Source organism: Bombyx mandarina, chromosome 26 (genome assembly GCF_030267445.1).
Source record: "Bombyx mandarina strain Sakado chromosome 26, ASM3026744v2".
NCBI classification, from domain to species: domain Eukaryota; kingdom Metazoa; phylum Arthropoda; class Insecta; order Lepidoptera; family Bombycidae; genus Bombyx; species Bombyx mandarina.
The window spans coordinates 7191223-7479580 of record NC_143232.1 but is presented as its reverse complement, the minus strand read 5'-3'; the positions used below and the strand labels follow the sequence as shown (position 1 = coordinate 7479580).

General features: G+C 38.7%; 13 protein-coding genes across 16 annotated transcripts in view; 6 read left to right on the top strand and 7 right to left on the bottom strand.

The window, feature by feature from the left end:
• The window catches only part of LOC114241527 (facilitated trehalose transporter Tret1-2 homolog), a 16937-nt gene extending 12088 nt beyond the window's left edge, over positions 1–4849 (top strand). Inside the window, exons 8-10 of the mRNA XM_028172381.2 lie at positions 333–559; positions 1517–1669; positions 3959–4849. Coding sequence (XP_028028182.2) covers positions 333–559; positions 1517–1669; positions 3959–3989 — 411 coding nt within the window. The 3' untranslated portion in view covers positions 3990–4849. The remainder of the gene's footprint in view (positions 1–332; positions 560–1516; positions 1670–3958) is intronic.
• Positions 4850–7101: 2252 nt separating this feature from the next.
• Positions 7102–22177, bottom strand: LOC114241476 (erythroid differentiation-related factor 1). Its single transcript, XM_028172311.2, has 15 exons — positions 21977–22177; positions 20010–20194; positions 19611–19719; positions 19143–19280; positions 18511–18634; positions 17515–18055; positions 16406–16563; positions 15696–15928; positions 14700–15498; positions 13059–13217; positions 12398–12617; positions 11700–11880; positions 10434–10573; positions 10021–10178; positions 7102–9585 (listed from the first exon to the last, which is right to left on the bottom strand). Exons 1-15 carry the CDS (start codon positions 22016–22018, stop codon positions 9206–9208), a joined length of 3567 nt encoding a protein of 1188 aa, XP_028028112.2. The 5' UTR covers positions 22019–22177; the 3' UTR covers positions 7102–9205.
• A 4741-nt stretch (positions 22178–26918) lies between these two features.
• On the top strand, positions 26919–38064 carry Pep (Protein on ecdysone puffs). The gene is made up of 11 exons (XM_028172292.2): positions 26919–27156; positions 27304–27606; positions 28586–28749; positions 29327–29588; positions 30118–30385; positions 30561–30682; positions 31202–31368; positions 31732–31903; positions 34369–34534; positions 34827–34946; positions 35658–38064. Exons 2-11 carry the CDS (start codon positions 27310–27312, stop codon positions 35873–35875), a joined length of 1956 nt encoding a protein of 651 aa, XP_028028093.2. The 5' UTR covers positions 26919–27156; positions 27304–27309; the 3' UTR covers positions 35876–38064.
• Positions 38065–48401: 10337 nt separating this feature from the next.
• Positions 48402–90449, bottom strand: LOC114241471 (Y+L amino acid transporter 2). 2 transcript variants are annotated; one of them, XM_028172300.2, is made up of 13 exons: positions 90282–90449; positions 73563–73809; positions 68558–68701; positions 60276–60378; positions 57402–57527; positions 54848–54941; positions 53909–54050; positions 52663–52793; positions 51853–52021; positions 51215–51308; positions 50341–50499; positions 49745–49800; positions 48402–49207 (listed from the first exon to the last, which is right to left on the bottom strand). In XM_028172300.2, coding segments are annotated over exons 1-13 (1470 nt in total). In that variant the 5' UTR covers positions 90284–90449; the 3' UTR covers positions 48402–49204. The 2 variants fall into 2 exon arrangements, with proteins under 2 accessions (XP_028028101.1, XP_089594890.1); XM_089738764.1 differs by lacking the exon at positions 90282–90449 and adding an exon at positions 75794–75907.
• A 2333-nt stretch (positions 90450–92782) lies between these two features.
• Positions 92783–104314, top strand: LOC114241530 (NADPH-dependent diflavin oxidoreductase 1). The gene is made up of 7 exons (XM_028172385.2): positions 92783–93264; positions 93657–93937; positions 95075–95255; positions 99565–99785; positions 100828–101106; positions 101816–102042; positions 103166–104314. The coding sequence occupies exons 1-7, from the start codon at positions 92880–92882 to the stop codon at positions 103386–103388; spliced, it is 1797 nt and encodes a 598-aa protein (XP_028028186.2). The 5' UTR covers positions 92783–92879; the 3' UTR covers positions 103389–104314.
• Positions 96350–98882, top strand: LOC114241531 (U3 small nucleolar ribonucleoprotein IMP4). Its single transcript, XM_028172386.2, has 6 exons — positions 96350–96752; positions 96915–97077; positions 97184–97316; positions 97496–97634; positions 97873–97994; positions 98681–98882. Exons 1-6 carry the CDS (start codon positions 96566–96568, stop codon positions 98864–98866), a joined length of 930 nt encoding a protein of 309 aa, XP_028028187.2. The 5' UTR covers positions 96350–96565; the 3' UTR covers positions 98867–98882.
• Positions 104315–105995: 1681 nt separating the features above from the next.
• On the bottom strand, positions 105996–113929 carry tex (THO complex 3 homolog tex). The gene is made up of 7 exons (XM_028172348.2): positions 113210–113929; positions 112944–113065; positions 112453–112588; positions 112003–112106; positions 110655–110816; positions 109641–109741; positions 105996–108313 (listed from the first exon to the last, which is right to left on the bottom strand). The coding sequence occupies exons 1-7, from the start codon at positions 113426–113428 to the stop codon at positions 108156–108158; spliced, it is 1002 nt and encodes a 333-aa protein (XP_028028149.1). The 5' UTR covers positions 113429–113929; the 3' UTR covers positions 105996–108155.
• A 3602-nt stretch (positions 113930–117531) lies between these two features.
• Positions 117532–122677, bottom strand: TAF1B (TATA box-binding protein-associated factor RNA polymerase I subunit B). The gene is made up of 3 exons (XM_028172335.2): positions 122323–122677; positions 120970–121126; positions 117532–120450 (listed from the first exon to the last, which is right to left on the bottom strand). The coding sequence occupies exons 1-3, from the start codon at positions 122519–122521 to the stop codon at positions 117750–117752; spliced, it is 3057 nt and encodes a 1018-aa protein (XP_028028136.2). The 5' UTR covers positions 122522–122677; the 3' UTR covers positions 117532–117749.
• A 2261-nt stretch (positions 122678–124938) lies between these two features.
• Gprk2 (G protein-coupled receptor kinase 2) lies at positions 124939–234534 on the top strand. 3 transcript variants are annotated; one of them, XR_016325476.1, is made up of 14 exons: positions 124939–125460; positions 137877–137972; positions 205232–205344; positions 213333–213492; positions 217711–217916; positions 218951–219140; positions 219743–219875; positions 220393–220528; positions 221083–221223; positions 222653–222856; positions 223374–223557; positions 225128–225225; positions 225568–232193; positions 232235–234534. XR_016325476.1 is itself a non-coding variant. In XM_028172340.2 (13 exons), exons 1-13 carry the CDS (start codon positions 125409–125411, stop codon positions 225655–225657), a joined length of 1791 nt encoding a protein of 596 aa, XP_028028141.1. In that variant the 5' UTR covers positions 124939–125408; the 3' UTR covers positions 225658–234534. The 3 variants fall into 3 exon arrangements, 2 of the variants coding, with proteins under 2 accessions (XP_028028141.1, XP_028028140.1); XM_028172340.2 differs by having other exon boundaries at positions 213345–213492; positions 225568–234534; XM_028172339.2 differs by having other exon boundaries at positions 225568–234534.
• Positions 234535–235287: 753 nt separating this feature from the next.
• Positions 235288–246119, bottom strand: MetRS-m (Methionyl-tRNA synthetase, mitochondrial). The gene is made up of 10 exons (XM_028172297.2): positions 245901–246119; positions 244544–244642; positions 243917–244098; positions 242721–242840; positions 241897–242005; positions 241206–241324; positions 239201–239352; positions 238263–238468; positions 236734–236907; positions 235288–236221 (listed from the first exon to the last, which is right to left on the bottom strand). The coding sequence occupies exons 1-10, from the start codon at positions 245983–245985 to the stop codon at positions 235824–235826; spliced, it is 1644 nt and encodes a 547-aa protein (XP_028028098.2). The 5' UTR covers positions 245986–246119; the 3' UTR covers positions 235288–235823.
• A 450-nt stretch (positions 246120–246569) lies between these two features.
• Nmnat (nicotinamide mononucleotide adenylyltransferase) lies at positions 246570–264624 on the top strand. The gene is made up of 8 exons (XM_028172299.2): positions 246570–246773; positions 246963–247074; positions 247855–247966; positions 249551–249760; positions 250168–250269; positions 251592–251743; positions 251831–252062; positions 258382–264624. Exons 1-8 carry the CDS (start codon positions 246698–246700, stop codon positions 258400–258402), a joined length of 1017 nt encoding a protein of 338 aa, XP_028028100.2. The 5' UTR covers positions 246570–246697; the 3' UTR covers positions 258403–264624.
• Positions 264625–266293: 1669 nt separating this feature from the next.
• Positions 266294–270539, bottom strand: LOC114241539 (beta-1,4-galactosyltransferase 7). The gene is made up of 3 exons (XM_028172399.2): positions 270425–270539; positions 268418–268943; positions 266294–266610 (listed from the first exon to the last, which is right to left on the bottom strand). The coding sequence occupies exons 1-3, from the start codon at positions 270519–270521 to the stop codon at positions 266310–266312; spliced, it is 924 nt and encodes a 307-aa protein (XP_028028200.2). The 5' UTR covers positions 270522–270539; the 3' UTR covers positions 266294–266309.
• A 3296-nt stretch (positions 270540–273835) lies between these two features.
• beta4GalT7 (beta-1,4-galactosyltransferase 7) lies at positions 273836–278944 on the bottom strand. The gene is made up of 3 exons (XM_028172322.2): positions 278694–278944; positions 278055–278607; positions 273836–275700 (listed from the first exon to the last, which is right to left on the bottom strand). Exons 1-3 carry the CDS (start codon positions 278809–278811, stop codon positions 275460–275462), a joined length of 912 nt encoding a protein of 303 aa, XP_028028123.2. The 5' UTR covers positions 278812–278944; the 3' UTR covers positions 273836–275459.
• Between the last annotated feature and the right edge of the window lie 9414 nt (positions 278945–288358).

Here is a 288358-nt window from a genome sequence, read left to right as displayed (position 1 = left end):
TGTGCTAGGCTCTCATAATTTTCTCGTTTGGCTTTTTCATCAGTGTAAGCCTTATAAATTATTCGTTCATTTTCGGTTTTGACAGAAATGTGTTTCTCGACCACTATGTTAGTTTAAATCGCTTAGCCTTAACGTTATTTAATAATAATATTACACAATTTCTTGAACGAGGTCATTACGATGTGTAGATGACGACCGACGACGCCGGTGGCGATATTAGTGATAGCTATGAGCTTTGCTAATTAAGTAGGTCACTCGCGAAAGACATGGCCTCACATAACGAGCGAAACTTATACGCTGTGAGTTATTGACCTCGATTTATTTGCCCTCAGGGACTCCTTGGCATGTACTTCATATTGGACACCAACGGCAGTCCAATAGTCGACAGCATGAGGTTCCTACCCATTCTGGCGCTGACGCTGTTCATCATCTCATACTGCTTGGGCCTGGGTCCTCTGCCATGGGTTGTAATTGGAGAACTCTTCCCAATTGACGTGAAGGCGTTGGCTTCTCCAATAGCCACGGCCTTCTGCTGGCTGCTGTCCTTCTTGGTGACTAGGTGAGTTTCAATGTTAGTAAATTGTATAATATAGCGTAAATCAAAGTGATGCGTTAAAGATTATTACGGTAATGTTTTTGCTAAGCGATTTAATCGATCTGACTATTGACCTAAATGGGACTTGCTACTTGCTTTCTTGCTAATTGTTTGCTACTATGAACCTTGGGCAGTCCACATAGTTTAGCTGTTTCAGACATCTTAGGTCTTATTAAGCCGGTGTACGTATCTTCTTGTATCCAATTTGGCCTTCCTTGATCAACGGGCTTATTCGTTGGGCCACACGTGACTTTAGTACGTACTCTCTATTAACGGTGCTTTTAGGCATCACAAGCACCAGTCACCGTCCTCGTCGAACCCGTCGCTTGCGACGAAGGGCTCGACGAGCGAATTAACCCTCAGACACAGCCCACTGAGTTTCTCGCCGGATCTTCTCAGTGGGTCGCGTTTCCGATCCGGTGGTAGATTCTGCGAAGCACTGCTCTTGCTAGGGTCAGTGTTAGCAACTCTCCGGTTTGAGCCCCTTGAGCTCACCTACAAACGTTAGGATGAAGCTGAAATAGCCTATCAAGGCTATCAGAACAGGTAGGAAAAAAAAAATTACGTACTCTGTCTTCGTATACATGCTTACATTAGCGAGATGCGTCTTACAATCGTATTCACGAACATCCATTAATACAGTCACGTTCCTTTTGTCTGCCTCTAACAATAGCAGGTCTTGGTTAACTTGAATGTATTCTAACGCAGAACGCTCCATAAATGTTGGATTTTGACAGCGCCATAATAATAAAAACTCATTACATGTATAAATCACGGTAAGCACCAGTCAATTAAGACAACAACATATTTGTGCCCTTGACATTGGTGAAATCCATAAGCAAAAACCACGCACTAAAAGACTCGTTTAGTAGAAAAAAAGCTGTGTTGGATATAATTCTGACCAATGTGATTTTTGTGCAGATATTTCTACCTAGTAGCCGATATAGTTGGAATGGGTGTGGTCTTTCTCATCTTCGGAGTTTGCTGTATAGTGGCGTTCTTCTTCACATTCTTCGTGGTGCCGGAGACGAAGGGCAAAAGCTTCCAGGAAATCCAGGATATGCTGGCTGGGAAGTGAGTAGACTATAATTACAAGATTAATGTATTATCTTCTAGGAGTTTTGCAAGCCCAAGCGGCTGGTCTCTGTCTATTCTTGCCACGTAGCTGTCATGCAGACATTAGCCACCATTACATAAATCTACATTTCTATAAATTTTTAAAATAATAATGTCTTATTTGAAATGTAAAACTAGAATACGTTATTTAACTGAGGCCACAAGTATCGACCTAAATTCGCCAAATTCTTAAATGAAAACCTGCAGTCACATACAAAACAATAGGAGATAGCTCTCACAGTCAACGGCTTAGTACTCCCCCCAAACCTCGTTTGCAGAGAAACATGTCATAGCACTCAGGAAACACCATGGAGAGGAGTTAATTAAAAAAAATAAACATATTACGTAGCAAAAAAGATTTCCTAGAAGCGCTCTGTGGATGAATGCATTGGTTCTAGATGGTTCTATGATGGATGAATACAGTAGCAGTGGCGGCAGGTGAGATAGTAAAAATATGATGATGGGATCGACTCAAACAATACCTAAGAGCACTCCCTATGAAAATAAACCTTATGGAATCCTATGAGAACCGAAATTCCTCTAATTTACGACAATCCAAATGGCCCTTTTGTTTGAAGTCTAATGGATGTAGCCGGTATTTGGGTCTGTACTGTCCTAAACGGTCGGTCACTGACCAGCTGGAGATCTCCAAGATACTTAAGGAGTTGTGTATTTATCATTCCCTCCAGCACCTTGAAAAGTAAAGAAGTTAACGCGATATGGCTGTAACTTGAAGAGTCCGAACGATTGCCCTTCATATGAATACGATGGATCTGAGCGGTCTTCCACTAAAACAAAACCTTGTTGATGCTACAAGAGAGGCGGTACAAACGCGTTAGAACAGGCGTCAAACGCGCATCTCTTCACTCATTGTTTTCGGTTCCCGTCTTGCACCCCCAGGGGTTACTTGCAGGATATCGCGAATCAAGCATACGGAAGCGGGAAGGGAAGCATCAACCCTCGAATTTTCATTACCACAGAGATATTGCATCATTATTAAAAGCGATTCTCTTCAAAACTGAGATAACTGATGACATTATATTTCCATACATTAACTAAGTATGTTTTAAGATGGATAATAATTTAATCTTATCTAATATGCTGGGCGTATGGTTATCATCAGTACACTACTTTCTGGTTGATGCTAACAAAAAAAGCGTCAGTGTCGTCCTCGAAGTCCTATTACTAACGAAGTTACTTAATATCAAAATATATTCGACCGAGCTGACGGGACAAAGCTAAGCAGCCGTTGCATAAGACATCTTTGGTCGGATCCCAGGACGATGCTTTTAGGCTCTTTCAAGCACCAGTCACCATCCTCGTCGAACTAGTCGATGACGACGAAGAGCTCGACGAGCGAACTAACTAAAAGCTCCCCCGACCCACTGAGTTTCTCGCCGGATCTTCTCAGCGAGTCGCGATTCCGATCCGGTGGTAGATTCAGCGAAGCACTGCTCTTGCTAGGCCCAGTGTGAGCAACTTCTCTCAGGTTGAGCCCTTAGCTCATCTACCCGTCCACGCAAAGCTGGAATAGCCCCTTAGGCTACCAGCAAATGGGTAAGAAAACAAAAACGAACTTCGTTCTAAAAAGGTGTTCGTCGTATTCACAAAGAAGTCGTCACCAGTTCGTATGAGTCAAAATGAGACACACCAGCTCGACACGAACGAGGAATTTGTCGTTAGGCACTTCCAAATTCTTAGAATAAGGATTACGTCGCCTGATACAATGCGTTTTCAGCGATGTCTCCTTCCACGGACGTTGAAACTGAATTGATATCCCTTTGAGGTTCTCCCGAAGCGCCACGACATGTCTTTCTTCAAAGTGTGACTGTGTCTTTGGTATTGACAGTGTCCATTGGCCGCTGTGTTACATTCTATCAGGTCGACTGTATGTTAATTTATTTAGAGAACTAGCTGACCCGGCAGACTTCGTAGCGCCTCAATGGATAAATAAAAGACCTAAACTTTTGTATAAAATAAACTTAAAACAAACAAAAGGAATCGGTCCGACGGGGGACACATCAAAGGAAAAACAAAATTGTTATTTTTATTTAATTTCGAGCTTTTTCATATTTATCTACCTTTTAAACCTTCTCTGGACTTCCACAAATAGTTTAATTAGCCAAATCGGTCCAGCCGTTCTCGAGTTTTAGCGAGACTAACGAACAAGCAATTCATTTTTATATATAGAGAATAAGAAATGCTTATAACGGTAACAATTCATTTAAACCATACTTTTGTTCGCAGGGTGTCGCCATCGAAAACCGAGACAATTTAAAACCAAATAATGCTTTTTAAAACTTACGTTAAAATACGCGAGCATTATTTTATTTTACCTCGAATGAAATATTTAGTGAAATGCTAATTTTTATAATGTACTTCATTGATATTTAGTTGTAATTTAATATATGTCTTCCAGTTTTATTCGTACTAAGCTATCGAATTTATTGATTATGATATTTAATAGAGAAAAAAAAAGTTGTAAATACTATTATTATTTAAAGGGTTCTTGCAATGAATTTTAAGTTAAAGCCGTTCCCGTTATTTCTTAATAATAATAGTGTTTAAAACTTAAAATTTTGATAAACGTGAAAGTTTTAAGAAAAATAGATTAAAAAAAAAGAGTTACCTACATGTGATAATAATATTATATTAGTGGACGAAGCGTGAATAAAACCTTCAGGGTTGGTAGCTTGTAAAGCGAATTCTAAACGAATTAAAACCAGTTTAATTAAATTTGTTAGCTTTAAGAAATATCATTCAGCGATATTCAGAAATGGCTTACTTTATTTAATATCTGCGTAAGAGGAACAATAGGTACATAAATTACGAAATTGGACTATATGAAGTTGCTCCTGTATCAATGAATATTATGCTCTTTATCGACTATACAATAAGATTCATAATGTTGATATTAACTTTCTGAAACTTAATAGCGACTACGCCAGAGGTGCAGACATCTCTAAATTCTCTATTAAACAGTGTAGTAAATGTAAGGCAGAAAGAGCTTTATAAACAAACAAAGACTACAAATTCAATATTCCTAAGCTAGGGTTATAAGTGAGATATAATAGTATTTACTTAGGTTAAAATTTATACTAATTTTATTTAGGTATAATATTTTAAAATTTTGTGTATAAAAATTGTAAGTTTTTTTTTTTTGTTTTGTTGCTTAGATGTGTTGTGTAACATCCTTTGGTATTTTCATTTTTTTAGAGACAGTTTAAGAGAAAGTGTACAAAGAGGTTAAATACGATGCACATAATCTCTAGAATGTTCTTGTCGACGTTTTAATCTGTTAAATTTTGAAGTAATATAAATGACGGAGTGACTGGTGACGTCAGCGACGCTTATTTTCATTTATTGGCATTGCTTTTCATAGTGACAATAAATGAGACTCGTGTTCCAATGAATTCCATTTATTGAATTTCAAGTGTACAACAATAACAACAAAGAGCTCCGCTCCGTTCGGCTACTCGATGTATTGTGCGACAATAATCACTGATATTTAAGAGTAGAAAATTGGGGGTAGCTTAGTCATGAATTCTCTTGAATACCGTCTTATACAATTGTTTACATGCGTCGGACTTATATAATTAACCAACAATTTCAACATACAATAACGTAAAAACTAATTTTCAATAAGACCACTAGTTGATTACGCCATATAGTTACAAATCCTGCAAAAAGGCCACATACCTATAAATTCTGTTTGAGACCGTTATTTATATAATCTGTGAGAATTTTGAAATTACCGCCAAAAAGAGCACTATAAAGGTTAAACATATTTATTAAAAATTTAAATAAGACTTGGCCTAAAGGGCTTAGTTACCAGGTCATAAACACCCTAAAAAAAAGTAACCGCCAAAAAAAGAAGTATAGAAGAATTTACCTTATGTACATATAAACACTGAATACGGTCGACTGGCGACTTAAAACCAATCGACGAGGTCGTGCGCTGGTGAAAGTTGATATTTTGAGGCTGTCCTCTAAATTGCAGTAAATTATAATATCTATAGTTTTATAATTCTACTCGCACATAACACAACGAACATAACACAGCAAACATAACAATAACGAATATTTGACATTCCATGTTTTTATTTCCCGCGCGTCTTTTCATTGAGAGACGGCGTTCCCGCGCTCTTGTTACATTCCTAAACATCGTTGACCAAACTGAAATAGTTTTTATAAGAAACTAGATGGTGGATCAGAATCAGCCAGGCTGGTGCCCAGCGTGTGCCAATCCACCACAGTTCTCGTGACAGTTACGGAATCGGGAGCACACAAGGTCCTACCTTTTTTCCCCTGCCTAAGCTGATAGCCTTGAGAGGCTATTTCAGCGTAACCTTAACTTAACTAGTAGGTGAGCTCACGGGGCTCAAACCTGACGACGTTGCTAACACAAACCCTAGCAAGAGCCGTGCTTCGCAGAATCTACCACCGGATCGTAAACGCGACTCACTGAGAAGATCCGGCGAGAAACTCAGTGGGATGTGTCTGAGGGTTAATTTAGTCGTCGAGCCCTTCGTCGCAATCGACGGGTTCGACGAGAACGATGACCGGGGTCCTACCACTGACTATGTTTTCGGCTCCCGCAACATACACAAGGACATAATTATTTTGGATTACACTGAAATGATAAAAAAAACTTTAAACAAAGAAAATGTTAAATATATTTTTATTTGAAAGTGAAATACTGCTGCAACATTACGTGTATTGCCCAAAGCCTAGAACTTTGCCCGAACACTGATATTACCTTCAAACAAGTATTGACGATAGGCAGCGACTTGGCCATGCTTCTGGCATTGCCGATGACCATGAGCGACGGTGACAATAAACCGTTAGATGGACCGTATGTTTATATACGTACACGGCAAATAAGCTTCCAACGATATTTTCGATAATGAACTTTTTAAAGGGATTTTATGACCTGGTAGCTAAGACCTTTAAGTCATGTCTTATTTTAATTTATATTCTTATATTTATGAAAAATGATGATTCGGAGTGAAATGAAAAGAAAATGATTAATTTGAGACATTAATCAACTGGGATGAGATTAAATGAAATGAGACGATATGGGATGAAATATAATCTTAGTAAAACGGTGGTCATTTACTAAGATTTTTACTTTTTGGAGGATCCCGAGAAGTTACGTCCAGCGGCTTTGTTTCATTTTTGCACTTTCACAGATATTAAACAGTTAGTAAACCACCGTTGTTACAAATTTAAACCTGAAGAAACACTAAATAGACAAAATAAAACAAATCACACAACATCACTCCTCGCGTTCCCGCCGAAAAGTCTCGATAATGAACTTCCAAAAAATTACTCGAATACCCGCAGACATCAATAAAAATAAAAATAGTATTACCAAATAAAAGTCATGAAATATTCAAAAATATATTTTATCACATAACTACAAAACTTACAACTATATTAACACATTAACTACATTAACAGTCTTCGGACACACAGATCATAAAACTAGTCTATTTGATTAATTTACTGCACATTAATCATGTCAATAACAATGTTTTTGACGACCTTGTCACGTTCGGTTTCTCGCAAGTAACAAGCAAATACCTGTTAGTAATTTGCTATACGATTATTTTTAAAATATTAGTTTCCTTGCTATCCAAGTCAAAATAACACAGCGACCATACCCTCAACGTCCTAACCGACTTGACGGTACGAAGGAAGAATACCCCATCACCAGTAAATAAGCTGAAAATCGATTCGAAAATTTTGAGAATAGCTACTGTTTAGAGCAAGTATTACATTCGTTCACGGATACTAGAATAGGTAGTATTTCCGAGAACTGATACGATATTATCGGATACATCCGTAAAGTTTCTATTTCTAAGATGAGTTCTAAAGGGGAATAGCTACTGTTTAGAGCAAGTATTAGATTCTTTGACGGATACTAGAACAGGTAGTATTTCCGAGAACTGATACGATATTACCGGATACATCCGTAAAGTTTCTAAGATGAGTTCTAAAGGGGAATAGCTACTGTTTAGAGCAAGTATTAGATTCGTTCACGGATACTAGAATAGGTAGTATTTCCGAGAACTGATACGATATTATCGGATACATCCGTAAAGTTCTAAGATGAGTTCTAAAGGGGAATAGCTACTGTTTAGAGCAAGTATTAGATTCGTTTACGGATACTAGAATAGATAGTATTTCCGAGACCTGATACGATATTATCGGATACATCCGTAAAGTTTCTAAGATGAGTTCCAAAGGGGAATAGCTACTGTTTAGAGCAAGTATTAGATTCGTTCACGGATACTAGAATAGATAGTATTTCCGAGACCTGATACGATATTATCGATATATCCATCGAAGAGAATAAAGTTTCTAAGATGTGTTCTCAAGAGACAATAACTATTATTCATGTTCAGTTAATCGATACTGGGTTGTACAGTGTAATTAAAACATAAATGGATATAGTAATATTAGTAATTACGCTGCCTCTATGGACCTTTTACTGGTGGTAGGACGTCTTGTGAGTCCGCGCGGGTAGGTACCACCACCCTGCCTATTTCTGCCGTGAAGCAGTAATGCGTTTCGGTTTGAAGGGTGGGGCAGCCGTTGTAACTATACTGAGACCTTAGAACTTATATCTCAAGGTGGGTGGCACATTTACGTTGTGGATATCTATGGGCTCCAGTAACCACCACCAGGTGGGCTGTGAGCTCGTCCACCCATCTAAGCAATAAAAAAAAAAAAAACCTATTCCGAAATTTAAGAGCAGATTTCTCCACTCACACATATCTATTCGATTAATTAATTATTGTTTGGAACATCGACAAAAACGAGACATACACAATACGATTTTTCATAATCATTTAACGCAGTTCAGCTGACGCGCGAGGTCAACGCCCCGGCGAGTCAATTCGATTTCGATTGCGGGCTTTGGTTCTTGTTAAAAGTTTAATCAATAGTTAATTAAACTAACGTCCGTCCGCTAACCAATATTGATTCGCAATCTCTGACACTTCAAAACTTGGATTCATTTTATGTATTCCATTTTCTCTTTTGTTTGGATATTAACATTTTTGGAAAATATTAATTCGAATTTTCCAATAGCTCACACAGACTCGACGATAGGAATAAAGAATGCAAAGAAAATGAGGAAAAGCGCAAAACAAACATTCCGGTAAATAGGTCGATGTGTTTTCAAGAAAAACCCAACTTTACACTAGAACCTTAAATATATGGTAAAAAGTCGATTAACCCAAAATGTAAGTTACGACATTACGAAAAGCGATAGCGAACAAATTTTCAACTCGTATTTTTTTGTAGATATAACTTAAGACGCATTTACTGATGATAGGTAATGTCGCCAGCCAACACGGACCATAGAGCCATACTCTGTTTCTTCCGGGACGTTATCTACTAAGCAACACAAAACGATTTTGTCTTGAGACACCTTGAGGTAGACCGGACAGCTGTGCCCTCCATGGGCAATTATCACACGTTACGTTATTCGTATTCTTTACATATGCTGTCCATGGACATCAACACGTCGCATATGCTGGCCGCGAAGGCTTTGACGTCGTCGCTCCTCTGTATCTTGAGACTGGCGCTGTAGAGGCTCTTGTACATGTGGGCGAGCCTCTCGTAGTCCCTGTTGGCCTTGGCGCGGCAGTACTGGATGGCGCTCCGCAGCGCGTGGTGCAGGCGGCTCTCGTACAGCGCCAGGAGGCTGCGCTCGGAGCTGGTGGCGCGCTCCTCCCCCTCCTCGGGTCGCTGAGGAGGCTGCTCCTCCGGGGCGCGGTCCCTCAGCAGCCGCATCACGGACTGGCACTGTCGCAGCAGCTGTATGGCCGTCTGGAGAGACTTCAGCTTCAAGCTCGGCGACACTGCGGCGGACAGAGACACACCTGGTGTTAAGTGGTTACCGGAGCCCATAGACATCTACAACGTAAATGCGCCACGCACCTTGAGATATAAGTTCTAAGTTCTCTAGTATAGTTACAACGGCTGCCCCACCCTTCAAACCGAAACGCATTACTGCTTCACAGCAGGAATAGGCAGGGCGGTGGTACCTACCCGTGCAGACTCACAAGAGGTCCTACCAGCAGTAATTATGCAAACTATAATTTTGCGGGTTTGGTTTTTATTACACGATGATTCCTATACCTTGGAAGTCAATTGTTGAGTACATATTTCATTAGAAAAATTGGTACCCGCCTGCGGGGTTCGAACACCGGTGCATCGCTACATACGAATGCACCGGACGTCTTATCCTCTAGGCCACGACGACTTCACTATTGTACTAGGGGGCGGGAAGGTACCTGCGGCTTGAGTCTCCATGAGCGCGACGTGTTCACACTGCACGGTGAGGAACATGGCGGCGTCCTCCAGCGCGGCGAACATGTTGGCCGCCTGCGCGTAGTACGAGCTCGTGCTGCTCACGAGGGTGCGCCGTCGGGGACCGTCCTCTGACGTCAGTCTGCACATACACACACACTTGTACTAGGTTAATGGAGACCACGGACATCACCGAGTGAGGCGTGGTGTCGAACAGTCTCAAATGTACACATATCTGTGTGCTTAGTGCGAGCTTTTTAACGTTCTCGATAGCGTAAAAGTTAACTCTGTACGGAGTTGGAACAGCGCCCCCAGCGGCAAACCTTCCAACTCCATACAGATTTGAGTAGCGTGAAGTTCAGCATTAAAGCTTATATAAGTTTAGGGGTCAGCCCACCTGTACTGCGCGTGGTAGAGGGAGCCCAGCTTGTGGTAGATCATGGCGGCGCGGAACTGGTACAGGTACTGGCGCGGCCCGGGGCTCGTGGGGCAGTACTTCAGCGCGTGCTTGAACGCCTCCGACACCTCGGGAACTTCCTGGTTTGCAACAGATACCTCACGACAGATCAGTTGGCTGTGTTATTTATTTATCTATACTAGTGGTCCCGCGGTAGTCGAAATTCGACTATAATTAACTGAAATTATAAGTTGGTAGACTGTTATGATTCTATCGTCAAATACTATTATACTTCTGTAAGATTTCGCCAAGACTACACTTTAGATAAATATTAATAACGACAAACCATAATTAAAAATATAAATAATCTATATATTAATACGTGAAGCAAAAAGTTTGTATCCCTTTTTACGAAAATTGCGCTTACGGAGGAGCATGAAATTTTGCACACTTATAGAGAATATAGAGAAGAAGTGCACAATGCTAATATTTTTTTCAAATAATGCATAAAAGACACATTAAATCAATAAAGAAAACACTACACACACTACAAACCATGTGCTTGACGCACACACGCATGCATACTATTTATTGTAAAACTTTTGTTCTTGACGTCTGTGGTCAAATTGAGAATAGATTAAATATTGTTTGTCTTTATTAATATTTTTTTATATAGTAGCCTTGGCGAAATTTGTTATAATAAAAGTATAAAATACAATCATAATAGTGTACAAACTTACAATTCCAATTAATTAATTATAGTCGAATTTCGACTACTGCGGGACCTCTAGTTATGTTAAATGTACAATAAGAAATGTAACAGATTTAGACAATGTAACAAGAATGAGAAGTGAAAATGAAAATATATCGAAAAAAAAAAAAATGCAGGCAAAAAAATAAAATAAAAAATAATAAGCAGAGAAACGAAAATTATAAAAGAACGAAATACGAACCCAACATTACAAATAGTGAAAAATAAAATTGGAAAAATAGCAAATAAGCCTAAAAAATGTCCCTGACAATGAATCGTCAGGGGAAAGCGCATTTAAAAAAAAAGGCGGTTACCGGAGCCCATAGACATCTACAAAGTAAATGCGCCACCCACTTTGAGATATGAGTTCTAAGGTCTCAAGTATACTTATAACGGCTGCCCCGCCCTTCAAACCGAAATGCATCACGGCAGAAATAGGCGGGGTGGTGGTACCTGCCCGCGCGGACTCACAAGTTAGCGGAGTAAGTCCGGAGCGCGGGATCAGCGGGACTCACCAGCGCGTACAGGCCGGGCTGGTCCTGCATGAGCACGGCGCGCGTGTACAGGTGGCAGGACAGCTCCCAGCACACCAGCTCCCACACGCTGCCCCACGCGCACGCCTCGCGCGGACCCAGCAGCCGCAGCGCCGACTGGTACAACTCCTCGGCCTGGCTGTACAGGCTGCGCTTCTCTGCGCTGTTCACAAACATTACAACAATCGCCAAGAAGTCCGGGTTTACTGGTGTCCGCACGGGTAGGTACCACCCCTCCCCGCCTATTTCAGCCATGAAGCAGAGCCCTTCGTCGCAAGCGATGGGTTCGACGAGGACTGTGACCGGTGCTTGTGGTACCTAAAAGCACCGTTAATGGATCGGGAGGATCCGTAAGGACGTGTTTAGGACGACGTCGACTTCGGTCCACAGGATCGGAAACATGGCCCCAATAATTATGCTATATATTATCACCGTTTAATTTACATTGTTCATACTCACTTGGGGTTCATACTCACTTGGGGCTCATTCTCACTTGGGGTTCATTCTCACTTGGGGTTCATACTCACTTGGGGTTCATTCTCACTTGGGGTTCATTCTCACTTGGGGTTCATACTCACTTGGGATTCGTACTCACTTGGGGTTCATACACTCTTGGGGGTCATACATACTTGGGGGTCATACACACTTGGAGGTCATACTCACTTGGGGTTTATACTTACTTGAAGCCCCCTTGGTCACAATGCGCCTTGAACCTGAGGTACCTCCCCTTGTTGCAGTACAGCAGCGCCAGATTCGGTATGTCATTGACCATTCGGAACGTCTCGGTGGCTTCGTTCAGACACTCCAATGATTTCTTGGACATGGTCTGGAACTGCTTGTACAGTAGCTTAGCTTTGGGCGCTTTTTGGTCCGTTTCCTCGGCGTATTTCATGTAAATTTCTGAAACAATAAAATTCATTGTTTCTAATAAAAAATCAGATAGCCAATCACTGCATAGTATAAAACAAAGTCGCTTTCTCTGTCCCTATATCTGTCCGTATGTATGCTTAAATTTTTAAAACTACGCAACGGATTTTGATGCGGTTTTTGTTAATAGATAGAGTGATTGAAGAGGAAGGTTTATAATAATATGTATAATAACATCCATTAAATAGTGGAGAAATCAATAATAAATTACAGTTTCCGAAGCGAAGCGAGGGCGGGTCGCTAGTTAAGTAATATTCGAAAGTTCTTTGCAAACTTTTTTGGACAAGCTTCGCTTCGCTTCGACAGTGATCGCGGGTAACATCACGGAACTCAGCTAGTACCTAATAAAAATTATATACGTGCTTCAACTTCGAGCAAGGATAAAAGTTCCCCTAAAAAGCCTGGTGTACTCACGCTGGGCGTCGTTCATGTATCTGACGGCGAGCTCGTTGAGGACCGAGGCCAGCCTCCTCAGCAGCTCGTCCCTCTTGTCGTGAGTGACCCTCACGGCGCGCCTGTAGTAGTCACACGACATAATCATCGCTGAGGTCTCGCTCGTCGGTAAGCTTATATCTGCGAAAGTTTTATTAATAACTTTGAAGTCATCGTGGCCTAAGGGATAAGACGTCCGGTGCATACGTGTTGAGCGATGCACCGGTGTTCGAATCCCGCAGGCGAGTACCAGTTTTTTTAATGAATTACGTACTCGATAAATGTTCACGATTGACTTCCACGATGAAGGAATAACATCGTGTAATAAAAATGAACGCCCCCGCAACTGGTGTAGGGAGACCAACACTCAAATAAATATTAACCTATCCATTAACAACATGTATTTTCTACATGGATACCAAGTTTCAAGTCAATCGGATGCACGGTTCAGTAGTTATAACGGAACATCCGTAAAAACCACTGTAGATTTATATATTAGTATAGATAAATCAGGAGCAGAGGGCGCTAGTGGCGGGGAATCTAAGGGCCATCTGTTGTACTTCCCTGAGGTCGAACCCATTGGTCGTCGAAGCCTTATGACATGTTTTTTTTTTAAATTATTTATTGCATAAATGACTGGACGAGCTCACCCGGTGTTAAATGGTGGACATCTACAATGTAAATGCCGCCACCCACTTTGAGATATAAGTTCTAAGGTCTCAGTATAGTTACAACGGCTTTGAAGGGTGGGGTACCCTTCAAACCTAAGCCAATGCATAACAATCACATTAAAAAAAAACATTACAAACACTACCATGTATTTGGCACACCCACGCATGCATACTATTTGTTTATTGTCAAACTTTTCTTATTGCTCTTAGTCTGTGGTCGAGTTGGGAATAGATCAAATATTGTTGGTCTTTATTAATATCGCCTAAATTGGCGAAATCTGTGATCATAGAAGTAGTCTTTGATAATCATAATAGTGTACAAACTTATAATTTCAACTAATTATAGTCGAATTTTGACTACCGGGAGGCCATTAGTGATCTGTAGAAAGGCAAAGGGTCTCACGTAGGTCAAAGAAAGGCAAAGGGTCTCACGTAGGTCAAAGAAAGGCAAAGGGTCTCACCTAGGTCAAAGAAAGGCAAAGGGTCTCACGTAGGTCAAAGAAAGGCAAAGGGTCTCACGTAGGTCAAAGAAAGGCAAAGGGTCTCACCTAGGTCAAAGAAAGGCAAAGGGTCTCACCTAGGTCAAAGAAAGGCAAAGGGTCTCACGTAGGTCAAAGAAAGGAAAGGGTCTCACCTAGGTCAAAGAAAGGCAAAGGGTCTCACGTAGGTCAAAGAAAGGCAAAGGGTCTCACGTAGGTCAAAGAAAGGCAAAGGGTCTCACCTAGGTCAAAGAAAGGCAAAGGGTCTCACCTAGGTCAAAGAAAGGCAAAGGGTCTCACGTAGGTCAAAGAAAGGAAAGGGTCTCACCTAGGTCAAAGAAAGGCAAAGGGTCTCACGTAGGTCAAAGAAAGGCAAAGGGTCTCACGTAGGTCAAAGAAAGGCAAAGGGTCTCACCTAGGTCAAAGAAAGGCAAAGGGTCTCACCTAGGTCAAAGAAAGGCAAAGGGTCTCACCTAGGTCAAAGTCATCCGAAGCGACACCCTCGACCTCCTCGGTCATGTCGCTCTCGATCTCCGCCTTCAGCCCGCTGTCCGTGTCGTGGTCCGTCTCGAACTGCTTCCTGTACGTGTCCAGACTGCCCCAGTGCTTGCTCAGCTGAAAATAATTATCGCCGACCCTGCCCAGGAGGCAGCTGGCGTCCACCACTTTACTCTTGATGATCATGTTGCTCAGCAGCTTCTGGCACTTGGATGCTATATCGATGTACTTTAAGGAGAAGCCGTACTGCTCGTTGACGTAGCTGTACTCAGCGAGGGTGGCGCACGCTAAGCATATCTTCTCATACAGCAACGTTTTCAAATGTAGCTTCCAAGCGAAGTTGTCGTCCCTGTTCGGTTCGTGCCACGACGGAAACACTTTCTTCTCCTTCCGAATCAAAATGGCGTTCTTGTCTATGGGTTTCGTTTCCACTAACGAGCCACTCGTATCGGGCGGGTTTTCGCTCAACTTATTGGTCTTCTCGCTGTTCTTTCGGTCTCGTTTACGTCTCCGGCCCCGGGAGCGTTCTTTGAGCTCTTTATTGATTGGCTCGTAGTTCATTTTGATCGGTTCGTATGGGTTCGCCATTTTGGGGTGTTGTTCTTCGACGATGATCTGCTGCTTGAGTCGCTCCCTCTCCTCCTGCTTGCACTTGTCGATGGTGACGTTGTGCAGCGCCAGCAGCCCCCGCAGCGCGTGCAGGAGCGCCCGGCCGCAGCGCGCGGGCACGGCCACTCCCAGCCCGCTGGAGCCCGACGCCTTGCCTTTCTCCTCCTGGTGGTAGTGTTTTATTGACCACTCTGATGAGGTTTCCGAAGGAAAGCCCACAATAAGCCTTCAACATCACAAAACCTCACAGGGTCATAATAGTGAACTTCTAATTTCAATTAATGATAGTCGAATTTCGACTACTGGGAGACCATTAGTTTACATTTAATTAACATCAGATGAAAGAACCATAAAGAACTCACCCCGATGCTGTTCCTCACGCGATCCCCGATATCTCTAAGCTCCAGCCCCCTGATCTGCACGGCGAGAGCCTTCTCAATCACTTCCTCTTTCTCGCACTCATTGTCGTTCTTATCTTGCGTCTCTTTCTCCTCGGCAGGTTTACCAGTGGATAAGTTTTCGTACATCTGTCCCCTATCAGAATACTCCGGGCTCATGAAATCGACATCTTCGTTGTCGGAGTCGGAGTTTTCATCTGAAATAATTTTGACAATATTCATTATTGGTCACTTTAGACAAAAAAAAATTATTGCTTACCTGAGTGGACGAGCTCACAGCCCACCTGGTGTTAAGCCCATAGACATCTATAACGTAAATGCGCCACCCATCTTGAGATATAAGTTCTAAGATCTCAATTATAGTTACAACGGCTGCCCCACCCTTCAAACCGAAACGCATTACTGCTTCACGGCAGAAATAGGCAGGGTGGTGGTACCCGTGCGGACTCACAAGAGGTCCTACCACCAGTAGATCCGGTTGAATTTGCCGAGCAGAGATCGAATATCTACGAAGTTAACATTTTATACAATTGACTCCAATATATTGAAGATGTGACGGTATATGACATCTCGTGTGCAACAATACATATTGTACCAAACCTACCAAACAACTATGAATCCTGTCGTGCCGACCCTACCTGAACAGTTGAGAGCCAGTAAAACGCAAGAGTTACCTTTGAAGTCTGGGCAGGCCGGGTTGGTGGTGGCGGGCACGTACAGGTCGGACAGCATGTAGTGCGAGGAGGCCACTATCTGCGGGTACCTCTCCACCTTCAGCAGCTCCACCACGTGCTCCAGCAGCTGGCGCACGTGCTTCGTGCGGTTCGTCAGCCTGCGGACGATCCAGCACTTGACCTTACGACAGCCGCGTAGGTCACCGGTGCCCTACGCGGCGCACTCGAGTAATTATGCCGATTTCTGTTACTTAGGCGCTTATCGAGTAGGCCAGCCCAAGGTGGGCCTTAGACTGGTCCAATATGCCTCTCCAGACTGCTCTGTTCAGGGCTTTCAGTTCCTGACCTTCCTAGAGTTTCCTACCAGTTCCTGACACCGATAGCTTTGAGGTGTAGTAGACTCTGGGAAAGACGAATCTTAAGACACTGAGTGTAAATCTATTTCTAAGAAACTTAAAACAAACGTTAAAAATAAAAGAAGGCAAAGTATTAAGCAATCCAGGGGCCTTAGTAAAAGAAATCGACATAATTACTTCAGTGGGCCGCGTAGGGCACCGGTGACCTACACGACAGCCGAAGGGTTAATTAACTCAGAGCCAGTCACCAAAAAGCTTGGTTATTTATTAAACTATTAAGCCTATTGATCGTCCCTTTCCCTCAACGCGATCAGTACGAACTAGTGCGTCTAACGTTTTTTTTTATTTTGTTTATTGCTTAGATGGGTGGACGAGCTCACGGCCCACTTAGTGTGAAATGGTTACCGGAGCCCATAGACATCTACAACGAAAATGCTGCCACCCACCTTGAGACATGAGTTCTAAGATCTCAGTATAGTTACAACGGCTGCCCCACCCTTAAAAACCGAAACGCATTACCGCTTCACGGCAGAAATAGGCAGAGCGGTGGTATCTACCCGCGCGGACTCTCAAGAGTTCCTACCACCAGTAAATTAATGATGACCAGATTAATGATAAATGTACTAAAGACTGAAGAGATCCATTCGAAAAAAAACTGTAGTGTCCATGGACACCAGTAAGACATGACATAAGGTGGAACGCTATAATATATTTCACGTTTTGTTATAATTGCAATCCATTCTGTGAACCCACCTCATATTCCTGGCGACCCGGTACAGCAGCATGGCCACGGGCGTCGTGAAGGGGTTGTCCAGCGTGTCGGGGCACAGCGACGTGAGGTCGTACAGCTTGACCACGTCGTCGTGAGGCCCTTTGAAGAGCCAGTACGTGTGACCCGCTTTCGTAGCGTTCGACTTCAAAAATGAAAGTATGTTCTGGGCAACGTTCCTTATGACTTTCGGCGAAAACCTTGAATCCTCCATGTTGGGCAGGTCCTCGGTCTTCATCGGCTCGTATTTCTGGACTATACCATCTAAGTGGTAGCACATCAGCACCTCAGGCACGTTGCACATCAGGTTGTCCAGCCAGTAGTCGATCCCGGTTAGCACGTTGATGGGTTCCCTGGCGTCGCGCAGCCGGAGACTGACGCAGGGCCGGTCCTTGTCGCCGAAGATCGGGAGGTCGCTGCCGATCAGCATGTGGATGTCCTCGAAAGTCCATAGAACGTTTCTGTTGTACAGGTGGACGTTAGGTGGCTCTTCGTGTCTGGTCTCCGGCTCCGGGAGAAACGGACCTGAAGGATGAACACCTCCTCGCCTTAAATTTGTATGTTTATTTTCATATTTAGACCATAGATTAGGTAGCAAACGTAAAATTTCATTGTGAAGTGACACAACACATGATATTTGACGAATGCCTGAATCTGCCTGAATGCCTGTATATGTACATAGTTACAACGGCTGCCTCACCCTTCAAACCGAAACGCATTACTGCTTCACGGCAGAAATAGGCAAAGCGGTTGTACCTACCCACGCGGACTCACAAGAGTTCCTACCACCTACCTTCACCGTGGAAGTCAATCGTGAACATTATCATTTGTTTTTTTTAGTTATTTTTTTACATTAAACAACTTTTTCTTTTTTTTTTTTTGATGACCCTACCATCTGTCAGTGCAGGTACATAGAGGCCATTTTCGATTCGTTTGTTTACTGACGCGGCTTGTATGTGTGTGCTGCGGGGGGCATGTACCGGTGATGCAGGCGGGCGCGGGGGGCAGCGGGGGCGGCGCGGCGGGGGGCTCGGCCACGCTGTGCGACAGGAACTTGTGGGTCAGCGCGCTGCTCGCCGGGCCCAGGCGGAGCAACGTGCGCTCCTGAACGACGCACATCACCAGAATTAGAGCAACCACGCAACATAACAATTATCGAGAAATAATCTTCTAGTGTAGCTAAGTCTGACGAGGATATCTACTAAGTTAATTAGGTTTAAAAAGTCCTTATAGATGATGACCTTTCTGGATGTTTTTTTTTTTATAACGCCATCTTGTTGTATCTTTAAAGCAGTTAGTTGCCCTCAATTAAGAAAAATAGTATTATTATTCGCCAATAGATGTCGGGAAGAGTTGATTATTGAAAACACGAATAAAACAACATTTTCTAAAAATAAATCGTAGCTAGATCGATTTGTCGCCCCCTAAATCCCCTGTATACTAAATTTTATGAAAATTGTTGGAGCTGTTTCCGAGATTCAGATTATATATATACAAGAACTTCTCGTTTGAAAGGTATAAGATATTAAAAAGTACATAAGAATCGAAATCGATTGGTGTGCGACCAGGAACGTCCCTGTGACTGTGAACGAACCAGATAACAAAGCCGTACCTGTTCAGACATAGTCTTTAATATGTTCTCGTAAAAGAAGTCCTTCAGCCAGGACCACTCCGACTTCATCAGGTAGTCGTAGACGTCGAAATCGTCCAGTAGCAGGGTATTCTCGACCCGGTGCACCATCATACTAACCTGCCGACAAATTGAGGGGAAATCAATAATAATATATAAATAAGACTGAGATGAGGTCAGGTTCATATCCTGTAGGCCAAGTTCTCGAGTTTCAGTAAATTTTTAGTAGGTTGCTGTCGTGTAATTGACATAAGATAGTGAAAGATAGAATAAAAAATCTAACGTTCCCGCCACCTGATCCTGTGATAGTCTACTTAACTTGCAAACTTATTTTTGAAATGTTACATTTAATTTTGTATAATAGACGATAATTTAAAGAAGTAAATAAATTGTACATTGGTTGGTGAATATCATTACGGTGCATCGAAACAAGATTAAGTGCAGACTTACAGTGCCATTGGGTTGATAAGGTAACTTGAGCAATTTCTTGATACATTCAGCACCAGATATGACATCGACCTCACCCACACAGTCCGGGAACATGTGAGCCATTCGAAAACTGAAAAAAGGTAGAATAAATTTATCTAACAAAATTTCTACATAAAATTTATTGAACTTTTGTTAGATGAAATATTTTTCTCAAAATTGTTTTTGCAAGTTCAACTTTACAATATTATTTTTGAGGTACCAGATAGCAGATTCATTGATATACACACCCTGCTTTTCACATAGGAATATATTATGATGGTTTCAGTAGATTAATGTAGCGAAGTGATCACTTAAATTATTATACCCTGTGTTCCAAGCACCAAACTCATAATATGCAAAACCTTTTCAAATTATTAGTACCTGGATAGCCCTGTGCCTCTAGTCAAGATCTGCTTAAGTCCATAGGAGTCGATGGCTGCTCCCCAGTTAGACGGTGGCATGTTGAGATCGGTGTTACACTGTAGACGAGCATACCCCACTGGACTCTGGAATGCAGTGTACTTCACCACTGCTGTTGATTTGATCTCTGGCGAGGGACTGCGAGACTGGAATAGTATTTATTAGTTTTTTATTGCATTTTGTACTTTGTAAGATTTCTGCAAATCACACAATCAACCATTTTGAATTTATTAAGTTTATATTGATTATATTCCTTGAAATATTGTATAAACTTCACATTTTTACATTAATGTATAATATGTATAATAATATATTTTTGTGTATATGATGAGTTTGTTTAATTTATGCCTCAATGCACCTACCATTTTTTTGTCTTCAGCACCTTTGTTTGACTGATAGACAATGACTTTGGCATTAAACCCGCCAAAGGAAATGAAGTGTTATTAATAAATAAAAAACTACAAAAAACAATCTCAAAGAAAAGCATGAGATGGGGAGTCTGACAGACAAAGACTGAAAATACCACCAATAATTACACTTATAATTAAAGAAATTTTATTTATATCACATAGCATAACAAAGACTTATCAACAACTAACTACTAGAAGCCTGCATAATTGAATATGCAATTTCGAAAAGGGCACATGTCGCATATTTTGTCAAATACGTTTTTTCATATACATGTAATTTTGAGGCTTACCTACACCCATTTTATAATAATTCCAGTAATTTTCAATTGCTAATTAACACTAAAATATATCTCAAAAGTTAATATTTTAAATTTATACTTTAGAAAATAATAATTTTTTTTTTTCATTTCCTGAACATTTTACATTTTCAGAGATGTGCCCTTTCCAAAATTGCATATTCAATTAGAACCCAGGTGTAGTCACAACAAAATAAAAAGTGAATCATGTGCATGACTGCATGATGCAATCTTCATTTACCCATTTACCTTTATACCCATATAATTGTACTCAAAACAGCTCCAAAATATTATGAACTCATTAAATGTGAAAATTGTGGTAAGATTTATGAAATTTATTAATATGACCTATAATTTATATTTTATCTTAAACAGGAAAACAAATAAAATTAATAATAATAAAAATTTATAATATAATATAAATATAAATTAATAAAAATATTTGTGACAATACATATATTTTTATTTACAAAGCTGCGAATGCTCAATTAAAGTTTCAACACATAAGACCCTGTATCATCAATTTAAACATATAAGAATATTTACAAAATCAATATTTATACTCCTTCCTGATTTTTTTTACCATTCTTTTCTTTGTGCTTTTCAATTTGGCTCATAAAGCTTACTTGTACATTTGACATTTTTGCCTTACTGTTTAAAATTTTCGGCAATGACCAAAATTTTCCCCACACTATTGAATAGAGTTCAAGTAAATTTGTCAATGTGCATCTTTGTGCACTATAAGTGGAAAAAGAATAATTATATTTTCTATATTTGTTTTATCAAGTTTCCTGGTGAACCCTGGTTTATTAGCCAGAAATAGTTCAGCTGGTCTAGATGGGGGCCTACTTCAATACAGAGTCTAAGCGACCACCACATTGTAATTTTTATAGTTCAGGATATGTTCGAAAATTTAAATCGCATTTTATTTTATTTATTTAATATACATTACGATTAATGACGCTATTGAATTTAACCAGGATAGCACGGTCAAAAATTACTATTATAGTGATCAAGGACTGTAAACATAAGACACAAAAATGAACTATCACCATTCTGTAGTTCTTAATTAATAAGCAGTCTCTCTGTTTAAAGATTCGTTACGATCAAAAACGGAATTTTATGAAAAATATTTCAGTGTTTGGAAATAATAGGCACTATAAAAATTAATAACAAAAATACATTATTTTAAAGTTAAAAATAGTCATTTCATGCAATTAACCTTAGTTCTCTTCTCTTCATTATTGTTGTCTGCTTCTTCCATTTCAATGATTTTCTTAAATGCTTTACTTTAAAAAATTTCTTCGTAATAATTAATCTAAGTAGTGTACCTACTGAATTTTTTTAAATAGTAATAACATAAAAACAACCCAAAATTTACACTTTGTCAAAAGTGTCAAACAAACAGCCGCACGCAAGTGTCAACATGGTGTTTTTTAATTTTTTATTGTTTCTTACGTCCCTGGATTTTTTTTAGGGACTTTATGACCTGGTAACTAAAACCTTTAGGTCAAATCTTATTTTAATTTTAATGTAAACTTTTTTAAATGAAACGAAACGAAATGAAATTTCAGTAAAATGGTGGTAATTTATTGAGACTTTTGCAGTGGACTTTTTGGAGGATCCCGAGAAGCTACTTTCAGCGGCTTTGTTTCATTTTCCCACATTTGTGCACTTTCACAGATACTAAACAGTTAATAAGTCACCGTTATTACGCATTTAAGCCTGAACTACGCACTAAATCTTCTTCTTCTTCTTCTCTGTCGTTTCCTCATTACTGAGGGTCGTGACCACCTTGGTCCAGTTTTTGCACCAGCTTCCTCCAATGCTGCCTGCATTCGGCCTGCTTAATGGCGCCCGGGACGCTGGTGTTTGTGGCCTCCTTGATAATGTCCGTCCACCTGGTTGGCAATCTTCCTCGACTTCTCTTTCCTTCCACGTGACCTACAACTATTAATTTTTCCAAGTTCTTAGGATTTTGTCGGGCCACGTGTCCGAAGTACTTGAGGAGACGCAGCATACAGATTGTAGATAGACGGGTCTTGACGTTTAGCTCCTCAAGAATTGACACATTTGTTCGGCGCTCCGTCCATGATACGCCCAACATTTTGCGCCAACACCACATTTCAAATGCGTCAATTCTCGATCGGGTACGGCCCTTGAGGGTCCACGTCTCAGAAGCGTACAAGAATATGGAGAAGATAAGGGTTCTCATGAGCTTTATCTTAGTTTTTTGTTTATGCTGCGATTTCTCCAAATCTTCTCTGGTCTGACATCTGGGCCCTCCTGACCACCTCTCTGTCACAATCACCGTCACTGGATATTAATGACCCCAAGTACACAAATTCCTGCACCACGTCCAGCTCACGCAGTTCGTGAGTGCGTGTCATTGTGCCAGCTCTATCGACAAACATCAATTCATCACTAAATAGAACGCACTAAATAGACAAATTAAAACAAATCACACTTCAATCCTCGCGTTCCCGCTAAAAAGTCACATCCATTGAACGGGCAAAAAAAATACTTATACTATCTTCAACCTTCAACCATCTGATGAAAAAGGCAGAAGCCACATCTATTGGATGAAAAGTAAGTTTACTGAATGAAATTATTTAGTTATTATTTAGTTAAGTTGAAATTGAAAGATATGATAAGATAGTCGTCGAAGTATAGTTGAAGTCGTCGTGGCCTAAAGGATAAAACGTCCGGTGCATTCGTGTTGAGCGATGCACCGGTGTTCGAATCTCGCAGGCGGGTACCAATTTTTGTAATGAAATATGTACTTAACAAATGTTCACGATCGACTTCCACGGTGAAGGAATAACATCGTGTAATAAAAATCAAACCCGCAAAAATTATAATTTGCGTAATCACTGGTGGTAGGACCTCTTGTGAGTCCGCGCGGGTAGGTACCACCGCCCTGCTTGTTTCTGCTATGAAGCAGTAATGCGTTTCGGCTTAAAGGGTGGGGCAGCCGTTGTAACTATACTTGAGACCTTAGAACTTATATCTCAAGGTGGGTGGCGCATTTACGTTGTAGATGTCTATGGGCTCCAGTAACCACTTAACACCAGGTGGGCTGTGAGCTCGTCCACCCATCTAAGCAATAAAAAAAAAAAAAGATATAAAAAAGCACCATAAGTGTGGAACTGTTTTATTTTACTGAGAGTTTAATGGACTTACGAATTAAGAAAAACCTAAGAAGCTACTGAATCGGTTAATTGTTTTGTTACTATAAACTAATTTGTACACCTTAAAACATAAATAAAGAGTCACAATTGTTCCCAGCCATTCAAATACATCGTAATAAACATATTATTGTAATTCACAAAAATTCAGTGATATATAAACATTTCCAAGAAATGGTTTTACAAATAGGTATTTATGTTTTTATTAAATCTATACTCATATTACCAAGCTCAAAAGTTTATTTGTTTGTTTGTTTGTTTGTTTGTTTGTTTGTTTGTTTGTTTGAACGCACTAATCTCAGGAACTACTGGTCCGATTTGAAAAATTCTTTTACTGGTGGTAAGACCTCTTGTGAATCCGCGCGGGTAGGTACCACCGCCCCGCCTATTTCTGCCGTGAAGCTGTAATGCGTTGCGGTCTGAAGGGTAGGGCAGCCGTTGTAACTATACTGAGATCTTAGAAATTATATCTGAAGGTGGGTGACGCATTTACGTTGTAGATGTCTATGGGCTCCAGTAACCACTTAACACCAGGTGGGCTGTGAGCTCGTTGGCCCATCTAAGAAAAAAAATAATCTTTCAATGTCAGATAGACTGATGTCTAGCTCATTTATTGAAGAAGGCTATAAGCTATATAACATCACGCTAAGACCAATACAAGTGGAGCACCAATAAAGTGTCACGCTGTGCGTAATTGAACTCCTCCGAAACGGCTCGACCGATTTTTGTGAATCTTAGCGTGCATATCGGCCAGGGTGGAGAATCGGCAACATCTATTTTTCATCCCCCTAAATTCTTATTCAGAGTTTATCATTTCAAGTTCCTTTAATTATGTTTTTTTTTTAATTCAATTTGATCTCCCGCCCTCGTCAGTCGACTACTGATCAACTATCAATCGATCAGTTATCCCCGCCAGGTGTCTCCACTCATCCAGCAAATATCACGTAGTAGGGATGAGGACGAACCCGGTCTCCTGTCTTTTGCTCACTATACATTTTTCAGCTATGTTTTTTTTGGTTTTATTTGTGTATCAATAGTATGTTCAGTAGGTCTGAGAATCGGCTACTATCTATTTTTCATACCCCTAAGTGATAAGGGTTGTCCACCCCAAACATTTATTTTTTTTTTTTATTTTTTGGAAAATTTTTATGTTTATAATGAGGTATTATGTGGTTGAATGAGGTTTTTTTTTCTACACTACAATTTCTCTAGAAATCTTATTTGAGGCAACACAACGTTTGCCGGGTCAGCTAGTATGTCTATATTTAAAGGTTGGCTCACTATAACGTTTTTATGCTAACCAAAGGACAATGTCCATTTTGTATGGGCGTTTGGGCCCCTAAAAAAAGTTGTCGCGTCATGATGGTTTTAATTTATTTTGATAGACAAAGAAATATCGTTTCATATTCAGAAAACTATTTTTATATTCTCACCCAGGTTTAAGAGAAATCTGTTTTTTTCTGCAGCTAAATTTAAGTTGTTAATTGTTTTTTTCGAAATCAATAATCGCTTTCATCATTATTTACAGTATTAAATAATTAATTGTGGTTAATGTTGCTAGAAATAAGCCCTTACGTACATTTTATTATTATTATATCTTCATAATAATAATAAAATGAAATGAAAATCCGGAAGCCGACAACGATATTGTTGTTGTTGTTTTTAAATTCGCCAATAAGCAGGCAAAGAGCGTAGCCTATACAGCCTAGTCTGTCGTAGTTATATTTTTTTATGTCAATAAAAAGCCGGTGTATCTCTTTTTATTGCTTTTTGGGAGTTTTGACGTCAACTCGATGAATAGCTCATTGAGTGAGCATGAATTTCCGCAGACCTTTTATCTTGAAAATAAAAAAAAACAGTCACTGCTATGTTAGCCACAGTTTTATTCCAATGCCTCAATAATCGTGAACAACGATTATTGACGTTTCATACACAAAACAACGCCCAATTTATATATTATACATCACAATAAACTATTAAAAAAACATTAAAATAAAACTTAAAGTGACGCTTCACTCGGGTTGCTGCCAAAACTCTCTGATCATATTTAATAAGAATATAGTAATGGTAGGCCATTGAGATTTTTACTAATGGAATCATTAATATCCAAAAATATTAAATAAAATAACTCATGGTTTTAAGTATTAAATATTATTACTATATATAAATATTGAATTGAACAAAAATAAACTAAAAAGTTTGTGAATTACAACCATTAGTTATTTTTTTTAATTTGTTGTTCAAGTCACAGACAACTCTTTCTTTTGGCAGCATATAGGTTTACTATAAGGCTGTATGGGCTAATCCCTTTGCCTATTGGCGAATTTAAAAACTATGGCACTAAGTTTTGGGATGTTATCAAATAAGTAATTTATTTTTTTGTAAAACAATGCCAGGGCGAAAGAAATGTTGATACATAAACTAAACAACGTAAAAAAATAAGGCATAGTTTTTCAAGTACAAATAGTTTTGACATAAAGTTGGCCCACTTTTGGGCATTGTCCTTTGTTCTAAAAAGCATTATTTGAAGGTGTTTTTATTAAGAGGTTATTCATTACCATAAACACCCAAATCACTTCAAGATAGGCTTTGACAATTATAGATTTTTCTGGACTTCTCCAGGATCCCATCATCAGATCTTGATGATTACAGGACCATTGGGGAAGTCTACCCTTTCGAATAAATAAAAAGAAAAATAATTATCAGGTTCAAGCATTCTCGAGAAATCAGTGAATATACATATATAAAAAATTATGGTCGAATTGATAACTTCCTCATCTAAAGTCGGTTAAAAAAAAGCGTGATTTTGGTACCTTAAATAGCTCCTTAACATTCTATTATTCAAAAATATTTTCACTTTCCACGTAAATGAAGAGACGAGTAAAATTTAGCGTTATGCCAAAGTAACTATTCCACGCGAACGAAGTCGCGGGCAAAAGCTAGTGTATTACATATCTATGATTTATGTGGTATTGTTGGCTTGTTGGCAGCACTGCTGCCCGACGCGACCGGTAGCCATTCGCCATATTGCGTAGAGATTTGTACCAACATTCATTAGCTGATTTTGCTTTTGTAATTCCTGCTTTCGTCGTGTTACTGTTCGGAATATTTCGTGTTTAATTGCTATATAATAACTCTGGTCAGTGATTTCATTTCATATAAATTCTTGTTTGCGTCATTTTCAATCAAAACCCCAACGGATTCCAGTAAAATTGTAAGTTACAACTTTCGATTTAACACTAAATGCTACATGATTAACTAATATTTTATCACATCTATCAGGCCAAGCGCTGAATAGTCATAGTTTGAATGTAGTATTTTTTAGGAAAAAGCTTTAACAAAATACCGTTTCTTCTCTTAGACAAAGATGGCGAACCGCAGACCACAACCGGGACGCCGTACGGACTTCGGTAGAAACGACCGTGGGAAAAACTTTCCACGTAACAATGTGTCCCCGTGGCAGTCCGGAGGCCCGGGGGAGCGGTTACCCAACCTTTTCCCTCTGGCTGGAGGCTCCGCCGAGGCCACGCTGGCTCTTGCCAGTAACCTCCTTAATTTGTTCCAACCGAAGCAGAACCCGGTCCCATCGCTCCTAGACATGCCCATTAGGAGGGACTTTGGGCCTAATATGGGTCGGTTTGACCGTGGGTATGAACCTAATAGGGTGAGTGTGATTTAGTATAGGAAATGTGCTTAGCTTTTCTCTTTCAAAGAGTCTGATAGCCGGTAATCAGTGCTATATTCTCATTAAATAAAGACCAGGCTTAGATTAAAATAAGCACATCAAATTGCTTCTTTTAATTAAATCTGGTGATCTGTGCAATCAAAATATGGTGAATTATGAATAGACCAAAGTATATATTAAACACATTATTTCACTTCAGGCAATTCAATAAATAAACATTAAAATTTAGTCTGCCTAAATTTAACAATAGAAATCGCATTTAATGAATGCATGTGTGTGATTAAAACAAGTTGTGTTTATATATAAATTATAAATGTAGGTATTGAAATTGTTATAACATAATAGACTATTATTAATCTATTTTGCACTGTAAGGCTTTTTACAACATAGTCAAAATTGTTATCCTCATTTAAAAAAATTAACATGAATTATGAGATTTATATTTAAAAAATTTAAGTATCCTATATACTTTGCCTTCTTACTACATTCGAAAAATATATTGGAATCGAACCTGTGTTATTTTGTCTCAGAACAATTGCAATTTTTGAGACTTGAAATTAAGTAGTAACTTAATCCTGTAGAAACTAGAAGTCGTATCTAATTAATTATTATTTTACTAAGTTAACTGGTTTTCATGGTTACAGCAGAACTGAGTGGAACGGTGGAACCAACAAGTCTTGACAAAAAAAGCTGTACTTCTCGAAAGTTGATATCAACATTAATCTTCTTTTAAAATGCTGAAAATGATTCATTCAATGTTAATCTGTGAATTTTTCTAGTTGTTGTCAAACACCATTTTTAATGCAATTAATAAAATTCCCAAAATTCAAATTCAGTTGCCAATATAGACCCTGTGAAATTTTGTGTCAAGTACCTTTTTGGAAAATTGCAGTTCCTCCTCCGGACATGCTAGTCCAAAATTTTTCGAACTAACAATATTCTAATGAATTCCCTTTAGATGGGCAATCATGGTAATTTCCGGCGTACGGGAAATTACAATCGCGCTGGTGAGCGTATCAACATGAATCGTAAACCGTTCAGGCCCAATGAAGGGCAACGGCAGCATAACAAGAACTCCCCGAAAAAGGAAACCGATTCTAAAGCTAAGCCTGTTAAGGAGAGGTAAGGATTTCCTCCTGGTGGTCACACCTATCTTCTGAGCCTCTTTGGGCTACACTTCACATAGTTCCGTTCACCAGCTGATTAATTTTTATTTAGCCAATTGTTGACTGTCTTTGGGATAGTTTTCTTGGCATTTCATTGTTTCTCAATATTGAAACTTTCAATTATATTTCAAAAGACCGTCGTCTTTGTTGACAGGTTGTCTGTCTGTATTGTCCAGTAATTGGGCCATTTGTATGTTTGCGAAAAATTGTTCCTGACTAAATAAATAATTTAAACATGATTGGAGTCTTCGAGCATTTTTGTGCCTTTTGGTATAAAAATGTGCACTTAAATTGTGTTTAATATTGATTTTATACAGTTGCAATGCTTAGAAACATCTAAAATAGAGATCTTTTCAATCATCAGCAATTTCTGAATTATATTTGAGTCATAAATCTTCCCATTAAAAATCTATTAAAAGCTTAGCTCCTAATCATACTCACTGAATCAAATTGTGGTGTGATAAGTGCAGAAGTGACAACATACAATTATATAGTGAATGTTTTCATGCATTTACAAACTTAGTTATTCACAGTGAACAGGAAGAGAAGACTACTGAGACTGACAAACCTGAAAATGAGAGAAAAGAGCCAGAAGAGGATGAAAAGCAAGATGTCCCTAAAACGCGCTATGATGACATTAATTCAAAGCTGCTGAAATGTCACATCTGCCACAAGAGCATGTGGGATGGACGTTCATTTGAGAATCATCTCAGTGGAAGAGCTCATGCCATTATGATGCAGAAGACTGTTGAGAGCTATGCTCTTACTGCTGATACAATGAGACAAGAATATAAGGTTAGAATGTATATCTATACATACATACATACATATAAATAAAATTCTAGTGTCTGTTTGTTCCGGCTGATCTCTGGAACGGCTTGACCAATTTTGACGGGACTTTCACTGATAGGTAGCTGATGATATAAGGAGTAACATGGGCTACCTTTTTTAAACTAGTTTCGTCTCGCGGCGTCACCCGCGTTACGACAATAACCGCTAGTAACATCACAGGACTCAGCTAGTTTATTAATAGATTAGCTAAAATGATCTCATTTAACACAATCTGAAGCAGGTACAGGTGCATCATTCTGGTGTGAATACTGCATTTCAGTTAGATATAAATTTTGTGTAAACTTTTTATTCTTATCTAGTGGAAAGGCCTATCCAGTGAAGAAATAAATTAACATAGTGCAAAGAGTTGTATGTACCTCAGAAATACAGAGAGAATAACATTCTGATCAAGAATTTTTTAGTGTTAATTATAGTTATAATTATTCAAATTTATTATATTTTAATGAGACTAATCTAACTGCTACTTTAATAGATTCGTGAAATGAAACGCACCCGCAAATCTGGTCAGCAACCAGCTAGAGACTTCTACTGTGCTATGTGTGATATGTATGCGGCCAACGGAGCAGCTCACCGGACTACCGTTGGACACCGGAAGCTTAAGAAATACCTACATCCCTTCTGTAATACTTGCCACAAGGAGTTGCCAACTAGAATTGAATTAGATGAACACCGTCTCACTGCTGAACATTTGCGTGCAATTCAGGATAAACAAGATGTACTTTCAAAGCCCAAGCCTGAAAGTAAGTACTATACCATATCAATATTTTTGACTTTTTTGATTTATAGATTTATACAGTATTTATACCACTAAGCAATCCTAAATTTCATTTGGTGCAGAAGATAGTATTCTAAATCAAAAACAATTTGTTTTTTTCTGCAAATGGGTTGGAACTAATCCTAAATTTCATTTGTTAGTGTTGATGATTTCAACTTTGGGCATGGAGCAGTCATACCTGTGTGAGCGTCGTCAGCGTAGACCACGCAGAGATGATGTTCAAGAAGAGAAGCATGATGACAATGATAAAACTGATGAACAGGTAATTAAAATATATTTGTGTATTGGTAGTATTGTGAAATCGTCGTAGCCTAAAGGATAAGACGTCCGACGCGTTCGTGTTGAGCGATGCACCAGTGTTCGAATCCCTGGAGGACGGTACCATTTTTTCTAATCAAATACGTACTCAAAAAATGTTCACGATTGACTTCCACGGTGAATCTTGTAATAAAAATCAAACCCGCAAAATTATAATTTGCGTAATTACTGGCGGTAGGACCTCTTGTGAGTCTGCACGGGTAGGTACCACCACCTCACCTATTTCTGCCGTGAAGTAGTAATGCGTTTGAAAAGTGGAGTAGCCGTTGTAACTATACTGAGACCTTGGAACTGATATCTCAAGGTGGGTCGCGCATTTACGTCGTAGATGTCTATGGGCTCCAGTAACCACTTAACACCAGGTGGGCTGTGAGCTCGTCCACCTATCTAAGCAATAAAAAAAATCCAAAGGTTCCAATTCTAATCAAAGTGACATCCAGGCTGAAGATATTATGTTTTATAGCAAACTGACACTGAAAACAAAGCTAAGATTGAAAATGAAGATCAAGAGATGAAAGATGTGAGTGAGAAGGCTGATAGTAAACCTGTTGATGATGAAAAGGTCATCCTGGACTTCAAAGAAGATGATGATCTCAGCTATGTCACTCAGGATATGTTCCCAAGTTACAGGTAAAATTCATAAAAACAATTATATTTCCATTTTTGTACATATTATTATGTCATAAACAATCTCAGAACATTTCACAACATCTACCGTCTCTACATACAAATACATGTCACATGATCCACTATGGGTGCTTCTCCTGGCATTCCAAGTACAAATCATTATTCTTGTCGAACTTCTAAAATGTGACAAAGGGTTTCAGTGAATAAATTAACTCTCAAATAACAAATATATGATTAAGGGTGTTTATTAGCAAATGAAATATAAAGATAAATACATTTTTAAAATGTTTTTCTGTACATGATTCTAGGACACTGTAGGTGTAAAATATGAATTGCAAAGCTTTAAACTATTGTTATCACTTCCAGTACGGAACGTGGTGTTGGTCAATCGTTCTTGACTGAGTTCCGCTGCATACAATGCAAGCTGTGCAAGAAACTCCTCGATTCGCAGGAAACTGCTGATGTGCACTTGAGAACCTGGAGACATCACGTTTTCTTCCTGAAGATGCTTTCTGAGAAGACTGGACACAAACCAGCGGTATGTTATTACTCTTATCTAAAGTATATCATAAATGGTTTAATATGTATAATTAATTGATGGTTTTTTCGCGTTAAGAATGCAGTGAGTCATCATTTTTCGCCAGTCTATCCCCGCCCCTAAGCAATCAACTTTTTTCAAATTACAAGGTCAAGTTCACAGTGACCAGTTGAAAGCATAGCTTCGAACGCGATGTGTCCTGTACTTGTGTTATCTAATTATGTTTTAAAAAAAATTAATACCTCACCAATTCGTAGAAATAAGTGGTTCGGTAATTCATAGTAGAGAGAAAGTAATTTACAATGTTTTTAAGTATTTTAAACAGTCTTAATTGAAATGACATATGGCACTGAAACATGAACGTTGACTGTAGGTCTGGTCCATAAATTCAAAGTCTCTCAGCGTGCTATGGAAAGGTGTAGTTTCGGAGTTTCTTTCATGAATTCGAAATCCGTCAAAGAACCAAAGTAACCGACATAGCCCTAAGGATTAGCAAGCTGAAATAGCAATGGGCTGGACATACGTGTCGCAGAACTGGTGGCCGATTGAGCAGATGTGTTCTGGACCGGAGACCACGTACCGGTAAGCCAGCGTTGGGCGTCCCCTTGCCCGTTGGACCGATGACTTGCGGCGATATGCTGGGTGAGATTGGATGCGGAAGGCGGAGGATCGTTCATTGTGGTGGACCATCAGATAGGCCTACATCCAGCAGTGAAGAGATACAGGCTGATGATGATGATTTAAATGTGACTGGACAGCATAGTACAAAAAACGGCAAATGCATGCAGTGTGTCCGAGAGGACAGTATATAGTATTCATAGTGAAAAAAAGGAAGAAAGAAAGAAATACGTTGAAATCGCCAGTGAAAAAAAAGGCAAAAAAGTCTATGATTGATAAATTCGATGAATTAGAAAAATGTACTATAAGGAGAAAAGTACACTCAATATATTTAAATAATGACTATTATGAATTTATGACAATTTGTGAATCTGATGAAGATATTCCAACGTTTAAACGTATGCACCACACTTCACAAAATAATGCATGATCTGGGATTTGACTTTAATAAACAGGATAATAGAACATTGTTTTGTGGCAGCGTAAATGTCTCAGGCAAATAAAAGAACACAGAAAAGCAAACAAAACCATATACTTTCTTGAGTAAATGCAGAACATGTTAAATGAAAAGGGTGGTTGGATACAGCTATAAAAAACAAGAGACATGCTTATCCAGACAGCATATTACTGCTCCAAGAGTTCTACTGGAAAAGGAAAAAGGTTAATTGTTTTACACATTGGCAGTGACAAAGGATTTGTGGAAGGCAGTCTATTAGTTTTTGAGTCAAAACTAAAGATTATCATGAAGAGATGGTTGGTGACAGGTTCCTTGAGTGGTTCAAAAACATCTATACTAATATTATAAAGAGGAAAGATTTGTTTGTTTGTTTCGAATAGGCTCCGAAACTACTGGACCGATTTGAAAAATTATTTTTCCATTAGAAGCCGACATTTTCCCTGATGAACATAGGCTACTTTATTTATTTATTTTTTTATTTTATTTTTTTGGTTTCATGTGTGTTTTAATGTTTCCGAAGCGAAGCGAGGGCGGGTCGCTAGTAATGTATAAGTTAAAACCAGGGAGCGTTGTTGTCATGGACAACATTCTGTCAAACTCTAGAAAATACCAACGTCCCCTTGGAAAAAACACCAAATAATAAACTGGCTAAAAAGCAAAAGGGTATTCATGGACATGAGTTATTTAAGAAATTAATTGTTAAAGAAAGCTGCCAAAGTAGCCCCAATATGATAAATATTTAATCGATGAAATGGCTAAGAGTAACGGCATTTAAATTCTCCATTTACCTCCTTACCACTGCAAACTGAACCCCATTGAGTTGGTGTGGGCTCTAATAAAAAATTATATTGCTGCCAACAATTCAACTTTTAAGATGACTAATGTGAAAAAAAAAATTATGACGCAATATGATTAGTAGAGGATGATTGATGAAAGAAATGCTGAGACAACGTCTTACAAGAAGAAAATACCATGTTGTATTTAGATGACGCTGCAGAAAATTCTTTTATTATAAATACTAACGAGGATACTACCTAGTGTGATAGTGATTAAAATACTAATGACTCAATTTTGATTTTTAAGTTTTAAGTGTATTTTTCAACTTCATCTTTATTAATATACTTGGAATTTTAACACCGCTGTGAATACACATTTACCCTGCATTTGCTCTGATCACTCACTGCGTTCTTAACACGAACGAACTATAGTGACCTTATAATTTTCAATATCGTTCAAAACTTTATTCTTAATGATCTGTACTAAGTGACAAAACTTATTATAAGAGAAAATATGTACCTTTTATTATTATAGAAGTCTTGTATATGCAACAATAGATCATTATGTTATAACAACCAAACAATTGTAAAAATTTAATTTCCATTTCTTTTAGGGAACTCAATCCACTGAGAATTCAAATGGGAAACGTCCTTCTGAACGCAACGATCAATCTGGTAACTGGAAGAGACGCAAGACATCTTCCGATCATGAAGGACAAGATTATGAAAATGATAATGACAACGACAATGATAATGACAATGACAATGAACATGCTAATGGTATGTATCAAATAACTGGAACTTAATAGCACATTTGAAAATAATTGTATACCACTAAAGAAAATCAGATGAACAATGAGTGTGAAACTATGCCATCCATCTTCATCCATACCATGATATGAGATCAAAGTATAGTATAATATTATGGTACTTATGCCTCTGAACTGATTTATGATATGAGTTCTGCAAATTCATGTTGCATTGTGTAAGTTTGAAGCATATGAGATATCTGTTTCGACAAAGTGATTTTTGTTTACTGAAGATGAAAGTAAATTATGTATTTATTTCACAGAATATACAGACACAAACCGTGATGAACAATTTGATGACGGTATTCCAAATAATGATGATCTTGAAGATTGGGAGCAGTCGGTTGATGAAATACTGGAAGATGAGAAGAAATCCCAAGAAGGTAAAAGCTTTTTTTAATTTTCAAAAGTAGTATTGTGGCGTGAATTAAATGTATTACGAATTGGTTAATGGATAATCGTTATTGATGCTCAAACCTTTCTTGCATTCTTGTATTTAAGCAATAACTATCCTATCTCCTAAACTGGAACATGTGGAAAATTAATGTCTAAAATGCTTTGGCTTCATTTCTGTAGCGTGATCAGGATGATGCTTTAGATGTTTATTCTATATGCTATTCTCTATATTCTAATATATACCCTCATATTAGTTTATAATTAGACTTAAAACTTGTATATACTTTATCTTGCTACAATGATGGGACTATACAGCGATGTAAGAATCAAATTACATTATCACATCAAAAGATCTACCTTTGTAAGGTGAGCTCCCATTTTAAGTACATCTACTTTATTTAATCCAAATTGAATACAGAGCGAGCCATAGAACGAATCTAGTTACTGGTGGTAGGACCTCTTGTGAGTCCGCGCGGGTAGGTACCACCGCCTTGCCTATTTCTGCCGTGAAGCAATAATGCGTTTCGGTTTGAAGGGCGGGGCAACCGTTGTAACTACACTGAGATCTTAGAACTTATATCTCAAGGTGGGTGGCGCATTTACGTTGTAGATGTCCATGGGCTCCAGTAACCACTTAACATCAGGTGGGCTGTGATCTAAGCAATAAAAAAAATATATATGAAATTTTTATTTTATAGAACTTGGTGAACCAGATATAAAACCTAAAATAGAACCTGAAGCGACAGCCGAAATCGAGGATCCAGTAGAAGAGAAGCCTGAAGTAGCGGAAGTAATTGAACAGCCCCCAGAAAAAGAAAAAAGTCCTCAATTAACTCTACCCGTGCCAGATGTGAAACCGAAACCCTCACCGAGAGCTAGAGCACGCGGTAGAGGCAGGGGCCGTGGCAGATATTAGAACAAGTGTATGTTGTCCCAGAACTTGCTAGTTACAAGCAACCGAAATTACTGCTTTGGATAAAAATATTTACAATGCAAGCGAAATAAGGACAGGATTGACTTTCTACCAAATTAATTATCCAAAATAATATCTGTAAATAATCTATAAATGAAATCCTATGTTGATGAATTATGGAAATCCACAAAAAAATCTCTTTCAAATTGTGTTCCATCAGCAAATCCTATTCTTATTTTGATTACATTTTATTTACATTACTGTATTGTGGTAAAATTTTCGCTCATGAAGTTTCACCAACTATCTAATCTAATAACATACACAAAATATTTATATTGTGATGTGAAGGTTTCTGTTTGTCTCCTAAAATATTTAAGTTTACTAAACTAAATGGAATGAGAGTTTCAAAAGATTTAACTTAAAAAGACAGCTGTAAGTTACAGGACATAATGTATTCCTTGCATGTGTTATTTAAGTATGAAAATTCTCAATATTTAAATAATTATAATTTCAGTATCTTTGCATGTAATAATGGAAATCAAATTGATTTTTACTTTTACTCTTTGTTTTAAGTTACTTACTTTAAAATTCGACCAACAAAGAAACAGCCACTGTCAAGTAAAATTAAATCAATTTTATCTCCGTTATTATGTTACATAATATTAATCCAAGTTACTCCATTAGTAATTAGATAAAATCATTTTTTTACTTACTTATTTTTAGCGTTTTATCACTTGGATTGAATTGAGAATGTTAGATCTCAGTCAATTGATATTTATAACATAAAATTATATTAGAAGTTGTTTAAGCATATTACACCAACTAAAATGATAGTGAACCATCTAAAACAGCTTGAAAATATCAATAAAATTTCAAGTAAGAGTACCATAGATTGGAGGGAATAAGGACTCTGGGTAGAATAAAGACAAATCTGAGATTTTCTTTACAGGCATAGTGGGCATTAATTTTGTGGTGAACTGAATGGTCCAATTTTAAATTGAAGGCAATATTTTTTCTATAATCTAGCAAAACTCAGACATCTTGTCACTATCAATTTAAGAAAAAACGATCATTTGTCAATAGGATTGGAAAGCTACAAAATGTATTAAAAACGATTTAATTATCTTTGTTACTATTTGAAATTTCTGTCAAGCGAAGTTTGGATCTATTCAGATAAATAGTTTGTACCTACCTAAACAACTAAACAGTGCCAGTACTCACCAGCCCTATCGAAAAGCTATTGTCTCCATATGTGGCCCAATAGTTTTATTTTATTTTTGTGTATATTTTGCAATGAACTATATATAATAATGCATTGTATATGAAAATTTAAACTTCCGGAACTATTTTAATCTCAATTTTATTGGTATTACCCTAAGAAAAACTGCTGAAAATTTGTTTTGGAAATGGAAAGTGTCCCAATCTATGGTACTAAAATATAAGTAACAGTCTTGTGTAATAGTTTTATAAGAAATATGAGAAGAATAGTTCTGCTAAAATTAAAATGTACACCTTTTTCATATGGCTCACTACCACTTAAAGCGCGATGTATTAAATATAGTCTAGTTATGTAGTGATTTTTATTATTGTGCTTAAAAGATTGATAATGAAGTAAACGAAATTACCACAAATATTGAATTATGAATAGTACCGTATCTGTTTCTAAATAACCATTTTTTATCAATAGTGTCTTCGGGATAATTTGTGTATAAACTCCATAATAAAAAAATTTAGAAGCATTAACCTTAATACCATACTTTTGTTGCACAATAATTGGAAGTTCTTCAGAGAACTTAAAGATGTTACTTCATAAACAAACTATTTCTAGGTTAGCTTTTAGCATATCTATTAAACAGTTTAAACTGTTTCGAAAGCCCTGGTATTAGGACTATAACCTTTGTATTCTGACATTATATTGGTAAATTAGTATATAGCTTGATAATACAAGTACAGTTGGCCAAATAAGGTAGTTAGTTGCTTAACTGTATTCACATGTAGGGCAGTTCTACTTTATATGTTAGTTCTTAGATCCTTATGGCAGAATAATTTGTCTTAGCTGTAGATAAATTTTATTTTTTTCTCTATTGCATATTCATTAAACCTTAATTGTTGTGCTATTGTATTTTGAGATTATTTGTAATGAATCCCTTATATTCTTACTTATAGCTTAAATAAAGCAGTGGTACAAATCATGAATTATCTTTTTTTCTTAAAATAATATCACTACAGTTTGAAGTATTGCTGCACTTCCAACACAACAGAAAATAATATTAATTCACTAAGCTAAACACAAATATCAAATGAAACGTGTCTGATTTATTTCTAGTAAAAAGAGCATTCTGGGATTTGTGTGTAGTTTGTATTATTTTTAAGCAATTAACCAGAATGAGGGTCCTATTCAGATAATAAATCTGAAAAAAACTAGAACATTTAATTTTAATATTTAATATATAATTAATTTTGAAACCAACAGTCAATTATTACATGTGCCACTGTAATTCAATAAGCTCATGATATTACAATGTGAACACATTTTTACACTATGACCACTGGGAATTACTAATTAAAATGAACAATGTATATTTTGATATTATTGTCTGTTTATATTTATAATAGTCATGTCTTTGGCAGCATATATTCGTAATCATAGGTTAAATTATTCTAAAACCACTAGTTTTAGTCATCCCAAAGACGTACAGTGTATGTCTAAAACGTTTAGGACTACACAACCTTAATCTAGACTTTTAGTCTCTCAAGTTTAACATTAGGGATAACATGGTTAAATTTAACCATTTTCTTACGTTAGCTGCACAAGCAATAATTGTTTAACCTACTTTTTTAAATGCATAAGCAAAACAAACTACTAATATTATGTAATAAATAAAGTTTACACTTAATTTTTATAATATGGTTATAACATGATTCCCAATATCATTTTTTTTTTTATTGCTTATATGGGTGGACAAGCTCACAGCCCACCTGGTGTTAAGTGGTTACTGGAGCCCATAGACATCCACAACGTAAATGCGCCACCCACCTTGAGATATAAGTTCTAAGGTCTCAAGTAAGTTACAATTATAAATAATGCTACATAGTATGTTTAAGTTTATTCAATAAATAAATTAAATTGATCTTGCGGTTTTTCTTAAGTGTCCCCTATCCTTCAGCAGTAGAGGGACAAAGATCTACTTAGGGGTATCTGTCTGTAGGTTGTTCAAATTAAAAGAGAAATAAATTTGCAGTATTGATATTATAACTAACCACCCATGCTTTGAGTTATTGTCAAAACCATTTATTATGTCTGTAGTTCCATCCACAGGGTGTACAGTTTATTCTGGTCTTGTCTGCAAGCTGATATACAATTGAAATAAGATTTTTATATTATACATACCTGGTCAGCCATCTCATGGACAAACTCATCATAGAATGCAGTTATAATTATTTTTTAATAGGAATTACAGTTTGTGGTCAATATGCAAAATGACAACTGGAGAAATTATAACTTATTATAAAATTGGTTAAAAATAGGTTGAGAAGCTTCCGTACTTGTTAAAGAATTATCTGAATCAAAGCTTTATTTAAAAAACTATAAATAGGAAGTGTTGAATAATGAACGACATTATCTAGACAATATGTTTATTATGAATTCCATAATACAATAACATTTTTATTTTATATTTTACATACAGTTAAATTATTGCTTATAGGTAACTGATGCTATTTCTTTTTCATTAGACTTAGCAATAATTTTGTATCATTGATTTGTGTTTTTTGGCGCTTTTTCTGTTTTTCAACAGGTTTTAATTTTTTCTTCGTCAGGTTTTCTTCCTTAGGTTTTTTATTCTTATCTGTCTTACTCAGTTCATTCGTTAACAAATCCTTAAAACTTAACTTTTTAACTAAACTGTTGTTTTCGGAAGCGGCTTCTTTAAGTAAAACTTCCTTTTGAAACGAAACCTTTTTTTCAGCGTTGATTTTCTTTTTCAATATTTTGTTGTTAAGCGCAACAGACTCGCTCTGTCTCTTGGTTAGCTTGTTGAGAGCTTTGAATTTGTTTTTACCGAATTTTACCATTTTGTACCATAAAACTACGTGCCTAAACTATTTAAAATCCAAATTCCAATACCACCACATGTTTCAATTGGTACGCATAATACGTCAATGATTTCGATCTGTCAATGTCATTTTTATTGTATGACCTGGTAACGGGACCTTTAAACCAAGACCTTATATTCTGTTATAAAATAATAATATTTATTAATATGGAACTTTTTGGCGGGAACGCGAGGAGTGAAGTTGTGTGATTTGTTTTATTTTGTCTATTTAGTGTTTCTTCAGGTTTAAATGTGTAATAATTGTGGTTTATTAACTGTTTAATATCTGTGAAAGTACACAAAAGTGGGAAAATGAAACAAAGCCACTGGACGTAACTTCTCGGGATCCTCCAAAAGGTCCACTGAAAAATTTTTAGTAAATGACCACCATTTTACTGAGATTATATTTCATCCCATTTCATTTCATTTAATTTCATCCCAGTTGATTAATGCTCAAATTAATCATCTTCATTTCATTTCACTCCATAATATCATTTTTCATAAAAATATGAATATAAATTAAAATAAGACATGACTTAAAGGTCTCTGTTACAAGGTCATAAATTCCCTTAAAAAAAAAGGGGTGTGGCTGTGTTATGGACACGGCCGTTTGTTGTACGTGAATACGTCTCGTAACGGGTAATAGTTTCTATATAAAATATTATTATTTATGTATGTCATAATCATAAGAAGTCCTCCGGGTATACATGTTTTGTTTATGATGGTAACTTTTTCATTTAATGGGTTCAGGAAATAAATCAACTAAACATATAATTACTGTATTATAACTTTATTTATTATAGGTCTTTGTCATAAGCCCGATGTCGATACAGAAGCGATTTCATCATCCATCTGCGTAATTTCAACCGTCCCAGCTGCAGATGTACTCTCACCTCTGTTGATCCGCTCGGCCGCACTCATTACTTTACGTTGCCGGCACTGCTTGACTCGATCATATGGTGTTTTACTGGTACCATTCGATTGCTGTTGAGATGCCCTTTCCAACCGTATACGATTTCTGTATTTCGATTTGGCTTTTCGACGCGTATAGGCCGACATTATATATTTCTTGATATAATTTTTTTATTTTAACACCTTATTATATTCACAGTTACAATTTTACACTAATGTTATATATATAATCGATAGATTTTGACGAGAGCTAACGATTGAAACTTGAATGAACGTCGTAGCTTCACCGAGTCGAAAGTTATACCAAATGGAAATCTCTATATGCAGCAAAATTACCTTCAAAATTGCGGGGCTGACCCCTCCCCCGCGCGCGATGTGTTAAGCTGGGTACTCACCTAGCTGTGTAGCATGTAACGTAACAGATACTGTATCAACCTGCAAGTGGGTACGGCTTGTCCACGGTCCACAGCGTATCTAGCTACGAGCTGCCACGAGCACACTGCGAGCCGCCTTTGTGTTCGCAGTGATACCGCCACTCGGCGGGTCACTGCGAGCTTGCTGCGCTCCTTCCGCGAGCGGCTCGCAGCGGGCTCGTGCCTACATACTCACTGGATACAGTATCTGTTACGTTACGTGCTACACGGCTAGGTGAGTACCCAGCTTTACAGTCCTTACTTAGCGCAATAAATTCTTTAATTCTTTAGCTATCCAGTGGTGTAACTGAAATTTGGATGGAGATTATAGATATGTAGCTACAACACTAAACTGTATCGCCCGATTTTGTTATCATTCGTTTTTTTGGATTGCCTCCCTATGGAAGTAATTTTAAAGACGTATTCACGTCAAAAATTAACAAATAATAAGATGGGTGGTCAAACTCGCGGCTCACCTGGTGCTAGGTGGTTACTAAGAGTTAAGGTTTCAGTTTTTACAGTTCAACCACAACGCTCTTCAAATATAAACGCTACATTACTGCTTCACAACAGAAATAGGCATGATGATAGTATCTGTTACTGAACTTAACCACTTTTGTGGTTCACAAGCTGGTTCACAAAAGTGGTTGTCTGTGGACCACAAAATAGCAGAAAATAAAACATTTACTTTATTCCATCAATAATTTATTTATTGTCACATAGTCTCCTTAAGTCATTGTAGAACGCTTAATAGAAACACTGACACAATTCAATAACATGAATTAAATACCGATCACACAAAGAGAACGCGAATACAAGCAAAATATTTGACTTGCTTAAATTGAAATGTGAAATAATACGCAGGCAACTTTCACATAAAAATTTACTTGGCTAAAAGATTACGTCGAAGCGTTAATTTTAAATAATGTACTGCGTTCTTCAAGATGTCTTACAAGATAAGCAATTTAATACGTTTTTATTATAGATTTAAATGTTACAAAACATCTATACTATTCATCATCGTCAGCCCACAGACGTCCAGTGCTGGACATTGACCTCCCACAAGGTTCACCATAGTGACAGGTCCTGCGCATCCAGCAGATTCTGGCGTCCTTTACCATGTCGTACATCACGTGGGAGGTCTACCCACAACGTTCTCCGAGTATTATAACAGCATACCGTGATCGCCAACCCCAAGCGTGGCGGTTATGACAACTAACACGTCTGACTCTATTGTCGATTAAGTATGTTGATACTCAAGAACTAAAACACGTCTACTACGTTAAGAAACAGCTTATGCCAGCGCTATTTCGAACAAGCCTTTGTCGGGTCATTGCGAAATTATTTCTGAAGAGTTGATCTGAATGGATTTTAAGCTCACGAACGAGAAATGGTAATCAGAAGATTTTTTAAGAACATCTCTAGCACATTGGAGTACAGTGTATTATTAAATATACCCTATTCGATCATCATCTACATTTGCATTAGCGGTACCCGGTCTGACAATACCCGAACGCAGTCTGCGTCTGAACAGTTTATTTTAAGACCCGCAAACATGTCAGAAGCTTGACGGATCGTACATTACCTAAGTCCCGTGTTAGAAAAGTATATATTTACGGGATCAATGTTCATTTGCCTAATTTATTCAACCAGGATTTAAGTAAACACGTTCAGTGTTGTAAGACTAATTAACATAATTTTAAAATGATTTCAACACTTTCGAGTTTTGCGGATCAAAACAAAGTAAAAGTTACACAAAAAATCTGTTTGTATTTCCATTTGAATTTAGCAATTTACTGGCTGACCTTATCTGTGTTTCTACAAAACGGAATGTCAGTATGCTATTCTGTTTGTAATATTTACAACAAAAAAAGATAAATAATAAATCGTTGATATCATATCAATCACAGCATTATGCTTAGTATAAATAAATAACGTGAATTTTTAAAGATTGTACTAATTTGAGAAAAGATAACCTTAATAAAACTATGGAGAGTAGAATTGTGGAGATCATCTCCGAAAAGGCGACTAATTAGTAATTTAGGTTGGTGCAAATGTGGCGAGTGTTTTAACTTAACAAAGTTAGCGCCAAATATATTTTGAACTCTGCACAACTCTTCCTATACAACTGCCCCACGTTTTTAACACAACGCTTTCACTAGCGCTCTTTTATGGATTTTAAAGTTGCAATTTTCTGTTCGCACCTGGACATTTTTTGGACAGAAGAACTCCATTTTAAGAGGGGAGCCTCATAAAACCGTTCTTCTTACTTCTAACGTCGCAAAACGAAAAAAAAAACTTTGTGTACACCACCTCTATAATAAAGTGTTGTGAAAGCGAATTTCAGCCAATCCGAATATCAGAATTCTCATGAGACGCTTTTTCCCGAGCCGATTACTATTTAAATCTAATGGAAGTACATACGGTAGATACGAAATTATGTTAGCATTAGCAATAATTCTTTAAAATTGCTCATAAATTCTAAGCTAGGTACCTACAAATAAAGACTGAACTTGTCATTCAATGTCTCAACTACATCGACCAATCGATAATGAGCACACTTATTTATTTTAGTGTAGGCAACTAAATGAATATTGAAATGCATTTTTTTCTATTAGACACTGACCTCTATTATCTTATTATAACAAAATAAATATAATGTTTAATATACATACTTTATTATATAGTTATGTTATGTAACTATATATAACGCACAGGTTCGTATAGGAATGTATTGCGCAAGTAATGTGTGTATTTGAAGTAAAAAAAATATATTTTGAGAAAAGTGAAATATTTGATATTATCAATGATCCTTACTAATGGTGATTGTTTAAATACAAATACGAAGTCTCATTATGTTTCAAAGTCAGATTTTTAATATCTTATAAATTTTCAAAATTATAGTTCTGTGTGCTTAGTGCGAGTTTTTTAACGCTGGTTTAACCAGCTCCCCTAGCGGCAAACGTACGCAAACATTCCAACTCCATACAAATTTGCGTTAACTTTTACGTTATCGAGAACGTTAAAAAACTCGCACTAAGCACACTGAGCGCAATATTATTATTTTCGAACATACGTTTTCGTATTGGGTAATCAGTATTTCAGTATTTTTATATTTTATGTTGGTACACAAGATAAAAATCTAATAATTAGAAATATATAAATCTGTACCGTAGAAAAGTACTTAGCCTAATGATATCAGGGATGTTACAGATATTAATCTTAACTGCTTCAAACAAAAGTATAAATTCCGTCAAAGACGTTATATATACAGGTTATATAATAGTATGTGTAATGTAGATAGCCGCGAAAGCTTAAAACGATTCGTAGTATTTTAATTCTTTTTACTTTTCTGTGACATCCCTAATATCGTTTCGTAGTGACGGCTTACAAAAGCTACTCGACAAACGACTGACTTAGCAATAACATTGTCTATTTGAGTCGAAAACTAATTCACCTATTATTTTCACCCAAGTTTCCTTTCCAGATCGTTTTTATTTTATTCTGAGTGAGTTTTTTTAAAGAAAAGTTAAAAATGTTGGCGTCTTATTGGACCCAAGCGAATCCCAATCACGATTCGCCCCTACTGCTGTTGATACTTTTTTTAAGGGGTTTTATGACCTGGTAACTAGGACCTTTAGGTCAAGTCTTGTTTTAATTTTAATGAAAACTGCACCATCACTTCATTTTAATGTTAAATAGTTTTAATACTGTTTTTAATATATTTATATATCGGTTTGTTAGTGTTTATGTCTTTTAATAACTCAGCAAGTAGTGGCGGGCGGGATGAAGAATCGGACTTAATTTTCACATCACTGAGTTCACTAGCCAATAGTAATCTCTGTCAAGCAAGAAGTTTTGACAGTCAAAAATAAGATGCTCCATGGTGATATCTTTGGATCCATAGTGTGTACATAAATTGCCAAAACTAGCAAGGTGCGACGGCGCAATATTATGGCCAAAGCGCAATCTATTTAGATGATAAAGTCCGGGATGATAAAGTCTTAGCTGGCTTCTTTCAAACTGTGGATACTTGCGTGAAATTCTAGATCTAAGCATCGAAAATACAGATTAGATTGTATACCCGTCAAAATCAAGATAAACCTATTTCATTATGAACTAAGTTAGTTACGGTTATTTTAGTAGTTAAATTATCAGTTTAGTTCCATTGGTCTTTTTTTTTTACATTTTTTTTATCTCTACAAACCCGCATACAGAATAATCCTCCGTGCTATTTGCGCTGCCTTTGTACAGACAAACAGCAAACCAAATTAGCATTAACAGAATATTTCGAGGGGTGAAAGGTTATTTATTTTAACGGCATTTCGCTTAGTACGCCACATTTATCTTTGTAATTAAAGGTCAGTTTATTTAGTATTAACATGAACAATGCAATGTTTTTGATTGAGCTTCAATAAAATTATGTTTATCCCATTCAAATAGCCGAAGAATTTTTTTTGTCATGATATTTTTCTCAAAATTTTAAACTTTAAACGGCTCCACTGTAAAGTGTAAAAAAAGTCGTTTAAGCCAAACACCCCTTCACCCCACGATTTAATCTCTCAAATGGCAGTATGTTCGTGTACAATCTCTACTATAGCGAAAAACAATTACGAATACTCAATACACTTAAAGCACGAACCGTTACAGATTCAGTATTAATTTCATTCAATTTATGTCTATGCTTTTTTTTTTTTTTTTTTTATTGCTTAGATGTGTGGACGAGCTCCTAGCCCACCTGGTGTTAAGTGGTTACTGGAGCCCATAGACATCTACAACGTAAATGCGCCACACACCTTGAGATATAGTTCTAAGGTCTCAGTATAGTCACAACGGCTGCCCCACCCTTCAAACCGAAACGCATTACTGCTTCACGGCAGAAATAGGCGGGGCGGTGGTACCTACCCGTGCGGACTCACAAGAGGTCCTACCACCAGTAATTACGCAAATTATAATTTTGCGGGTTTGATTTTTATTGCACGATGTATTCCTTCACCGTGGAAGTCAATCGTGAACATTTGCTGAGTACATATTTCATTAGAAAAATTGGTACCCGCCAGCGGGATTCGAACACCGGTGCATCGCTCGATACGCATATGCATCGGACGTCTTATCCTTTAGGCCACGACGACTCCAAAAGTGCATATGCGTAAATAAGGTTACCTCTTTCGATTCAGTATTAAAAGATTTTTTTAGAATCTTAGTTAATCTCGATCGAGATGAACTCGACCGTAAAAATGTAGTACTAATTTTTTTTTTAATTGTAGCTTTGTAATACTTTGGAGGGTAGAATTAAGGAGAACCATCTTGTATATTAAAAAGTGTCCGCTGATAAAGAGCCCATTAAGATGGCGCCACAGTAGCAACTGGAAAGATTTTAAAAACAGAGCCATAAGCAACCACACTTCACTCTGTTTAAAACTGCTATGTTCATATCATTTCCAATTCTCACACTAGCGCTATTTCGGTGAGTCTTCCAACTATAGCTTGCTGTTTACAAGTTGACACTTTATCAACTTGTCCCCTATTGGTACTCCTTATCTATACCTACCCTCAATATAGTTTAAAACAATTTTAATCCAAATTTAACATACGGTCAATGTCAATTTATAGAGAACCATTGAAAAAAAAAAACTAACGCAGATTAAACTTAAAATACAACGATACTGAATATATTAAATTAGCATTTGTCAGACTATCACATAAAGTCCTCAAAACTTTCACTCAATCAAAGCTATTGCATCAAGAGCGTGTTTTTTTTTATTGCCCTTGTAGGCAGACGAGCGCACCGCCCATCTGATGGTGAGTGGTTACCGTCGCCCATGGACTTCAGCAATGCCAGGGGCAGAGCCAAGCCGCTGCCTACTGGAATATGTAAGACTTCATAACGCACGCAACACTAAATTGACGTATATCCGTGATCTTTTAATATTGACATAGTTATTGCCACGAGCAACGATGGCCAAGGTGTTCGTAAATTGAATGAAATTAATAATGCATTTACGCTAACATGGAATCCAACATCGATTAAATATACATCAACTTCATTATAAATTTATAGATACTTGCTTCTCGCATTTAGTTCAATCGTGACTTTAGAACGAGAACGACTTATGTGAACAAACAATATTATTTATTGAAAGACTTATATCTTATACCTTTAAACGAGCAATTATTGTATATATATATATATATATACATATATATAATTTTAAAATGATTTCAACACTTTCGAGTTTTGCGGATCAAAACAAAGCAAAAGTTACGCAAAAAATCTGTTTCCATTTGAATTTGGCAATTTACTGGCTGACCTCATCTGTGTTTCTACAAAACGGAATGTCAGTATACTATTCTGTTTGCAATATTTACAACAAAAAAAAAATCATAAATCGTTCACAATCAATCAATCAATCAATCACAGCAATGTGCTTATTATAAAAAAATAACCTTAATTTTTAAATATTGTAGTCTCGAATCTCGGAAACGGCTCCAACGATTTTCATATAATTTAGTATACAGGGGATTTACGGGGGCGATAAATCGATCTAGCTACGATTTATTTTCAGAAAATGTTTTATTCGTGTTTCCAATAATCAACTTTATCGATAATCAACTTTATGACTCTTCCCGATATCTATTGGCGAATAATAATACTATTCTTAATTGAGAGCAACTAACTGCTTTAAAGATACAACAAGATGGAGTTATCAAAAAAAAAAACCCAAAAAAGCTCGTTCATAATCTAGTTATTTATTGGAACGAAGTTCCTTATCGCGCGTTGTGAAAGGGGGCTAGACGGAAAAAATTCTTACGAAAAGTTGTCACGACACTTTTTAGATCCGTCATTCTGACCAATCAACGTGTAGGCGCTTATCGCGTGACATTGCTCGTATCCGATTGATCCGCGTAATGAGTACAGTTTCTCGAGATAGCGTTTCAACAATAGTAATTTAGTTCATAGTATTGTTTTTTTCTTCTTCATAATGCCGTAATTTATTATTATAACTTTAAAAAAAAAATTACAATTCCTTCACTAATTAATCGAAAGGAACTTCGTTCCATCCGGGTGTCCCTTGACACCTCTGAAGTTTTTATTTATTATATATCACATTTTTGTATAGAATATTTCATGGTAAGAGCAAGACAAGGTTACATAAATCTCTATATTAAGATTTAAGGCGCATGGTTCACTGCCTTTTTCTTTTCCAATAATTTCCCACTTCTAATCTTTATTCTAAGTCGTTTTCGTACTAAAGTCATCGATTAGTTCATTTCACACGCACCTGTTAACTTATTTGTGTGGATAATGATAATTATTGATCATATCCACGCAAAAAACGATATCTGATCTTAACTCTTAAATGTATTGGAATACATTTAACTCTTATATTCGTTTGTGTAAAATTAATATTTCAAGCGTCTCTTTTATTTTAATTCCCTTTTAATACATTATTACGTAGTAACAGACGCGTAGTAGTAGATTTAAGGGTTAAAATTATAAATCTTAATCCAAACTTTTAAAAATACAAAAATACTTTTAAAAAAACGACTATTAATTTATTCCTGGACGATGTGCTATTAAATGTTGGATAAGAAAAAAACATATATTTATTTTTTTCTAAATAATATAAGACGCGCACTTACAAATGTTCTACAAAGTCAGTGCTAGCAGCATGATGTCATCCAAATATACACCACAATTAAAATATTAATAAAACTTAAATAAACAATATAAAAACGTGTAAATAAATAAGTTCAAGCTTAAAAAACAAGATGAGGAATGACTTTCGAAATAAGAAAGATGTTTGGCAAGAAATATAGTTGTTGTTAAAGACAGTCAAACTTGTTGATACGCGTGTAATGAGCTAACCTTGCACTTTGTTAGGATATGTTCTTTCCCAAGGCGATTTTGTTCACTGAAAAAAAAACATTGTATTCATTTATGAACAAACTCACAACTTCGCTCCTAGAACAAATTCGATATATATTGATTGAATCTTAAGTATTTTCAGAATAGAAAGATTTGAATAATATTTTTTTATTCATTCATTTTCAGTAAGAGGGAAACTCAAGGTTGTCACTCAAATTAAGTTAGGACTGGAAACTGGCTTAATTCACTTGAAATTTGCACTGTAACATTATAAGGAGGGCAGTTAGAGGCAGCATCCATAGGCGGACCACCTCGCAGCGGACCGATAATCATGAAAGTACTGCATACGTGTGATGGCGATCCTCAGTAATGAGGGAACGGCAAAGAAGAAGAAAAGTAGGGAATCAAGTCTTTAAATCATTTGGACCGTGGAAAACTAATATCTATAGTTGGTCTTCTAAGAATTACAGATTTAAAGAGATCAATTGTCCGAAATTGCGTCTTTAAAACACTTGTCTGATTCCATCGGGTCAGCTGTATTATATGACAGTGAGATTTTTGTTGGATCAGTACAAGGTCTTACCTTCGTTTTCGGTCTAACGGAGAGCGTTAGCTTTTGTACCAAGTAGGTTGCGCCGTCTGTAACGAAACATTGTTTTGAAGTACCTATTGTCAACTCGATCGTTTTGAATTTTCGTTGTCTCCTCAGTAGTTCAGGGCAATTTATCGCAGTTGTTTTCGTCTATGTTTTAACCGTTTATGGATCCAAATCTTCGTATAGCAGCATCTTTATTGACATATTCAGATTCTATTTTCGTTTCATGAACCGATTTTGGGTCACGTACTACATTTTAAATTAAACAAAATTAAAAAGTCAATAGCTTGAAACTACGTTAATAAAGTCTATCGGTTGATTTGGGGAAAAGTTGCCTAGATAAATTAACTAAGCTCCACCCTCGAAATGTCTGGTACTGCATATCTCGCTGGATCTTCTCAGTAGATCGCCTTTCCGATCTGGTGGTAAATTCTGCAAAGCCCTACTCTTGCTACGGCTAGTGTTGGCAAGTCCTCCCAGGTTGAGCCCCGTGAGCTCGCCTACAAAACCACTCGTAGCTGCCATAGTCCCATGGTCTACCAGCGATTGGGTAAAAAAATCATCATAATGATTACAATACTCACGCATAATATTAGCGAGGAAGTTAATTCTAGTCCTAGGGTGCAACAGTAGCAGGTAAACCGGCGCAGCGGTGAATATCATGAGGCAGCCGATGCCGGTCTCGGCCGGGGACGCCACCGCCGGTACAGCTACCACCAGGATCGTGCAGATGATGTAGATCACTGGAACATCATCACAATATAAATTTATAAATATTTTAGTTGTTTTTTTAAATCATATTTGGGCATTTTGTACGGTTAATTTTTTTTAGTTTGGGGACTCTTATTGACACTTCCCGATCAAAGTTACTATTTTATCTATTCATTTTAATTTTTTATTACTGAAATCGGTAAAGGAAATCACGCTTCGTCTTGTATTAAGTGGTTACCATAGCCCATAGTCGACTGTGCCACCCTTCAAACCTTTAAAGGCATTACTGCATTGCGGCCAAGCTGAGCTGGGTGGCGGTCCATATCGAAGTGAGTGCACAGAACGCCCTATCACTAGTATTGTATTGTGGGTTACGTTTGGGGTCGTCATACTCCCTTATGGGTGCATGGAGCGGGCCTCGGGGCAAGCACTGCCCGAGCAGAAGCTCCCTGCCACTCAGGGTAGGGGTGAAACTGATCCTGGGAGGACTGGGGAGGAGGTTCGTATGCGTGTTCGGCGCACCCAACCTCGACATATAGATTGTATTCTTGGTTTAAAATACATTCATAAATGTACTGTAATTGGAGTGATGTGCAAAAGTTCCTTATTTTTTCACAGCGCATCGCCACTGGAGTTTTTAGTTCTGCCCTCTAGACCCAACCCAAGCTTTATGTAAAGTTAAATGTGTTTGTGGGTCATCAGGAGAGTGTTATCTCAGAAACGATTAAAGCAACTGTATAAGCTCACCCGGGAAGAACAGATTAACTTTAATGGGTCGATCGAGATCTGGCTTCGTGTATCTCAGCACCGGCAGACAGAGTACCGCCGCTCCAATACTTAACTGTGAATAAAACACTTTTTTATATATAAAAATAATAATATTTGGTTGTCTGTAGACGGACGATTTTTTACGTGATAACGTACTGACGTGCAGAACTATTCTGACTCCTAGCCCTGAGGTCACACGAGAACTGAGCCCCAGAGAGTTCTCCACTTCAGACACAAGTTTTGATCGTCTCTCCTACGCCACACTCTGAGAGAGATTCTGACGGGGCCGATATGTTGATATTATTCAATAAATATATATATACTATATAAATATCAGTACTAAAGGAGGCTCATGCTGAACACCCCTCAGACACAGCCCACTGAGTTTCTCGCCGGATCTTCTTAGTGGGTCGCGTTTCCGATCCGATGGTAGATTCTGCGAAGCACGGCTCTTGCTAAGGTTCGTGTTAGCAACGTCGTCAGGTTTGAGCCCCGTGAGCTCATCTACTAGTTAAGGTTCCGCTGATATAGCCTCTCGAGGCTGTCAGCTTAGGTAGGAAGAATAAAAAAAAAAGCTGAACACAGACAACAGTTACAAAGCAATACATAGTACACACCCAAGTCGCGAATCCGACGTAGTTGATGAGCGCGTATATGTCGGAGACGGTGAGGTAGAGCAGCGACAGCAGCGCCACGGCCAGCACGGCCGGCGCGGGCGTGGCGCGTGACGTCACCATCGTCAACATGGCCGGCATCTGGCCCTGCGCGGCGCCCGCGTAGAACAACCTGCCAGACACACGGGGGCACAAGACCTGGTATTAAGTGGTTACTGGAGCCCATAGAAATCTTCAACGTAAATGCGCCACCCACCTTGAGATATAAGTTCTAAGGTCTCAGTATAGTTACAACGGCTGCCCCACCCTTCAAACCGAAACACATTACTGCTTCACAGCCGAAATATCCTAGCGCACCTCTTAACGTAGTCCAAAGGTTGGAATTTTTACGGACTTCGGTAACTACTGCATGCTATGTGGACTGTGACCTCGCCAACTATGGTTAGTAGACAATAGCAGGTTAATGTGAGTTTTCTTGATACTTAAACAAAGAATTCCACGAAGGCTTGGGAGAATTCGTATCAGTTAAATATCTTGCAATAGGCAATATTGGAAAAGTAGTCAATAAGAGATCTTATTTAAAGTCAAACGAATATTCAATCACTATTTTTCTAATCTTAATGATTTAAACTCTAACCTAAATTTAATGAATATAGTTTTTTTTTTAACAAATGCCCGTGATATCTATGGATGACGTCACAAGCAAAGGAGCTTCATAAAGTTTGTAGCAATCAAGTTTGTAGTTTCTTAGGTTTTCCTATAGACGTAGAAGAAAATAAGTCTGCATTATTTGTAATCAGACCAGTGGCTCACCTAGAAGAAGTCAGCAGAACACCATTAACAGCTCCGAAGGTGGAGGCGGCTACGAACAGCGGGATGGACAGAGCGAACCAACCGAACAAGCGCTCGGCAAACGTTACTGCTACCGCTGCTGAGCCCAGCACCTGGAGAAAACATCACCCAGCATACATTACTGACATATTGTAGCAGTAAAGCAAAGTATTTCATAACTCAATCACGAAAAGTCTGAATCATTAAAACAAATTTCATATTTTTAATTGCTTCAAAACTCTTCTCAAGAAGAATATCTCTTAATGCTAGGAAACACAGTGTAGAACAGTACTATAAACAATACTGTTTATTATCAATATCATATTCTACTAGGACGACTTCTTTCAACTACGTCGTTCTAGTAAAATAATAATTGCTTCTTCTTTTTCTTCACCTTATCCCACTAGGTGGTGTCAGCACAACGATTTTTTCTCTTCCATTCTCTTCTATCAGCCGTCATCTCAACACTCACTCCTCTCTCTTATCATTCACACATTCCATTCATGTCTTCTTCGGTCAACCTTTTCCCCCTCTTCCTTGCAGTACCATTTCCATACATCTCCTAGTCACATACATCTTCTCTCTACGCATTACATGTTTTATACCACGCTAACCGTCCCCTCTTTAATTTGTTAATTACCGGGGCTAATTTCACACTTCCTCTCATTACTCATTCCTTAAATTAATAATTGCTTGTTCGAATATATTTAATGCACTGCAATGCTTTCGACCAAATCGCGACTAAATTTATTGCTTGAACTTAAGCGAAGATTACAAGCATATTACCACAAATGTACGACAGGCGGTGCGGTAGTAGTTTCAACAAGTGGCTGTTACCTATAGTCACAGCAGCGCGTGACTGGGTTAGATTAGTTAAAAAAATTGTCAATACTCATCAAATAAGTGATAAGAAGGCGTTTTAAGGTCAACATAGATGACTTTATAGTCATTCGATAGTGCCCTTACTTACTTATCCACGTACAACAGATCAAATCGAGAATCCTGTATGTATAAAACAACGGCATCATCATTAATGATATTACCAATTACAAAATATTACGTGCGTTAAAATATTATTCAAAATATTCAAAATATTAATCAGTGATCTAAGCCCACAAGATAATTCCGTATATTTTAAATTTTGGATCTTTGCGAAATTGATTTCATCTTATTAGATCTATTGTGTTGATGCTGCGGTATCTCTGACCGTCACAAATACACCACATACCTCGGTGGGCGAGAGCGTGGTGTAGAAGGCGACGTTGGTGAGCGTGTAGACGATGGTGACCAGCGCGCACGAGATGGCGATGGCGCGGGGCAGGTTGCGAACGGGATCCTTCAACTCCTCTATTATAAAGTTCAAATAGTTCCTGAAAATTATGAATTTCAATGTTTCTCTTTTTTTTTTATTGCTTAGATGGGTGGACGAACTCACAGCCCACCTGGTATTAAGTGGTTACTGGAGCCCATAGACATCTACAACGTAAATGTGCCCACCACCTTGAGATGTAAGTTCTAAGGTCTCAATATAGTTACAACGGCTGCCCCACCCTTCAAACCGAAACGCATTACTGCTTCACGGCAGAAATAGGCAGGGTGGTAGTACCCACCCGCGTGGACTCACAAGAGGTCCTACCACCAATACCAGTAATTACGCAAATTAAATTTTGCGGGTTTGATTTTTTGTCCTTCAAACGAGGCTTGCGGAGAGTACTTTATGGTAGGCAGCGGCTTGGCTCTGCCCCTGGCATTACTGACGTCCATGAGCAACGGTGACCACTTACCAACAGGTGGGCCGTATGCTCGTCTGCCTACAAAGGCAATAAAAAAGAAAAAAAAATTACACTATGTTATTCCTTCACCGTGGAAGTCAATTCTGAATATTTGTTGAGTACGTATTTCATTAGAAAAATTGGTACCTACCTGAGATTCGAACACCGGTGCATCGCTCAATACGAATGTACCGGACGTCTTTATCCTTCAGGCCACGACGACGTCTTTGGTGGACTTGCAACCGGATGCTTGTATCAACCGCGAAGCAGTCATGTCCGAAGGTGGACGGCAACATGTAGAATGTCTATGTCTATGGCTCCGGTAACTACTTAACCGGGTGGACCATGAGTTGGTTGACCAGTCTATTGCAATACAAAAGAATAGAAGTACAAACCATCCATTATAGGCAAATAATCCAGAATAAAAAGATAGAGCTATGGAAGTGACATCCGACGTTGTGCCCTCAAACGTGAAGTGTTCCACTTGTCCTGAAACAAACCATACGTATAGTCTACAAAATCTTAATAAATCTCTATAAAAAAAAACGTGTGGCACTCGGGAACTGCCGCGGTAAAGCTATTGCATAGCATTTTTTATCAACTTATGCAATGATAATTAGACAATGATAATTTAATATTAAAACAATAATAAAAAAAGACCACGCTATATTAAACATTAATTAAAGCAAAACATTAACTGTTAACTGTTAAGCATTAACTTCACACTAATAAGCCAGACCCCGCGAGAGAGAGATAGGCAGATTTTTCATGATGCGCATGCAGTGTGACGTCACGCCACGCGCTTATTCACAAACACTACACAAGCGCAACGTGTGAATGTGTTGAACGCGAGCTACATGCTAGACGGAGTGAGGGGTGTTAGGTTTTTTTCCGTTACGGAATTTCATGATTCGGTCGCCGCGCTCAAGGCCCGCGATAAAAACTATGCAATAGCTTAAAAAGCGAATTTAATACGTTGAAAAGAAATTCACTCGAGAACCGCTGGAGTCATTTTAAGTAATTGAAGATAAATAAAATTGGAGGTATAGCGTATTGTCAGCTGGCACCATCCTAATTCATCCATCCGGGTGACAGCCGTTACACAATACAACGGAGGTGCCTTTGGATTCTGATCGCTACCGGCACCGGGCCGTGAGAAGGAATGAAATAAAATTGACCTCTGGCCAATGCACTATAACGTTTTGTAAGGATCGTAACAGAACACGAGAAGTGTTCAATTGTATAATGAGACATTTTCCGGTTTTCGGACGCCGACAGCGCAAAAAGGATGTGCACTTTGTCTTAATTTTAGTCGTAATACAATCATTTAATAATGCACTCACTGCACAACAGCATTTAAATTCTACGTAGACATTATTTATTTATTTATTTATTTAAGCATTACCAACAGGGTTTACAGTAAGACATAAAATAACATTGACATGTATACAGCAATTGATAACTGGAACTCTAATTATAGGCAATCACAGCATGCATTACATTAATATATCAACAGAGATTTAAAAATAATAATAAAAAAAACGAAAGAAAGACAACAAGAAAAGTAATACCTGAGTACTCAGACCAAGGCTAAGGCTGAGGTTCAACAACAACTTTTTATTTTTTTGTTCCTGAATATTGGAAGGGAATCAATTGTTAATTGATTAATTAATTAATCAAATTTGGATTCGAGCTTTTCAACATGCAGCAGCAGAAACTTTTATATCTTGTAAAAAAAAAAAAAACTTCATTCCCTTGATTTAAAAGAACGAATCTAGTTAGTGACAGGAAGTCAAAGCGACAACCTTATTCATGCTATTCAATGCATATTTGCTTCTTTTCTGACACGAATTGGTACGAAATTGGAAAATGGTTAAAGTAGCTCTTTCAAGCGCGCAATTCAGAGAAGAATTAGGTTGAAAATTCTCTGGCTTCTCCAATTTGGCTATTTATCAAAAGAAACCTACAGATGTGTAGCTTTTCTTTACCTACTATTAATTGCCGTAGGACTTGGTTACATTGAAACCTAGGACTGAAAATGCCGTCACGCAACTCGAGATCTGAATCTTAATTTATTATTTTAGAAATATTATTATTAATATTTTATTAGACGTCCGAGTCTCCAATTCCAATTCAAGCCAATTCCAATCATATGCCAACGCAATTCGAATTCAATCTCATAGTTAGGATCCACTTGTTAACTCGGATCCGCTTCATTCGCGGAAATTCCTGGCGTTGACAGCTAGTTAATGAGGTATATCACTTCAGATACGCTATTGGCTCTCATTTAAAAAAAAATCAATATTCCAACCTACGCCTGTCATCATTGAGCTACGAAAACTTCTGAATGGGAAACATCTCAAAGATGGCAATGGGAATAATCAATATAATTTTCTTTACGTAATAACAGGACACCGTCTCTTGACATTGAAACCGCCCGGGTCGATATCAATGTCCTCAAGCTAGTAACTGTAAAGCAATCGTTGTTTTCGGGGGGAATTTGGTTATGCCAATGTAATTTAAACTTTGAGTAAGTCTAACAGCAAGACTGGTTTGTATTGTGTGACCTCAATCCCCAGGTTGTACTGATTGTAGGGAATATTTTGAGTTTTTTTGTTGTTGCTTGTTGCTTGTTGCTTAGATGGGTGGACGAGCTCACAGCCCACCTGATGATAACTGGTTACTGGAGCCCATAGACATCTACAACGCAAATGCGCCATCCACCTTGAGATATTAGTTCTAAGGTCTCAAGTATAGTTACAACGGCTGCCCCACCCTTCAAGCCGAAACGCATTACTGCTTCACGGCAGAAATAGGTGGGGTGGTGGTACCTATCCGTGCGGACTCACAAAGTGCGAGGTCCTACCCACCAAACTGACTCGCGTAAGTCGTCAATTCTTTAATATGATTGTCTGAAGGTTGATAAAAGTGGGTACCAAATCTACTCACCTCTGCACAGTTGATAGATCCCGGCTGCGATGATGATGAAAAGTGCCAGGAGCTTGGCGTACGTGAACCAGTCCTGTACCAAGGTAGCTGCGCGTACCGACCAGCAATTCACGAAGGTTAGCAACACTGTGGACATATTCGAGGGATGACTGTCTCGGGGGAAAAGAGGAGAAGAATAATAATAATAATAGTAATTTATTTATATAATATAATAATAATTTATTTATTTCTCTCTTAAAGGTATAGTACAAATACAAATAGAAATTAACCTTATAATTTATTTTGTAAGCCTTTGAAAGAGCTGAAGTCTGTACTAGGTTCAAAGACCTGTATTACTGATCTCCAGGCTCCCTCCTTCTTATGATATGTGGAATGTTAAAACGTTAATTTAGCGTTTTTTTAGGTATCAATGTGTAATAATGGTGGTTTATAAACTGTTTAGCTCCTATGAAACTGCAGAAGTGTAGGAAAATGAAACAATGTGAACTTCGTTTTCCTGGCTTATGTTAGGCCAAATAATTTATTGCAGTCCCAGTTTTTTTTTCCCACCCATTCGCTCGTGGCCTAAGGGGCTATTCTAGATACGCACCCAATAAATTGCCACCATTGTACTAGATCATTTCCCATCTCATCTTATTCTCTATTATTTCATACAATTTTCTCCCATAAACAATTTCATTAATTTTTACTAACAGGGCAAAAGATGTAATTATTATTGTAAAAAATGAAGGTTTGGCTAAAGGACTACAGTCCAGGCCATTAAATAATTATTCTTAAAAACGTCATAGATACGAAAGGGTCGAAGAGAGTACATTTTTCAAGAACAAATAATGTTCATAAAAGTCTAATGTTCCTAGTTACACAAGTCTCTAGTCACTAGTCTCTAGTCTCTAGTCCCTAGTCTCTAGTCGCTAGTCTCTAGTCTCTAGTCTCTAGTCTCTAGTCTCTAGTCTCTAGTCTCTAGTCTCTAGTCTCTAGACTCTAGTCTCTAGTCTCTAGTCTCTAGTCTCTAGTCTCTAGTCTCTAGTCTCTAGTCACTAGTCTCTAGTCACTAGTCTATAGTCATTAGTCTCTAGTCACTAGTTTCTAGTCGCTAGTCTCTAGTCACTAGTATCTAGTCTCTAGTCACTAGGCTCTAGTCACTAGTCTCTAGTCACTAGTCTCTAGTCATTAGTCTCTAGTCACTAGTCTCTAGTCTCTAGTCCCTAGTCTCTAGTCCCTAGTCTCTAGTCGCTAGTCTCTAGTCACTAGTATCTAGTCGCTAGTCTCTATTCACTAGTCACTGGTCTCTAGTCACTAGTCTCTAGTTAACTAACTAGAATGTTCGAGGCGATCTTAACGTTCTTGAAATAGTCAGAAACCTCCCGGAAAATATCTTAGGATATTCCTGCACTGTAATCTGTACTCTCAAATTAGAGATACCAATTGATTTTAACTGTTTGAGAGGGTACATAGAAATTTTTTATATTTTTAGGCGAAGTCAGACTATGCATATGATTTTAGCACTGGGTGTTTTATTATTGGTATATTCTCTGATTGCTTCGTAACTAGGTATGGTATATATCGACTATTTTGCGACATTATAGGAGAGCCATGTAAAGTTAAAAATTTGGAATAAATATCTAAACGAAAAACTTCTTCAGCTATTTGAATGGGGTAAACTTAATTGAAGTTGAATTGAATCGTTGATATTAATGCTAAATAAGACGGACCTTTAATTACAAAGATAAAAGTCGCGTATTAAGAGAAATGCCACTTAGGCCTTTCACCCCCTCGATATTTATAAATCCGCTATAAATAGATTTATAATGTTCAATGAATAAATGTCGCGTAAGTTTTTTGTGACCCCGAAATCTAAAGCGAAGATGGCCAACGCGCGTCACTCTATTCCCTGGGGCAGTGACCTTCGTGTCAAATGACTGTGTTAAATCGCATTATCAAAAATATAAAAAATAATAGATACGCTGATTACATTTTTGAGGGTAGTTCGGGATCTTGCACTGAAGTTTTTTTTTATTGCCCATGTAAGCAGGCGAGCATACGGCCCACCTGATGGTGAGTGGTTACCGTCAGCCATGGACATCAGCACTGCCAGGGGCAGAACCAAGCCGCTGCTTACCGTTAAATACTCTCCACAAGCCTCGTTTGAAGAAGGACATGTCATAGCGCTCGGGAAACACCGTGGAGGGGAGCTCATCCTAAAGCCAGATGGTACGTGACAAAAAAGACCTCTGGAAACGCACTGTGGATGGCCGCAGTGGCTCCAGGTAGTATGGATGAACTCTACTCCGGTGACGGGCGGTGCGATGGATGGTAGAGATGATGGTATCATCTCTAACAATTCAAAGTCTTGAATGTTTTTTTATTTTTATTTTGTTAATAATTGTATGTACATGGCCGTTTTAATTTTTTACTTTTAAATATATACTAACAATCACGCCACGTTAACTGGTCCCGTGATAAGTTCGTAAAGAACTTGTGTTACAGGAAAGACTTTTAGACTACTTTTAGATATATAAATAGCTTACTCTTATTATTTACAATTGAATAACGATCTCTAATTCATATTTTAACTGTCAAAGATCATACAGATGAGAAAATGGTATTCAAAACGGTATTTCAAACGATTTTTTGGTCCTTTTTTTATGCAGTATCTATTGAGGAAAGTCATCAGTGTCTGTCGTCTTTTTTTTTCAAAATGTCATAAAGCTATCGAGAAAATTTATGTACTTTATGTCTTAAAAATACTCTAATAAATAATTCTATAATAGCATTAACGTCATCTGTCACAGAATCATACAAATCTTTATCATCCTTGAACATCCAACACAGTATCAATATAGATGAAGTAAGTACATAAGCTGTTTAACTTACATATGCAGCAAGCCGCGAGTAATCTGGTCGCGTCTTCGGGAGGGTCGCACTCCGGAAACAGAGGCTTCAACACGTACACGCTGAATGTTAACGCAACTATGGCCTGGGTAAAATAAACAAAACGATCTAAGAAGACCATACTGGTGGTAGAACCTCTTGTGATCCACGCGGGTAGGTTACCGTCCCTATTTCTGCCGTGAAGCAGTAATGCGTTTCGGTTTGAAGAGCGGGGCAGCCGTTGTAACTACACTGAGACCTTAGAACTGATATCTCAAGGTGGGTGGCGCATTTACGTCGTAGATGTCTATGGGCTCCATTAACCACTTAACACCAGGTGGGCTGTGAGCTCGTCCACCCATCTAATCAATAAAAACAAAAGTCTTCATTTAAGTAGCTGTAGGTGGGTTATTAATTAAGCCCTCAGAAATTCCATCATATTGTATGACACATATCGATCGATGAAAGGTTATTTGTTTTAAGCGACATTTCGCTAAAAACGCGACCTTTATCTTTGTAATTAAAGGTCCGTTTGATTTGGTATTCGCATCAACAGTTCGACGTTTTTAATTGAACTCGATGATTGGCATACGTGGATACGTGCATACGTGTTGAGCGATGCACCGGTGTTCGAATCCCGCAGGCGGGTACCAATTTTTCTAATGAATTACGTACTCAACAAATATTCACGATCGACTTCCACGGTGAAGGAATAACATCGTGTAATAAAAGTGAAACCCGCAAAATTATAATTTGCGTAATTACTGGTGGTAGGACCTCTTGTGAAGTCACGCGGGTAGGTACCACCGCCCTGCCTATTTCTGCCGTGAAGCAGTAATGCGTTTCGGTTTGAAGGGTGGGGCAGCCGTTTTAACTATACTGAGATCTTAGAACTTATATCTCAAGGTGGGTGGCGCATTTACGTTATAGATGTCTATGGGCTCCAGTAACCACTTAACACCAGGTGGGCTGTGAGCTCGTCCACCCATCTAAGCAATAAAAAAAAAAAACGTAACTAAAGATTTTTTTGGTTATGATATTTGTTCGAAATTTTGCGATTGCATGCAGCAGAGATGCGAATGTTGCGATAGATGTGTGGAGTAACGAAAATGGATAGAATGCGGAATGAATATGTTAGAGGAAGTCTTACAGTGGCACCTGTGACAGAGAAGTTGAGAAGGGCGCGTTTGGGATGGACATGTGATGAGACGAAATAAAAATGACGTTGGTAAGAGAGGGTTGACTATGAATGTGGAAGGATATAGAGGAAGAAGTAGACCTAAGAAGAAATGGATGGATTGCGTGAAAGACGATATGTGTAAGAGGGGAGTGAGCGAAGAAATGGTATGTGATAGAGGAGTATGGAAGGAGAAAACATGTTGCACCGACCCCAAGTGTCTGGGAGAAGGGCTGGAGAATGATGCCCTTTTTGATAGCCTTTCACCCCTCGATATGTATATGTCGCATCCAGACAGGACAAACGCAGCGAAAATGCGCTACCTAGTGGTCGCGAGCCGCAACTACTTGTGAAACATCGGCTCACTTCGGGTGGTGTGCTTCGGCAGAGTCGAGGTGTCATCGAACGGATTGAAGTGAAGCACATTCGTTGTCTGACTTTGGAAGAGTTAAGATGTCTCAGAACTGTTATCGTTTCGTGCTGCGCAATCTCTTTGCACGATTACCCACCATACGCCGACTTTGTCAATAAATAAGACTTGTGAAGGCTTGTGGAAAGTATTAAGCGGTAGGCAGCGGCTTGGCTCTGCCCCTGGCATTGCTAAAGTCCATGGGCGACGGTAACAACTCACCATCAGGTGGGCCGTGTGCTCGTCTGCCTACAAGGGCAATAAAAAAAACTTAAGATATCGGCCCATCAACCCATTCTGCCACATATATAATAATTTGCAGTAGAAATATGCAAGATGCCGGTACCAACACGTTCCAGCTCACAGACGCGCTGTAGGCCCAGTATTTACGCATTACAAGGTTTCATAGTACCAATTGAGATAATATTGATATTTATGGTACAAAGTCAGGCCTATTTAAACTGTGTTCCGGTTTCAATGATCAACATGGCCATTAAATTTTGACGTCATATCTTAAGACTAGGCTTCGGTATAAAATCAATATCAGGTGTGGGTGTTTTTGACGGTGTTTATAATTTACATAGAGAAACACCAGTATATTTGTTATAATAGCCATAAATAGCTAACAACCATATGGCCATCCTCTCGTAGGTGGCTACAGCCGGCCATACCCGCTGGCAATGTCAAGGGCATAAGCATGATGCTGTTTACCAAAAAAATGTTTTGTTTCAAATGTCATTCACCCAATAAAAAAGGGATAAAAATGTTAAGTTTCCACAATTAAAATTCCATGTCAGATGCAAGATATTGCCAAGATATTGTCTGAGATAGGCCAGTTATTATACAAACGACGTAGGCATTATAGTGGGGTTTGATAGCGATACTGCCAGAAACAATATTCCGACAAGGGATCGGAGATGCCGAAGAAAAAGATAGGTATATATTAACAGACGGACACAACATTGAATTTAAGATGAGACAATTGTATTGAATCCCAACATTTGCATCCAATAAAATCCGATGGTAGAAACAAATAGAGCTATATTGTTTCAATACGAAAGCTTTTATTGTTATCCTAGAGTCTCGTAATTTGTAGTAGAGACTTTTCCGTTTCAGATTTATAGGGTATAGCTGTACACGTCCGCTTCGCTGGTCATTTAAGGTTAACATTATTATTTCTCACCCCCACAAAGATTCTCGTCATTAACGCCCCCCCGACTGGTGTAGGGAGTCCAACACTCATATAAATATTAGCCTATCCATTAAGTACATGTATTTTCTACATGGATACCAAGTTTCAAGTCAATCGGATGCACGGTTCAGTAGTTATAACGGAACATCCGTAAAAACCACTGTAGATTTATATATTAGAATAGATTTTATTGCCCTTCTAAGCAGAAGACCATATGACCCACCTGATGGTGAGTGTTTACCATCGCCTATGGACGTTAACAATACTAGGGCCAGAGTCAAACCGCTGCCTGGGTCTCGCAAATGTAGCTATATAAGTAAGCGAGATTTCCCAGGCTCTGGTATTGGAGACTTTAACAATTTATCGATTTTGCTTATGCCAAAGGCAGCGGTTATATTCATAAGCAGGTGGCAGCAAAATAGGGCGGGCGTGAAACTAGTAATTTCACATCACAAGATCTTTATATGTTTATACAATACGTACATTTCGTTCGTCGAGTAACTAAGTAGTACATTATTAACCGCCCACGCGCCCTTCACAAAAGGAACAAAGCGTGGGCGATTCCTAATAAAAACGAAGACCAATTTCCTTCGTGAATACTCATTTCCATCAAATCCGGAATATGTATAGAGGATGTTGATTGGAGCTATTTCTTCAAAAATAGCACCATATCGCACGAGCTCACAGAACGTTTAGTGGGACCCTTAGAATAACTTCATTGCTCAGAAGAGCATCACTAGAGAGTGGAGAGTAGCGTTCTCCTAGAATTATACTGTGAACATCAACCGGCATTTACTGGTAAGTTAACCTATAGTGCACACAAAAGTTTGTGTCCACTATCCTGCCTATACCTTCCGTGTCATGTTGGGTTTGAGCTCCAGTTGCTTTTGACCTGTAGTGAGACCTTCATTACAAGCGAATCGTAAGCTTGTCGGTCCATTAGAGACAGTATAAAAATATAAGATCGGAATCTCAATTGGGTTATTGATAAGGGAATCGGTTGACCAACTCGGGCGGGCCAGCAATCACGGTACACCCTGCTTCCACTATTTCTACCGGCTGATGACGAGGAAGTTAATCAAAGCGTTGGTTCCAGAGGTCTGGTGTCGCAAACCGCTATCTTTTGTATCACCGGATCGACCGTGATCATCTCGTTTTCTGGAGCCTATCTGGAGCTAATAATAATGTGCCACTAGTAAATCGCAACTCAATGAGCACAATAGGATTTAAAAGTAATCCGCTTATTGTGAAACGCTATAACACGGCAACAGAATGTTGTAGGTTATGCAACGTTTTTTTCTGCCTTTGAAATATAGCTCGTTTTGTTATTGACACGGTTAAACACGAAATGTTTTGGAACGAAGCAATAAATGGTTGTCTTTTTTTATTTGTTGCTTAGATGGGTGGTCGAGGTCACGGCCTACCTGGTGCTAAATGGTTACCGAGGCCCATAGACATCTGCAACGTAAATGCCGTCACCCACCTTGAGATTTAAGTTCGAAGGTGTCAGTTTTGACAGTACAACGGCTGCCCCACGCTTCAAAACGAAACACATTACTGCTTCACGGCAGAAATAGGCAGGGTGGTGGTACCTACCCGCGCGGACTCACAAGAGGTCGTACCACCAGTTATTACGCAAATTATAATTTTGCGGGTTTGATTTTTATTACACGACGTTATTCCTTCACCGTGGAAGTCACATTTGTTGAGTACGTATTTGATTAGAAAACTTGTTACCCGCCTGCGGGATTCGAACACCGGTGCATCGCTCAACACGAATGCACCGGACGTCTTTATCCTCTAGGCCACGACGACTTCAAAAGACCTACATATATACAGGGACGTCTTAAACTAGGATGGGGCCCTTGGGTACACTAGAATTTGAGGCCCTTTTGGAAAGTAAAAAAAGCGAATTATAATAACATTTTTTTTACTGAGTATGACCATTTATTATAGGTAATCAAATACAGTATGATATAATATGTGTATGATATTGGAATGCTGCTGGTTTTTTGGTTACGATTTCGATAAGGTTTCTTTCGGGATTTCTGTTGAGCAAAATCTTCTAATATAGGCATAGTATATGCCTTGTAAATACCTTCTGATTTGTGAAAAAAGTGTAATGTGCCCGACAAAAATGTTTTGAGAATAAACGTGTGAGAGAAATTGTCGGTCTTTCGGGGGCCCCTGAGAATGGGGGCCCTGGGCACGGGCCCCGTGTGCCCTTATGGTAAAGACGGTGTTGCATATATACCAGCAGTGGATGTATTCCAATTATGATGAAATGAAAGTATGTAATAATTTTATTACGTAGCGGTCACGTACCATGACTGGTAACATTTCTGTAAACGTGAATACGTTATTTTATTTGGACAGGTGAAACTAATGTCGCGAGCGCGTTTGAGATCTTCATGATACTCGACCTTGAAAATAAGACGTTGTTACCGAAAAACTGTGATGAATTGTATTTGCACGGTCTTAGTTGTACGACTGAAATATTTGATTAAGCATTAACTATAATGTCTCGAAAACATAGTCAAAAATAATTATTATAAATTCATTGTTTTCAATCGCCGAAAATGTGAGTACTTAAGAATTTTTTTCCTCAATAGGCCGTAAAGGCGCAAGTGCCCACGAGATGGTGAGTGATCACTGATGCTCACGGACATCAGCAACGCCAAACATAGCTATTAGTAGAAGCTATTAGAAGAAGTAATGCGTTTCGGTTTGAAGGGTGGGGCAGCCGTTGTAACTATACTGAGACCTTAGAACTTATCTCAAAGTGGGTGGCGCATTTACGTTGTAGATGTTCATGGGCTCCAGTAGCCACTTAACAACAGGTGGGATGTGAGCTCGTCCACCAAAAAAAATGCTATTGTTTAATTTAAATTTGAAATACGTATATTTTTATCACACATGTCGGTGTCAAATTCGCTTTTACAATGTATTTTAATAAGTAATTTTATCCGCTATTATTCGTACTGTTTGATGCCGTAATTCTGATAATTCTTTGTGTTTTGCAGATTCAAGGTTTGTTCCGTTTACCAGTTACGTACCTTATCTCGGTTATTAAATATCAGTATTAAAGTCTTTACGGCAAATTATTACAGATAAATTGGTCTGCTTTATGAAAAGCGAGTTGCTGATAGCATGACATCCACGACCACTCTGCTAGGAGTGGAGCGATGAAGAAGATGTAGGGCAGCGATTCCCAAAGTATTTAGGGCAAGAGGCCCCTTTTCAAAACCTCAGACAGTCATAGTCAGCATATTTGCTGGTGGTAGGACCTCTTGTGAGTCCGCGCGGATAGGTACCACCAACCTGCCTATTTCTGCCGTGAAGCAGTAATGCGTTTCGGTTTGAAGGGTGCGGCAGCCCTTGTAACTATACCGAGACCTTAGAATTTATATCTCAAGATCGGTGTTGCATTTACATTGTAGATGTCTATGGGCTCCGGTAACCAATTAACACCAAGTGGGCTGTAAGCTTGTCCACCCATCAAAGCAATAAAATAAGGGCGGTCCTCGGGAGCATGGGCGACCTAACGGGTGCTTCTGCACATACAACGTCAGTGCAACCACGACCACTCTGACAAGAGTGTCCGACTGAGAAGAGATACCTTAGACACATTACATTATCGGAAAGCAAAATGAAAATCTGGAAAAAAATATGGAATAGTAATGGAACGAAAATACATATATTCGCATTCGCCGAAGACCGAAAAATTTATTCGGATATTCGGAGTTCTAAGGTCTCAACTCATATCTCAAGGTGGGTGGCGGCATTTACGTTGTAGATGTCTATGGGCTCCGGTAACCACTTGACACCAACTGGGCTGTGAGCTCGTCCACCCATCTATGCAATAAAAATAAATTAGAAAAAACTTTAAAAATCCTATCCGATTTGCCAAGTTTTTCGAGTCGGTTTTTAGACCTTGTTTCCTTCTCCTTTAGTCGATCGCTCATTGCTGAGCTTCGTGAGGCGCCCGCCTGGGGCCTGTTTTTTTTTCGTAATTTGTAGACACTTATGTCGGTCAGTGGCACAGTTAAGGGCCTGGCTCAGTCCTCAGACCTCGTTTGCGAAGTATCAAATAGATATCGACCCCTTTAGCCATCCCTTCTGTAGGGATAGACGTAAATCGTTTGGAGAATAATTGAATTACATGCATCGTTTTGTATTATTTTTCTTAAATATTTATTTCTAATAGTATTTTATCAACATTAATATATTTATAAAATGATTTGTTCTGTATGACGGATTGACTAATCAACGCATACTCTAAGCAGCTGAAGCTACAAACTAAACAAATTGACAGTTTGAGAAAGCATCCACAAAAGGTTTATTGGAAATTTCACCCTTAAAGGGGTTGTATAGCTAAGAGGTTATACAGAAGTCGGACATTCTCAAAGTGAGAAGCACATGAAATTTCATTTATCTATGTACCCTGTACTTGTTTCTAGTTAGAATAAATCCAGATATTTCTTGGTTTTTTTCAAGATTTTACCACTAACAGCTTGAAAATTGACGTATTTTATAAGAAGATACATGTTTATTTACTTTTGAAAGAGACAGCGCGAAATTTAAATGAGAGCTCACATTAAATTGGATGCCCTTGGTTGTGGAAAATGTGGTTTTATTATCTCTGGGCTCTTGTTGTCGCATTGAAACGCTACGTTAGTGACGTCACAAGAAAAAATTCAAATATATGTTAAATATGAAATTGCATTCACACCTGAAGCGATAAAGACCAATTTCGAATGTGAATTATCCTTATTTCAAGATCTGCATGATACGGTCACGCTTCTGTTACTGTTTAGTTATAGTAGCACCAAAAAAATCATTAAGCGAACGGTCATTATAACTAGAGCCCCCTAATGACTTTAGGTTGGTCGAATCGAAAATACTCTATCTCTTTCTTTGACTTAGTCAATTATCTTTCCGTCTCTATCTACGCCATCAAATCCAACTGGAAGACACGTGCCATCATGGCGAGCTTAAAATATTCCTCACGACTAGTAGATGCCGGATATCGATCGCAGTACAGTACTGAAAGAACATTACTTATTCTCTAGAAGCCGAGGATAGGCAGGGATGGCGCAGGACAATCCAGGAAAAAGTTATTAAAGGAGGCCATGACGCATTCAGGATTATCGACGCAAGGAGGTTTACTGGTGGTAGGACCTCTTGGGAGTCCGCGCGGGTAGGTACCACCACCCTGCCTGTTTCTGCCGTGAAGCAGTAATACGTTTCGGTTTGAAGGGTGGGGCAGTCGTTGTAACTATACTGAGATCTTAGAACTTATATCTCAAGGTGGTTGGCGTATTTACGTTGTAGATTTAGGGGCTCCAGTAACCACTTAACACTAGGTGGGCTGTGAGTTCGTCCACCCATCTAGGCCATAAAAAAAAGGAGAAAGAGAAGCAGTCACGACACCCTCAGCATTGGAGACATCGCTGTTCTATACACAACACGGTCATTTAACCTGTAAATGGCAGACATTAACGTACCTGCGAACAAGGCCGTACAATCATGCACTCGATCCAGAGCCTCACGAAAGCGGCGAACGGTCCAAAAGTCTCCATGATGTACGCGTAGTCCGCGCCACTCAGCCTGATCATCGTCCCAAGTTCAGCATAGCAGTAGGCGCCGATCTGTAGAGTGAAAATAACTATATAAATTACGACAATCATTTCATCATCATCAGCCTGCGGCAGTCCACTGCTGGACATAGGCCTCCCACAAAGCTCGCCACTGAACCCGATCTTCGGTTCTACGCATCCAGTTACTGCCAGCTGCCTTGCGCAGGTCGTCGCTCGATCTAGCAGGAGGGTAATCATTTCGCCAATTATTTCTTATATCCAAAAAAGATAACATTATTTGGTGATCATTATTTGGTAAGTTCATGAAAAATAGCTCCATTTCGATATGAGTCGTACTAGGTAAATCAGATACTAGGTCCACCTGTTCCTAATAACAAGAAATACCTAATCCAAATACCTAATCCACATAATCTTCCTAATCTCATTCACAACCAATACTTTACTTAGCAAGCAATCTCAATCTGCCTATTCCTAATCTCAAGTTCGGAGTTCGTTATTAGGATTTGATTAATGTGATCGTTGGATCATTATTTGATTGATTAGGATTAGTCATTTAGGGATTGTGAGATACGTTGCAACGTAACGTGACATATGTTGTAACGTGAGATAGCGCAGCAACAGATGGGAGCGTATGCTGAATATTCGATTTTATGTTTTAAGAATACGAAGATTAGGTTGAACAGGTGGATTATACACTTTGACAGAATGGAATTATGTGTAGCCAAATCTCGTAAAATACTTAATACTCGAGTCTGTTCTAATAAATCCGACTCATCTGTAGTGTATATGAGTATCTGTCTCTAATTGCCATAGTATAGAGCAGGGGCTCCCAAGCTTATTTTGTCTAGTGCCCAGACTTTTACTATAAGACGCAAGAGTTAACTTGGTACCTGAGCACAGTATGTAGTACACAATGGCGCTTAGGTCCCAAGTTAACTCTTACGGGCTACATATGCCAATGAAAATTATTATTGAAACGCAACTTTATACTATTATTATTCATAATAAAACAAACAATCGATTCTAATAAAGGATTTTTTCGGATATTATCTGCGGCCAGTTTATGAAGCAAAGTGGTTTCTCTTTTTGAGCAATTAACAAGGAGATATTATACGAAGCACGAAGTCCGTCGTCATCTTGTTTAGCAGCCGCCGAAGAGAGTTTTGCTACACTTGGCTGAGTATTATACTTTATCTCCAGGTCTTTAAAATATGCTACATTCTTGTCTTTCTTATCTGGATTTATTTTATTCAAATGATCTTGCAGTCTTGAAGGCTTCATTGCTTCATTAGAAAATGTTTTTGGGGGTTTTTGGGATTTTCAATGAATCCGAATTTAATATATTCCGCACAGTATTGCCGACTATTCTTTTTTACTTTCGACATTGTTTTGTTTTGGGAAATACGTGAGTAAGTGTTGAACTTAAGTACTGGTTATCTATTACGCGCCAAAACTTCAAATGAAAATAAAATAAATATTACATAGTTAATATAGGATTGCATAAGCAGCACGCACCAACAAGAATAATACAAAGTTGCATAAACTCGTTTATTTCATTCGAAGCTTAATCGTACTCAACAAGTAGGAACAAGTATTCTATGAAGGTATTCTATTAATAAGTTATTTAACAAAAACTTGTTAAAACATAATTGCCCGCGGTCTATTATCTACGAAAATGACCTATCTAGGAATACTAATAACTATCAAAATGCCAAAGTGTGGCTGTTGCATTTTTATTTGTTTGTTTGAGTCTACTCTCATTTTGAAACGGAGCGACCGATTGACATGATTTTTATTTTATTTGTTCAATAAAACAGGACAGATTTAGAACTGTATTGAGTAATATCTTAATTAATATTAAATGCTGTTCAAAAGTTGCAGTCGGGAGTCGAGAGCTCAGTCGGTGTCCAGATGAAATTACAAATCGCCAACCCACAGATACCCAACGCCCCCATTTTTTCTAGGTCTCTTACAGCCCCTTTTTAGGTCTGCAGCGCCCATGAGGGGGCTTTATTGACCACTTCGGGAAAAGCTGGTATAGATAGTCATAATTCGGGGCCAAATGAATAGTTATGGTTTTAAATTTTTTTAAAGAATCGTCAAACATGTAGGTAAGTTCGAATGTAAGGTGTACCACTGTTTTTACTTTAATTTGCGTTATTGCTTTAAGTCAATTAGTACTTACTATAAATATACTGCACTATAGATAGACCAATAGACCAACAATGTATAGTATAAGTATACGGGCGGAAGTCGAGCGATCAAATAATACATTTTTAAATATGATAAGATGTAAACGTACTATGAAGCTAACCTTCCCAATGAACCTGTCACCGTGCGATAAGAATCACATGACAGCAATATAAACATTTACGAGGCACGACCGGCTGCGGAATTAGACAATCTGCATTCTCTGAATACACTGTACCAGAACCTCTCTCTGTGGCCTCTTATCCGGTCGCGAAAGAGGCCTGGTGGACCAGGTATGGGCTGATGTCACTCTGCCCGATTATTTTTTTATGCTTTATATAATAGACAGTAAAGGCGGACTTAATGCCATAGACATTCTCAGACAGTCTACCTTAGGGGGATGCAGAGATGAACCTTGGTAGGTGTAGTGTGATAGTGATATTACTTAAACATATGTGTATATTATTATATAACATACATAATATTTATAGATACAAATCATCATCATAATCGGTTGCTCTTGGCAGAACAGTCGTGGTCATGTGGAGTTCTTGCTCATTAAAGCCTTGACAGATATGTTTTCCACAGTTTGCGAACCGAGGCCCGGCGCACACACTCGTTATGTGGGGTTTCAGTAAGGTCTTTCACCTGATCAGTCCAACGCATGGGGATTCGTCCACGAGATCTCTTACCATTGACCCTACCCTGAACAACAAGTTTCTCGATAGACTCTGCTGGCCGACGCGATGCAATATATATGATATTGTATAGATACAAATACTTGATTTCTAATTGCGGGGATCGATTCTAATTTTTTTATTTCTTATTATTTATGAATAAGTTATTTGATGTGAATACATTGTACCGGTACCATTGGACCGGGTATGGGCTGATGTCACTCTACCCGACTTCTAATTGGGCCCGATTCAATTTTTTTATTTGGTATTATTTAGGAATAAGTTATGTGATGGCAATAAAAGCTAATTTCTCTGTTTGAACTCTTGTTTAGTATTCAGATTTAATGATTTTCGATGTTCCCGAAATTTTACAGTTCTATTTGCACGCGGAAAGATAGTCTGTTAGATTGTTTGACTTGGTAAATTCTACACTAAAACAATGTAAAATAAAGTTCAAATCGACCCGGCAAAATATGTTGGTTTGTGTAAATGGCGATAGAGTTGATTATGAGTTATGGCCCCCTTGCCTACTTCTGCCGAGAAGCAGCTACGCGTTCCAGTATATATGCTGTCCAGATCGAGACTTCGACTCCGGGTTTCATGGTGAATAATCGCAGTTTTTTTTATTACGCTTATATGTGTGGAGGAGCTCACAGCCCACCTGGATTTAAGGGGTTACTGGAGCCCATAGACATCTTCAACGTAAATACGCCACCCACCTTGAGATATAAGTTCTAAGGTCTCAAGTATAGTTACAACGGCTGCCCCACCCTTCAAACCGAAACGCATTACTGGTTCACGGCAGAAATTGGCAGGGTGGTGGTACCTACCAACAGTATCTGTCTAAGGGCTCCGGTAAACACTCAACACCAGCTCGACCCGAAGTTCGATGCTCATATTCAGCATAAAAAACAAACCTTACTAAACAATAACCTAAACTATAACCTAATCTAAAAATATGAAACATATAAATAGCAATTTTAAAAATGATCCATTTATACCTAATATTTTATATAATTATTTTTATTAATACGTCGAGAGGTATTTAATCAAATTAATTTTAGCCGATAAAGAAGCTTGTACACTTAGTCTGATTTCCCCAGACGTTGACTAATAGAAAGAAATAATGAATTCCCGAGATATCTTGTTATTTGGGTATTCGTTTGAAAAGCTGGGCACTAATCATGTTGATTGCGAAAAGGAAATTACTCAAGAATCAAACTAATACTGCTTGTAAGGCATCTTGTGAGCACACAATGGTAGGTACCATTGCCATTTCTGCGCTAAAACAATAATGCGTTTCGGCTTGAAGGGTGGGGTAGCCGTTATACTAAAAAAACTAATTAAGAACTCATGTCTCAAAGTGAGTGGCAGCCAATGCCGTCTTTACCATAAGGGCACACGGGGCCCGTGCCCAGGGCCCCCATTCTCAGGGGCCCCCGAAAGACCGACAATTTCTCTCACACGTTTATTCTCAAAACATTTTTGTCGGGCACATTACACTTTTTTCACAAATCAGTAATCAGAAGGTATTTACAAGGCATATACTATGCCTATAATAGAAGATTTTGCTCAACAGAAATCCCGAAAGAAACTGTTATCGAAATCGTAACCAAAAAAACCAGCAGCATTCTAATATCATTAATGACATATTATATCATACTGTATTTGATTACCTATAATAAATGGTCATACTCAGTAAAAAATGTTATTATAATTCGCTTTTTTTACCTTCCAAAAGGGCCTCAAATTCTTGTGTGCCCAAGGGCCCCATCCTAGTTTAAAACGTCCCTGGTGGCAGCATTTACGTTGTTGATATCTATGAGCTGACTGACCACTTAGATGACAGGAGCTCGTCCATACATCTCTCTCTATCTCTCTCTTCGTCGCTTCCTCATTACTGAGGGTCGTGATCACCTTGGTCTAGTTTTTGCATAAGCTTCCTCCAATTTTGCCTGCATTCGGCCTTCTTATATTCCATACATCTAAACAATAAAAATAATAACTAAACAAGAAAAATTAAAAACTCAATCTACAGAACTCACCATACTAAAAACTCCTGAGGCAATCCAAACAAGAAGACTAGCGTTCACGGATCCTGTATACTTGAGGACTCCAGTTGGCGATACGAAGATTCCACTTCCGATAATGGAGCCGACGATAACCGTGCACCCGTTCAGCAAAGACATCTTGGCTTCCAGAGCCCCCCCGTCCTTGCTGACGTTATCGCCCTCCATTTCCGAGTTTAAGGCTTCGCTGTCATATTTGTCTTCTTGTTTCTTTTTTCGCGACCTTTGGGTAATACAGTACAATTAATAATTGAATTGTTTAAGGTGCGTGTTTTATTTATTTATTAATACGCTTATATTAGCTTCATACGTATGTAACGGAATCTTTGAACATGATTTTGACCCCCTTCAAAACGTCGGATTAACTTGAAAATTGGCATAGGTACTTGTTAAGGACCGATGACGATTCAATATTTTAAGCAGTTTGATCCGTTATCCTAACTAGGATAATCAGAATTAGCGATTTTTGTTTTCCTGAAATTCGAAGTGTCTGCGTCAAGACCAAAAAGGGAAACTACCAGGCTCGCCGATCACCTATTTCTCGGATAAGTTACCGACTGATTCAAATGAGATTTTTGAATTTGATAAAAATGAAATTCAACTAAAAAATGAAAAATAAATAATAGTTTAAAAAAAACTTAAAACATTCGCTTTTATAGAAAATCTAATAAAAAAATAGAAAACAAATTTGAATTAAGAATAGTCTAAGAAAAAATTATTTTACTGTAAAAAAAAGCGTAGGATGCATGGTATCAATAGTTATAAATATTTTGATAATATCGTCGTCGTGGCCTAAAGGATAAGACGTCCGGTGCATTCGTTGTTGCGATGCACCGATGTTCGAATCCCGCAGGCGGGTACCAATTTTTCTAATGAAATACGTACTTAACAAATGTTCACGATTGACTTCCACGGTGAAGGAATAACATCGTGTAATAAAAATCAAACCCGCAAAATTATAATTTGCGTAATCACTGGTGGTAGGACCTATTGTGAGTCCGCACGGGTAGGTACCACCGCCCTGCCTATTTCTACCGTGAAGCAGTAATGCGTTTCGGTTTGAAGGGTGGGGTAGCCGTTGTAACTATACTGAGACCTTAGAACTTATATCTCAAGGTGGGTGGCGCATTTACGTTGTAGATGTCTATGGGCTCCAGTAACCACTTAACACCAGCTGGGCTGTAAGCTCGTCCACCCATCTAAGCAATAAAAAAACAATAAAAAAAATAAAATATCCTGGAAAGCACCAATTACGATATTATTTTTGTATCCATGGAAATGAGATTTACTGTAAGATAAAATTCGCAGTGTTTGCGTTCAATGTAATGCCAAACGTAGCAGGAGACCGTTGTCCGCGGTCTCTTGATACCGCGTATTCCACGCTCCAGCTGATCCTTAATTGCAATACAACAACGGCCGTCTGGTGTAGTGGTAAGTGACATGGTCACTACACAAGGGGGTCGCGGGTTCGAATCCCGCCAAGGGAAGATATTTGTATGATAAATATAAATGTCTTTTCCAGGGTTATGGATGTATATTAAAATATATGTATGTGTATAATAAAAATCTTACATTTATTTCCGTTATCTGGTACCTGTAACACAAGTTCTTTACGAACTTATCACGGGACCAGTTAAGGTGGTGTGATTGTTAGTAAATATTTATTTATTTATTTATTTAATACATTGCATGCAATTAAAAATACATTATTTTAGTTCTAATTTCTATAAACGATTGCTAGGTATAAGCGTGTTATGAAACATCAACGCATCATGTTTATTTATTGTGATTTCGTTTTGTATAACAAGGCATAGTTTGATTTGAATTAATATTAACAAGATGATGACCGAGCTTTGCTCGGATTTTTTTTTGATAACGCCATCTTGTTGTGTCTTTAAAGCGGTTAGTTGCCCTCAATTAAGAAAAATAGCATTATTATTCGCCAATAGATGTCGGGAAGGGTTGATTATTGAAAACACGAATAAAACAACATTTTCTGAAAATAAATCGTAGCTAGATCGATTTGTCATCCCCGAAATCCTCTGTTTACTAAATTTTATGAAAATCGTTGGAGCCGTTTCCGAGATTCAGATTATATACATATATATTAATATACAAGAATTGCTCGTTTACAGGTATAAGATTTTGAAAAAACGGCGTCACACAATCTACCCTCTTCGTTTCATAAAATGTATTTTCTGATTTACCTTTTATGGTGAAGACGCTGTGTCAGAGCCGCACTACCGATCTTCCCGACCATGTCACACGAGTAATGCGACCCAAGAATAGATATAAATTGAAAAGATCCGCTTTAGGCATACGATACGAGCCGAATTACAAACGATTGAATAGTTCGTCTTGTGTATATGAATGTTGCAAGGTTATTGAACTGATTGATTTCATTGAATGTTTTGATCATTTTTTATTATCTAACACTTGTGCGCACGAATTAGACCTAACTATACGAACTAGACTATAGTATTGGCCTAATAACATTAAAAACGAATTTAAACAGCGGCATCTACTTATTTTGGTGAATATCATCATAAATCGTGTAGGTTCAGTGCTGTTTATTGTAGGGAAAGCATGGAGTTTTATGTTTGGACCGGTTTCCCATCCACAAGCATTCTCACTCTCCCTTCGGTCATTGCATAGAGCTGAGAGTCGTGATCTTTGCGGAGCCTTTATCAAGAGTCGATAATACTTTATACTAGTGTGAAGTATGTTCAATCCATACTAATATATAAATCTACAGTGGTTTTTACGCATGTTCCGTTACAACTACTGAACAATGCATTCGATTGACTTGAAACTTGGTATCCACGTAGAAAATATATGTACTTAATGGATAGGTTAATATTTATATGAGTGTTGGACTCCCTAATAATAATGACAATAAATAATAATGTTAATTTTAAATTCCCAACGAAGCGGGCGAGTATGGCTAGTATTCCAATAAAATCTCAGAAACGACTGAATGATCTTTTCCGTCTAATAAATCAATTTCCAAAACACAAGTAACATGTACAAGCTAATGAAATGTTGTTGCTGATTATAAGACGTATTCGACACCAGAAGTAGGTACTATGAGAGAATTTCGATTAATAATATTCACAATATGACTGACCCAGCGGTGCAGTGGTTAGCGGCCCTCACTATTGCGCCGTGGGTCGTGGGTTCCATTCCCACTCGGGCAAACATTGTGTGATGAACAGGTTTGCTCTTTCTCTGGGTGGTTATTATCTACATATGTACATATTTAAACATATAAGTATGTTTCTGAGTCTCTGGTACCCTTATTACAGGGAATCCTAAACTGGGCCGGACGACCGTGCGTGATTTGTTCCCAATTATTATTATTATTAGTTATTATTATTGTTTTTCTTATTGCTTAGATGGGTGGACGAGCTCACAGCCCACCTGGTGTTAAGTGGTTACTGGAGCCCATAGATATCTACAACGTAAATGCGCCACCCACCTTGAGATAAGTTCTAAGGTCTCAGTATAGTTACAATGGCTGCCCTACTCTTCAAACCGAAAGCATTACTGCTTCACGGCAGAAATAGGCAAGGTGGTGGTGCCTACCCGTGCGGACTCACAAGAGGTCCTACCACCAGTGTATTATTCATTAAACGTCTATTACATAACAAAATAAAACGATTACGACGCGCTGCAAGCATCTTAAAGAAACTACAGACCATACTATTTACTGCTGCTCTTAAAACCACAGACCATATTGTTTTAATTTTTCTTTTATGACGTTTTGTCTTTATAGACTAAATTGTAAATTAATAATAAGAATTCAAATTATTAGACACTTTTTGAATCTCAGTCGTCAACTCAACTCTAAGCAGGCAACTCAAGAAAGCCACAAGTAGCCCACTTTCTAGGCTCATCATCCATCCGACGGCGGTACCATTACACTCTCACTAAATTACGACTAACAAAAAACATAACTACAAGTACCCATAAGAAATAATGAACTTAATCATTATTACTATACTATAATAAAAACAATTTAATAATTCTGATTATTCTTTTCTCAATAAGCTCTCCAATCAATCACCAATCAGTTTTTTTTCAATCTACATAATTTATAATAATATATAATTATAATCTGTGGTTTATTAGTCGTTTGAATTGTTACAAAAATAAGACACGACTTAAAAGTCTTAGTGACCAGGTCATAAAATCCCTTAAAAAAAAAAGATGTCACCAGCGCAACGGTTTAGTAGTTTGCGCGGGAATTTTGAAAAATAATGGAATTTTTCCGTCTCAAAACAGGTTTTATAATGTCATCAGATTTTTTTTCTCAGTGACTTTAATAAAAAGCAAAAGTGTTATTGTTACAATTTCCTAGAATGTTTCCGAATGAAAACCGAACCGCAAAAACTGTACAGTTATCTATACAATAAAATGAGTCACACCACGACTAATCTGAACAGGAAAGAAATCACATTTTGTAGTACCGTTATTACAAAAAAAAATGTGCTGAAAGATTTTAGTGGATATTTAATCTTTTGGTACTAAACGATAACACAAACTTTTCAGTTTTTTGTTCAGTTAAATATTACTTATGATAAATTTGTCTTTTTTGGCATTTTAGTTCGAATAGGTTCAATTAAGATAATGTTTTTGATGGTTCTTTAAATATGACTAGACTTTCACTGATAAGTAGCTGATGATATAAGGAGTAAGTTAGGCTACTTTTTTTAGACAAGCTTCGCCTCGCGGCGTCACCCGCGGTGCGAAAATAACCGCGGGTCTCAGCTAGTCCACAATATTAGTACAGGCATCAATTACAGAAAGCTCAATAAAAGATAAACTATGATAAATAAAATCATAAGTATATCAAAATTATACATCGAGGGGTGAAAGGTTATTTGGTTTAAGCGACATTTTTGCAACTTTACAGGAGAGCCATTTAAAGTTTAAAATTTGGAAAAAAAAATCATAACAAAAAAACTTCTTTAGCTATTGAAATGAGGTAAGCTTCATTGAAGTTCAATTAAAAACAACGAACTGTTGATACTAATACCCAATAAAACGGGCGTTTAATTACAAAGATAAATGTCGCGTATAAGCCAAACGTCGCTAAAACCAAATACCATTGCGCACCTCGATATATAAACTAAATGGAAAAGGATATTGTTGAATTTAAATTTTAAATTTACTGTTGTAAAAGTGAGACCTTACAACTCATGTCTCAATATACCCAACTTTGTAGACATTTACGTTGTAGATGTCTATGAGCTCCGGTAACCACTTAACACCAGGTGGAACGCGAGCTCGTAAGCCCATCTAATAAATAAATAAATAAATAAAACAGTGTTCAAGTCGTTTCGAATTTATTATTCCAAGTATCCCTAATGTTTTCCTGTTTTAGACAATGTTATCAGAACAAATAAGAGCGTAGTTTCAATCATTTTTATGAGCGCTTATGAGGCTAAGGCTTTCTTTTTTATTTTATTTTTTATTGCCCTTGTAGGCAGACGAGCTTACGGCCCATCTGATGGTGAGTGGTTACCGTCGCCCATGGACTTCAGCAATGCCAGGGACTGAGCAAAGCCGCTGCCTACTAATCTTTTCTTTCGTCTGTCTCGAATAGTTTACAGCTAATCAAAATTGTGGTCACGGATGACTCACTCGCCCAGCCGTCCGTGACCATGCGAATGTAAGCAGTATATCTTTTTATACATACTATTATTAAAAAAACATGACCAATATCTTACAAATACAAACGGCAAGTTATAAAAGCTATAAAAGTCGTAATCTCTCTAAAACTTCCAAATTTTACTGGTGGTAGGACGTCTTGTAAGTCCGAATAGGTAGGTACCACCACCCTTCCTATTTCTGCCGTAAAGCAGCAATGCATTTCGGTTTGAAGGATGGGGCAGCCGTTGTACTGTACTGTAATTAACGGGGACTTTAGAACTCAGGTCTCATGGTGGGTGCGGCATTTACGTTGTAGATGTCTATGGGCTCCGGTAACCACTTGACATTAGGTGGGCCGTGAACTCGTCCACCCACCTAAGCAATAAAAATATATTTTTTTTAAATGAAAGCCGTCTCGACCGTTGTAAATAATGTCATACAATTAATAAAATTTAGCTATTCAAAGGGGAAAAGCCGCCAGTATCTCCGGAACCTTTCCTAAAGGGACTCATTTTTATAATATATTTTAGTCACTATAAAAAAAAATTTCTAAGGTTTTTAGTTTTAGGTTCATTTTTCTGTATATTTTAAGATGTAATTAATAAACTAGAAAGTAATATTTCTGGACTCGAATGGCGACGTCAGAAGAAGAAAACTCCAGAAGCCATCACAAAGTCAAATAGCATTAACTTGGCTACGACAGCTTTCGCCCGTAGCGCATTACTACGAGATGCTACGAAAAAAAGGGCACACGTAGCCAGGTTACAAACATACAACAAGGGCCCACAGTTTACGCGTGCCCAAACTGCGTATATGTCAGCTCTTTAATCATAGTATGATTCGGTAAAGAATCGGAGCTATGTAATAAATAAAAATCGATTTTTGTGGTAATCAATTTATTTTTCGAACGTCAATTAGTAATTTGAATTTCTATAATAATACTTTTCAGCTATTAGTGATTGCACAAATATCAACAAAAAACGACCGCTTCCCTAAAATCAGGTCAAAAAAAAATTACATTCATAGCAACGGTCGTTGTCCATACAGCCTGTAATTTAAACATGTCGTCGCTGTCAAACCAAAATCTGCTATGTGCAAAAACTCTATTTTGAATTAACGAGTAAAAATATTTTCGTATAAAATTTTATATGAAGGTGAATTTTTAAGAACTATAATATCAAATGAAAGCTATAGATAAATATTAAAGCTATAGATACATAACAGTTTTTTTTATACGGTACATAGGGCTGTGAGCTATACGAAAAGATCAAAAAGTAAAAATCTCAAAAAGTGCACATTGGTTTTGGTTGGACAACGACGATATGATGCATCCAATTTCTTTCATTGAGCATCCAAAATCATGATCACGTCCGATATTTTCTATCAACACACGATTCCTGATTTTTTCTATGCAGTAAAAAATCGTTACCGCCCTTATCTTGGTGATTTTGTTAGTAAATAATCATTAAATTTTATTAACCTTTATCTTAATATGATCAAGGTCCAACTTGTTTATAGTGTAATTATCGTTCGGAACGGATCGTTTGGAACCCGTGGGTTTGCGGAGGGACTTCGCTTCTCTCTGGATTTTGTAACGCATGTTCCATGAGGAGTGCTCTGAGGAATTATTTGAGATGATTCCATCATCTCGTTTTTACTATCGCACCGCCCGCCACCGAAGTAGAGTTCATCCATACTACCTGGAGCCACTGCGTTCATCCACAGTGCGTTTCCAGAGATCTTTTTTGCCACGTACCATCCGGCTATGGCATGGGCTCCCCTCCACGGTGTTTCCCGAGCGCTATAACTTGTCCTTCTTCAAACGAGGCTTGTGGAGAGTACTGAACGGTAGGCAGCGGCTTGGCTCTGTCCCTGGCATTGCTGAAATCCATGGGCGACGGTAACCACTCACCATCAGGTGGGCCGTGTGCTCGTCTGCCTACAAGGGCAATCAAAAAAATGTAATATACCATTATCTGCTGAATATTATTTATTTCGCCTTTTCTATTGTTTAGATAGATAGACGAGCTCACTGCCCACCTAGTGTTAAGTGGTTACCGGACCCCATAGATATCTACAACGTTAATGCCACCACCCACCTTAAGATATAAGTTCTAAGGTCTCAGTATAGTTACAACGGCTGCTCCACCCTTCAAACCGAAACGGATTACTACTGCTTCATGGCAGAAATAGGCAGTGTAATTACCCGTACCCTTAAAGAGGTCTTACCACCAGTACGATTCAGCCAAGAAATTCAACGATTCAGAATGTCGTATTTGAAAAAAATACTGTTCAAACTTAAAAAATATGCTCCAGATAAAGATATTTGCTCCGAAGGTGAAGTTAAGCCACAACTGAAGCCTATCTTGAAGACAAACGTGGTCGTAGTCATTTATTATCGCTATAGAAGGCGACTACTTTGAAGAAGATATACGATAATTTCTAAACAAATATAATGTTTTACTTTGTTAGTCCTTTTTTTTGTTTTTTTTTTAATTCTTCGAATAAAGTAAATCTGACCCTTTGCCTATATCTGTATCTTTATCGAGTTGACAATAAACCGCACTTACTGGTTTAATTATAGTCAAGTAATTATTTACTTTTCTCTCATATGGTAATTAGTACTTAGATTATTTAAAAAATCATAGAACAATCTAGTAAATTTCAAATAATCCACAATGAGACGCATGCAAAACCAGACGGTGGCTTATTATTGCTCTTACGTCAGTATTGTAAGGTCCGCGAGCTACACGAGAAAATAAAACGAAATTAATTCACATAGGTCTTTTTATATTCGGCACAAAGAACGATTCGAGTCTCGTTGGACTGGAATAGGGTTGTCCAAGGCCGAACACTCATTTCAACAGTCTTTTTAAAAAAAGAAATATAATAAGGTAGATTGAGTATTTTTCGGCCAATTGGTACGTATTAAGTGTCGTCGCGTATAGATAAATTCGAGTCCTGTGTGTTTAGTGCGAGTTTCTTAACGTTCTCGATGGCGCAAATGTTTTTTTTTATTTGCTTTGATGGATGGACGAGCTCACAGCCCACCTGGTGTTAAGTGGTTACTGGAGCCCATAGACATCTACTATGTAAATGCGCCACCCACCTCGAGATATAAGTTCTAAGGTCCCAGTATAGTTACAACGGCTACCCCACCCTTCGAACCGAAACGCATTACTGCTTCACGGCGGAAATAGGCAGGGTGGTGGTACCTACCCGTGCGGACTCCCAAGAGGTCCTACCACCAGTGATTACGCAAATTATAATTTTGCGGGTTTGGTTTTTATTACACGATGTTATTCCTTCACCGTGGAAGTCAATCGTGAACATTTGTTGAGTACGTATTTCATTAGAAAAATTGGTACCCGCCTGCGGGATTAGAACACAGGTACATCGCTACATACGAATGCACCGGACCTCTTATCCTTTAGGCCACGACGACTTCAAATTGTTAACCCAATTTTATATGCAGTTGGAATAGCGCCCCTAGCGGCAAACGTACGCAAACGATCCCATTCCATACAAATATGAGCTAACTTTTACGATATCGAGAACGTTAAAAAACTCGCACTAAGCACACTGATGGCTGTACCTAATAAATTCTTGCTCCTGATTGTTCCTGGTTCAAAGGCATAGGCAACTGAATGTCTTGTCGGATCTTCTCAGGGGGTCGCGATTCCAATTCTTTAACCCTTAAAGCTGTACGGAAGCGCTAGGACACTTGCTACCTAATCTCCCCTCTGTTAATCATCGAGTTCGCTCACCCGACCTCATGAAGACAGAAAGGCGTCCGTCTGGATCTAGCTTTTGGGGAAATATACGACAAAGGGAAGATCTTCCACCGAGCGGCTGATAATGCTCGGTAGACCGACGGTCCGAATGTTGTTGTTCGGAACTTGTATATATGCGCTTTATCTTGAAAATGTCGTAAGCGAGATTCAGGCATCTTTCAATTATCTTGCGTTGTATGATGGCTACCCGCCACAAGCTTTTATTTTTTATTGCTTACATGGGTGGACGAGCTCACAGCCCACCTGGTGTTAAGTGGTTACTGGAGCCCATAGACATCTACTATGTAAATGCGCCACCCACCTCGAGATATAAGTTCTAAGGTCTCAGTATAGTTACAACGGCTGCCCCGCCCTCCGAACCGAAACGCTGCTTCACGGCGGAAATAGGCGGGGTGGTGGTACCTACCCGTGCGGACTCCCAAGAGGTCCTAGCACCAGTAATATTACTAAGTTTATTACTAAGTTTCCAAACATAATTATCATATAAAACCGAGATACTGTTATAATTTTAAAAACAAAATGCTCACACAAATAAATGCTATTGACCTTAACGAGATCGAGCCGAATCAATCAGGAACTTTTGGTCACAACACAAAGGACGGATTTCGTCGAGATCACAATATGAATGTTCCGTGACCCAGTAACCTGCTGCTTGATAATAGTTAATAATAAAACCGTTTTTATTACTCAGATTTTAGCAATGAATTTGCTTGAGAACCGCTCTGGCGTTATGTCATGAAATCGCTTGTGATGAACCTTAGACACCTTATCTTGATTAAAACCAGTGGCACTATTAAGTTATATAAGTTATAAAAATAAATATTGAGAAAAAATTCAAATTTAGCAATAAAGTACCAAGACATAGGGTTCATTTTTGTGTGATAATTGCACAATTATCACTCAAAAATGAAATTTGGTAATCATATGGCAGATGTCACACAGAAATTTGATAATCGTATAAGGCAGATGTAACAATGATCTTAATTATCTAATATATTGTGCTCTCTGTCTGGCACCAAAGCTAAAAATAAGGTTTTTATTTGACACACATACCGAATATTAATCGAAATAGTAATCTAGAAACTTAATAAACAATTTAATGTCACTCAATACCAGGTCTTTTAATTCCTATTAATACTATGTCACACACACACAACAACATTCACTTCAGTACATAGTTCTGTTTCCACATACACATCCCCATCAAAATATTCCAATCAATATATTCCACATTCTCTTTTCGTATATAGCCTTGACATACATAAGGGTCCGACCCTCTGTCTGTCTAGATCCCCTAGCTTAGACGTCGAACTTTTGCAAGCTGCGCTTTAAAGCTAAATTTTATTATGAACTTGTCGTCTTTTATCCCTTTTGCGAACGCTTGCCAGGTATTATAACGATAATTGCGCTACTCAACTTAAGTCTTGACGTCCAAGCCTCATCAGTATTACTTTTGACCACTCGTGTTGGTTCACGTCCCCACGTAATATCACAACCAAGATTCTTTTGGTTTTATTCTGGACAAATTCCTCTGTTAACGTTATATTAAAAATAAAATGGGTGACAAATATTATTTCTTGACTAGAAGTTAATAATGGACGCCAATGACAAACAAAACGTTCCTTGCAATTAGGGAAGATTATCCAAGGTCAATTTGTCGCGCAAACACATTTTGGCGAAATAGGGCACTATAATTTGGATATTGACATTTCATCCATGTTACTACAGCCGAATTGAGCTGATTAACTAATGTTCCAGCTGAGATGTGGATTCCGTAATCTGGCGCTAGTTTGCACTTAAGAGTTCAGACGATAGGGTAGTTATTGCAATGACGGCGATGATCTCTTAAGATAAATCGCTATATTTTCGCTAAGGCCTTGTTGTTTGGGCGGTTTTTTTCAACGGTTGATCACCGCAAAGTTTCACCATGTAATTCGGTACCTTAATAGGTCTTTTTCGCGCTAATCCATACCCAATAACGTCACTCCATGCGGCGACTGTCGTTCCTCTCGGTTGGATGGTTATCCAGAACCCGGAATACCCATTGTACGTGAGGAAACGCTGTCTGATGTAAACATTTTCATGATATCATCTGCCGAAATATCCGAATAGAAATTCAGGCTCCTAAAGCAATTCGGAATAGGATTAGACAAGTCAGGACCATTATATAAGACAAATTGAACAAAAGTCATTCAATCTGGCATATTTGTTAAATAGAAGCAAAACCCTATAGCCGTTGTCTACTTTTGTTTCGTATTTGTTTAATTAATTACAAAACAAAAAAAGCTGTCACTACTGACGTCCGGTTGCTTATTTTTACTTAATGATTTATTTTTACTTAATTTTGGCTATTCATTTATCTCGGTAATGATTGTGTACTAAAAGAAATGATTGTGTACTCGTCGTCCTTTTCTAATGATACGCCCAGAGTGTAACAAGATCGGATGTGTTGTGAGTGGAACTCAGATTGCAACTTGGAAAAGTCACACATTATCGGCGGTAGAGCTTCTTGTGAGCCCACACCGGTAACATCACCCTGCCTATATCTGTCGCGAAGCCGTTTGACTATACGACTGAGGCTAAGATCTCAGATCTCAAGGTGCGTGATGACATTTAAAACATAGAATAAAAGAGAAGATGAACATCAGAACGATCCTTGATAAAAATGAATAAAAACATTTAAAAATCCCTGTGCGCAAACATTCCGGGCAAAAAAAACACGCACGTCTATATTCTACTTAGCAATACAGTGCACTAGTAAAATAAACATTATTCAACTTATCTGCATTCTATTAAGTCATGTATTTGTCGAATAAGCCATCTCGTTAATGTTAAAGGTCAGATGGCCTAGAAAATTGAATCAGCTGCAAGTTTCGAGTCAAAAACAAATATTGTTTGTTACAAAATATCGTTATGTAATACGGAGATAAATTAAGTATTCGCGAAGTGATTTTTGTGTTTATTGCGTATATTAGTGAATTAGCTTACTGCTCTTCTGCTGTTATTGGATCTGATAGGTATAGGAGGCCATGATATCGCATCGTGAATACCTTTTTTTTATGAATGACGGATTACTGGTGACGCAGAGATCTTTACAGTTTCACCAGGATAGGTGGGCGAGCAATGGCTCAGGAGGGGTGGGATTTGCTAACAGCTGCCCGAGTGCCTCCAAAGGAGACCTAACAACTCAAGAGCAACTGCTTCGCGGATGAATCTACTGCCGGATCGGAATCGTGACCCGCTGAGAAGATCCGACGACAAACTCAGCGGGCTGATGCATCGATTTTGTTGAGCTCGACGAGTACGATTACCGGGATTTCTGAGCCTGCTCCTAGTGTTGAGCTGAAGGCGTCTAGTGCAAGAGCTGTAACTATACTTGTGTACTATACTTGTGTAACTATACTTGAGACCTTAAAACTTATATCTCAGGGTGGCGCATTTATGTTGTAAATGTCTATGGGCTCCAGTAACCACTTAACACCGGGTGGGCTGTGAGCTCGTCCACCCATCTAAGCAATAAAAAAAAAGAGCTGATCGTGAATGCGGCATCCAAAATGAGACATGAAATCGCAAGTATCAATTGCATTATATAACAGTAGCACCTCCCCCCCCCCCTCCGATTTATGTTCGACGTATTTGTAGCAGCAATTAAATTTCATTCACATTAATCTTCTGCGCATTTTTACGTGATAAGTTCGTAAAGAACTTGTGTTACAGGTACCAGATAACGGAAATAAAATATTTTTACTATACACATACATATATTTAATATACATCCATAACCCTGGAAAAGACATTTATATTTATCATACAAATATCTTCCCTTGGCGGGATTCGAACCCGCGACCCCCTTGTGTAGTGACCATGTCACTTACCACTACACCAGACGGCCGTTAATATTGTAAGATCTTTTTTGCTACGTACTACCACGTAACATTGTAAGATCTTTTTTTGCCACGTACCATCCGGCTTTGGAATGAGCTCCCCTCCACGGTGTTTCCCGAGCGCTATGACATGTCCTTCTTCAAGCGGGGCTTGTGGAGAGTATTAAACAGTAGGCAGCGACTTGGCTATGCCCCTGACATTGCTGACGTCCATGACAGTTACCACTCACCATCAGGTGGGCCGTAGGTTGGTCTGCCTATACGGCAATAAAAAAAATTGACCTACAAATTAATTTTCATTCATATTCAATATTGTTACATATTTTCAACTACCTATTCTAAATGTAAGACACCTTTCAAACTTGAACTAAATAAATATAACTTTCACTAATTCATTACGTAACAACCGGGTAGATCAGATAATTTTCGTTCTGTGTTCGGAGCGTCTTAGACATTCTAGTTTTTTAGATATCCAAGGTCACATTTCTTAATACATTTATATACAAATGACCCGTTAGCATTTAATCTTTTGTAATGAGATGGTATTTAATATGTATGAACTTTGGTACTGTTAATGTTAACGTTAAATAAAAAAAACGTTTTTGTATGTATATATATATTATTTTGTATCTTGTAATATGTATATATTATTATATGTAATGTTTACTGTATGCACTAGGTTTGTGTCCCTAATTCTTCTTTCCTTTTGCGGGCCTACTAGAAGAGATTTCAACATGAAATAAGTAGTGCCCTTGTACTCTGTATCCTTATTGGCGTGTATTTTTTTTCTAACAGCTGTGTGTACAAAATATATTAAATAAAAAATAAATAAATAAGTGGGAAAATTGTGATACTAAAAAAAATCATTGAAACAATTCTATTTAAGTAAATTGATTCTGTGATAATAAGTTTGATCGTATACAATAAACGAAATATAAATTATATAATGTAATATGTTTATATTTAATATGTTTAGTTTTTTTTTTTTTTTATAATTAATGCATTTCAGTTAACCGATACGTTTTTCTTGCTACCTTTTTCTTTTTTTTTTCCTATAACCGACTTTTGAATATGGTTTATAGAATTTGACTTAAATTAAAAATAAATTAATTATTTCAATAAAAAATATATTCGGACATGTATTGATTATTGAGTATACTCACTTCAATATTGTAGACGAAATACTACGACGCAAATCTAAAACAGTAACGAAGTAGGTACTTTGCACACAACAAATTGAATCGCAACAATTGATTGTTTTAGAAAGTCAACGCGAATGTAATTTAGATATATCTTTATATCAAGGTCGCTTGTTTTCTAGACCGTAATTGTTGTAAGCCTAATAGGTTTGTTCCAATGGACACTGTTCCGTGAGTTATTACGATATTAAAGTGGAAATTGCGTAAATTTTGCGATTTATCAACTTCAAATATAAATTGTTTTTTTTTATTGCCCCGGTGGTTACCGTCGCCCATGGACTTCAGCAATGCCAGGGGTAGAGCCAAGCCGCTGCCTACCGCTTAATACTCTCCACAAGCCTCGTTTGAAGAAGGACATGTCATAGCGCTCGGGAAACACCGTGGAGGGGAGTTCATTCCATAGCCGGATGGTACGTGGCAAAAAATTCCTCTGGAAACGCACTGAGGATGACCGCAGTGGCTCTAGGTAGTATGGATGAACTCTACTCCGGTGGCGGGCGGTGCGATGGTAAAAACGAGATGCCGATATCATCTCGAACAATTCCTCAAGCACTCCCCATGGAACATACGGTACAAAATACAGAGGGAACCGAAGTCCCTCCGCAGACCCAATAGTTCCAAAATCTAGCCAGCCAGTAACTTTTGGCTAGCTTTTGTTGAGCTTTTCATTCTTCTGTACCTTCAAAGCCATTACGTACGGCGAAATTGAATGTTAAAATAATAAAACAGAAATTCCCAATTTTTTTTTACTACAATCCTTAATTTTAACTAAGCGTTATAGAAACATAGTTCCGATTAAAAATCAGCTTTACGATTTATTTCTTTTTTTTTTAATTCGGTCTTTACAGACTTTTCTTTTAATTATAACCGATGAAGAATAGAATAATTAATTAAAAGCACTGATACGCAAGATTAAACCATAGCAGTGTTTCTGTGATCCGGGAAACCCTCAGAAGTATCAAGATTATGGTAGATTAAGTAGTTACTCATTCTACTCTAAATCGTTGATAATTTATTAGCAAATTAAATTTAATATGAAATTTTATAAAGTTCGATACATAAAATAATTATTATTATACCAAAAATATAATCATTTGAAAACTGAGGTCAAAGGTAAAAGACATTTCAGGCGCAAGGGTCGTGTGGAGTGGGGATAAATCGATGAAGCCACGTGCTCTCGGCTGACGTAACATCTCTAGATATATTGCGTTTAACGGTCAAATTTGGCGGGAAAATACTTTAGATAATATTAGAAAACCAAAATTTGTATTTAGATCCCTCAGAATTTCAAGGTAATTCTATAAATTCAATCAAATAAATCAGGTAAGTTTTTGACGAATTCCGTAAAATTATGCAGCGCTTTTGACATGCTTTTAGTGATGTCCATGAACAACTTTAACTATTTTCATTTTAGTGGACAATAGGCTAATTTATCTATGAAGTTAAAAAAGGATCTGGATAGGACGGTACTCATCTACATTTTTCCTTAATCTAAATCCAATTTTTTAAAATTTCAACTCTCGATATTCTGCTAATCCTATAGTATGATTGTTATGAAAACATAATATTCTTTCGTATGATAAATAGAAATATGTTATTACCAATAGAAATATGATATATGTTATTGTCCGAATTTTTCAAATAATAATCATCATACGAATTACGATAAGCTCGATTCTAAACGTACTGAAGATATTAATAAACTCGCTAAATATCATTCGATGTATTTAAATTTCCTTAATTGTACTCATATTATTTTTCAACTAAATAAACTCTTTCCTTGCATAAATGGACACATTCGGATCATTTTATAATTCAAATGTAACAATCAGTAGCTTAAACGTTTTAAACTGAATATTAAAATTATTAAATACATTTTTGTCCCAACAGCTTCCAATATATGTACCTATGTTTTATGAATTTACGAGAATTAATTATTAGGAATTACGTGTGTACACCGCCCGGTCTACTGACAGCGTTTTATTGATAATCCACATTTATTCTTTAGAAAATTATATTGATTAATATAACAATATAACATAATATAACAAAGCGTCTACCCATTTTCATTAAATGACATTACTTTTAATTATCTATAACGTTTTATTTAATAAATGTGCAATTTAAAATTCTAAATCCATATGAAAAGGATAAAATACTCACATTTCGTAGAGTCGAAAAACACTACACTGCCTATTTAATTTTATATAAATATTTTCCCGCTCTTTTCTTGAGGAGCGAGTGTGCACTGAAACACAGGCCGCGAGACTGCCGCGCGCCGGATGTGAGCAAGATGGGAAATCACATCGGTAATAGGAATGACAAAGAAGATTGCCGTATTGAACGGGGTGGAACTAGGGTTGTCTACTGCACGATCAAAATTCGAGACCTATGTAATACAAGACGTAAACTGGACTATCTAAAAGCAATTTTTTTATCAATTTGTTTGCGGCTATTAATTACTCGACTTTTTAGGATATCTTAATTATTTTATGTGCTTTTAATAAAATTGTACAAGTTTTTTGAAGCTTCCTTGGTGTTTTAGAAGAATCGGAAGAGAAAAGTCCTTTACTTTTGTTCAACTAAATGTTGCTGTTGTTCTTTATTCATTTAGAAAATTTAATTGTTTCGTATCCAGGATGCGCCTAAAGTAAACGCCATACCGAAAACCAGTAATAAGCCAAGTCGTGACAGTCATTATAAGCATTTCACTCTAAAGAAACTTTACAAAATTCAAGAGCCATTTGTGGCTTAGTTTAACAGCTACAATTTTCAATATTTTCAATGATAGATGTAGCGTAACATCAACGCCATTCATAATAAATAAAATTTGTTTTCTGAAATAAAAAAAATCAGGCAATTTATTCAAGGCTTTGATTTAATAACAATTGACAAGAATATCGACCTTTTTTTTAACGCCGGGGAGTTCGTTTAAGGTTGGGTATCTGGTAGAGTGGGGTAACAATCAAGCTCTATTACTCGAGTTCGACGAAACCTAATAGTCCTAAAACCACATAGGTAGTGCGCGCCAATAGTTCGCCTTCACCTGTATTTGTCCTGTTAAATGATAGGAATATCGACCTACAAAACATTAAAGACCCACTCCACTCTATATTCCTTAATTTTTTGACTTAGCCTCATCATCATCATCATCATTCTCCTGCCCTTCTCCCAGTCACCTAGGGTCGGCGCAACATTTTTTCTCCTTCCATACTCCTCTATCGTCTTTCACGCAATCCATCCATTTCTTCTTAGGTCTACCTCTTCCTCTATATCCTTCCACATTCATAGTTAACATTCTCTTACCAACCTCATTTTCATTTTGTCTCATCACATGTCCATACCATTCCAAACGCGCACTCTACTGCATGCAATTGCCTTTCATCCGCCATTTTAGTGGTCCAACAAGCTGATCTATATGTTACCGGAAATGTATGAAATCAAGGAATTGTATACAAATCCTAGGAAATGTGTACAATTCCGATACTATTTAGGAAATGTATAAAATATTGTTTGAAAAACTATTTAATGTATAGATATCCTAGGAAATGTATAAATTTCCTCGGAATTGTATATAATTCCAATATCGTATTAGGAAATGTATAAAGTAAATGCTTTCTGTAATAAAACACGTTGTTAATAATATTTTTTTATTATAACACTATTGAGACAATCGTGTAACAGTCATACCGTAAAATAATAATAATATATTATCTTACTAATTAAAACTACTAAAATCAACTATCTATTAACTTTTAACGTATCACAAAATCAACTTATATTTATTCTTATAAAATCAAATTTTCATTTGGCAAGTAATCAGTCTGATAATTAAGTAATTATAAATGTCAAAGTATAAAAGTAAATCTTTATATTATAATACTTTGTCAGTCCATATAGCTATTTATTTTTGCACGGTAAGCTCGAATGGCATTTGGAAGTACATAATACTTTATTTTTAAAACACAGACATCTTGATGTAGCACAGTTTTTCTTGCAAAGGCACTTCTTAAATCCCTGGCCGGTTCCAGTGGATTGCAAGTTGGCAACTGACCGTAGTGCAAGACTCGTCCCGCTGTCCCCGCGTACCCACCAATATCTTAAATGTTTTACATTTCCGATTGCTATTTAGGAAATGTATAGATTTCCTAGGAAATGTGTAATGTGTAAGTATAATATAATTTATTTCACACATTTCCGTGCGATTTTAGGAATTACATACATTTCCTAGGAATTGTATACAATGACGGATTACATACATTTCCGGTAACATATACAAGACGGCAGGCCTTATTAAGGTCTTATATATCTTGCCTTTTAGGGGAAATTCTTTGACTTAGCCTATCAACACAAATTTATATTCACGAACTCTCGTCAATGCCCATAGTTGATAAATAACTTATAATATTACATCACAACAATGCCGCACCAAAAGGTCTTATAAAGCGTTTAAATAAAGACTACTGCCAATACATTAAGAATTTTCGGAAAGTGTTTGTATTATTTCCGTTTAATGTAGATGTAGAGAGCACTATAATACTAAATGCATGCGCAAATTTGATTTTGTGGTATTCACCCCGATTAGGGTTTTTGCCAGAATGATAACAAAACGTTTGACAACTAAACGCCAAATTAAAACCTGCCAAACGAATAAGAATTTGACATTTTGACTATTTTGACAATGAAGTAAACCGCTCAAAACTATCGTTTCCATAAAGTTCTTTAAAGTTTTCTCATTAATTTCAATTTCATTAATAAATTATGTGTCAAATAGGCAGACTGACGGTGCTGTACGGTAGTCAGACATTCACGGCTCAAGAAATAGCCGAAAGAATATGGCGTACGACAAAAGCTTTGGGTTTTCGCGGGCCCGTTCAAGCGATGAACGAGTATCCCATTTCTATGCTGATTCATGAAGAATTTGCGATATTTGTGTGCGCTACGACGGGTCAAGGCGATGAACCGGATAATATGAAGAAATTCTGGAAGTTTCTATTGAGGAAAAATCTACCGGCGAATTCGTTAATTAAATTGAAATTTGGAGTGTTGGGCTTAGGAGATTCTTCATATTCAGAGTTCAATTTTGTCGCTAAGAAGCTTCACAAGCGCCTCATTCAATTAGGAGCGAGACCATTAATAGATGTTGGTAAGTACTTAAAATATAAGCCGTTTTAACTTCTGAATCAAACGTTATTTTTTATTAAGTAAGATGAATATTATTCATTTGCGTTTTTTTTTTATTAAATAAAAAAGATAAAATAATTTTACACATAAAAACAATGAACTGAACGAAAAAAACAAAATTAAACATTGTGATGGCATATTATTAAACTCGAATCTGTAACTGCATGAACATTGTAACAAAAAATATCCTTACTCAACTACTTAAGCAAATATGTTCTTTGGTACTGCAAACACATAAGACAAGGCAAAATATCCCTAGACTTCGAATAGCAAATATTCTTAGCAAAGTTATTGATACTGACCAGATGATTACGTAGAACCCCTTGAACATAATAATATTTACAACATTTGTAGGTTTATGTGACTACCAACATGACCTGGGCCACGATGGTGTAGTTTCTCCATGGATCAAAGAATACTTTGTACGACTCAAAGAGTATTTTCCGAGTATACAGACAGATGTAAAATCAGAATTCATTCCTCGTTGGAAGGTCTCTATGTTGAAGGACAAAGCTGATGTTAAAAGTGGATTTTGTGAAGATATATATTTTGGTCACGAAAACAGCAATAACCAAGAAGCTTTGTTGTTGGAGGTGGATAGTAATGTTAGAACTACGGATGAATCTCATTTTCAGGTACTTCATTATTCAATGTTATGAAAAGTGCCTTTTCTTGTAGACCTATAAGTGTTTTTAAAAACTTCAATGGAAGGAGAGATACATATTTAAAGGGTGAAACATATCGACTAGCTAATGTGATTCTGTGATCCTTAGAAGAGCTATAAACTCTTTCATTAAAATCCTTATCTATGACAATTAAAGTTACTTAGAAATAGAGACCAATAGAATTAAAGTATCATATATAATGTAATCATGACTGAATCTTTACAAAGTGATATTTGATCTTCTTATCAATGACTCAAAATTTTGTGTGCCAAATTGATAAGTTTTACACTACTCTTAACAAGGTTATAAAATGTTGTAAATTTTTATTTATGACCAGAAAATGATTCAGTGATTTAGTTTAGTCACTTAGTTTGTTTTGACATGATTGTTATTATTTGCCTTTTTTTTTTCAACAAGACTAGTCTCAAGATAGTGCTTGTACCCTAATATTAGGTGGTTATTAGAATCCATAGACAGGATAAGTGAATACTATTGCCCTACAAGGTGAAAAAAGAGGATTTGCTTCAATTTCGTTCTTATAGCATAACTGTTGAAACTGGAATGGGTGGTTCCATTAAAGACATGAGCGTAATAGCAGCATCCACTTGTATGGGCTTGGACCTAAAAAATAATTAGATCAATTTATCAGTAGCTAAATGTTTTTGTGACTCATATTAAATAGGCATTGTTATTCACAAAACACAGATACCAAATCATAACATTTTATGAAGTCATTGTGATCTAATAGATAAAATCCCTGGTGAATTCGTATCGCGCGGTACAATGGTGCCGGTGTTTGAATCCCGCCAGTAGGTCCAATTTTTCTATTGACATACGTACATAACACATGTTCATGAACGGCTTCCATCTTGTAACAAAAATCAAAGCTGTAAAAATTTCAATTTGCATAATTACTGGGGTTAGGTGATATCAGAACTCATGTGTCGAGATGAATGGCGGCATTTACTCTGTGATGTCGATGAGCTCCAGTAACCATCCAAAACCAGACAAGCCATGAACTCATTAACCCATCTAAGAAACAAAAAAATGTACAGAAAATGAACTGGTAAAATTGTGATTATAATTATATACATCCATTTTTTTTAGGATGTAAGATTAATATCATTCAAATCTGTTGGTATATGCTTAACCTACAAACCCGGTGATGTTTTCAATATAAGACCACGGAACTCAAAGGAGGATATTGATGACCTATTTAACATACTAGAAAGTAACAATATTGATATTAAGCCCCATTATAGATTACTAGTTGAAGAATATCATGATGGTAAGCATTTTTATCTGAAATAAAAGATTACAATTAAACATGTTAAAACATTGATTTAAATTGAGTAAAATAATCTTATTATGTGTTGGGTTCTGGCAGTCAGAACAATCTATGATTGCTTATATTTAATTGTCCACCATTAACGGATCGTTATGTATATTATCTATAGAAGAGAGTAGAAATAAGAAGCACCATCTCAATGTATGAAAAAGTGTCCACTGAAAGAGAGTTCATTAAGTTGGCGCCATAGTGGCAAATGGAAGGATTTTAAAAAGAGCACTCTATACTACCCCACTTCACTTTAATCCAGCACACTTCACTCTGTTTTAAGTCTGCTATATTCATATCTCTTTCACTTCCTACACTAGCACTATTTTGGTGAGTCTTCCAACAATAACTTGCTGTATACAGGTGGACACTTTTTCAACTTGTCCCCTTACAAGATGCTTTTCCTATAGAATAGTTGTGGCTGGATAGTATGTTTTTAAATGTCAATAATATGTATCACAATATTTCATTCTGGTAGCTTATTCTATATCTTACGACATTATGCGAGAAAATTATCGAGATTATTGAAGCAAGAAAACAATATGAGATGAGTTTTAATTGTTTTAATATCTTTTGTTAACTCAATTGGATCTCAAGTCCAGTTCAGAATCCTTCCTATAATTACTACAATTCTTCCAAATGTACATTAAATAAACAGCCAGCAATTAAAAAACAGAGTCAAATAAATTATGTTTTGAACTTAAAAGTGCCGTCCGCACGTCTCGTAAAAATTTATCCCCTTTGCGGTGGCAGCGCTAGTTCGGATTACTTGGCTTGTCGCCGGCCATTCTTGACATTATCGGGAAATGGTAATTTACTTAATGTTACTAATCTCATCAGTTCATTAGTTCTCATAAGTTCTCAACCCTATTCCCCTACTTTCTTGAAATTTCGGAGATATGCTTATGACACCACTGTGGTGTCACCGGGCAAAATTTTTAAAGGCAAACTGCTCATCCCTCAACGTATCCTCAAATGATAAAAAAATAACTGTTCAGACGACTCGTGGCCGGTTCTTTCCAAACAAAACAACTTTAGGTCTATTCATGTGTTGCAAGTTATTTTAACTTGTAATAAAATTCTATTACATAGCAAAAACGAAACGCCAAATGTCAATCACAAAAAACAACACGTGCGTAAACGTCAGTTGTCAATTGTCACCCGCGTTTTTTGTACCTTTTTACAAACAAACATTTGAAACATTAATTTAAACAAAAATAAAATTGGTTATCGAATTCAACTATAGTAACGACAAACCAAAAATGCTGCGACGACAGGCGCGATTACGCCGCGAGTATTTATACCGGAAATCGGCTGAAGAAAAACAAAAAAGTATACAAGCTAAAAAAGATCAAATCAAACGTAGTCTTGAAGAGAATATACCTATACATGGTGATTTACGGAAGGATGCCATCGCCTTACAGAAGAGAATTGAATATGAAGATAAAGGTAAGTAAAGTATTGATAATTTCACAGCAAAACTTGTGTGTCCTAACCTCAAATTGCAAATAAAAGGCGATATTTCCTTAAATAAGTTTGTGGTAAAATCTCCTAATTTGCAGATTAGAATCGGCAATACCGAATAAATTTAGCATGTATTTAAATCTTTAGGACCGGAAAGAGTGGCAGTAATCGGAGGATTCAGTGGTGGGGCAAACACACTCAATTCACAGGATGATGAATACAGATATGCAGGTGTCGAGGATCCGAAGATCATGATTACCACATCCAGAGAACCTAGTGCTAGGCTCAAGATGTTTGTAAAAGAACTGAGGTGAGATTTTTACAGAATTAATAAAAATCATGGAACAACTGTTTGTCAGCCAATTATTTTTGGTTTGTGCTTATTCTATATTTGTAGCTTAAATACAATGTTTTAGGTTAATATTTCCAAACAGTCAGCGTATGAATAGAGGTGGTTATGAGATGTCACAATTGATTCATGCCTGTCGAGCCAATGATGTAACAGATTTCATAGTTGTGCACGAGCATCGAGGAGTTCCAGACAGTTTGGTGAGCTTAGATTATTTTTTAGGTGGAATGAATTTGGAAAACAGCAAAAAATATATATATATATTGTAATAATAATAACACAACATTTAGCATAAACAATGTAATTTTTTAAAATAAATTATGAAAAATTAATTTAATAGCATAATTTGACAGATCCTTACTTTTTTCTTTGTTTTAAGGTAATATGCCACCTCCCATATGGTCCAACAGCATCCTTCACATTATCGGGTGTTGTGATGAGACATGACATACCTGATATAGGACCAATGAGCGAACAGTATCCACATCTCATATTCCATAACTTTAAGAGTAATCTTGGTGAGTTAGAAACATCTATATTAATTTTTGTGAAGTATGTTGTAAGCCCACACAGTTTCATACCACTATTTATTTCAATCTTGAAATCTAGAATCTTGTTTTGTCTGAAATATAATTAATAAAAAATATTAATTTAAAACTCCATGCAATAATTTAAACTTACCCATTAGAAACATAAAATTATTATTTATTTATTCCCCTTGCTTGAATAAATCTATTTTTGATATACCTATTCCAGGTTTACGTACAATGAGTATATTAAAGTACCTGTTTCCTGTACCAAAGCCCGATTCGAAGAGAGTTATATCATTTGCGAACCATGATGATTACATATGCTTCAGGCAACATACATATAAAAAGGTATTCAGCATTATTTATTATTAGTATTTTTTTACATGTTACATCTCAAGACTTGTCTTAAATCACATCTTTTCTTTTGCTTTGTAATTTATTTTTGCATGAAAAAAAAGCCTATTTTTAAATGTGTTTTATGGAAATGTATAACAGTTGAGATTGATAGACACAAAAAAAAATACAGTTGACTAACAGAAAATAGTTTTGCCTTTGACTGTTTTGTCTTTATATACATGTTAGATAACAGCTTCTAATATGAAAAAAAACGTGTGGCACTCGGGAACTGCCGCGGTAAAGCTATTGCATAGCCTTTTTTATCAACTTATGCAATTATAATTAGACAATGATAATTTAATATTAAAACAATAATAAAACAAGACCACGCTATATTAAACATTAATAAAAGCAAAACCTTAACTGTCCCCTTCACACTCATAAGCTAGACCGCGCGAGAGAGAGATGGGCAGACTTTTCATGATGCGCATGCAGTGTGACGTCACGCCACGCGCTTATTAACAAACACTACACAAGCGCAACGTGTGAATGTGTTGAACGCGAGCTACATGGTAGACGGAGTGAGGGGTGTAAGGTTTTTTTCGTTACGGAATTTCATGATTCGGTCGCCGCGCTCAAGGCCCACGATAAAAGCTATGCAATAGCTTAAAAATAACAATATGTATATTGATTTCCAGGCAGGCAAGGATATTGAATTAACAGAAGTGGGTCCACGTTTCCAAATGAGGTTATATGAGATCAAGCTCGGCACCCTGGAATCCCTGACGGCCGCCGACACCGAGTGGGCGCTCCGCCCCTACATGAATACGGCTGCCAAGAGACGCTTCTTCAGTGATGATGATGGATGGCAACAAGATGAATAAACATTTTGATATATTATAATGATTTTTTTCTTTTAAAAACATCCTGTATTTTATAAGACAAGAATGGTATTAATATTTAAGGAAACACTAACCGGTTCTATTTTAATATCAGTTTGTATCATATTGTCTGAAGTCGTCGAGACGTCCGGCGCATTCGTGTGTAGCGATGCACCGGTGTTCGAATCCCAGTCGGGTACCAATTTTTCTAATGAAATACGTACTCAACAAATGTTCACGATTGACTTCCACGGTGAAGGAATAACATCGTGTAATCAAAATCAAACCCGCAAAATTATAAATTGCGTAATTACTGGTGGTAAGACCTCTTGTGAGTCCGCGCGAGTAGGTACCACCACCCTGCCTATTTCTACCGTGAAGCAGTAATGCGTTTCGGTTTGAAGGGTGGGGCAGCCGTTGTAACTATACTTGAGACCTTAGAACTTATATCTCAAGGTGGGTGGCGCATTTACGTTGTGGATGTCTATGAGCTCCAGTAACCACTTAACACCAGGTGGGCTATGAGCTCGTCCACCCATCTAAGCAATAAAAAAATGAAATTGACACGGTCCTATCAATATTGGGTGTTAATAATCAGAGTTAATTTTGAAGTCTTTACTTATAAACCCACAAAGGTGATCGCTTAAAACCTGATGAGAGATGAGCTCGTTGAATTATCAGTCTTACTAATATCCTTCCAGATATGCCTGTGCCAGAGTTCCTACGTCACCCCTTGACTTTATACGAAGTGGCCGAACAGTATTGGGACCTGCGATGCTACGCCACTCAGTATGTCTTCTCCATTCTGGCACTCGTGTCCCAGGACAAGTTAGAGAGGGACAAATGTATAGAGCTCAGTTCCCCAGAGGGTCAGGAGGACTGGCTGAATTATTGTAGGAGAACGAAGAGAACCGTTATAGAAGTGAGAATTTAAATGATAAATTTTAAATATTCGCATGCAATGGGACGTGTCCCTGAAGTGTTCAGGTTTTTTAATTGTCGAGATGAGTGACGAGAGGGTTCATCTGATTTTAAAAGATTCTTTGAACCCTTATAATAACGCAAATACATCCACCCAGCCAGAGTGTGAGTCTAGCTGATATACAGTGGTCACCGGTGCTCTTAAGCGCATGAATGTTTGCCTTGGTACATACAGGGTGTTTTGCCAACGTTAGGACATTTCTGAGCTCACTCTAACCGTGTGTACGTATAAGTTTTTTTTATTGTTTAGATGGGTCGACGAGCTCACAGCCCACCTGGTGTTAAGTGATTTTTAGAGCCCATAGACATCTACCACGACCACGACGAGACCATCTACAACGTAAAAGCGCCACCAACCTTAAGATATAGGTTCTAAGTTTTCAGTATAGTTACAACGGCTGCCCCACCCTTCAAAACAAACCAAACTCAAACACATTATTGCTTCACGGCACAAATAGTCGGGTTGGTGGTACCTACCCTTTTTTTGTTCAGGCCGGGGTCGACCCACCTACGAGGTCCCCGCGCCTAGGGAGCGCGCCGGCCCAAGGCAATTTAGGGCCCACCCACTAAACGACTCCCCTGCACTCTTCGCCCAAGCGTCCGATCCCCTCCGAGGTCAGAACCCGGATGAGGTAGGGGGTTACTGCGGTCAACACTGCAACCAGATAGCGCAGCTCACCCCAAGGATGCCCAGCCGACGGAGCTTTCGAGGCGGCTCTGAAACGTCGGCCGTCTCGGTACGGCAGCCCGTCAGGCCGCCCAGACGGTGCCGCTGGTGTCCCGGAATACCCCGCTGGACCAGAACCAGCCTGCCGAGTCGGGACGCGATACACCGCCAATCGTTTGCTCTATTATAGATACTCTTTGGCAGCTGCTAAAGTGAAGGTAGTGCGCCGCGAGGCCTCTACCCCCTCAGATCACCCCTTGACCTTCACCGGGGGGTGGTACCTACCCTACCAGCAGTAAGTGTCTTGTGTTCGCAGGTGCTGCAGGACTTCCACCGCTCGGCCGCGCGGCTCACCATACAGACGCTGTTCGAGTTGTTCTCGATTATAAAGCCGCGCTCGTTCTCGATAGCGAGCGCGTGCGGCGCGGCGGCGGCGGGGCGCGGCCTGCAGCTGCTGGTGGCGGCGGTCCGGTACCGCACGGCGCTGCGCCGCCCGCGCCTCGGCCTCGCCTCCAACTGGCTCGCGGCGCTGCCCCCCGGTCACAAGGTCTACGGGTGGATCAAAAAGGGGACCTTTGTTTTTCCTGATGATGCGGTGAGTGCTCATTCCCGATCCTGCGGACCGAATGGTAAACAGTCGAGGTCGCCCAAAAAATTTGTATTGGAATTGGAAAGCGTCCTGATTTCCCCCAATCTACTGTACTTTATCCAGATAGCGCGCCAAAGTACAGTTAAAAAGAAAAGTGCCATAATAAATGGCATAGTAACGGAAGGGCTCAAAATGCCAACGCCTTAGGCTACCCCAGTCATCGTTCTCATTGAACCCGTCGCTTGCGACGAAGGGCTCGGCGAGTAAATGAACCCATAGACACAATCCACTGAGTTTCTCACCAGATCATCTTCTCAGTGGGTTGCGTTTCCAACCCGGTGGTAGTTTCTGCGGAGCACTGCTATTGCTAGAGTTCATGTTAGCAACAACATCAGGTTTGAGCCCCTTGAGCTCACCTACTAGTTCGATGAATCTAGAATAACCCCTCAAGGTTACTAGAATAGGTAGGGAAAAAAGGTGAATCCTCATATTATTGTAGGTTTCATTCATGCTCAGGTTAAAGAGTTCAAGGCCTATTTGATGTAAAGAAGTCACCTGAGCCCATAGGCCACCCATTAAAGTATCAAGATTGTATTGTAAACAGCTGTCCTCAATCAAAAGATTTTTTTTTAAATAAATAATTTATTAATATTACGGATAACTTTTAAAATATATTTGAAAATTCAGCACTACAATAACTGTTTGTGGCTTTCAGAGCGTGCCTCACATAATGGTGGGGCCAGGCACGGGGCTCGCTCCCTTCAGGAGTCTGCTCCAAGAAAGGGTTCACTACGGCACAGCGTCCAAGGACATCATGCATCTGTTCTTCGGGTGTCGGTACAAAGAGAAGGACTACCACTGCAGGGAAGAGTTGGAGGGGATGGTGGGAGATGGGAACTTGAGTTTGTACTGCGCTTTTTCTAGAGACCAGGAAGATAAGATGTGAGTTGGAGATAATTATATTTGTTCACCACTTCGGTAGTATTGTTGGGAGTGATCGTAGTACTGAGGGTCGTGGGTGTGATAACTCTCAACACACCGGAGCCTAAAATTGTGTTTGACGAACGCGTCTCCCTGTACGCAATGTATTACAAATAAGTGGAGCAGTTACCGGAGCACTTTTTATTAATAATGTAATAAGATTTTTGATGGTGACTGTACCGCCCCTATAATCAAGACGAATAAGTACTGTCGAAGCAGAAATAACTGCTCGGATACTGGCATCGGCCGTGTGGGCTCGTAATGCGTCTTAGCAACAGTACAGATGGTGTGACCGAGTGGTAGGAGAATATAATATCTTATTATTTATCGACCTCTTTACTGAGGAGTAGGGAAGTCGATGGAGGGATAATGCTACGTGCCACCTCTGGTCAGATGAGGTGTCCCCCTCGACTCGGGGACGGCACTGCGTCGCTGACCCCGGCCGCGTGCTTTTTATTGCTTAGATGGGTGGACAAGCTCACAGCCCACCCGGTGTTAAGTGGTTTCTGGAGCCTATAAACATCTACAACGTAAATGCGCCACCCATTTTGAGATATCAGTTCTTAGATCTCAGTATAGTTACAACGGCTGCCCTACCCTTCAAACCGAAACGCATTACTGCTTTATGGCAGAAATAGGCAGGGCGGTGGTGCGTGGTGCATGTACCCGTGCGGACTCGCAAGAGGTCCTATCACCAGTTATTTTTTTAAGGGAGTTTATGACCTGATAACGAAGACCTTGAGGTCAAGTCTTATTTTAATTTATATTCTTATTTTTATAAAAAATGATAATATGGAGTGAAATGAAAAGAAACGAGATGAGATGAGATGACATGGAATGAAATATGTCAGTAAAATTGTGGTCATTTCAGTGGATTTTTTGGAGGAAGTTACGTCCAGTGATTTCCTTTAATTTTCCCACATTTATGCACTTTCACAGATATTAAACGGTTAATAAACCACCGTTATAACACATTTAAATCTGAAGAAACACTAAATAGACAAAATAAAATAAAATCACACAACTTCGCTCCTCGCGTTTCCCGCCAAAAAGTCATTACCAGTAAGAGGTCTCGTTCCCACAGCTACGTCCAGCACAAGATATTCGAGAACCGCGAGACGATCTGGCGACTGCTGAACAACAACGCCCACGTGTTCATATCGGGCAACGCCAAGAGCATGCCGGACAATGTGCGGGAGGCGCTCGCTGACGTCATCCGGGTGTGCTCCGGGACCAGCGCGGCCGCCAGCAGCGACGCCGTGCGCACCATGCAGGAGCAAGGTCGCCTCCAGGTCGAGACCTGGTGATGCCTGGTATTCCAACTGGGTAGCATCGCGGACTTCACAAGGTTACCAACGACGGATCAAAACTGAATAATTCACTGGATTCTATGTGTTGTGGTAGAGGGAGCCCGTGGTCCGCATATCGAGCGACAGATGGCGTTATAAAAAAATTCGATGGTGAACATTTTCATCTTTCGAGAGCGCTACGGTGATCGTTCACCGTCAGGTTGGTAGTGCTCTCTGATATGATTTAAAATTCTCGGTAGCAGAATCCGAACTTTAAATCGCAGAGTGCAGGCAGTTACGAAATAATATACTAACACACTTTTATATATTAGTTACGTCGATGTTTTAGAATTTATTATCGAAATCACAGTTTTCTTATTTTGTTTTACTTTACGAAGTGACAGACATTTTTTTACTTATTCTTGGGACACCTCTTGTCACTGCTTTTTATGTATATGTTTTCTTTTTGATAAGGAGTTTCTATATCTATCAACTTTAATACTCTCGTCCGACCGACGCGAGTCTTCTCGTATACTATTCTGATCGTTGGAGCCGCTGGGGTCCGGGTTCGATTCACGGTGGGACTGTAAATTTTGTTGTTGTTAAAGATGTAAATTTGTTTAGATGTAACTATTCTTGTAGCGTAGCTGGTGCTAGTAGCGCCGGAGTCATCGAATATTAAATATTAATGTATTTTGACAATAATATTATATTTGAAACCAAAATACTTCAAAACACCTCTTTAGTTGTATAAATGTTTGTATATTTTGCGAATTAGACTTAGAAAGTCAATTGCGTCACAAATATCGAGTTACGATAATTTTATTTGTTAGAGATATTACTCTAGTAATAAGTGTTAGCTTAATGATCCAATTTCGACCTATATATATGACGTTTTCTGTTGTTTTGTTGTTGTTCTTTTAATATTAATATTTCCTATAAAATACCTGTGTTTCATTAAGTGTGTAAGTGAAGTTATCATTTCAAAATATTTGCCAATTTTCGAACGAATTTTTCTCTTCCATTCTCTTCTATCAGCCGTCATCTCAATACTCACTCCTCTATCTTTCATATCGCCATTCACACACTCCATCCATGTCTTCTTCGGTCGACCGCTTCCCCCTTTACCTTGCACTGCCACCTCCATACATCTCCTATTCACACATGCATGTATGAGTTGTGTTGTGTATGAGATGAGAAGCTCTCTAATCTCCGGCGCCCGACCTCCGGCCCAACAGCGCCCTCTAAGCTACAAGACCAGACCAGACTTGCGCCGACAGACCTCCACCTTTTCCAGTTTGAACTCCTCGGCTGAGTAAAAATTCAAAAACTGAAAAATAGTACCAATTGCCTTTGAAATTTGTCGAGTCCCGTACACCTCACTTCTTCAAGAGGTACACTGAAACTATCCGTGTGCTTAGTGCGAGTTTTTTAACGTCCTCGATAGCGTAAAAGTTAACTCAAATTTGTATATAGTTGGAACAGCGCCCCTAGCGGCAAACGTAGGCAAACATTCCAACTCCATACAAATTTGAGTTAACTTTTACGCTATCGAGAACGTTAAAAAACTCGCACTAAGCACACTATACCAAATGACAACTTCATAGGGAAATACTTAATATGTACTCGTATTAATTAAAGTTCGACAATCACTTTGGTTCGATATACAGTCAAAATCTGTTATAACGACATCGAAGGGACTGCTCATATTCAGTCGTAAAAACCGATAGTCGTAACAACCGCTGATGTTTAATGTGTATCGTGCAAGTACAAACAAATCGATAGGGAATTATTGGATAAATATATTTACATAATACGCGATTTTTCTTCAATATTAATTTGTTTTCTTTTCTTTGCGACATTTTGAAAGTTTCACGAATAACTCCACAAAGTTTTGGTGCGTCTTGTGTATAGATAAGTAACAAACTAACTGAAGAGGTATGAAGAAGCGGGCTTTGACTACCGCATGCACGTGTTTTGTTTCTAAGAATTGGAAAAGACCCTACACTAAACTAAATCCTATTGTTTTCTTTCCTGATTTTAAAAGCCATTGAAGACAAATGTGGATACCTATTCAAATTGTTTACAATACAGCTTAGCCGGTCGCTCTAACAGATCTAATTCTCCGAAATATTAGTTAAATGTGGTCGTTTTATAAGGTATGTCGCTATTACCAATGTCGTAGAAAGCAATATTTTTAATAAGGCGGTCATATGGCATTCAGCCGAGACCTTTGTTCTTGGTTATTATAACCGGCATGTTGTATTAAACGATGTCGCAGTAAACGGTTTTGACTGTAGTTCGTTATTTAATTTTATACTAAAGATCTTCATTAGCCACTAACTAAACAAAAACAACAAAACAAAATGTTGACAGTAGAGAAAATTGTACTTGAACTATGTTTTTGTGTTTTTAAATTATTTGACTCCTTTGATTTCTTAATTACCTCTGACAGTCGAGTTCGTCTGTTTGCTGACCGAGGGCAACAGGTCAACGCGCAAACCTACCTCCATTAATGGCGAATTAAATGTGCGTTTTAAAAACAGACTGATTACATAATTTTAGGAAAAAAGTTCGAAAATTCAACAAAAATGCATCAATAAAATTATATAAATAAAACTATAATTTACGTACAAAAGTTTTTATTTTACCTAAAAAAACTAGGAAGTACCTACTTGAAATTATAGTAGAATTATTTTGTCCGTGCAGTTTGGGTCATAAAACATAGCCCGGCTAGGGCGGTGAGCATTTTGCGCGGGCGCAACGCCATTATCGATAAAAACAAATGAGTCATCGAAGGCAGGTACACGGCGGCGGGGCGGTATATGAAGGGTGGTGAGACATTATTATTTTATGAGTCATTTGTTGTACTTACCTGCAAATTATAGTACATATGTCGAAGATAAATGTGCTTTTATGCATTCGTTCTCTGAATTTCTTTAGTGAGACAATGGCTACTCCTTTGTTTTTTATCAAAACGGCAGAATTTATTCAAAATAATATTTGCACGCGTTGTTATCAACAATGTGTATAAATTTTCACTGAAATGAGGATAGATCCCGAAAAGTTACAAAGTGTTTATTTCTGCCGTTCTCGTTAACTTGCTGCGGCGATATGTGGTGTAAGTGTTCGATTAGTGATTTTTTTCTTTCATTTTTATCACTAACCCACAGAATGACAAAACTAAATACACTATCGATAATGCTTATCGACAACAATAATGCGCATCACTATGCCCGTCCATAAGGCTGTTGAATGGAAGAGAGAGCGAAATACTCGCCTCACCGCTCCGATTTTTTATTACCCAAACTGCACGGACAAAATGATTCTACTATAATTTGCTTAAAAAACCATTTGAGCTCATTTCAGAATAAAACCGTCCCTCATTAAACTCGATATAGAACAATCTAGATGTATAAATCAGAACCGCTTATTAAAATCACTCTTATAAGAAATTGATGTCTTATGGGATTTTTATATTTTTTATTGAAAAATCTCTAAGTAGTGTTTTTTAAAGAGATTTCAAGAAAAATCTTATTCCAAAAACATACCGCTTTTAAGAAACTATTACGTTTTGAGAAATTAAATTCAGAGATTCTTTCATATCAAGGAGTATGAGCGTGGTTTAGTTTGTACATAAGATCCCTCTGTACTAAAATGTTTCCAACATAGAAGACGTCACGCTACGTAGGTACTGACTTGCCGTGCATCTGTCTCGCTCGCACTCGCACGTTGCGGCTTGTGACGGACTATGGATTAGTATCACGACACTCATGCTCGCAGTTCTATTCGCAAACGAAAAGAGGATCTATATATATACGTGAAGCAAAAACTTTGTATCCATTTTTACGAAAATTGCGCGGACGGAGGAGTATGAAATTTTCCACACTTATCTATACTAATATTATAAAGAGGAAAGATTTGTTTGTTTTTTTGTTTCGAATAGGCTCCGAAACTACTGGACCGATTTGAAAAATTATTTTTCCATTAGAAGCCGACATTGTCCCTGATGAACATAGGCTACTTTTTTTTATTTTCTTTTTCATTTTTTTTTGGTTTCATGTGTGTTTTAATGTTTCCGAAGCGAAGCGAGGGCGGGTCGCTAGTAGAGAATATAGAGAAGAAGTGCACAATGCTAATATTTTTTTTAAATAATGCATAAAAGATACAATAAATCAATAAAGAAAACATTACACACACTACATACTATGTATTTGACGCACACACGCATGCATACTATTTGTTTATTGTCAAACTTTTCACATTGCTTATAGTCTGTGGTCAAATTGAGAATAGATTAAATATTGTTTGTCGCTATTGATATTTGTCTACAGTGTGGTCTTGGCGAAATCTGTTATTATAAACTATTTGACAATAGAATCATATTAGTGTACAAACTTATAATTTGACTTAATTATAGTCGAATTTCGACTACCGGGGTACCATTAGTTTAAATAAATTTTTTGTTTAAACTTTTTTTTACATCGTCTCAAACTTTTTCGTCTGCGTGTTGCATGTCGCGTGACGGTCGGCCGCGGAGTAGGTATAAAGTGAAAGGCGCTCGTCAGAGCAGCCAAGGCCAATATGGCGGCGCCTATAGTTCGCAGCGGCTGACCGTGTAGTGTATAGATTATTACTCATTTGTGCCAGTGCTCCACGCTATTTTGTTTTTGTCAGAGTTAAATGCTTAGAATGTGAAAAAAAGTTTCACTTTTACCGTGGTTTCATAAATCCACACAATCCTTTTTAGTATTTTAGTTTATTTTGTATATCACACTTCCAACACTAAGAACTAGAGAGTCCCCACAGTTTGAGATTCCCCAAATCGCGTTTCCTCTCGGGCGGCTCCTTGTCCTCGCAGGCGAAGGCCAGCAGGTAGCGCGCGGGATGCCACGACACCGTGAACGTGGACGCGGACACCGGGATCTCTGCTACTTTCTCCCCTGAAACAGGAGAGGTTAACAGGGGGTTACTGGTGGTAGGACCTCTTGTGAGTCCACGCGGTTAGGTACCACCACAAAAAAAAGTCCTGATCCTTCATCGAGGCTCTTAACCTCAATCATAAAGCTTACTGCTTCACTCTGGGAGCTGTTCGTGTGAAGACTCTTTAGGCAGTCGAAGCTCTGCATTCACCTCCTCAAATTGTTCCCACCCTGATAAGGATTGCGGCTTCGAAGGCAACGCTGCTGCAAAGTCCTCTTGATACGATCTTAGATCTGGCTAGGGCGTTGGCATTTTGAGTCCTTCAGTCACTTAGTCTGGCTAACCTTGCCAATTATTATGCACTTTTCTTTATAGCTGTACTTCGGCGCGCTGTCTGGACAAAGTAGATTGGGGGGAGGGGCTCGATAGGGCTGGCACTGTTTAGCTGTTAGGTAGGCACTTACTTTTAGGTAGTTAACTTTTCAATATCTAATCAGTAAATTAAACTATTTAATATTCATAAACACTAAATAAAAGTCGCTTTCAATTCAACAAATTTAAATCTCAGCATTTTCACAACCCAATTTTTTTCCTATTCTACCCCTATAGTACGAGATCCCGCTGCAGGATTGGTGTGCTCATCGACTTTTTGTTTAAAACCAAATTTTTATGTTTATTTATAATTAAGAGAATATATATTTACTAGGGTGCCTATCAAAATTTGGCCGCCATTATTTTTAATTAAATTATTTTTAATTGATTTTTGGTAAAAAAATTCGTTTATTTATTTTTTTAATAAAATAACGTCTACATCACGGTAATTAATATGAAGATTCTAAAAAATCACGGTTGCCGTTGCGCACCTGGCCGCACCTCTTTGCAGCCAGGTGTAAACAGGTATGATTTCGATAAATTTATACGTTTATAACCTATTTTCATTAATTATATGTCAAATTGAAGCTCATTTTTTTCTATTAATTATCATATAAAGTTGCTTAATTAAATCTGGCCGCAAATAAGGGTTACTGGCTGTTAAAGATAATAAATATTGAAGGTAGAGTGGAAGAGAGTTAGCGCGTAACATCATTTGTCAGACGAGGACAGCGATTGCCGGCTGTGCGATAATATTAGCATAATAATATTAGTATTAACAATAACATTAGCCAGCACTTTTGGAATGATACATTATTAAAGTCGAGTACATGCAGCGGGATCTTAGACTACTAGTCCCCATTCCCCCCAATCTACGGTACTAGAGTCCCGTACAGTCACAAAAAAAATTGTGAAGTCAAGTTAGTAACTGTGGATCGTTACCGCTGACCGTAAATGAATACAAAATAGACGAACCGGTTTCCGTGTCTCCGATGTCGATGATGTGGTCCTCGCTCGCGGACGCCAGCAGCCTGCCGTCGAAGCTAAACGACAGCGTCCGGACAGGCCACTCCAACCTTCAACATTACAGACCAGATGTCTTAATTGTAGTAGGACGTCCAGTGAGCCTACGCAGGTAGGTACCACTACCCCGCCTATGTCTGCCGATGTACTGTAAAAACAGGTCTTAGAACTCATGTCTCGAGGTGGGTGGTGGCATTAACGTTGTAGATGTCTATGAGTTCCAGTAAACACTTAAAACCAGGTGGGCCGTGAGCTCGTCCACACATTTAAGCAATAAAGCATTACAAATACTGCTACTGGCAGAATGAACCAAAAGGAAGAACAAGGCTTATATCTGTCAAGAATAATTGCAATACTATTAAATTTCCCTATGTGGCTGGTTTTTGTAATTATGAAAGAATGAAACACTGCATTTTCCCAGGATAATTACTTTTAACGCTCTCTTGGAAATACAGTATAATTGCACAGCAACGGTTGCTATGTTTCCATGTTAAATGAATAATGTATTCTGGGTACCATTTAGGTAATATCCACTGTTCATCCTTCATTGCAAACTTCCAACTTCCAAGTCTATTTATTAGTATCTGAGGTCTCAGTATTTTACTCTTCATCTTCACCTAATATTAAAAATACAAGTTTGTCTGTTTGTTTGCATTTCGCAGACTGTTGGAGTTTGTTCAATAGTCAAATTAGTTTACATTTTGACATAATATTGTGTATATTTGATATTTTTTACGGCACATTCACCGAACTACTTTCTGCCGTGAAGCAGTAATGCGTTTCGGTTTGAAGGGTGGGGCAGCCGTTGCAACTATACAGAGATCTTAGAACTTATATGTCAAGGTGGGTGGGTGGCGCATTTATGTCATAAAATGTCTATGGGCTCCAGTAACCACTTAACACCAGGTAGGCTGTGAGCTCGTCCACCCATCTAGCAATAAAAAAAAAAACTAGAGCAAAAAATACCTGGAGAAAACTCTTAAGCAGGCCAGTTCATTGACATCCCATAGTGAGACCAGAGCATCGGCTGATCCAGTAGCAAAGTATCTACCGGTTGGGTCGTGCTCGATGCAAATACACGTACCAGGATGCGCCTTCAGTACTGTCTGCAGCTCTAGAGATGGATAACTGGATAGAAATATTAATTTTCGTTATTTTAGTAAACTCTCACCATACATACTTTGGCGACTCACTTATCCGCCCATATATTGAAACATACCACTACTTGGGCAACCGCCTTACAATTTAGACAAAATCGCTGTCGCTTGTGATTTTATCCATTATTGTTGTCAAAACATGTTCATGTACCCATTCGATACGTCTGCCGTGCTGTACACTTACCTTTATATTGAGTTACTTAAGTGCTAATCTACCTATATTGTACTGAAATCCTATCTTTTAAACAATATATGTTAAGTGAATGACATAACAATATTCATTCTCTCTGTGTTACCTATTCTTTGTGTCAGTGCCTAGACAATCTAGTTAGTTGAAGCAGCTTAAATACTACTGCTCCTATGATACCACAAAATGGGAAATTCAAACCACAGCTATATAATTTGTCATTTTTCTTCTTTACGGATCATACCATTTCCACTTTCTACACTAGTGTTATTTTGTTGATTCTTCGAACTGTAACTTGCTGTTTACAGGTAGACATTTTTCAACTTGTCCCCTACACAAGATGGAATACTCCATAGTTCTATCCTCCATGGCAAGAATGAAGTAAACTTCATAGAATACATACAAACTTTAGTAGCAGCACTTACAACTAACAAATACAAAACTATTTTTATAGTAATGTTGAAACGATTTCCTTCTAGCAGTGAATTATGATGAATTAAATTTAATGTTATAAAATACTGGGGAGTAAGGGGAGAACAGCAACAACATCTCGCTGACCCCATTGTCAACCTCACCTGCTCGCGCCGGATGGCGGCGGTGGCAAACCTGCTACCGTGGTGCTCCCTGCTGGACAACCAACGAGGCTCTGACGACCGAGACATGGCGGTATAACCATACGTCCAGTGCGCTGGAAGGGGTATTCATCACCCAGTTGGTCTAAATAACCACTAAATGCATGAGAGGAGAAAACTCTGACACAAATCAAGTGTGGCGGTACGCTTCGAGGCAGCAGCCCTGCCAACAGCCTAAGGCACTATGGGCTAATAACCTGTATGCCTGAAACTTTTATATTACTGAAACTCGAATCAAAACAAACCGGAATAAATGGAAAAACTTGATTCGAGCCCTACACCCCAGCAGAGGGTAATAGGAAAGCATGAGGATGATGATGATGTTATAAAATACTAACGTCATAATATGTACGCATCCCAATCCATTGGTGAGGAAGAACAAGTCCGATGTATTATTCCATGATATCTCGTTCACTTCGAAGTTAAACTGTTCTTCTGTCACCTGCAATAAATAAATGTCTCAATGTATTCAGTAACTGAATCGACACAAATCACCCTACCCATTATATTCATATATTTCAAAAGACAGAATCTCTGATATGTATCCTCTTTGAATGGTAATTTTTGGTATTTAATTGGTCAATGTTTAAAAAAAAAAGTGTCAATTAAAAAATTACAATTGGCTTGGTAATACTATTTTATCTGGATGATACAAGAAATATGACCAAGTTAGACAATGGTGGATTTTAATTGTTTTCTTAGTTTTTATACCGTTTAATTTTTACCTTCAATGCTGTGGGAGATTTACAATAGATATTTATGTATATAAATAATAATTCATAACTCACCACTTTATAAGTTTTTGTATCGATAAATGAAACTAAATCTTCCTTGTTCCCTACCGCAATGGTGTTGCCATTAGGAGACCATGCTATATTTATGTTTTCACCTTTGGTTGGGATTGTCGCCGCGCATTTGTGTGATCTATAAATTTTATTATCCTGTAGAACACCCTTAGATTTTCTATATTATAAGAAAAATTTAAAATTAATAGATTAAATTAAGTCACCATGAAAAAGCCAACTGAACTCAATGGTACCAATCTTGTTCAGGAAGATATATTATGAGAATTTACAATAAAGGTATGCCACACTCTCTACCGCAAAATAGTATTAATGTTCATTTGGAACTAACACTTGTCTTTTATGAATACGATGGAATCTCAACTATTGTATTCATGTGTGTTGATATAAAAATTTCTAGATGCTTATAATTTTTTTCGGATATCTCATATTAATATTTATTTATAAAGGGCTAATAATTAACATCCCAGTATTACCGTGTATCCCATATCCTAACAGATTTGTCTCCGCTCGCTGTACTCAGGAGATCAGGATGTGACGCATGCCAGCAGAGTTGATCTACAGAGCCAGTGTGGCCTTTGAAAATAAAATCTTGACTCTGAAATTTACAAAATTTGTGTCTACTTATTTTTATTTCTAGGCTGCACAGTTTTTAAGTTATTGCATAAAACAAAAAAAAAATTATTATAACCTCTCAAATTTAGTAGGGATTTTAAATATTTTGAAATAAACAATAACTCACCAATCTGCTCCTCTCTAAATTAAATATTGCAACGCTTTTATCGAATGACCCAGAAGCCAGCTTTCTACCATCACAGGACCAGCCCACGGAATGTACTTTGGATGAATGTGCAATGTACTCGCGTGTAGTATTGTGTGACGCAAAATAACTACGTAATTCACTTAAATCTTCTATAGGAGCTTGCGAATGCTTTGAATCCTTCATAGCTTTGGTTATCATGTAAAATTTAACATTAAAATTTTAGTTGTTTTCCTGTTAGTGTTTTTTGTTTATTTGACGAGTGTTCCTTTCATCGGACAAGCAAAGGAAATCTAACTCATACAGGCAAATCTTTTATAATAAATGCCAAAACCTCTAAGTTTTATGAAATTAAGACTATTTGGCAGCAGCACGAGAAGCAAAGTTGTTGGAATAATTTCATTATTTTAAAGAAGTAAGATGAAACAGCGCTCATAGAAATGATGAGAATTTACTGAGATTTCTGGGATAACCGAAGCTACGTCCAGCGATTTTGTTATCCTTAATTTTAACCTTTTAGGGTCGTATTAATCCGGATCTGGGTTTGCTTTGGAAGCTGAGAGTAGACCTCTCGTTCTCGCAAAAAGTTTAGAATGCTTTCTAAAAATATCATTGTAAAGTTCATTTCCATAAGTTTTAAGGTGAACATTACAAAAAGTTACAGAAAACCTTAAAAAATAATTTGTATGCCGAACTTTTACCTTATAATCTTGTACTGTACCTTAGTGTTCGACATTTATTTAATTAACGGGTTGTTACCAGGTTGAATGGATTAAGGCGTAGAGGTAAAGCTGAATACGTTCTGAGATTTAAAAATAAAGACAGTAGAAGAAATCAATTATTTATTCGTCATTCACTTGCCCATGTATTCTCGTCGCCACACCTTTATTTGGCTCATGAAGTAAGCCATTGGAGTTAACCAAACTGTGAGCATAAACGCGCAGTGCAACAAAGCCTCCTGAAAAAAAAGGGAAAATAGCATTAACAATAAATAATGTATCACATCACACAGCAAGCAGCACTTGGTAAGCCGTGGCTTGGCTCTGCCCCTGGCATTCCTGATGTCTATAACTCATAGACTATGAGCGACGGTAACTACTTACCATCAAGTGGGCCGTATGCACATCCACTTAGAAAGGCAATAAATAAACACAAATATCTGCACATAAGTGCGCAGAGAGTAATTTTTCTGAATTAGTAAACTGATAAACATCCGACATATTCTTTTTTAAGTTTACTCATATATTTTTAGTATCAAGCGTTACTTTTTGTGTTAAGCCGCTTGACAAAATGGAAGTTCGTTCGGTAGAGATCCTTTATACGCTCTTTAAATGGTCTGGGACCTCATCAATCACAATTTATATCTTTTAATGCGTCTGCCGTGTTAGTGGATGTTAGCTTACCCCAATCATCGCTACTTGAACAAGCTTCACTGCAATTCTTTTTTTTCTACCTATTCTAGTAACCTCAAGGGGTTAAATTAGATTCGCCGAACGACTCAGTGGGTTCACGAGATTCTAACCTGGTGACGTTGCTAACACTAGCCCTAGCAAGAGCAGTGCTTCGTAGAATCTATCAGGGAATCGGAAACGCGACCCACTGCGAAGATCCGGCGAGAAACTCACGTGTGTCTGTGGGTTAAATTCTTACTGTTGACAGCCTTTTGAAATGTCAAACTGTCTCTCTTTCCCGATAGTGGATAGAGAACATTCTTAAATTTTATTGTTCACTTAAAAAAAAGTGTTGGAAATACAAAACATGATGTTATAAGAAACTTACGCCAAGATGGCATTTATTCCTCGGCGGAATGACAATTATCATTCCTGTTTGTGTCCAGTTGCGTTTAAGCATTGTTTGTTGTGGTAGCGGTCTTCGCAGTAATTTTGTGAGATTACGTAACATATTTGAAACGAGTCTCTTAATATGAAACAGTTAAACCAGTTTAAATACAGGGATAATTATCGATTTCACAATTTTCACACTTCAGTTTGATTGCATCAGTGTCAGATTAAGTGTATTATCTATGCTAAGGCAATTGTCAATTTCAATTTTGGAATTTTCTTTTTTATTTTAAACCATTGTCCATGTAGTTGATTGTTAAACTCTTTTCATTTATTTCGTAGATGGGCGAACGAGTTAGCAGCCACCTGGTGTAAAGTAGATACCAGAGTCCATAGACATCACAAAGTGAATGTTAAAGCCCATCCTTCAAACAGAACGATGCGTTACTGTGTCTGTCCATCGGAGCGGAGTGAGAAAGTAATGCTGAGCGGAGTTTAGTACCTACGCGACGTGTCTGTTCACACTACGGGCGCACCTTGCCCTCGCGCCCCCATTCCCGATCCTGTGGACAGAATGGAAAGCAGTCGACGTCGCCCAAAACACGTCAAGTTCTTAGATCTCAGTATAGTTACAACGGCTGCCCCACCCTTCAAACCGAAACGCATTACTGCTTCACGGCAGAAATAGGCAGGGCGATGGTACCTACCCGCGCGGACTCACAAGAGGTCCTACCACAAGTAATGGTAAGCTCGATAGATAATGATAATAATTCCATTGCTGCTTTGAATTTTATAACTTAGTCTGTTTATTGAAGTATAAGGACACTACGCCCTAAACATTACGAATCCTCCCGATCCACTAACGGTGCTTTTAGTTACCTCAAGCACCGGTCACCGTTCTCGTCGAACCCGTCACTTGCGACGAAGGTCTCGAAGAGTAAATTAACCAACAGACACAGCCCAGTGAGATTCTCGCCGATTTTCTCAGTGAGTCGCGTTTCCGATCCGGAGGTAGATTCTGCGAAGCACGGCTCTTGCTAAGGTTCGTGTTAACAAAGTCGTCAGGTTTGAGCCCCGTGAGCTCACCTACTAGTTAAGGTTACGCTGAAATAGCCTCTCAAGACTGCCTATCAGCTGAGGTAGGAAAAAAGAAAAAAAAAACCGCGCCCGCACTCGCGTCCCCTCTCCGCTGCCTGACTCCGCTACCCCGCTCCGCTTACCGGTTTTGTATGGATTTTTAAACTATTTAGTTCGCAATTTCGCAACTCCCTGTCCACTAAAGAGGAGCGGAAACTTTGTGCAATCTTATTGGTTAATATTTCTCCGTTTCTCCGCTCCATTGCCTCGCTCCGCTCCGGTGGACAGGCAGCCTTAAGATTCCCTGTGTTATACATATTTTTAAACGTATCATAAACACCCAAAGATCAAGCAAGCCTGTTCATCACACTAATTTTTGCCCGATGTAGGAATCGAACCCACGACACTCGGTGCGACAGTCAGAGGCACTAACTACCACCGGGTTAGCCATTATATTCAATCCAATTAAAGAACTCTACCCATTATACCCATTATATTCAATCCAATTAAAGAACTGGCGAATATAAATAGCGAAATTTTGAATTTAAATTTCCATTCAATTTAAAACTATTTAAAAATCAAAACGAACACGTGAGTCAAGTTATCCTGTCTTATAAAAAACAAAGCAGAAAATTCGTTCCCATGGGAATTGCAGACCAGCACGACTCAATCGGTTACAAAGATAATACAAAATGTTAACTACAACAACCAAACAAAATGAAGGTATATTCAATGTACTCATAATAAATAAAACATGCATTATTAAGGGCAACTCAAAAACGACTGGTCAGATCTTGATGGAAATTGATAAAATATCATCAGATTTTAATTTAAAAGTTTTGAAGCAAAAAGTCGTCCTGTCCTAAAGGATAAGACGTCCGGTGCATTCGTGTTGAGCAAGGCAACGGTGTTCGAATCCCGCAGGCGGGTACCGATTTTTCTAATCAAATACGTACTCAACAAATGTTCACGATTGACTTCCACGGTGAAGGAATAACACCGTGTAATAAAAATCAAACCCGCAAAATTATAATTTGCATAATTGGTGGTAGGACCTCATGTGAGTCCGCGCGAATAGGTACCACCACCCTGCCTCCGTGAAGCAGTAATGCGTTTCGGTTTGAAGGGTGGGGCAGCCGTTGTAACTATACTGAGACCTTAGAACTTGTATCTCAAGGTGAGTGGCGCATTTATGTTGTAGATGTCTATAGGCTCCAGTAACCACTTAACACTAGGTGGGCTGTGAGCTCGTCCACCCAACTAAGCAATAAAAAAAGCAAGACACAAGTAAAAAAATCACTAGAATGGAGAACTATCTGTTTTTTGAAGTAGGTTAAAAAAAAAGCGAATTTCATGCGATGTGGCGACTTAAAATCGACACATCGAGTCTTGACACAGCGAGAGATTATCATTATGATGGAGATTAAAATAATCAAAACATTAAGATAAGAATCATTTGATGAACTCAAATATAATAATTTATTATAAAATTACAGCTAATATCACAGATTCAAAGGTAACAACACGTTAATGTCATTTGGTAAGAGCATGTAATAATAAAAATGACAATTCTCAAATACCTAATTAATATAGCACTTTCACAATAAGGTTCAAGAATTTTGGTTATCAAAGAAATTGATGACACACGACATATTGGTGAATAATTAAGTTTTGGTTAGCCTTAGAATACTCTGCTCTATTCTCGACAAACATTTATAAATACGAAATGGTGTACTGTCGGATATTAATGCGCACTCTTTCAATAAAAAATAGAATGTTTTCGGTGTGTTCTTTATCAAATCAAATTCGAATTTCTCTTTTCTGTTATCGGCTTTAACCATAAAATTATATTTGTAATGTCTGAACCAATATTTGAAGTCTTGTATTCTTTCTAATTTTATCAATGGCTCTTTTAGATTGGCTTCCTTGAATACAATAAGAGGAACTTCATCCTCGGAATCGGTAGAATCATTAGATCTCTCGTCTACTCCTTTGGATTGTTTGATTATTTTTCCTGCTTTATAATCTTCAATATTTTTATCGATGATTTTTGTTAATTGTGCATCCTTTATCGAGTCACAAATATCCTCGGTTTCGATTTTACCAATCTTCATGTACAACTGGCTGATATCATATTCGTTTTCGTCAAACTTTGGATTCGTTTTAGGTATTAATTCATCAACGTCAACATCGCTGTCGTCATCAAATAATTTTGGTTCATTCTCTTCGACAATTTCCAATTTAGTTTCTTGTAATGTTGTGTTTTCGCCTGTCCTTAGATCTGCACTCATATTACGTGAATCAATTTCCTGTTCATTTTTCGTATCGTTTGGAGCCCCTTCATCAGCGCCGACGAAGCTGGTTGCTGGTGTTTCTGTTGAAAGGGACACGTGACTCTTGTCATCGAGATTTTGCGTATCGTTTTTAGCATTTTCTAAATTCCAAATGACATTTTTCAATTCATGCGCGACTTGAGTCACGACGTCTCTCTCCATTTGACTATAATACGCTTCTAATAATTTGTTTATTTGTATTTTAGCTTCTCCGCGTTTTTCTGTTCGACGCCTCTTAGACACATCGGCTTCGTTGTTGGAGAACTCTGATTTTCGCTTTCTTGGTTCAGTGGATCTGTACTCTTTTGGTATAGGTATTTTATATGTTTTACACGATTTGAGGATTAATTCTTTGATGGCTCTTTCTCTGTTGAACGTTTCTGGATTAAATTCGAACGAGTCGTAGCTGTGTACACTTCTGCTATCTTCCATGTTACGTTCCAGGTTACGATCATCGAAATCGTCATTAAAAATATCATTCTCGTCACGTTGTGGATCCATGTTCTCAGGATCGGAGTCCTCGGGTTCTGTTTTTATTTCGTATACCAAAAAATCATCATCAAAGATATTCTTATCTTCATCTTCTTCCTCAATAGTTTCAAACTTATCAGTTTCGACCACACTAACACTCTCTGTAGAAACGTCTTTGTCACTACTGTTCTCATTCGAGTCATATCCTTGATCGCTTGCTTTCTCTTCATGCATTTCATTCTTCTCATCAACAATATGTTCTAAAGTAGGCTTGTTCGTTTTAATCCAATTTTTGTTGTCACAATTCCTGACTATTACCATTTCTATATCTTTACTGTATTTTAGTTTTTTATCGTAAGCCATAAGCTCACAGTTACTGATCACTTTATTGGTTCCATCAACACCTTTAATTAAATTTGAAGATGTATCAAAATCTATCAATTGTAGATTCTCGCATGAATATTTTAATGAGTATTTAGAAAACTCTTCACTGAGTAACATAATGTGGTTACTATCAGTGCTGTGATTTGCTATTACTTCTGTGTAGGCAGATAAGGGAGTTAAACTGTATCCAAAATCCACTTTAGGGATAATGCTGATGTCATTGTTTTGCGGTATTTTATCTAATATATTCATAGATAGCTCGTCGATTAAATCTATTTTGTTGTTTTGTTTATCTGGTAAATACTCTAGATAGATGTAATCATCCATATCCAGATAATGTTCATCTCCTGTGTCCAACATGCAATGAACTGACAGTATTTTTCTTCGAAACTGCAAATATTTGATCCAATCTTCAAAGGAAAATAATCTATCAGTCTTATTAGATGCAAAACCTAACTTGTAGGACTTGCAATATTTTTCATTTTCATTTATCTTATCAACCGCTTTGGACAATCTATATTCATAATCATCATCTAAACCGAAACATATTTTTAATGCTACAATAATATATGCCATAACAATAGATTCATAATCAGGCATTTTATAACAATTGTTCAAATCATCATTACTTATTTGCAATTTGATACTGTCAAAACTGTACATTAATGAGAGAACTAAGTTTTTAAATTCATTGGGTAAACAGAGTTCCGTTATAAAATTATTCACAATGTTCCTCATATCTGGCAAGACTGGTGTACCTATCTCTAATTGATTTAATAAGGCCATAGTCATCCACCTACATTTGATTGAGCTTAACAGTCTCCTTGGGCTGCAACTCCTGACAAAGTATGGCCAGTCAGGTATTAATTTGGTATTGATGTCGTCAGGGATGTGCCTACTGAAATCAGTTATATCAAGTCTGCCCTCCTTGATATAGCGAAATAAATGTGACATCTGTAATTCACTCTTGTCTAGGTTTAGTGCTGTATACAGCATAGAAACAAGTAAGCCACAAGTTATGGCCCGAATGTCTCGTTGGCGCGATACATACTTTGTGGCTAAGCCACTATTTCCATTGGATCTATCCTCTGCATCGTTTTCAGAAGGAATTTTTTCATTGCTTTTGCTCTTTCCTGGTAACTTTGATTGCATCTCTTCATTTATATTACATGTTAATCTGAAAACACAATATTTTTATAAGAGAATGCTTGAGAAGTGGTAATAGGTTGTAGTTTGAAGGTTATCTATGGGCACTTAATATTAGGTGGGCTGTGAGTTCTCGTTCTCGTTCAACAGAATAAATAATAAAAAGTGCAATTTTGATCTTTAAGGTACAGCTGCTGCTGTCAATGCTGTAGGTAGTTCTGAAGACATTTGTTTTTTAATTCATTGCTTTACATCAAAGGCGTAAGAATCAAAATTTACATATAGCACACAGTTTAGAAGAAATGTCATTCTAATAATTAGTCATTCTATCTAATTTCCTGGTAGATCATTATGTTGATCAAGCAAGTCTAAATCTTTCATGTGCAATGCAATAAGACTAAAGTTTTTTTAAATTGTTATGGAAACTCATGTTCCCACTCTGTTGCAAAGTCTAAACTATAGTTTATAATGTCTGATGCTTGAAACTGAAACGGCTTATGGACTTAAGATGCCCGTAAGAAAAACAGTATAACAAAGGTACAATATTTACCCGAGGTCATCCTTTATTTGATATTTCCTGATGTAGTTTGACCATACCCATAGTAGTTTCATTTTGAAGCTTGGTTTCGCTCCAAGCTCTATAAGTTCATCAGCTAAGCCACACAGGATAAAGTTATATATATGCCACTTGTACCACTCCCCAGTCACTTGAAAAAAAAAAAAAATTTAGGAAACACGAATTTAAAAATAATGTAGAGGGTACAGTGCCTATAAATAGCAACGCCTTTGCTCCAAACATTTTTGCACCCAGTCACCGTTCTCGTCGAACCCGTCGCTTGCGACGAAGGGCTCGACGAGTAAATTAACTCTCAGACACAGCCCACTGAGTTTCTCGCCGGATCTTCTCAGTGGGTCGGGTTTCCGATCCGGTGGTAGATTCTGCGAATCACGGCTCTTGCTAGGGTTCGTGTTAGCAATGTCATCAGGTTTGAGCCCCGTGAGCTCACCTACTAGTTAGGGTTACGCTGGAATAGCCTCTCAAGGCTACCAGCTTAGGTAGGAAAAAAAAAAACCAAACATTCATTCATTCGGTGGCGTTCGTCAGAGAAGGTAGTCGTGGACATGGTTTACGTGAGTCATTGTTTTATGTCTGTAAATGTGTGCTTAAAGTCAAGGTAATACCAAAGTGTTTACTCTGTATTCTGGTTGTTTGGTGATTTATGTCAATATTTATGTTGAATTAGAGTCAATTAATTAGAGTTTGAGAATAACAAAAGTTGTAATATTTAAATTGTTTTTTTATAAATGGTTTTTCTTCTGAATTCTAAATATATTATACTATTATTATAAACTACAATGCAAATCTGAAGTTGACTTATCGATATAAGCTAAAATGGTAAAGGCAACTTTTATATGTGCATTTTTGTGAGACTTTTCCACTAAGTAAGTGCTTTGTACTGATAATAATACTGTTCTCTGAAATTATTTGTTCTGTAATGATGAATGATCAATAGCAAGAATTTTACAAGCAACTTTTTATCTCCTGTCAAGATTAATCGAGTCCATTTCATCATATTGTAGCTATAGCTCGAAAATAGCAGAAAAGTTGGAATACATACAGCACTGCACTGAATGATTTAAAAGTCTGAATACATACATCACTGCACTGAATGATTTACCAGTGATTTAAAAGTTTGAGCTAGTAGTAGTGTAACCTATCCTGTGTCATAATAGTTTATTGTTGTCTTATGATTAGGGCTATTTTCTCTTCGTGTTTTGAAGATGTTTGTTTAAAAGATGAAACCTCTACGGAATTTTAAACATTTTGTCAGTCAAGATATATCACACAATAATAGACCTAACCCAAATTCTAGTAATTAGACTAATCTTCGAATCTACATACTTTCAACTTTATCTTCACTAATTTTTAAGATTTTTTTTCGTGTGCTATACGCAGTCGTTCCATCAGCGAATATGCTTTTTTCAACGACTGTTTCTCGCACATTCGTGTCCTGTGTACCACATTCCACACAGTAATAAAAACCATCGATTAAGGCCATGTCTTTATTTCCACACACTTCACACGAATTATGTGAATTCATTTTTGTATTTATTACTCTGCTCCTGCTGAGAATTATATTATAACTGTACGTTCTTCAGCAATAAAATAAATTTACATTTCACATAAATAATAATATGGTCTCATATTATTTTTCTCACGAAATGTAATTACCTATGTAGTTACATTTTTCAACTAGAAAGGCGAAAGCATCGTACCATACAGCCAAACTTTTTTATTTAAAAAATCTATTTTATGAAAAAAGATATGGAAGGAAATAAAGTCAAGTGGATTTATTTTAAACTGTACTCAATTGGAATGGAATAAATAGAAATAAGATGAAATTGGAAGAAATAAAGTAAAATAAAATGATGTTTATCTCATTTAATTTCATAAAGGTCCCCACGAGCATTCACCAGCTAACTTTGGACAATTTGCGTATAGATAATACACAAGTATGGCTATCGACTTTTAACAATGCCATTATAGCTAACGTGGGGTTTATATGTATATATAAATATGGCAATCAGCAATGCTATGCTCTAGTGACCCTGTTGAACGGTTAAATTTGAGGGGACTGGGTTCTGTAGGTGATGAGGGGCTATTTAAAAAACACTCTGCTTCATGATTAATACAGTTATATTGCAAATACTTTGTACACTATTACACCATTATAGTATTTTATTTTTATAAAACTCTTATATGTTGCTCTGACCGTGTCTAGATGAGAAGTAATTGTTTCAAACATTTATAATAATTCCAATATTCGAAATCTGTAACCTTTTTTTTTTTTGGAGTTTATGGCCTGTTATTCTGTAATCTAACTGGGTTGCCAATCGCAACCGCCATTCGAGCAGCTGAGGACCGGACAAGATGGAAACAGCTCACGAGACAGGCAACGGTCAAGTTTCAGGGACACGACCTTCAGCAATGAAGAAAGCGACGAAGAAGATTCTGTAATCTTATTTTTTTAAAGGTATTTTATGGCCTTATAACTAAGACCTTTAAGTCATGTCTTATTTTAATTTATATTCTTAATTTTATGAAAATTGGTAATATAGAGTGAAACAAAATGAAATGAAGATGATTAATATGAGACATAAATCAACTGGGATGAAATTAAATGAAATGAGATGATATGGGATGAAATATAATCTCAGTAAAATGGTGGTCATTTGCTGAGATTTTTTCAGTGGACTTTTTGGAGGATCCCGAGAAGTTACGTTCAGCAGCGTTGTTTAATTTTCCCACATTAGTGCACTTTCACAGATATTAAACTACCGTTATTACACATTTAAACCTGAAGAAACACTAAATAGACAAAATAAAACAAATTACACAACTTCACTCCTCGCGTTCCCGCCAAAAAGTCCCTGTAATCTTATTTTTTTTTTTTTTTATTAAGTGATTTTATGACCTGGTAACTAAGACCTTTAAGTCATGTCTTATTTTAATTTATATTCTTATTTTTATGAAAAATGATAATATGGAGTGAAATGAAATGAAAATGATTAATTTGAGACGTCAATCAACTGGGATGAAATTAAATGAAATGAGATGATATGGAATGAAATATAATCTTAGTAAAATGGTGGTCATTTACTAAGATTTTTTCAGTGGACTTTTTGGAGGATCCCGAGAAGTTGCGTCCAGCGGCTTTGTTTCATTTTCCCACATTTGTGCACTTTCACAGATATTAAACAGTTAATAAACCACCGTTATTACACATTTAAACCTGAAGAAACACTAAATAGACAAAATAAAACAAATCACACAACTTTACTCCTCGCGTTCCCGCCAAAAAGTCCCTGTAATCTTATATGTGTCAAGTGTTGCCAGCCATTACTTTCATATTAAAACTCCAACAGACACAATTAATAACGCCCAGTGCCAATATTTTTACGCCCGTGTGTTGGTTAATACTCGTCGACAATCAGTCTTGGTCTTTACATACATACAGAAACACATTGTAATGTAAAATGGATGTATTTCGGTACCTACATTTTATATAAATGCTTAAGTATGCCGTAGTTTGAACTTTAGAGTTCATGTTTAAATGTTGTCAGTGCTGTCACTATTTATTTATTTAGAGAGGCAAAGGTATCATTCGCAATGTAGACTCTTAGACTATTAGAGCGAATAATTGAATTTATATTACCATACCATTAAAAGAAATCAGTGACAACAAGAAAATTAAGAGTAATCTCTTTCTCATTTCATTTTACTATTGACACAGATGAGCTCGCCTACCATATCTGTTCTTCAAGGATTACCACAGCTTAAGATATCTCAACTTTTTGAGATTTACAACTGAAGTGTTTGGATAGTTTTTAACTTCCTTTATTTCCCGTACTAAATAGGTTGGGAAATTTAATTAAAAAAATCAAATCTTTTATTTTACATTTTCATCACACATTTTCAAAACGTAGAGCTTTACTTTTACTACCGGCAACACTGATACAAACTCTTGTCAACTCCTCTATGAAGTTGCGTGAAGAAGTGGAGTGCTGTATATGTGTTGTAGCGTGTATGCTCATGCCGTTCGTAATTCGCGTAATTTGAGCCCATATGTAATTCAACCACTTGCTGAAAGAAACTAGCTATCTAAGTTAACCGCGGTTGCAAGTTTACGATCGTGACTACATATTCCGCGTCTAGACTGACATGGTAACTAGGGTTCCACCACACCCTTGATCGTCGTCAACGTTGCGTGTTTATCGCCCGCGGCCGTGTTTCCGATCACCCAGACGTTATCCTGTGTGCTTAGTAGTGTTTGTGTAAAGTTTGACTTGTGGGTTAGTCGTGCTGTGCGATCCTGGTGTGTACATTGATGGGCAGAGTCGCGCAGGGCTGGCGGGCGGCAGAGAGGCCGCATCGGCGGGTTTTTGCTTCGCGGAGGGTCTTCTATAAAATCAGTCACACTGGAACTGATGGAATTAGAGAATATCGTCGCGAACACTGTTTACTTGAAAGCCAGAGAGGGTGAGTTTGTTTTTTTTAATTGAAGAAATGCAACCGGCTTAATATCGTACGGTCGCTTAACTTAACGTGTCGTTGACCCTGCGGCGATTACAAAACAGAATAATAAAACGATGACTAGACCAAAACGAAACAACTGTGCTTCATAGCCATATTCAATTTCAAATTCATGAAATATATTATTACAAAAGTTATTACAATTAATTGTTATTGCAATGTTATTCATACATGTGTTGTTAATTGGCGATTACAGGAGTTAGATAACATGCTAACAGGTTGGACACATGTGTATTAAACTCATTAATACAAAATATTTGCATTTTAATTGGATATGTGTAACAATAGGTATTATTGAATTACATTTAATTATATTAAAGGAAAATAATATGAAATAACTAAGTGAAATATATAATTAACTTTAAGGTAAATGTCAAAAAGTATTGTTTGTATGTAAATTTTTAATTAAGCAAAAACAAATTAAAACATTAAAAAAAAAAATGCAAATAACCCTCGAATGATAAATTTTGCTATCACATGTTCTTAATTGTCTCTAGGGATCAGCTTAGTAAGATATTATAATAAGATATTAAACATAATTGCAACATGGTACTGTAACTCAATATAATATCGTATATTACATACAAACATAAAATGTAATGTCTAATAATGAGACAATTGTATGACGATTGTCAGTAAGTGATGGCTTGGCTCTCCTCTTGACATTGCTGAAGTCCACAGGCGATGGTCACCATAAGGTGGCCCATATACTCATACGTCTGCAAGAACAATAAAAAAAAACAGGCTGTGTCTGCTAATTTCTTGTATTTTTAAAACAGTAACCTGTCTAGACATTCAACTGTAGTTTTGAGAAAAACAATTATATATATATTGATGACATATGTTTTTACTCTAAAATGGACAGAACACCTGCTACGCACTGGTTGTCATATGTGTGAGGAAACAGATCAACCATTGGTCAGCTACTGCTACTGTTCCCTCCTCTCCTCTCCTCTCACTCATAGCATTGAAGCTTCTGCAGATACTGTATCTGTATCTGTAAAAATATCTAGGGTCACTATCTGACTTATATGCTTATGTGCTGTCCAGCAGTGTATGTCTGTGGGCTCATGATGATGATGATAATAATATGATACATGTTCATGAATGTTCCAATGTGAACCTCCTGGAAGTAGCATGGTTTTTCGATTGATTTACTTTTGTCTCCCTTGCATCTTCAATAATATATGTTAATAATATAAACCTGAACACAAATAACTCTGTAACATTGTACTTTGAGCATACCACTGATTTGCAATTAAAATGAAAATGAGTATGCAATTAGAATTATTCATCATTTACATTATCAAATAAGGCTCTTGTATGTCAGTTGACAATATTGTGCTAGGACTATATGGATCAGGGGTGAGCAAACTTTTTCCACAGGGGGCTCAAAAGTGTAGGATATCGAATTGTTATTGTCAATAATATCAATACATTAAAAAAAATACTAAACTTAGCATTTCACATAATATAAGATTACTATATAACTTCATAAGACTTCTTAAGAAAATATATACGAATTTGCTAGTAATAGTTTACTTAACTTAGTAATTAATTTTAGTTTGACACACTCAATATAAACCAGGAATCTAAAGCAAAAGAAGCTTCTAGATGTACCGTCACCATCGAATGCATGTGATTGCAGATCGTCCGCTGGTAAAAAATACTATTACATTAAGTAAGGGCAGTACAGAAAATGTTAAAAAAAGTAATTTCACATTTGCGATAAAAAAAAAAATACTAGTTTTCACAGGGCTCGATCTGCAACATTAATCTGTAACACATCAAGATTTATATTGATGTAATGTATTATATTTTAATTACAATTTTTTTGCCAAGTGGTGCAAAAACCTATTGTTTTTCAATATTTATTTGTTAATAGTACTAATGCCAGCTCGTAGTGTCATTTTAAATAAAATCAGTTCACTCTTTTTTCGTTACCAATTTTTTGGTAACTTGGGGGCAATTCCAGGCGGGAAGCTGATTTCACGGGCTCAGCTTGAGAGAATTTGCTAACACTAGCCCTAGCAAAAGCAGACCGCCGCAGATCAGTTGACTAATAGGAGAATAAAACTATTGAACTACTATGTCTAGAATTCCCTCGCACCCGACAAGTATACCTACTTAGAAACCTTTAAAAACCAATGATATAGTTTGTCTATGCAGGATAAGGTATGATTTCGAAAATTCCGAAAAAACTATGAAAAGAGTTACGGAAATTAGTTTTCATTGGCAGACTTCTACATCTGTTTAATAAAATTAAATGTCAAAAAGAAAATATTAACACAACCGCGTCTTACTTTAATATATCCACGATCCATCGCTTAACCTACCAGAAGGCGCTCCCTGTTTCGTGTGTATTGATATTGGTCATTGGATCATGCACTATTCAAAAATTGCGAAATACCCTCAAAAATATTATTTAACATTTACAAATGAGCTGTAACTATACTGAGACCTTAGAAGCTATATCTCAAGGTGGTTGACGCATTTACGTTGTAGATGTCTATGGGCTCCAGTAACCACTTAACAGCAGGTGGGCTGTGAGCTCGTCCACCGATCTAAGCAATAAAAAAAACAAATAGGACGGGTGATGGTACATACCCGTGCGGACTCACAAAAGGTCCTACCACCAGTAAAAATTAGGACCATAACGTAAGAAATTTTAGCGTTAAGCGCTTTATTCACGTTCGATCTTGATGTACGTCCCACCAAGGCCATGCACGGTGCACGATGCAAAAGTACCATGAATAGGATTGACGTACGTCGATAATTATTATTAAATGTTTGCTGGATTTGCACGACCAATTTTGCATCCAGCGAGTGCCCCCACCACCGCGAACGTCGTGCAGATAGACAGTGAATAACGTGGATGTACGTCAGAGCGGTCCTGCGTCGTGCGTGCTTGATCGCGTATAAACTTGCTGTACAGCAGATTCAACACTTTCAAGATTTATTGAATGATATAAGTTCCACTTATTCTCTCCACGCTTGATGCGCGCACGATAGTCTGTATGCTGCATCCAGCACCGCGGCCTTGAGCTGACGTACAGCCGTGATAGATCGTGAATAAAGCGCTTTAATCTATCGAATCTCGGAAACCCAACCTCACGACGACCCTCAAAAAAAATAAAAAATAATAAAGAGCGCGCCTTAACATTTGGCACTAAGCACCGTTAAGCCCGCACGGAAGGTTCATACTCCGCACATCGTACGTCATCAATCTAAGCGAACGGAATGAGGATACAAACGCGCAATCGACGGATACGAATGTCAATCTTCAATTTGGACGGGATAGATTGATGCCCGGGAGCTCGGATCGTTAGAACACCCGCTGATTTATTGTTGAGTTAGTGGGATGTCTCGTCTCCTCGCCCGATTGGGGGTCGAGCGTTTTGTTTGTCACCCTTGCGTGGGATGTAGTTTAAAACTAAACATACCATAATGGGTCAAATGACCCATTCTGAACTTTTGCATTGAAAATGCACGTATCATCTTATTGCTTTTGCACTTTTGACTTCATCACTTTTTCTTATTATTATACCCTCAAAACATTATTATTTATTTAACATTTACAAATGAGCTGTAACTATACTGAGACCTTTTAACTTATATTTCAAGGTGGTTGGCGCATTTACGTTGTAGATGTCTATGGGCTCCAGTAACCATTTAACACCAGGTGGGCTGTGAGCTCGTCCACCCATCTATGCAATAAAAAAAATTATTACCAATTAATCTACAGTTATTATACTTTTATTTGTGTTTTGTTTTGTTTTGTTAATATAGAGTGATACTTGTCGTATACCATTATCTATTCGCTGTGGTAGAAATAGGTACCAGTAAGTGTCGGTATGATTAGTTGGTAAGCGTTTTAAGATTGACGACGAATGTTTTACATTTAAACTTTGATCTATTACGATCTGCATACGTCATTCTTCGAATAAATTTCGAGATGGTCTCACAGTACAGGCGCCCGGTTGTCGTAGAAGTGACCGATTTGAATACACTCGTACAGCAAGGCCATAAATGCACACGTGCCTAAGTACGTGTGCATATTTTTAATTTTTCTTTTGTTAAGTGTCGTTCCCAGAGAGTGGGCAGAGTTTTTGTTTTAATTTATTTTTATTGGTCAAGCAGGCAGACGAGTTACGGCCCACCCGATGGTAACTGGTTGCCGTCGCTCATGGACGTCAGCAATGCCAGGGACCGAGCCAAGCCGCTGCCCACCGCTTGAAACTTGCTACAAACCGCTTGTTACAAAAATTGGTTGTCAAACGAGTGTCGGATATTCGGTTTTTGGGAAAAGTATTTGTTGGTGTAACTCGTGACTTGTTTGGTGTTAAATGGTCACCGGAGTTGTTGGAATGTGGTAGTGTTGCACACTGTCCTATTCTCAATATTTGAAAGCATTACTGCATTGCAGCTAAAATAAATCGGATGGTAGCTGCACGTGCTGAATAATAATATACCGTATAAATTTTAAACCGAAACTAATATATTGTACGGAGGCGCTTAGTCGTATCTTACGAGACCTACGGGAAAATATTGAGGGGCGCTATTCTAGATCTAGCCGAATGTGGTTGCGCTGTGAGAAAATCATCAGTCTCTTCGATGTGACGCATTAATTACATGCACCTCTTCGCTTCTAAAGGACGCCTTCAACTCTAACACTAGGAGCAGGCTTAGGAACCCCGGTAACCGTACTCATCGAACGTAGACTTAAAATTATAATACTAATATTAGTAGTGTGTGCGCATAGACACGGGGTCACGTTGGATGCAGGTGGCAACGGACCGGCCGCACTGGAGATCGATTGGAGAGTCCTATGTTCAACATTGGACGGCTATAGGCTGAGATAAATATAGTAATATACATAATAGATAGATAGATAGGTACATGTTACTAAATTTCCTTGTTTCTATTCTGAATGGTTTTAGTCGTTGATTAACAAGAGCTGCTCACAAATGTTTGTTGATGCCTTACATTTAGGAAGGCGACTTCACTTTCTACTGGATTAATAGGGTCCGCGGATTGAGGGCTGGGCGTGCGTTAGGTTTGCAACGTATCGGCCAGCAGCTCTGCTTTTTCGTCATCATCGAATGCGGCGAGTCGGCCTGAGAGGCCTACGTGCGGGGTATAGTTACTACCGTACCCGATTTGAGATTACGAGGTGGGCGGTAGTAAGACCGTTGGGAAGGAACGAGTCCTTATAAGAAATCAGACCATCTGGCATCTCGGACTTCGGCGATGCGAGATTTTACGTCACACCGTAGGGCACGCATTACGATTTTCCTCGGTTGGATACCTATCGTAGGCGCGGATCGATGCGTTCTTGGCTCTAAGAAGCTCCCTAACATCGTCGGTCAATTTGAAGCGGTGAAGGAAGTCCTCCGTTACAACTTGCTTCGATGACCTATATAATGTCGAGGTTCAACGGTATCCTGGGGGGACGGGGTAGAGACCGGGTAAAACGGGAACGATGGTGGATCAGATTCAGTCAGGCTGATGCTCAGCGTGTGCTAATCACGTTCACTTCAACAAGGTCACACAAAGGAGAAAACATAATATATTAAATGAGTATATAATAATATGTTGAGGTGTATTCACCGATCCGGTCACAGTCCTCGCTGAACCCGTCGCTTGTGACGAAGGGCTCGACGAGTAAATAAGCCCATAGCCACAGCCCACTGAGTTTCTCGTCGTATCTTCTCAGTGGGTCGCGTTTCCGATGCCGTGGTAGATTCTGCGAAGCACTGCTCTTACTAGGGCCACTGTTAGCAACACTCCGGTTTGAGCCCCGTGAGCTCACCTACAAGTCAAGGAGAAGCTGAAATAGCCTCTCAAGGCTATCAGCATAGGTAGGGAAAAAAAGTCACCGATATTATTCAGTTGTAGTCATTAGTAACTAGTACACCAAAGATTGCCCAATGCTGCCGTTTTGTCCCCCCTACCTATTTGCTGATAGCCTAAGGGGCTATTCTAACTACGTCCGGACGGGTTTCAAGGTGGGCAGAGGCATTTGCGTTCTTGATGTCTATTGGCTCTGATAATCACTCAACACCAGGCAGGTAGGCCTGTAGCCCCTTTAGGTAAGCGATAAATAAAAAAAGAACACCGCGATTTAGCTCTCCCGTGTGTGTCTAGTCACCACAATTCATTTTGACACATCTAGAGATACTCGAAAGGCAGACCATCAATCAATGTTAACCACGTATTGGTAATGTAAAATTATAAATCAAACGGCTAGTTCACATGCCTTTAAACGTGAATATACAACGGATATATCGTTTGATTCGCATCTAATCGGCTTTAGCTCGATCCAGTAAGGGCATACCCCAATCGGTCAATTTTAAATGTGCATTAATGTAATAAATCACGCACACATCGAGAGCTTGTCGTGACCGATGCGACACTGATACATACATTTTAATCTGTAATTATGTTAATACCATAATAATTATGTGTCTTGTCGCATTTAATACGAACCTCGAACGGATTTGTACGTCAAAATTCTTTATTATCTAATGAATTGCTTCGGTTGATTGATGTGTATCGTAGTTGTTTTTGTATTATTACTTTAAATCTTATTGAACTTAAAACTGAAGTCGTCGTGGCCTAAAGGATAAGACGTCCGTCCGGTGCTTTCATATCTAGCGATGCACCGGTGTTCGAATCCCGCAGGCGGGTACCAATTTTTCTAATGAAATATGTACTTAATAAATGTTCACGAGTGACTTCCGCGGTGAAGGAATAATATCGTGTAATAAAAATCAAACCTGAAAAATTATAATTTTCGTAATTACTGATGGTAGGACGTCTCGTGAGTCCGCACGGGTAGGTACCACCGCCCTGCCTATTTCTGCCGTGAAGCAGTAATGCGTTTCGGCTTGAAGGGTGGGGCAGCCGTTGTAACTATACTTGAGGCCTTAGAACTTATATCTCAAGGTGGGTGGCGGCATTTACGTTGTAGATGTCTATGGGCTCCGTTAACTACGTAACACCAGGGCGGCTGTGAGCTCGTCCACACACACATCTAATCAATAAAAAAAAGAAAAAAATGGCCCATAAGATCTTACTATTGGCTATAGTTAATCAAAGTGCTCTGGTATGAAGCGACGCTCTCAAAGAATCCCAAGCTGAAAACGGCGTGACGGTAAAGCGTTAGCAAATATGTTGAAAACTGATCCATATATTTTTTATAAGTCGTCGTGGCCTAAAGGATAAGACGTCCGGTGCATTCGTGTTGAAGCGATGCACAGGTGTTCGAATCCCGCAGGCGGGTACCAATTTTTCTAATGAAATATGTACTCAACAAATGTTCACGATTGACTTCCACGGTGAAGGAATAACATCGTGTAATAAAAATCAAACCCGCAAAATTATAATTTGCGTAATTACTGGTGGTAGGACCTCTTGTGAGTCCGCGCGGATAGGTACCACCGCCCTGCTTATTTCTGCCGTGAAGCAGTAATGCGTTTCGGTTTGAAGGGTGGGGTAGCCGTTGTAACTATACTGAGACTTTAGAACTTGTATCTCAAGGTGGGTGGCGCGTCTACGTTGTAGATGTCTATGGGCTCCAGTAACCACTTAACATCAGGTGGGCTGTGAGCTCGTCCACCCATCTAAGCAATAAAAAAAAAAAAAAAAAATTTTAGTTGAAGGAAAATGTCAAATTTTGCTTGGGCTATGCCTTTATCGTGGAAGTCGTTCGTGATTCGGAGTTAACCTTCGTATTTCGTTATAAAAATAACAGCTTATCGGTAAAGAGGTCCGAGGCGGTGCCAGGCCGTCCCTAGTCGTCGGAATTTTTGCAAGTACAGCTCCAAGTATATATAGTACTAGCTGTACCCGTCCGCTTCGCTGGGCGTTTAAAATTAACATTATTATTTCTCACCCCCACAAAGATTGTACGATTACGACGAAAGGAAAGATCTTCTACCGAGCGCGTGATATTGCGTCAAATATCTTGTGTCCTGTGATGGCTACCGCCACACCAATTGTTCCGTCGTAGGTCACCAGTGTGGGGATGCTTAAACGACGGAAGGGAAGATCTTCCACTGAGCTGGTGATTTCAGCTCGGTAGACCGACGGTCCGAATGTTGTTGTTCGGAACTTGTATATATGCAAGCTTATCTTGAAAATGTCATAAGCGAGATTCAGGCATCTGTCAAATTTCTTGTGTTGTATGATGGCTACCCGCCACAAAGATTCTCATCATTAACGCCCCGCAACTGGTGTAGGGAGTCCAACACTCATATAAATATTAGCCTATCCATTAAGTACACGTGTTTTATACATGGATACAATGTTTCAAGTCAATCGCATGCATGGTTCAGTAGTTATAACGGAACATCCGTAAAAACCACTGTAGATTTATATATTAGTATAGATAGTCCCTTTTTTTTTCACCTCTGCTGATAGCCTTGAGAGGCTATTTCAGCCTCGCCCTAACGTGCAGGTGAGCTCACGGGGCTCAAACTGGAATGTTCCTAACACTGACCCTAGCAAGAGCAGTGCTTCGCAGAATCACCGGATCGAAATCGCGCCCCACTGAGAAGATCCGGCGAGAAACTCAGTGGGCTGTGTCTATGGGTTAATTCGCTCGTCGAGCCCTTCGTCGCAAGCGACGGGTTCAACGAGGACGGTGACCGGTGCTTGTGGTAGCTAAAGGCACCGTTAATGGATCGGATATATATAGCCCCAAGGTTTTCATCTGTGTTACGCCTGCAACACAAAATCTGAATCCTGATGCCGAAAACGAATACCACAATCATACCGAGTTTTGATCGATGCTATATCGTAATAGTAAGCAGGTAGGTAATCGGAAAGGCATGTCCAAATAATAATCGAAAAACCATAAAATTCGTCAAGTTTTGTATTTAATAGTTATTATTTAAAGTCCAGGGGTGAGCGCAACCTTTTTAATTAATGGGCCAATTAAAATTTTGATTTTTTGGCCGGCCGCACATATATTTTATATTCTCTGATTAATAATTTACGAAACTTTATTTCTTTATTAAAACAGGTAGGACCTCTTGTGAGTCCGCACGGGTAGGTACGACCGCCCCGCCTATTTCTGCCGTGAAGCAGTAATGCGTTTCGGTTTGAAGGGTGGGGCAGCCGTTGTGACTATACTGAGACCTTAGAACTATATCTCAAGGTGTGTGGCGCATTTACGTTGTAGATGTCTATAGGCTCCAGTAACCACTTAACATCAGGTGGGCTGTGAGCTCGTCCACACAGCTAGGCAATAAAAAAAAATAAAAAAAGAATAGAAAAACCAATTAATGGGAGAAAGTCGATAAAATAAATTCAATTTTAGAAATGCTTGGCGGGCCGCGTGTTGCTCATGCGTTTAAATTTAAAACAGTCCAGTAATGACACTCACATGTCTGCTGTCATAATTGAATTGTCATGGTTAATTTACGGCAGGCAATCAAAATACATGAAATATTCTCTGGCGTAAGTCAATGATGATTGAATGATAAAATATACTAATAATAAACATATGTTATAATAATAATCATCATCATCAACTCAGCCTGTCCACTGTCTCACTGCTGAACTGATGTCCAGTGCGGCAGGTCCGTTGCCACCTGCCGTCTGGTTGTAGTGTTGACCGCGGTAGCCCCCCTACCTCATCCGGGTTCTGACCTCGGAGGGGATCGGACGTCGGGTGTAAGAGTGCAGGGGAGTCGTTTAGTGGGTGGGCCCTAAAATCTTTGGGCCCGCGGCCTGCTCACAACACCAAGGGACGGCCACCTAGCACAGAAAATAATAAAATATGATAATTAATAAATAAAATATAATAAATTTGAATTAAATTGAAAAAATGATTTTATTCTAAAAAAGCGTAGGGTGCTTTTCAGAATATTATCAAAATAACCCTTCTACTCTTATCTGTTCATAAAATATTTGTAACTACTGATACCATGCACCATGCATAAAATCATTTTTTCTTACTCTATACTTAATTCAAATTTATTAAAATTTATTTTCTATTTTTTAGTTGGATTATCTATAAAAGCGTATTTTGTTAGTTTTTTTTAAACTATGATTTATTTTTAATTTTTTAATTGAATTATTATTTTTTCAATATTTTTTTTAAATTTTTTTTAAATATTTAGTTTTCATCGGTCCTTAATAAGTATACTAAATTTCGAGTTAATCCGACGTTTTGAAGGGGGTCAAACTCATGTTCAAAGATTCCGTTACATACATACGTCTGAAGCTAATAAAAGCGTATTAAAAATACATAATAAAAACGTTCTTACAGCCTAGTATTCAAACCTTGTCGCGTCCTCTACGTCGTTCGACAGATTCAAACGTCATTGAAAGGAAAAACACGACGCACGCTAGTATAATAAATAAATAAAAAATAACCATGAAACGAACTCAATAAAAACCTATTTCGTGATTATTAAGTATTTTAAGAATTATTCGAAAATAAGCTATAAAATAAAATAAGAAAAAGGCTATTAATAAAGCATGAATTGTTCGGTGCTGTTTATTATTAATTTAAATTGCGATTTTCTTAGGGAACACCAGCCGTAACATTAACTAATACTTCATGTGTCTTCTAGTTGAAGTTATCTTCACTATGATGATGATTCATCCGACCGATTTCGGCCATGGCGACCACTTTGACTCCTATCCGTCGATTTGGCGCTCGTGTGCTCGAAGATGGCTTATATAGCCTATCTTTGCGGCAAAACTCCTTGCGCATTGAGGGCACATAAGCACGCCGTTCTCATAATTATAGGTTATGGCAGCAGGTAGGCGGGCCTTCAACTGGTCGCGTTTGTAATCAAGGTCAGCTTTACGCTGATCCTCGAACTCGCGTACTTTGCTGTTCACCATCCTGCGCCATTCTAGTCAACTTCTATCTTCATCTATCTATAAGGACTGTTTTAATAATACTAGAGGATGATCGTGCTGTAAGTATGAACTGCATATTGATATTATATTATATTATTTGTTGTTTTCTTTCAATAAAAAAAAAATGTTTTTGTTTAACTTGATTACCGATAAAATTGATTATTGAAACACGAATAAAACCACATTTTCTGAAAATAAATCGTAGCTATATCGATTTATCACCCCCGAAATCCCCTGTATACTAAACTTTATGAAAATCGTTGGAGCCGTTTCCTAGATTCAGATTATATATAATATGTATGTATATTAATATACAAGAATTGCTCGTTTAAAGGTATAAGATTAGATTTTGTTCCTTTTGATGTGCGATGTACATTGTCGATTCATTCTCAGTGCTGAAACTGTCACTGATATAGTTTTTAGTTCTATTGCTATTATATGCAGACAAGCCCACGGCTCAACTGGTGATGTGTGGTCATTGTCACTCGTGGACTTCAGTAATGCCAGGAACACAGCCAAGTCGCTGCCTACCGCTGAGCACGCACCGCAGACCCCGTTTGGAACTGAATTGCTGACGCTTATAAGCAACGGTACTCACTCAACATCAGGTGTACCGTATGCTCATCTATCTGCCTGCATAAAAACGGTGTTTTCATGATTAAATCGTTTTTAAGCTATTGCATAGCTTTTATCGTGGGCTTTGAGCGCGGTGACCGAATCGAGAAATTCCGTAACGAAAATAATACCTAACACCCCCCCACTCCGCCTTCCATGTAGCTCGCGTTCAACACATTCACACGTTGCGCTTGTGTAGTGTTTGTGAATAAACGTGCGGCGTGACGTCGCACTGCATGCGCATCGTGAAAAGTCTGCCCATCTCTCTCTCTCGCGGTCTAGCTTATGAGTGTGAAGGAGACGGTTAATGTTTTGCTTTTGTTAATGTTTATAAATACAGCGTGGTCTTTTTTATTATAGTTTTAATATTAAATTATTATTGTCTAATTATAATTGCATAAGTTGATAAAAAATGCTATGCAATAGCTTTACCGCGGCAGTCTCCGAGTGCCACACGTGTTTTTTTTTTGTTTTTTAATTCGGTCATATACATATGTCGGAGACGGTCATTAGTTTAGTAGCTAAACGAAACGCAGCACGATTCCCGAGAGATGGCAGCACGATTGCGGTATCGTTGGAGCTCTGCCAACCTCGTGCTACGACGGAGGCGCCTAGATACCATCACACTTACCGACCAGCCTCCTTGAAGAGCGGTGCCTCCGTCCTAAGAACTGTCATTCGTTTTCGTTTGCTAACGTCAAGAGAAGATTGTTCTAAGACAACAAACGTGATTGTGATTGGTGTACTCAATGTTTCTCTTAGCTCAAACACCCTATTCGCCCCTACGATGTCTGACGGTGGTGTTAATAATTGTTGTGGCTTCTCTGACACATATAATAACTGTAATTTCTCTTCTTTTTTTTCAGGCGGTTCCGATAGCAATAAGGGGAAGAGTAAAAAGTGGCGCAAGATCCTGCAATTTCCTCACATATCACAATGTATAGATATAAAAACAAAAATAGGTGAGTGCTAGTTCTTAGATTGCGTATTGACTTGACGTTTTTTTACCGCTTTCCCATCATTATTTTTTTCAAATAGACAAAGGCAGTTATAATAGGTAAAGACTCTTGTGAGTCACCACCTTGCCTATTTCTGCCGTGAAGCAGTAATGCGTTTCGGTTTGAAGGGTGGGGCAGCCGTTGTAACTATACTGAAACCCTAGGAGCTTTACGTCATAGACATGCTCCAGTAATCACTTATTAGAACTTTATGTCATAAATGTCTATGGGCTCCAGTAACCACTTAACACCAGGTGGGCTGTGAGCTTGTCCACCCATCTAAGCAATAAAATAAAAAAAGACATAAATAGTTTATTATCATTTTCTCCTTTGCTTATCTACCAGTTTTTTTAAAGTAATTATTGGCGAGCTTCAGTGCTACCAATATATTATTTAGCAATTGCTTTTTTTAATCAAAAGGTTGATAATTAAATAAGAGTAAAGCGTAAGACATATATTGAAACTGATTTTTGAGGTTTCAGTGGTTATGACCCAATTTCCGTCGTATGGTGAAACACTAGTTAAGACAATTGCAAATCATTGCGTTATCCGTCATTATATTTATTATCACCGGTTGCTGAAAGAGACGTCTGTTAGCTTAATTAATACCTGCTTTGTTTTGGTTTCTTCAAATTATCCCAATTTGTGTATATAAAGAAATATTTCTATATTTCATGCGCCCGATAGCGTCGCCCGCAAGAAAATGCAATTTTACATCAAAACCTAAAAGCCATAATTACGTAAAATAATTATGTGAACTTACATACGCACATACATTCTTTCTTATATATATCGTGTTTAATATAAATGCGTGTGTAACGATAGTTTCATCATTTTTTTAATTTTTTTTATTGCATAGATAGGTGGATGGGCTCTCACGGCCCACCTGGTGTTCAATGGTTACCGGAGCCCATAGACATCTACAACGTAAATGCCGCCACCCACCTTGAAATATGAGTTCTAAAGTCTCACAAGAAGTCCTACCACTAGTAAAAAAGAAAGTAAAAAAATCACTGAGCCCATAGGTAATCGGTCCGCCCGCTTAACAAAAACGACTTTATCAATAATCATTTACTAAATACACATATTACTGTTTAATGTCGAGCTTCTCAATAATACAAAGGGTTGAATGTCACTGACTCTATATCGTATAGCTTCGAAAATTATTTACCGATAAATAAGGAGGGGTCTTGTTTACCGAAATATATAACGGGCTTCAGTTTTATTCGATCTAATAAAGTAAGTCGTTCGTAAATTAATTATTGAGCGAAATCAAGAGATTTGCCTAAGCAAACACGCCCGGGAAACTTTTGGAACGGGTTTGTTTCTAGAACCGTCTACTCGAACGATCTTTCAAGGAGATTTTGAGAGTCCACCGATTAGATACATAGCAAGGTACTGACGCTTTTGCTCGGAAGAAACCATTTGTATTTCGAATGTAATACGACAATATGCTTTTGGAAAAGTAATGCAACTTGCAAGTTAATTGAATGTTATTGTTACCTTACCGTTGACGTCATACGTGTCTAATTGAGTACGTGGTAAGGATTTTTATTTATTCTTATGGAAAAGTGTATAATATTTTCGTGTAAAGTCGTGTGCTTATGGCATAAATAGACTTATTGGCTAAGTATTTTTCTGCACTCATGCGGTTCAGTTTGAATGGTTGATTAGTCATTATACAAAACAACAGCACTATGTTTCAAGGTGGGTGGCGCATTGACGTTGTGGTGTCTATAGACTCCAGAAACATTGATACTAGGTTGTTTGTGAGCAAATCTTACAATGTGCAGCAATAAAAACAGATTGAAAACTTTAAGATCATCGTACACTTGTAGACCGGAGCGTGAACGTTGAAATGGAGCTTTGGTTTCCTACTTCGTAAAGGGTGGGGGAGAATATTTGGTGCCATTCTAGACCATCACCACACAGCCAGTATGATGATCACTATAAGTACCGATAAACCCTTTTATAAAAAGTAAAAAAGAGGCGTCTTGTTCAAACGAGGCTTGTGGAGAGTACTTAACGGTAGGCAGCGGCTTGGCTCTGTCGCTGGCTTTGCTGACGTCCATGGGTGACGGTAACCACTCACCATCAGATGGGCCGTATGATCGTCCACCTACAAGGGCTGTGAAAAAAGATTAATAATAAAGAAAAAGTTACCAAAAATTTTAACACAACATAAAATATGTTACATGTTCTTATCCAGTGTTCAAATCGCAAGGGTCTGAGAGTGAAAATTTTAATCAAACTTAGCGGTTTTGTGGAAACACCAATTCGTAGTATCTTCTCCTTAACAAGTCTAACACAAATTCGTAGTATCTTCTCCTTAACAAGTCTCGATCGCGTATCGATCGTTCTTAAGCAGTTAAGTCCTCAAAAACTCAATGAATCTTCGATAAGGACAATGTTATCTTAATGCTTTTCTATACTTAGTTGTGTGTTACGTGAGACGTTTAGGAGTGGTTGCAAACAAATTATCGTGCTCACGATTCATCATTAAAACTCACAGCAGTTGATGAGGATCAAGACCCGTACCAACTACAGAGCCGGCTTTATTTTTTCGCGTGTTTCGCCTCACCACCTCTGGGGATTTTGGATTTTTATGCCAAATAGGGAAATTTAGTATTCCCAAGAAGTTACAGTTTTGCTACCTAAATTTTATAACCTTCATGTTTCAAGGCAATCATGTGGTCCAGCTCAAAGGATATAACGTAATAAATTGGTACCCGCTGTTGCAGTACAGTTTTGACTTCGACCCAACGACACAAAAATTTATTCAAGTCGATTCAGCCGTTTAGTTGCAGTATAGATAAATAATCTAGATACCGACTGCAGGGCCATCTGCCGGGCTGATTTGTGAATCTAAACCAACCATGTCACCAAAACGCATACAAAAAAAATCATTCAAATCGGTCCAACTGTTTAGGAGTTCAGTGACATACATGTAATGCCGTCACCCACCTTGAGATATGAGTTCTAAGGTCTCAGTATAGTTACATCAGCTGCCCCATCCTTCGAACCGAAACGCATTACTGCTTCACTGCAGAAATAGGCCGGGTGGTGGTACCTACCCGTGCGGACTCACAAGAGATATATATAAAGATGTATATTGGTCCCCATAGTACAGAGGAAACGTAGTTTGTGGCCAGATAGTCGCATGTGACTTCGGTTATTATTATTATCATTTATTATTGCATTATGGAAGGTAAGGAACCTTTTTCTGTATCGGCGTTCGAAAACGACAGTCACCAAATCTATACTTTTAAACGAGCAATTCTTGTATGTTTAATATAATCTGAATCTCGGAAAGGGCTCCAACGATTTTCATAAAATTTAGTATACAGGGGATTTGGGGGGCGATAAATCGATCTAACTACGATTTATTTTCAGAAAATGTTGTTTTATTCGTGTTTTCAATAATCAACTTTTCCCGACATCTATTGGCGAATAATAATACTATTTTTCTTAATTGAGGGCAACTAACCAATATGGCCTTATCAAAAAAAAAAAACTGAGCAAAGCTCGGTCATCATCTAATTAGATATTAATAGGCGAGAAGCTCTAACTGGCATTAATCGTCTCATCAATATCTCTGTTCAATCGGTCTCTCATTGATGAGGATCGTGACTCCGTCCGATATTCCGTCAATTAGCTGTCTCCATCGATCCCGTTCTGTAGCTTGGTGGAGTCCAAGTATTTTGAACTGACAGGTATTTTCAGTTCCTCCGCTATTTGGTCCGACCATCGTTTGGGATCTCTACCCCACCAATATACTACTCGTATTACTGACGAAGTAATATTTATAATATACGAATAAGTTCTGTAGCGAAATTTTAAACAATTTCTGCTTCCGTTATTAAAACCGTTAAAAAGATGAATTAAATTAAGTCATGAATATATTTTTTGTCGATACTTAAGCCCGGAGTTTCCTGAGGATTATATTATACGTTCAGTATTTCTGGATTCTCTTTTATTAAATTAAAAAGAGCTCTACAAGGATTTTGTTTTAAAAATGTGTGTTTTGCTTTGCTTGAATTTATGTTTGATGAAATTTAAAATTTTAAATTAGAGGCTTTGTTTCGTTTACCGAAGTCCACAGACACAATAATGTGAAAGATGCCGCCAAAAGTAAGCATTGTTATATCAAGCAATTAATTAGCCTTTCCGTCTGTAACGCATTCGTAATTCTGTGGCAGAAATAATCACTAGAATATGCCTTGTTTTGTATGTAAATTGAGTGGCGTTTCTGGTATTGGAATGTCGCAATTAAATTCACAGCGAGTGCATTAAAAATTTTCGCACCTACTTGTTTTAAAATTGGGGTTTGGATACTAATAAAATAATGGTTATACACGTCCATGTTTGAGGTGCCGTCAAATCAGTTTTGAGAGTTTTAAATGTATGTATACGGCTCAATAGAATTTCTTCTCGCATGCCTCAAAAATCCCTCGCATTCATTTCACGAATTGCCATAGAGTTTTTTGTAAGCGTAACCCTCATAAGTAGGTGAGCTCGCGGGGCTCAAACCTGACAACGTTGCTAACACTAACCCTAGCAAGAGCAGTGCTGTGCAGAACCTGCTACTGGATCGGAAACGCGACCCCCTAACGAGATTGGCGAGAAATTCAGTGGGATTTGTCTGTGGGTTAATTTACTCGCTAAGCCCATCGTCGCAAGCGACGGGTTCGACGAGAACGATGACCGGTGCTTGAGATACCTAAAAGCACCATTAGTGAATCGGAGAATCCGAAATGACATGAACCATATTGGATACTGACACTTCGTCTCTACAGGTTGTAGAGTAGCTCGTGAACCCGCACGGTTAGGTATCACCGCCTTGCCTGTTTTTGTCTTGAAGCTGTTATCCGTGGGAGATCCGTTACATTATAGAATTGAGACTTGGATCCATATTTGAAGGTGGATGGCTGGTTACATCTCCGTAGATGTTTTGGCCAAATTTGTAAGATTGATGTCTTGCATAGCCTTATCTTGGGTATCGCAGCTTGTTGTGAACCCATCTAAGCCAGGGACTCCCAAACATATTTTGTCTACTGCCCACTTGGAAAATAAATTTCTTTTAAGACCTCCGTTTTTTCACTACTTAAACCCTTTATAGCGAGAGCTCAGTCGGTGCCCAAGAGTGCTCCTAGATGAAATTACAAATCACCTCCCAAGCCTCTATCAACACAAGCCCCCTTTTTTTTCTGGGTCTCTTACCGGTCCCCTTTAGGCCTTTTTTTTTTTTTTTTTCGGGTAGAGGGCCGAACCTCCTACGAGGTCCCCGCGCAAAAGGGGCGCGCGGGGTATGTGAGACTCAACGATCTGCATGGTGTTGTGAGCAGACCGCGGGCCCAAGGATTTTAGGACCCACCCACTAAACGACTCCCCTGCACTCTTACACCCGACGTCCGATCCCCTCCGAGGTCAGAACCCGGATGAGGTAGGGGGGCTACCGCGGTCAACACTACAACCAGACGGCGCGGCTCACCCCAAGGACGCCCAGCCGACGGAGCCTTCGAGGCGAATCGAAGGCTCTGAAACGTCGGCCGTCTCGGTAAGGCAGCCCGTCGGGCCGCCCAGACGGTGCCGCTGGTGTCCCGGAATACCCCGCTGGACCAGAACCAGCCTGCCAGGTCGGGACGCGATACACCGTCGACCGGTCGCTCTATTCACTCCACGGCAGCGCGCTAGAGTGCTGGTAGCGCGCCGCGCGGCCTCACCCCCTCAGGTCGCCCCTTGACCTTCACCGGGGGGAGGCCGCCACCTACAGGGGCCGGGACGTACGGGCGTATTCCCGTCTCCGGCCCCCGGCTCGACGGCGACGGATCGGTGCGGAAAGGGAAGAGCTCTCCCTCTCTCGCTCCGCCGCCTCCTTCTGCGAGATGGTGGACTCGCAGAAGTCAAGCATCGCCTTCCAGGACGCGTCGCTGCCGAGCATCGTAGCCACGACGCGCGGCAGCGAGAGGTCCTCTCCTATGACCGCGACGAGGGCGGCGCGCTGCTCGTCAAATCCAGAGCAACGCGCCAGCGTGTGTTCCGCTGTGTCATCCTCGTCGCGGTCCGCGCAGTGGTGGCACTGCGCCGTTGGTTCCCTTCCGGCTATCTTGTGCAAGTACCGGCCGAAACATCCGTGGCCGGTAAGCATTTGCGTCAGCCGGAAGGTGAGGCATCCGCGGTCGCGGCCCACCCAGTTCGCGAGAACCGGGCGGACCGCCTCGACGGTACGGATGCCAGCCGACGGGTACGCCAAGCGGCGAGACCACGCCTCCAGCACGGACCGCCGAGAGTGGAGCCTCCGCGCTCGAACTACTCCTTCGCCGGGGCGCCCTTCCCCCCTAGAGCGGAGGTCGCTACGCCACCTGTAATCGGCAGCGAGCGCCTCCGCCTCCAGGTCCCAGGGTGGCGCCCCGGCGAGTAAGCACGCCGCCTCGAAGGAGACGGTGCGGTATCCTCGGATCGCCCTGACCGCAATCGCGCGCTGCGGACGTCGCAGCGCCGCGACGTTCTTGCGGGTCAGAGCGTGGCACCATACGGGAGCCCCGTATAGTGCCATCGACCGCACCACCCCCATGTAGAGGCGGCGCGCCACCTGATCGGGACCCCCGACGTTTGGAAGCAGCCGGCTCAAAGAGCCGGCCGTCGCCATCAGTCGAGGGCCCAACTTCTCAAAGTGAGCGCGGAAGTTCCACCGACCGTCCAGTTCGAGGCCGAGGTACCGAAGACCGGTCACCCCGACCCCGACGCGGACGCCTCCGATCACGAGGTGGGCACCCAGATCACAGTACCGACTTTTTTTTTTTTTTTGTCAGGAGGAAATCGCCGGACTTCCGCCCTTTTCTGGGGATACTGGGCGGGGTATGTCAGAGTCGAACTGACTAAAACCTCCTGTCGCTCAACAACCAACGTCCAAACCTCGCATGAGACAGAACTCATGACAAGGCAAAGGGGGGAAAGTGAAGCGTTTAGTGCGGAGCACATCTCTCCCATCACCCTCCCCCTCGGGACGCCGGACTGGCGGTCGTCGGCGCCACGACCACCAGCCCTCTCGGTCGGCAGACTGTCCGAAGCCCGCCTAGATGGCGCCGGTTAGAGTGGGTTACCCTACGGAATACCCCGCTGGGCCAGAACCAGCGTGGGTCGAGGATAGCCGGCCTTCCATCACCCGGATGCTCTTGCGTAAAACGCGTGCAGAGCAGCTTGCACGTCGTCTTCTTAGGCCCCCTCGCCGGTCCCCAGACCGACATGTGAGGGGGACCCGAAACACTTAGAGGGCCAGGGCTTGGGCGAGATCCGCCTCCCTGGCCCCCGCTCGACGGCGGCGGGATTGTGCGTCTCTCACGCGCCCCGCCGCCTCCTTCTGCGAGATGGTGCACTCGCAGAAGTCGAGCATCGCCTTCCACGACTCGTCGTCGCCGAGCATCGATGCCACAACACTCGGCAACGACAAGTCGGTTCCTATTTTTGCGACCATGCGGGGCAGGCGACGAGCGTATGCTCTGCCGTGTCCAAGTCGCAACCACAATGGTGGCACTCTGCCGTCGGCTCGGCTGTGATCCGGTGCAGGAACTCACCGAAACAACCATGCCCAGTGAGCACCTGCGTGAGCCGGAAAGTGAGGCGTCCTCTGTCACGATTCACCCAATCCACAAGGACCGGGCGAATCGCCTCGACGGTCCTACGACCAGCCGAAGGATCAGCCAGCCGTCTGGACCTACAGTACCGACTAGGGAGCGTTATCGCCCACTTTGGGAAAGGTCGGTCTAAGTAATAAATGGAAACGATGTACATGGAATAACTTTATATAATATACGGCTACATTCAAGTACGTGGCCCGTACCCAGCTGGTATTCGAGATGCGCAGCTCGGAAAGTTGACGAAGTATTAATTCGAGGGAAAGGACTTTAAAGCAATTAAGTCAGAACTGAGAAATTTCGGTTTTGCGATCTAATTGAATTTCAAATAATTGGAATTGTAAGATAATGAGATCCAACGTTACTGAATGTTATTTTAAGGGATAGTTTTTTTTTTTAAATGGTCGTAGTATTAATGGTGTGGTGGGGAGTATTCTAAGCGTACACGGGTAGGTACCACCGTCCTGACCATCACTGCCGCGAAGCTGTCATGTGTTCAGATTTCAATATAAGGGCAGCCGTTATACAATACAATAGACTTCGACACCAAGTCTCAAGATGGGAGGTGGTATTCACGATGTAACACTTACTGGCCACCGTAACGACTGTGGGCCGTGAGTTCGGTTACCCATCGATTTAATGAAAATTAAAAGCCATATGTATCCACAAAAAAAATGAATCGCAACAAGAATTTCAAGGAACCGTTGACTTTATTGATTCTGAAGAAAATACGACAGATCCTTCTAGAGCGAAAGTAACGTTTGCCTACGTTTGCCGCTAGAGACGATGTTCCAACTCCATACAAGTTTGAGTTAACTTTTACGCTATCGAGAACGTTAGAAAACTCGCACTAAGCACACAGCTGTTCAGAAAGTGACGGTCCCTTTGTAGTTAGAAACGTTAACAACCAGTTTCCTATACAATTTGGACTTGGATTAATTAAATATAAATATAGTCCATTTGAAATGGAAATTATAACATGTTGTATTGGCTTGAATTGTATTGATCTATTTGTCTAGGCAATGGAATGTTTTGACGTGATTTTGTCAAACTTGAAGACGTGCATTTAGCTTGGAATTTTGCCCACCTATCAACGATCGATGATAAATACACAAATTTAATTCATCTAACTGTCGAGTGTTACGTGTTTACTATATAGAAGTTGATCCGATCAAACCTGAATACTGACGTACTGATCGGGAGGTGTCGGTATCGTCCATGGACATCAGCAATACCCAGGGGTCTTACTCGATCACGTTAAAAAAGAAATACTCCACAATGATAATGGCATCGCTTGAGAAAGGATCGACCGGTTTTGGGTATTTTTGTTCTTAAAAAGTTTGTAATAGACCAAATAACCTTATTTCCTAACCTAAATATAAGGAAAAGTGGATGGGGCGTAACGATCGGGTTCTATGTTGTTTTTATTGTATTGTGAGATAGGAGCGTATTTCGGATTCTGCTGTACCGATTTTTTGTTTGTATGAAAATATTTGATTGTCTTAATTATAATATAATAAATAGTATATATAATAGAATATAATTGGACAGCTTGCAATTACAACTGGTCTACGTTTCGTTGCAATCATATTCCAGATTTTTCTATGATAGCACGACAAATCTCCCGCGATCGCTAGTAATGATATAACTAAACCCTTCAAATAAACGTGCTCCTCAACTCAAACTGTCTATTGAGTGTTGTGGGTATCGGAAACACTCAGACCAGATAGGATCAAATACAAAAAGATTTCGGAAACCGAATCCGGCGGTGTGTAATAAGAGTTGGTCAGCATATATGTCAGTAACTTCTGGATTTTCAGTCGTCATGTATTGCGTTAGCTAGTGCTGTATACCTGCTCCATGCTAGTACAGCATGTACTCTTATCATGCTGCGTATTGACTTTGTATGAGTTTCACAACCAGTCATTTGCCTGACGACAACCATCCTTCGGTATATATCTCCAGTAGTATATCCACTGTGACATGCCACAGCTAGGGAATTTTGATTGTGACTAAACAATATACGCCTCTGTGAATAGCTCTTGTGATTTTATAGCTTTCAAATAAATTTCAAACTGGATCTCATAGTGTTATTTTAGGGTTTTGCGAAACCAATTTACCTTTTATGGTCCTGATGAAATTATTCACCCTCAGGCGAAATAATTCTTTAATAATATTCCGTGTCGTAATAGAACGCGCGTCTCGTTTTCTACTAAACGTAACATTTATATTCAATGATAAACTTTTATTATTATTTCCATGTTTTTTTTTTTCGCAGTCTCCGCCCTAGATTGAGTCGGGACCAAATGGTTCATATTTTTAAGGTTTTGTATATTTTTTTTATGTTCACAAAATTCGTTGGAATTTCAATATTTTTTTGCGGTTAATTCTATGCGGTCGACGGCCGGTATGGGTTGAAAGCGAATATCGTCTGTACCAAGGATGCTCGCGTCTTGAAGACAGACTATCATGAGCATTGGTGAAGATATTCAGAACAAATTGCAGATCAATCTCCTTAATGTAGACCTTAACATCGATATTCAAATTCCATTTTTTTATTGACTTTTATTGTTTAGACGGGTGAAAAATCTCACGGCACACCTGATGTTTCGCGGCTATCGGAGCCCATAGGCATCAACAACGTAAACGCTGCCATTCACTTTGAGACATGTGTGCTATAGTACAACTGCTGCCTTACTCGTCGAACCGCAACGCATTACTGCTTTTCCTCTGAGTATTATACCAGCGTAGTGCGGAAAACCGGCATTTACTGTTCGTAAGGTATATTTGAAGCCCGCTCGGGTAGGTTGCGCCATCATTCGTATTTCTTCTACATGCGTACCAGGTTTTTTTTTGAGGAAGGAAATATTACTGGTGGCTTGCAGGCCTTTCCAGTTTCATAAGGACAGGTAGACGAGCACGGGCTCAGCCAGCAGGAGCATATCGGTTTGAAGAGTCGGACACCCTTTATACGATACCATTTCGACCTCATGTCTGGGCATGGGCGAGCCGGTATTCACGTTAGGATGTGTATGGACGCCGGTGACCGCTTTGGGCCTTGAGTTCGTCCACCCATTCACCCAAAATGTAAGTAAGGGTTTTATTTTTAATAAGTGGTTACCGAAGCCCATAGACATTTACAACATAAACGTCGCAACCCACCTTCAGGTATAAGTTCTAAGGTCTCAATATAGTACAACGGCTGCCTTATCCCTCAAACCGAAATGCATTGCTGCTTCACGGAAGGAATAGGCAGGGTGGCGATACCTACCCGCGCGGACTCGCAAGATGTCCTACCACCAGTAAAATATTTTGTTTCATCCCAATTTAAGTAGAGTATGCTTTATTCAACACCATTTTAACATCAAAACAAATTCAAAACATCAAAGACGAAAGGCACACGGCGGGCGTTAAGCCTGTTTTTGGTTACATAAATATGTCGTATCGATCCTGAAACAGGTGCACAGTTTTCGTAAGTAATTATATAAGGGACACGTGCTCACACGTCGTCACGAGGAGCAAACGGCATGTGATTAAATTCATTAAACGTATAAAGCGTTGTTACAAATACGGAGCGTTGGATAAGCCGTACACGTTTGATTTAAACAATAGGTTAGGTGATTTAAACAATAAGTTAGGTGATTTAAACAATAGGTGGTGGTAGGACCTCTTGTGAGTCCGCACGGGTAGGTACCACCGCCCCGCCTATTTCTGCCGTGAAGCAGTAATGCGTTTCGGTTTGAAGGGTGAGGCAGCCGTTGTAACTATACTTGAGACCTTCGAACTTGTATCTCAAGGTGGGTGGCGCATTTACGTTGTAGATGTCTATGGGCCCCAGTAACCACTTAACACCAGGTGGGCTGTGAGCTCGTCCACCAATCTAAGCAATAAAAAAAAAAATATCGAGTAAAATTGAGGCATTAAAATCTTTGGTTTTTTTTAAATTCAATTAGGCCGTCACTGTCGCCTTTAAATGGGCATTTGGATTTGATCGTCCTTGTCGAACTCGTCGATCAGGATCAGATAGTTTGATGTGCAAACTAGCCCATAGATACAACCCACTGAGTTTCTCGCTGGATCTTTTCGGGGTTTTGCGATTCCGATCCGGTGGTAGATTCTGCGAAGCACTGCTCTTGCTAGGGCCAGTTTTAGAAAACTCTCAAGTTGAGCTGAGTGAGCTCATCCACCAGCCTAATAGAATGGCCCCTTAGGCTACTAGCGAATCTGTGCACCGCTCACGGTGTGTCTCCCGAGACGACGTCCTGTGGGATCTTCCCAGGGATGGAATCCCATCCTACTGTCAGGACGGGTACCGGCGACGGCGAACCTTCGGCGCGCACTGTACGGTACCGTGGGTTTCGTGGAGTCGGAGTGGTGGAGCTCGATGGGGTTTAGTCTGTAGTCGGTTTTGCGGGGTAGCTCTTGCATGGCTGATGCCGTGCAGCGTCTCGCGCGCCTTTCTCAAGGCGTAGTCTCCCGGCAGGAATTGGAAGAAGAGGAGGACCCCGGTCTTCCTCTTCTCCCTCTTCTTTTCTGGAGGCGCTGGAGTCCGGCATGACCCGGTCTGTTACCCCGCTCGACCGGGTATCCGTAAATGGACTCCCCAGCGTGGAAAAAAAAGGTTACTAGCGAATATATAGGAAAAAAACAGAACATACTGGATCTCTATAAGAATATAAAAACATTACAACACGACACGTGATGTACCATTGGGTCGCGTTTATACGCGCAAACGCCACCATTGGCAATAATTAACATAATAATATATAGTTTAGTTTATTCTATGTCAATATTTATTTATTATTAGTAACAAAATTGTTATTCTACCATATTTAATAATTAGCAGACACTGGTTTTGATGTGAAAATGTTTAGAATATGTTTAATGTTTATATTATTGTTTAAAAGCACAAATGACTGTATAAATGATTAAATATGAATAAAGCATAAATATTAATAATAATTTATATTATAATTAACAGTACTAATAATTTAATTAAGTATTGTAATTGTTATGCAATGATGTTGGCGCCATCTGTGATTAATGTTAAAGTTTTATAGAATTCTATTGTATTTTCATTGTAAAAGAACTTATGTGTGAAAACCCTGGCTTAACGCCGACACGTTCATCACGACCTCAGTAGGATCTGGTAATTGTCTAACGCTATATCGCAACGATTAACGCTATAGCTTACTTGTGGTAGGACCTCGTATGAGTCCGCGCCAGTAGGTACCACCACCCCGCTTATTTCTGCCGTGAAGCAGTAATGCGTTTCGATTTGAAGGGTGGGGCTGTCGTTGTAACTATACTCGAGACTTTAGAACTTACATCTCAAGGTGAGTGGCGCATTTACGTTGTAGATGTCTATGGGCTCCGGTAGCCACTTAACACCAGGTGGGCTGTGAGCTGGTCCACCCATCTAAGCAATAAAAAATAAAAAGATTCGTGATTGTAAAAAATCACGTTTGCTAACAACGAAATGGTCCAAAATGACGGGAGATATTTCGAACAATCGCGTCTAAAAACACGATTAGTCTGTTCGCTTTATCCGGCTATAACCGCATAGCAGGCATGCCGAGCGCCTCACCTCTCCCCACCTTTACGTTCGGGATCAAGTCGAACACGTCCCAGAGGAATTTAATTTGGTTTTCATTGCTTCGAACATAACGTTAGGTAAGTGAGATAGTGGCCTGTTCACGTCGTCCATACGAGGTTTTACGGATTCCTTACATGTAGTACATTCTCGTGCTCTTGTGTCGTGCGATCTTTTATCCAAACTTTTCTGCGTGACAACGGTTGTTTGTTTTGTATTGCCCTTGTAAGCAGACGAGCATACGGCCCAGCTAATGGTGATTGGTTACCGTCGTGCATGGACTTTTTTTTATGTTTGAAAGATTACTGGTGCGCCGAAGGCTTTTCCAGTTTCACCAGGACAGGTGGGCGAGCAAAGGCTCAGCCAGGAGGGGTGGGATTTGCTAACAACTGCCCGACCGCCTCCGAAGGAGACCTAACAACTCAAGAGCAATTACTTCGCGAATGAATCTACTAGCGGATCGGAATCGCGACCCGCTGAGAAGATCCGGCGAGAAACTCAGCGGGCTGATGCATGGGTTAGGTTGCACGTCGACCTCTTTGTCGAGTTCTACGAGTACGGTTACCGGGGTCTTTAAGCATTATAGCGATTATCATGACGCATAGCCTTATCGAAGTACCGTTCCGACGCTGACTTCATGTATTTCCAAATTGATTCGAAGCCCAGGTCGTCGTGTAGGTCAACGTTCCTCACAAACCACGGAGCCCCGACAGCTAACCTGCAAAAGCGGCATTGTAGGGATTGGAGGGTGTCTATGTGTGTGCGGGCCGCGTGAGCGAACACCACACTCGCGTAAGTAATGACGGGCCTTATGCAAGTTTTGTAGTGTCACCTTGTTCCGAAGAGACATTTTACTCCGCTTACAGATCATGGGGTAGAGTCTACCGAGAATAAATGCGGCACGGTCACGGACTGATTTTATATGCGGGCGGAATGTCATCGATGCATCCAGGGTAACGCCCAGGTACTTGACCTTCCTGGCCCAGGGTATGGGTTGTCTAAAAAGAGTAATCGGGGGTGAAAGTGAAAAGAAATGCAAGGGACAGAGCCAAGCTGTTGCCTAGCGTTAGGTAGTCTCCACAAGTCTCGTTTGAAGAAGGACATGTCATAGCGCTCGGGATTCACCGTGGAAGGGGAGCTTATTCCAAAGCCGGATGGTACGTGGCAAAAAAGATATCTGGAAACGCACTTGCACTGTAGATGAACGTAGTGGTTCTTTAATAACGTTCAAATTACTAAGTAGGTGAATTTTAATACAGTTTGAATTTAAGAGTTTCCCACAGCTTACCTTGGTATTTAGTTAGAGGTGGTTTTTTTTTTTTTTCTTTTTTTTTTTTTATTGCAGAGATGTGTGGACGAGCTCACAGCCCACCTGATGTTAAGTAGTTACTGGAGCCCATAGACATCTACAACGTAGACGCGCCACCCACCTTGAGATACAAGTTCTAAAATCTCAGTATAGTTACAACGGCTTGTTAATATTATTATCATACGATAATAAGGATTTTACGGTTTAATATCTCTTGTATCACGCGCTTTCATGCTCCGCGACCGTGAAAACTGGAAAGTATTCGAAACCTCAGAAATAATATAATGATAATCGAAAATTGTAGAAAATCCATAATATTATTATTACTAGTGGCCCCGCAGTAGTCGAAATTCGACTGTAATGAAATGAAATTATAAGTTTAAACATTATTATGGTTCTATTGTCAAACACTATTATAATTCGATAATATTATAACAGTATTCGCCAAAACTGCACTATAGATCAATAATATTAAAGACAAACAATATTAATCTATTTTCAATTCGACCTCAGACTTTAAACAATAACAAAAGTTTCCCAATTGACAGTAAACAAAGAGTATATTTTTATATATGTGTTGTGTCAAATACATGGTAGTGTGTGTAATGTTTTCTTTATTTATTTAAAGTATCTTTTAAGCATTATTTTTAAAAAATATTAGCATTGTGCACTCCTTCTCTATATTCTCTATAAGTTTGAGAAATTTCATACTCCTTCGTCCGCGCAATTTTCGTAAAAAGGGGTACAAAGTTTTTGCTTCACGTATTAATATATAGATAATTTTTTTAATACATTTTTTTTCACCCATTCACGACCGCCCAAACTTGTTGTTGTTCGGAACTTGATTACGCGAAAGATTGTCTTAAAATTGTCGTTTGCTCAATTTTGGGTTTTATGCGATTTCGTCTACACTGTGCAATTTTTTTTTCTTCATTGCTTAGATGGGTGGACGAGCTCACACCCCACCTGATGTTCAGTGGTTACTGGAGTCCATAGTCATCTACAACGTAAATGCCGCCACCCACCTTGAGATTTGAGTTCTAAGGTCGCAGTATAGTTACAACGGCTGCCCCGCCCTCCAAACTGAAACGCATTACTGCTTACCGGCTGAAATAGGCGGGGTAATTACGCAAATTATAATTTTGCTGGTTCGATTTTTATTACACAATATTATTCCTCCACCGTGGAAGTCAATCGTGAACATTTGTTAAGCACCTATTTATTACAAATTGGTACCCGCAATCCCGCAGGCGGATTCGAACACCGGTGCATCATGCACATACGAATTTACCGGACGTCTTATCCTTTAGGCCACGACGACTTCAAATATAAATTTTGATATCTGTGCTTTGGTAGGTAGTTACGACTTCTTTAATATATCTATGATATTATTTTAAGAGAGTCTATATTAGTCTAATGTCAATCAGAAATGATTGAGATGATTTTAAATTTAATTCGACCAGTAATAATAACTCGACGGGATGGAAGGATGTCCCCCTCCTTGTTATCGAGTGACGGGCGAGAGGTCTGAGCACTCGTAGGGCTGTCCGGAATCGATCGCCGAATGTTATTCTGCTGGAAAATGTACGCGGAAAATGTAAACGATAATGGAGATGTCGGTCGGAGGAAATTGAGGTTTATTTATCGGAATTCCGAATAAATATTTATGTTTAATGTATGTTTTCTTAAAGAGTATACAAAGTAAGGGCACGCCATCTTACAATATCGCGTCCTTGAATTAGTTTAGAACAGACTGTTAGACTCGTTTTCTCTGTGAACAGTCACGGGTTTAGAATTCACCTTTTTTTTACTACCAATTTCTATTGACCTCGAGGGCTTATACTAGATTCATCGAACGAGTAGGTGAGCTCACGGGGCTCTAACCTGGCGACATTGCTAACACTAGCCCTAGCAAGAGCAGTGCTTCGCAGAATCTACCGGCGGATCGGAAACGCGACCCACTGAGAAGATCCGGCGGGAAACTCAGTGGGCTTTATCTGTGGGTATTCACCATCGGACACGGACGCAGTCGTACGGGACGTAGTAAGAGCTAGCACGACTGATCTACTTATTTCTAGAACGTTGATTAGTTCCGTAGGGTTGCAACGTTTTAATTCAATTTGAGATTTTACTCACAAAACTTTGTCTGCGGGTGGACAGTCTCACCGATATCGCGGTGTTCTTAGGTCCCGACAAACAACTAACATCACATGAGCCTTGAGCGCAATAAAATAGAGAAAAATAATGTTATTCTAGATTTTAGGGGTTATTCTAGATTGGCCGAACTAGTAGGTGAGCTTACGGGGCTCAAACCTGACGACGTTGCTAACGCGAACCCTAGCAAGAGCAGTGCTTCGCAGAATCTAACACCGGATCGGAAACGCGACCCACTGAGAAGACCCGGCGAGAAACTCAGTGGGCTGTGCCTTTGGGTTAATTTCCTCGCCGAGAACGATGACCGGGCTTGAACCAATTTTACTCCAAACTTCAGCCAGATAGTCTACAACAAAAACGTAATTTTTCTCATTGATATGTAAAACAAATGTCTTTGTTATTTCCGTAATTACATTTGTTTAATAAATATATGTAAAGAAAAACCTTCATAGTCTAAAACTCTTTAGTTTTGTAAAAAGGATTTTTCTTATAATAATATGTCATTGAGTGAAGTTTGACATTCAGTAAAAAGAAAGTTTAGTTTGTTAAAAATAATAATTTTATTAAATTAAGGGCTTTAAATGTTGTTTTACAATGATATTGGGTCATCATCATCATTCATCATTTCAGCCTATCGCCGTCCACTGCTGAACATAGGCCTCTCCAATAGATTTCCAGTGCGACTGGTCCATTGCCACCTGCATCCAACGAGACCCAGCGCTTTTTACTAGGTCGTCGGTCCATCTAGTAGGTGATATTGGGTACTCCAGATTAAATAAACAATAAAAGACTTAATTGCGTTTTCTGTTAAGTGTATAATGAGAATGTCAAACTTCACTCAATGACATATAAGAAAAGCATTTTTATAAAACTAAAGAGTTTTAGACTATGAAGGTTTTTATTTACATATATTTTTTCTAAAAAATGTTGTGCGAACCGCAATCCTCGTTTTATTCTTTTTTTTTTTTTTTTTTTTTTTTTTTTTTTTTTTTTTTTTTTTTTTTTTTTTTTTTTAATTTTTTTATTGCCCTTGTAGGCAGACGAGCGTACGGCCCACCTGATGGTGAGTGGTTACCGTCGCCCATGGACTTCAGCAATGCCAGGGGCAGAGCCAAGCCGCTGCCTACCGCTTAATACTCTCCACAAGCCTCGTTTGAAGAAGGACATGTCATAGCGCTCGGGAAACACCGTGGAGGGGAGCTCATTCCATAGCCGGATGGTACGTGGCAAAAAAGACCTCTGGAAACGCACTGTGGATGACCGCAGTGGCTCCAGGTAGTATGGATGAACTCTACTCCGGTGGCGGGCGGTGCGATGGTAAAAACGAGATGCCGGTATCATCTCGAACAATTCCTCAGAGCAATTCCCATAAAACGGACCCCGAACGTAACTAATTGACGATCCCTGATCTAGATTATAAAATTTACCACACGCCACTCTAATCATCGTATCGTGTCAACACAAACACATTTACAGCGCGCGATATATCTCGAAACTCAGCACGAAATTACTCCTTAAATCCTTTCGGATCGATCTAGATAAGTTAATCTTACGGTCCGTATGCGAGAGGCGGCACAAGTCTTTAGACGGCAGGCAGACATTCGCTTAGTGTCAACCTTAGGTCGTAAACAGAGAATTATTACATGTTTACGTATCAAAATTGAATATCGAAACGAAAATATATTGTGAATGGAAGCCAAAATGTTTTGTACGTAATTATGATAGAGGAGTTTTGTTTTTTTTTTTGCCTTAAAGTATATTTTTCCGTAGTTGCCCACAATATTTCTTATTTCTTCTCCAATAATAATACATTACAAGCAGCCCGCTCCGACTCCGCTCGGGTCTTTAACAAAAATATCAACGATATTGGACGTTGTTTTATTTTTTAAAATAAAAGAACACTTATTGCGGCATAACTATAACAGTTCAACATATGCTGTCGCGACACTTTTTGTAAATAATAATGTGTTCTACAAAGTCGTAGTACATTATTTTATTCTTTTTTTTTTTTTATTATTATTGAAAGTTTACTGGTGGCCCGAAGGCCTTTCCAGTTTCACCAGGACAGGTGGGCGAGCAAAGGCTCAGCCAAGAGGGGTGGGATTTGCTAACAACTGCCCGAGCGCCTCCGAAGGAGACCTAACAACTCAAGAGCAACTGTTTCGCGAATGAATCTACTACCGGATCGGAATCGCGACCCGCTGAGAAGATCCGGCGAGAAACTCAGCGGGCTGATGCATGGGTTAGGTTGCACGTCGACCTCTTTGTCGAGTTCGACGAGTACGGTTACCGGGGTCCCTAAGCCTGCCCCTAGTATTAGAGCTGAAGGCATCTAATGCAAAGGTTATTGGATCTGATGGATCCGTAAGGACGTGTCTAGGGCGTCGACGGTGACTGGCTCCTGCATGATCAGGATTCGGGGAGTAGTCAGCGGCGGCAACGATAAGGCGATTATCATGACGCATAGCCTTATCGAAGTATCGTTCCGACGCTGACTTCATGTATTTCCGAATTGATTCGAGGCCCAGGTCGTCGTGTAGGTCAACGTTCCTCACGAACCACGGAGCCCCGACAGCTAACCTGCAAAAGCGGGATTGTAGGGATTGGAGGGTGTCTATGTGTGTGCGGGCCGCGTGAGCGAACACCACACTCGCGTAAGTCATGACGGGCCTTATGCAAGTTTTGTAAAGTGTCACCTTGTTCCGAAGGGACATTTTACTCCGCTTACAGATCATGGGGTAGAGTCTACCGAGAATAAACGCGGCACGGTCACGGACTGATTTTATATGCGGGCGGAATGTCATCGATGCATCCAGGGTAACGCCCAGGTACTTGACCTTCCTGGCCCAGGGTATGGGTTGTCTAAAGAGAGTAATCGGGGGTGTGAGATTCCTCCTCCTAGTCCGGGAGGAAATCCGTGTGGAGCTTCCCCTCTGAAATAGCACCGCAGTACTTTTCGCTGGGTTGATGTCTAATTATTTTATTCTACCATCAATTGTTTTCGCTGGGCACGCGATGTAAAGAATATTTTAGGTAATTTTTTAACACCTTGGGTTACATTATTGGAGTTTTAGTAAGGATTACTAATTTTTTTTTAAAATGATTATAGCCTATGTTACTCTGGAATAGTGTAGCTTTCAAACAGTGGAAGAATTTTTCAAATCGATTCAGTAGTTTCGGAGCCTATTCAATACAAACAAACAAACAAATCTTTCCTCTTTATAATATTAGTATAGAGTATAGATAATATATTGGCACTGAATTCTTGGTAGCGTCTATTTTACTGCCTACGGAACTGTAAAGCCCCTAATATTCATAGAATCTCGTGAAACTTTGGTTAATAAATTTAATAAACCCTGAAACTTTGAATAATGTGACATGTGTATATTATAATAATCAGTTTAATGCGAACGACGCAATTTGTTTATTACCTTGTGACGTCACAGGATAGTAAATAAAATCTAGAGCTTTTGTGGTGACGTCATCTACCCGATAATAATAAAAAGAAAATATTCTATATATATAAAAAGGAATTGCTGTTCGTTAGTCTCGCTAAAACTCGAGAACGGCTGAACCGATTTGTCTAATTTTGGTCTTGAATTATTTGTGGAAGTTCAGAGAAGGTTTAAAAGTTTGATAAATATGAAAATGCTCGGAACTAAATAAAAATAACAATTTTTTTTTTCCTTTGATTAGGTCTTTTATTTATCGATTGAGGCACTGCGAAGTCTGCCGGGTCAGCTAGTATTAAATAAAAAAAATGATTGTCATACAGTTACTCATAATAACTATTTCGTTGGGGTTTTGGTATGTACTTTGTGGTAACTACGGGCTCTCGTAACTATTTAACACCGGACGGGCCGTGACATCATTCAGCCAATAGGCAAAGAAAAAAGATTTTACTATCATAATAGCCGTGGCCAACGGACGCTTGTTAGATAAGATCTGTAGGAAACCCGTTCTAATTTTACAACACTCGACAAGCGGTAAAAGCGAAGGTTGCACAGCAAGTTAGGTACTAGATCGAAAAAAAAAAAAAATGTTTAATAAAACTAACAAAATACGCTTTTATAGAAAATCCAACAAAAAAATAAAAAAAATAAGTTTTAATAATAAAAATAGTGTAAGAAAAAAATGATTTTATTTTCTATTTTTTTAACTAGCGACTCGCTCTCGCTTCGCTTCGGAAACTGTAATTTATTATTGATTTCTCCACTATTTAATGGATGTTATTATACATATAAACTTTCCTCTTCAATTACTCTATCTATTAAAAAAAACCGCATCAAAATCCGTTGCGTAGTTTTAAAGATTTAAGCATACATAGGGATATAGGGACAGAGAATGCGACTTTGTTTTTTTTTATTTTTTTGTTTGCCTTTGTAGGCAGACGGGCACACGGCCCACCTGATGGTGAGTGGTTACCGTCGCCCATGGACTTCAGCAATGCCAGGGGCAGAGCCAAGCCGCTGCCTACCGCTTAATACTCTCCACAAGCCTCGTTTGAAGAAGGACATGTCATAGCGCTCGGGAAACACCGTGGAGGGGAGCTCATTCCATAGCCGGATGGTACGTGGCAAAAAAGATCTCTGGAAACGCACTGTGGATGACCGCAGTGGCTCCAGGTAGTATGGATGAACTCTACTCCGGTGGCGGGCGGTGCGATGGTAAAAACGAGATGCTGCTATCATCTCGAACAATTCCTCAGAGCACTCCCCATGGAACATACGGTACAAAATACAGAGGGAACCGAAGTCTCTCCGCAGACCCAGAGGCTCCAAACGATCCGAGAGAATGGGATTATCGACAATCCGAACGGCCCTCCTCTGTATGGAGTCAAATGGAAGAAGCTGGTATTTGGGAGCCCCAGCCCAGATTTGGGAGCAGTACTCCATGCGAGGCCGGACTTGTGCTTTATAAAGCAAAAGTCTTTGTCCAGGCGTGAAGTACCGCTTCGCTCTGTTGAGGACTCCCAGCATTTTGGACGCCAACTTGGCTTTGCCTTCCAAATGACTCCGAAACTGGACATCGCTCGAAATGTCGACCCCAAGTATCCCGATACTCTCGGAAAGTTGCAGGGATACTCCTTGGAATTGCGGCGCCATGACAAAGGGGTCCTTCTTTGCAGTGAACGCGCAAACTTGTGTCTTTATCGGGTTGAATTGAACCAAGTTCAATTCACCCCATTCGGAGACTCGTCCTAGAGAGTTCTCCACTTCAGACACAAGTTTTGATCGTCTCTCTTGCACCACGCTCCAAGAGAGACTCTGATGGCCGATATATCGCGCATCCCCCGTGCTATCATCTGCATTGCAATGCATGCCATCAATAGACAGCATATCATTGATATACAGGATGAAAAGCGTGGGGGAGAGCACCGAACCTTGTGGAACGCCAGCGTTAATGGTCATGGTATCAGAACAGTCACCGTCTACAACGACCGTGATGCTCCGCCCATCCAAAAAGCTAGCGATCCACTTGCAGAGACCCTCGGGGATTCCGTAAGATGGTAACTTCGATAGAAGTGCCCTATGCCAGACCCTGTCGAAGGCCTTCGCGATATCAAGGCTCACAGCAAGAGCCTCGCCCTTGCTCTCCAAGGCTTCAGCCCACCTGTGAGTAAGGTATACAAGAAGATCGCCAGCTGAGCGACCGTGACGGAAACCGTACTGTCGGTCACTGATCAGCTGGCGATTCTCCAGATACTTCAGGAGTGGTATATTAATTATTTGCTCCCATCACCTTGGAAAGCAAGGAAGTTATCGCGATAGGCCTATAGCTCGATGGGTCCGACCGGTCACCCTTCTTGGGGATAGGGTGGATGTGGGCAGTCTTCCATGAAGACGGAACCCTGTTAGTGCAATAAGAGAGGCGATACAAACGCGTTAGCGCAGGCGTCAGCTCAGGGGCGCACGTTTTCAGAACCACTGCAGGGATGCCGTCTGGCCCGCTCGACTTATGGACATCCAGGAGTTGGAGTTCCCGCCTGACTGCACACTGTGTAAAGCAGATCTCCGGCAGGGAACTATCACACCGGAGGATGTTCGGTGGTGTGGCACCCCCGTCGTCCACAGTCGAGTTCGGGGTGAAGAGTTTGACCAGAAGGTCAGCCTTCTCTTTCGCACTATGGGCCAGACTGTCATCGGACTTGCGTAGTGGTGGGAGACTAGACCTGCAAAAGTTACCTTCTGCAGCTTTGGCGAGCGACCAAAAAGCACGGCTCCTAGAGGGATAGCTCTTCAGTCGCTCGCCAATTATAGCAACGTGCTCAGATTTCGCCCTGGCAATAACCTTCTTGTAGGACCTGGAAGCGGCGTTATATTTCCGCCTTTCCCCTGAGATGTTAGGATCCCGACGTCTCCTGGCATTATCCCATGCCTCGTATGCGGACCGCTTGAGGTGTGCAGCATCCCTGCTGGCATTGTTATACCAGGGTCTGCTGCGACCCCCAACGGGCACTTCAGAGGAGGGAATAAACTATTCCATCCCCTGGAGCACCACGTCTTTAAGACGGTCCGCACAGACGTCAGGATCAGCAGAGGAAAAGCAGAACCGCCCCCATGGGTAGGATGCGTAAAATTCACGCAATCCATCCCAATCTGCTGACATATACCGCCAAACTCTTCGATACCCGGTCGTCGTTCGACGATCAGGACGAGAGAGTGGTACGGCAGCACGAATAAGGCAGTGATCAGACGATCCAAGCGGAGCGTCGACCACCACACTGTATCCGGCCGGATCTGTGGTCAGCAGAAGGTCCAACAAAGAAGGCTCGTGCCCCTCGATATCTGGGACACGGGTGGGCTGTGTCACCAGCTGGGAGAAGCCGTAGGTCAAGGCGAAATCGTAGGCAGTCCGACCCGGGAGGTCAGTGGTTCTGGACCCCAACCACTCTTGGTTTTTTACATACTACATAGTTTTATACTATGTAGTGATATTGAATTCTCATCGGTCCTTAATAAGTATACCAAATTTCGAGTTAATCCGACGTTTTGAAAGGGGTCAAAATCATGTTCAAAGATTCCGTTACATACTAACATACATACGTCTGAAGGTAATAAAAGCGTATTAAAAAGGAAGTACCTAGATTCAAACGTATCCTTTCTATGTGTCCCGATTAACAGTACAAGTTTTGTATTTTGTTCCTTGGGACGCGAGGCAACTAGAGACAAGCTGATGTTCCCAGTATTCGAAGATGGACAGATAAAAATACTAAATAAATAAATATTTACTAACAATCACGCTGACTGACGATCTGACGATCGCTGGAGCACTGACGATCGCTGGAGCAGACGGGTTCTCGAGTGGAGACCGCGCAGCGGAAGACGTAACGTGGGACGCCCCCCTGGCTAGATGGTGCGATGACCTCCGCACGGTGGCCGGCAAGAAGTGGATGAGGAGAGCAGCAGACCGGGCTCAGTGGTGTAGATTGGGAGAGGCCTATGTCCAGCAGTGGACGACTGTGGGCTGTTGATGATGATGATGAATAATCACGCCACGTTAACTGGTCCCGTGATAAGTTCGTAAAGAACTTGTGTTACAGGTACCAGATAACGGATATAAATGTAAGATTTTTATTATACACATACATATATTTGATATACATCCATAACCCTGGAAAAGACATTTATATTTATCATACAAATATCTTCCCTTGGTGGGATTCGAACCCGCGACCCCCTTGTGTAGTGACCATGTCATTACCACTACACCAGACGGCCGTTAAATACACTGAAAGAAGCAATAGATTATAATTAGTAGTATTAATTAGAAGTAATCAGACAATTAGATTGTAATTAGATAGATAGTAGATTATTATTAGTAGTAACTAGCGACCCGCACTCGCTTCGCTTCGGAAACATTAAATTTTATTATTGATAACTGAGTCCCGCGATGTTACCCGCGGTTATTGTCCTACCGCGGGTGACGCCGCGGGGCGAAGTTAGTCTTAAAAAAAGTAGCTTAAGCTACTCCTTATATTATCAGCTACCTTTCAGTGAAAGTCTCGGTCTAGCCGTTCCTGAGATTAGCCGGAACAAACAGACAGACAGACAGACAAAAATTGTAAAAAATGTTATTTTGGTGTATGTACCGTATATATGCATGTAGTAAAAAGCGGTTATTTCAATATTACAAACAGACACTCCAATTTTATTTATATGTATAGATTAGTAATCGATTATAATTGTAGGCTAAGCAAAGTTATTAATTTTTCAGTTTCTATATTTCTCTTCCTTTACCAATGGAAGTAATCTGTGAAATTGTCTTAAATACACAGCACACTTTGAGAGTTCGGTATTCGACACGAATAGAGCAAAGGACTTACTTATCAAACCACCCCCGGACCTGATAAGTGTTACTGCTATTGCAGCCTAATTATGGGTAATTAGGGGTAGTGGATCGCATGTCGGTATCCTGTGATGAACTGGCGGACATACTATAATTTTGTAAAACCCTTGGCACTTAAATTTCTTGTCTCACTGTGCCAATCTTCAAATCTTCAAATCCTGAAAGCCATGAAAATACCAACCAATTTCTCTAATGAAACATTGGTGATAGGACCTCTTGTGAGTCTGCACGGGTAGGTACCATCGCCCTGCCTATTTCTGCCGTGAAACAGTAATGCGCTTCAGTATGATGGGTGGGGCAGCCGTTGTAACTATACTGAGACCTTAGAACTTATATCTCAAGGTGGATGGCGCATTTACGTTGTAGAAGTCTATGGGCTCCAATAACTAGGTGGGCTGTGAGCTCGTCCACCCATCTAAGCAATAAAAAAAAGATAACGTAAACATTTAACATCGGTTAAGTCTGTTCAAGCATCCAATAACATATTTCTTTAACCGGCTCATTTCAAATCACGTCTGTAACTCGTAAAGATCCCTGAAAACGTTTTAAAAAAAAGACGTATCATCCAGTACATTCTGTTTCGTCAAACAATACAGATATTGAATATGTGTTCAGATATTGACAGCCCTGCGTGCACTGGCATCACGAATCGTCGAGCCCCTTCGTCACTGATCAGTCGTTTGTAAATTAGTAATCATTTCGTTTTGATTACAACATCGACGATAACTAACTCGATACATAGATTAAGTTTGGTACAGTTGGCAAGGTGGTTCATGTAATTAAGTAGGCTTGCGGTAGGCAGCGGCTTGGTTCTGCCCCTGGCATTGCTGAAGTCCATGGGCGACGGTAACCACTCACTATCAGGTGGGCCGTATGCTCGTCTGCCTACAACGGCAATAAAAAAATAATAATTAAATGTGTACAGTGTGCTTAGTGCGACTTTTTTTAACGTTATCGATAGCGTAAAAGTTAACTATTTGTATGAAGTTGGAACCTTTGCCTACGTTTGCCGCTAGGGGCGCGATTCCAACTGTATACTAATTTCAGTTAACTTTTACGCGATCGAGAACGTTAAAAAAACTCGCACAAACACACGGAGAAGGAACAACATCGTGTAATAAAAATCAAAACCCGCAAAATTATAATTTGCGTAATCACTGGTGGTAGGACCTCTTGGGAGTCCGCACGGGTAGGTACCACCGCCCCGCCTATTTCCGCCGTGAAGCAGTAATGCGTTTCGGTTCGAAGGGTGGGGTAACCGTTGTAACTATACTGAGACCTTAGAACTTATATCTCAAGATGGGTGGCGCATTTACGTTTTAGATGGCTCCAGTAACCACATAACATCAGGTGGGCTGTGAGCTCGTCAATCCATCTAAGCAATAAAAAAAACACACACACCGAAGAAGGAAAAGTCCGTCCGTTGCCTTGGCTGAGATCTATACGACGGCGTCACGATGAAGGAATGACTTTATTGCTTAAGCCTGTTTCTGGTGGTATAATTTTTTTGTGGGGCTTAACAGGGGATCTTCTGTCTCGTTCCCGCAACGTGAATTGATCGAACGAAATGATGATCCTTCGAGCGTTGGCTATATTGTACAAAATAGTGCACTATTCGTTCGTTCGTTTATGTTTGAACCGATTGCGCTTTGCTGACGGTATTTGTGTTGGGTTTTTCATAGATAACAAAAAAAGGAGAATTAAATTGGATTGTGTACTAGGATTTCTACTCTTGCTACCGAATATTACATTTTAAAGCATTATCTAGTATCGAAAACACGTCATCTCGGATCCTCCCGATCCACTAACGGTGCTTCTAGGTACTTCAAGCACCGGTCACCGTTCTCGTCGAACCCGTCGCTTGCGACGAAAGGCTCGACGAGTAAATTAACTCTCAGACACAGCCCACTGAGTTTCTCGCCGGATCTTCTCAGTGGGTCGCGTTTCCGATCCGGTGGTAGATTCTGCGAAGCACGGCTCTTGCTAGGGTTCGTGTTAGCAACCTCGTCAGGTTTGAGCCCCGTGAGCTCACCTACTAGCCACGGTTACGCTGAAATAGCCTCTCAAGGCTATCAGCTTAAGTAGGAAAAAGAAAAAAAAATATCGAAATCACTACCAAAATAAAATGTGAAAGAAAAAATCTTAACACAAGAATTCATAAGGAAAATAACGTAAACTGAACGAACATAATATATTATTATTATAAAACAGAAGTTTACGATCAATAAAACACGCCCGTACAAACGAGAGGTCCTCGAGATCAATTGTAGTAATCACATAAAACGGTAAGTGTGACTTATGGCCGTGAGTCACACGGTTCCGGATTCCCGGGTGTCTCATGACAATAAAAACGTTTTAAGCGAACCGAGAAGAGGTGACCTTATTCCGTTTAAGACGTATGTTTTTTCTTTTTTTTTTAGATGCGTGGACGAGCTCACATCTTATGTTAAGTGGTGGCCCATAGATTACAACGTAAATGCTCCACCCACCTTGAGATATAAGTTCTAAGGTCTCAGTATAGTTACAACGGCAACCAGACTCTTCAAATCGAAACGCATTACTGCTTCACGGCAGAAATAGGCGGAGTGGTGGTACCTACCCGTGCGGACTCACAAGAGGTCCTACGTCCTAAGGTGGTAGGTACGTTTACGTACGGATGTACCAGACGTACCGAGAAATTGGTATACGATGGAAAAAGACGAGTACTAACTCTTCAGTAGGTACGAAAAAAAACTCCAGAAAAAACGTAACGGTAGATGTTCTCGTCCCGGGATGTCCTAGTTACTTTGATAATTTAATGATTTCTTAGCGAAACATCTAAGAAACTCAAGCAATCGGGCTCCGAACTGTTTTTCCATTTAGATCAAAATTATTCAGCTGATCGTGTAATTTTGGATATAATGCTCCATAATAATAATCCATCTTTTTTTTTTCATACCTAAGCTGATAGCCTTGAGAGGCTATGTCAGCGTAACCTAACAAGTAGGTCAGCTCACGGGGCTCAAACCTGACGACGTTGCTAACACTAGCCCTAGCAAGAACAGTGCTTCGTAGAAACGGTAGGCAGCGGCTTGGCTCTGCCCCTGGCATTGCTGAAGTCCATAGGCGACGGTAACCACTCACTATCGGGTGAGCAGTATGCTCCTCTGCCTACAAGAGCAATAAAAAAAAACTGTCACCGGATCGGAAACGTGACCCACTGAAAATCCATCGAAGACCTCACTCAACATACCCATATCGATCTACGTAATGTGGTTGTACATGAACTCGAAGTACCGATTGCATTATCAATAAATATTTAGAGATACCTTTCGACCGGTTAGCCCATTAAAACTAAGGATCCATCGTTCATAGGTAGTAAGTAGAGCGGTCGTGTGATAAAAGTCTGAGTGCTGCTAGGCCATAAAAGTACAAAACGCCCCCCCACTCAGTTGAGATCTGAATTTTATGATGGGTGCGAGTAAGTACGTTGGATATGCTAAGCAGAGGGTAGGCACTAGGCAATGACGTAAGGATGCTTGCGGACATTGACCTCGCAGACTAGTTGATTTATAACTGAATTACATAGAGAATAATATAAAAAATGGGATTCGCTGAGTAGCGATTTTCAAATTGATATTCTGGCACCAATTACGAGCACTACTATCTATCTGTGTCTTCGGGGTAAGTTCCTGTTAAAAGGAAGTAAAAAAACATCCTAATGACTAAGCTGATAAATTGTAATGTAGATAGTCCAAGCTTCGGGCATGTAATGAGGAGGGACGAGAATGAATTCCCCAGAGTCTCGGTAGTCGGATCGGATGCTTGTACTTCAAGCGAAGAGGAGATTCAGTGGCGTTAAATTTCTATAGCCACCCAAGCACTCTTGAGAAAAGTTGAAAATGATTTAGATTGGCTTGCATGAAGAGGTATATTGCGTGGGTTGGTTTAAATAAAATTTAAATTTAGAGCCTCCACGTTGAACACCGATGATAAAAAGGGCTTTTAAACTGAACACATACATAGGTTTACTATGTTTGGATTGTGTACATTTTGTGATAATGCCCGTAGTTTATACAATGGTAGCGATTTCAAGTTAAGATTAGCTAGAGTGGGAAGGAGAAAAAAAAATCTTCGAGGACAACTTAACCATGCTTGGATTGCGTACATTTTGTGATAATGCCCGTAGTGTATACAATGGTAGCGATTTCAAGTTAAGATTAGCTAGAGTGGGAAGGAGAAAAAAAAATCTTCGAGGACAACTTAACCATGCTTGGATTGCGTACATTTTGTGATAATGCCCGTAGTGTATACAATGGTAGCGATTTCAAGTTAGGATTAGCTAGAGCGGGATAGAGAAAAAATTATCTTCGAGGACAACTTAACCATGCTTGGATTGCGTACATTTTATGATAATGCCCGTAGTATATAGAATGGTAGGTAGCTAGAGTGGGAAGGAGAAAAAAAAATCTTCGACGATAACTTAAAAATGTTTGGATTGCGTACATTTTGCGATGATGCCGATGGTGGCTATTTTAAGTTAGGATTAGTTAGAGCGGGAAGGAGAAAAAAATAATCTTCGACGACAACTTAACCATGTTTGAATTGCGTACATTTTGTTATAATGCCCGTAGTGTATACAATGGTGGCGATTTTAAGTTAGGATTAGCTAGAGCGGGGTGGAGAAAAAAAGAATCTGAGGACAACTTAACCATGTTTGGATTGCGTACATTTTGTTATAATGGCCGTAGTGTATACAATGGTAGCGATTTCAAGTTAGGATTAGCTAGAGCGGGAAGGAGAAAAAAATAATCTTCGACGACAACTTAACCATGTTTGAATTGCGTTCATTTAGTTATAATGGTCGTAGTGTATACAATGGTAGCGATTTCAAGTTAGGATTAGCTAGAACGGGAAGGAGAAAATATAATCTTCGACGACAACTTAAACATGTTTGGATTGCGTACATTTTGTTATAATGCTCGTAGTGTGTACAATGGTATTGATTTCAAGTTAGGATTAGCTAGAGCGGGAAGGAGAAAAAAAATCCTCGACGCCAACTTAACCATGTTTGGATTGCGTACATTTTGTTATAATGCCCGTAGTGTATACAATGGCTGAGCCTTTGCTCGCCCACCTGTCCTGGTGAAACCGGAAGGCCTCCGGGTCACCAGTAATCTTTCAATCATAAAACAAAAAACAATTTTAGCGATTTCAAGTTAGGATTAGCTAGCTACAGCGGGAAAGAGGAAAAATAAAATCTCTGACGATAACTTAACCATGTTTGGTGTATACTATGGTGGCTATTTCAAGTTAGGATTAGCTAGAGCGGGAAGGAGAAAAAACAAAACTTCGACGACAACTGAAAGTCTTGATAAATCAACCGAGTTGTCACAGTCCATGAAGCGGTACATTAATAGACACTAAAATGTTGACATTAAAAGGTGATAAACCGAAAGATATCTGAAAACATCAAGGGCGGCCCGGAATTCGGTTCGAAACGAACAACGGTCTCTGCTTATCCCATAAAGAGCGATGTTATAGCCATTAAAAACCCGCGCCATTACAGGCGATTCGAACAAACATCCTCTTTGTTTACAATATCTTATCTATTTCAGTGAACGTTTCCTATGTATATTTTATGCCATTAATCTTTCGATCATGTTCGAATTAATCGAAATCGTTTTAAGTATATTTTTTTTCGTGATAGGTCAATGAACCTTTCGTAAGTTTATTCTGACGCGCTATTGTTAAATGTCTGGAATAAATGTGTTTCGGTTCGATGGGTGGGGTAGCCGTTGTAACTATACTGAGACCTTAGAACTTATATCTCGAGGTGGGTGGCGCATTTACGTTGTAGATATCTATGGGCTCCAGTAACCACTTAACATCAGGTGGGCTGTGAGCTCGTCCACACATCTAAGCAATAAAAAAATAAAAAACGCGCGTAAGTCTGCGATGTTCTCGGAGCGCTTTAAGATTGACACATTTTTGATTTGGTAGCCGTATTTAAATTGATTCGGACTTTTTGCGAAACGATATAACTATCACGAAAATTGTTTAAAACTAAAAATTTCATTTAAAACTTATAAGAAACAAGAAATTTATCAGAAATAGCTGTACCCGTCCGCTTCGTTGGGCATTTAAAATTAACATTATTATTTATCACCCCCACAAAGATTCTCATCATTAACGCCCCTGCAACTGATGTAGGGACTCCAACACTCATATAAATATTAGCCTATCAATTAAGTACATGTGTTTTCTACATGGATACCAAGTTTCAAGTCAATTGGAATGCACGGTTCAGTAGTTATAACGGAACATCCGTAAAAACCATTGTAGATTTATATATTAGTATAGATTAATTGTTAGATGAGAGATATACTATATACAAATGGCATTAAGAATGGAATTTAGGCAGACTCGTGGGTATTAAAAAGGAAATATTATTTATTTGAGTAGTAATCGGGGAGACGCGATCATGCTTATTTATTTTATAGATGAATTTATGGGAAGTAAGGGGAATGTCCCCAAAGCGGAGACGACAATAAACTACTGTTCCGCTGTGAATACAAAACATTGTTCATTTACTTTACCTAAGCTAGAAATACGTTTCATCAATAATCTTAAAGCAGAGGATAATATAGACCATTAAACAAACTAGAAATTTGTATGTAAATAATATGCTATAGGGTTAAGGAATATCTGAACCCAATGTTTTTATTTATTTATAATAATGTTTTTTTTATTGTTTCGTTGATAAAAAATATAAGGTAATTTATTTGTAGACTGTATTTTGTTTGAGCGTCACATAAACAATATAGTAAGTACTGTTAATAAATATAGTAGGTATGTGCTTTATCACTACCACGGCGGAAGTCGGGTAATTATCAATAAACCAATTTTTTTTGTATAAATCTATATATTAATACGTGAAGCAAAAAGTTTGTATCCCTTTTTATGAAAATTGCGCGGACGGAGGAGTATGAAATTTTCCACACTTATAGAGAATATAGAGAAGAAGTGCACAATGCTAATATTTTTTTAAAATAATGCATAAAAGATACATTAAATCAATAAAGAAAACATTACACACACTACATACCATGTATTTGACGCACACACGCATGCATACTATTTATTGTCAAACTTTTGTTCTTGACGTCTGTTGTCAAATTCAGATTAAATATTGTTTGTCTTTGTTAATATTTTTATAGTGTAGTCTTGGCGAAATTTGTGATTATAGAAGTATAAAATACAATCATAATAGTGTACAAACTTACAATTCCAATTAATTATAGTCGAATTTCGACTACTGCGGGACCTCTAGTATGTATTAAGTCACCAAGTACACACTTTTCAATTTTAGAATTCAATGGAAAATTCTTAGAGTACATTTCCACTGCAACCAAGGATCCGAGTAATTTAAAAAGCTAATAAATATAAAATGTATACGGCGAGCGACGATAAAATTTACAGGACAGTCGTGTACCCGATACATAAGTTAGTACAGTAAAATTGAGTTACTTGATGTCTTCTATGTAGTCGGCCTTAAGTGATGACCGATTGGCGATTAATTAGTTAATTTGAAATTGGTGCAAATGTATGCAAAGAAAAACCTTTTTGTATGTATTTTGTTATCTAAAACCTTAGAAAGTATTTAGTTTAAAAAAAAAGATTTTTCTTAAACACTAGCTGACCATATATAAGATTTCTAGGGAATTTCTAGTGTAGAAAAAAAAACTAACTTATTGTAAGTGTGTAAGGATGTGGTAAATGAGTGAAAGAGGTATGTAGTGCTGTGAAAGATGATATATAATAAAAATAACAAAACCTCATTCAACCACATAATACCTCATTATAACAAAAAAAAAGTCCAAATAAAAAAAATATGTTAGGGGTGGACAACCATAATCACTTAGGGGTATGAAAAATAGATAGTAGCCGATTCTCAGGCTTACTGAATATGCATAAAAAAATTCATGAGAATCGGTCAAGCGGTTTCGGAGGAGTATGGGAACGAACATTGTGACACGAGAATTTTATATATTAGATATTGACCGAGCTTCTGTCATTGACGCTTTTATAACTGTTCCATTTTGTTTTCTGTTTTATTTCATCATCGCCACACTCCAACACTTTAAACTCTAAGTGGAATGGTATTTTTCGTTCTAGATTTTTGTGTTAATAGAATGAGAATAGATGTTTACATTTTAGCAGCAAATACCTGCTGCACTTGACGGTAAACAAGAGACCGATTCTCTTGTTTGTCGATACGTACTATGGACCTTTCCTGGTCTTTGTAATGCTTTTAATTTGTTTCTTTTTAATAAGCTTTTATTAGCTTCAGACGTATGTATGTTTGTAACGGAATCTTTGAACATGATTTTGACCCCTTCAAAACGTCGCATTAACTCGAAATTTGGTATACTTATTAAGGACCGATGGCAATACAATATTAAAAAAATTGAAATAATTGAAATTCAACTAAGAAATGAAAAATAATTGTTTTAAAAAAACTAACAAAATACGCTCATATAAAAAATCCTACTAACAAATAGAAATTAAATTTTAATAAATTTGAATTAAAAATAGTGTAAGAAAAAATGATTTTATTGTAAAAAAGCGTAATAAGCGATAAAATGTTTTATAATTGTATTGCTTGACAACAGAAACTGTAACTTTTGACATAATTGTGTTAGGAAATAACAAAATTTGTAAATAAAAAGATGAAGCATTTTCGTTTTACGTGTTCCAATAAGAATTCCTAATACCTACCAAGATTTTATTTTAATCCCGCAATTTGGCTTACAGTCGAAAATTTCATCCAATACATCTTCGTTATGGGTACACTTGCCAAAACTCGTAAATATGAAAAATACCATCCCAACTTAAGATGTCTTCGCGAACTTTTGAGCCAATTTCCGACCGCGTCGCATCGCACGGATCCATTTGTCATCTCTGATGTTTGTGAACCGTGTTTACGTTCGCGTCGAAGTTTCACATGATAAACGAACAACATTGGGTAATATAATGATTTTGAATATATAGTTGAGAATACTATGGTTGATACATTTTAGCCCACAGACACAGCCCACTGAGTTTATCGCCGGATCTTCTCAGTGGGTCGCGTTTCCGATCCGGTGGTAGATTCAACGAAGCACTGCTCTCGCTAGCTAGGCTAGTGCTAGCAAATTCTCTCAGGTTGAGAGTGAGCTCGCTCACCTACCCGTCAAGGCGTAGTTGGAATAGCCTCTTAGACTACCAGCAATAAGGTTTTTTTTCTTTTTTATGGCTTAGTTGGGTGGACGAGCTCACAGACCACCTGGTGTTAAGTGGTTACTGGAGCCCATAGACATCTACAACGTAAATGCGCCACCCTATATTGAGATATAAGTTCTAAGGTCTCAGTATAGTTACAGCGGCTGCCCCACCCTCCAAACCGAAACGCATTACTGCTTCACGGCTGAAATAGGCAGGGCGGTGGTACCTACCCGCGCGGACTCACAAGAGGTCCTACCACCAGTAAGAAAGTAGGGAAAAAAAGAGTCTCGTGTCAATAAGGCAACTAATCTCTGCTTCAACTTTTCGGCCAAGATCACGCTACAACTGTACACTTGCGCCGCTAACTCTCGGAGACGCTCTCTGAATAACAACCATCCAATATAGATAAATCGATTCGTTACGTATGTTTGTTTTGTTTAAATGTATATGTATAATATGATTATTTCATGTTTCTGTTCATGCAGCAAGATTTATGCATGTTTTGTTTGATTAGCGTAGAAATGTAGATGAAGTTGTTATTCCTTCACCGTGGAAGCCAATCGTGAACATTTGTTGAGTACGTATTTCATTAGAAAAATTAGTACCAGCGTAGGATTCGAACACCGGTGCATCGCTCAACACGAGTGCACCGGACGTCTTATCCGTTAGGCCACGACTACTTCAAGTTTCTCGCCGGATCTTCTCAGTGGGTCGCGTTTCCGATCCGGTGGTAGATTCTGCGAAGCACGGCTCTTGCTAGGGTTCGTGTTAGCAACGTCGTCAGGTTAGAGCCCCGTGAGCTCACCTACTAGATAAGGTTACGCTGATATAGCCTCTCAAGGCTCTCAGCTTAGGTAGGAGTATTTGGAGTGAGCTAGTTCCATTTGACTTCATGCAGAAGAGGGCTATTTCGATTGTCGATAATCCCATTCACACGAATCCTTTGGAACCTCTGGGTCTGTTGAGGAACTTTGGTTCTCTGTATTTTGTAACGTATGATACATGGGGAGTGCTCTATGGAACAGTGATAATCCCATGATCTCGTTTTTACCACTGCACCGCCCGACACCGGAGTAGAGTTCATACTACTTAGAACCACTGCGTTCATCCACAATGCTTTTCCAGATATCTTTTCTGCTACGTACCGTTGTTTTTCAGAACTTGTAATTTTTTTTTATTGCTTAGATGGGTGGATGAGTTCACAGCCCACCTGAAGTGTTACTGGAGCCCATAGACATCTACAACGTAAATGCCGCCACTCCCCTTGAGATATGAGTTCTAAGGTCTCAGTATATTTATAACGGCAGCCCATCCTTCAAATCGAAACGCATTACTACGCATTACACGATGTTATTTCTTCACCGTGTAAGTCAATCGTGAACATTTGTTAAGTACGTATTTCATTAGAAAAATTAGTACCAGCGTGGGATTCGAACACGGGTGCATCGCTCAACACGAGTGCACCGGACGTCTTATCCTTTAGCCCAGCTATTCCCAAACTTATTTTGTCTACTGCCCACTTTGAGAATAAATTATTTTTTAGCGCCCCCATTTTTTCACATACTTAAAAACCACTATAGCGAAAGCTCAGTCGGTGTCTAAGAGCCCTTCTAGATGAAATTACGTATCGCCTCCCAAGTCTCTAAACGACGCCCCTCTTTTTTTTCGCCCACAAGGGGGCGTTATCGCCCACCTTGAGAAAGGCTGCTTTAGGCCATGACGACTTAAAAAAAATATCTTTTGTTCTACGATCGCCAACTCCACAATTGGTTCACGGCCGAAATAGGCAGAGTGGTGGTACATACACGCGCGGATTCACAAGACGTTCTACCACCATTGATATATAAAAACAACAGGGTTTTTTAATATATCAATGCCTACCACCTGTAGAAAATTAGGTACTTTGAGCAAGAAATCTCTACCCATTCATAATAAATACATAAATTCTGATCAAGGTCTTGTTTGAAATGAGACCTCACACGCTGACCCGGTTTCGTATATTTTCTGCCGCGTCACGTCCACACAGAACATGGAAATTAATAGACCATATTACTCTGGACTAGTGGTCGCCCGGTAGTCGAAATTCGACCATAATTAATTGAAATTTTAAGTTTGTACACTATTGTGATTCTATTTTCAAAGACTATTATACTTTCTTAATCACAAATCTCGCGAGATTTTTGCTAGTTTTTGCGAGATTTGTAAATATCGTTTTATACATTACATTGTTTTAACAATATTTTTAATCTATTCTTATTTTGACCACAGACGTCAAGAACAAACGTTTGACAATAAATAAATAGTATGTGTGCGACAAATACATGGTAGTTAGTGTGTGTAATGTTTTTTTTTATTGATTTAATGTGTTTTTTTTTAAACAATGTTAACATTCTGCACTCCTTTTCTATATTCTCTACTAGCGACCCGCCCTCGCTTCGCTTCGGAAACTGTAATTCATTATTGATTTCTCCACTATTTAATGGATGTTATTATACATATAAACCTTCCTCTTTAATCACTTTATCTATTAAAAAAACCGCATCAAAATCCGTTGCGTAGTTTTAAAGATTTAAGCATACATAGGGACAGACAGATATAGGGACAGAGAAAGCGAATTTGTTTTATACTATGTAGTGATAAGTGTGGGAAATTTCATACTCCTCCGTCCGCGCAATTTTCGTAAAAAGGGATACAAAGTTTTTCCTTCACGTATTATTACTCTGGATAAGTAAATATATGTTATTATTGACCGTTTGATTAATTGACGGGAATAAGGAAGCTCGGATATAAAATACCTCATCCACTTCGCTGCGCGTGGAATGTCATTAATGCAGAGTGATAAGCAGTCTACAAAGTTTGTTCTCGAATAGAAATTAAATGCTACAGGAGTTAGGTACGTAATTAAAAGTACTTTACGGTTTAATTTACATTAATTTATATTCGTTCTTTTGCTGATGTTACTATGGTCACTGTTAAAAATTTCGATGATTTGTCATTAAAATCTATATCTGTATGTTATTTTATTTATTTATTGCCTTTGTAAGCAGACTAGCATACGGCTGACCTGATGGAAAGTGTTTTTTTTTACGATTACACGATGTTATTCCTTCACCGTGGTAGTCAATCGTGAACATTTGTTAAGTACGTATTTCATTAGAAAAATTGGTACCCGCCTGCGGGACTCGAACACCGATGCATCGCTCAACGCGTATGTACCGGACGTCTTATCTTTTAGGCCACGACGACTTCAACGACGACGACGACTTATCGTCGCTCATGGAAGTCAGCAATACTAGGGGCAGAGCCAGACCGCTGCCTTCTATTGTTCCTACCTAAGCTGATAGCCTTGAGAGATTATTTCAGCGTAACCTTAACTAGTAGGTGAGTTCACGGGGCTCAAACCTGACGACGTTGCTAACACGAACCCTAGCAAGAGCAGTGCTTCGCAGAATCTACCACCGGATCAGAAACGCGACCCACTGAGAAGATTCGGCGAGAAACTCAGTGGGCTGTGTCTATGAGTTAATTCCCGCTGCCTACGTTAAGCACTCTCCACTAGCGTATCTGACACACCAAACTGGTTAGAACACTTTCGAGATAACAAATAACTAAAAAATACCAAATCACGTTTTGTAGGCTTTTTTTTGTTGCGTTAATTGTTAATGTTTTTGTAATTTTATAATTATTACCACTACTATGTTTTACAAATATTTGTGCACAGAGCACAGTTTGTATTATTTGTTTGGGCGGAATGAATTGTGTTTTTATCTTTCTACTGTTATGGTTATCGGAGGGTTCGCACGAATTGAAAGACTAAAGCAACGTGACGCGCGTTCCTATATCAAGCTTAGTGTACGAACAGTTCTTATTCTAATATGGTGTAATGGAGGATATCTGCGATCTTTATCTTTCTCTTCAAATGTTTTAAATAGTTTAGTGCCAAAATTCGCGATCAGTGAAAAGCGCTTCTTGTGAGGAACAACACAATCTTGAGCTCGCCATTGGAGGAATTGGAAATTTGAATTAACTGTGACATATTTAAGAGCTTGCAAACAGGGTTGTAATGTTATTATTATATTGTTACGCGCTGGGGGTTCGGGATAAATAAAAAGTTTCACCAAAGTACAAATTAGCACTGTATTAGCACTTGGAACACTTAAAACATTTTAAAATTATCAGTTCGCTTCTTCCGCTTCAGGTGATCCGTTCGCTGTTTCGCTTGGCGTAGTTCCGATTACTAACTGACTGCATGCCATCTCTGCAACGCTTTTATAGTCGATACGACATCCCTAGAATTATCGAGAATATTCCGCACAAGTCGAGTATTGTGTGTTTCCGCTATGTGACAATAGTTGGAGTTATACTTCTCGAGCGTTCTAGATGGTACTAGATCCTTCGATATTCGTTCGACTATTCGACGATAGATGGCGTTACTCTTACAGGCGTAACAATATATTACTTTATAATATGATAATGAACAAGCTACGGGTAATGCTTAATACCAAATGTATGTTAAGTTCCACTCGTGGCATTTTCTTTTTCAACTGTCTAGGCTTCAGATCATGTCCTATTTGAGGTTGATCTTCGATGTCTTTGATTTCACTGCGCATCATCAAGCACGGTTAACTGGTGGTAGGACCTGTTGTGAGTCCGCACGGGTAGGTACCACCGCCCTGCCTATTTCTGCCGTGAAGCAGTAATGCGTTTCGGTTTGAAGGGTGGGGCAACCGTTGTAACTATACTGAGACCTTAGAACTTATATCTCAAGGTGGGTGGCGCATTTACGTTGTAGATGTCTATGGGCTCCAGTAACCACTTAACACCAGGTGGGCTGTGAGCTCGTCCACAACCTAAGCAATAAAAAAAAAAACGGTAGGCAGCGGCTTGGCTCTGCCCCTGACATTGCTGAAGTCCATGGGCGACGGTAACCACTCACCATCAGGTGGGCCGTATGCTCGTATACTTATTTTTATAGCCGGATTTCAAAATGAAGAAGCTCTCAATTCGATTGCTTTTTTTGCTATGTGTGTGTACTTACGTAAGAATTTTTTTTTCTAGATGAACCAATTTCGATGATTTTATGTTACTCTCATTACGTCTATTCAAAAATAAAGTAAGTTCAGTATTAAAACTGAATATCATATTACAGATATGCATTGTCGCGATGACGTCACGGCATCCGAATGACATTAGTCGTGTTCTTAGTTAATTGTCCAAACGTTTAGACGGTAAGTTTATAATGACGGCTGTATGACGTCATAGCTTTAAAATAATTCACCTTAATCTCGGAATTCGACAAATATTTGTTAATAATACGCGTTCAATTATATAAAACGAATCTTAAGGTGCTTTAAATAGTATTTATTTATATCTTCCTTATTGGCACTTGGACGATTGTTGTGATTTGTCGTAAATTTAAATATATAATGGTAAGGTATTTTCCAGAGCTCAGTTTCTCTCGTTCAACGCAGTTGTATACCAACAAGACGTTTCCTGACTAAGTGTTATGATTATATTTATTATATCAATCGTCGCTATACTTTGGCTTAAGATCTTACATTAGCCCTATCAAATATTATGATAGAAGTTGAAAAAATATTTTAGGTTCGTCTAAATAAAAAGTCCAAAGAAGGAATATTTACCATTTACTTTCATATGGGTGTGATGTTTTTAAATAAAGTTTTTTCGTTAACGAGCTGTTCAGACTCCTCATGTCAGTTAAAGTTATGTTGCATCCTTTTTAATCACCACTGATGCTGAGTAGACAGTAAGAAATCTCTTGGGAGTCGTATTCAGTCACTCACCGGGAGCGGTCTAAAACGATATCTCCTTTCTGCCAATTTCTAAAATTTAATTGTTTGTGTAATTGAACTAATAAAAGTGAAATCTTTTCCAAAAATCCTTTTTTAAAAACCTAATCGGAAGACCCCGAATAACAGAGTGAAATGAGTTACAATACAATTATCTGGTCGGGACAGCGGTTTGGCTATGTTCCTTACATCGCTGATCATCTCTACTAATCACGTTGTCCAGTTTAAGTGATGCCGTTAGCAATGACAAGATTATGAAATCATTGAAAAATATCTTCTTCTTTTTGTTCACCTTATCCCACTAGGTGGGGTCGGCACAGATATTTTTTCTCTTCCATTCTCTTCTATCAGTCGTTAGTTCAACACTCATTCTTCTTTCTTTCTTTCTCATATCGACATTCACACACTCCATCCAAATCTTCATCGGTCGACCTCTTCCCTCTCTACCTTGCACTACCATTTCCATTCATCTCCTAGTCACATGCATCATTGAAAAAATATAATGTTACTAAATCGAAACTACAATTATCTTTGTAATTAATCATCCATCTAGCGCCATCAATTTACTAACCGAATTATATTACAGAGAGCGCGCAACGAGGTCAGATTTAGCATAACGTACTCAGATGATAAAATCTTCTGACCCTAAGGATTAGGTCTAATCGTAGCTAGTTTGCATGCGCCGCATTGTCTCCACAACGGGCAAACAACTCTAGCCAGATAATATCTTTTAACTATGATAAATGTACAATCCGGGTACAGGCGAGATCATTATCGTCTGTCCAATGTGTACACCCGTGTGTATTTCGAATTCGATCTTTAATGTGATTGTAATATATTGATTAAGAGATAGTTAAATAACCGGAGTTTGATTATCCATCGGTCATGGACATCTTAGAACTATATCCATTTAACTTTATTCATTCATTTAACTTATAGAAGTCGTCGTGGCCTAAGGGATAAGACGTCCGGTGCATACGTGTTGAGCGATGCACCGGTATTCGAATTTGTAATGAATTACGTACTCAACAAATGATCATGATTGACTTCCACGGTGAAGGAATAACATCGTGTAAATGAAACCCCCAAAATTATAATTTGCGTAATTACCTGGTGGTAGGATGTGTTGTGAATCCGCACGGGTAGGTACCACCACTCTGCCTAAATCTAATCTAATTTGCGGTAGGCAGCGGCTTGGCTCTGCCCCTGGCATTGCTGAAGTCCATGGGCGACGGTAACCACTCACCATCAGGTGGGCCGTATGCTCGTCTGCCTACAAGGGCAATAAAAAAAAAAATCTGCCGTGAAGAAGTAATGCGTTTCAATTTGAAGGGCGGGGCAACCGTCGTAACTACACTGCGACCTTAGAACTCAAATCTCAAGGTGGGGGGCGGCATTTACGTTGTAGATGACTATGGACTCCAGTAAACACTTAACACCAGGTGGGTGGGTGACCCCAATATTTATAACATTTAAAAGTAAAATGTTTGAGAAGTGAAAAAGTTTTTTTTTTGCTTAGTGGTTGGACGAGCTCACAGCCCACCTGGTGTTAAGTGGTTACTGGAGCCCATAGACATCTACGACGTAAATGCGCCACCCACCTTGAGATATAAGTTCTAAGGTCTTAAGTATAGTTACAACGGCTGCCCCACCCTTTAAATCGAAACGCATTACTGCTTCACGACAGAAATAGGCAGGGCGGTGGTACCTACCCGCGCGGACTCATAAGAGGTCCTACCACCAGTTAACCGTGCTTGATGATGCGCAGTGAAATCTATCTGATTTTCTCAAAGATTAAATCCTATAGCTATAAATGTTTCTCTCGGCTAGTTTTAACTTATCGAGTATCGTTTCAGTTTCATCGGCTTTCAAACCGCGCAGTCGTGAAGTTTTTACTACAAAACTTCTATGAGATAAAGTGGCCGCACAGCATATAGCTCTAAAGACCATTGAAATTACGTGTTTACGATTACCTAACGTTCAATTTTACTAAGCGATCTAATTCTATCGATCTAATCGCAAATCGGAACGTATCCAAATAGCCGCGTGTTAATGGATCCCAGCAACTTCCGCGGCTCCGTTGCCAAAACGATGAAGCGCCACAGTAATAACATTGATTGGTGCTTTGCCCATTTGTCCTGGCGAAACTGGAAAGGCCTCCGGGCTACCAGTAATTCTTCAATTATAAAAAAAAGATTGACGCCCGTGGTTAATATGTGCTTTTAACGATAATAGATATAGTCATAGATTTTATGATTCGATTTTTTTTATTGCTTAGATGGGTGGACGAGCTCACAGCCCACCTGGTGTTAAGTGTTACTGGAGTCCATAGACATCTACAATGTAAATGCGCCATCCACCTTGAGCTATAAGTTCTAAGGTCTCAGTATTGTTACAACGGCTACCCCACCCTTCAAACCGAGACGCATTGCTGCTTCACGGCAGAAATAGGCAGGGCGGTGGTACCCGCCTGCGGGATTCGAACACCGTTGCATCGCTAGATACGAATGCACCAGACGTCTTATCCTTTAGGCCACGACGACGACCGCAGGAAGACCGCATGCAAATCGATTCGGCTCTTGTAGACAGGAGCATGTACAAATGTGAATAAAAAAATATTCCAATAAAATAATGCATCACAAAAAAAAAACAAAGACAACAAAAACACCACGTTCGCTAAGTCGCTACGATTTATGAATATTGGATATTATTAAATTGGTTTAGAATTGTATGTACTAGAGGTCCCGCAGTAGTCGAAATTCGACTATAATTAATTGGAATTGTAAGTTTGTACACTATTATGATTGTATTTTATACTTCTATAAACACAAATTTCGCCAAGACTACACTATAAAAAAGATGAACAAAGACAAAAAATATTTAATCTATTCTCAATTTGACTACAGACGTCAAGAACAAAAGTTTGACAATAAATAGTATGCATGCGTGTGTGCGTCAAATACATGGTATGTAGTGTGTGTAATGTTTTCTTTATTGATTTAATGTATCTTTTATGCATTATTTAAAAAAAATATTAGCATTGTGCACTTCTTCTCTATATCTATACTAATATTATAAAGAGGAAAGATTTGTTTGTTTGTTTGTTTCGAATAGGCTCCGAAACTACTGGACCGATTTGAAAAATTCTTTTTCCATTAAAAGCCGACATTGTTCCTGATGAACGTAGGCTACTTTTTTTTTTTTTTTTTTTGTTTCATGTGTGTTTTAATGTTTCCGAAGCGAAGCGAGGGCGGGTCGCTAGTTCTCTATAAATGTGGAAAATTTCATACTCCTCCGTCCGCGCAATTTTCGTAAAAAGGGATACAAAGTTTTTGCTTCACGTATTAATATATAGATTACGTACGTCAATGTCGTAGGCAGCTGACTTTAACTGACATAGACTGAGATAGAAGACATTTACTGACATAGAAGTATAACGCATCTTAAAATATGTGTATTTGTCTAATGACATGTGTTGTTAGTGCTTACCACGATCCTGTCTATATCCGAGGTGGAGCATTAGTACGTTCCAGTTTCAAAGGTGGTCTATACTACTGTGGCGGTAGTCATCATACAACGCCTGATATTTTATAGATGCCTGAATCTCGCATACGACATTTTCAAAATAAAAGCTTGCACATATACCAGTTCCGAACAACAACATTCGGACCGTCAGTCTACCGAACAATATCACCCGCTCGATGGAAGATCTTCCAGCAATATCGCTCGCTCGGCGTAAGATCTTCCTTTCGTCGTAAGCCTACACACTACGGCTAGCACCAAACCCAATTACAGCTGTCCACGCATCTAGAGCAATAATAAACTTGATCTTTGGAATAACATAATTACGTGATTCGTGTTTAGTCCGATAAAAGAATTGAGGAAAGAGACGAGGCTCTATAAATCTTATTATACGCATTGGCAACCAATAAAAAGTTATATTTCATGTTTCCTTCAAGCTTTATTGGCCTATAATATTTCGATGGTGTTTTCTTTAGCCGATAAACGTTTTATTTGCGAGTTCTCACGCAATGCTATGATAAAAATAATAAAAGGTAATTCAGATTTGAATAGGAGTTCAATGAGGTTTGTTATTATTAATTGGCATAGATGAGTAAACACGCTCGGTGGGTGCGGCTCCACTGCGGCTATTGATACTGTTGAAAAAGCTTATCTTGAGAAATAATTCAAGATGCCCTTAAGTTGAATGTAATTATAGCATTTCGACAGAATTCAACGCATAGCCGATGATAATCGACAGCAAAAAGTTCTAGATCTTTCCAACAAAAGCGTGCTTTATAAAAAAAAATTGATATGCAGATAGTTTCTTCTAGAAATGTTTCTATAAGGTAGGCGAGTTCGATGAGAACGGTGACCGGTGCTTTGTACGCCTAAAAGCACCGAGAGTGGATGTTGTCTGACTTGGTAGAGCGTCATCTTATTGCAAAGCGACAATTTACTTCGCTTGCAGATCGTGAGATAAATAAATAATAGTTTAAAAAAACTAACAAAATACGCTTTTATAGAAAACCCAACTAAAAAATAGAAAATAAATTTGAATTAAAAATAGGTAGTCTAAGAAAAATTGATTTTATTGTTAAAAAAAGCGTGGGGTGCATGGTATCAGTAGCTATAAATATTTTATGAACAGATAGGAGTAGAAAGGGTTATTTTAATAATATCCTGAAAAGCGCCCCAAATTTATTAAAATTTATTTTCTATATTTTAGTTGGATTTTCTATAAAAGCTTATTTTGTTAGTTTTTTTAAACCATTATTTATTTTTAATGTTTTAGTTGAATTTCATTATTTTTTTTAATATTGAATTCTCATCGGTCCTTAATAAGTATACCAAATTTCGAGTTAATCCGACGTCTTGACGGGGGTCAAAAACATGTTCAAAGATTCCGTTACATACATACGTCAGAAGCTAATAAAAGCGGAATCAAAACGGAACGACACTTGACAATTTCTATAAGGTCTTACTGTATACAATAACACACGGCTTACATAATGAATATAAACAACGCAATTCTAACCCATATCGATTTGTCGATTCCCCATAAATGTAAATCCAACTTCGACAAATGTATATAAACTATATAGAATACAGAAGCGTTATGATTACCATAACCGTTATGTATGTCAAGTGCTCGGCGATTCTGATTATCCGAACGACATTTTTCGGTCTTCCGGCAAATGCGAATGCGAAATTTCATTAAATTTTAATACTGTTACAAGTTTCTCAGTTTTAGGTAAGCAGTATTACAAGACGTCACAGAGTTTAATTTAATCAGTCAACGAACTTAATTCAATCAACGATATACAAACGCGATTAGTTGTATAAGCTCAAAGACTTTCCAGTGAAGCTTTCGTAACGTCCACGTTCGTAAGTGCGCTCATCAAAACTTTATCTCGAACCGAACGAAAAGTTCGGCCGTAAACTCGAGAAAGCTCGGGGGGCATTCGGTTAACACTGCGAGATTCATCAATAAAAACCAAAGCAATATAAGAATTTTGCCTGAGAAGTTTGAGTATTAAAAAAGGTGTAACGTTTGTTAGCTTTATCATAATTTAAAAAAAAATATATATATTTTAAGATCCGATTGATTTTCTTTTAACGTTAAATAAAGCCGTAGGTATATATATCCCTTGCTATTTGGACCATAGCGCGTGATGGTTTAGCGATAGAAATAGACAGGACGGTATTTCGGGTTTGCAAAAAACAAACCCGCAAAAATTATAATTAGGGTAATTACTGGCGATAGGACCTCTTGTGAGTCCGCACGGGTAGGTACCACCACCCCGCCTATTTCTGCCGTGAAGCAGTAATGCGTTTCGGTTTGAAGGGTGGGGCAGCCGTTGTAACTATACTGAGACCTTAGAACTTATATCTCAAGGTAGGTGGGGCATTTACGTTGTATATGTCTATGGGCTCCAGTAACCACTTAACACCAGGTGGGCTGTGAGCTCGTCCGCCCATCTAAACAATAAATAAAATAAAAAAAGGTTAGCTTGCACCCAAGCTGGTATCAAGGCAGACCTGATTTTGTCTATCATCCCTCAATTCTAGTCATTTTAGTACAGTGTTAAATGCATGATTGCTGTGAAGCTCGTTTTCTGATATACGAGCGCGATCTATTTTGAATTTATAGCAAGAACGTGGCCTGAATACGAATTATATATTAGTTCACAAACAATTAATTGTTGATTAATATCTAATTGATATGTACGGTTTATACGTCTATATGTAGGTAGGTAGCAGTAACAAGAATACATTATAAGCGCATCTTTGTCATCTTAATATATGATTCTCTGGAATAGGGTATTTTTCGGTACGCACATTTTTTAATTAAGTTTTATCGTAAACTAGCGACCCGCCCTCGCTTCGCTTCGGAAACTGTAATTTATTATTGATTTCTCTAATATTTAATGGATGTTATTATACATATAAACCTTCCTCTTTAATCACTCTCTCTATTAAAAAAAACCGCATCAAAATCCGTTGCGTAGTTTTAAAGATTTAAGCATACATAGAGACAGAGAAAGCGACTTTGTTTTATACTATGTTGTGATGCACCTATACTTACCGTGCAAATCAATGCGTTCCTATCCTAAAAGTGAAAATAGCCTTAATTCAATTGATCTTTTACAGACAGATGCTTGATCTTGAAGTTGAAATCTTTCAGTTTCTCTTAGCCTTTCCCGATAGGTTTTGCCGTGGAGCTTCGACCTAATCTTAAAGGTTTTAACGTCGTGTGAGTCCACACGGGTACGTACCACCACCCTGCCTATTTCTCCCGTGAATCAGTAATGCGTTTCGGTTTGAAGGGTGGGGCAGCCGTTGTACTGAACTTGAGATCTAAGAACTCATGTCTCTAGATGGGTGGCACCATTTACGTTGTAGAAGTCTACGGGCTCCGGTAATCACTTAGCACCAGGTGGGCCGTAAGCTCGTCCACCCACCTAAGCAATAAATAAATAAATAAAAGGTTATCAACGGAGGTATACGTAATGAAGTCTTGAAACGAGATGTTCAAGTAATTGTGATCGATTTTACAGTAATGTATTTTAATTTTTGAGAACGAAATTCATAGTTGAAATATATAAGGTAGACTGTTAGAGAATGCCTATGGCATTAAGTCCGCCTTTATACTTTATAGTATATGAAGTTATAAATCACTACATAATATAAAACAAAGTCGCTTTCTCTGTCCCCTATATCTGTCTGTCCATATGTATGGTTAAATCTTTAAAACTGCGCAACGGATTTTGATGCGTTTTTTTTAATAGATATAGTGATTGAAGAGGAAGGTTTATATGTATAATAACATCCATTAAATAGTGGAGAAATCAATAATGAATTACAGTTTCCGAAGCGAAGCGAGGGCGGGTCGCTAGTAAATAAATAAATAAATAATGGAATAATTAATTTAGGAGTAAAAAGTTTTTGTTTTCGTAAAGTTATCCGGAAAAAAAATTAGATAACCTTATACCGGACACTTTTTCCATCAGAGGCACTGAAATAGTATCTTGTACTGTATACCGGATGGCTTAGTTATTTATTAGCTCAGCTCAGGAATCCGTTTCGCTAACGTTTTCAATTACTCGGAATGTCTCTTCCATTATCTTTAAATCGTTTCGTTTCTTAGATTGTTGTTCATTTCGTTTATTCCGTTCTCTTGTATATTAGCTTCGAAAGCAAGAAGATCCTTCGGGACGTTTACTTGTTACGCGACAATAATAAAAAGTTGATTTCGCTTTTATCTGTCGTATTGTACAAGTTTTTCGAATGTCTATCTATCGATTTTTTTTTTATTTATTGCTTAGATGGATGGACGAGCTCACAGCCCACCTGGTGTTAAGTGGTTACTGGAGCCCATAGACATCTACAACGTAAATGCGCGACCCACCTTAAGATATAAGTTCTAAGGTCTCAGTATAGTTACAAAGGCTACCCCACCCTTCGAACCGAAACGCATTACTGCTTCGCGGCGGAAATAGGCAGGGTGGTGGTACCTACCCGTGCGGACTCACAAGAGGTCCTTACCACCACTGATTACGCAAATTATAATTTTGCGGGTTTGGTTTTTATTACACGATGTTATTCCTTCACCGTGGAAGTCAATCGTGAACATTTGTTGAGTACGTATTTCATTAGAAAAATTGGTACCCGCCTGCGGGATTCGAACACCGGTGCATCGCTACATACGAATGCACCGGACGTCTTATCCTTCAGGCCACGACGACTTCCATTCCAAAATATGTAGAAGTAAATGTTTTGTGGTGATTAGCAAACCTGTTTTGAAATCTCCTTCATTATATTAGACTAGTTATTGTCCGCGACTTCGTCCGCGTGGGATACCTAGTTACTTTGGCATAACGCTAAATTTTACCCGCGACTTCGTTTACGTAGTCGAAGTCGAAGTTCGAAGTCGTCATGGCCTAAAGGATAAGACGTCGGTGCATTCGTATGACGCGATGCACCGGTGTTCGAATCCAGCAGGCGGGTACCAATTTTTCTAATGAAATATGTACTTAACAAATGTTCACGATTGACTTCCACGGTGAAGGAATAACATCGTGTAATAAAAACCAAACCCGCAAAATAATAATTTGCGTAATCACTGGTGGTAGGACCTCTTGGGAGTCCGCACGGGTAGGTACCACCACCCCGCCTATTTCCGCCGTGAAGCAGTAATGCGTTTCGGTTCGAAGGGTGGGGTAGCCGTTGAAACTATAGTGAGACCTTAGAACTTATATCTCGAGATGGGTGGCGCATTTACGTTGTAGATGTCTATGGGCTCCAGTAACCACTTAACATCAGGTGGGCTGTGAGCTCGTCCATCCATCTAAGCAAAAAAAAAAAAAATTGAACAATACAATGTTAAAAAGCTATTTATAGAACCAAAATCACGCTTTTAAGCGACTTCAAAAGAGGAGGTTATCAAATCGAAAAAAAAACCGATTTTGAAACATTCTTTATTGGTGCTCCGCTTGTATTGGTCTTAGCGTGATGTTATATAGCCTTCCTCAATAAATGGGCTATCTAACACTGAAATAATTTTTCAAATCGGACCAATAGTTCCTGAGATTAGCTCGTTCAAACAAACAAACTCTTCAGCTTTATAATATAATATTAGTATAGATTGAAGAAGAAGAAGAAAAGAAGAAAATTTCTTCTTCTTCTTTCTATGTAGAAGTAAATGATTTGTGGTGATTAGCAAACCAGTTTTGAAATCTTCTTGTTTATATTAGATTTCTCAAAATTTTAATGTGCTTTGCGATATTTTTATTCTTACATCTGTTTTTTTTTTTATCTATAGTGGATGGTTAAATGAAGGAACTGGAAAAAGTGATTGAATTGGTTCATTACAGTGTCCTCACGTCTTTTCTGACACGGACACCGGGAGTCATCTTTGTTTTGAAACACTTTGACTAATGGCAGTTTATTTCTTCATATTTATTAGAAATCAAAATTACTAAGAGGTTCTAATAATGAAAACAACTTAAAAGAAAAAAGAAAAGAAAAATACTAAACACATTCCAATTTAAGTCAAATCAATAAGATCTTTACTTACAAATTTGGAATTTTAGTACACTCTTCTCAAATAATTGAGAAGTTTTATTAAGCTGCACAAACTTTTATTTAATGAATGAGGTAATTATTATTGTATCTGGCATAGGCTTGATTTGATCAAATTAACGAATGCTTGTAAATTTGCCAACAAATTTAATGTTTAGCTTAGCTAATGTTCTGAAGTCGTGGCCTAAAGGAAAATACGTCGGGTGCATTTGTATGTAGCGATGCAACTGTGTTCGAATCTCAGGGGGCTACCAATTTCTCTAATAAAATACGTATTCAACAAATGCTTACGATTGACTTCCACGGTGAAGGAATAACATCGTGTAATAAAAATCAAACCAGCAAAAATATAATTTGCGTAATTACTGGTGATAGGACCTCTTGTGAGTCCACACGGATAGGTATCATCACCTATTTCTGCCGTGAAGCAGTAATCCGTTTCGGTTCGAAGGGCGGGACAGCCGTTGTAACTATACTGAGACCTTAGAACTCATATCTCAAGGTGGGTGGCGGCATTTACGTTGTATATGTCTATGGGCTCCGGTAACCACCTAAAACCTCATGAGCTCGTCCACCCTTCTAAGTAATAAAAAAAAGCTCTAATTAATGCTGAGGTTTTTTATTGACTACTACCTATTTCTAATTCCTTAAGCGCACGACCTTTATGCAGGTTCGGTACGACCCGACGTCGGTCTCCGGTTTGCGTGCCTCTTCCATAGACCCTCTTCATGTGACGATAAAATCGATTCAGTACAAAAGGCTCTGCGTAAACTATTTCTTTTACTCTCTTGCCTTGCCATTGTCGTCGACTGTTTTATAGCTGTGCGATTACATCAATGCTGTATGTAGTAAGCGGATATCGGAGGGGCCGCCATTGTGGCCCAACCCCCCCCCCCCAACCCCCCTTTCAGGCCCTTTCACGCCGAAAGTTTCTTGGCCCGGAAGTGAAAAACTTTTTAGCGACTAATTTAATTACGCGAGGTTTCGGGATTGCTGCCAAGTCCACAAATGCTGTGTGAGCACAAATCTAGTTCAGAAAGTATTGCTTAGAATCTTGTCTTTACAAGTTATCTTAAAAGCTGTTGTACATTGTGTGAACAATGAAAATATTGTACAGCTCTCGTTATGACACACGCACTTGCGGTCAGGTAACTAAGGTGCAGTTTCTTGGCACGTACCATCCGGCTATGGAATGAGCTCTCCACCTCGGTGTTTCTTGAGCGCTATAACATGTCCTTCTTCAAACGAGGCTTGTGGAGAGAATTAAGCGGTAGGCAGCGGCTTGACTCTGCGCCTGGCATTGCTGAAGTCCATGAGCGACGGTAATCACTCACCATCAGGTGGGCCGTACGCTCGTCTGCATACAAGGGCAATAAAAAAAAATTGTAACTGCCAAGTCGTTAATATCGCAACTTCTTGATGAAATATTGATAAAAGTCGACCACGGGACGTGTAAGAGAGAGAAAAAGAAGACAAATGCACTATTGGATTGTCACGGCTTGCCTCGATTCACCTTGAAATCTATACTATCAATACTGGTGGTAGGACCTCTTGTGAGTCCGCGCGGGTAGGTACCACCACCCTGCCTGTTTCTGCCGTGAAGCAGTAATGCGTTTCGGTTTGAAGGGTGGAGCAGCCGTTGTAACTATATTGAGATCTTAGAACTTATATCTCAAGGTGGTGGCGCATTTACGTTGTAGATGTCCATGGGCTCCAGTAACCACTTAACACCAGGCGGGCTGTGAGCTCGTCCACCCATCTAAGCCATAAAAAAAAAAAAAACGAATTTTTCGAATAGTAGTTGTCGTATTTTTGAATAACCCCGATTATGTCACATCACTACCGTTGGTTGAAGTTTCTAGAATGAGACAAATTCGTGACATAAAACCGACATAAAATTGTTATTCCACAGATTAAATTGGAGCTTTACAGTCTAGGGTTGTTAAACTACGGTCGGTACTTACGTCACGATAATCGATTTTAGCTATCAACGACAGTGTGAAGTTTAAATGAGAGGATGCAACATGATGAGGAAATGAGATGTGATGAGAATTTAAATTGTATTTTTTGACTTGTTTTTTCTTTTATTGTACATAATAATTTTTTTATTAAAAAAAAAAAAAAAATTTTTGAGAAAAAACAAAAAAAAAAACCCGCGTAGTTTGTTTCGCCGGTTCTTCTCTCAGGACTGTGGCTTTTTTTGGAACCGGTGGTAGAGTTAACATTGTTATTTATACTTTGACATTCAACAAGTGTGTCATTCTGACATCTAAGTTGAAATAAATGATTTTGAATTTGAATTTGAGTTAAATTAATTTCGGCAATGGCGAATGACGATTTTTTTTAAAGGATTTGTTTACGTTTAGTACTAAGTTTTAAGACCTTTGAAATCTGGTAGTATTTATATAGGTCAATTGAACTGGCTACATGAAGAATGGCTGATGGAAGAAAACAATATAATTTAGTATTTACTGATGTCGACTGGACTGCGCCAGGTTCTAATCGATAGTGTTAAAATAGTTAGTTTTCTTGCATATATATTATCTTATATATGTATGGTTGGGTTTGGTTCTTTAGTTTTTAGATTTAGAGCGCAATCGATAAGATACTTGGTAATTTGTTAGGAACTCACCGAAGGTCTGTATCTTTGTAGTTATAATAATATTTTGTAGCACTATCTTCCTGGAGTGGCCACTCGTGTCTTCCTTCTTTTTATCTTGATGAACACTTTTAGTTTTTTCAGTAATTAATTAGCTGCACTCAATATTCACTACTATTTTTCGCGATCGCACAATTTTGATGCGCACGATTCAAACTCGACTTTATAATGACATTGATATAAGAGGGGAAAGAGGCGGGACTATATCGGTGCGCTCGCAATTACGTTCAAAAATATTAATGCGATGTATCCATTGCAGATAGCGTAAACAATGTATCTTATTTAATAACATAAACTAGTGGTCGCCCGGTAGTCGAAATTCGACTATAATTAATTGAAATTGTAAGTTTGTACACTATTATGATTCTATTTTCAAAGACACACTTCTATAATCACAAACTTCGCCAAGACTAACACTGTAGAAAAATGTTAATAAAGACAAACAATATTTAATCTATTCTCAATTTGACAACCGATGTCAAGAACAAAAGTTTGACAATAAATAAATAGTATGAATGCGTGTGTGCGTCAAATACATGGTAGTGTGTGTAATGTTTTTTTTTTATTGATTTAATCTATTATTAATGCATAATTTTAAAAAAATATTAACATTCTGCACTCCTTCTCTATATTCTCTATAAGTGTGCGAAATTTCATACTCCTCCGTCCGCGCAATTTTCGTAAAAAGGGATACAAAGTTTTTGCTTCACGTATTAATTTAAAGATTACTCTGGCCGGGATTTTAGTGGCACGTGCTTATTATACTACAAAGTTCAATTACAACATTTCTCCGTTGTGTCAATCGCGAGCTTATCTCTCTCTCTCTCTCTCTCTCTCTCTCTCTCTCTCTCTCTCGTCTGTTGTTGGAATTGGATTTAATTTCACTTTCACGTTTCGTTAACGTTTGAAGAGTATCGTGGAATGAGATTTGAGAACGGATAAATGCAATGTTGTTTTGTTTTTTTGTTTTTCTGGTTATATATATCTTTTAGTATAATTAAATTATACTGGTGGTGCCCCGGTAGTCGAAATTGACTATAATTAATTGAAATTATAAGTTTGAAATTTTTTATGATTGTATTGTCAAAGACTATAATCAAATAAAATACTTCTAAACGCAGGTTTCGCCAAGACTAAACTTTAGACAAATAATAATATTAATAACACTGAAGTATACTATATAGGTCTATGATTAATAATGACAAACAATATTTAATCTATTCTCAATTTGACTACAGACTTTAAACAATAGGAAAAGTTTGACAATAAACAAATAGTATGCATGCGTGTGTGTGTCAAATACATGGTAGTGTGTGTAATTTTTTTTTTATTGATTTAATGTATTTTTATTCATAATTAAAAAAAATATACTAACATCCTGCACTCCTTTTCTACATTCTCTATAAGTGTGGAAAATTTCATACTCCTTCGTCTGCGCAATTTTCGTAAAAAGGGGTACAAAGTTTTTGCTTCACGTATTAATATATAGATAAATTAGGACACTTGAGCCAAATTGTTTATTAAGTCTCTCTTACAGTTTTACGACGCAGATATGCTGTCATTCCTCTATGCAAATGCTAGGCCTTGAATTGAAAAAAAAATGGTATTAAGGCGGACTAAAAATAGCTTTAGATGTAAGAGGCTGTATACGCATCTTCTGAAATACAACTGATCAGATTTTAGTTGACATAGCATTGTCGGGATCTATTGGCGGCTGTAACCAGTTATCATCAAGTGGGGCTAAAGGTTGGAAGTCTTCGACGGAAATAATGAGGTTTATAAATAAAAACTATTAACATATTTCGCTTTGCTACTTTAGGATAGGATAACGTTAAATTAAAAGGATAGTTCCCAATCATCATCATTACATCAGTTTACAAACACAAACTTTGCTCGTAATAAGTTTTTCCCAATGCATAGGTAACATAGTGGTTTTATTTTAATTTTTTATTGCTTAGTTGGGTGGACGAGCTCACAGCCCACCTGGTATTAAGTGATTACTGGAGCCCATAGATATCTACAACGTAAATGCGCTACCCACCTTGAGATATAAGTTCTAAGGTCTCAGTATAGTTACAACCGCTACCCCACCCTTCAAGACGAAACGCAATGCTGCTTCACGGCAGAAATAGGCGGGGTGGCGGTACCTACCCGTGCGGACTCACAAGAGGTCCTACCACCAGTGAAAGTAGACTGCTTCCAGCACTCCCCTGCAGCCGTATTTTTTTTTAAATTACTTATTTCGATGAGTAGATGAGCACGCGGTTCACTTTTTATTAAGTTATTATGGGGTTAAAAATAAATGTACCAAGGTCTTAGAGGGTTTAGGCTGAAGCAGGTACAGATCAAGGCTTGCTTCGCGCGTTACCTATACCTGCTTCACCGGAAAAAAAATGATGGAGTGTCACTGTTGTGGTTGCGATGAAGACTGAAGTGAGACGTGAGCGATAGAAAGTGAGAGAGAGAGAAAGAGTTCATCCCTTATCATATCGTTCCAGCCCTGCTTGAGCGAGGATAGGCTTACTCCCAGATCCGACACGTGTAGGAGGTGGCTTCTCTCTTTAATCCGGATGGGGGCGGAGAAGGCGAATAAGAATAGTTAGCGTAATTGACATCACAGGTCCAAGCACCAAAGAGCGACCGGTTTGCGATGTATCCTCTTAGATCCGGCTTGCGGTTTCTAATGCAGCCGGATATCCCTGAACACTATACTGGTGGTAGGACCATACTGGTGGTAGGACCTCTTGTGAGTCCGCGCGGGTAGATACCACCTCCCTGTCTATTTCAGCCGTGAAGCAGTAATGCGTTTCGGTTTGAAGGGTGGGGCAGCCGTTGTAACTATACTGAGACCTTAGAACTAATATCTCAAGGTGGGTGGCGCATTTACGTTGTAGATGTCTATGGGCTCCATTACTCACTTAACACCAGGTGGGTTGTGAGCTCTTCCACTAATCGAAGCAATAAAAAAAAAACTGACGGCATTACTCTTACCTCTTTTGTGTTCTCTTCCGCTTAGGGATTACACCGATAAAAAAACTGTTCTGAGAGATTAGGACGATGTTTCAATCCCTATGGAGTTTCCTTAAAAACTGCACACGAAATCGGCCGTCTGGTGTAGTGGTAAGTGACATGGTCACTACACAAGGGGGTCGCGGGTTCGAATCCCGCCAAGGGAAGATATTTGTATGATAAATATAAATGTCTTTCCAGGGTTATGGGTGTATATTAAATATATGTATGTGTATAATAAAAATATTATATTTATTTCCGTTATCTGGTACCTGTAACACAAGTTCTTTACGAACTTAGCACGGGACCAGTTAACGTGGCGTGATTGTTAAAAAAAAAAAAATCATTAATCTCTTAGGTTGATCCAATGTAAAACGTAATAAATATAACATTAACACGAACATTATTGAGTCATTAGGCGTCTTCGTTATCAGTAGGCTTAGTGCGAGTTTCAAAAATCGAATCGAATGACTCGCATCGAGTGTACGCTCTTCACGGTGAAACGTGCGGAGCTCTGAGTGCGAGTTACTCGATTTGCAGGACGTTTATTCATCTTTAGAAGCAATATTTTTTTCTTTTATATTGGTAGCACGCAAGTTTTTTTTTAAGGCGTTTAATTGAAATGCCAAGCTTTCTAACGATATTTATAATTAGTCGGGTAATGGGTAATGTACCTGTGCTTAGTGCGAGTTTTTTTAATTACTCAGTCGATGTTAATGTTATGTTTAATTTGTGTGAGTTTGTATCAGTGCCACCTAGTGGTACGCTTATGAATCTCATTTTGTGGGACAGAGAAGGTTTGTTTATGTTGCTGTCTCATGTATCGAATAGCTTTACCGAAGTGAGCCTCTCGATTATTGTATGTGCGAGTGCGAGTTACAAATTAATGGATTTTGAGAGTATTTCTTCACTTTGAAGCAAGTTAAGTAGTCACTAAAAATTTTGCCGTGAAACCAATACAATATCAAGATTTTTTCTTTCGTTTTTAATAATAATGTTGTTTTTTAAGGTTTTATCTATTCTAATGGTTTATACACATATATTTTTTCGGTTAGAAAATTTTATAGACGTCTAGCTAGTTGTAAATACATATTAATTCTTTGCTTTTTCATTTAATTCTTATTAAATCATTGCTTTTTTTTAAAGAGTTGTTTGATGAGAGAGAGAGAGCGAGATAGAGTTTTTTTTTTTTTTATTGCTTAGATGGATGGACGAGCTCACAGCCCACCTGACGTTAAGTGGTTACTGGAGCCCATAGACATCTACAACGTAAATGCGCCACCCACCTCGACATATAAGTTCTAAGGTCTCAGTATAGTTACAACGGCTACCCCACCCTTCGAACCGAAACGCATTATTGCTTCACGGCGGAAATAGGCGGGGTGGTGGTACCTACCCGTGTGGACTCCCAAGAGGTCCTACCACCAGTGAAAGAGTATTCTTTATTGTACACAAAATGAATAAATATTGTGAAACATTTTTTCTTGGTCTTATCGCTAAGAGTGATCTCTTCCAGACAACCATTAGATGGGCAAGAATAATTTCGAAATGAATTGCACAATGTGTATCTATCTATTATAGAAATATATACACACACGCACATACACACGCGCACACACACACACACACGCGCGCAATATACATATTTACAGGTACATACGTACAGATTTATATTTATAAATTATATAGAAATTTGAACAATGTAATAATAATTTTGCTTCTTTACACATTTATAAATAAGGATGGATGCTCGTAATAATTTTAGTATATTTGGGCCACCTAATGAAGATCATCAACACTATTACCGTAAATACAATCATTTTATAAACGTTCAACGGGTAAAAGATTAAACCTATGTAAAACATAATTTCTTTAATTAAAAAAAGCTGAAATAATTACCTATTCCAAGATTAATTATGTTAAGTATGTCTAAATATGTAATTACAATTAAATAAATTCTATAATAAACTTCTAATTCTAATACTTCTATTAAAGTTACTAAAAAAATATGTTTATGCTGGGCAGTTTTCGTGTATTTTAAAGGTTACGCCATTACGGCAAAGTTTGTTTACGAAATTGCACCCTTAGAATGGAAGTGGTATAACTAAAAAATTTAAGATTAGTTTTATATTTCAAAACACTTATGTATTATTATTAAGAACCTACATTTTAAGTAGGTAATACGTGCAGCAAAAATGTTGGACTCCTTTTTACGAAAATTGCGCGGACGGAGAAGTATGAAATTTCCCACACTCATAGAGAATATAGAGAAGTAGTGCAGATTGTTTTTTTTTTTTTAATTGTGCATAAACAATAAAAAAATAAACTAAATGAATAAAAAAACCTTACACACATTACCATGTATTTGACACACACACACACACACACATGCATTTATACTTTTTTTGTTTATTGATTTATCAATCTGTGGTCAAATTGAGAATAGATTAATATTTTATGTCTTTAATATTATTTTTCAATAATGTAGCCTTGGCGACATAGAGCAATGAATATTATAGAAATGATGATAATAGAAAGGTGACAATAGAACTATAATAATGTTCAAACTTAAAATTTAAATAAATTATGGTCAAATTTCGACCACTGGACTACCATTAGTAGATAATAATAAAATCATTTATTGCCTTTCACACAGATTTAGATTATTACAGGCAGCCTACAAGGAAACAACAAAAAAACAAAATACTATTATATCATTTCTGGCAAGCAGCTCAACATTTGCACTTGTATATTATTAATAGGAATTTTATTAAGAATATTGACAATTTATGAGGAATTTGACAAGTACGGATTAGTTATAGATATATGTAGTTACATATTGTAAATTAAATTAGTTTTATAAGTGCAATAAAAAATAATTTAAATGATAAAATGATAAAGCCATACCTTTTTCCAATGTGACGATTAGAGGGTATCCTATTTTTCTTTTCTATATTATTCTATCAGCTTATAAAATTAAACAGTCTCTTTTAGTCTAGAAAAGGACAAAGTACTCTTTCTGTCTTTTTCAAATAAAATGGCATGCCTTAAAGTGTTTAAACCGAAAAACTAAAAAAATACAATTATTGTATTACAATATTGAAGTTTACCAGAAACTAAGAATTTTGGGTTGAGCCACTTTAATTCTAAAGGTACAAAATAGTATTGAACACGTGACATTACCCGAATAATTTTGAAAGTAATCGGTTCCCATTAAAATGCTGTTAAAATGCGTTGTATTTCATTTAGACGGTCTAATGCCAAAACATCACGTGCTACCAATATACGAGAAATAATATTATTGCTGCTCTCGGTGAATAAACGCCCTGCGAAGCGAGTAGCATATCTCAACTCACACTCACAATTCTTCATTTTTCACCGTATAGAACGTAAACTCGATTTGATTTTGATTTATTCATTTACAATTGAACAACTAGGAAAAAAGATGAAAAGACATTTTGGAGGGACCGCGAGGAGCTAAATTGTGTGAATTGTTTTATTTTGTCTATTTAATGTTTCTTAGTTTATGCGTATTTAATATTTCTTCGTGTATAAGTGTAATTTTGAGACCGTCCTGGCCTAAAGGTTAAGGCGTCCGGTGTATTCGTATCTTGCAATGCACCGGTGTTCTAATCCCGCCGGCGGGTTTCAATTTTTCTAATGAAATACGTACTTATCAAATGTTTACGATTGACTTTCACTGTAAAGGAATAGCATCATGTAATAAAAATCAAACCCGCAAAATTAATTTTTGTAATTACTGGTGGTAGGACGTCTTGTGAGTCCGCACGGGTAGGTATCACCACCCTGCCTATTTTTGCCGTGAAGCAGTAATGCGTTTCGGTTTGAAGGGTGGGACAACCGTTGTAACTATACTGAGACCTTAGAACTAATATCTCAAGGTGGGAGGCGGCATTTGCGTTGTAGATGTCTATGGGCTCCGGTAACCACTTAAGATTAGGTGGGCCGGGAGCTCGTCCACCCATCTGTGCAATAACAAAGTAACGTGGGTTTATTAACTGCTTAGTATCTGTGAAAGTGCGAAAATTTAAAAAAATTAAACAAAACCGCTGGACGTAGCTTCTCGAAGTCTTCGAAAAGGTCCACTGAAAAAAATCTCAGTATATAATCAGCATTTTGCAGAGATTATATTTTATCCCATATTATCTGATCTCATTTCATTTCATTCCATGCCAATTGATTAATGCTTAAAATTAATCAAATCCATTTCACTCCATATTATCATTTTTCATAAAAAAAGATTAGGCTCTATGGCATGATATTTTTGCCTCTCTAGTTGGAAAAATAAAACTACTAAAGAAATACTCGATCGAAACGTTAAAATCCACTAATTTGTAACACGCACTCGCACAAATGTCATTCGTAGTACTCATTTCGGTAAAATTACTCGGTTACGAGATCACAACGTTAATATGAACTCGCACTCACAAAATAACACCGAGTACGTTTGCCGCTAGGGGCGCTGTTCCAATTGCATACAAATTTGAGCAAACTGGCTCGCTAGTGAGAACGTTACAAAACTCGCACTAAGCACACAGAACAGTTTGTCTGTCGGTTATTGACAGACGGAGTGCTCCATTTTTGTGTAGCACGAATTGTTTAATTGATTGTAAGTGAAGGGCCGAGAGTTTATGTTTGAGTCATGGTCCGCGAAAGACCGACGAAAGTCGTCGTCGTGGCCTAAAGGATAAGGACGTCCGGTGCATTCGTGTTGAAGCGATGCACCGGTGTTCGAATCCCGCAGGCGGGTACCAATTTTTCTAATGAAATACGTACTCAACAAATGTTCACGATTGACTTCCACGGTGAAGGAATAACATCGTGTAATAAAAATCAAACCCGCAAAATTATAATTTGCGTAATTACTGGTGGTAGGACCTTAGAACTAATATCTCAAGGTGGGTGCCGCATTTACGTTGTAGATGTCTATGGGCTCCATTACTCACTTAACATCAGGTGGGCTGTGAGCTCGTCCACCAATCTAAGCAATAAAAATAAAAAATAAAAAAAAAATAAACGTCTGGAGTTGAAGCATATCTTAAGACATGAGGTCTAAGTTATAATTGTACAGTTTTTTATTGTCCTTGTAGGCAGTGATCTGATGGTGAGTGGTTACTGTCGTCCATGGACTTCAGTAATACCAGGGGCAGAGCCAGGTCGCTGCCTACTGTATTATACAACGGCTGTCCCGCCTTTCAAACCGAAACGCATTACCGGTTCTCGGCAGTAATGGGAACCCGTACGGACCGGTTCATAGTAGGCTTACTGGTGGTAGGACCTCTTGTGAATCCGCACGGGTAGATACCACCACCCCGCCTATTTCTGCCGTGAAGTAGTAATGCGTTTCGGTTTGAAGGGTGGGGCAGCCGTTGTAACTATACTGAGACCTTAGAACTTATATGTCAAGGTGGGTGGCGCATTTACGTTGTAAATGTCTATGGGATCCAGTAACCACATAACACCAGGTGGGCTGTGAGCTCGTCCACTCACCTAAGCTATAAAAAAAAACAAAAAAAATGCTTCAAAGTCAATAATTCTGGAAATTATTTTTGCTGATTTCATTAAGATCTACGCGATTCCATCATCGGGGAAATCATTCGTGGGTAAGTCTGAATTACGCAAAAACGTCAACGTCAAAAACCATTGTTCGTTTACAATTTCACTCGGGACTCGTGCGAAGTGTACAATAAAAAATATGTTTATTAATCTCATATTACGTATTGGATGATTTCCCAGCGGTGTCGTACCACGTGAAGAGCACCTATTACAATTCTATGTACTTACCCTATAATAGATGGATACATTAAAGTCTTATTATTAACTAGCGACCCGCCCTCGCTTCGCTTCGGAAACATTAAATTTTATTATTGATAGCTCTGTCTCGCGATGCTACCCGCGGTTATTGTCGTACCGCGAGTGACGCCGCGGGGCGAAGCTAGTCTAAAAAAAGAGTAACCTAAGGGAAAGTCTCGTCAAAATCGGTCCAGCCGTTCCAGAGATTAGCCGGAACAAACGGACAGACAGACAGACAAAAATTGTAAAAATGTTATTTTGTATGTAATGTACCGTATATATATTCACAAGCATGTAGTAAAAAGCGGTTAGTTCAATATTACAAACAGACACTCCAATTTCATTTATATGTAGAGATAATGTCACAAAATAGACTGCTAACGCTGGCAAGTGTATTATCAAGACCTTATGCTGATGCCCTAGCAACATTTTCAGTTTTATTTTTAATTCTTAATAGTGATGATTATCTTCCAAATCGATGGACCATAAAGGACAAGTTAGCCAGTAAAACTATAACACAAATTGAGTTGTGCTGTAAAGAGAAACAACATTTAAGGCTATTGCTTCACCAGTTCTTATGTTTCATATGTTTTAATATTCAAAATGTGTCAATGTTTCTGATGTTTTTTTTTATTGCTTAGATGGGTGGACGAGCTCACAGACAACCTGGTGCTAAGTGGTTACTGGATGGAGCCCATAGACATCTACAACGTAAATGCACCACCCACCTTGAGATATAAGTTCTAAAAGCTCAGTATAGTTACAACGGCTGCCCAGCCCTTCAAACCGAAACGCATTACTTCTTCACGGCAGAAATAGGCAGGGCGGTGGTACCTACCCGCGCGGACTCACAAGAGGTCCTACCACCAGTAAAGCACCTCTTCTTCTTCTAATGTTTCGATTCGTTTGTTACCATTTATGTGTCATCTGTATAACTTATTATAACCTCTTTAAGATTTATGTCATAAATCATATAGAGGTTGCACACATACAGTAACTCACGTCCTAACATAATATGCCAGGCGATTATCAGAATGGTATTTGCGACACTTGATTGAAGGTTTTTTTAGTGCCTTTGTTGGCAGACGAGCATACGGCCCACCTGATGGTGAGTGGTTACCGTCGCCCATGGACGTGAGCAATGCCAGGGACAGAGCCAACCCACGGCTTACCTTTAAGTACTCTCCACAAGCCTCGTTTGAAGAAGGACATGTCATAGCGCTCGGGAAATACTGTGGAGGGGAGCTCACTCCAAATCTGGATGGTACGTGGCAAAACAGATCTCTGAAAACGTACTGCGGATGAATGTAGTGGTTTTAGGTAGTATGGATGAACTCTACTCCGGTGGCGGGCGGTGCGATGGTAAAAGCGAGATGGTGATATGATCTGATTCTTTTACTGGTGGTAGGACTTCTTGTGAGTCCGCACGGGTAAGTACCGCCACCCCGCCTATTTCCGCCGTGAATCAGTAATGCGTTTCGGTTTGAAGGGTGGGGCAGCCGTTGTAACTATACTGAGATCTTAGAACTTACATCTCAAATTGAGTGGCGCATTTACGTTGTAAATGTCTATGGGCTTCAGTAACCACAGGTGGGCTGTGGCTCGTCCACCCATCTATGCAATAAATAAAAAACTTAAATATTTCCTCAGAGCACTCTGCCCGATATCTCTAAGCCAAGGGCCATGTTTCTAAATAGCGTTTTACTCACAAAGTTTTATAATTCCGCCTCCAAGGATTAATTACAAAACCGCGAATTTTCATTACGCCACCGCCGAAACAGAGCAAGCAAGAACCTACCACAGCGATCCGTCAACGTTGCCAACTAAGACGTGAACTTGATTATTTTTCTTTTAGTTATAACTATAAATACTAGATCGTTTTCCTGTTTGTTCCTTTCTGTCGTTTCGTTTGGGGAGGATCGAGTTGCGAACGAAATAAGAAAGAATATAAGTTAAAACGTGTAGGGATGACCGTTGTAAGGCGGTGACGATAGTCTCGTCCTAAAGCGATAGATTGGATGGGAATGTTTTTTTTTAATAGGAATTTGGCTCCATTTCCTTTGGCATTGATTATGCCAATGTCAAAGTATGTAAAAAAATTACAGGTGCTTAGAGAGAATTTTTTTACTAAATACAAATAAATTTTGTCGGTTTTTTTGCATTAGGAATGTTTTGTTGAAACCCAATTACTGATGTTGTCTTGAAATCAATTCGCTTGAGCGCTTACCTATCTTAATATCTAACAAAGTGACATAAAGAAACTTCCTCAATAAGGAAGCTAGGTATAGTGTTTCGATTCAATGCGAGATACAGTGCAAAATTATATTGAATAATGACGTCACTATTCACAAACGTTTTACAAAATGGATATCAAAATTATTAGCTTTGTACTAGAACTCGATCGAAGATTTAAAATTCTTATATCTGAGAAGTTTATCAGATTTTCGTAATTTATCTAATACACATTTATTTGTTATAAAAAATACGATATCAATGTAGTGGCCAATTGCAAAGATGTCTTCTTGTTCGGAGATACATTTTCGGTTATTGGTCGTATCTACGAACTATTCCCACGAAGACTCAACCCTAATTCACCTAAATTGTTTGATAAATGTAAGAATCCGCTTGATGTGTTATGTTTTTGTATTTTCGCATCTCGCAATGTTACGATATCTTTGGCGGTAATATAATATATTATTATAATAGTTATGGTTATGGTAATAGTTATGGTTTAATGTTTTTTTGTTTTATTTTTATTTGAACTTGTTTGGATTTAGAAATTGAGATTAGTTATACGAATGCCACTTCGATATGTACCACTGATTCCCAAAATTATTTGTATTATTAAAGCATTAGTACGCCTACACAGCTTAACATATCACCCTGAAATCTCTTTGTCTGCTAAATGCCATGTGTCAAAAGAACGTATAAAACTAATTAAATACATTTAAAAAAATACTAATAAAAATAGCAAAATTGTTATTAAATCGTTCGTATTAATGTATTTATAAATGTATATTTTTTTTCTGTCTCTAGGTGTATCGCGGTTTTTTTATTTCATGAAGTGATTCTTGTCCACCTGATAGTTGATTGAAAGAGATCGTTCTTAGCGATAAAGCCTCCCAATGTACTTTTTTGCATCTAATGTTTTGCGTTTTTATTTATTTTGATGTACAATAAAGCATACTCTCTCTCTCTCTCTCTCTCTCTCTCTCTCTCTCTCTCTCTCTTTCTGTCTTTCTGCCTCTCTCTTTCTTTCACACTCTGTCTCTAATATAAAAAACGACAACGTAATTAATTGCGGTAGGCAGCGGCTTGGCTCTGCCCCTGGCATTGCTGAAGTCCATGGGCGACGGTAACCACTCACCATCAGGTGGGCCGTATGCTCGTCTGCCTACAGAGGCAATAAAAAAAAAAATTACAATGACAGGAAATTTTCCTTAATTAACGTATCACGTTTTAAGTAAATGATTTGAATTTAAATTGTAATGTGACCACAGAGAGATTAATAAAATAAAAACATACATTCATTTCAAAATGTTTTTCTCAATAGTTACTTGTTAGACTTCGTCATAAAAGAAAAGAAAAAGTTGAAATATTTATACTACCAGGTCGTTTTGAATAATTTACATGTTATGATGATGTGTCCACCGAACATGTCCGAAATATGTGCTAAATCGGTAAAATCGTCGGAAAATCCAATGCCCCACACCCCGTCACACCCCAACTATATAGGTCCTCATTATCCATTCGGGTTATAAACATGTTCCCATGACGACTCGGATCCCGAATCGAAGGATTCGACCTTCGGACCAGCGAAAGGATTCTCGAAATAGTTTCCTTTTAATACGATCGCGGGGCTTTGAGATATGAGATTAGATAACTTCGGACAATGTTAGGAAAATCCCGAACGTAGTTCACGGCTTCTTGTCGAAGATCTGCGTTGTAGTCGAGAGTAGTGTTGAGCTTATTTTCGCAGATTTTGTAGAAATTGCTAAAGTATTTTTGAATAAAAGTGCCTTTTTGTATGCTCCACGGGGAGTGCTCTGAGGAATTGTTTGAGATAATACCATCATCACGCTTTTACCATCGCACCGTCACCGGAGTAAAGTTCGTAATATATAAGTACATAAAGACGTAACCGTAGTTACTATTTGATAACGTCCACGTCATTCTTTAATCGCGCGCCCTCCGAATGTTTTGGTCGTATTAAAGTGCATTATACTCTAATGCTATAAATACGCGATAAGAAGCGAGTCGCTATGGCAATACTGTACAATGTTATGAATTTTTCGAAATGTCGCATCGTAACCAATGAATAAGTGAAGTTTGAAGTTTGTAATTTGTAGTGGTTTTGTATCTCTTGATCTATGATTTTTCTATCTACCTTTCTATCTATATAGTTTCTATCTATTATTTTTCTTTGTTATTGGTGTAGATGGGACGTGGCCGTGACTTGGTTACAGGAGCCGGTAAGCAATGAGGTCTGGATTGTCTGTACACCAAAGGTCATTAAATCCACAAAATGAAGTATTTTAAATTATTCCAGCAAAATATCTAAGAGTGGTTTATAAAACTTTTGTTATTTCTAATGTAACGACAGTACATGTGCGTGTAAAACAATATTTGACAATGGTATTGGATAAAAGAAAAGTGATTCGTTTGACAAATGTATATATAGTAATATGTAGCTCACCTGATGGCATGTCACCAAGGCACAGCCGCGCTATTTTTTTGTGCTTAGATTGGTGGACGAGCTCACAGCCCACCTGGTGTTAAGTGGTTACTGGAGCCCATAGACATCCACAACGTAAATGCGCCACCCACCTTGAGATATAAGTTCTAAGGTCTCAAGTATAGTTACAACGGCTGTCCCGCCCTTCAAACCGAAACGCATTACTGCTTCACGGCAGAAATAGGCGGGGTGGTGGTACCTACCCGCGCGAACTCTCAAGAGGTCCTACCGCCAGTAATTACGCAAATTATAATTTTGCGGGTTTGATTTCTATTACACGATGTTATTCCTTCACCGTGGAAGTCAATCGTGAACATTTGTTGAGTACGTATTTCATTAGAAAAATTGGTACCCGTCTGCGGGATTCGAACACCGGTGCATCGCAAGATACGAATGCACCGGACGTTTTATCCTTTAGCCCACGACGAGTTTTTTAAATTATTCCAGAAAAAGGCTTATAAAACTTAAATTATTGCTATTGTACCGACAGTATACGTGTAAAAAATTTTTGACAATGGTATCTATATTAATATATAAATCTACAGTGGTTTTTACGGATGTTCCGTTATAACTACTGAACCGTGCATCCGATTGACTTGAAACTTGGTATCCATGTAGAAAATACATGTACATACTTAATGGATAGGCTAATATTTATATGAGTGTTGGACTCCCTAATAATAATGACAATAAATAGTAATGCTAATTTTAAATGCTCATCGAAGCGAGCGAGTGCAGCTAGTTGCTTATAAGGAATGCGAAAGATTCATTGGACAGATGTATATATAGTAACTAGCAACCCGCCCTCGCTTCGCTTCGGAAACATTAAAACACACAAGAAACCAAAAAAAAAAATAAAAAAATTAAAAAAAAAAGTAGCCTATGTTCATCAGGGACAATGTCGGCATCTAATGGAAAAATAATTTTTCAAATCGGTCCAGTAGTTTCGGAGCCTATTCGAAACAAACAAACAAACAAACAAATCTTTCCTCTTTATAATATTAGTATAGATATGTAGTTCACCTTTTTTTTTTTTTTTTTATTGCCTTTGTAGGCAGACGGGCATACGGCCCACCTGATGGTGAGTGGTTACCGTCGCCCATGGACTTCAGCAATGCAAGGGGCAGAGCCAAGCCGCTGCCTACCGCAGCCAAGCCGCTGCCTACCGCAGCCAAGCCGCTGCCTACCGCGGCACCTGATGGCATGTCACCAAGGCACAGCCGCGTTACTGTGCCGTTAAGAAATACCCCCTGACCTTGGTTCGAAAAATACTTGTATATGTTATGCGGTGCATCGTTATTGATAAGAGTTATTTTCTTGTTTCAGATGTAGGTTACGATTACGTGGTAGATCAGCAGCCGATCGGGAAGCTACTCTTCAGGCAGTTCTGCGAGAGGAACAGGCCCGATTATCACAAGTACAACAGCTTTCTTGATGCTGTAAGTATTATGACGGAATTGGAGTCACAAAAACTCCTGCCCGCTAAACGCTTCGTGACGTACCGAAAGGGGGTGATACCTAATGTGATCATACGTCCCGCTTTAGGCGGGATTGTCCCGCTTTCAAGCTGTCAGTCCCGCTGTCCCCAACGAGTACAAAAATGTCCCGCTTTCATTTATCTGTTGTCCATGTGTTTTATTAGAAACTTACCGAATACTTACTTATCCCAAATCCTTATTGTATTACAAAATACATACTAAAGTAACTGTAATTTTGCTGTAGAAAAGTAGTTTTTTTTTGCGAAATTATTTATAAGTATTATTTTAAGGGCAAGTTGGTGTAAGAATTAAGATGTCAGTGAGGGTGAGATACCATAATAAATTATTTTAAGTCATTTTTTAAACCATATTTTTTATTTTGCACTTAAATATTACATTTTACCTCGACATACCCTATATTATTACATGTATTTATTTATATATGAAATTCCGTAGGCGTCCCGCTTTGATCGAAAAAAAAAAATGGTCACATTAGTGATACCACATTCGTTGAATGAACATGGAGATCCTACAGTAATCAAATGTGTTTTTTTTTCCTACCTATGCTGATAGCCTTGATAGGCTATTTTAGATTCACCCTAACGTGTAGGTGAGCTCGCGGGGCTCAAACCGGAGTGCTACTAACACTGACCTTAGCAAGAGCAGTGCTTCGCAGAATCTACCACCGGATCGGAAACGCGACCCACTGAGAAGATCCGACGAGAAACCGAATGTCTTATTTAAAATGATTAGAGATTCGCCTTAAGTGCGTGGTCCGCAGAAAACGCTGCTCGATTATTAGTCTACACAGATGACATAGACCTGGGCAATGCAACGCGTTTGATAAGCATTTGTTTTATAATAGAAACAAAAATAAAAAAAAATGATTTAAATTGCGATTTCATTGTGCGCCTCGTCTCACTGAAGACCCGATGTGAATCATTCTAAATATAGGGTCGGTCGTAGAATCTTCTGACCGCCAAGAAATAATATGCTTTTGAAGTGAAACTTCTTTAGGCGCGTTGAGGGTCAAATTTATTTCGCCACAGATTCGTTGCGGCTAGAGAGAAAAAATACAATTTACGAAGAGCGAGAGTGAGAAAACAGACAGTGCGTCTCGCGAACCACTCCACCGTGGAGATAAGGAAACGACGAAGTGAGCTAGGTCGTTTCTCTTAAACACAGCATTCCCTATTACAAGAGAAATTTTATTTAAGGGTGCAAAACGAAGAAAACTACAATACTACAAACCGCAAAAGAAGTTGCACTTCTTTCACGTGCACGAAGTTGCACGCGCACCATTTTATTTATTTATTGATTCAGCCGCGTAATAAAATCATTGTTTTGAACATAATACCTCACGAGACGCGTGTACCTTGCGTTATCAATTTACCAACCTACATTTTTCTGTCATCAATTGACACAGCACGGCCCGACAAGGAAAACATGTCTAGTTCTTCATTGAAAACACGCGTTCTCTTATCTACTAGCATCTTGCGTCCTTGTGCTGAAAATTTGCATGTATTATTTTTTTTGACATCAAATATATTTTATCGAAATACGTAGGTACTTAATACGGATTGTGTACGGACGGTGTTTACGGATTACTTCCATTATGAAGGAATATTTAATTGTAATAAATAATTATTAATAATTGTAATAAAAATCAAACCCACAGAAATAATGACGGGTTGACACCACCGCCATGCATGACGAGTTGACACCACCGCCATGCCTATTTATGCCGTGAAGATATCTCGAGGTGGTGGTATTAACGTTGTCTATCTGTCTATGAGTTCCGGTAACCACTTAATACCAGGTGGGTCGTGAGCTTGTACACCCATCAAAGCAATAAAAAAAAAAGTAGTATACCTTATCTCGGTATGATAGTCTTTTACAAGCACTTTTTTTTTTGCTTACAACCAATTAGCAAGCAAAAAGCAACCTATATACAATGACCTCGCGATCCATCTTGTTAATACACAAATTTTATTGTGGGCCGGGTAATCGCGGAACCGCTAGTTTAGCTGTGCATTTGTTATCTAGGAATCTGATACGATTGGTATTTATCGTATTCATCAAAATAAATTGTTAAAAAAAACTAAAGAATCACACACATCAAACACATCACATATCATGACACATACTCCCGACGGTTCTCGATAACGAAGACGAATTGTGATTCTGTGTGATTTCTGGCCCGATAGACTAAAATCTTTAATAATAATAAAATTTCTTCGGACACGTTTCGCGACGAGATGGCCGGTCCGTAGAACGCCTCGTTGTACGGGGAAGGGTTGACGGTAGAAGACCGCGCGGGAAGTCACCAATGCGGTGGACCGACCAAATTAAAACTGCAGTGGGAGGTCCCCAAAATGAGTGCAGTGGAATGGCCTCGAGCAGGGAGAGATGGCGGAACATCGTGAGACGCATCAAGTCTGCCCCTTCCAACACTACATGACGATCACGACCACTCTGTCAAGAGTGAGTGACACGATTGAGAAGAAGATACTAAAATCATTGCATTCGTAAAATTACCCCGCAATTGTTTGTAAATGAAAACAAAAATATACAGTTAATTAGTCAAATATTCACAACTTTGAAGCATTTGCGGTTAACTATTTACAGTGTTTTTATTTACATTATTCATATACGTTGGTTATTAAAATAAGATGGAAAAATGTAAATGTGTATGTTCAAATTGTTAATAAAGGCTATCTTTATCTTATTATGCATTGTAAATAATATCATTTAATTAGTTTGTTGGCTATAATGAATTACAGCTTGCCACAGGTGCAATATCCTTAGACTATGTAAAGAAAAATCTTACTACGAAACCATCAATTAATTATAAATGGTATTTCAGCGGTAGATTAGGACAGCGGCTCCCAACTGCTGCCTCATTTATGATTATTTTTAATTTAAGCGACCCGCGGGAATTACTTCATTTTTTTTGTTGCTTAAAACGGTGGACGAGCTTACAGCCCACCTGGCGTTAAGTGGTTACTGGAGCCCATAGACATCTACAACGTAAATGCGCCACCCACCTTGAGGTATAAGTTCTAAGGTCTCAGTATACTTACAACGGCTACCCCACCCTTCAAACCGAAGCGCATTGTTGCTTCACGGTAGAAAATGGGCGGGGTTGTGGAACCTACCCGCGCGGACTCACAAGAGGTCCTACCAACGGTATATATGGAATAACTGTTTACATAATAATAAGTAATACAACTGTTTCTTTTCTTCTTCTTACTACTTACTCGCATACTTCATTGCTGAAGGTCCGTGTCCTTGAAATGCCTCCATGGCTCTTTGTACAATCATTTTCCACTTCGTTTGGTTTTCGGATACCCTCAGGGCGGTTGTAGTAGAGTCCGGTGAGCGCGGTTACTTGATCTGCCCAATGGCTTACAACTGCCGACTAAATGTAAACTGTACAACCACGTTTAATAGGTTAATCACTACATAGTATAAAACAAAGTCGCTTTCTCTGTCCGTATATCCTTGTGTATGCTTAAATCTTTAAAACTACGCAACGGATTTTGATGAAGACGAAATTAAATAGTGGAGAAATCAATAATAAGTTACAGTTTCCGAAGCGAAGCGAGGGCGGGTCGCTAGTGATTTATAATATAAAAACAGCACCTATAACTTCACTTGTACTATCAAATCTTTTAAATGTATGTATGTCACGAATTTTTAAACAGTATGCTTAGTGCGTAGCTGAGTAAAAAAAAAATGAGAACCGTTGGACTAGGATACCTTTGATTATGGCGTTTGCAACCGGTGAAATATCGGAGTCTTGACTAAAATAAATAGTCGTGGTTAATTATACACGGGAAGTTATTAGTATCTATGATGTCGCGTCTCTATCAGCATAGTCTTTTCTTAGGCTGTACTCGTTTAAAATTAGCTTTACATTGTCGAATTATTCTAACTAGAGGTCCCGCAGTAGTCGAAATTCGACTATAATTAATTGGAATTGTAAGTTTGTACACTATTATGATTGTATTTTATACTTCTATAATTACAAATTTCGCCAAGACTACACTATAAAAAATATTAACAAAGACAAACAATATTTAATCTATTCTCAATTTGACAACAGACGTCAAGAACAAAAGTTTGACAATAAATAGTATGCATGCGTGTGTGCGTCAAATACATGGTATGTAGTGTGTGTAATGTTTTCTTTATTGATTTTATGTATCTTTTATACATTATTTTAAAAAAATATTAGCATTGTGCACTTCTTCTCTATATTCTCTATAAGTGTAGAAAAATTCATACTCCTCCGTCCGCGCAATTTTCGTAAAAAGGGTTGCAAAGTTTTTGCTTCACGTATTAATATTCTGATTAAAATTAGGCAGAGTGACGTTTATACGTTTTCGCTGTAGGGGTGCTTGTGGTAACCAGTGGTTCTCTGTCATCGTTCTTGTCGAAGGGCTCGGCGAGTAAATTAACCCACAGACACAGCCCACTGAGTTTCTCGTCGGGTCTTCTCAGTGTAGTAGTAGTCTCGCGATAGTTCTTCGTCGAACACGTCGCTTCCGACGAAGAGCTCGACGAGCGAATTAACCCATAGACACAGCTCACTGAGTTTCTCGCCGGATCTTCTCAGTGGGTTGCGTTTCCGATCCGGTGGTAGATTCTGCGAAGCACTGCTCTTGCTAGGGTCAGTCAGTGTTAGCAACTCTCCGGTTTGAGCCCCGTGAGCTCACCTACAAACGTTAGGGTGAAGCTGAAATAGCCTCTCATGGCTATCATCAGCATAGGTAGGGAAAAAAAAGGTTCATCTTTTTGACGTTCAACAAGTATGTACTTTCATTTATGTTGAATAAAATTTTTTTTGATTTGATTTGATTTGATCTTCCGAAATATAAAGATTAAATTGCCGAATTGAATTTTGCAATTTCGTTACGTTTCGCACTCGAAACACGAGGTCCTCTATTCCAATCTCGGACGGCGCCTGGAGGTGGGGGGGGGGGGGCGTCATCTCACCGAACCGCCTGACCTTTATCCGAGCCGCCTCTAAATGATTCCGGCCGTTTCGTTCCTAATTGGAAGATTTCGGTAACTTAATTAATACACAAACGCATTATGTGGGTCAAGTTACTTTGTAATTGCATTATTTTAGTTAGTCACTAGACGTGAGTGACCCCCGGGAGTCGCCCGCATTAAATTCGTTAATCAGAAACTACATTTTCTTGTCTCGGATGCTTATAGCGTACATAACACAGGAGAAAAGGCTAGCTCAGGGCCGTTGTATTTGAGACGTTCATTGAACTGTTTGTTAACTTAATTAACGACACTATGAACTATGTGTTACGAGCGAGGTTCGAGTAGCAAGCTTGTCAGCCCTCACATTAAAATTCGTCCAATTAAATTTGATGACTATTGCGTTGTTTATTAGATACTTTTTTCTTTAAAGGCGTATCTATGATCATTCAAAACAAAACCCTACTAAACTATTCATATGTAAAAAAACCACCTTGTATACACACAAGTTAAATTAAAGGCCTAACTTTGGTTGCTTATCAACAACTCGAGTGTCTGAATTTGTATCTATGATAATTCAAAACAAAACCCTACTAAACTATTGATTTGTAAAAAAAACATCCTGTATACACAAGTTAAATTATAGGCCTAACTTTGGTTGCTTATCAACAACTCGAGTGCCTGAATTTTAGATAGTTCGAAGCGAATCAAGTTTTGAATGAAGTTATACTGCACTTAAGACTTCTTCTCGTGAGCGCAGACTACTGTAGAGTGGCGGTTCGGAATACAGGGTGATGTCCATTTGCTAAACTCCAGAAACCATTAGCAAGCCTTGAGGCGGTAATTAGTTACGAAATTGAAAGAACCAGTAAATGCCATCTTTGGTTTATAATATAGCGCCACAAAAAACAATTTTTAAGTGACTTTAATCCGATTGCTTAGGTTCCGATTTGAAGTTTCCTGTCTTGGGGGTGGCATCCACGTTGTGATGTCTATGGGTAACGGTTACATTATACTAGTTTTATATTAGATTCTTATATTCGCCGAATTAGTAGGTAAGCTCACGGGGCTCAAACCTGACGACGTTGCTAATACTAACCCAAGCAAGAGCAGTGCCTCGCAGAATCTAACGCAGAACGGTTTTCGTTTAACACATGTTGGGCCGCGATCCAAGTAAGCCAATAAAAAAAAAAAACGAGTGTAGGGACCACAAATGTCCCCATAGCATCTAACAATTATATGTATGTGTTAGCGGTAATTATATTGCAATGATGCTACGTTAGTTTCGGGATTGTCATCTGTCGATAGCACGTTAGGTTGTAATCCCAATCAATATACATTAGTCACTTAACTGAACACGTGTCTTATTAATCCTTGCCCGATATAGAGATTCAACACGAGTAACGATATTATAATTTTAGAAAGTTATTAAATATTTTGTTGACCCCGCACGTCACTCGATTTTTAATTGCGCTACATAAATTGCTTGCAGTGCAAATGTGCATTAGAAAGTGCGATTTTCCGTTATGATCATGCACTTAGCCGGGTTAGGTGCCTCTGTTAACAAAGATATGTGTCGCTCTGACAGTGTGAGCCCGCTTACGGGTAATCAATCTATATCTGATGCGGAATTGGCACGCGTTCCTGTTTGACGGGCGGGGCGGATAGCCGGTATATCATTGATTCTTCGAGCTGGTCTCGAGGAGGATTATGGTATTGGAGCTGTGATATTTGTCGAATTCGGGACAGCTTAAGCGCCAGACTATCTATAAAAGTATAATAAACACAAGTCCTCATGGCCTGAAGCAGGGGCTCCCAAACTTATTTTGTCTACTGCCCACTTTTTTTTTATTTCCCTTGTTGGCAGACAGAGGTACAGTGGTTACCGTCGCCTATAGACTTCAGCAATGTCAGGAGCAGAGCCAAGCCGCTGCCTACTGCAACTTTGAGAATAAATTATTTTTTAGCGTCCCCATTTTTTTATCTACTGGAAACCACTATAGCAAGAGCTATGGCGGTATCGAAGATTCCTTCTAGATGAAATTAGAAATCGCCTGCCAAGCCTCTACATAACTCTCATTTTTTTCCTGGGTCTCTTACCGCCCCCTTTAGGCCTGCAGTGCCTACGAGGGGGCATTATCGCCCACTTTGAGAAAGGCTGGTCTAAAGGATAAGACGACCGCTGAATACGTATCCAGCGATACGAATGTGCCGGTGTTCGAATCCGGCAGGCAGCTACTAATTTCTTTAATGTATGCCGCCCAAGCCCTGGCCCTCTAAGTGTTTCGGGTCCCCTTCATATGTCGGTCTGGGGACCAGCGAAGATGGCCTAAAAAGACGACGTGCAAGCTGCTCTGCACGCGTTTTACGCAAGTGCATCCGGGTGATGGAAGGCCGGCTATCCTCGACCCACGCTGGTTCTGACCCAGCGGGGTATTCCGTACAATAACCCATTCTAACCGGCGCCATCCGCCAGGCGGGCTCCGGATAGCCTGCCGACCGAGAGGGCTGGTGGTCGTGGCGCCGATGACCGTTGGTCCGGCGTTCCGAGGGGGAGGGTGATGGGATAGATGTGCTCCGCACTAAACGCTTCATTTTCCCCCCTTTGCCTTGAAATTGGTTCTGTCTCATGCGAGGTTCGGACGCGGTTTGTTGAGCGACAGGAGGTTTTAGTCAGTTCGACTCTGACATGCCCCGCCCTCCATCCCCAGTGGAGGGCGGAAGTCGGGCGATTTCCTCCTGACCAAAAAAAAAATTAATCCATTAAGTACATGTATTTTCTACATGGATACCAAGTTTCAAGTTATCAGATGCACGGTTCAGTAGTTATAACGGAACATCCGTAAAAGCCACTGTAGATTTATATATTATTATTAGATTTTTATATATTATTATAGATTAGTTTACTGTCTGTCGGGCCGTTGAAAGAATGAGGCTGATGATACATAAAGTTTTATGCTCAGGTCGAAAGATACGAAGTGGAAGTGGACGAGACGAGGCTGGCTCTAGCGGTCGACATATTCGGAAAATATCTGAAGACTGAAGACTGCGACGCCGTGACGGATGTAGTCGGCAGGCAGACGATTGACGATGCCAGCGCGCTGCTCGAAGGTACAGTAGTAGTTCTATTTTTCCCACTGGAAAGGCAAAGGTATGATCATAACATACAGCCTAATTCTTGGTATAAGCCGCCCCAGTAAAGAAACGAATCTAAAATGGCGGCGGCGATCATGCGCTCTTACAAATTTGAGTTAACTTTTACGCTACCGAGAACGTTAAAAAACTCGCACTAAGCACAAGATCTTTATATATTTATTTTTCTTGTGTCCGCTCTATTGGGGTGACGCTGAATGGCTAGCTGATTGATTTATTTTTACTCTTACCAGAGTTCCTTACTAAAATATATAATTTATAGTCTACCTTTAAAGTTTTACTAAATCACGATTCATCATAAATATTGTTCGCTCATAATATTAATATGTAAGTGATAGTAAAACAGTACATAACTAACGTGTAGTTCTTAATTCGATTTTGCGGTATATTTATTTAAAATAAAATTAAACTTTTTATTTATTTATTGCTTAGATGGGTGGATCAGCTCACAGCCCACCTGGTGTTAAGTGGTTACTGGAGCCCATAGACATCCACAACGTAAATGCGCCACCCACCTTGATATATAAGTTCTAATGTCTCAAGTATAGTTACAACTCAAGTATAGTATTAGTAATTTTTTTTCTTTCTACTACTTCGGTTTGAAGGGTGGGACAGCCGTTGTAACTTACTTGAGACCTTAGAACTTATATCTCAAGGTGGGTGGCGCATTTACGTTGTGGATATCTATGGACTCCAGTAACCACTTAACACCAGGTGGGCTGTGAGCTCGTCCACCCATCTAAGCAATAAATAAATAAAAACCTATGTACTTAATTGTAATAAATACTTGATTATTTTCATTTTATTTATTGGGTACGTACATGTTATAAATCATCACAATACGTTACGAGGAGCAAATACATTAATCTTACACTAAATGCACACACAAACACAATATTACACATGTTACATTAATTAGCGACATGTAAACCTATAAATGAGTCGACTATTATCAAAGCCGGCAATCTGACTTTTGAACAATGATTGGTAAATCAGAAAAACGAATTATTGACTTTGTATTCCATTGGCAGTCACAAAACTCTTCGGAACGACATCTTAGATAAATAACAGGTTAACTATTAATCTTTATTTAATGCAGGTTTTGAACCGTATTCTTTGAAGGAGACGATTACATTCAAATCAATCTGTATTGACATATCAATTTTTTTTTTTTTGTCCAAATGCACAGATTGCCACCTTTGATAATAGACGACTCAAATTGCAGTTGAGTTATTTTCATTAATTCAATGTGCGCCAGTCAATCTGCCCTAAGTAATAAGGGAAGCTCTTTCTTGACTGGTTATCAATAATTTAATTAATATAGTTCACTATGAATTGTTATATACTAAAAAGGGTACATATATTTTCTCGTTATTATAACTGTAAGTGATGACTTTTTGGCGGGAACGCGAGGAGTGAAGTTGTGTGATTTGTTTTATTTTGTCTATTTAGTGTTTCTTCAGGTTTAAATGTGTAATAACGGTGGATTATTAAATTTTTAATATCTTTGAAAGTGCACAAATGTGGGAAAATGAAACAAAGTCGCTGGACGTAACTTCTCGGGATCCTCTAAAAAATCTTAGTAAATGACCACCATTTTACTGAGATTATATTTCATCTCATATCATCTCATCTCATTTCATTTTATTTCATCCCATTATTTAATGTCTCAAATTAATCATCTTCAGCCATATTATCATTGTTCATAAAAATAAAAATATAAATTAAAATAAGACTTGACCTAAAGGTCTTAGTTACCAGATCATAAAATCACTTAAAAATATATATAACTGTAAGTGATTTTATATGCGATAAATAGAAATGTAAACTTGTTGATTGTAAATTTTCATAATCATAAATATGCAATTTTTTAAAATTTAGATTTACTATAAAATATAAAATTAAAACTAAGGAACCGGTAATGAACCGGCGACCAACTATACTCATGGCTTCTGTTTTTCTTCTTCTATATCGTTTCCTCACTGCTGAGGATCGCGACCACATGTGTCGTTCCTCCAATGTGTTCGATCATGGGTGGCATGGACCACATCGTACAGACTACTAAGGGCTTCCCTTACTAGATCTGACCATCTGGCTGGTGTCCTGCCCACGGCGCACTTGCCCTCTATGCGATCCGATTTTATTTTTTTCCTACCTAATCTGATGGTCTACAACAGTGGTACCCAAACTTATTTTGTCAACTGACCAATGTGAGAGAATAAATTATTTTTTAGCGCCCCCATTTTATCACCTATTTAAAACTATTATAGCGAGAGCTCAGTCAGTGTCTAAGAGGCCTCCTAGATGAAATTACAAATCGCTTCCCAAGTCTACACAACACCCCCTTTTTTTCTGGGCCTGTTACCGCCCCCCCTTAGGCCTACGGCGCCCACAAGGGAGTGTTATCACCCACTTTGGGAAAGGCTGGTCCAGAGAGAACATGTCAGCGTCGCCGGGCTAGTGGATGAGGTCGCGAGGTGCTAACAGGTGCTAACACGAACCATAGCAAGACCGTGCTTCGCACGAGCTCCTCTAATTCATGTCTGGGAGACCGCATGATGTGTCCGAAGAAGCTCATAACGCGTTCCCGGCAGATAGCAGAGAGCCTTTTCTGGATGTTTAGTTCCGTCTACATTATTCCCATAACTCATTCACGATCATGTCTACTCATCTATTATCTCCTTCTTCCCAAAAGCGAATATTGGAAATTACTTCGTCATCCTATTTAAACTCGGAGACTCGGTTTTTGTAACCAGTTCGTGAAGTGTCGACTCCCAGGTTGAGCCCGTGAGCTCACCTACCCAAAACGTGCGTAGCTGGAATAGCCCCTTAGGCTACCATCTAGTAGGTAGAGGAGCTTCCTACCTAAGCTGATAGCCTTGAGAGGCTATTTCAGCGTAACCTTAACTAGGAGGTGAGCTCACGGGGCTCAACCTGGGGGTGATGCTAACACTGACTCTAGCAAGAGCAGTGCTTCGCAGAATCTACCATCGGATCGGAAATGCGACCCACTGAGAAGATCCGGCGAGAAACTCAGTGGGCTGTGTCTATGGGTTAATTTACTCATCGAGCCCTTCGTCCCAAGTGACGGGTTCGACGAGGACGGTGACCGGTGTTTGTGGTGCCTAAAAGCACCGTAAATAGATCGGGAGGATCCGTAATGACGTGAAAAGGTGTAATGTTCGCCATTCAGTACCGCGGTCGCTCAAACTCTAACTCCACGACTCGACATGGGCTCAACATGTATTATAATAATTAATTAACTTGTTCCACTCTAATTATACTGTACATGTTCAGTGTTAACGTAATTTTCAGTTCAGGGTTTTAATTAAATTTGTATTGAAGTGGGACGAGGTTGTGTTATCTGCGCTCGGTTTTTTTTTTTTTGTTTATAAATAATAATTATTGCTAATTACTTGCATCAGTAGACGGGTCAAATAAGAAGTTTTTTTGAGTGCTTATTTTTTATTTTTTTTATTGCTTAGACGGTTGGACGAGCTCACAGCCCACCTGGTTTTAAGTGGTTACTGGAGCCCATAGACACCTACAACGTAAGTGCGCCACCCACCCTGAGATATAAGTTCCAAGATCTCAAGTATAGTTACAACGGCTGCCCCACTCTTCAAACCGAAACGCATTACTGCTTCACGGCAGAAATAGTTGGGGTGGTGGTACCTACCCGTGCGGACTCACAAAAGGTCCTACCACCAGTAAAATTTTGTTAGCCGATTGACACATACCGGCAGAGCTCAGCCCGAATCGTTGACTTTTGAAAGTAATGCTGTTTGTCAACAGAACTACCAATTTTTAGTGTCCCATAGTAACTGGATTTTTTTACTGGGGGTAGGACCTCTTGTGAGTCCGCGCGGGAGGTACCACCGCCCTGCCTATTTCTGCCGTGAAGCAGTAATGCGTTTCGGTTTGAAGGGTGGGGCAGCTGTTGAAACTATACTATACTAACTATACATGAGACTTTAGAACTTATATCTCAAGGTGGGTGGCGCATTTATGTTGTAGATGCCTATGAGCTCCTGTAACCACTTAACACCAGGTGGTATGTGAGCTCGTCCACCCAACTAAGCAATAAAAAAATAAAAATAAACTGCGATCTCCATTTGGCAATATTTCGTCTACAGTTGGTTGTCTAAGGATATATATCATGATCTTTGTGCACAGGCGGTTCCAAGGACATATTCTCGGAATGCATCAAATACGTGAAGTGTTTCCTGGCGGGCACTCCGTTCGGAGAGTTCGAACGCTCGATGTACTTCCACCGGTACCTCCAGTGGAAGTGGCTGGAGGCCCAGCCGGTCACGCAGAACACCTTCAGGATGTACCGAGTCCTCGGGAAGGGCGGCTTCGGCGAGGTCTGCGCTTGTCAGGTCAGTCGCCTCGCAAACATTTAATCGCATTTCATTTTATTTCTGAACTAGCTGACCGGGCAGACTTCGTAGTGCCTCAATCGATAATGTATAAAATAAACTTAAAATCGTCCGAAGGGGGACACATCAAAGGAAAAGCAAAATTGTTATTTTTATTTAATGCCGCACATTTTCATATTTATCTAACCTTTTAAACCTTCTCTGGACCTCCACAAATAATTCGAGACCAAAATTAGCCAAATCGGTCCAGCCGTTCTCGAGTTTTAGCGAGACTAAAGAACAGCATAGATTAGTTGTGCCTACCCGCGAATTTCTTATCGTGTACTTTGGTGGTCGTTTGGAAATGTGTTTTTATATTAAAGCGTTTAAAAAATTCAGGAAAATATTAAAGTCATCCATTGAATATAACTTTAAACTCGTGGATATATTGACCTTAAGAAATTTATATTAAGTGAAGATATCGTAATATATGGATTCTTGAGACATAAACATACAAGTGTATAGGCGATTTTCAAAATTACTCTTAAGGGCGGGGGTATTAGTGATCTAAAGGTGTAAGTTTTTCACTTTTGTAGGTTTCTCACATGAAATTCCATCTTGAAATATCCCGTGTAAAGCTCATAAGATAATGCATACCTAATACTTCTACTGTATGTGTAATGACTGTAATGCACTTATATCACTTCCACCTGGAGCCACTGCGGTCATCCACAGTGCGTTTCCAGAGATCTTTTTTACCACGTACCATCCTGCTATCGAATGAGCTCCCCTCCACGGTGTTTCCCGAGCGCTACGACATGTCCTTCTTCAAACGAGGCTTGTGGAGAGTATTAAGCGGTAGGCAGCGGCTTGGCTCTGCCCCTGGCATTGCTGAAGTCCATGGGCGACGGTAACCACTCACCATCAGGTGGGCCGTATGCTCGTCTGCCTATAAGGACAATAAAAAAAAAAACGCGCCAATTCGGTACGGGTCGACAGTAATTACATATGTTTGAACATACATGCATAATAATATGTACGTTGTCTTTTTGTAGGTTCGGGCGACCGGCAAAATGTACGCTTGTAAGAAATTAGAAAAGAAAAGGATCAAGAAGCGCAAAGGTGAAGCGATGGTGCTGATCGAGAAGCAGATCCTGCAGAGGATCAATTCTCGCTTCGTCGTCAACTTAGCCTACGCATACGAAACGAAAGACGCACTGTGTCTAGTCCTCACTATCATGAACGGTAAGTCGATCAATGCTCTCATGTTACTCCCATTAAACTTGGATTGAAATTAGGAACTCTCACAGGTACCAACATTTACAAATTACTGGCGGTAGGACCCCTTGTGAGTCCGCACGGGTAGGTACCACAACCCTGCCTATTTTTGCCGTGAAGCAGTAATGCGTTTCGGTTTGAAGGGTGGGGCAGCCGACTATATTGAGACCTTAGAAATCATATCTCAAGGTTGTAGATGTCTATGGGCTCCGGTAACCCCTTAACACCAGGTGGGCTATGAGATCATCCACCAATCTATGTAATAATAATAATAATAATATTATACAAATACAAATCACTGAGTTTCTCGCCGGATCTTCTCAGTGGATCGCGATTCCGATCCGGTGGTAGATTCTGCGAATTCTGCGATTCTTGCTAGGGCCAGTGTTAGCAACACCTCCGGTTTGAGCCCCGTGAGCTCATCTACATGCTAGGGTAACGCTGATATAGCCTCTCAAGGCTATCAGCATACGTAGGAACAAAAAAAGACGTACATCTTAAGGCGGGTCGCGGTTTCGTGCCTTTTTCTGGGTAACTACGGAGTCTGGTACAAGTAACGAATTCTTCAGGTGGCGATCTAAAGTTTCACATTTACAACATGTGCGGCGCGGAGACGGGTCTGGGGCTGGAGCGCGCGAGGTTCTACGCGGCGCAGGTGGCGTGCGGCCTCGAGCACCTACACAAGATGGGCATCGTTTACAGGTAGCCTTTACGCTGTGTTAATGACACCGCTTAGTGCTCGTCCACTCGCAGGAATTAGACCTTAATCGCTGATGCTTTAAGATTTAAATTTCTTTATTGTTTTGGTATTTTTTTTTCAGAATAAATAACAACAGCATGTAATTTCGCGTTACTCGATACTTCTGCAATTCAAACACCGGTTACCGTTCTCGTCGAACCCGTGGAAGGGTTGGACGTACAACTTAACCCACAGACACTGGTGGTAGAACCTCTTGTGAGTCCGCACGGGTAGGTATCACCACCCCGCCTATTTCTGCCGTAAATCAGTAATGCGTTTCGGTTTGAAGGGCGGGGCAGCCGTCGTAACTATACTTGAGATCTTAGAACTTATATCTCAAGGTGGGTGGCACATTTACGTTGTAGATGTCTGTGGGCTCCAGTAACCACTTAACTCCAGGTGGGCTCTGAGCTCGTCCACCCATCTAAACAATAAAAAATAAAAAACCGTAGTGTGATAATGTATCAATCGTGTTTCTAGAGACTGCAAGCCGGAGAATATATTATTGGACGACGCGGGTCACGTGCGCATCTCTGACCTCGGGCTGGCGGTGGACGTGCCGGAGGGGGGCTCTGTGCGGGGGAGGGTGGGGACCGTCGGGTACATGGCGCCCGAGGTACGTATTTCACTGTTAGGCGATATGGGTTAGGTGTGCATCTCTGACTCTGGGTGGTATGGGACGTCCCGGAGGGGGATATCTGTGCGAGGACGTGTGGGGACCGTCGGGTACATGGCGCCGGAGATACGCACTTCACTGTTAGGCTATACGGGTTATGTGTATATCTCTAACCCCGGGTGGCATTGGAAGTCCCGGAGGGTGGCTCTGTGCGGGGACGTGTGGGGACCGTCGGGTACATTGCACATAAGGTGCGTACTTAAGTGATACGGGTTATGTGTATATCTCTGACCCCGGGTGACATTGGAAGTCCCGGAAGGGGGCTCTGTGTGGGACTTGTGGGGACCGTCGGGTACTTGACGCCCGAGGTAAGGTACTTCACCATTAGAAGGTGCGCGTTATCTGTATATCTCTAACCCCAGTTGGCATTGGACGTCCCGGAGGGGGGCTCTGTGGGGGGACAGGTTGTTTGTTAGTGTTGTACCTTTAACAAATAATTACAAGGTCTAATATCGCGTCAGGTCCTGCCCTAATGGCCGTGCGCTCCGTTGCAGGTGATCGACAACGAGCGGTACACGTTCAGTCCAGACTGGTTTTCGTTCGGTTGCCTGGTGTATGAGATGATCGAGGGTAGAGCGCCGTTTCGAGCTAGAAAAGAAAAGGTCAAAAGGGAAGATGTCGACAGGAGGGTAAAGGTGAGAGTATTTTAATACGCTTTTATTAGCTTCAGACGTATGTTTGTAAAGGAATCTTTGAACATGATTTTGACCCCCTTCAAAACGTCGGATTAACTCGAAATTTGGTATACTTATTAAGGACTGATGACAATTCAATATTAAGAAAAAAAATAAAAAAAAATTCAACTAAAAATAAAAAATAAATAATAGTTTAAAAAAACTAACAAAATACGCTTTTATAGAAAATCCAACTAAAAAATAGAATTTTTTTTTTAAGAAATTACAATTAAAAACAGTGTAAGAAAAATGATTTTATGCATGGTGTATAGTATCAGTAGTTATACCTATTTTATGAACAGATGTGAGTAGAAGGGTTATTTTGTTAATATCCTGAAAAGCACCCCAATTCAAATTTATTTTCTATTTTTTTGTTGGATTTTCTATAAAAGCGTATTTTGTTAGTTTTTTTAAACTATTATTTATTTTTATTGTAATTTCTGTACTGTGGATTTTTAGGGTAATGATTGTCATAAATACTTAGCTATCTAAATATCATATCATATACTAATAGGCTGAATGGTGATAGTAATAAAAACGAAAGTGTAGTATTCTGCATTTCGGTTATAGTAGTATGTAAACACATTGTTAAATGGATGTTAAAAGTACTTTTATTTCTTTATTGTTTAGGTTTATTTTTATTAACTTTGTAGGCAGACGAGCATACGGCCTACTTGATGGTGGGTGGTTACCGTCGCCCATGGACTTCCGCAATGCCGGGGGCACAGCCAAGCCACTGCCTACCGTTACTGATAAGGTGCGTGGACTAGGCCTACCTGGTGTTGAGTGGTGATCGGAGTCCATAGACATTACAATGTATATGCCGTCACCCACTTTGAAATATAAGTTCTAAGGTCTCCGTTTTTACAGTACACGTACATAATACGTACGTATATTACTGGTGGTAGGACGACTTTTTTAATTTTTTTATTGCTTAGATGTGTGGACGAGCTCACAGCTCACCCGGTGTTAAGTGGTTACTGGAGCCCATAGACATCTACAACGTAAATGCGCCACACACCTTGAGATATAAGTTCTAAGGTCTCAATATAGTTACAACGGTTGCCCCACCCTTCAAAGGGTCAAGAGGTCTTACCACCAGTAAGTTGTGAGTCCCCACTGGTAGGTACCACCACCCTGCCTATTTCTGCCGTGAAGCAGTAATGCGTTTCGGTTTGAAGGGTGGGGCAGCCGTTGTAACCATACTGAGACCTTAGAACTTATATCCCAAAGTGGGTGGCGCATTTACGTTGTAGATGTTTATGGGCTCCAGTAACCAGTTAACACCAGGTGGGCTGTGAGCTCGTCCACCCAACTAGCAATAAAAACGCATCGATGTTGTGGTCGTGCTGAGGTTGTCCCCTAATGTGGCCTGGCCTCTACCGCGCAGCACGAGCCGGAGAAGTACTCGAGCAAGTTCAGCGAGTGCAGCCGCGCGCTGTGCTCGTCGCTGCTGAGCAAGGCGGCGGGCGCGCGGCTGGGCTGCGGCGCGGGGCGGCGGGGGGCGGCGCTCGTCAAGGCGCACCGGTTCTTCGCGCATCTCAACTGGGCGCGCCTCGAGGCCGGCATGGTGCCAGCACCCTTCGTGCCAGACGTTAGTATCCATTGCTTACTAGTAGAATGTTGTAACGCCATCTGTCGCCGAAGGATCTAGTAACGTCTAGAACGCCATCTATGAGTACAACGCCATCTATTGTCAGATAACGGAAACTCAATACTCGACTTGTGTGGAATGTTCTTCGATAATTCTAGGGATGACGGCGGCCACGACAAGAGGGTTTTTAATGTTTTTATGTCGTGCCGCCTTTTCAAAGTGGGGTAATGATGCCGACTGTAGATACTTACTAATTGAAAAAGTGTAGCGCCTGCGTACGGTGCGTCATTGCTAACTATATAAAACGAGAAATGTTTGTCACAAAAACAATATAATTTCCAATATGGGTGTAAAATTTTATACAGTGATATTAGGTAGTTTATTTTACATTACAATGTAATTACGGTGGGTAATTTGGGTTGCCTATGTAACTATGTAATTAAACTACATGCAGCGCCTAACTCCCCAACCCCCCGCGCCCCCCCGAACGTTATGTAACGCTAATGTCTCTCCGCAGCCGCACGCCGTCTACGCCAAGGACGTCCTCGACATCGAGCAGTTCAGCACCGTGAAGGGCGTCAACCTTGACGCGGCCGACGACACGTTCTACGGCAAGTTCAACACGGGCAGCGTGTCCATACCCTGGCAGGCCGAGATGATAGAGACCGGCTGCTTCAAGGAGCTAAACGTTTTTGCGTCGAGTGAGTGCTGTACTGCTGTAGGTTGTCTGTGGTAGCGGACGCGCGGCACTGACGACGCCGACCATATAAATATATATATAGCATAGGGGTCACAGCCCACCTGATGTTAAAGTGGTTATTGGACATTGGACCCCATAGACATCCTCAACGCAATGACCTAATCTATATTTTACATGGCATCGCTTCAACAGACGTATTCTTTTGTATCCGATTTGTTTATTTGGCTGCGTTGACTAGTTTTGTAAGAGTGGAAGCGGTATTACGTGCCCCTTCAGACGGTTGGAAGCCCTAAATGGCTCATGGCACAAACAAACATAATGATACTATCAACTAGGCCTTGTTCTGTCATTACTATCAAACCCTGTCATTAGTCAAATGCCGCCTTGAGATATGAGTTCCAAGGTCTCAGTATAGTTACAACGGCTGCCCTACCCTTCAAACCGAAACGCATTACTGCTTCACGGCAGAAATAGGTAGGGCGGTGGTACCTACCCGCGCGTACTCACAAGAGGTCCTACCACCAGTAAAAACTTATAATACTTACTTTAAGTGTGTTCAAGGTGACCTCTTCACCTCGAATAAACTCCACGGAGTTTTCTGCGGTCGATGTCTTTTTAAAAGACGATAAAAACTAAGCAATACGCAGTTCGCATTGCTAATGTTCACGGAGGTCGGTGACCTCTCATCATCAGATACCATATGGTATTTATCGTACTGTCCGCGCGCGAGCTCCGAGGATTTCTATGGAATGTTGACGTAATGAGCTAGTGTTGTAATTAGTCGATATTGGGCTATCGATACTAACACATCTTAAGCCTCCGTGCGAGTGTAAATTATAAAATAGTTTTATGAGGGTATTATATACTTGAAAAAAAAAAAACAGTTGATCACGTATGAATTTCATTTAATGAACTGATTTTTAGTGAACAATATGAACGTGAAATCTTATTAATTACTCTCGCAATCAGATTAATCAGTAGTTGAAGAATTTGATGTACTCTCCTCTTGATGTCACTCTCCTCGCGTACTTCAATAATAAATGATTCGACAACATCCTCCATTAAGCCATCCTTTTGCCAGTAATATTCCTCTAATGCTAAGACATGTTTACTATGCTAGTGCTCGCCATTCCTTTTTCATCAAATTAAATAGCTGTTTGTGCAAACAAAAAGACTTATAAGTGTAAGACTATTTATATTAGAAATCACACGTAATTAACACTGCTGTCGCAAAATTAAAAACAACGTGTCGGTAAGCGTACTCTCACGTTAAGGTCAACACTAGTACTGGGAGAGTGCGGGGTATGAAGCGACGCTCGGGCGCGGTGCACGCCCGCCCGCTTCCTCAGCCCCCGAATCCTCGGAGCTCGCGCGCGGAGTATACATTTTTTTTAATTTTATTTTATAGCCCTTGTAGACAGACGGCCATACAGCCCACCTGATGGTGAGTGGTTACCGTCGCCCATGGACTTCAGCAATGCCAGGGGCAGAGCCAAGCCGCTGCCTGCCTTCAGAGATCAACATGAGTTTCGTAGTAGAACTAAAGTTTATTAACCTGTGTTCGTTCTCAGCGGAGGAGGGTCGGGAGGCTCCGACGGTGGATCTGCAGCTGGTGCCCTCCACTGCCGCCGCCGAGGAAGAGAAGGGATGCTTCGTTTTCGCAAGACGAGTGGGTACTCTATGTTAACCAACTTTCACAACTTACTTATGAAAATTATTTTTCATTTTTATTTCATTTTCATGACTTTGTTTCAGTTTCCCACATTTGTGCACTTTCACAGATATTAAACAGTTAATAAACCACCGTTATTACACATTTAAAAATCTGAAGAAACACTAAATAGACAAAATAAAACAAATCACACAATTACACTCCTCGCGTTCCCGCCAAAAAGTCCCCACTTATTGTGAACGTTTTTCAAATAAAACAGCGTTTTAGAAAAGGACTTGTTCTTTTTTTAAAAAGAGTGACGTCAGTTCGTCTTAATGCACAATATATGTTTGTACGCAGGTATTGTGTCCTCAAAAGAAAGTCCCGGCGCGCCTCCGTCCCGTGTCGGTCCCGGAGCACCTCCTGCCGCCGCCCGCTGCCTCTAGCTGACCGGCGCGCGCCGCCCCACCACACACAACCCCGATCTACGAGCACAGACTATACACTAACGATAACAACGTGCACAACCCTAAATAGCAAAGGGAATGTAATCGATCGTCGAATCGATTAGTCGTATCGATATCGCGAACGTAAAATCCTCCCGCTGTTTGGATACCGGGTGTAAAATATTATTATTGCGAAACTAAGATATTAAGATTCGAGAGAGGTGTAACTGCGTAACACATTAAGTTTTTTTTTTTAATCGATACGCCACAGAAAAATAATACGTATTTATGGTTCTATGAAATTATATCGATAATATTTTTCGTAAATAATACATCCTATTATTTACATATTGTGTAAGTAACGTGTTGAGTTGAAAATGTATTTAACAAACACGTGATTGTTTTTTACGATTTAATTTGAAGATGTAACAAAAAATAGAAAATTAAAAACGGACTCTTTGTACATGCTATAAGACTCGTTTGCAGTAACATATGAATTCATTAAAATATTCAGAAAAAGGAAAACAGTACCTTCATACTACTACTGTATTGGAAAAAGATAGCCCTGCTATTTTTTTCAATTTTTTTATTAATAGTTTAAAAATAAGTAAAAAAACATATGGTAATACGTTTATTGTTATTGTTTATTTTCAGACAAATTATCTTATTTTTTTCATTTACTCAGTTTGCATTTTGATACTCATCGTCAAGAATACAAGTTTTCGACTTGTGTAGATTTCATTCGTCTCTGTGCACAAGTTTATTGTCTATGGTTTTCGACTTGTGTAGATTTCATTCGTCTCTGTGCACAAGTTTATTGTCTATGGTTTTCGACTTGTGTAGATTTCATTCGTCTCTGTGCACAAGTTTATTGTCTATGGTTTTCGACTTGTGTAGATTTCATTCGTCTCTGTGCACAAGCTTATTGTCTATGGTGACACAGTGATGCGTTCCCTGATCGCAAACATAGTACCGTACCGTACCGTAACATCATTTCATTTTCTTTTGTAATGGCGGTCCTTTTTGATTTCGCCAAAGTCAAGTTTTATAGAGTGTGGTTTTGATTATGCTCAGATGTCTTTTGGTGTGGTTTGGATTCTGGTTTGTTGGGTGGGCTTCGTGATTGCACAAGGTCACATCAATTATAATTATTATTATTTTACAAAGTAATCAACTGTTGAATTACTTACCTAAATACCGTACCATCAACATCTGACATCACATTTTTTGACGTTTCGTTACGCGTGACAGCTGTCAAAAGCACGCTCGATACATAATGGTATTTAAATAATGCTTTGCTTAAAGGAACGATATTGAAATGTTTTCACGACAATAAAAAAAGTATTTTGGATGCACAACAATAAATCAAGATGATATTTGCTATTCGTTATTTGCAGTAATGAAGCTGTCATTGAAGTTGTAAACATTAGTCGTGTCGAGCTAAAAATAGAGTACAGACATAATAGAAAAACCAATCAACGCACAAAGATTTTGTATACATTTTTTTTTATAAAGAAAATGGATTTTAAGGAAAACTATGTAAGAATTTTACCAACCCTATAGGGCAACCTTAAACAGAAATAAATAAAAAAAAAAACACTATATTTTTCACATTTACAGAATAGTCATGAATGTAACAATACCAGCATTACGATTATGTTAATAAATAATACGCCAACACTAGTGACTGAGGAGAAAATTATGTACTCATTTTTCGTGTTTTTTGGTCACGCACATAATTAAACTTTCAACGTAGATATTAATCGATTTAAAACATAATGAGAAGAAAACTGAGAAAGACGCTAACTTCACAAGCGTATCGATAAAATAAAAAATCGATATAATATCGATTTGATATCAATAAATCAATCAATTATTCCGTTCACACCATAAACATTATTTTTTTTATTTAAATTTGTATAATGTTTGGGCGTTGTACTTTCTTTTCGTCGATTTCCAGTTGCAAATGTTCCTGAGCGATTGAACAGAATATATTTAGTGTTCCGCCTCACCTATATCCAATGAATGGCAGTCACTATGTCGTCTCTATTTGGTCTGGGGACAACTGAACATGTCCCACGTGAAAAGTTATAAAATATTTTTTTATACTATTAATTCTCGATATAATTTTTACAGAAAGAAGTTTGTATCTACGAATATAGGGATTGTTGACTGTAATCAGGTACCTTTGGCTTTATACCGTTTAACTGCGTCGCGCTACTGACAGGTCAACGACGCAACTGTCAAACGATAGTTTTTTTTTATAGTCGTTGTAGGCAAACGATGTTTTACAACAAAGCCGACATTAGTTCAGTATGTTTAGTGCACGATAAACGATAATTATTATTGTTGTCGTGAGCTACTATTTCGATATCGAATTTCGTTTAAAATGTGTTCAGTGCACTGGGCGTGAAAACGCAATAGATAGACAGTTTCTTTCCTATTTATAATATTAAAAGTCGGCGTGAAATAACTTGACACTAAGACACTCGTCACGCTACTAATCAATGAAGCGGCCATCTTAAATGTGGAAACGTCAAGAGTGACGTCATCAAACGAGAAACTAATATATTTTGAGTTGGCTTCTTGAGACTTTCCTAATAATTAATTACAGTTGTTTTTTATTTACATTATTTATCGGTCAACAGTCCGGTCATAACAACGGTCTTATAGATCGTTCGTCCGTGTAAACTAACCTTTATGTACGGAATAATCTAGAACTTATTTGGCAAGCTATGTGCTCGCAGACCGTAGTTTTTCCGTTTTGGAGACATTATGCGATTTCCCTGATAGCAACGGGCAATTTGATGATACACATAAATACAAAATGGTGTCTTGTAATTTTCCGTTTTTTTTTATATATTTATTTATTTAAAAACGATATAGCGTTACGTCAGAACCAAACGGTCATAAGTCTCAATTTTAAGCAGTTTTGGAAACAATAATATGAATGTGAAAGGGTGCGATACGAAAAAAATTGAAGTACCATTTTTTTGGGATTTTAAAAGTATCACTAAATGGTTCTGATAAAGTGTAGTTTTCTGAAAAAGATTTTATTGATAACTCGATAACACTTCTAGACTTGTTGCTCTGTGGTTCTGACGTATCGATATAATATTGATTATGGAGGGTAGAGGTAAAGAGTACTATCTTGTATAGGGGACAAGTTGATAAAGTGTCCACCTGTTAACAGCGAGTTATTGTTGGAACACTCATCGAAGTAGCGCTAGTGTAGGAAATGGAAATTATATGATTAAACCAGTTTTAAACAGAGCGAAGTGCGCTGGGTTGAAAAAAATCGGTTGTCTGTAAAGTCGGTTTACTGACGATAGTTGAACGTGACAACGTCATCAGAAAATACTGATGGAATGGTTTCATTTTTCAAAAGAAAATTTTAATTTTATTTGTTTGATACTAATTTTGTATGGACAATTGACACCACATTCACTTTTCACTGAACTTCATACTTGACGAAAACATGTAAATGTATTATTGTATAGCAGCTGTCCACGCGGATGCATCGCTCACTCAAGTAGGAGAGAGACAGATGTCGAACGCTGCCGAACGCAGAGGCCGATTGTGCCTCTTTGCCGCTCGTTGCGCGCTCTCGCTTGCACTTGCCTCAAATGGAACGCCTCAGAGCGAAGTAACGCCACATGAGTCATGTTTTTTCGTGCGTGCAGCCGGCTCCATCGAATTATAAGACGTTGTCACGTCAAAAAATTTCGTGAGTTGTATAGTGAAAAAATATGGCATTGTTTAAAATCTCAACCATTTATTTTTGTTACTATTTACGTAAGAAAGGTTTCCTTTTTTAATAACTCACTCTAATAGCTTATTGGTGCTGTTTTTTAAATTCTTTCCACTTGCTACTGTGGCGCCACCTTAATTAGCTCCTTTTCAGCAGACAAAGTTACCCCCGAAATTATAGTTTGCGTAATTACTGATGGTAGGACCTCTTGTGAGTCCGCACGGGTAGGTACCACCACCCTGCCTATTTCTGCCGTGAAGCAGTAATGAGTTTCGGTTTGAAGGGTGGGGCAGCCGTTGTAACTATACTTGAGACCTTAGAACTTATATCTCAAGGTGGGTGGCGCATTTACGTCGTAGATCTCTATGGGCTCTAGTAACCACTTAACACGAGGTGGGCTGTGAGCTCGTCCATCCATCTAAGCAAAACTTTGGTAGTTAAAAAATATGCATTATTTAAAATCTCAACCATTTATTTTTGTCATTACTATTTACGTAAGAAGTGTTTCCTTCTTTGATAACCTACTCTAATAGCTTATTGGCGCTGTTTTTAAATTCTTTCCACTTGCTACGGTGGCGCCATTTTAATTAGCTCCATTTCAGCGGAAAGTTTTTTAGTATTGAGATTGTTCTTCTTACTTCTGCCCTTTATAATATTGGTGCATCAGTGACGCGACTTGATGTATTACAGATATTTGCGCGATAATTTTAAGAATAAGCGAATTGTTTTAAAAATACAGTCTTCAGAAATAATGTTACATACGAATCCGTCTTAATGCTCTGTGTCGGGACTCTGGTGGCGTGTTCGTGTATTAAACGCGGCGAATTTTAATCTATTTAAACACGATATTATCTTTATGGCAAATAGAATTACATTTATGCTATCCGAGACATAAAAAGTTATTTATACTATTATATTATTTTCACTTAATACGCGATATATTTATGTTTGTAATTAAAGTTGTTTTTTTATTTGATTTTTTGGAGTCAATCGCCAGACGATTGAGTCGTTGGATGGGTGCTATGCCACGGTATCCGGGTTCGATTCCCGTAACGGAATCAGTATCTGAGCGATACAAATTCATAATATGAATTATGTTATAAATATTCGAGTGTCATGTGTATGCTATTGTCTCGTACTTATTCCTGGCATATCCGACACGTGTAAAATATGGAATGTCTGCTATGTTTTTTAAATATCATATATTCCTATTTATCTATACAGATCCAAACATAAAATACTTTATTTTGATGATTTACATTGAATGAAAGTGCGCCTGTAAACCATATTAGACCTTAACACTTTGGGTTTAAAGGCTATATTTTGAAATCGCATGTGATGAAGGAGTTATGTTCGAAGAAAAAGTACAAGTGACAAAAGTTGTTGCCCTCAATATTAACAAATTGTATCATATCCCCTTCATCCATTCACGTCTTCAATTAATAATATCTTGTGTGTACTTCTACATTCCGTATTTCTGCCTCCAGGATCGTTAGCAATTTAATTCTTTTGCCATAATGATTGATTATCAAAAACGTTGATCATGTCAAGCCATGACAAGTGTGTATTAAGTTTATTTGAATGAGGTCGATAGAGATCGCGTTTCAAAGAAAATGGCGCTTCGTTCGATCGAACGCGGGAATTCGTTCGTTCACCATTCGGTCATTTGCGGTGGCTCGTTCATTCCTAATTCTTATTACTCTAGCAATAAGGTGTATTGTTGAATAATTTGTAACGTATAAACATTTTGTTAAAGCAGTGTCGAGATGATTGACAATCTTTAGGAGAATCAAAAATAAACATTTCGATTGAAAGTGTTTTTATAGGATGTTAAGCTAGATAGATACAAATATGTTTTCTCATAGCATCACGCAATTTATTATATTAATTAAATTAAAAATAAAGGGGTAAAGATTGTTGACAGTCGACCTGCACTGATTGAATTATTGTATATACATTTGATGAACGAATGAATGAATGGGGTAATTTGTTTTCCGAATTTAGTTTTTTTTTTTATCGTGAAGTCACCGACAGTTCCATTGTGATACGATTTTTTTAATTGTTTGTGTTAAATCGATAAACATTACTCAAACTGATTTGAACGTTTATATGTTTGAAGGTCCTTTGGCCTTTAAAAAAAACTGTATTCAAAATTAGTAACGTCATAGCTACACTACAAAACGCATTATTTGATTTTTGTAGTGGACTTTAAGTGTGCGTTTTTTTAAGATTATAATCGATTTTAAATGAACGATTATCAATTTGGCAATCGATTTTGAAAAATTGTCGAGAGAAAGCTTGGTCTTAACGTGTAACGAAATCTTTCATTTTTGTAATTGCTTTTTTATATTCCGCTATCAAAGTAATAACGAATTCTGTTTGGGGTTCAAGACGAAATCAACCTCAATTAATTATGATAGGACTTTAAGCCTTCGTCAAACAGAACGCGTAATTAGCGAGCGTCAGAGCGCTAAACTGACGCCGCGCTATGACGCCGAGATGTGTTGTACTACTATGGTAACATACCGTCAAACCTAGCCCCAGCGCTATAAGTACGCAGCGCTCTGCTGCGGCGTTAGGACGCTTTGACGTCAGGCGTTGTAATTTTTTACAAATTTTATTTTGCGTCCGAGTGAATGTGTATTAAAATACTAGATAATGCCCGAAAAAATGATATAAATAGTTAGAAAATACCCATGCTTATACAATGCCACATCTGAATCACTCGATTTCTTAATACTTTTAAATTTTCACACTGCTATCGAAAGGCACTATGATTTGGCGAATGTGTTGCGTCAAGGAGCGTTAGACTCATCTAATCAATTTGAAGAGCGCGACGTTAAGTACGCGGCGCTAAGTACGCGTTCTGTTTGACGAAGGCTTTATATAATTTGTGTGAAAATGACCGATATGTTTTATTTTCGGTAACTCAACATTTCCAACCATGAAAATAGCGGTTTCTTATTATTCTAAAGTCCTCGGTAAGTTGGTCTTCGCATATTTGTTGACGTTCAAGTGATTTCCCTCCATCTACTGCGATCCCTAGCTTCATGAATGAATATGTCCTATCCAAGGCTATTTCCGAAGGGCAATGTCTTGCGCGATGGGTTTGGTTACATTTGAGGTCGTCAGCGCAAAAGTGGCTTAATACACAATTTTTCATATTCATGCTTATATATATTGCAATTTATTCAAAACATGACAAATTTTGATGGAAAACCAGCCTATCCATAGTTTCAACCACAGATAGCAGATGGCTTTGTAAACATTATTTTTGCGCGTATTATTATTATTGCCTACGAAACAGTGTAAAAGTAAATTCAAACCTCATCTCTACACTAACTATGATAAGCTTAAGCCACTTTTGCACGGACTGCCTCATTTAGTTCAGAGATCTTTATTAGAGATAACGAAAGGGGTGTTAGTGCGTAAATAGATTTAATCGCATTCTTATATACGTATTTATTCTTTAATGAATTTTTTTAAGGGATTACACGGGTCGGTTTTTTAATTCGTTTATGGTTATTACGTTAATGGTCACCCGACCTTTTAGCTCATCTTGGTTCTTCTAGTAATCATATGATATTTTGGTACAACGGTGGATATTTACCGAGGCAGTAATGGAGTTAGACAGTTTTTTTTTTTTTTTCCTACCTATGCTGATAGCCTTGAGAGGCTATTTCAGCTTCACCCTAACGTTTGTAGGTGAGCTTACGGGGCTCGGCCGGAGAGTTGCTAACACTGACCCTAGCAAGAGCAGTGCTTCGCAGAATCTACCACCGGATCGGAAACGCGACCCACTGAGAAGATCCGGCGAGAAACTCAGTGGGCTGTGTCTATGGGTCAGTTCGCTCGTCGAGCCCCTCGTCGCAAGCGACGGGTTCGACGGATTTTTTTCTAAAGAAACAGATAAAGAAGAGTTAAACATAATTGGTCGTTTTTTTTTCAAATACGAATTAATCATTATTTCGTCGTTACACGCTTAAGACTCCAATAAAAATAAATTTAACAAAATATTTGTTCCGAATACTAAGCGTTCTCATCGAGCGGAGGTTAAAATTTTATTTTAATCATTTTTAAAATCTCTAGTTTATTGAAAACATTTTAGATTTAGTTTAACTTGTCACATACACAAGTACAATGCAAGTGTGAGCGAATTAAAAAAAAGTAAAAATGACAGATCATCGCATCGTCGCTCGTAAATACGTAAAAGTATATGTCGTATGTGTCGGTGTGAATGCGATTGTACATTCAATTTGTATGGCGATATGGTTCAATATACTTTGAGCGTATTTACTTTATTTTTTTGTTGTTGTTGTTCGTTTTTACTTTAATCAAAGCTCAAACGCTTTTCGGAGCTCAATTCGTATGTGGATTTATTAAGGATTTATAGGGCGTTCTCTTTTATTGTATTGTCGACGGTAATATTCATTTATGAGCATGGTTTATGACGCTGGCGGTGTGCATATGTATGTGCATATATATATATATATATATATGTTGTCGTCCGATGTGTTTTTAAGGCATTTAATATTACGATGTACGTGTGGCCGAATTTTTGTAAGAATTTATAAATATTATTATTATATATACTTATTATTATTATTATTGATCGATTAAGTCCATACCTGTATTATACTCATTTTAATGCATTTTGTACTCGTTTTGGACGTGTCACGAAGTCTTGTTTTTTTTAAACGTTATCAAAAAGATATTGGTATTAATGAGATTCGATATTTTGAAATTAAAGACATTCGTTTTACGATAAAAAATACGGGTAGTTGATGAATTGTCGTGGGTGAGATAGCAGAAGTTCCGTAAGACGTAAAATTGCGTAATAGCAACGAGACTCTTCACGCACGATCGATTTCCTCGAGAAAATCAAACTACCCACAGTTTATTGGTATTTAATAAAGTTGTGGGTATTCGTGGCTCGACGTGGGTAGTCGTGGAACCGCGACGCGTCCGATCGAGTTGTTTTCGAGATGATATTTGTATGCTGTCCTTGGACACAGCGCGCTGTACTCTAGCTTGTTAGTGTAGCTTCTTAACTTACAGTTAGTCGTTATTGCAGTATTTCGATGCAAATATTATTTAAAAACTTATTCGTAAATAAATGACCCTATAGAATATTGTCGTTTTATTTTTTGTCCTTTGGTGCGTACGTTGGAAGCCCTGGGCTCGCACGGGTAGGTGCCGCGATCCCGCCTATATCTGCCGCGATGCACTCGTGCGTACCAGTTTTAATGATAAGACAACCGTCATTATAATATACAATTGAGGCTAATCTCACGTTTCAAGGTTGTGATTGATGTTTGTGTTCACTTGACACGTTTATAAAAATAACCTGCGCCTGCAGTGTTGCGTCTATTTCTTACAGGCGTCTTGAGGTGGCCAGGAAAATTAATATACGTTTACTTCTTCAAACACTAATTATATTATATTTAATTATTTTACAAATATAGAATTGACATGCGCGTCCGTCTTTTTCATCTTGTAATATTTTTTAAAATTTTGACAATTGGTGTCACTATTGCGTTTCCTGTTTCGTGATTGGTTCGTGCGATATGACGTCATCGTTGGCCAATCACAGCCATCAATGTATGACGCGACGTTGATTCGTTAACATGCAGAGTATGCATACTGAGCATCACGCGAGTTATACAGCTGGACGCAGTGGGTGAGTTTCCAGCAGACCGTTCGAGGGGGTTTTGGGGAATCTTACCCACCATTCTGCGCTCTAATGCTCATTCGTTCTAGTTGAACTTGCTCGTAAGTTGCACATTAAGCTTGGACCTACCCCTACTTGAAATTTCGACCTGACCCTGGACTTCACAACAACGACAACAGCAACGAAGACGAAATTCTCAATAAAACAAAAAATATTATTTTAAAATTTTAATTATACGATCCATCACAAAGAACGTTCACTAAGATCAGAATAATATGTTACACGTTATCATCGTCGCCCATGGACATCAGCTGTGGTAGGGCTGATTGAAGGCTGCAAGTAAATGTACGATCGTTCTGCTTATTTCATACAATTTCGGATTCTAATAGTTTGGGTAAGGTTCAAATAAACTTACTATATATACAGTTCTCGTCAATTCGACACGACGGGGCTCGATATTATCGCCCCTTTGAGTTTAGATGGAAGTACCCTCATGATATATTTAAGCAGAGTTGTAAAGATACTCAGTGTGCTTAGTGCGAGTTTTATAACGCTCTCGATAGCGTAAAAGTTAACTCATATTTGTATGGAATGGGCTCGTTTGCGTACGTTTGCCGCTAGGGGCGCTGTTCCAACTGCATACAAAATTGGCTTAACTTTTACGCTATCGAGAACGTTAAGAAACTCGCACTAAGCACACTGGTGCTGAGACTATTTGTTTGACATCGCGTGGCGGCTTCTCCTGGGGTCACGCACTCGCCTGCTTCTTGTGTAAATTGTCCTTGTCTTTACTAATCCTGGGAAACAGCACAAACTTCCCGCCCTGGATGCGTCTGGTCTCGTGTATGGCGTCGGCTGCTTGCCACGAGGGGCGCAGGTCCCGCCAGCCCCGCTCGGCCACCGCCAGCCGGTCCAGCAGCCGCCCCGCCAGCCCCGGCACCAGCGGCTGCAGCACGATGCCGCACAGCCGCAGCGTCTCCATCGTGATGTGCAGCACCGCGTCCAGCTCCGACTGACACTCGGCCTTGTTCTTCAGCTCCCAAGGCCTCTCAGTCTCGAAGAACAGGTTTGCTTGGTGGAGACAGTGCATCACCGCATCAGCCACCTTGTAGAACTCATAGTTCGTGTAGTGCTCGTAGCATGCGTCTGCGAACGAAATGGAACAATAAGTGTACCGCACCCCCCCCCCCCTTTCTATTTTTTTATTGCTTAGATGGTTGGACGAGCTCACAGTCTACCTGGTAAGTGGTTACTGGAGCCCATAGACATCTACAACGTAAATGCGCCACCCACCTTGACATATAAGTTCCAAGGTCTTAGTATAGTTACAACGGCTGCCCTACCTTTCAAACCGGTACCCGTTACTGTTTCACGGCAGAAATAGGCAGGGCGCTAGTACCTACCTGTGCGGACGTAGGCCCAAAAGATCTTACCACCAGTAATTACGCAAATTATAATTTTGCGGGTTTGATTTATATTATACAATGGAAGTCAATCCTTCACCGTGGAAGTCAATCGTGAACATTTGTCGAGTACGTATTTCATCAGAAAAATTGGTACCCGTCTGAGATTCGAACACCGGTGCATCGCTACGTACGAATGCGCCGGACGTCTTATCCGTTAGGCCGCGACGACTGCAAGCCAGCGCGGGCGGTTACCGGGCAGGCGGTCGAGCGCGTGTCGCAGCGGGCGCGCGCGGGGGTGCGGGCGGCGCAGCGCGGGGAACTCTTGGCGCGGGTTGAGCGCGGCGCCGCAGCAGCGCGAGGCGAGGTTGCCGAGCGTGTCCGCCAGCTCGGAGTTCGCGATGTTGATCAGCTTCGTCTCGCTGTAGTCTGTGGACCGAGCGACATTACGCTGTACGAGAGCTAACAGTGATAACAATAAGACATCATACCCGATCCTATAGACTGAATGGTAAACAGTCGACGTCGCCCAAAACACATAATTACGGATCCTCCCGATCCATTAACGGTGCTTTTAGGTACTTCAAGCACCGATCATCGTTCAAGTAAATTAACCCATAGACACAGCCCACTGAGTTTCTCGCCGGATCTTCTCAGTGGTTCGTGTTTCCGATCCGGTGGTAGATTCTGCGAAGCACCGTTCTTGCTAGGGCTAGTGTTAGCATCACTCCGGTTTAAGCCCCCTGAACTCACCTAATTACTAAGGTCACGCTGAAATAACCTCTCAAGACTCAAGGCTATCAGCTTAGGTAGGAAAAAAATAACAAGACACTGCTGACTGATAGCGGATGACATCGATGATTCTAGAAGCTGGGTCACAGCGCCTGAGCTCTTGAGGCAATCCCCCATCTTTTTTGTCCCTAACTATTTATTCGTTGGTAGCTTAAAAGGCTATTCCAGCTTCTCGCAGAGAGGTAGCAACTTGAAAGAATTTGCCAACACTAGCCCTAGCAAGAGTAGTGCTTCGCAGAATCTACCACCGGATCGGAAACGCGACCCACTGGGAAGATCCGGCGAGAAACTCAGTGGGCTGTGTCTATAGAGCACCGTTCTTGACCACCATTATGACAATCAAGTCTTGAATTATGTTTTACATACAAATTCGACTTACCACATATCGAATGTATCTTATTTATTGCTTAGTTGGGTGGACGAGCTTACGACCCACCCGATAAAGTAGTTACCGGAGCCCATAGACATCAACAACGAAAATACTGCTATCCACCTTGAGACATGAGATTTTACAGTACAACGGCTGCCCCACCCTTCAAACCGAAATGCATTACTGCTTCACGGTAGAAATAGGCGGGGTGGTGGTACCTACCCGTCATCTGTCATCGAAACTACGTGATTTCCATTGTTGGTACTATAGCCACATTTCAACTTGACACACCCATTGTGGGTATCCCGAATAAATTCAACAAAAAGGACACGTTATGTGAAAAATACCCCCTATGAGGACAAACTAGATAAGTTTAATCATAGCCTTTAACTTCACGGTCCGACCAAATAGATGTTTTTATCTTCTTTTAATTTTATTGCCCTTGTAAGCAGACGAGCATCCGTCCCAGCTGATGGTGATTGGTTACTGTCGCCCATGGACTTCAGCAATGCCAGGAGCAGAGTCAAGCCGCTGCTTACCGCAAGCTACGAGGGCATAACTTTTCCCCCACTTAAGTGGTGAGGTATGCGCGGGGTCGGCGGGGTGGTGGCGCGGTACTGACTGGCGTCGTGCGGCAGGGTGCTCCCCCGCAGCAGCAGGTAGCGCAGCGCGGCGGGGGGCGCGGGCGCGCGGCGGGGGGGCACGGCGTTGCGGCGCGACTTGGACATCTTGCTGCCGTCCACGGTCCAGTGCGCGTGGCACAGCAGCCGCCGCGGCGGGGGCCGGCGCGCCGCCATCAGGAACGCGGGCCAGTACAGCCCGTGAAACCTGCCGCGACCACCCACTAGTTAGTCATCCATGGTGTAACCATCGGACAATCCGCGGCAATGGAGACGACCACTCAACATGGATGACTTTGACACTTTTATTACATCATCTCAAACTTTTTCGCCTGTGTGTTGCATGTCGCGTGACGGTCGGCCACGGAGTAGGTATAAAGTGAAAGGCGCTCGTCAGAGCAACCAAGGCCAATATGGCGGCGCCTATAGTTCGCAGCAGCTGACCGTCTAGTGTATACATTGTTACTCATTTGTGCCAGTGCTCCACGCTATTTTGTTTTTGTCAGTATCTAATATAAATGTTGTTTATCAGAGTTAAATGTCTATAATGTGAAAAAAAGTTTCACTTTTACCGTGGTTTCATAAAACCACACAATCCTTTTTTTGTTATTTAATTTTTTTGTTAGATGGGTGGACTAGCTCACAGCCCACCTGATTGTTAAGTGGTTAGTGGAGCCCATAGACATCTACAACGTAAATGCGTCACCCACCTTGAGATATAAGTTCTAAGGTCTCAAGTAAGTTACAACGGCTGTCGCACCCTTCAAACTACTACTACTGCTTCACGGCAGAAATAGGTAAGGCGGTGGTACCTACCCGCGCGGACTCACAAAACGTCCTACCACCAGTAATTACGCAAATTATAATTTTGCGGGTTTCATTTTGATTACACGATGCTATTCCTTCACCGTGGAAGTCAATCGTGAACATTTGCGCTCACTTGAGGATGTCCTTCCCGATGACGTGGACGTCGGCCGGCCAGGGTCGGCCGCGGAGCTTCATCGCGTCGTCGTCAGGGTAGCCGATCACAGTCAGATAGTTGATCAGAGCGTCCAGCCACACGTATATGCTTTGCTCCTCATCGTTCGGGACCTGGAGGTGGAAGGAATGTGGTTTGCTGATGGTACGACCTCTTGTGAGTCCGCGCGGTACCACCAGCCTGCCTGTTTCTGCCGTGAAGCAGTAATGCGTTTCGGTTTGAAGGGTAGGCCAGCCGTTGTAACTATGCTTGAGACCTTAGAACTGATATCTCAAGGTGGGTGGCGCAGTAACCACTTAACACCATGAGGGCTGTGAGCTCGTCCACCCATCGAAGCAATAAAAAAAAGTACAGCACGATACATTGCGCGCGAAGACTGAGACAGCGTCGAGGGTATCCTGATCGACTAAGATGCAACTAATTACAAGATTACATAGACAGTTCTTTGAGACATGAGGTTCCATTCGTATTGAATTACAACTGTGCTGTCTTCCAACCGGAAAGCATTACTGCTACGCAGCAAAAATAAGCTGGATGACGGTACCTTCTAAAGCAGAGGTTCCCAAACTTATTTTGTCTACTGCCCACTTTGAGAATAAATTATTTTTTAGCGCCCCAATTTTTTCACCTACTTAATAACCACTATAGCGAGAGCTCAGTCGGTGTCTAAGAGTCCTCCTAGATTAAATTACAAATGGCCTCCTAAGCTTCTTCACAACGCTCCCATTTTTTTTCTGGGCCTGTTACCGCCCCCTTTAGGTCTGCAGCGCGCACAAGGGGGCGTTATCACCCACTTTAGGAAAGGCTATTCTAAAGTGAGTACCAGCGCTACTTATCATAAAATCTTCAATCTGCGGGAGCACCTTGGCAATGGTACTGGGCTTGCTGATGTCATAAGATGTGTCACAAAAAGCTATAAGAAAAAGCATGATTATAAGAATCCAATTGAAGACATGAGTGGATGAAGGGGTTACGTACCGTTTTTAAGATTTTTGAGTTTTTACATTGAATGAAGATGTTATGTGCTATACTAATATTATAAAGCTGAAGAGTTTGTTTGTATGAACGCGCTAATCTTAGGAACTACTGGCCGGATTTTAAAAATTATTTCAGTGTTAGATAACCCATTTATTGAGGAAGAGTTAAATAAAATCACTGTTAGCGATGCGTTAAATATAAATTTGGAGCTGTGATTAGTATATTTGGTGTATGTTTGTTTGTATGGTGAATTCGTTTTGTTAGGACAAGTTAACAAAAGTTTTAGCTTAGTTTTAAATTAACAAGATTTGTAAGAGGAAGTGCGCGGGGTTCAACGAGAGGTGAGGGGGCCTCGGACCGATGACCTGAGGCGAACGAAGTCAGTGCTGTGACCAAAGCAACGAACGCCGCGCGCTTCCTAACCACTAAAGTTTTTGTCATCCGACGCCACTATAGATAATAAATATTTTTCTGACAAAAACCTCTGTTAGTGCATTCCACGAACTTACGAACCAACATAAATTACAATCACGCTAAGATAAAAGCACCAATAAAGAACATTTCAAAATCGGGTTTTTTTCTCTTTTGAGAGCTTCCGCTGCGTGCTCTGCGGAAACGGTTAAAATAATGTATGACAGAATTGTTCCCCTTTAAGAGAACTTAAAAAAGTCCGCGACAGCATATGTCTATATTTAAAGGTTGGCTCATTATAACGTTTTTTATGCTAACCAAATCTGTTCTAAAATAAAGCATTATTTATGAACTATTCCACGCGAACGGAGTCGCGGGCATAGGCTAGTAAGCCATATTAGACCTTATAACTCCGGATTTAAGGGCTATTTTTAGAAATTGCACGTGATGAAGGAGTTATGTACGAAGAAAAGTAAAAGTAACAAAAGTTTGTGGCCCGTTTTCTCAAAATTTACAAATAGTTTCATATCCCCTTCATCCACTCATGTCTTCATTAAACCGTATTCATTGTGCTCACCCTAATGGCCCAGTGCACTCTGGACGAAGGTCTGCTGACGGATATGTCCGGGAAATAAGTGTCATTTCTCAGCATGTCCAGAAGCTGCTTTTGGTATTTGGCCGGTGTCACAACACCATCTGTCGATGGAGGGATGGTTTTCGCTTACCTGGATACGGGGGAGAATTACCCCTCTACACATACTGGACTTAAGAATTAGTAGTGGAGACCTCTGAAGTCGTCGTGGCCTAAAGGATAAGACGTCCGGTGCATTCGTACCTAACGATGCACCGGTGTTCGAATCCCGCAGGCGGGTACTAATTTTTCTAACAAAATACGTACTTAACAAATGTTGACAATTGACTTCCACGGTGTAAGAAGAACATCGTGCAATAAAAATCAAACGCGCAAAATTATAATTTACGTAATACAGGTGGTGGGAGCTCTGGTGAGTCCGCGCGGGTAGGTACCACCACCCTGCCTATTTCTGCCGTGAAGCAGCGATGCGTTTCGGTTTGAAGGGTGGGGCAGCCGTTGTACTGAGACCTTAGAACTCACATCTCAATGTGGGTGGCGTTTACGTTGTAGATGTCTATGGGCTCCAGTAGAGACACATATCATCTCAACCTTCCGAAAACATTTTGTTTTAATTAATTCTTATCTATAAATTCTTTTTTTGTATATACAAATGTCAGGTAAAAACTTTAAGTACCAGTCTTGAGCCACTCCTGAAGGTGAGTTCTGAAGGCGCTCATCCTGAACATATAGTTGGACTCTTCAGTCCACTCGACGGGATGCCCTGAGTCCGTTGCCACTTTTATCTGTCAATTGACATTATGATGATGATATTAATTTATCCCTAATGGGAAAGGCAAAGGACTTTAGTCCATACAGCCAGGTCTAGTTCTTGGTAATAATTGAAGAATTTTGGTAGTCTTAAAGGCCGAAGCCACGTCTTCATTGTTCTCAATTGACATTAACATGTTGATTGCCACGTAGGTCACCGGTGCCCTGCGAGATATCTCAAGATATCTCAAGGTGGGTGGCGCATTTACGTTGTAGATGTCTATGGGCTCCTTTAACTACTTAACCAACAAGTGAGCTGTGATCTCGTCCACCCATCAAAGCAAAAATATATACTAAAATATATGGTGGGAAAATTCATTCTTTGTTTATTTTATCTGTGTGCTTAGTGCGAGTTTTTTAACGTTGTCGATAGCGTAAAAGTTAAGCCAATTTTGTATGGAGTTGAAACATTTGCCTACGTTTGCCGCTAGGGGCGCTGTTCCAACTGCATACAAAGTTCAGTTAACTTTTACGCTATCGAGAACGTTAAAAAACTCGCACTAAGCACACTGGTGTTTGAACGCGCAATGTAAAACAGTTAAAAAGAATCTGACGCGCGAGGTTAATGACTTTACGGCGTGCCTTTACTTTCGATTACGGAACATGAACTTAATGAAACAAATAATGATGCTAAGGTATACAAAGTTTCAAGGCATTAATTCCTTAACAAGTTTTATTTAGTACACCCACCTTCTCACCGTCTCTGATCTCTTCTTTAATGTGTGTCTCGGGTACAAAAGCCTCATCGTTAACGCTGTACCATCCTGAATATTTTGCTTTGTAAATGTAATCATTTTTGAGCAGCTCGTTCTGTGTAAAAAATCACCATCAATATTATAACTGTCCTATCGGTACATTTTCTTTTCAATCGATTTGAGTGGAGGGTTGCCATTGGGTAGTATTGTTACAGATATTGAATTTGTTATTTATTTATTTATTTATTTGGGAAACAATACAAACATATAATATTTTTAAAAAATATAGCTAAAACAATAACCAAATATGTTTCCACAATCAAAATCACATATAAGTAGAAAGTGAACAAGAAGAGAAATTAGAAATTTAAATTAAAAAAAAACAAAAGCAACACAATACACACATATTATTTTATACATTAACTTACACTATAAAACTATAATACTTATCGGGCTAAATCACCTTATAAATATTTTAAAATAGCTTTTCTATATGCTACAAGTGACAAGCAAAACATGTCAGCATTAAAGAACTTAGCATCATACAACCTACAAGATCTATGGACAAAAGAGTTAGAAGCATATTTGGTTCGAGCCGTGTACATGTGGAAGGTCTGTTTAGAACGCGCGAAAATACGACTACATTTAAATGAAATTTTGGAAAGAAGATAGCTCGAATCAATCTCGTTATTTATTATTTTATATAAAAACATTTGATCCCTCAGTAGCCTACGATCGACCAGAGAGATAAATTCTGTCGGTTCTGGAGAACCTTTAAAGTCTTTATGAAACTACTAAAAGAATACAATCGAGATGATAGATACATTTTGTGATATTACCAATTGATACGATATTACATACCATTTGTGATATTACGAACACAATATTAATTTTTTTTTTTTTGTTTTGATGTTACTATTGTTGATGAATTATAAATGTTCTTTAAATATTTGACAACATAATGCATTTTCAGCTAGTTAAATAAAAATATGTATATATCACATTTTAATTTGGGCACCTGTTGAAGCCATGTATTATTTTGACACCATTTTCACTGGGGTATGATAAAATTGTGGCTTTAGCACATTAGGGTCAGTTTGTTTTCATGAGAGGAACCGAGAGTCTGTATTCCTCAATCAAATCTGTATGGCTCAATTACCTTTAACCAGATCTCTACTCTAAACATCTTACCCAGAAATGTGTAACTGCTTTAGTATGTCTTTCCTCAGTTGTACGTATAAAATCCGTGTATTCGACATCAAAATCCTTGAATAATTGCCTGTACTCATTGCTCACGGTGTCACAGTAGTGCGGTAAGGAGAGGTTAGCTTTTAATGCTGCTTGCTGGATCTTTGTACCGTGTTCGTCTGTACCTGCATTGTATTATTGATTAGTGCATAACTATTTTCTATGCTCTTTTAAAAATATTACAATTCTATTTTGATATTTGCCTAGATAATTTAGCTTCTCTCAAGTCTCAGATCAAACCAGAATCATTAGTGTTTCATGACAGAAATAGAGGGAATGGCGGTAGTTATTTCTGTGCACTCACAAAACGCTGTAATACTAGTAATTGAGCAAATCAGATTATCACTACACAATATCGTTTCATCCCCATGGAAGTTATTTGTGATGATTTATTACTCCTTTACAAAAAATTGTATCTGCTTTAAGTTTTGAACCTAGATGTGCTAGTATCACTTAATCGAAATATACTGTGGATTTATTTAAGCTTTGAGCACTTACGCCTTAATTAAGACTTTTAAATCAAAACCAAGTTGAGTAATACGTGTGGGTTGCTCAATGCTGGTACCTTACCCGTACTGAATATGACATTGCATTCAGGACTGATGAGCTTTTCAAACCTCTGTATGGCATCTGCTACTACTGCTGAGTACAAGTGACCGATGTGTGGTGCTGAAACAGTTAAATAAATATATCAGTTAAATAAATATCTATAGAAAATCTTTATCGTTTATGGAATGAGCTCCCCTCCACGGTGTTTTCTGAGCGCTATGACACTTCCTTCTTTAAAAGAGGTAATTACCATGGGCGACGGTAACCACTCACCATCAGGTGGACCGTATGCTCGTCTGCCTACAAGGGCAATAAAAAAAAAACCTTTAAAACTCTTTAGTATAAAAAAAAATTCTTATATGTAATCACTCACTTGTCTGTCATTGAGTGAAAACAGAGTTCAGTTTTGTATAGTTCATATAATAATACCGTTTAAAATAATAATTTTAAAAGAGATTAAGGGGTTTAAATATTTTCTTATTATATTAAAGAAAACACAATTCAGTATTTTATTGTTTATTCATTCTGAACAATTCCATATCATTATATATATAAACCTGTGTTTACTTCCCATCAATTAAGAAAAGGTGGTTTGGCTGTGCTATTGTCTATGTCTACAAGGTCCGATTAGTAATACACAGCGATAATTTAGAAGAAACAAAAAAGCAATCAAAATTATTGTTTAATGACTTAGTATTGCACAAACTATGAAATAATTTTATAGATGTTCAAACATAATTTAATCAGTTGACATACAAAATCAAAAAGCTACATGAGTGTAGGAGGTATCCAATAGCTTCCGTATTTGATTATGGGCTTAGGAAATATGAATTCATTAAAACAACGAATACTTCTTAAATCTTCCAAATCAAACTCTCCATAAATATATTAATTTTACTTTAATAATAACTTGTCATCAAGTAGCAACATCAAATCCGAGTAGACCAGTACAATTGACTACTGTCTTCTCTGTATCAGCTTACTTATTATCTGGTAAATTATTAGGTTGTACTGTTTATTTTTGTCTCACAGATATCATGCGTGTTTTATCTAGATAAGCAGAGAAATAAACAAAAAATATAGGATTAAATTTTTCTTTAACATTACGTAATTTTTAGTGTTAAAATTAAATTTATACCGCTTTAATATTTAAACGTGCTGGAAGGAATTGTTAATGCATTTTTCACTTCTTCATTTTTATCTTAATAAGTGTTCACATTAATGAATACCAATGACGACCGAACAACTATACAGAAAATTATGCTGATCGGCCTACGAACCTACAATACTTAACACCACTACCAAAATTTAATTTAACAAATCTTGTATACAGGATCATAAGTGTTTTTTAATTCTATTAAATCCAATGTTTACTTACGAGCGTTAACGTAAAATATCGGAGTCGTGACATAGAATGGTCTTTTTGCGATCGCCGAGGATAGTAAGCGCAAAGTCAACCGCATATTTGTAGAGTAATAGAAAAACCTATTAAATACTTTTTCACCTCATTCATGAAAATGAAAATGAAAAAAATTACAGCTGTTCTTTGAAGGGTTATTATTTATAATATGTGTTTAATCTATGGTTATTATTACTTCCTATGTTTTTTTTAAGGGATTTTATGACCTGGTAACTAAGACCTTTAGGGCATGTCTTATTTTAATTTATTATCCGAAAATCAAAATAGGTGGCGTGGCGTGAGGCGATGGTTTGCTTATTAGACATAAAATAACTAATAATTGGGAATTTAATTGTTTTTATAATCGAGCAATCAGCAATAGTCGTCGAACAAACGATAATCGATCAAAATTAATTAATCTGAGCGATAAAAATAAAGATATCTAGTAAAGGGAGCCAACTCAAAGGTGATCATTTGTTTAATTAAATATAAATAAATAAAAGACGAAAAAACAATTTTTACATTCGAACATTAACGAAGAAACGACGAACAAATAATTAAAATAAAAAAATCCGAAAATTAAAAAAAGAGGGGCTAAATTCACTAAGCCCTCTGTCACCAGGTCATAAAATTAAAAAAAAAATACAGATTACTACGTGGTCGTGGTTTTGCCTGATCTGTGAAAGGCACTTCCATGACGTTTTAAATATTTGTTTTTAAATAAAAAAAAGGAAAATCGCCTGTTTACATGATAAGAATCAAAGGAAATTAACAAAATGTCTAAAGGGTCGATAGTTTTGATAGCCTGTGGGAGTTTCAGCCCTCCTACGTATATGCATCTGCGAATGTTCGGTAAGTTATCATAAACGCGAAAAGGTCAAGGAAAAGTTAAATTTTATTTAAATATTTAATTGCACTCAAAATTTTAAAGAAGCAACAATAAAAAATATAAAAAATTAAAGAAAACTATAAAAGCTCATTTTCTAACGATAATCGTCAAACAATATATATTTATGTTAATTTATTTTATTTTTTCTTTAGAAATTGCCCGTGATTACATACATTCGTTTGGTATTGGTTCAGTAGTCGGCGGAATCGTTTCTCCTGTCCACGACGCTTACGGCAAAAAGGATTTAGTTGCTTCGCATCACAGGTAAATAAAAATATCACACCTCGTCCCAAAAGACATACCACTGAATGTTTTGCATCGCGATCCTCGAGATAATAAGCCTAAGTATTTCTCGGACACTTGTGATTGCGCCTTGTTTTACTTACATAGTTAAAAATGACAATGATTTCAATTGTTTTATTCAATTGTTTCCAAATCTATAAAACGAAAGTACAAAATGAGGAGAATCTGTTTTCTGTGGTTTACCCATGGGAGATTGGTTTTTCTATTTTGCCAACCTTCATCCCAGGTTGATTACAAGTGGCAGTGGATACTTTAAAGCTATGCTTCTAGATCTGTGTCTTGCTATGCTTGATTAGGCTATGCTTGATTATGTTTGATTACTGGCGGTAGGACCTCTTGTGAGTCCGCATGGGTAGGTACCACCGCCCTGCCTATTTCTGCCGTGAAGCAGTAATGCGTTTCAGTTTGAAGGGTGGGGCAGCCGTTGTAACTATACTGAGACCTTAGAACTTATATCTCAAGGTGTGTGGCGCATTTACGTTGTAGATGTCTATGGGTTCCAGTTACCACTTAACACCAGGTGGGCTGTGAGCTCGTCCACATATCTAGGCAATAAAAAAAAAAAGCACAAATCTTGTTGGCTTTCATAATATTATTTACACTTAATTTTTCAAGCCAGTTTTGAAATGAATCACTATTTGCTAGTGTCCAAGACAGTGGCAGAAGACCAAGTGAGCCAACAGTTTGTAAGCTGGCAAAAAAAGCATACATAAATATTAATTTAATTTACAAAATTTTCAGAATTAGCATGCTGAAATTAGCCTTGCGTTCCTCAAACTGGATCAAAGTATCGGAATGGGAATCTCGTCAGGCTGGCTGGACAAGAACCAGATTGTCCTTAAAATACCATCAAGTAAGTTTTGAAATTGGCTGTGAGGTACTTAATAATTTGCAAAGCCAAAAGTAATATAACGTAAAGTAAAAAAGTTTACTTACTGAATTGATATTAATAAATAATTATTTTTATGTTTTATTGCAATATTAAGTGAACCGTCGCATGATATAATTGTTGTTAAGGGGTTACTGGAGCACACAGGCATCACAACATAAATGCATCATGGCCATACCCTTGAACCATGTGTTTGAAATCTTGCATGATAGCAGGAATAGGCAGGACGGCCCAGGTACCCATCTCTGCTGGTCCACAATAACATTCAGTAATTTTCATACAAATGTAGCTGGAAAATTGTTAAGCAGATTTTTATTACATTCTGGTTTTCTATAATTGTCAAAAGTGTTGTCAAATTTCATGAGCATGTGTTAAGTGTATATTCGTTGGTATCTACTTGTGGATTTTCAATTTGAATATCACAACCAAGATTGAGAGCTGCTGCTCTGGTCATGATCATTAACCATGCTCTCTACATTGATATCAACAATTTCGTCATGCTATTCATTGATGACATGCATTACTGTAAGGGTATATGTGATATTTCATCTATCAGTGTTTATTTCGGAATGTGGTGAAGGACAGGTACTTCAAATATAACAAAAATGAATTGTTCTCTGGAGCACATCTTCAAAAGGGGCAGCTGGATTTTCTTAGCTTCAACCCATTGTGGTACAGTATTGAAGTCATTTAGACAGTAAAGCTAAGTTGGCATATAAAATATTATGAGACTTTAACAAAGCGAAACAGTCTCATACACCTAGCAGTATACACAGGTTCGGCTTCAAACGAACTTTAATGTAAATGCGCAACCCTCCTTGATATGAGTTTAAGGCCTCAGTATAGTTACAACGGCTGCCCTACTCTTCAAACCGAAACACAATACTGCTTCACGGCAGAAATAGGCCGGGTGGTGATACCTACCCGAGCGGACTCACAAGATGTCCTACCACCAGTAATTACGCAATTTATAATTTTGCGAGTTTGATTTTTATTACAACGATGTTATTCCTTCACCGTGGAGGTCAATTGTGAACATTTGTTAAGTACGTAGGTATTTCATTTCTAAAATTGGTACCTGGCTGCGGGATTCGAACACCGGTGCATCGCTAGATACGAATGCACCGGACGTCTTATACTTTAGGTCATGACTGCTCAACTCATTTCCGTTTGACTATATAAGATTGTTTGTATGATAAAATTGTCGATAATCCTGTTCTCATGGATTGGAGCCTCTGCTCGAAATGATCTCCCTAGATACTCTCTGTAGAGATACGGAGTATCTACTCTATACCTTGGTCGATGGAGATAGTTTGTGTTTGGTGTGCTCTGAGGAATTTTTGCAAATAGTCTCGTCATGTTGTTTTGATCATCGCACTAGAGCAGAGTTGATCCATACTGTGAAGAATTGCAAAAAAAACAACAGAAAATGAATCTGGAAAGTTCATCATCATTGTACAATCAAGATGTACTATAAGCCGTTATGAGGTAGGTTTAGCTATTCTGCCTATTTCTAAATCGCTATGCTAAACAATTTATAAATTTCAGGATATAATAAACGGATACAAATCAAATTTAGATCCAGATTCAGCGGAGTGGTTGCCAGATGACGTTCTCAATGTGAACAGCTATGATGAGACTGACAACTTTCCTCTAATGACGAATGGTAACTATCAAGAACGGGTGACAGTAAAGCTGCTCTGCGGTGCTGATCTTCTGGAGTCCTTCGCCACCCCGGGACTTTGGTCTGATGAAGATGTGAGTAGAGAGATTGTGAATAGGCAGACAAGATTCGCCTTCTCGAACTGTGTGCTTAGTACGAGTTTTGTAACGTTCTCGATAGCGTAAAAGTTAACTCAAATTTGTATGTAATAGCCTTTTCGCTTGATATGCAAATTCAGAGAATATTAACAAAATGCATAATTTTGTACATATTGAGAGGTTCATACAGGTTGTTTCCGATTATTTGTCATGGATCTTTCATGCATTTTGAAGGCTTTAAGAGCCATTGTACAATACCATTGAGACGCCGATCTCATGCTCCAAGCTGGGTATGGGATTAAGTGTTTTTCTCTGGCAACACTAACGTTGGCCCAACATTGCCAGTTTATCAGTAGCAACAACAGATCAGTGAGTCCGTATGTAATAGTTAAATTAATTTTCAGATCGAAGCAATAGTCGGTACGCATGGCTTAGTGGTGGTCACCAGGGCAGGCAGTAACCCCTCCAAGTTTATTCACGAATCTGACATACTTTATAAGCACAGGGTAAGCCGTGAACTGTACACATAGAGAAGGTAATGTGAGGTTAATAAAACAAATATAGTTACATGTTTGTTGGTATCAGCGACCGCGATGGATATCTGACGCGTTAACCACAGATTAACATATATGACTTATAACTTTTTTTAAAGGGATTTTAGGCCTGGTAACTAAGACCTTTAAGTCACGTCTTATTTTAATTTTTAATCTTATTTTTATGAACAATTATAATATGTAGTGAAATGAAATGAAGATGATTAGTTTGAGACATTAATCAGCTGGGATGAAATTAAATGAAATGAGATAAGATGATATGGAATGAAAATATATAATCTCGGTAAAATGGTGGTCATTTACTGAGACTTTCAGTGGACTTTTTGGAGGATACCAAGAAGTTACGTCCAGCGACTTTGTTTCATTTTCCCACATTTTTGCACTTTCACAGATATTAAACAGATAGACCACCGTTATTACACATTTAAACCTGAAGAAACACTAAATGGACAAAATAAAACAAACACAACCTCGCTCCTCGCGTTCCCGCCAAAAAAACTGGCTTATTACTAAAACTGCGTAATAAGTCTAGTGGGGTGGGGTATCATTCCCCTAAATCAATTTGTTTTTTATTCAATTAAGAGCACTCTGTACTCTGCATACACATTTACCCATATACGCAGACCACTGTTACGTGACGCACCAGTCGTCTCCCTCTAACAGTTGCGTTCGAGAGAGATAGATATAGAAACTAAGTGGTCAAACTAAGTGGTCTGGTAAAATCATTTTTCACTTCTTCACTGGTGGTAGGACCTCTTGTGAGTCCGCATGGGTGGGTGTCACCATCCTGCCTGTTTCTGCCGTGCGTTTCGGCTTTAGGGGTGGGGCAGCCGTTGTAGCTATACTTGAGATCTTAGAGCTTGTCTCAAGGTGGGTGGCGCATTTACGTTGTAGATGTCTATGGGCTCCAGTAACCACTTTACAACAGGTGGGCTGTGAGCTCGTTTACCTATCTAGGCAATAAAAAAAAACCTTTAGCGACTTTGTATTTGAAACTCTATGAAACTGAAACTAAAAAGAGATAAACATGGTATTGAGTTTGCCAGAGAATGAGAAAGAATATTTTTGAAGGTTTCTATGTTGCCGTGCCGTCCCTTCCTGGCTGAGCCTTTGCTCGCCCACCTGTCCTGGTGAAACTGGAAAGGCCTTCGGGCCACCAGTAATCTATCAATCATTAAAAAAAAAAGTTGCCGTGTGCAAATTGCATTTTTGTTTATCGTTGTAAAAATGAGTACATAAAATAATTGGGGGTGTGTTTGTTTGTTGTAACGTAGAGGAACATCCTGCTGGTGCCCAACCACGTGGTCAACGAGGTGAGCTCCACCGTGGTGCGGCGGCTGCTGCGGCGAGGCGAGAGCGCGCGCTACCTCACCGACGACGCCGTGCTCGCCTACGCCGCCCGCCACGCGCTCTACGCCGCCGCGCCGTGAGTATACCACCACCACCACCACCCGCGCTAACCCGATACTCACGTGTACTAACGGACGCTTCTCTCGCACGCCGCCCGGGACAGTGAGCACGCGAGTCTGCGCGACGTGACGTCATCAACCGCGCGCCCGCCGCCTGGGAGGCGCGCCAAAAAAACTAACTTTCTTATATCGAGCTCCCGCACCGACTCGGTCAGTCCGGTCGACGGCGTGAAACCGAAGCTGGCGTACGTGGACAGGGTGCCCCCCGGCTACGTGCCCGGGAAGGCGGTCAAGATCGTTAGTGACGTCACCCAGCACGCCGCGGCCGGCGACAAGGTGAGTCCTCACCCGTATGGCGGCGACCCCCCCGCGCGGCCTCCCTCGCCCCCCCGCGGCTCCTCGAAGGGGCGGTGCGCGGCCGACGTTAAGACGAGTCGATCGGAAGCGAGCAAGCTGTGCGACCAGGCCAGTGCGGGGCGAGGGTTGGGGGGTGCGGTGCGGGGGCCGGGGGTTGGGGCGCGGGGGTCGCGGAGCTGCGAGGACATCGTGCGTCTGCTGCTGACCAAGCACGGCATCCACGTGCTGAGCGACTCGGAGGCCGTCGTGTGAGCAGCCGCCATACCGCCGCCACACAATGTTTCAGAACCTTCACTTCCACTTGACAATATTTTACTATGTTTTATAAGACCTTTTTTTTCTTTCTCTCTACAATCAATTAATGTAGAGACAGCAATGTTTGTGTAATATGAGAAATAGGTAATGTACTTGAATTTCTTTCTACAAAAAAAAAAAGTAAAACACATACTACGGGATGTGTTCGTATGTAAATTTTGTCGTTTGAACAAATAAAAAACGGTACTTGCTCAACGCTTCGATACGGTAACCCTATATGGTAACACTGGGATAATTTAAATATATCTAGCAACACTAACACTCTAGATAAATCTAGCAACACTCAACTCTTTTTACTTTTAAATTTACGGATGTGTAGTCTATTTGTAAAGTTGAAATATTAAAAATATAATATAACTTATTTTATTAGCGTGTCGTCAGCGTCGACTAAATATATTATCTAAAATTTATTCAATGGAACCTCCATAATTGTATTCGAAAAGAATTAAAAGCCAAAAACATTGCCAAATTTACAAAAATAAATAAATTAGAAAGTCAATTCAATTATGAAACTCCTACTTATATCTATTATAATAATATATGTATTCTATTTCGAATTTAGAAAAAAAATATATTTAATCTTCCATTTTATCGTATTTTATTTATTATTATAGAATTTATTAAAAATAAAAATATTTAATCTAAAATACGGAAAAAAAAAACTCGAAATGTGTGATTACACAAAAGTCTTAATATACAGTTCTGGTGCCAAATCGATTTGATTACTTACCGCATAACGGTAATGGATTTCAGTTTACACGGTGGCTAAATTGAAAATACGACCTCAAACGTCTCAAGGTCCGATGAGAAGTTAATGCACAATTGAGAATACGACCTCATGTCTCAAGGTCTGATGAGAAGTTAATGCACAAATATCGCGCAATATAACAAAAGACAGCACAAATACGCATTCAAAACAATATTATAAGAAGGAAGTGTCCTAAGGTCGGTGTGTCCTGTATTGTCGGATATAAATGACGTAGAGTCTCCGAAAATCGTATGTAGAGGTCGCACGAGTAGGTACCACCACCCTGCCTATTTCTGCCGTAAAGAAATAATGCGCTTCGGTTCGAAGGGCGGGGCAGCCGTTGTTCTGTTAAAATTGAGACTTTACAACTCACGTCTCAAGGTGGGTGGCGGCATTTCGTTGTAGATGTCCATGGGCTTCGATAACCATTTACGATAACCAGGTGGGCCGTGAGCTCGTTCATCCATCGGAGCAATAAAAAAAATGTAGGACTTGTCTGTCGTCTTCCACCGTCAGTATGGTTTCCAAAAACTTACCACCCCCCACTAATGATGGATTTACGCTTAGGTCCGTGAGGCCCAGGCGGCTTGATTTGAGGGGCTTGAATGGGGAGTATTTGAAAATGTAAAGACAGTCTCCTTTGAAAATGAGTTCAAATTGGTTTTTCGAAGAAAAAAAATGGTCTCATTTTAAATCTAAAATATTGGATCAAATTTAATTGGATTTATTCTAACCTTAAAGGCGGTGCGATAAACAGGACCAAGCCGGTATCAAGCCTAAATCCATCATGCTCTCCCTCGCACAAGTATTCACTGCTTCTAAACACAAGTACACGCAGAGTTTGCAGACAACATCGAGCTACTCACACATTTCGAGTAAATATCTTAATCTAAACGAAAAATAATATAAAATTAAAAAAATATATATGTCTCTTTCTACCCTTATTGTAGATGCCACCTAAATTGTATATAATATATTTCCCTATAAAGATTTATCTAGTTGAATATCTCTTTGATTCGTGTAAACTAGAATAATAGAAACTAATATTAATTTTTAATAATATTTAGTTAAAATTTATGAAGTCGTCGTGGCCTAAAGGATAATACGTCTGGTTCGTTCATATTATGTAGCGATGCACCGGTGTTCGAATCCCGCAGGCGGGTACCAATTTTTCTAATGAAATACGTACTTAACAAATGTTCATGATTGACTTCCACGGTGAAGGAATAACATCGTGCAATAAAAATCAAACCCGCAAAATTATAATTTGCGTAATTACTGGTGGTAGGACCTTTTTTGAGTCCGCATGGGTAGGTACTACCATCCTGCCTATTTCTGCAGTGAAGCAGTAATGCGTTTCGGTTTGAAAGCACGGTGAAGTTGTGAAGATAATGTCGTGTAATAAAAATCAAACCCGCAAAATTATAATTTGCCAAATTACTGGTGGTAGGATCTTTTGGGAGTCCGCACGAGTAGGTACTACCACCCTGCGTATTTCTGCCGTGAAGCAGTAATGCGTTTCGGTTTGGAGGGTAGTGGTAATTTGCATAATTACTGGTGGTAGGCGAGTGAGTCCGCACGGGTAGTTACCACCACCCTGCCTATTTCTGTCGTGACGTAGTAATGCGTTTCGGTTTGAAGGGTGGGGCAGCCGATGTGACTATACTGAGAACTTATATCTCAAGGTGGGTTGCGCATTAACGTTGTAGATGTCTATGGGCTCCAGTAACCACTTAACACCAGGTGGGCTGTGAGCTCGTCCACCCATCTAAACATTAAAAAAAAAGACATCCAAATTTCGGGACGATGAATACTGTGAAGTAATCGAAATATCAGAAATTGTAATATTATTTTAGAAAACGTATGGGAGACTAGAAACATTTTCCATTGATTGGACTTACGCTTCTTGATTATATACTTAGTCTGGCCATAAATACTGTTACAAATAAAAAACAAAAAAAAATCTATGGCAAATAACATTTATTACTTTTACAGTGTACAAACTGTTTTTACAGTGTAAAAAACAATTTAAAGTATAAAAAGCTTATTCGAAGTGGTCTCCATTGGCTGCAATACAGTCCTTAAACGTTGAGGCCAGTTATCAATAGAAGCACGCACTCTTTCCATGGGAAAAATTTTCACTGCCAATCGTACGGATTGTTTTAGGGACTCCAAATTATCATGGCGTTTAGAGTAAGCCGTACTCTCTAAAACTGACCATAAATCATAATCCAGCGGATTAAGATCCGGACTAGACGACGGCCAGTCTTCAGCTCTGATGAAGTCCGAAACGTTCGTTTCCAACCAAGATTGCGTAGACCGAGCTTTATGACCTGGCGCCGAGTCTTGCTGGAAGGACCATTCTTGATTATTGAACATGGTGTTGTTAAGGGGCTTCACTACCTTCTCAAGAATGGTATCTTGATACACTTGTGCCGATGTTTTGATACCTTTTTCACAAAAGTATGGCCCAGTCACTCTTTCATAGCTAATATCCCACCAAACCACTGAAGTCGGATAGGGCCCACGTTGCACTCTGTCGACTAATTGGGAAGCTTCCTTAGAGCTTTGAGCATAAATACAGTCATTTTGTTTGTTAAAATGGTGCTCAATTGTAAAAATTTTCTCATCCGTAAACATAATTTTTCTATGACCTCCCTTTGCGTACCGCTTCAGTAGTTGTTTCGATTTTACCATCCTATTCTCTTTTAAATTATCAGTTAAAAAATGACCAGTACGTCTCTTATAGGCTGCAAGTCCTAAGTCATCTTTTAAAATACGCGACCTGGTTCTAGGTGCTATCTTCATCTCCCGAAATAAAATATTTTGCTTTCGGACAGGATTTCTTCGAATTCTTTCCCTTACTGCTTTGACCACATTTCTCGTAGGAACACTACGTGGACGGCCAGATCTTTTTCTGTCACAAACAGAGGAGGTCTCATTGCACCTATTAATAGCCCGGTACACAAAAATTTTCCTAATACCAAGCGTATGGAGAGTTTTTAAAATTGCATTTGGCTCCATACCTACTTTGTGTAATGCAATCACAGCGGTTCGGTTCCCTTTATCACCCCACAACATTTTAATATCGCAAAATATTGTACAATGTATTGGCGCCAAAATGAGAAAACCAATGAGCAATCATATAAAAATGACAGATTCCAAATTCAAATGTAATATTTTGTTTATTTTTAATTGTAACAGTATTTATGGCCAGACTAAGTATATTAATTGCCTTACACTGGACTTGGTAGCGTAATTTCTTTGTTTATTTATCATGTGTCATTTTTTTTTATTCAACGATAAGGCTTGATAAATAATTTAATATGATGATGATGAATAATGATGTAGCGGGCTTAGCTTAGTACAGTCTTACTTACTACTCGACACAGACTACTAAGCTAAGCCCGGTACAAGCACAAAAGTAACAAAATATTTAACGCAGTTTATTCAGCTATTTTTTAAATATACTATATTTTTTCTTGTCTTTTCGGCTTAGTATGCTTATAGGCAGCATTGCATTGCATTCTTCAATTATTATTACATCCCAGTAAAACGTAATTATAGTTTCAAACTTAGGCCAAATTTCGCTAAAGGCAACCATTTTCATTGTTTTCTTTTTTATAATATCCCTTAATTTTATTTATCTTATTTGTCCAACCACTGAATTCAACAAAATATCGTCTTCTCGCATTAAAACTGTATAATCTCAAAACTTACTAATTTTACAGGAGAGTGTTTTAAAGGTTTAACATATTGTGATATTTTTAATATTAATCATATTTGCAACGTTTATTTTTTATTTTTTACCAGTTACATTATCTGTCTTTTAAAGTAAGATAAAATTATGTATTAATTTTGTTACTAGTAGTTAAAAAATAGGTAAACTAAAAAAAAATAAAAAAAAAAAATAAACAACGCTCTTTTGACAGTATTTATGAGAAAAATACTGATGATATCAAATGATTCCGCATATTAACTCAATTTCCAATGTTTTTGGAAATTGTACACTTTTAATGCGAAAAGATCCATATATTTAGGAGTGTTAATTTTGAGATAAAAAAGCCATTGTAATTATTACGACAGTTTGAAATTGCAAAAGAATGTTTAATATTTTTAATGTTATTTTAATTTATGCTAAAGTACTTTAATTGTCAATGCCTGATAATGACGGTCTAAATATTTATTGAATTTATAAAATATCAAATACACGTTTATAATACCTCTCGTTTCTATAATACATATATATTTAAAAAAAAAACGTGTTGACAGCGTTTGTAAGGTGTTAAACCGCCTTGTTATCAACCAGCAATGGATGCTAAACAATTAAATGCGCTCATGAAAGTTCTGAAAATAGAAAATTCGAAATATGTTTTTTTTTAAGACGCGTCGATTGGTCCTGTCAATTAGAACTCCTCCAGCCAAATACGAGTCGCTCAAAGCATTAATATTTTTTTGTTTTTTTTTTGACGATGTTATATATCGATGAACACCGACTGCATGCACGAAAAAGTGTCACGTTCCGCCTGAGCTTGAGCGTGCAAGCGAGAGCGAGGAACACGCGATAGAGAGGCACGATCGCCCCAAGCGTTGGCTCGTGACACGTTTATATCTCAAGTGACGTCAGAACGTAGCACTTGGAATAATTTTGCTACTGACGTTATCACATAATAAATTTTAATAAATTTGAATTCAAAATAGTGTAAGAAAAAATGATTTTATTGTAAAAAAAAAACGTGGAGTGCTTTTCAGGATATTATCAAAATAACCCTTTCTACTCATATCTGTTCATAAAATATTTATAACTACTGATACCATGCACCACACGCTTTTTTTTACAATAAAATCATTTTTTCTTACACTATTTTTAATTCAAATTTATTAAGGATTATTTTCTATTTTTTAGTTGGGTTTTCTATAAAAGCGTATTTTGTTTTATTTTTTTAAACTATTCTTTATTTTTCATTTTCATTGTCATTCTTAATAAGTATACCAAATTTCGAGTTAATCCGACGTTTTGAAGGGGGTCAAAAACATGTTCAAAGATTCCGTTACATACTAAACATACATACGTCTGAAGCTAATAAAAGAGCGTATTAAAAACCAATTTTGTTTGTTTGTTTGAATTATACTCATTTAAGTTCTCTGTTTTTGTTTTGTTGTTTTTTGTTAATCCCTCTTTCGTTCGCGCATCCCCTTCGTTCGGTTTTAACTTTGGTGTTGTGTTGTTGGTAGGGAAGCGGTTGCGCATTGTAGCTGACGTGTTGCGCGCCGACGCGGTCCGCCCCGTGAGCGCGACACGCCGGCGCCGCGACGTGACCGAGGCGCGAGCCGCCCTGTGTGCATGACCACGTCGTATGTAGCCAGTGTCGTATTCGATGTTTGTTCTGACGCATTGTACGCTGGCGACCCTGTGATAGTGCGGGATTCGAAGTTTGTCGCTTTAACGCCGGCCCTGCGATAATGCGGGATTTAAAATCTCGCTTTAATGCCGGCCCTGCGATAATGCGGGATTCGAAATCTCGCTTTAATGCCGCCCCTGCGATAATGCGGGATTCGAAATCTCGCTTTAATGCCGGCCCTGCGATAATGCGGGATTCGAAATCTCGCTCTAATGCCGGCCCTGCGATAATGCGGGATTTGCCAGCCCTGCGATAATGCGGGATTTAAAATCTCGCTCTAATGCCGGTCCTCCGATAATGCGGGATTTAAAATCTCGCTTTAATGCCGGCCCTGCGATAATGCGTGATTCGAAATCTCGCTTTAATGCCGGCCCTGCGATAATGCGGGATTCGAAATCTCGCTCTAATACCGGTCCTCCGATAATGCGGGATTTGAAATCTCGCTTTAATGCCGGCCCTGCGATAATGCGGGGTTCGGAATCTCGCTTTAACGCCGGCCCTGCGATAATGCGGGATTCTGTTGCTTGGTAATCCGCCTTCTGTTGCCATGATTACGCCGATCTTAATTTTTTTATTGTTTTATGAAAATGTACCAAATTTTAAATGTTTTCTTTACGTAATCATTGATTCATACCGGCGTACAATGTGTTAAGTGGAATTGCTTTGGCGTTTTTCGCGCTACTTAGTCGTTGGTAGCCTAAGGGACTATTCCGACTTCACGCGGATCGTTAGGTGAGCTCACCACGGGCTCAACTTGAGAGAACTGTTAACAGTAGCCCTAGCAAGAGCAGTGCTTCGCTGAGTCTACTACCGGGTCGGAATCGTGACCCACTGAGTAGATATGGCGAGAAACTCAGTGGATATGCTTTGGCCTAGACGCTTTTGCGAATATATTCTTTCATAAAAACATTATAGATTAGCTTCTTTAGAAAAATTTAAGACATGGTAGCGAATTATAAATGGGTTATTGTCTCTCTCGTTTCTCACTCGTAAATCGAAAAAGGACGCGAAATTCGCCAAAGGATTTCCACTCTTTATCTATTAAGCTTCCCGATCCGTGCATGTCGATATAGAAAAATACGTTACGTTCTTTAGCTTTTTGAGCGTTAGTAAAATTGTGCTTTTTAAGTATTTATGTCGCGATTAAGAATTTGAAGGAAAACTTCGGCCGAAAAATACGAATGTGAGCTTTGAAGCTTTATACAATACAAAATAATAGCTTTTTCGGTATTGTCATGTGGTGCAGTTAATTACGCACGTCCTTACATTAAAAGATATAAGCTTCTATGATAGCTTTGGATAGCATCGAGGATTCGCCTGAATTCAATTGTGAAAATTTCTTTAACATTTCGATATATCTCATCACTGCTATACTATTACAGTATGTTATATAGTAAAGCACGTTCGGATTCTCAAAAACATGCTCATTTTCGCTCATTTTCGAACACGCAAAAACAAACTTTATCACGTTAGAAAATAAAGTTTGTATTCATTAAAATATCTAATTCGAGAAAAAGACATCTCAATGCATAATTTAATGTAGATTTAAAATCGTATTGGATTTTTTTATTTATTTGATTATTCTCTTGTTGTTATCGTTCAAAAAGTTGATAGAACGTGGCAACCCTATTTGATTGTTCGCTTTTAGAAATTTGATACTGTGTTAATGTTTAATTTTTAGAAATTTGTAGTCATCTCATTTTATTCGACTCATTTAGTTTCAATTCGTGAACAAAGAAACTATCACTCGCTTAATTATTATATCTACGACAGAACGAAGCTATCGATTTTTGATTTAAATGCAAATAGAAATTAACGAATTCGTTTTTAAACGCCCTGTATGTATAATATCGCTGTGTTGGAAACTACAGCTCGTTGTTTTTGTTATTATTGTTAACATAGTAATTTATTTGGGGTTAGTGATATATATGAACAAAGCTTAGTGTGATACATACATATAATATGAAGAAAAAAACTATTGAAAAAAAAAACTATTCATGACGCTATTTATAAAAAAAATGTCTCATAACTTTTATATCGGTTTACTTAGAATTATAATAATTATTAATATTTTAATACATAATATGTACGTTACAAATAAATAAATATATATTGTGATAATTTAAAATAATTCAATTAGTTGAAATTATTGTTTAAATATATAGAATGTGAATGTTTGTAATTATTGTTAAATTTTTTGCTTAAAACGGACTAATGAGGACCCGTAATCGTTTTGGTGAACAACCATCGCTCATTTCAACATAAATGACAAGTCGAAGCTTTAATTGACGTTAAAGTTAAAAATAAATAAAGAACTAAGAACACCTTATCATCAAATGTATTTAGGCGATTGAATCATAAGTTAATATAGATTTATATAAATACACTAGTGACCCGCCCTCGCTTCGCTTCGGAAACTGTAATTTATTATTGATTTCTCCACTATTTAATGGATGTTATTATACACTAGCTGACCCGGCAGACTTCGTAGTGCCTCAATCGATAAATAAAAGACCTAGACTTTTATATAGAATAAACTTAAAACAAACAAAAGGAATCCGTCCGACGGGGGACACGTCAAAGGGAAAACAAAATTGTTATTTTTATTTAATTCCGAGAATTTTCATATTTTTATACCTTTTAAACCTCTGGACTTCCAAAAATAATTCAAGACCAAAATTAGCCAAATTGGTCAAGCCGTTTTCATGTTATGTCGTGACAACGGAAAACGGGTTTCATTTTTATATATATATAGATATAAACCTTCCTCTTCAATCACTCTCTCTATTAAAAATACCGCATCAAAATCTGTTGCGTAGTTTTAATGATTTAAGCGTACATACGGACAGAGAAAGCGACTTTGTTTTATACTATGTAGTGATTCTACAGAAATCGTTGCCATATAAAATCGTGTGAAGTTTTTTTTTGTCTCTTTCTCGCACTCCGGATTCGATATAAATCTCTTAGAAAGCGAACGAGAAGACGGCACATAAGATGGAAAGTTGTCATCCCTAGGGGCGTTACGATATCCTTAATAAGTTCTGATAAAACGATTCGATGATCACCTAATGACGGGCTTTTCTTTTGAAATCAATAACATTTGGCGTGATTTTTTCATGGTCTCCTCCTCCTTCGATTTCCTCAATGCTGAGAGTCACGACCACCTCCTCGCAACAAAAGGTTATTATGGATCACTCTACGCCATTTGCTCCCACCCTTTTCATGGTACTCCTCTGTAAATAAAATAGGACCATAATACTACTACATAAAATCTAGGCGTATCATACAGAGGACCTTTGTACCGGGAACGCACTCACACTTATTTATTTATTTATTTAAAAAAGTACTGCCACATCACAAATATTTAACATTGAAAATAACTTGAAGTATTTGATTTATGGCCCGATGCATGTGACAATAATGGCGTACATAACATTGGCAATTGATCGGCTCGAAGATGAAATACAATAATAATAATAAAAAGAGTACCTAATGAAAACATACTTTGAAATTCACACTACGCCAGGAGGGCAGCGGGGCGGGGGATATTTAAAAACCATACAACCTAATGCTATTTATATGTTTTTTATCGTTAATTAATTACGATCTTATCGTTTGAAAGGAATCTATACTTCTATATCTATACTAATATTATAAAGAGGAAAGATTTGTTTGTTTGTTTGTTTCGAATAGGCTCCGAAACTACTGGACCGATTTGAAAAATTCTTGTTCCATTAGAAGCCGACATTGTCCCTGATGAACATAGGCTACTTTTTTTAATTTTTAAAAAAAAATTATTTTTTGTTTTCATGTGTGTTTTAATGTTTCCGAAGCGAAGCGAGGGCGGGTCGCTAGTGTTTAAATAAAACCCTAAAATTTTATCACGTATCACGATAGATTGTGTAATTAGAGACTTTGAAAACAATTATGTATATATATTTTTCGATCGATAATCTTCCAATGTAGGTATTGTCTGTATGTATGTATACAGGTTAAGATCGAGCCGTTTTCTAGTGGCGTTTTTAATTTAATTTCCATTAATCCTGTCCTCAATTTTGGATTGTCTGTATTATGGGAATCAGAGACTGATATACGTACTTATATACAAATTTCTATGTATATATACAGGGTGTCCCAGAAAGAATGGATAATCCTGAAACACCTAATAGCAGAGCTATACGGGACTCAAAAATAAAAAAAAATCTTTCTTAGTTAGTATCCAAATTAAAAATAAAGAAAAACTACCAAATTTCATGATTAAAATTTAAGTTCAGATTAACTTTAAAAAAAAATTACACTAGCTACTCATACTATTTCCTGCATATTCATTAGTTACAGTCCATGTAGAATATTATAACACCAAAAAGCCTATGGATTTCATTTATTTGTAGCTGTTGTATATTCCAGAAATGCACAGCAGTATGGAAACAACAACTTTTTTTTTAAATACGTAATTTGGGTACTACCTGAGTTTTTTTTTGTGGCCCCTAATAGCTCTACTATGAGGTGTTTCAGGATTATCCATGCTTTTTTTTTATTAATTTTTTATAGGACAGCCCACCTGGTGTTAAATTCTTCTTCATTCTTTCTGGGACACCCTGTATATATTAAAAGGCCAGACTTATAGTCGGATTTTTTATTAGACGAAGTAAACTGACGTTTACTGTGTTGTCAGTTTTTGATGAAATAAAAATAGTGTTGTGACAAAGTGAACGATTGAAAAAACTCCTGAATTAATGAAATTGCCTCGATTGTCTAGTGAATAGTTAGTGTGCCGAACTGCCGATATCGGGCACGGGGTTCGAATTTTAGCCGTGCTTTGTACATACCAACGAGTTTTCGACGAAACATTATGTTCCTATGGTATCTACCTGTACTGAATACCGAGTGTTTTAAACATTAAGAAAAACATTGCGAGGAAGCTTGTAAGACTGTCCTATTTCCAATGCATCATATAGTTGAAACTATAGATGTATAAAATATAACAATTATAGGTACATAGGTAATGAAAATAAAAAAAACTGATTGTAGTTACATACTACTAGTAACATATTATTATATTGGATCACTTTAATACAATTTTATTGTAAAATATAAATAATATTCTTTTATAGTTTGAAATTAATGAGTAACTCTTCACACTCATTGTTCATTTATGTGATTGAACGAGAACTGAACGCATCACTATTACTTTAAATATAGCAACATTATTTCACAAAGTGACATTAGCTACTGTCAGCTGGCTTCGTCTAATTAAAAATCCGACTATAGAGTATAGTTACTCGATGGGAATCGAACCTACGACCTACGGTTCAGCAATCGCGAGCGTTACTTAGTCCGCCACCATATCGGCTAAAGTTTTTTTTCATACAATCGAAATTTTAATAGTCGCTTGATAAATTCTTTAGGATCCGAAAATCTTCAATTATCAGATTAGTAATTAATTTCTTTTTATCCAATTGTATTTGCGTAGATTTGCGTTCAGACACTGTTAATACTTATTACATTATCAGAAATAAGATTAGTGTAGGCGGCTAACTCGATTGAGTATATGGCTTGTTTAATTAATATTACATTCTTATATAAAAGCTAAGAGAAACCTTCAGGGTTTATTGTCGAGAGCAGTAATTTATTTTCATAACGAATTATTTATTTATTTATTCAACTTAATGCACATAAGTACAATGGCGGACTTAATGCCTGAGGCATTCTCTACTAGTCAACCAAGGGTGGTGTAGAGAATCCTGTGGTAGGTGCATTACTTAATGTGAAACAACCAGACTACATTATACAATATACAAACACATGCACGGTATATATATATAATTATCTCGCGTCTTTCAGGATTTTTCAGGTGAAATATCCCTTTTTTTTTTGTTTGTGCATGTTTTTAAATGTATTTACGTTAGTAATGTTAAACTTAATATTGGATTAAAAAATATAATTATATACTTTCGTGTTATTTATGTTATGTTCAAGTTGTATCGGTTGTAATGTATATATGAATTATTCGTTGAACTATTCCATGTACTTACTTGAAACTTTGGTTGTTATAATAAATATTTAATTTTATGTTTACGTTGATTTTATTTAAAAACCCTATTTTTATTTTGTGCGCGATTGTATCGATTGTGTGAATATGTTGGATCGATACGCACGGTGATCTAAGTTGTACTAGTGAATACAAAATGTTGAAGTCGACACGGCCTAAAGGATAAGAGGTGTACCGGGCGATGCGAATGTACCGGGGTTCGAATCTACGCATCCAGAAGAAAAGTTTTCCGAATAAATAGATATATAACTGGAAACAAATTACGCACGGTCATCCGGCCTTAGTTTAGAGTTCCTTGTGTTATGGGTACCAGACACTGATAAACATATTTTGTTATACTTTTTTTTTAAATAATACTTAACTACATACATCGTTCGTTTCTGTCTTCGACGAGACTGATAAATCTATACTAACTAGAGGTCCCGCAGTAGTCGAAATTCGACTATAATTAATTGGAATTGTAAGTTTGTGTACTATTATGATTGTATTTTCAACGCCAAGACTATACTATAGAAAAATATTAATAAAGACAAACAATATTTTAATCTATTCTCGATTTGACTACAGACGTCAAGAACAAAAGTTTGACAATAAATAGTATGCATGCGTGTGTGTGTCAAATACATGGTAGTGTGTGTAATGTTTTCTTTATTAATTTAATGTACCTTTTATGCACTATTTAAAAAAAATATTAGCATTGTGCACTTCTCTATATTCTCTATAAGTGTGGAAAATTTCATACTCCTCCATCCACGCAATTTTCGTAAAAAGGGATACAAAGTTTTTGTTCACGTATTAATATATACTTACAGATATATAAATCTACAGAGGTTTTTACGGATGTTCCGTTATAACTACTGACCGATGCATCCGATTGACTTGGAAATTGGGATCCATGTAGAAAATACATGTACTTAATGGATAGGCAAATATCTATATGAGTGTTGGACTCCCTAAACCAGTTGCGGGGGCGTTAATGATGAGAAACTTTGTGGGGGTGAGAAATAATAATGTTAATGTTAAATGCCCAGCGAAGCGGACGGGTACAGCTAAGTAGTATACTTATATATACAGGGCAGTCACCGGCAGTCAGTCATACAACAGCAGTCACCGTCGCTATTATACAGGGTGTAATTAAATCGAAACAGCAAATTTACGAGACGACTTTTTTTTCTACTTATGCGATAGCCTTGAGAGGCTATATCAGCGTTACCCTAGCGTGTAGGTGAGCTCTCGGGGCTCAAACCGGAGGTGTTGCTAATACTGGCCCTAGCAAGGGCTGTGCTTCGCAGGATCTACTAGCACCGGAGCGGAAACTAAGGGCTGTTATTATACAGTATATTACTGGTGGTAGGACCTCTTGTGAGTGCGCGAGTAGATACCACCACCCTGCTCATTTCTGCCGTGAAGCAGTAATGCGTTTCAGTTTGAAGGGTGGGGCAGCCGTTGTAACTATACGTGGAGACCTTAGAACTTATATCTCAAGGTGGGTGGCGCATTTACGTCTTAGATGTCTATGGGCTTCAGTAGGCACTTAGTATCAGGTGGGCTGCGAGCTCGTCCACCCATCTAAGCAATAAAAAAAAACGCTAAAATGGCTTCTTAAAGCTATTAGCTTAGGCAGGAAGAAAAACCCGCTCACTGAAAGATTTTTCCGTTCGTAGTTATATCCACACCAATAAAAACGTTCCAAAAAAGGCATAAATCACTCATTTATTTTTATAACACAAATTGAATTCATGAAACACGTGATTCTCGTAGTTTGATTTAAAAGGCATTTCGGGTTCTCGCATTTCCGGGCACTGGCACCACGGGGTCGCGTTCCGGTCGCAGATGAGCTCCACGTTGAGGACGGTCAGGGGCAGCCCGTCGATGGTGAGGCTGTGGAGGCTTAGCACGCGGTGGGCCACGTCATGGAGTCCGGTGCGGCGGTCACGACGCCGCGTCATCTCGAGCTGGTTGTAACACCGCCGCTTGTCCCGGACACGATACGCGTCGTCGTGGATATGCCTTTAACAAAACATTACGAATCTATATATTATCTACTAGCGACCCGCCCTCGCTTCGCTTCGGAAACTGTAATTTATTATTGATTTCTCCACTATTTAATGGATGAAGAGGAAGGTTTATATGTATAATACATATAAATCTTCCTCTTCAATTACTCTATCTATTAAAAATACTGCATCAAAATCCGTTGCGTAGTTTTAAAGATTTAAGCATACATAGGGACAGACAGATATAAGGACAGAGAAAGCGACTTTGTTTTATACTATGTAGTGATATAATAGGGTTTAAAGTATTAAGATTATCCATTCCCGATCCTGCGGACAGAATAGAAAGCAGTCGACGTCTCCCAAAACACGTCATTTCGGATCCTCCCGATCCACTAACGGTGCTTTTAGGTACCTCAAGCACCGGTCATCGTTCTCGTCGAACCCGTCGCTTGCGACGAAGGGCTCGACGAGTTAATTAACCCACATACACAGCCCACTGAGTTTCTCTCCGGATCTATTCAGTGGGTCGCGTTTCCGATCCGGTAGTAGATTCCGCGAAGCACGGCTCTTGCTAGGGTTCGTGTTAGCAACGTCGTCAGGTTTGAGCCCCGTGAGCTCACTTACATGTTAGGGCGAAACTGAAATAGTCTCTCAAGGCTATCAGCATAGGTAGGAAAAAAAAGCTGCTAGTACGAAGGTGGAAAATGAAGCTTTGAATCACTGGTGGGTAGGTACCCTCCCTGCCTGTGTTCTGTTTTGAAGGGTGGGGTAGCCGTTATACAATACGACTGAGATTTCGAGCTCATGTCTCATAGTGGGTCATATGACGGTGCAAGGTCAATGGCCTCCAGTGTCCTGCCACCACCAGGTTGGACGTGAGTTTATTCACGTATCTAGTCCCACACAGATGCATTCCCGTTTCCTTCTGTATACCACTACCGTGCTCTTTAATTGTTCAAATCTCTCGGCACCCCGTCTCCTCTTACTGCGGCACACAGACATCGCGTCATCACAGCGAGGTACCGAATCGATCTGACGTTTTCATTGTTCCACTGCATAAATTATTTAGCTAAATGTATTAATAGAATTTGCTATTAACCGTTTTGTATTTATTTTAACAAAAAGACAAATGCAAATTTCATTAGCAGACATCTAATGGTTTTAATTTCAATAGTATGCTAATCTTACTTCAGATATCTACGTATTATTGTTTTTCGCTTCGCTTTAAGTGATTCCCGTAGTCCCTAGACAACACTTGGTAAAATCCGTCATGTCTCAAGAAACTTCATAACGACTTTCACGTCGTTACGGATCCATCAGATGCAATAACCTTTGCATTAGATGCCTTCAGCTTTAACCTAATAGCTCAAGAATAGCTGCTTCGTGAATGAATCTACTACCGGATTGGAATCGCGACCCTGAGAAGATCCGGCGAGAAACTCAACGAGCTGATGCATGGGTTACATTGCGCATCGAACTCTTTGTCGAGTTCGACGAGTACGGTTACCGGGGTCCCTAAGCCTGCTCTTTGTGTTAGAGCTGAAGGCGTCTATGCAGGAGTTTCTCGCCGGATCTTCTCAGTGGGTCGCGATTCCGATCTGGTAGCTGATTCTGCGAAGCAGTGCTCTTGCTAGGGCCAGTGTTAGCAACACCTCCGGTTTGAACCCCTAGAGCTCACCTACACGCTAGGCTAAAGCTAAAATAATCTCTCAAGGCTATCAGCATAGGTAGGATAAAAAAAAAGAGTTATTTGATCTAATGGATCCATACGGACGTGTCTATGGCGTCATTTCATTATAGTGACTGTAGCATCGGCTCACCTAAATGTGTTTTTTCGTCCCGTTGTTATATTACTGGGTCTGGTGAATGTGAGACCCGCATCCTTCAATCTCACGTAGAATTCGTCGTCCTCCATCCCCCAGCCCCAGTACTGATTGGACATTCCGTTCACCAGCTCGTAGTGTTCCCTCGTTACCAACACTATGCCGCCGGCATAGTACTTGTAGCTGTATTTCGGATGCGTTTCTGGTGACGGAATGTGACATGGCCCCTTTTCTGGATATTCATACTTCAGATTGTCGTTAAGTGGCAGAAGGTCGACATCGTGCATCGCTATGTATTCGTAATGGCTTCGAGTCTTCAAGAATCCGACGTTTATCAGTGAAGCCCTATTGAAACGATTCATATCCTTCTGTTGAATCACAAAGATGTGAAACGGGATGTCTTGTCTCTTCAGGAAGGCGGTCATGTGAGGAACGAACTCTAGGAGCTCTTCGAAGCGGTCCCGGAACGGAACGATGATTGCCAGACGCTTTTTGTCCGTATCGATTGTTGGTATTTGGAATTCTGTTAAAAGATGTTATAGCAAAAATTAATGCGAATATTTCCTGATTGCAATTACATTTATACTAATATATAAATCTACAGTGGTTTTTACGGTTTTTTTTTTATTTTTATTGTTTAGATGTGTGGACGAGCTCACAGCCCACCTGGTGTTAAGTGGTTACTGGAGCCCATGGACATCTACAACGTAAATGCGCCACACACCTTGAGATATAAGTTCTAAGGTCTCAAGTATAGTTACAACGGCTGTCCCACCCTTCAAACCGAAACGCATTACTGCTTCACGGCAGAAATAGGCAGGGCGGTGGTACCTACCCGCGCGGACTCACAAGAGGTCCTACCACCAGTAATTACGCAAATTATAATTTTGCGGGATTCACTTTTATTACACGATGTTATTCCTTCACCGTGGAAGTCAATCGTAAACATTTGTTGAGTAGGTACGTAATTCATTAGAAAAATTGGTACCCGCCTGGGATTCGAACACAGGTGCATCGCTCAACACGAATGCACCGGACGTCTTATCTCTTAGGCCACGACGACTTTAATTATAACTATACCGTTATAACTGTTCCGTTATAACTACTGAACCATGCATCCGATTGACTTGAAACTTGGTATCCATGTAGAAAATACATGTACTTAATGGATAGGTTAATATTTATATGAGTGTTGGACTCCCAACACCAGTTGCGGGGGCGTTAATGATGAGAATATTTGTGGGGGTGAGAAATAATAATGTTAATTTTAAATGCCCAGCGAAGCGGACGGTTACAGCTAGTTTGTTATAAATTTGTAATTGTATTAAAAAAGCCGATTATAATGAGTGTAGGGGTATTTTCAGAATATTTCGTCATTTTAAGTCTATAGTTAAAATATGCGAATTACTGATTGTAAGAGCTAAATCTTACTGTCGAAGGTCTGGATATCGTAGTCATAATTGCTAAGGCGATTGCATGCAGCAGAGTTGCGAATGTTGCGATCGATGTGTGGAGTAACCAGAATGGATAGAATACGGAATGAATATGTTAGAGGAAGTCTGAAAGTGGCATCTCTGACAGAGAAGCTGAGAAGTGCGCGTTGGGATGGTACGGACATAGAATGAGACGAAATGAAAATGAGGTTGGTAAGAGAAAGTTAACTATGAATGTGGAAGGATATAGAGGAAGAGGTAGACCTAAGAAGAAATGGATGGATTGCGCGAAAGACGAGGAAGAGAAGTGCGTCAATGAGAAAGAGGGGAGTGAGCGAAGAAATGGTATATGATAGAAGAGTATGGAAGGAGAAAACATGTTGCGCCGACCCCATGTGACTGGGAGAAGGGGAGGATAATGATGATGATGAATTGCTATCTGCAACACAATTGACAGACACAACTTCAATCTTATGTCTAAAGGTACAGAGCTGTATTCGCGTTGTGTTTGCCCATGAACTAAGGTAATAGTTCAATATCAGCTTAGCGAGGCCAAACGTTTAACACTCACCTACTTTGGACGAACAAACCGAGCACCAGTTGAATAGAAATGCTAAAAGTAACAATATTAGTTGAAGACATCTGGAATGGCACCTTAACCTTGGCATGGTGTTAATGATCTTAGTAGTACCGTAGGGTACCTGAAGTCCACCGGAACGTCAAGGGAAAAGCGTTTAGTGATAGAAAAAACGTTGAATAATATGTCATTAATTGTACTTAGTGAAAGTTTTCAAAATTCAAAAACTAGTTGAGGTGCTCCTACGAAACGATAGTGAAAAAGACAATTATTTTCTGTTCATTCGATATTTGCTGTATTTGCGCTTGATAATATATTCAGACAGCTTGGAACTAGAGAGGGAAGACATTCGACAACAAGAAGGTTTTCGATTTCGCTTAAAACCCAAATTTGTTACCTTTCCGTTTCGTTTTTTTTTATTGCTTAGGTAAGTGGTATTTTTTTTTCTACCTAATCTGGTAGCCTTGAGAGGCTATATCAGCGGAACCTTAACTAGTAGGTGAGCTCACGGGGCTCAAACCTGATGACGTTGCTAACACGAACCCTAGCAAGAGACGTGCTTCGCAGAATCTACCACCGGATCGGAAACTCGACCCATTGAGAAAATCCGGCGAGAAACTCAGTGGGCTGTATCTGCGGGTTAACTTACTCGTTGAGCCCTTCGTCGCAAGCGACGGGTTCGACGAGAACGATGACCGGTGCTTGAGGTACCTAACAGCACCGTTAGTGGATCAGGAGGATCCGAAATGACGTGTTTGGGGCGACGTCGACGGCTTTCCATTCTTTCCGCAGGATCGGGAATGTAGTTACCGGCGGCCACGATGAGAGGGTTCTCGTGTCGTGCCGCTTTATCGAAGTGGAGGTAGGTGGACGAGCCCACGGCCCACCTGATGTTAAGTGGTAACCGGAGCCCATAGACAACTACAACATAAATGCTGCTACCCACCTTGAGACATGAGTTGTAAGGTCTCCGTTTTAACAGTACAACGGTTGCCCCACCCCTCAAGCCGAAACGCATTACTGCTTCACGGCCAAGTTAGGCAGGATGGTGGTACCTATCCGTGCGGACTCACTCACCTACCACCAGTAATTATGCAAATTACCACTACCCTCCAAACCGAAACGCATTACTGCTTCACGGCAGAAATACGCAGGGTGGTATTACCTACTCGTGCGGACTCCCAAAAGATCCTACCACCAGTAATTACGCAAATTATAATTTTGCGGGTTTGGTTTTTGTTACACGATGTTATTCCTTCACCGTGGAAGTCAATTGTGAACTTTGTTAAGTACGCATTTCATTAGAAAAATTGGTACTCGCATGCGGGATTCGAACGCCGTTGCATCGCTACATACGAATGCACCGGACGTCTTATCCTTTAGGCCACGACGACTTCAAACTTGACAACTTCAACTTTGACAACCACGATATATTTTACACGTTTTCTTCCATTATAATCCTCTTTTTTGCGAAAAAAAAACACTGGTAAATTGATGATCAGTCTTCAGGTATAAGAAGTACTACACGAATGTTTCAATTAGTATTTCGATGGAGTTTTATTTATCCTGAGCCCTAGGGGTGGCGCATTAATCCTGAGCCCTGGGTGGCGCATTTACGTTGTGGATGTCTATGGGCTCCAGTAACCACTTAACATCAGGTGGGCTGTGAGCTCGTCCACCCATCTAAGCAATAAAAAATAAAAAATATAAATTCGTGACTTTTTTCTTTCGGTCAAAATTGCAGAAGTCGAAATTCGATTATAGCGATCTCAACTCTACAAGAGACATGTATCTAAAACTTTCCAATGGATAAAATTAGTTATTCATTTAATTGCGTAATTTATATTCATGATATTACTGTCTATCTATGCGCGCATATTTATTACTATCAAATATTAAAACTATTTGTAAAAATAACGTTACATTTCCATACCGATGGCAATAAATATAATATTATCTTTTAAAAAGTTATCATGTACCTACCTACTGTAAAAACGAAGAGTTAGAATGCTAGAATTCTAGGCGGCATTAACGTGGCTGATGTCCATGGGCTCCGGTGACCAGTTAGCAAGATCACTTAATTTCGAAGTCTGTTGCCGTTAAATGATAGTTTTTTAAAGTTTTTTTTATTGCCTTTGTAGGCAGAAGCGCATACGGCCCACCTGCTGGCGAGTGGTTACCGTCGCCCATGGACTTCAGCAATGCCAGGGGCCGAGCCAAGCCGCTGCATACTGCTAAGTTGCTGGGTGAAGGAGCTTACGGCCTGGTATTTGTTAACTGGTTAATTAAATCCTAGATGGCAACTACCAATTTAGGATAGTGGTGCCGGAAGTGGCGCATCGACATCAACCCTACGAAAAGCACAACCATGCTCTTCAAAGGGCGTCGCCCTCCCTACACCACTGCTAACATCTGCTAGCGAATTAGGTGCGGTAAACCCAATAAAATCTTTGGCCAGCCGATAACGTGGGCTTCGAAAGTCACGTACTTATACTAGAATTATTTTGTCCGTGCAGTTTGGGTCATAAATGATCGGAGCGGTGAAGCGAATATTTCACTCTCTCTTCCACTCACGAGCCTTATGGACGGGCATAGTGATGCGCATTATTGTTTTCGATAAGCGTTATCGATAGTGTATTTCATTTTGTCATTTTGTGGGTTAGTGATAAAAATGAAAGTAATCGAACACTTACACCACATATCGCCGCAGCAAGTTAACGAGAACGGCAGAAATAAACACTTTGTAACTTTTCGGGATCTATTTTCATTTCAGTGAAATTTTTTAACACATTGCTGATAACAACACGTGCAAATATTATTTTGAATAAATTGTACCGTTTTGGTGCAAAACAAAGGAGTAGCCATTGTGTAGCTAAAGAAATTCAGAGAGCGAATGCATAAAAACACATTTCTCTTCGACATAATATGTACTATAATTTGCAGGTAGGTACAACAAACGACTCATAACATAACAATGTCTCACCACTCTTCGTATACCACCTCACCACTGTCTACCTGCCTTCGATGACTCATTTGTTTTTATCGACAATGATGTTGCACCCGCGCAACATGCTCACTGCCCTAGCCGGGCTATGTTTTATGGCCCAAACTGCACCGACAAAATGATTCTACTATAGGTGTCGCCCTCGACAGAGGAATCACATTCGATCCCCAGATTAAGACAGTGCGAGACTGTGCTGCGTTTCTACTCGCTCGACTCTATCCGATTATTTGCAACCGAAGTAAATTATCACTTCGTAACAAGGTGACACTCTACAAAACTTACATACGTTCTGTCATGAATCTCTTGAAAATCTTTTTTCTCGGCTCTGAAACGCTCCAAGAACTTTCTAGATTTTTGAAATAAAGTCGGAGACGAGGAAAACCCATAATGAAACATTGAAAGTTAAATTACTTAATTTATTTACAATTACAAACAACTGCTACAGCTACACTGGGATTCACTTAATATCAAAAGTTGTATATATTTTTTTGGAAAATTTGTTTTCCGTCCCGGGTCGAACTACAGCAATCATGGCAATTAATTCACTTCGCCCTCGTGTTTCAAGGTGGTCGGTAGCGCTGTGGTCCATGGGCTACCATTAAAACTTCCCATCAACTAGTGTGGGATCTCCACTGCCCATACATACTTTTTTTTTTTTTTTGCTTCAATCAATATTTTTTATTGATACCATTAAACCTGAAGGAAGCGTCGCAATAATACAATTATACTGTGGAATTCGTTGCCGGCTGACATCCGAGTTTGCAAGTCGGTTTCTGTTTTTAAATACAAGGTCAAACAATTTTATCTCTCGTCAACCGAATGATCATGGTTCTATACTCTTCGTATATACGAGTGTTACTGTGTTACTTATAATATTTTGTATTCAAGTTTAACAATATTTGCTATGTGTATGTGCATTACTATAATTCTCATGTTGTATTTGTTATTTTAGTTATGTGTTATTTGTTCTACACACATTCATCACTTTTTATTATTATTTTCATTATCCTCTCGCAGGTCTGCTGGAAGAGATTTCTTAAAGAAATAAGCAGTGCCTTTGTACATAATTTTCCTATTACTCTGTATTATGTCCTCTTTTCTGTGTGTACATAAATAAATAAATAATTAAATAAATAATACAACAGATTGGAGTGTACTTCAGCAGATACTTGAAGGTCAGTTTATAAAATAAAATAAAAAATACAAATTTTAAAACGATATTGTTTTAAAACTAAGTAAGTATAATATAACCGTTTAGCACCGTTTCACACTTTAATTGTAATATCATAAACATTAGCAGATTAACTATGATAAAGTTTAATAAAAATTTATAAAAGCCTCAAGTAAATCTATGAATTAGGACTAGGATACAATAGTTACGAGAAATAACAAAACCAAAAAAATGTAATTAACAACTCAACTAATTTGAATTAAATTAATTAAATTATATTCGGCTATGCCATGCAGCATAGGGCTTAAAACTAATTAATAAATAATCCCAGGATATTCGTTCAAATTCAGTAATTACAATACATTTTTTTTTGTCACATACATAATTTCACAACGGTTAACTTGAGCATTTCCACTTCTGAACGTCACTAGCACTCTTTTGTTTTGACTTTTTGGCGGGAACGCGAGGAGTGAAGTTGTGTGATTCGTTTTATTTTGTCTATTTAGTGTTTTGTCAGGTTTAAATGTGTAATAACGGTGGTTTATTAACTGTTTAATATCTGTGAAAGTGCAACAAAGCCGCCGGACGTAACTTCTCGGGATCCTCCAAAAAGTCCACTGAAAAAAATCTCAGTAAATGACCACCATTTTACTGAGATTATATTTCATCCCATATCATCTCATTTAATTTAATTTCATCCCAGTTGATTAATGTCTCAAATTAATCATAATCATTTCATTTCACTCCATATTATCAGTTTTCATAAAATTACAAATATAAATTAGACTAAGACATGACTTAAAGGTCTTTGTTACCAGGTCATAAAATCCCTTAAAAAAACACTTTTGTTTGAATCAAGTCTTTTTAGGTTTAGGTGGTTCTGGGCACTGACACCACGGGGTCGCGTTCCGGTCGCAGATGAGCTCCACGTTGAGGACGGTCAGCGGCAGCCCGTCGATGGTGAGGGTGTGGAGGCTCAGCACGCGGTGGGCCACGTCATGGAGCCCGGTGCGGCGGTCACGACGCCGCGTCACCTCGCGCTGGTTGTAACACTTGCGCATGTCGCGTTTGCGATAAGTCTTATCGTGCATGTGCCTAGAACAATTTGTTAAAATCACATAAGATTCCTTACTATAAAATACCACTCCCACACGCTGTTTAGGAGTAACAGTTTTGGTTAATGGTTCCAAACTTATTTTGTCTACTGCCCATTTTGAGAATAAATTATTTTTTAGCGCCCCCATTTTTTCTACCTACTTAAAAACCACTATAGCGAGATCTCAGTCAGTGTCTAAGAGGCCTCCTAGATGAAATTACAAATCACCTCCCAAGCCTCTACACAACGCCCCCATTTTTTTCTGGGTCTCTTACCACCCCCCATTAAGCCTGCAGCGCCCACAAGGGGGCGTTGTCGTCCACTTTGGGAAAGGCTAGGTTAAACGAATAATATTAATGATAACTGTGGAAAAATCATAAAAATCATTCACCATCATTTGGCCCCAAACTATGGAAACTTGAGACTCATAGATACTTATATATGGTTAAATATATAGATATTAAACTTCAAGACAAAGAGCAAACAGATTTGTTCATCACATAAATGTTTACCAGATGTTAGTATCAAAGACCACAACCTAGCAGTCAAAGTCGCTCACTAGTACACCACTTAGCCAGTCAATCAACTGCCTGTGTGATGATTGTTACAACAGAAGTGAGCTTACTGCATTTCTGACTTCATTATTGACTACAACCTTGTGTAAGATGACTGATCTTTATTCCTGAAAAAAATCTTGGCCACATTCCACATATTATGTAACTATACTGAGACCTTAGAGCTCATATCTCAAGGTGAGTGGCGGCTTTTACGTTGTTGATGTCTATGGGCTCCAGTAACCACTTAACACCAGGTGGGCTGTGAGCTCATCACCCATCTAAGCAATAAAAAAATAATAAAAATTATTCACATGTGATCGACATTAAGCTATCTAAATACAAACATAAGTATATATTTTCTTATCTATTAGCATTAATTCAGTATTTCGATCGATTAGCATGCATTTTTTAGTTGAGTAATATTAATTTTAGCACACAACTCATTTGCGCCCGTGTATGAATTAATTGAAAAATAAATACACGCTGGCTTCTATAGTAGTCCAAAAACACATGTCACAATACATTCATATCAGTTCTAGTACTTAGTAATATCTATCTTATCATATATCAGTAGCCATTATCTGCTTCAATTGTATTTATCTATTCTTAATCATAGATTTTTGTGAACCATAAAAAAGTTGGGATCACTGTATCGCAGTAAACGAAAATTTTATTAACCTAAATATACCAAATTAGTCAAAGAAAAAAAAATGGTTCATCAACTTTTTTAGTTATTCATTGCACAGGAGCCCATAGACATCTACAACGTAAATGCCGCCACCCACCTAAAGATATGAGTTCCAAGGTCTCAGTTATAGTTACAACAGCTGGCCCACCCTCCAAGCCAAAATGCATTACTGCTTTACGGCAGAAATAGGCAGAGTGGTGTTACTTACTCTTGCGGACTCACAAGGGGTCCTATCACCAGTAATTTTAATACCTTTTCCTGTGTTTGTATATTTTTTTCTTAAGCAACATCATATCAAAATAAAACCGTATTCTTGCTATTGTAGGCAAATAAGCATCTGTCCCATGTAACAATGAGCTTCTAGCGTGCACAAATAAAAAAAAAGCTCTTAAGTTTATTTGAATGTTTTTTTGTGTGCATTATTACCTTGACAACTCAAATTCAAAATCATTTATTTCAACCTGGATGTCAGCATAACACACTTGTTGAATGTCGAAATATAAATGAAAATGTTAACTCTACCACATGTACCTGATATCGCATCTCCATCAGATATTTTGTAATGAAACATTTAAAGCAGTATGTGAGTCCATTCAATATGCCAACTATATTGATTTATCCTCGAAAGTCATCATCTTGTCTATGTTAAATACAAAGGATAGGACAGTCATTTAGGAGAAAGTCCCAGCTTGGGGCTACTCAATTATGAATATTTAACGTTTTAGCTACAATAATAATGTAATCAATCTTTAACCCTGTTTCTGAATCTGGATGACATATGAAGTGTATATGGCCTCAAGTGACCACTTAGTCAGATTAACTGCAAGCTCATTTGTCCATTTAAGATATTGTGCTCAAAATTGTTATTGACTTTAAAATTATTATGATTGATTCTGTCTCTGGCGTGGCAGTAGCCATGCAGTGTATTGCACTCTGGCATACCCCAGAGATACTATTTAAAAGAAGGCCTGCATAATTTGGTGTATTTAGAAATTTATCTATGTTAATCTAATAATAAAAACTTGATACACATTCATCTATCACACATAAATCTTTAAATCTATTTTATCTAAACAACTTAAAATGTTAACATGTAGCATTGCCTCACCTAAAGGTGTTCTCTCGTCCCGTAGTAATGTTGTTTGGCCTGGTGACTATGAGGCCTGCATCCTTCAATCTCACGTAGAACTCATCATCCTCCAGCCCCCAGCCCCAGTAGTTATTGGACATTCCGTTGACCAGCTCATAATGTTCTCTCTTTATTAACAGTATACCACCAATGAATGTTTTGTAGTAATATCTTGGATGGGTGTCTGGTGAAGAGATATGATATGGTCCTGCTTCAGGATATTCATACTTTAGGTTGTCGTTCAAAGGTAGAAGATCAACGTCGTGCATCGCCATGTATTCGAAATTGTTACGAGTCTGCAGGAATCCAACATTTATCAATGAAGCTCTGTTGAAACGGTTGCTGTCCTTCTGTTGAACCACAAAGATGTGGAATGGAATTTCTTGTCTCTTCAGGAAGGCGGTCATGTGAGGAACGAACTCTAGGAGCTCTTCGAAGCGGTCCCGGAACGGAACGATGATTGCTAGACGCTTTTTGTTTGTATTGATGGTAGGAATTTCGGCAACTGATTGCTTAAGCAATGCTGGTTTTTCTGTGAAAAAAGTTTTTCATGTTACGATTAATGGACTTGGGTAAATAGCCAGAAGACTACTTAGTCTAAGTAAGTCTTAATCTTACCTTCTTCTATGGGCAAAGATGCTAAATAGCAGCCCATCACAAAAGTTAGTATTACGCACAAAACGAGACATCTTGAGTTGGTTATCCTGTAACCCATCAAGCTAATACTAATGTACATGAATATTTTGTGTCAAGTTATAGTTTTAATTCGCCTTAAAGTCATAATTTAATATTTTATTTCGTTGTTTCATAGACGACATTAGCGATTGAATTGTTTAACATTAAAATGTAATGATGACAGGAATGGAGAATGACAATGACCTTTAAGATCAAATGTCAACATGGAAAAAACTTTTTTAAATTTGATTTGACGTAAGTAGTAGTAGACAAAAAGTCTAAACACTAAACTTGGCAATCTTACAATTTTTTGTCGTTAAGATAAGTTATACAAAAAGATACCTGAGAAAATTTTAAAAGGAATTTGATTATTGAATCTTATTAAATGAAACAGAATAAAATTAATTTAATTTTGATACTGTTATTTGTCATCAAAGTGCGTATTATGTTTAATATTAAGTGAAAATTTATGTATTTGCAGCTGCTAACAATAGCTTCATAGAAAGAAATACAACACTTTTTGATACACTGTCAATATTCCTTATTTCTGTCACTTATAAAAATATCGGTCGTACCTCACTTGTATGCATTGGCAATCTTTTAATTTATTATAGATGAATAAAATATAAATCTACAAATAAAACCCATTAACAATTATTTTGTAGTGATATTATAATAAATAATTCATAATAAAGTGCATTTAAAATATTTCACTATTTCTCATTACTTCTCATTAATACTCATCATCAAACGTAAGTTTTAAATTTTTTGTTCTCGGAGACTTTCATAGATGGCGCTAGTAGTAAGAAAATATCAACATGAAATGTTTAAATGTGATTCAAGCAACCATAAAATTTTTTTTTACTTGACTATAACATGTGAGATTTATTTTTACTCAATTCATATATATATATATATAAATAACATTTTGACTTAATTTAGTCAGTAAAAATGCGCAGCTAGCTATTAAAATGCGAATATATTGATGTCCTCATTGTTTTTTTTTTACTCACCAAAATTATTACAACGCTACTATTAGGAGAGATTCCATTTTGGAACCCAATTTTCGGTCTCTAGGTTTTTGGTCCAATGACATAAAATCCTAACTTGGAACTGTTCGATTTGAAACGCTACAAATGTGTATTACTTACGAGCAACTCTGTTCCTATTTCCCATTTTGAATCCTAGTAGGCTTTTGGTGAGGTCGCGGCAATACTCTATGTCTAAGGTTTTGCGACTATTGCCAGATCCGAAGCAGAACGCGAGCATTGTGACCAGTGTGCTTAGTGCGAGTTTTTTAACGTTCTCGATAGCGTAAAAGTTAGCTCATATTTATATGGAATGGGATCGTTTGCCGTTAGGGGCGCTGTTCCAACTGCATACAAAATTGGGTTAACTTTTACGTTATCGAGAACGTTAAAAAACTCTCACTAAACACACTGGTCACTAGCGGACGCGACTTCCGCTAATCCAATTCCTATTAATAAATACGAAAACGCTGACTAATTTCTAATGGCACTTAAATTTGAAGTCAGGAAAGAATTAATAATGAATGAATGAGTTCGTTCACGAGTAAACAGGGAGTCATTAAGCTAAATTTGTTTGAATTGCTAATTAATGGTTTGAGCGCACGCGATTCTGTGTTAGCGACGGTGTTCATTCCACTAGGTACTTGCTATCGTCTTTATACGACCGATGAAGTTGAATAAACTTCGGGTCGAAATTATAAGTATAATAAGTTTTAGACGCGGACATCCTATAATATGAAATTTTCTTTATTTGAACATGAAAAAGGAATGATTCTTTTCCGTTCTATTGCAATTAGTTATTGGACGGTAAAATAAAAGTATGTAGTTTAACTGAAGATTGTTGGGCGACGAAAGTAAAGCATGAAAGAGGAGTGCATGCGGCAGAGATGCGAATGTTGAGATGGATGTGTGGAGTGACAAGAATGGACAAGATAAAGAATGAGTATATCAGAGGAAGTGTGAAAGTGGCCCCGGTAAGCAACAAATTAAGGAGCGGGCGGTTAGCGTGGTATGGACAACTGATGCGTAGAGAGAAGATGCATGTGACTAGGAGATGTATGGAAATGGTAGTGCAAGGTAGATGGGGAAGAGGTCGACCGAAGAAGACATGGATGGAGTGTGTGAATGACGATATGAGAGAGAGAGGAGTGAGTGTTGAGATGACGGCTGATAGAAGAGAATGGAAGAGGAAAATTAGCTGTGCCAACCCTACCTAGTGGGATAAGGTGGAGAAAAAAAAGAAGAAGTTTAACTAAAGATTAATTTCTTGTTTCTTTTTTTTATCCTGTTTTTGATACCGGTCAAGACATAAGGCGTAGCTACAAAATTAAGTCGTTATCAGTTTTTGATGTGGGTCCAAGATTCCGTTGCCTACAAAGTTTGAAAAAAAGGATTCAAAATATGTTTGCGTCTTTACGACTTGCTTAAAAAAGTCGTGTTTTTTTTATGAATGAGAATTACTGGTGGCCTAGAGGCCTTTCCAATTTCACCAGGACAGGTGGGCGAGCAAAGGCTCAGCCAGGAGGGGAAGACTTGAGGTATAATGCGTCATAATTAACATTAGTTTTTCGTTCATAAGTTATTGTTTGCATCTATGAAATCGCAATGACAGTTGTCATTTCATAATTAATCCTTGTTATAATGGCGATCACATTACAGATAATATGGCGACTTTTATTATTATTGTCGTTGGTTTATTAATACATTAAGCGAAATCAATAGAACAATTAGTTAAGTTCGTATTGTGTTAAAAATTAGATTTGATAATCCATATTGGACGTCGATACTAAGTTATAAGTATATACGATACACCTATACTGTTTTTTTAAATTTCAAATGTTTTAACCGTATTCCTTATTTTTATTGCTTTAATGGGTGGACCCGGTGTTAAGTGGTTACTGTAGCCCATAGACATCTGCAACTTAAATGAGCCACCCATCTTGAGATATAAGTTCTAAGGTCTCAAGTATAGTTACAACGGCTGCCCTACCCTTCAAACCGAAACGCATTACTGCTTCACGGCAGAAATAGGCAGGGTGGTGGTGGTATTCCTAAAAAAAGCAAACATATTATGTTTTTTTCTATACCTTTATTTATTGCACTAGAAGAGCTTAGAGTTTACAGTCCACCTGAAGCTAAGTGATTACGGGAGTTTATAGTTGTCACACTAATTTAAAAATAAGTGAGTTGCTACTTAAATTACGGTGTTAGGTGCGGGCCTTAAATTTTGAATAATTTTTAAAACATATCAGAACATTGACAGAAGATAAATTGGCAACGAAAGTGTGAATCTTTAAGTTCTTTCAACAATAACTAATAAAAAAAAACTTTTTCGTTTTCCGTTTCAACATTACTAGACTAGATGAGATAAGACTTTCTAAGCTCAGTAACTTTAACTGATACAGCAAACGTTACTAGCTATTTACGATATCACAACCCTCTAAGGCCACCAGCCTAAGTAGGAAAAAAAACTGCTTATCAATTATGAAAAATACGTCAATCATCACGACGAGCTCTAGAAGTTTTTAAATGTCAACAATAAATAACAATATGAAAACAAACAAAGAAAAAACATTTTCAAACGCAATTAATTACTTGAACTTTTTATTACCGCCTAATTACATGGTTCGGCTGTACGGGCGAGCGGTCAGGGCTGGCGGCGTTAAAAAAAAATTAACAAATACGTTCCGTTACATGCAGCAATGCATCAACGTCTCCTTTCTGACGATAATTCTAATAATACGTTTGTTATTAGTTTACGCTGAACAAGCTTACTAAAAAGCAACTGGCATTGGTATTAGACATGTCTTTTTTGTAATTAACGGGCTTGATGTCCAACGAGACACGAGCAATAAGAAAATTGAAATAACGATTGTTATGGATAATGATTACATAAATTACGTAAAAATGACTTATTTGTCGACGTCGAGAACGTTCACTAAACTTCTTTGGATATATCGCATCTATAGTATTGAAGTGGCTATACTAAAAATCTTAAGAAAATTAGTTTTATACTTTGAAAGAATAGTAGTGCTGAGGGACAAAAGAGAATGTAATGTTGCTGACGAGGATGCCGAAGACAGAGCGAAGTGGAGGAGAAAGAGAGGAAAACGGACCCCACCACCATGTGGGATAAATAGCTGGGAAGAGAGAGAGAGACTTTGAACGAATTATAAACATGTATTCTATCAGTCTATAAAATTTCTCTCTCTTCTTCAGTCTATTTTAGTTCAGAAAAGGAGACATCTATTCTTTCCATCTCTTTCAAAATTAAATAGCACATACTTAAAAGTATTAAATTGAAAAACTAAAAAAGTAGAATTCTTCATTATATTTTTGGAGTTTACCAACAGACAAGAATTTTGGATTAAGCCACATCAATTCTAAAGGTGCGATATAATGCGATCAAATAGATATGACTTAGTCAGGATTAGTTGGTGAAGCAGTTGATCGTGGAATAGATGCACAGAAAGCTCTTCAGAGGTCGAACTCCAACTCGATGGTGTAAGAGAATTAAGAGAAAATAAGAGACAACATGAGAAAGAAACTCTACAACCTTCTACTTTATTGACGTGAGACAAAAGGAAATAGAGACAAATCGAATTTGATAACGAACCTCATTAATGAGAACGACAAAGAAGAACAATAATGACTGAAAAGTGCAATAACTATATGGTGCCAGCTGTAATAAAGAAAGTGCTAGAAAATATCAAAATATAAATACATATTCAAATAGTATCAAACAATCGGCTAGATGTTTTAGAGACGTGTATATAACCAATGAGCCCGGAGGGGCTATCGTTACGTCTTAATCACAAGTAATTATGATTGAATACTACAATTATTATTTCGTATTGTTATATTTAATTCCTTCAGCTCATATTTTTAACGGACGGTTCCGAGCACAGAGTAATTAAACTCATAGACAAACACAAAGCGTTTTTTTTATCTGTGCCCTCTAATTTTCAGAGGGATCTTAATTACCATGACATGGGGTAAATTGGGATCCTGGGGTAAATTGGGACAAACCTGCGGAAGATTCTCAAAGTACCTGTAGCACGGAATCTACCTAATTTTGTTTATGTTAATATTTATCAATGTATAGAAGAAAAACCAAGTTAACTATGGAAGTACTAAATATGAGTTAAGTTGGTCCCAAAAATTCGTCAAATTAAATTGAAAATAGTGGTTGAAAAGTGCGTTTTAAAACAGCTTAAAGAACTTTTAAAAAAAGTAATATTATCGTTGTTTTTTCAATAAGATCACAGTTTATATAAGTTTTTAATACACCTGGAAATACCACAACAAACGGTAAGTTGCAATATTCTTATTTTAAATACAATATTTCGACAAAATAAAAAATGTATATTTTTTCCTTTCTTTTTGGGGAAAATTGGGACGTATGTAGGGTAATTGGGAACGAGATTGGAAAAATTTGGGACGAGAAAACACAAAATTGGAACGCCAAAAGACAAAATAGGGATGGCTTGTTAGGGTTGTCACTGATATCTTATAATAGATTTTTTAGCCTATACTATCACTTAATTGAGTGATGTAAAGAAGGTTAATGTGTTTATCAGTTAGTTTATGTAAGTATTATAGGTAAAAGAAAAGTATATATATAATTACTTTTTTTTCGCGACATTTACCTTGTAATATCTGCCCGGTCGTATGTTCTTTATAGCAATAAAAAAAATTAAAAGTTAAAAGAACTCAAACGAATCAAAACTTTTGTTATTTCAGAATCTATTCACGCGTCGAATCATGATTTTGTTAACATTCAAAACGCACACACAAATAAAAACAGGCCTCAGATTTTAAATGTAACATTAATTAAAAATCCGAGATATCCAATTATGAGTGAGTGAATTAATTGAGTTTAGTTATTTAGCTTAGAAAGAATTTCTTTTATTTTTGTTATTATTGGCAGTAATCAGATAAAGCTGTTTTTTTATCTTATTCACCTGATCTTACTCTTGCTCAAAGATTATTTTGAAAATGTTGATTAAATAAAATTGTATTATTGCATTTCCAGTCCTTTTGTTTTCTATTTTTTATTCTATTTTATCATTTTGTTTCAGAGTTGTGATTTTTAAGGAAATTAAATAATAATTTTCTAAAATATAACATGCACATACTTTTTTTGATCATTGTATTGTTGATTATCATTCACGTCACATCGCTTCGGAATAGAAACCAGCTTAATTTACACTATGTTGTGTATTGTGCTTAAATTATGGATTGTATTCATCATTTCGGTCCATATAAATAATTATATGGCACCTACCTATATATCGAGTTGCTGCGAGTTGACAACCCTTACAAATATCCCAATTTAACCCTTAACCGTGTCAATTTACCCCGGACGCTGGGTAAATTGGGACGGCCATTATTTTACCGATTATTTCTTTAAAATGAATAATTAAAATTATGTAACGGTTTTTATCACCTAGGTACGTTCAAGACTCAACTTATTTCTTTGGTTGAGCAGTGACTATTTAATTGGAACTATTTTAAAATTCAATCTGAAGGTCGATTTTGTCCCTATTTACCCCATTGTACGGTACCGTACCTATACTTTGTTTTTTGACTTGTGAAGTACTACTATTATTACTGTTATTCGATTGGGAGTTTGATAATAGAAATATATCGCTTAAAGTCTTAAGTGTCGTTATGAGAATAAATGTGACAAGCTTAGATAACATTTTCGGGTTCGGAAGTGATAGTTACTGGATCGAGGAAAACTGCGGTAGGCAGCGGCTTCGAACGTCTGCAGAACTGAACAATAGGTGGCTGTATGCTGACGTGTTCCCAGGGCAATAAAAAATACGTTTTTTTTTAAACATAAAATCTGTAGCAGGTGAACGCGCGCTACAATCTGCCAAGTGATAAAATAAAGTACTAACGCTGTTGACGTCAAAACTTTCTAATCTATTCGTTACAACATAAATAAAAGACCCTTTAAAATAATTTCACGAAAAATAAACAAACAAACGTTAAAAATGTAAATAAATATAATTTAATTATTAATATTTTAATTAATTTAAACTGAATGTTTCACGAAGATATACCGCGAAACGCTATCCAAAACGTCTGAAAAACAGTGGTAATACATTTCAAAGTTTATTGTGGCAGATTTTATCGAAATGACACGTTTTAATTGGTCCGAAACAGGCGAAGTTTTAGTGTACACTTAGTTCGGTCATAGATAAGTCTAGAACTAAGGTTCAAAAAGGTTAATAATGCCTGTGAACTTTCGCATTACGATAGTGGAGTTAATATTAAAATTTAGCGTTATCTCTGCGATTAAATGAAACTTTGGGTACATTTTATGTAATCACAGAGTTGATCGTCAATCAAAGTAATCTTTTGCTGTATGGGCGTGAAGCATGGAAGGTCACGAAAAGATCACACACACAGGTGTTTATTAACAACTTTTGGTAAATACTTGGCACTCTCCAGCTTGAGAAGGCTTCCAACGAACGCCGTGGGAGTCGTTTCGGACTATGCCAGTTGACAAGCAGATCATGCATCGCAACATGACGCTAATGTCGCTAATGTCGTCTATGAAATAACGAAATAAAACATTAAGTAAATTATGTTTTATTTTCCTGCCTATGCTGATAGCCTTGAGAGCTTCGCCCTAACATGTGGGTGAGCTCACGGGGCTCAAACCGGAGTGTTGTTAACACTGGCCCTAGCAAGAGCAGTGCTTCGCAGAATCTACCACCGGATCGAAAACGCGACCCACTGAGAAGAACCGGCGAGAAACTCAGTGGACTGTGTCTATGGGTTAATTCGCTCGTCGAGCCCTTCGTCGCAAGCGACGGGTTCGACGAGGACGGTGACCGGTGCTTGTGGTACCTAAAAGCAGCGTTAATGGATCGGCCGGATCCGTAATGACGTGTTAAATTATGACTTTAAGGTGAATTAAAACTATTATTTGACACAAAATATTCATGTACATTAGCATTAGTTTGATAGGTAATAGAACCAACTCAAGATGTCTCGTTTTGTGTGTAATATAACTTTTGTGATGGGCTGCTATTTTGCTTTGCCCACAGAAGATAGTAAGATTAAGTCTTACGTAGACTAAGTAATCTTCGGTAAATTTATCCAAGTTCATTAATCGTAAAATAAAAAACGTTTTTTTTTCACCGAATAACCAGTGTTACCTGAATGAAAGGCGATTGCAGCCAGGCAAAGGCATGCAGCAGAGATGCGAATGTTGCGATGGATGTGTGAAGTAACGAGAATGGATAGAAGACGGAATGAATATGTTCGAGGAAGTCTAAAAGTGGCACCCGTGACAGAGAAGCTGAGAAGTGCGCGCTTGGGATGGTATGGACATAGGATGAGACGAAATGATAATGAGGTTGGTAAGAAAATGTTAAGTATGAATGTGGAAGGATATAGCGGAAGAGGTAGACTTAAGAAAAAATGGATGGATTGCGTGAAAGACGATATGGGTAAGAAGAACACCGGTGTTCGAATCCCGCAGGCGGGTACCAATTTTTGTAATGAAATACGTACTTAACAAATGTTCACGATTGCTTACACGGTGAAGGATTAGCATCGTGTAATCAAAATCAGACCCGCAAGATTATAATTTGCCTAATTACACTATTTTTAATTCAAATTTATTAAAATTTATTTTCTATTTTTTAGTTGGATTTTCTATAAAAGCGTATTTTGTTAGTTTTTTTAAACTATTTTTTTATTGCATAGTTGGGTGGAAGAGTTCACAGCTCACCAGGTGTTAAATGGTTACTGGAGCCCATAGGCATCTACAACGTAAATGCCGCCACCCACCTTGAGACATGAGTTCTAAGGTTTCAGTATAGTTACGGTTAGTTGATGTAAGGAACAACTGTTATAGACAATTACGATTCTCAGGTTTCAACGTGGCCACGTTCTCGTTCTGATGTCCACGGGCTCAAGCAGCCATTGACAGTTGGCACGTCATCTGTTTTCCGACTACACATCTTCAAAGCGTGATATTGTTCTCTGTTCATAAAACAAGGTGTTCTTCATTTAAGCTCTCGTGTTTGCGGTCACCAGAAAATTTTGGTATTCCACTTTAATACACCAATGCGTTCCTACTTATTTAGTTTCGATCGTTTATTGGCAATTCTTGAACGATATCCCGGTGTAATAAGTAGATAATTTTTAGCTCCCACGAGGTTCGTTCCAGTACCCTAAATTTTAAATTAGCTCCCTAAAGCGGTCCAGTGGGCGACCGAAAAGGACCGAAATGGAACTAGGTCTTGATGCGAAATTCGTTCGTTCCAGTTCTCGGCTAGTGCACGCCACTCTGGGACTCTCTTTTTTTTCCTTTTTTTCCTACCTATGCTGATAGCCTTGAGAGGCTATTTCAGTTTCGCTCTAACATGTAGGTGAGCTCACGGGGCTCAAACCGGAGTGTTGCTAACACTGGCCCTAGCAAGAGCAGTGTTTCGCAGAATCTACCATCGGATCGGAAACGCGTCCCACTGAGAAGATCAGGCGAAAAACTCAGTTGGCTGTGTCTGTGGCTTAGTTTGCTCGTCAAGCCTTTCGTCGCAAACGACGGGTTCGACG

What these genes read in the sequence shown, in the direction of transcription:
- LOC114241476 (XM_028172311.2), bottom strand. Translation starts at nt 22,018, where the DNA reads ATGGAAGAAGCAGACAACAATAATGAAGAGAAGAGAACTAAG. An exon ending in CTTATCAACCCAATGGCACT is followed by an intron (nt 19,281 to 19,610) that starts GTAAGTCTGCAC and finishes ATTTGTCGGCAG; the next exon opens with GTTAGTATGATGGTGCACCG. An exon ending in TTCGGATGACTTTGACCTAG is followed by an intron (nt 13,218 to 14,699) that starts GTGAGACCCTTT and finishes AAACTTTCGCAG; the next exon opens with ATATAAGCTTACCGACGAGC.
- Pep (XM_028172292.2), top strand. Translation starts at nt 27,310, where the DNA reads ATGGCGAACCGCAGACCACAACCGGGACGCCGTACGGACTTCGGTAGA. An exon ending in GTGGGTATGAACCTAATAGG is followed by an intron (nt 27,607 to 28,585) that starts GTGAGTGTGATT and finishes AATTCCCTTTAG; the next exon opens with ATGGGCAATCATGGTAATTT. An exon ending in GCTAAGCCTGTTAAGGAGAG is followed by an intron (nt 28,750 to 29,326) that starts GTAAGGATTTCC and finishes AGTTATTCACAG; the next exon opens with TGAACAGGAAGAGAAGACTA.
- LOC114241471 (XM_089738764.1), bottom strand. Translation starts at nt 75,846, where the DNA reads ATGGTCGGGAAGATCGGTAGTGCGGCTCTGACACAGCGTCTTCACCAT. An exon ending in CAGCGTCTTCACCATAAAAG is followed by an intron (nt 73,810 to 75,793) that starts GTAAATCAGAAA and finishes TATTACCCAAAG; the next exon opens with GTCGCGAAAAAAGAAACAAG. An exon ending in CCACGCTCTCGCCCACCGAG is followed by an intron (nt 52,794 to 53,908) that starts GTATGTGGTGTA and finishes TGTTTTCTCCAG; the next exon opens with GTGCTGGGCTCAGCAGCGGT.
- LOC114241530 (XM_028172385.2), top strand. Translation starts at nt 92,880, where the DNA reads ATGTGTCAAATAGGCAGACTGACGGTGCTGTACGGTAGTCAGACATTC. An exon ending in CGGATGAATCTCATTTTCAG is followed by an intron (nt 93,938 to 95,074) that starts GTACTTCATTAT and finishes CATTTTTTTTAG; the next exon opens with GATGTAAGATTAATATCATT. An exon ending in AGAGACCAGGAAGATAAGAT is followed by an intron (nt 102,043 to 103,165) that starts GTGAGTTGGAGA and finishes TCGTTCCCACAG; the next exon opens with CTACGTCCAGCACAAGATAT.
- LOC114241531 (XM_028172386.2), top strand. Translation starts at nt 96,566, where the DNA reads ATGCTGCGACGACAGGCGCGATTACGCCGCGAGTATTTATACCGGAAA. An exon ending in GAGGAGTTCCAGACAGTTTG is followed by an intron (nt 97,317 to 97,495) that starts GTGAGCTTAGAT and finishes CTTTGTTTTAAG; the next exon opens with GTAATATGCCACCTCCCATA. An exon ending in TAACTTTAAGAGTAATCTTG is followed by an intron (nt 97,635 to 97,872) that starts GTGAGTTAGAAA and finishes TACCTATTCCAG; the next exon opens with GTTTACGTACAATGAGTATA.
- tex (XM_028172348.2), bottom strand. Translation starts at nt 113,428, where the DNA reads ATGATAACCAAAGCTATGAAGGATTCAAAGCATTCGCAAGCTCCTATA. An exon ending in GTTAGGATATGGGATACACG is followed by an intron (nt 112,589 to 112,943) that starts GTAATACTGGGA and finishes TAAAATTTATAG; the next exon opens with ATCACACAAATGCGCGGCGA. An exon ending in CATCGGAGACACGGAAACCG is followed by an intron (nt 108,314 to 109,640) that starts GTTCGTCTATTT and finishes CTCCTGTTTCAG; the next exon opens with GGGAGAAAGTAGCAGAGATC.
- TAF1B (XM_028172335.2), bottom strand. Translation starts at nt 122,521, where the DNA reads ATGAATTCACATAATTCGTGTGAAGTGTGTGGAAATAAAGACATGGCC. An exon ending in TAGTGAAGATAAAGTTGAAA is followed by an intron (nt 121,127 to 122,322) that starts GTATGTAGATTC and finishes TTTTTTTTCAAG; the next exon opens with TGACTGGGGAGTGGTACAAG. An exon ending in CAAATAAAGGATGACCTCGG is followed by an intron (nt 120,451 to 120,969) that starts GTAAATATTGTA and finishes TTGTGTTTTCAG; the next exon opens with ATTAACATGTAATATAAATG.
- Gprk2 (XM_028172339.2), top strand. Translation starts at nt 125,409, where the DNA reads ATGGAATTAGAGAATATCGTCGCGAACACTGTTTACTTGAAAGCCAGA. An exon ending in AGATATAAAAACAAAAATAG is followed by an intron (nt 137,973 to 205,231) that starts GTGAGTGCTAGT and finishes TTCTTGTTTCAG; the next exon opens with ATGTAGGTTACGATTACGTG. An exon ending in AGTCCTCACTATCATGAACG is followed by an intron (nt 219,141 to 219,742) that starts GTAAGTCGATCA and finishes CGAATTCTTCAG; the next exon opens with GTGGCGATCTAAAGTTTCAC.
- MetRS-m (XM_028172297.2), bottom strand. Translation starts at nt 245,985, where the DNA reads ATGCGGTTGACTTTGCGCTTACTATCCTCGGCGATCGCAAAAAGACCA. An exon ending in TCAGGAGTGGCTCAAGACTG is followed by an intron (nt 241,325 to 241,896) that starts GTACTTAAAGTT and finishes CTCCATCGACAG; the next exon opens with ATGGTGTTGTGACACCGGCC. An exon ending in CGCGCTCGACCGCCTGCCCG is followed by an intron (nt 236,222 to 236,733) that starts GTAACCGCCCGC and finishes TTTCGTTCGCAG; the next exon opens with ACGCATGCTACGAGCACTAC.
- Nmnat (XM_028172299.2), top strand. Translation starts at nt 246,698, where the DNA reads ATGTCTAAAGGGTCGATAGTTTTGATAGCCTGTGGGAGTTTCAGCCCT. An exon ending in TATGCATCTGCGAATGTTCG is followed by an intron (nt 246,774 to 246,962) that starts GTAAGTTATCAT and finishes TTTTTTCTTTAG; the next exon opens with AAATTGCCCGTGATTACATA. An exon ending in GACTTTGGTCTGATGAAGAT is followed by an intron (nt 249,761 to 250,167) that starts GTGAGTAGAGAG and finishes ATTAATTTTCAG; the next exon opens with ATCGAAGCAATAGTCGGTAC.
- LOC114241539 (XM_028172399.2), bottom strand. Translation starts at nt 270,521, where the DNA reads ATGCCAAGGTTAAGGTGCCATTCCAGATGTCTTCAACTAATATTGTTA. An exon ending in GGTTTGTTCGTCCAAAGTAG is followed by an intron (nt 268,944 to 270,424) that starts GTGAGTGTTAAA and finishes ATCTTTTAACAG; the next exon opens with AATTCCAAATACCAACAATC. An exon ending in GGACGAAAAAACACATTTAG is followed by an intron (nt 266,611 to 268,417) that starts GTGAGCCGATGC and finishes GTTTTGTTAAAG; the next exon opens with GCATATCCACGACGACGCGT.
- beta4GalT7 (XM_028172322.2), bottom strand. Translation starts at nt 278,811, where the DNA reads ATGTACATTAGTATTAGCTTGATGGGTTACAGGATAACCAACTCAAGA. An exon ending in ATCTTTGCCCATAGAAGAAG is followed by an intron (nt 278,608 to 278,693) that starts GTAAGATTAAGA and finishes CTTTTTTCACAG; the next exon opens with AAAAACCAGCATTGCTTAAG. An exon ending in GGACGAGAGAACACCTTTAG is followed by an intron (nt 275,701 to 278,054) that starts GTGAGGCAATGC and finishes AAATTGTTCTAG; the next exon opens with GCACATGCACGATAAGACTT.